This window comes from Dermacentor variabilis, chromosome 7 (assembly GCF_050947875.1).
Source record: "Dermacentor variabilis isolate Ectoservices chromosome 7, ASM5094787v1, whole genome shotgun sequence".
Lineage (NCBI taxonomy): Eukaryota > Metazoa > Arthropoda > Arachnida > Ixodida > Ixodidae > Dermacentor > Dermacentor variabilis.
Window position 1 is genome coordinate 99,400,767 of NC_134574.1, and position 203,495 is coordinate 99,604,261.

General features: G+C 45.5%; 6 protein-coding genes across 11 annotated transcripts; 3 read left to right on the forward strand and 3 right to left on the reverse strand.

Annotated features, from left to right (window-relative positions):
• The first annotated feature begins 2,306 nt into the window (after positions 1–2,306).
• UGP (UDP-glucose pyrophosphorylase) lies at positions 2,307–86,030 on the forward strand. 4 transcript variants are annotated; one of them, XM_075698848.1, is made up of 15 exons: positions 2,307–2,457; positions 2,914–2,967; positions 54,505–54,741; positions 55,952–56,137; positions 60,207–60,340; positions 61,221–61,289; positions 64,635–64,768; positions 69,837–69,925; positions 73,456–73,524; positions 76,352–76,383; positions 77,086–77,182; positions 78,762–78,840; positions 81,254–81,420; positions 82,115–82,219; positions 84,188–86,030. In XM_075698848.1, exons 1-15 carry the CDS (start codon positions 2,422–2,424, stop codon positions 84,293–84,295), a joined length of 1,596 nt encoding a protein of 531 aa, XP_075554963.1. In that variant the 5' UTR covers positions 2,307–2,421; the 3' UTR covers positions 84,296–86,030. The 4 variants fall into 4 exon arrangements, with proteins under 4 accessions (XP_075554963.1, XP_075554962.1, XP_075554966.1 ...); XM_075698847.1 differs by lacking the exons at positions 2,307–2,457; positions 2,914–2,967 and adding an exon at positions 16,165–16,345; XM_075698851.1 differs by lacking the exons at positions 2,307–2,457; positions 2,914–2,967 and adding an exon at positions 16,969–17,108.
• Positions 2,973–17,752, reverse strand: LOC142587681 (uncharacterized). The gene is made up of 4 exons (XM_075698852.1): positions 16,941–17,752; positions 15,549–15,674; positions 10,909–11,063; positions 2,973–5,765 (listed from the first exon to the last, which is right to left on the reverse strand). The coding sequence occupies exons 1-4, from the start codon at positions 17,299–17,301 to the stop codon at positions 5,607–5,609; spliced, it is 801 nt and encodes a 266-aa protein (XP_075554967.1). The 5' UTR covers positions 17,302–17,752; the 3' UTR covers positions 2,973–5,606.
• Positions 86,031–93,018: 6,988 nt separating the features above from the next.
• Positions 93,019–104,470, reverse strand: LOC142587683 (kelch domain-containing protein 2-like). The gene is made up of 10 exons (XM_075698854.1): positions 104,228–104,470; positions 103,638–103,708; positions 101,787–102,008; positions 100,937–101,030; positions 100,113–100,181; positions 97,810–97,949; positions 96,792–96,904; positions 94,934–95,094; positions 94,556–94,602; positions 93,019–93,270 (listed from the first exon to the last, which is right to left on the reverse strand). Exons 1-10 carry the CDS (start codon positions 104,321–104,323, stop codon positions 93,138–93,140), a joined length of 1,146 nt encoding a protein of 381 aa, XP_075554969.1. The 5' UTR covers positions 104,324–104,470; the 3' UTR covers positions 93,019–93,137.
• A 538-nt stretch (positions 104,471–105,008) lies between these two features.
• Positions 105,009–129,589, forward strand: LOC142587682 (fumarate hydratase, mitochondrial-like). The gene is made up of 10 exons (XM_075698853.1): positions 105,009–105,278; positions 105,972–106,097; positions 107,403–107,513; positions 110,927–111,103; positions 113,693–113,848; positions 114,829–114,940; positions 118,491–118,571; positions 121,099–121,302; positions 123,892–124,108; positions 125,833–129,589. Exons 1-10 carry the CDS (start codon positions 105,165–105,167, stop codon positions 126,038–126,040), a joined length of 1,506 nt encoding a protein of 501 aa, XP_075554968.1. The 5' UTR covers positions 105,009–105,164; the 3' UTR covers positions 126,041–129,589.
• Positions 129,590–131,462: 1,873 nt separating this feature from the next.
• On the reverse strand, positions 131,463–147,750 carry Seipin (lipid droplet biogenesis associated protein seipin). The gene is made up of 9 exons (XM_075698858.1): positions 147,246–147,750; positions 146,991–147,066; positions 146,792–146,867; positions 146,451–146,518; positions 144,783–144,917; positions 143,242–143,339; positions 140,839–141,035; positions 136,600–136,680; positions 131,463–134,349 (listed from the first exon to the last, which is right to left on the reverse strand). The coding sequence occupies exons 1-9, from the start codon at positions 147,431–147,433 to the stop codon at positions 134,219–134,221; spliced, it is 1,050 nt and encodes a 349-aa protein (XP_075554973.1). The 5' UTR covers positions 147,434–147,750; the 3' UTR covers positions 131,463–134,218.
• An 87-nt stretch (positions 147,751–147,837) lies between these two features.
• On the forward strand, positions 147,838–196,086 carry hrg (poly(A) polymerase hiiragi). Of its 3 annotated transcripts, none has more exons than XM_075698856.1 (18): positions 147,838–148,031; positions 151,061–151,282; positions 151,943–152,009; positions 152,588–152,669; positions 157,220–157,329; positions 157,852–157,905; positions 159,304–159,415; positions 162,667–163,089; positions 170,668–170,920; positions 175,000–175,100; positions 176,051–176,120; positions 176,510–176,576; positions 176,656–176,835; positions 178,767–179,099; positions 189,696–189,809; positions 191,527–191,634; positions 194,310–194,399; positions 194,806–196,086. In XM_075698856.1, the coding sequence occupies exons 1-18, from the start codon at positions 148,024–148,026 to the stop codon at positions 194,863–194,865; spliced, it is 2,454 nt and encodes an 817-aa protein (XP_075554971.1). In that variant the 5' UTR covers positions 147,838–148,023; the 3' UTR covers positions 194,866–196,086. The 3 variants fall into 3 exon arrangements, with proteins under 3 accessions (XP_075554971.1, XP_075554970.1, XP_075554972.1); XM_075698855.1 differs by lacking the exon at positions 147,838–148,031 and adding an exon at positions 148,043–148,322; XM_075698857.1 differs by lacking the exons at positions 147,838–148,031; positions 189,696–189,809; positions 191,527–191,634; positions 194,310–194,399; positions 194,806–196,086 and adding exons at positions 148,043–148,322; positions 183,350–184,476.
• Positions 196,087–203,495: the final 7,409 nt, after the last annotated feature.

Here is a 203,495-nt window from a genome sequence, read left to right on the forward strand (position 1 = left end):
TTTTGGTTACTCAATGGTGCAATGCTTGCAACTGGGCCTTCAAGAAAGCGTAGCTTTTCATTGCTTCTGGGACTCTGAAAAGGCATTGCCGATTGGGCCAATGAAAACCTGAAGTACCGCACGTCTGTGATTACCTGCCGTCAAGCCATGGGAGCGCCAGTTCGATTCATCGGCCAAAATCTGGCAGAGCCGAAGAAACGTAATGAGCAGATACGTTTGACGGTCTGAACATGCTCATCCACAGAACTGCTGCACGGCGCACTACTGTGGCCGTGCTCAAAGCTGCGTTGCCTCTTGCAGTTTTTCCTCTCAGTAGAGTAGCTGGTTATGTCAAAAAAAAGTTGTGAAATATAGCGAGTCTTACAGGGGTAGAAAGAGAAATTGATAAATTGCAAAGCTGGCCAAAAATTTATTGATAACGAGTAATTATGTGCAAGTCTGGCTTCTAGTTTGGCGAGCCCAAAGGCTGTGGTAAACTCTGTCAACACAGCGACATTAGCTGGTATTGGGTATAAATACCCCAAGTAAAATTCACGTGCATTGCTGGAACTGTGTCCATTAACTATTGTGCTTAAAGGTATGTGCAGATGCCTAAAACGCATAACTGTGGAATTGCACCTGCATTGTAGGATCTCGCTAGCAATTTGCAGCACTGCCAAAGGTATGAGGCGTACAAAGGCCTTGGGCGTAACTGTTTGCGTAATTATTGATGGAGTTAAGTTTTTGCTTGGTATGCAAAAAGCAAGCAAGCAATATGTGACGTATGTTAGGACCTTGGCGCATACATTACTGTGGCGGTGCACAGGCGCCGCAGCCTGGATGAACACATTCTGAGGGACATTTGGCCATCCTATTGGCTAAGGAATCCTTCAGCTTCCACAGTGCTGCAAACGACTTGCAAGATGGTGTTGGATGGACCCCCGCTAGTAGTGCGAGGTGTGTGTGTGGGGGGGGGGGGGGGGAAGAGAGTTTTTGTCTCGTACGTACGTGGGCAAAAGTAACAGATAAAGTCTTCGAACATTTAGCCAATTAAACCGGCTAATAAGCTTGTGTTTTTAAGAGGCAGAGAATTAACATAGACTTGGCTCTAGTGGTGCCATTGTGTGGAACTGTGAGCTAGCTTAATTTCGACGTGGTGAAAATCGGCTGGATTTGGAAAAATTGCCCTTTAAAAGAATAATTTACTCCTCCTGTTTCGTGAGCATTTGCGGCCGATGGTACTTTCACTACTGGGCGTTGGACACGATAGTTCGTGAACACATGTCCGTTATTGCTGTTCGCCGTAGGAGAAACTGATTCGTGGAGTACCATAAATCGACCTGAGCAGGACAACTTCTGCCACTGATGTTTTGATGGTACGGTATAGCATTATAGTAAAATATAAAACCTCGGCCCTTCCATGCCGTTCTTTTCCGCATCGGTCGAAGGTCTTGTAGCGACGAATCCCATGTTACAGGACCACCATTCTGGCCACGCTCGAATTCCGCAAAATGAATGTACTTTGCGAATTGGTGCGAGTTGCATCCTCATTTTCTGGCCCTCTCGTTCTGCAAAAGACATCTCAAAAGCTTCAAGCGCTACAGCTAAATAAAATTTAGAGAATATTGCACTCCACGAATCGGCTTCTGCGACGGCGAACAGCGCTGACAACGGACAATTGTTCACGGACTATCGTGTCCATCGCCGAGTAGCCAAAGTACCCTCGGCCATAGAGTTTCTGTAGGAAACGCTATGCCGTCGGCCGCAAATGCTCAGAGTCCTTCGCGCTTTCAGGTACGTTCGATTCGGCTGCACCACCAGAACCAGTTCACGAAGTGCTGCACCCCGCCGTTCGTTTATGATTTTGCTGCACCCACTCCACTGTCCGTGCAGGCGTACAGGTGCGAAGCGGCAGCGTAGCAGACGGGCACGAGCGCCATTAAAGCCCCGCTTACGCACGTCTGATGTGTTCATGCAAGTGGTGGTGCGTGTTTACGCCCCAGTAGCCGATCATACCTGCAGTTCAGGACCTCTCAAACATGCGCATTCCGTGCACGTTAGTCGGGCATAACACAGTTGGTTCTTTGTTCTTATAACGCAACGTCTGCACCTTGGCATTCGCTTCGAGTGCCGCGCTGTGCCTGCACCGGAGAAATCGAGCTGCACAATTTCTGGACTGAACTTCTGTAGAACCGCCGTGAACTGGTGCAGTCACGTAGGAGGGAATTGTGGCCTCCGAGAAGGTAAACGCGCCTGCTCCGATCTCGGAGGCCACAAATGTAGCTCCTGCTGGTTTCGCAAACGGCCGCATCTGTCCTCACAATCGCTATTAACGCAGCCGGTTTTGGAATGCGCGCCTTGGTAGCCGGCACCTCGACGGTAAACATTTTCGCACTTGGGAGGACACCTGTTGCGTTGCACGTAGTGTTTAATCATTTCTGAATGCTGCCGCAAACTCGAAATTTCATCGACAACATGGTAAGTGGCCGAACAACGTTTTCACATCCTCGGAACCTCGTTTACTTTAGCCCCAAATCGTCTGCGCGTGGCAGACACCGGCATGCGTTTTTTGTTTTCTATTTTGCGAGCCAGCTTTTGACAGTTCTTGGGCGAGTAATGATCGAACTTTTCAGATCACTACTCGGCGATCGTAATTCGCTTATCTCGCATTCCGTGCGTCTTTATTCGCGTGTATCCTTCCTTCACTTTATTATCATTATTATTATTATTTTTGAACCGCGCTCGCCGAGAAAGGCGCGACACTTTGCCCGTTTACCTTAAAGCTTCTCGCCGGTGATGTTTGCCACGTTAGTATCAATGTTTGTTTCAGTTTCTTTGATACTCTTGATTACTTCCTGCATCTTTTTACTATGCAGCTCCGTGGTGAGGGTCTTTTCCGTGTATACTTGCAACATGTTTTTACCTCGCTTCCAGAACGGACTCTCCATATCTGTCGGCTGTCGTGGAGATGCAAGCACCCGAGACAAGGCAAGCAAACTGTGTCGTAGTTTATTTATTCGTCCAAAAAATACTTATCGTGCACAATTCCAGACTGCCGAAAGACGAAGGAGAGAGAGAAAAAAAAAGAAAGAGCAGAAAGGACAAAACGTGACTCGCGACTCGTAGTCGCCGAAATCGGTATAACCCGTGCTGCGACATTCAGTGCACGGAACTATATATCACGGAATGTCGTACGCTCGATACAAAGGCACAGTTATTATCACCCGGGGAAGACAATTAAGCTTTGCTTGGCGAATATACGTCCTCGATTACCGCGAATGCCCCTTCCAGCTAGATAAGTATATATGCGTTGCAGTTGACAGCCAACGAACCCAAAAAGTAATACCAAGTAAGCTTGCACTTGCAAAACCCGTGTGGCCACCTCAAACGGCTTGCCAACTGCAGCTTGTATAATTTCCACCTAATTCCTGTGCGCACGTTTACTACGTGTGTGGTGACTCACTTGTACTGAAGCTTGCATGAAGGGCAATGACAGCACAGCAAGATGAAACTGAAGTGGCCAATAAAACGCCGTGGAGATGGTGATTTGCATTTCAGCGTGCTGATCCTGCTTTAATGAGTCATTTTCATACCGTAACCGCACTTTCAAGGCAAAGACAAAAGACAGATTTGAAATTTAATTCCAGCTAGCATGTCATCTTCAAGCCTTCTTTGAACATGTGCTTTGATTTCTTTAGCAGCAACAGTGACTCGGGAGTGTTTTCACTGACAGAAGACTGAGCTTGACTATAAAACTCCTGTTAAGAGGCTAGTGAAAAATATGGCAGCATACATAAGCTAAGTTTATCCAAGGTACCTTATCTCTATCGGGTGTTGTGTAGGTGAGCTGCGCATTTGGAAACAAACAGGCAAGAAGCTTAGCATCCACGTTGACACCCTATTTATTGTTCGACACTTCGGATAACTGTCATTACAGACGAACTTTTGGAAGCAAGGCCTATTAAACTTGCCTGCATCGAAAATTCATGCCTGTAGAGTTTTTTTTGTTTGTTTGTCTGCAATGAATGTGACAGCAGTCTTACTGAATCCTAGTGACATCTTGCTCTGGGACTTGTTTATGTGCAAGACTTGCGGTGCTTAGAATCAAAAAGCTTTGTGTGAACGCATATGCAAAAAGTAGCCGTGCCTTTGTTTTACCTCCTTTGAACTCATTCTGCCTCTCGGTAAACCCTGGCAGTGAAGTTAGCCGAAAGCTTGGGCTTGTGCAGCATACACGTTTGTACACTGCGGTTGCCATCTATCTAGGAGACTGGTGTAAAGTGAAAAGTGCATCTGCACACACACGTGGCTCTGTAAGTATATGTAAAAAAGTTTCCTTTGACTAACTACTAGAGTATACAGTAGTGGTAGGCAAGGTATGATGGCATTCTGGCAGTGATGCGCTTAGCATGCGACAACCACTCCCTCTAACCGGGAGCCCGTGCAGAAAACGGCATCGTACTCCTCGTCGGCTTCTGCATAGTACTGATGAGACGGTGCTTTCTGGAATGTTTGGCATAGTTCTGGTTGCATCCACTCATTGACGTGTGTCATTGGTGTCGTAAAATTGCACGAGATGCGTCCTTGAAGCAACACCTGTCTTATCCCAACTGTGGTTGGATGTGAGCGTGAATGGAACTAAACATGTCACAGTGCATTTCGTCACCTCTACCTGGAGTAAGGTGCAGTAAAATATACTGCATGCTTATGCTGTGCCCATCACCAAAGTGCAATATTGGACAGAGCTTGGTTTCTTGTGTGAACCCCCATGGAACCGTTGCAGCCTACTAAACAGTATCTTTCTTTTTCTGATGCGCACCCACCACAGATGAACCGGAACAAGGCCATATGTTGTCAGTGCTGCGAGCTTAGCAACTTGACATAAAATGTGGTGTTTTAGGTCATCAAAACCTTCAGCATGCATAGCAGGTGAATTTCCATTTGCTTCATATGAAGGCTGATTACCTACAATGCAGCCTATGGCAATCCTTTAAGTAACCTGCACTGTAGAACATAGGTAGCTCAGCTTGGTGACAGTTTTTTCAACAGTTATATTTGTTACCTCAGTAGAACCTTTGCACTATTGAATTAACTTGTCCACTGTCCGCTGACATCATCACAGGTATGAGACCAGTTCCAGAGACTCCAATTCCAGATCTAGAGGCTGCTCTAAGTGATGAAAGCATGTATATGAGAACCCTGTTGTGACAGAAATCTGTGCATCGCTTAAGTGTGGTAGCTTGGCTTTGTCTAACACCTGGGACTAGTACCTGAGAACTGAACGGCTATCCTGGTTGCTAGGTGGCCTCTTGTGGCGAAGTTGCATAATACCATGACCACAGCTCCCTAACTCTCCCTGATATGTGTGCTAGCTGCAAGCCCAAGAGGCAAGCATGCTTGACATGTGCGTGAGTTATCTGCATAGTTGCTTACTGAGCTGCCCCAATAGGCACTCTGCTCGACTACCAGCAGGTCTGTAGGGCGTGGGCACTGCTGAACCAGTCTGGCTAGCTGACTTATGGGCCCCACAGGGATATGGCAGTCGTTGTGCATCTTTGGCTTAGCAGACAGCATGCACAGCTGCATGCCATCCCTTGACTATCGTATGGCTGCTGGAGAAAGCGACCTCATCGGTACTGTTCTCTGTACTCCGAGATCCAGAGGCGCCGGTCCTTGGGGGGCGCCGAGTGTGGACGGGCTGACCGGAAGGTTTTGCGCTGCATTGGCGGTGGCGGAGTTGGTGACCGCTGCCGTGTTCTCGCAGCCGCCTGGGCCGAGGGATACACCTGCGGTGGTGTGCGAAAGGAGTGTTCGGACACAATGAGCAGCTGGAGAATGTGTGTGTGTGTGTGTGTGTGTGTGTGGCCTAATTTTTTTCTTATTGAAATGAAAATAAAAGAAAGAGATCTGGTCAACCTATAGTGCTGATGGCTACTCCGTTTTGCGTAAGAGTAAAAATAATAAAAATACTGCGAGATAAAAAGGAAGGTTGCAGGTTTGTGAAATGTAGAGTAAACGAAGTCTGTATATACCATACTCAGTTTGATACATTGCAGGCAACACTGCAGGAGCTAAGCAAGTAGTGCATTTACAGAGGCCTCCCTTCGCACCTTTCATAGGGCAGTTGTTTTTGATCTGTAACATTTTCTACCGATCATCTACTTCATATGTCACAACTACAACTTGTGGACGCAAGTTTACATCAAGTGACTTGTGCACATTAGTGCTACCTGTAGAGCCAACATACTGTGTTTTGGTTTCGAGCGCAAGTGATGCTCTAGCTGCAAAAGCATGTCACTGTACCAATTCGGTAATAAATAGGTTCAGATCTCCTAACCATGTCACATAGAAAGTACGTCATATTTTGCGACAGAAAGTTATGAGACGCAAATGTACGTCGAGTTACATGGCACGTACCTACATAACTGTCTTTCACATGCGGCACACCATCTATTGGTTCCACATGTGAGCAGTTGAAGAAGCCTGTGTAGCCTTTGCACCATTACACTATACTGAGTCCCGACATATACATGCCTGTTGAAAACACGAAAAGGCGTACAGATGAAGAAAACACGTACATCATATAACGCACCAATAGAGATACAACAGTGAAAGACGGGCTTCATCATACTATATGCACAAAGATGAGAAGGACACACATATGAACCAGGCAATAAACGCAAGTAAATTCAAATGGTGGGAGCAGGTCGCGCTTGGATAACTCTGCCCAGCACGGAACATATTACACGTTTAGTATGCCTGGGTCTTCAAAGCAAGTGATACTTTTGCACGTGTAACCTGCCTCTGGATATATTGGGCACATGGGGCTGCCACTTGTCCGGTTTTCGATCGCCACAGCCAATTTTTTGCACACGCTGCCTGTTCAACGTGCAACCTCCTGACCAGCATGCATTTTCTGGTGTTGTGGTTCTGCCTGTAATTAAGGCAAAGTGAAATGAATGAACTGGATTTGTGAGCCCAGTAATGCCAGTTGTGGTGAAAGTGCACAAGTGTCTGAGCTCTCGTGCAAACGAGTTGGGGGGTCTGTTGCTCGCTCATTCGTTCGCCCATTTGGGCGATTCGCTTACATTGACAATTTGATCGTTGATGACTTCTGCACACTTTTTTTTTTTACTTCTTTTCCCAATACTAAATCCTTACAAGCCTCAGAATGGCCTATTTAATTTAATATGATACAGCTAAAATTCGGTATAACAAATTTTACGAAGTTCCCGAACTAACAAAGAAATTTCCATTCCCCGGCAAGTACCCATAAGGTTCAATGTTGTCATCAACCCAAATTAACGAAACGAGCTTGCATTAAAGCCGAGTTAACGAAGCTTTCCCAGAAGTAAACGAGGATAAGAAAAGCTGTGATTTCTTTCTAATTGTGGCACAGGTGGACTTTTCTTTGAGCGTGTGCTTTAATGTTAACGTGTTAAAACATATAGGCCCACTAATCATGGCCCTAGCTTTATTTTGATGAGGCTGTGCAATGCACCCACGCACAGAAAAACGGACTCTGCAGTCGCTAGTGTTCTTACATACAAGATGGTGCCAGCAGCGACGGTATTTTTTCCCCATCGCAGACTTTTTACACGCGCAGGCGTGGTTTAGTGGCAAGTGCAATGCTGCGGTACCTTTGGGTGCCGCTATGTTGCAATTTTAGTTTTTGAAGGATCGAAAAATTCCTTACTTGATTTTCTAAACTTTCCGATTTGATGAAGTAATTCGTGCATGGTCACCACTTCGTTAAATCAAGTTTTAACTGTACTTGCTTCTATGAACCAGTTTTGGTAACGAGGAGGTGGATGTGTCATGATACGCTGGCTTGCACCATTTCTGCGATCGTTGCAGCTGCCAAACAGGATCACAGCGTGAAGAAGCATGCACAGTGTTCTTGTTTATCTTTTATTGAGCAACGCCATCACACATCGCTTTACTGCTCCACGACAGCAAATATTGCTCTGTGTTATGACGTCAAGATAGTGCCGACGGCTCCATGTCCCGCATTTTGAGATTACCTTTAACATATAAATTGATACAGCTTCTCTATCATAATAGCTAAGTGTTATCTGTCTATGTGCAAGAACTCAAAAATAAATGCGAGTCTGTAATCCTTTAACTGCCTTGGTAGAGTGGCTTTACGGCAGTGCACTCTGCATCGCTGTAAAGCGACACTGCAAGGCAAAATTTGCATGTAACACTCGCCCCCACTTGGTACTTGAAACGTTCACAATAACATGGGACACTGATACTGTTACAAATTCTTCAGAAGTTCATATTCTTGCATTGAATGTTTTAAAGACTAGGAAAAAAAAAAACAAGTAAAAAAGAAAGCTTTCATACAAAGTTCGTGCACACTCGCAACTATATGAAGTATAACAGACAATATAAAGCCAGAGAAAGCATAGAGGAAGTGTATTTGTCATGTTCAGTTGAAATGTTAGGAATAATAAGGTAAAGGAACATGAAAGTGGATAGAAAGACAACTTGCCACATTGGGAGCTGAACTTGCATCTTCTTTATTATGCCTCGAATGCTTTGTAAATTAAAGGGAAGCTGAAGAGTCTGTCGAATTCAATAAGACGCTCATATACGGATGCGGGAACCTTATAAACCATGAAGGTAAAATTTTGGCGGGGATTTTTCACTTAGGAGCGACGCAATCGTCGGTTAAAATTGCGCTGTAGCTCCGCCCCTGTCGAGCGCCACGCACTGCTGCTGACGCTGACGATGCGAGCGGAGACCGGAAGCCACGGCTTAGTGACGTCAACACTGGTTTTCCACTCCTTCACAGTCTCCGTGACCGTGCCTGACCGGGCTTATTTCTGCGTGCATGCCGTCCTAATCAGCTTCGCTCGATCCTACATTCCTTTATTTGTGTGTATGTAGGAGTGGTAGTTGACGTGCGCAGCATCAATTGAACTTGTAGGCCGATCATGCCGGCGTTCTGTGCAGCCTACACTTGCACGAACACCAGCGGCCGCGACGATGTTTCAATGTTCCATTAGTTCCTGCAAGACAAGAAGCTTTCAGCTAAGTGGGAGGCTGCTGTGAAGCGAAACAAGTTCAAGCACCCTAAAACAACAGTGTTGTGCTCTAACCACTTCCATGATGATTACTACCGGAGTTAATCAATAATGCGTGCTTTGGGTTCCCCTAAAAAAAAGATAGTTAGCATGCTGAACGGAAGGTGCATGTTTATCGCCCACCCTTGACGCATGTTTCATCGCCAAGTGCCGCAAATTTTCTATTCGCACGTGTGTTGTGAAGCAGCCTGCATGCAGCTACCATAACACAGTGCAAGCGTAAAGTTAGCATGTGTTGGAAAGCCTGCTCACGCCAAGACGCTGCGCTCCCCCTTCACACACACATAAGAAACCGACCATCTCACGTAGCCGACGGAATTCGCCAGTTACGAGTAGCGTGCGGATGGCGCGCTGATGAAGGTTCTATACTACACGTGCTACAACAGCCAGTAAACTTTTCCCGCGTTTAAACCGTCTGTGTAGATTGCCGACAGCTGTGGGGCAGCGCACAAATGCTGAAAATCGCATCACCGCTTACGTTCTACGAGGAGGCATGCAGGAACATAACACTACAGTTGTTTGCCCGGAAACGTACACACTGGAACGCTCAATGCAGTTTAGCAAAAAACATACTCGCCAAAGAACATTTCCAACACAAGGAGATGCTAACACTTCGCCTTCGTTCGCGTAGAAAGCAGTGCTTGCACCAGTATTTTTTGCTTCTTGGAGAGGCCGGCTCTTCGCAATCGGCTCGTACATGTAGTATGTACAAGTATGCACGTACGTGTAGTATGTACAAGTATAAACCCCTTACAAGTGATCTTGCACGCGACAGCGCTACAAGCGAGGCGATGGCTGTTGCGTTCACTCGTCGTCTGCAAGCCGAACTCCACGCGAGCGATGACTTCCCGGTATGAGGGCAGCAATATACGCGCCGAAACTAGCGTGACGCATGCTTCATCAATTTAAGTGGATGTATTTTACTGAAGAAGGAGCATAAAATATTTCTAAAGGTCTTGCATTAGGTTCTTATTCTTGCACGTGTAAAATTCAATAGTTTGCTCATTCCGTGCGACAAACAGTAGTATTTGAGTTATGTACATCCAGTTTCGGCTTCGCACAATTGGCTAGTTGCTCATAGCATTTGCGGGCGACGAGTTCTAGATTTCTAGAAACGAGCGATCGAGCGACAACACCGAGCGATTTGTTCAAGCGACAGCCCGTTTTGTCGCTCGAAGCCGTCGCCCGTCACCGTCGCACACAAAATCGCTCTCGTAGAGTTTGGACTTAACGCCGAACTCCTCAGAGAAATGCAAGCTCGAAAATTTCCGTGACCGTCTCAGCAAAACACCACCAAACCACTTCGCACCGTGATTCGTGTGTAGCGGCAGCAGTCGGTCCGGACGAACACCATTGTTGACGTCACGAGGCGCCCTACCAATCACAGGCAGAAACGAGGCGCGCGAGCTGGGCGTGTCTGCCGCTGCACTTTTCGTCGAAATAATATATGTTTGCGCTTTCTTTCGCTCAATTTCGATGCGATATTTGAATTCAGAGGGTTGAAAACCACGGCGTACTGCTCTTCACTCATTTCTTCTGGAAAAGCTTTCAGCTTCCCTTTAAGCTACTGTGTCAGCCATTATCCGTTCCATTTTCTTGGGCATTTCTGTTTATTTACTGGAACGCTTCCACTAGTCTGCTTCATCTTTCTTAACACAGCATCACTTATCCTAGATACATTGAGGCACATAACAATGTTGACAAGCATGTTAGTACTTCGTCATTGTGGGCTCGTTCAGTTTTTGGTGACGACCATGAATGGTTAAGCATACAGATACACAAACTTCCTGCGATGTTTCGCACAAACTACAAACGCTCGATGGGAGTTAGCGCTCACCTCATTGGTCGAGGCGGCCACGTTGAACGTCTGTTTTGTCCCTATCGTGTCGACATCGTCTGCCCAGCCAAAGTTCTCGAAGGGGGCGCCCCACAGGGCAAAGCAGTGCCGACAGTGTTCTGGTTCCTTCCTGGGACTTCCGCGGTATCTGCTACCTGGAGAGCAGCAGAAGAGGAAACACGAGGTCGTTGTGCTTGGCTCTAACGGGGATTCTTGACACGGAACGAGAAGGACAACAGGCATACAAGGGTGGGTGAATGCTAAAGCTTGAGACCCAATTGAATGCAAATCGAATAGCGCCAGAAGCAATTCAGATATAAAATACTTTTAAAATAGTGAACAGACCATTTTGACAACTGAAGCAGAGCAATGTTCACCTCCTAGTATTCATAACATTAGCAAGCTTCAGTCATTACGTTGCACTCTACACTCTTTAGCAAATGTACACCCTTTGGGGCGTGTAGTTGCCACACAACAATAATCGTCATCTGTTTTGCTCGCGTTTCCTTCCTTGAAAACACTGCACTTGCTACTTTCCTGTCGAGAATGCTCTGTCATGCTGATAACGGGCATGCCGTTCGTGGCTTGGAAGTGCCAGGCTCGCCGCATTAAAAGAAAGGAAATATGGACAAGACAGATGACGATTATTGTTGTGGCAAAAGGGTGTAATTTTGGCTTAAAAGTGTATGAAGCGTTGTTTGTGATGTTCATAAAGCATTATGAACAAATAAGCAGTTTGTTTGCATTCTTGGGACTACTCACTGAGTGTGAATGATTGCTGTAAGCTGCTAGAGTCTGGCTCCCTAAGCTATGTAGCGTGCTCCAATACGGAAGTTCTCATGTTTTGTGCCTATACTATGCCTGCAGGATACGTGTACTGCTGCTTCAAATTAGTCCAGATAGCATGCTGCGAGTGTCACCATGCAAAAGAAGGCACTAGAACTGATGCGTCTCCTCTAGAGAAAGGCTTTCGGGATTGCTCTCAAGCTTGAAAGGGATACTGTACTCGCTGAAATAGCTATAAGCTACCACATGCAGGCAAGAACGAGAAGAAAAGGGGTTAACCGAGGTGCCCAATTCTTATTAATCATATCATGAGATGCCAACAAACAAAGACGCCAACGAAAACATAGGAGAAATTACTTGTGCTTACTAATTGAATTAAAGAAATTATAAATTAATGGCAATGAAAGTGGATGAAAAAACTTGCCGCAGGTGGGGAACGATCCTACGTATTCACATTACGCACATCGCATGTGTAATGCGTAGACGTCGGATTGTTCCTCCCCTGCGACAAGTTGTTTTTTCATCCGCTTTCTTTACCATTAATTTATAATTTCTTTAATTCAATTAGTATGTACAAGTAATTTCCCCTATGTTTTCCTTTGTGTCTTTGTTTGTTGGGCTTCTCATCGCACACAGGCAAGCGACACTGAAGCCAAGAAAAGTGTGGGGGAGAACTGGTTATGTTGTTTTTAATTAAGTAGTATGGAATTTGTAGGGGAGAGTATATACATAAATATCTACATAAATTTGCCCTTCCCTGCAGTTACTAGACAGCTTCCACTTTTTTTTTCGTTTTGTATCCTTTTTATGATCACTTGGTGGAGAGGTATGGTGGAATGATATCTCGCACGTTTATCAAAATGTTGCAGGTGAGAAATGAATATGTATGTACAGTTTATTTTCAAAGTATCGGGCAGCAGCCAAAATAGCCTACACACCCTGCATAATCTTTTTCATCACATTGATAAGCGTTGTCATTGCTGTGCTCACCACACCGTGTGAATATTGAGCACTTCAGTTGCACTGACTTTTTCGTACAGTATATTATACATTGTATTAGCTGCCTAGACTGTTGAAATATTGCCGCGCATCATCGTCTTAGTTTTGTGCCGGTGGTGGTTTACACCGGATTATCGCTGTTATCAGGCTATCGCTCATTGGGGAACACGCCTGCTGTGTGAAGTATTTCTTGCATGTTGTCACCAATTCCATATAGCAAAGGAGCTCATTGTGGTCATTGCAAATTAGCGTTGTACACATTCCCGAATGTACACGAGCGCTAGCAATTGCTGTGGAATTTACAACGAGACATTTATGACAGTGGACACACTTTACCCGCAAGAGTAGATTTTATCACTGTGTGCGCCATATATTGTTGCGGTTTGAGCGTTGCTTGTCTTTCCGGTAACAAATCAGCCGAGAACTGAGGTTTAAAAAGCGTGAAAAAGACAAGGACGCAAGAAAACAAATCCTACAGACAAGCACTGACAGCCAACTGGAAGTTTATTTGAATTTCACCGGACATTTGTACCTTTTCCAGTGTTGGCATGCGCACACCAGTCGCAAAAACATCTGCAAATCAGCAACATTATAATCTTTCATCCAAAAATGTTATTTCTTTTCCTGACAAGGCAAGAGAGGGAGTGCTTACACATTTATGTCCTTCCTTTCTAATGCACTTTCTGCACTGAGTGCAGGGGCAACGTTGTCTATCAGATACTGCTCAGCTGTGGAAAATCTTATATAGGTCAAACGGGACAGTGCTTCAATGAAAGAGCTCGTCAACACAGCAGTAACGTAAAGAATAGCTATGGGAGTCATTTAGCCGGACACGCTGTAACAAGTGTCACTGCAGCCCCATATTTGAAAAGACAAAATTCATAGGGAAAGGAAAGGGTAAGAGGGAAAGGGAAATAGTAGAGGCTTATCACATTAGAAAGGAAGGAGATAAATGTGTAAGCACTACCTCTCTTGCCTTGTCGGGAAAATAAATAGCATTTTTGGATGAAAGATTATAATGTTGCTGATTAGCAGATGTTTTTGCGACTGATGTGCGCATGCCTATGCTGAAAAAAGGTATACATGTCTGATGAATTTCAAATAAGCTTCCAGTTCACAGTCAGCGCTTGTCTGTGGTATTTGTTTCCTTGTGTCCTTGTCTCTTTTGCGCTGTTTAAACCTCAGTTCTAAGTATGAACCAACTAGCCCTGATCAAGATCTTACTAAGTTAGCCGAATACGGATACGAAGAACTTTATTAAAAGGATCCTTAGGATTCTCGGGCCATTTGAGACATGATAAAACCCTACCGTTCCCAAACAATCACTGTTCGACGGCGACATATTACATTATTAATAATATAGCTAGCCGAATAAAAAGTTATATCGTTAGCTAAATGTTGTGGTAGTGTTTGGTTTTCACTGCCACTACAACGAACAATATGGTCACTGCAAGCAAGGTTAATGTTAATGATTTGCAGACCTGTGATCCCCCCCCACACACACAAACACACGCACACATTTTTTAAAATTATTATTCATGTACTAGTTGCTAGACTGCACTTTGCGTGACCGGAATGCTAGGTAAAGTTCAGAATGTATTTTTTTTTTTTTTGTCTTTCTTTGAGCCTGTCAGTCCCAATATCAGTGGCACGATATCCGTGGAAATAGAATGCGGAGGTGTTAGACAATGAGGCATACATTCTCGGGCCATTTGAGACGTGATGAAACCCTACGATTTCCAGACAATCGCCTGTTTGACGGTGACATAGTACGAGACCTATAGAAGCGGGAATTGTGCTTGAAGCTGATTCACCTGATTTCATTCGAAGCATAGTTAGATAGCACAGTAGCGGTACAAACATTCACCAATACCGTCAAAAGTTTATGCTTTTGTTACAATGGTTGACTTTGTTTTGGTTAACAGTGACAACAGAGCAGCATAGTGTAATGATCCAAGGACTTGACTTCTAGTGTGACACAGAATTTCAAGGGCACAAAGCACTGAACAGTATTTATCTCCGAACTTCTTTTCTTGTTCCATTGGCTTGAAGCTTTTAGATGATTTTCAAGCTAAAGGCATTATAATAATATGCTCTCTCATGTGTCCTTGTGTTATTCTAGATAGTCAAAAAATGCTGCCATTATTGTTTTATGAAAATATCGCAAATATAATTGCATCTCTCCCGCTACAATGCTTTTGAGCGAATGTGGGATTCTGAAATAAATAAATAAAAATATACTTTACTAGTGTAGTTCCTCGAGCTTGACAGGCAGTGTTTATGCGGGTCTGCATTTTGGTAATAATTTCGGGCAAAAGCTTGCAACGTGATATGAAAATTTGGCAGCTTCTCTGGAAATGTGAAGAGAGCTGTACCAAAACAAAGTTCAAGGGTTTTGTTCAAAAAATGTGGTCGCAATCCTTGGTGTCGTATGTTAGTTGATGGAAGACTTAAAGCCTGATAGACTTGCGAAGTAGCAAGATGTCCCTATATTGTGCAGTATCACTTGCGGCACTGAAAAACGAATTGTCTGCCCCTTTTGTACGCCTTTGTGCGTGTGTAGTTTTGCTGTACGTAACGCACATGACAACATTAGTTGTACTTCTTTGGCGATATGCAAACGAATCCTTGCTAAAGCTGTAAGAAACCTTTGCACTGTACTCTCCCTTGTCTAACATTGCATTTGCAGCTGCGTTAAACCACTTACATTTGCGTTAGACATGCAAAGCATCTGCTACTTTGAGTATTGTTATAGCACACCTGCACCACAGCAGTTAATAGTTGAAAAGCCTCGTACATGTACCGAGGGTTTGTGGAGCTCGAACACAGACTAGTATTGGTCAATTTTGACTCACGAGTTCGTCGTTTGTGGTCCTGAGTGACTCGGGGCAGCCTCATGATGTCGGCCAGCACAGTCTGCACGGCGATATCTCTCTTGGCAGGCCGCACGGTCTGCGTGACGACGTGCTTGTCGGAAGGTGCTGCGGAGGAGACACGACGGCAGTGAATAAATCTGCGAAGGACATCCACTTGTTTTGCTCCTTATCAAATTCGTGTAATTGCACAAGAGCGCACCGATATCGGCCACTCGCACCAGCACTGGGTGTGGCCTCAGCGTAGATAAGATTCACACACTTGGGGACTGCCAGCACGTTAATTGTGCCCTTTATCGCGTCGGTGACGCCGGTGACGCCGGCGTCGCGAGCCACGCGACGTTGTGGCTAGCAGACGACGGGCGTCTTTCTTTCTTCTTTTGCGGACGACACACTTTCGTCGGATGACGTCGGAAAGAAGCAAAAAAAAGGAAGAGCGCCGCTGGGAAAACAAACAATCTCTCGATTGTCCGACTTCCTCTCTCTCCCACTCGTTCATCTCCATCGCATCTTAACGTGTCGCGTACGCTCGAAGGCTTCCGAAAGGGAGGGGGAGACGCGGGGAAAGGGGAAAACTCACATTTCGATGGCAGCGTGCGTACAGCCAAGCAAGCTCGTTCAAACGTCGGGAGTCCTCGTCCAGTGTCGGTCGCAAGTCGCCGCGTGCGCTCGTGCAAGGCAGCATGAACGGCACCGCCGCAAGCATCGTGAGCGGCCCCGCGACGCGTTACGGCATTCCCGCCCATGGACGACCGTCCTTCGAGCGCTGGAGCACTACGGTACGTCGACATGCACGAGCACCGAGTTTTGTTTCGTTTCGTCCGCGTTCGAGCTGTTCGTACGAGCATTAATTCGCTAGAGAGGTTTCTTTTTTGTTGTTGTTAGGCTTGCTTTTTGTTTTACGAGCGCGAAGATTCCGCGATTGCGTTTCTATTTTCCCCCCGTCTTTCTTTTTTAACTCGTCCGCCTTGGCTTGTGTCGTGCCGCCTTCGCGTCACTTTCGGAGGCCTTGTAGCAGACGACGCCTCCAAGACGACGTGAAGCTCTTTCGGCGCGTCAATTCGTTCTAAGTGCCTGCCAAGGAGGGGTCTTTTAAACGCTCGCGACGTGTTCGATCGCATTGAGGGTGGGTCGTCATAGAATCTTTACGTCCGACGTGCCGTAGCGCAGTCATGCACCGAGAACGTTTCGCAGACCACGCGCGCGCGTTTGGTTGGCTGCAGCGTTTCTTGCAGTTGCGCACGTGTGTATACGTGCACCTTTCGCTGGCCGACGCGTTTGAGACTCGTATTAGCTAATAAACTATAGGAGGTTTCGTTCAGCGCCGCCGACACGTGTGCGAGGCCCGAAGTGCGCCTCGATCGGCGCACATACCGAGCGAGCGTGCGTCGATCTTCTCCGCCGGTCGACGACGGGGAGCTGCTTGCGGCGACTGCGGCGTCGTGGATTTTCGGTGGCGGCCGTCGTCAACGTCGTCTTCGGCGGGCTTTGCCGTGGCAGCCGCGATGAGCTGCAACCGGCGCTGCCTCAGCTTCGTCGGTGGTAAGCCGCACTCCTCGGACTCGGAGTCTCCCACCTCGTAGCCGCTGTCCGCCTCGTCGCCCAGCGGTTCGTGGCCATACTCGCGCTGGCGCCTCTCGGCGCGGTACAGCGCGTTCTCCAACCACAGGGCGTTGCGTTTGTCGGGCGAGAACCACTTGTAGTTCTTGCGGTACTCGGACTTTCGAAGCACCATGTTGTCGTCTCGGATCGTCGCTGTGTAGCACCGGCACCGCCTCCACACAACAACGCCGCTTTTCACGCTTCCGATTTCACATAGGCCACAATCACCGCGCCGTGCGCGGGAAGCACCACCGTACCGTCGGTTCTACGGCGCGAAGTCACACCTGGCGCCGCGATGACCGCGTCGCTGCCCCCTCGTTGTGGATCGCTCCCTGTCGACGACGACATACACACGGAGTCGGCGCGGTGTGCCACTCACCAGCACGCACCGCGATATGCTGTCTGTGTGCGGCGGGGTGGACCCGACGCGAGACGGATGAATTTATCGGGAAAGGGCGTTGTTTTCTCTACACGCTACGCTGGGCACGATCCCGACGGGGCACCGAGCGGCCGCCGCTTTGCACGACGCCGCCTCGGCGTGCATTGATTGCCCGCTTGCTCCGGTTTCCGTTTTGCTCTTTGTTTTCGTCTGCTTTTTCTCGCCGTGCACCGTTATGTCGGGCGACACAGCGGAGTCGGCCGACGGTCCTGCAGCCGAAGTTGCCGTAATCCGGGATCTGTGTAATTGTTGTATGAAACTCAATGATCTATGTGAACCCCCACTTCTCTGTTTAGTGGGTCACATTACTGAAAGTTACGCTCGATGTGATTTGTGCTTTGTAGAAAAGTTACTACTCTTGGCGTTATTGTCGCGACTTAGTAGAAACGCGCCTCCCAACGCGCGCCGGTCTTCGATCACGACCTATACGTGTGCACCTGCTGCGTACTTGCTTATTTTTCTCGACATTGTTCGTGGCATTCGGTAACATTATAGCGGCCGTTGCATATCTAGTACCGCGTGAAAAGCACGATTGGTGCTGCTGGTTGTACGATTGTACCATTGTCTTGTCTGCTTGCTTTCCCGGATGAAACCGGAACTTCGCTTCATTCGCGCGCCTTGTCCCGCACCTACGTGTAAAACATGTTCCCCTTTGGCCGCCAGATTTGCTCGCCTTGTTCGCGCACGTTTTCTTGCTTCTCGAGCTTCGCGAAATGTTTCGTGTCTTTTCACGTATGAAAAAGATCGCGCTCAGAGGCGCGTAAACAAGACTTTCTTCGGTTTCGTCTTTTTCGTCTGCTACTTTCCCGTAGCTCGAAGGCCGTCGTGTGCCATCGTACTCGGTTTTCCTTTTCTATTTTTTTCTTCTTCTCCTCGACCAGGAAGTTATAGTTCACGAAAAGCTTCGTGCGCGAGAAACGATGCAAGTGCAATTACGATAATACGAGACGTCTTACGTACGACACACGTAGTTGTGTGGATCGGTTTGGACGTCCGATCGAGAGATACGAGAGCACCCCGACGTTTCTTGCGTTCCGCCCGCGGCGGGAGCCCGCGCCGACGGAGAAATATGATGCGAAAGGCTGTCGCACGAGGATCGCATTATCCATGCGTGCCGTGCCAAGTTCTCTCGCGTGACCTTGCGAAAGCGACAGTATAGCGTCTCGGAGAGCGATGTGACGTCGCGTTTCGCTTTCGGCACTACTGTGGCGGTCGCTCGGCGACTGCGTGGCGGAGCCAGCTAACGGACCCGATCCCGCCCCGTCCGTTGCAGTGTCATCTATATAGCGCCGCCGTAGTTGTAATGAGCCCCGCCGTTCGCCCGTTGCCGAGTGCGGCCGAGTTTCGAGGTCGACGTCGCGGAGATTTTCATTCGACGCCGCGTCGTCTGTCGCGGGCGTCCAATTATTCGCCGTGCGTGCGTGTCGTCGAAAGGGAAGTGACGTGGTGACGCCGACGCGCGCGTTTTAGCGGCCTAAAGCGGGGGGGCAGAATTGCACGTCGATCATGCCACCGGCCGTGGTGGCGTCCTCTGTGACCTTATCATCTCCTGCCTTCGGCACCTACTCCATCTGAATCTCGACCTATCGAGTGCGCGTCTCTCACACGGCGAGTGCCGGCCGGTTAAAGTTAAGGTCACTATACACGAAGCCGCCTTTTTGCGTGCCCCGCCCGTCCAACCGAAGTTTCATAGACTGCCCCGAGGGCGACAACTTTCGCAAGCATGTCGACTTACTTGGAGAAACGAGTGGTAAGAGAGACCGGCGGATGGCATCTGTGCTCTTTTTTTCCTTTTTTTTTTCTTCTGCATCCTTTCATTTCCGATAGCGGATCATGTCTGGGTCGCCACCTCGCGCGTATGATAATGTTTATATAACTAGCGCGACGATATGAATGCTTAAGCGTCTGCATGCATGTTGTCGTAGCCTTCGTGTTTCTTTTTTTCGGGTGTGTGTATGTGTGTGTGTTGCATGCCGACGAGATGCGCATTGTCACCCTTCGTTATCGAGCATGTTGTGTGGAGTGGGCAATTCTATGGAGTGGGCGCGAGAGTGCGGGGCCTCCCCCCACCCCCCCGTCATCCCAACCTCTATACTCGGGAGAGATAACGCCAGCGCGGTGCGTCGCCGTGACGCTGGGTCGCGCGCGCGCGCTTTTGTACACAGCTGCGCGGCGATTTGCGCGAAACGTTACGATTGTTGCGGCCAAGGCCGATCGCGGCTTTTGAGTCTGCTAGATAAATCGTCGACGTGCCTCGAGGGAAAGCACGCCCGACAGGCTGCGAGACGGGCTGCCGCGCGTTGTGCCCCGCCCCCCTCCCGCATTGCGGTCACGTGCTCGAGGATGTCTGCTCGTGCGTTTGTGTGGCGCGCGCGTGTTCATTACCGCTTGTGTTGGCGCTTGATTACAGCCGCGCTTTCGTTTCGCTAACGTGAAGCGGGAAACGACGAAAGGGCGATTTGAATGGTGGCACTTAAATGGAAACTGACCCTGGCAACATTTGACACCCGAACTCTGTCGAGAGAGGCTACCTTAGCAGGCTTCCTTGAGCGACTGTCAGGCATTTTTTGGGATATCATTCACTTTAGTGAGGTTAGAAGAACTGGTGACGCTTTGTACAGTACTGAGTAATGGCCACGTCCTCTGCTAGAGAGGTCTCCCACATAAGAAGCCATACGGAGCCCTATTCTATTTAGCCTAGCTGTGGTTGGCCTTGCTGAAGCATCAATGTGCGCTGAAGATAATAATAATAATAATAATAATAATAATAATAATAATAATAATAATAATTTTATTTCCATCAGTGATGGAGGAGACTGCGGGTAAAAGTCGCTTTAGAGGCAAGCGACTTGACTAGAGCCCGCAGCCTCCTTTACAAGGCAAACAGCGATTGAACAGGAGATATATATACATAGCAATTGACTACATGTGAAATATGCACAAAAAACAAACGCAAAAAGACAAATTACCTGAAAAACGCTCTTCAATTGTTCAAGAAAGATTGAGTGACGAAATGTTCACGTAAAGCTCGTACATCAGTTATATAAATATCAAGACTTGATTTCAGAAACAAATTTAAAAGTGTCGGTAGTGTGTATGATATCTTTTGTGTAGAATAATTGGCACGCGGAGTGACTACCTTCCACTGTTCCGTACACCTTGTGATCTAAGAATGTGTGTTCCTGGTGAGATTAGATAATTCATGAAGGAAATTTAAGTTCTCTTTTACCTCCCGTTTGAAAGCTTCACTTGTAATTATAAACGTTAAACACGGGTATTATATTTGCTTTCGGAAATAAGTCTGATGTGGTGGGCATTGTAAGGCAGGTTAAATAGTACTCGCAAAATTTTTTTTTCTGAAATATATGCATATTTTGTAGATTCCTACGTGATGTGGTACCCCACACGAGCAAACAGTAATAAAGTGTAGAAAAAAAATTGGGTGTTATAAACAAGAACCTTGATTCGGTAAAGTAAAAGAAGTCTCAGCCGCACCATCATGCCAACTACACGCGATAATTTGCCCAATATCGATTCTATGTGCATGTCCCAAAGCACATTTTGGGTGAAAATAACTCGAAGTATTTTAAAGCTATCTACAATTTCTATGCTTTTACATCGTCATAAACAAGGTGGATGGAACTGATTATTTGCTTAGATCTGGGCCTAAAGATTATTGCTTTTGTTTTGTTTATATTGATTTGTAGACAGTTTTGTTTTGACCATACATGAAGAATTTTGAGAGCAGTGTTAGCTTTATTCTCAAGGCTACTAGAGTCAGGTGATGAAAAAAATATACTGGCATCGTCTGCGTACATTACGTATTTCGCATCTTCATAGATATTTACTAAGTCATTTATATATGCGATAAACAGGAACGGGCCAAGAATACTACCCTGAGGAACGCCTCTGGTGATATGTTTCAAATCTGAGCGGCTATTGTTTATTTCAACATATTGATAGCGATTATCAAGATAAGATTTTATAAGGCTTCCACAGTGCCCTCGAATACTGTAGGTTTCAAGCTTATCAAGTAGAACCGAGTGAAGGATGCAATCAAATGCTTTAGTAAAATCAATATAAATACCAAGGACAATGTTCTTAATTTCAAATTGCGATAAAGTAAGTTCTTTTTGCTGGAGTAGTGCTAATTCTGTAGACCGTCGTTTTCTAAATCCAAACTGGCCTGGAGAAATTAGGCTGTGCTTGTCACAACACTTCGAAACCTGCAATAGTATTAGTTTTTCTAGACCCTTCGAAAAAACAAGTAATATAGAAATGGATCTGTAATTTTTTGTATCATTAACGTCGCCTTTCTTGAACAATACCGACACTCTGGCTATTTGCATCCGTTTAGGAAAGATAGCGCTTGACAAAGACAAATTAAAAATATAGGTAATGTACGGGGACATGATATCAAGCACATACTTGATAGGGCGAACCTGCATGCCTTCTGCATCGCAACTTGAGCTATTTTTTAGTGAAAGGAAAACTGATGTCACCTCGTGCTCAGTCAAGGGGTGAAGAAAGAGTGAAGATGAATTTCTGTTTGGGGGGGGGGGGCATAAATTCACTAATATCAGACGACGCACTACCACCAGAAAAGTTTACAAGGTAATCATTAAAAACATTTGCAACAGCACTTCCCGACACTTCTTTTCCGCCAAGTATTAGAGTTTGTATTCGCGGAGCTGATTTTCGACGATTTAAGACATCATTTAACTTTTTCCATAAGGTATCAGGTTTGTTCAAACAACCCTCGAATTCTGCATGAAAATAGGACTTCCTATGCAATTTTAGTTCCTTATTTAGCTTGTTTCTATACGACTTGTATTCCTTTAATATACTTGGATCCTTAGTCTTGACGAACTTGTGATAGAGCGCATTTTTATAATTAATTCGTTTTAGCAATTCGGGGGTTATCCACGGTTTCCGTAATTTTTTACCGAACCTGAGTTTTTTTTTTTCTGGAAAAGGGTTCTTATATATTCGAGAGACTTCATCAATAAGCTTTCCATACGCGATTTCAACGTTATCTATTTCTAAAATTTGTTTAAGGTCGCACCGTAGAAGTTCGTCTCTGAAGCTGTCTAGACGTGTTAGAGTAATACTTTGACATAGGATATACTCATGCTTCCTGTTCTTTCTAAAGTTGTGTTTTTTTTTATAAAAAGAAATACTGGAAGGTGATCACTAAGATCGTGTGACATCACCCCGGCAGTAGCATTTTAAGTGTCAGCATTTGTAATGAGCAAGTCCAACAATGTTTCACTTTCGGATGTAATCCTTGTTGGCGTACGGATTAAATTTTCATAACCATTTGAAGCTAAAATATTTAACATAGTCTTTTGTGGTACAGAAGTGGTCAGCATGTCGATATTAAAATCACCAGCTGACACCAAGTAATGGTTATTTTCTGCAGTAAAAGACAGCAGCTGTTCGTAAAAGGAAAGGAACTGAAGAACATTTTCATTTGGAGGCCTGTAGCAAACAGAAAATATGTACTCCATTCGCAAGAACTGTTACCATTTCAAAATCTTCGCAACAAGCCCAAAAGTCGGGAAGCAGTTCACAACTTACATGTTCTTTCAACAACAGCAAAACACCGCCGCCACGGCGGTTTGTTCGGTTCACGCACAATGATTGATAATGTCTAAACTTAGGCACGTCACGGCCATCTCTGCACCAAGTTTCACTGAGCATTACAGCATCAAACAAAATATGAAAACCATTGATAAAGTCATCGATATCTGTTTCTTTGTTATAGAGCGAACGAACATTAAGGTGAAGATACTTCAATGAACCAGCATGTTGATTTGAGACAAGATTATCTACCCCATGCGGAAAGAAGGGACTATCAGTAGCCATCTTTAAGCGGGAAAGATCAACTTCAGTACGCTCACAAGAGAGCAGGCTCAGGAAGAAAAGTCTGATCTGTGACGCACTACGATCACAGAGTCGCCCTCGGTCTTTCGCAGCAAGATCTTTCCATTCCTGTGCCACGCGAATTTGTACCCATTCACTTTCGCCCAGTCTTTAGCCTCTCTAATCAGTTGCCGGTTGTAACTGGTCATGTTTTCCTGAAAGAACACCGTGGATTTCTTCTCCCTCGGCTTTGAGCGGCTGTCCAGCCACTGGTCTCGAACAGATTGCCTGAAATACCTCACAGTTATACCAGGAATGCGGCCGGCTTTGCATGGAAGGCGGTGAATGGCAGTGACATCGGTTTCACTAAGTACAGGGACCTCGATCAATGTGGCGACGGAATTCACTTTCTCAAGCAAATTTTCATTGTCAGCTGCGCTAACACCGTGAATTTCTAGGTTTAACCTGCGGTTTCTCAATTCCAGCTCATTTAGATCCGCCTCTAACTTCTTTGTCGCATCGTCATTACCATTGAAGCCAGCCATTGAAGTGTCTTCACCTTAATGTTCGTTCGCTCTATAACAAAGAAACAGATATCGATGACTTTATCAATGGTTTTCATTTCAAGGTGTTCAAGCCTTTTCCGGATTTCTTTCGTGTCCTTTTCTTGCGCGGCCACCCGCCGTGGTTGCTCAGTGGCTATGGTGTTGGGCTGCTGAGCACGAGGTCGCGGGATCGAATCCCGGCCACGGCGGCCGCATTTTCGATGGGGGCGAAATGCGAAAACACCCGTGTGCTTAGATTTAGGTGCACGTTAAAGAACCCCAGGTGGTCAAAATTTCCGGAGTCCTCCACTACGGCGTGCCTCATAATCAGAAAGTGGTTTTGGCACGTAAAACCCCAAATATTATTATTATTATTTTCTTGCGCGGCCAGTCGTGCCAACATCTCATCGTACTTATCAGACATTAGTTGTACCGACCGCTCAATGCTTGGCGCAGTCTCTTTGAGCGGCAACAACTCATCCAACTTTTGACTTATGTTCGCTAAAATCGACCTAATATCAGTTAGTTCATCAGCTGACGACTTCCCGCTTGAGCCTTCACTATCCTTTCCTGCAACTCTGCATGCAGAGCAAGTCTACTTTTGTTTAGCCGATTCAGATTTTTTCTTATATGTTTGGTCTTCTGCGGGGACTTGTCTTCAAGTGCGCGCAAGAATTCAGCGGTAGCCACCCGAACTTGTTTGTATCTTCGCAAACAAGGCCCGAGTGCGTCCATCGAAGAATGCGCGTTAATCATGTTTACGCGCAAACCCATGGCACCGTACCCTGTTTCTCTCAATGGCCAGGGTGTCAAATACCAGAAGTCTCACTGCTTCTAGGTGTGATTACTGACAGGGATCTTTCATGGCGCCCCCACTGCATCTACCTGAAGCGGAGACTAATTTCGATTGTACATATGACGTTCCTGTGCGGAAAAACCTGGGACACGTCGGTATATACGGTCCATGCCTAAACTGTACAGAGCACTGTTTCTGGCGTCTTACGGTACAACTTGCCGGTTTTGGCGAACACGTGTAAAAAAACATTCATACTCTCGAAAGTTTGCAAAGCCAGGCTCTGCAGACATGTCTTGGACTACCACGATGTGCCTCGACTCACGCAATGATAATGATTGCTAGAGACTACTTGGTTCCAGCATATATAACGATTGACAACCTTGGGGCACACATTCGACATCTGTGTCGTGTACCCTGTCACTATGTTGCTGCTTTGCCAGCACGAAGACCTCGAGCCACATCATATTCCAAACTTGTTACGACGCATCAAGGCTACCTTCCGCTTACACAAGCAGCAAGACCACTACTGTTACCTCTGTGCCTGCGACAGCCACAGGTACGCCTCACGATTCCGGGAATTACAAAGAAGACCCGTCAATCAACAGTGGCTCACACTGTCTTTACCGAACGAGGCATATGAACAAAGTTACACCGACGGATCTGTCTCAGCCACCAGCTCCACAGGCGTTGTCATCATCCCGGCCTCACAAGTCACAACTGCTTTCAATGTGTCCCATATAACGACCTCTATACGGGAGCAGAACTTGACGCTGTACGTGCCGCTGTGAATTACATCGCTCAAGCCAAACCTCCAAAGTGAGTTGTTTTTTGTGACTCCAAGGCAGCCCTTTAGAGTATGCAGTCAGCCTTACGCCGCACAACCCATCAACAACTGGTGTTTGTGGGGATGCGTGACTCTCACGCCTCCCCTGAGATCTAGTTTTTCCGCATAGCTCGTCTCCTGCAGGGCGGCTTCGCCCGCCGCGTGGCCTGGCGCCCGCGGCGGTTGGAGTGGTTGAAGCGCAGTGCGAGAGATGGCGCGAGTGTTGCGCTGCTAACGCCGCCGACAGGCGAAGTTACTTGGGCGCCGAAAGGAAGGCGCTTGCGCTTGGGGGTTCGAGACAGCAAGCGGGACGGACTTTCCGTGCCGCACGTGCAGCGACCCTCTTCCCCGGCGGGTCGGCGCGCGGCGTGGACATTCCGTGCGCGCGGCGACCGATGTTTCTGCGAGACCGCCTCGCGTGGCCGCCTTCGAACGCGCTACGATTCGCGTGACCATACACGCGAAGGACCAGGCGTTGGGATCCAGCATGGGGCGAACATATTCGCTCGCTTCCGGTCGCGGTGAGTCAGACTTCTAGATTTGTCGCGCGCCCATCGGCATGTTTTGTGGATAGCAAATCGGCTAGCAGGCACTGATCTATGAAAGGTGCAATAAATGCCCTTGTGATTGTTTGCACAACTGTGTTGTCGTTCCTTTGTCCCAAGAGCACGGGAGGAGAGAGCCCACATGTTTGAGACTAAAGAGGTTCTCCGTCAAGCCCTCTTAAACGGACATGACATCATCTTCCAATGGCTTCCGGGACACTGTGGCATCGTCGGAAATGACCTTGCTGATGATGCCTCCCGGTCAGTCCATAAAGAAACCCTGACACTTCCCATACCCTTATCAAGTACAGACGCTGAGAGGGGTCGTTTACTTGCTCAAACCAAGACTAAAGCTTTGTGTAACACCCCTATTTTCTCCAACTGCTTTCTCCGGCTTGATCCTAGATTGGAGCTGCAGATTTCATCGAACTTCTCTCTTCATGATGCAACTTTACTGTGCCTCCTCTGGTTCATCATCATCATCATCAGCCTAGTTACGCCCACTGCAGGGCAACGGCCTCTCCCATACTTCTCCAACTACCCCGGTCATGTACTAATTTTGGCCATGTTGTCCCTGCAAACGTCTTAATGTCATCCGCCCACCTAACTTTCTGCCGCCCCCTGCTACGCATCCCTTCCCTTGGAATCCAGTCCGTAACCCTTAGTGACCATCGGTTATCTTCCCTCCTCATTACATGGCCGGCCCATGCCCACTTCTTTTTCTTGATTTCAACTAAGATGTCGTTTACCCGCGTTTGTTGCCTCACCCAATCTGCTCTTTTCTTATCCCTTAACGTCACACCCATCATTCTTCTTTCCATAGCTCGTTGCGTCGTCCTCAATTTCAGCAGAACCCTTTTCGTAAGTCTCCAGGTTTCTGCCCCATATGTGAGTACTGGTAACACACAGCTGTTATACACTTTCCTTTTGAGGGATAGTGGCAACCTGCTGTTCATGATTTGAGAATGCCTGCCAAACGCACCCCAGCCCATTCTTATTCTTCTGGTTATTCAGTCTCATGATCCGGATCCGTGGTCACTACCTGCCCTAAGTAGATGTAGTCCCTTACCCCTTCCAGTGCTTCGCTACCTATCGTAAACTGCTGTTCTCTTCCGAGCCTGTTAAACATTACTTTAGTTTTCTGCAGATTAATTTTCAGACCCACCCTTCTGCTTTGCCTCTCCAGGTCAGTGAGCATGCATTGCAATTGGTCTCCTGAGTTACTAAGCAAGGCAATATCATCAGCGAATCGCAAGTTGCTAAGGTATTCTCCATCAACTTTTATCCCCAATTCTTCCCACTCCAGGCCTCTGAATACCTCCTGTAAACATGCTGTGAATAGCATTGGAGATATCGTATCTCCCTGTCTGACGCCTTTCTTTATAGGGATTTTGTTGCTTTCTTTGTGGAGGACTACGGTGGCTGTGGAGCCGCTATAGATATCTTCCAGTATCTTTACATATGGCTCATCTACACCCTGATTCCGTAATGCCTCCATGACTGCTGAGGTTTCGACTGAATCAAACGCTTTCTCGTAATCAATGAAAGCTATATATAACGGTTGGTTATATTCTGCACATTTCTCTATCACTTGATTGATAGTGTGAATATGGTCTATTGTTGAGTAGCCTTTACGGAATCCTGCCTGGTCCTTTGGTTGACAGAAGTCTAAGGTGTTCCTGATTCTATTTGCGATTACCTTAGTAAATACTTTGTAGGCAACGGACAGTAAGCTGATCGGTCTATAATTTTTCAAGTCTTTGGCGTCCCCTTTCTTATGGATTAGGATTATGTTAGCGTTCTTCCAAGATTCCGGTACGCTCGAGGTTATGAGGCATTGCGTATACAGGGTGGCCAGTTTCTCTAGAACAATCTGACCACCATCCTTCAACAAATCTGCTGTTACCTGATCCTCCCCAGCTGCCTTACCCCTTTGCATAGCTCCTAAGGCTTTCTTTACTTCTTCTGGCGTTACCTGTGGGATTTCGAATTCCTCTAGGCTATTCTCTCTTCCACTATCGTCGTGGGTGCCACTGGTACTGTATAAATCTCTATAGAACTCCTCAGCCACTTGAACTATCTCATCCATATTAGTAACGATATTGCCGGCTTTGTCTCTTAACGCACACATCTGATTCTTGCCTATTCCTAGTTTCTTCTTCACTGTTTTTAGGCTTCCTCCGTTCCTGAGAGCCTGTTCAATTCTATCCATATTATAGTTCCTGATGTCTGCTGTCTTACGCTTGTTGATTAACTTAGAAAGTTCTGCCAGTTCTATTCTAGCTGTAGGGTTAGAGGCTTTCATACATTGGCGTTTCTTGATCAGATCTTTCGTCTCCTGCGATAGCTTACTGGTTTCCTGTCTAACGGAGTTACCACCGACTTCTATTGCGCACTCCTTAATGGTTCCCATGAGATAGTCGTTCATTGCTTCAACACTAAGGTCCTCTTCCTGAGTTAAAGCCGAATACCTGTTCTGTAGCTTGATCCGGAATTCCTCTAGTTTCACTCTTACCGCTAACTCATTGATTGGCTTCTTGTGTACCAGTTTCTTCCGTTCCCTCCTCAAGTCTAGGCTAATTCGAGTTCTTACCATCCTATGGTCACTGCAGCGTACCTTGCCGAGTACGTCTACATCTTGTATGATGCCAGGGTTCGCGCAGAGTATGAAGTCGATTTCATTTCTAGTCTCACCATTCGGGCTCCTCCACGTCCACTTTCGACTAACCCGCTTGCGGAAAAAGGTGTTCATTATCCGCATATTATTCTGTTCTGCAAACTCTACTAATAATTCTCCTCTGCTATTCCTAGAGCCTATGCCATATTCCCCCACTGACTTGTCTCCAGCCTGCTTCTTGCCTACCCTGGCATTGAAGTCGCCCATCAGTATAGTGTATTTTGTTTTGACTTTACCCATCGCCGATTCCACGTCTTCATAAAAGCTTTCGACTTCCTGGTCATCATGACTGCATGTAGGGGCATAGACTTGTACCACCTTCAATTTGTACCTCTTATTAAGTTTCACAACAAGACCTGCCACCCTCTCGTTAATGCTATAGAATTCCTGTATGTTACCAGCTATTTCCTTATTAATCAGGAATCCGACTCCTAGTTCTCGTCTCTCCGCTAAGCCCCGGTAACACAGTACATGCCCGCTTTTTAGCACTGTATATGCTTCTTTTGTCCTCCTAACCTCACTGAGCCTGGCAATCTGAACCTGGCAACGTTTAACGTTAGAACGCTATCTAGTGAGGCGAGTCTAGCAGTGTTATTGGAGGAATTAGAGAGTAGTAAATGGGATATAATAGGGCTCCTCTGGTTAGGGGTGGCTTTTACAGAAGCCTACTCATTCCCTCCCCGCCCACGCCTTCAGTCCTCACACATCTTCTTAAAGCGCCGCCAAATCAATGTTGAGACTTGACAGCTATTCGGTGGTCAATATTTCGCTGCATTTTTCACTCCTTTTGGATGAGAGTAATTATCGGCATCTCCTGGGATGTGAAGGCCAGTTTTCTCATCGATTCGGTGCCCGTGCGATTAACTCGAGATGCGTTCAGTTGTCACCATTCATTCAATGGTCGCGCACATGGCTATTGCTTCGTTAGTTCAGCCTTCTTTGTTTAGACTGATCCAGGGACCAGGAAAGGAATTCGGTTCGTAGTCAGCTGGTCTGTATGCTTGAGTAACGAGTTGCAGCCGGAGAAAACGCCAGTTGCGTTTAACGTATCCTCTTGCTTCATTATTTCCTCGAGTGAAGGCTCGCCGTGACGCTGGCAGATCCTCGGAACCATATACCCGTGATGTGGGTTAGATAAGGTGGAAAATAAAATCATGCGAAACGGCGTCCATCATCAAACCCTGCTATAACCCTTAAACCCATAAGCAATATGACTGTCACCCGTTACCTCGTCTGGTTTTTCCCTAATTGTACAGCACTTTTTGTGCAAAATTGGCAACTGGAAACCAGAGTCGCAAGGACTTCAGAAATTAAGCCAAGGCAACAGGCAAACTGGAAGGGAAAGCGAAAATTAACAAATTTAATCATTGTTTATGAGGATATTTACGGATCAACATCTTTTTAATTAAAAAGGAAGTAGAGAAAACGCTGCCGGAAGTAGAGAACAATTCTGTGCATTTTGAATGACACTTCTACTGTTATCAGTCGAGCCGCCTGACGTAGCCACTTCTCTGCTGTGCTTATGTAGGTGTTTTTCTAACCTTCCGCGGTGGGCGCAGTGTGTCTAGAACCGCAGCGTCCTGCGCTCTACGCGGCTGTACGGGACTGGTGGTTACGCATCATTACGCAACTTCCCAAATAACAATAGGAGTCGGTTTTGGCACTTAATTTGGTAGAACAGTAAACGAGGGATCCAAAAAGACGGTGACTGTTCCGCAAATATGTATTTATCATTCTTCCAGAGCTAATTAAAAAAACGCCACTATAGTCGGATGCAGCTTAAAGGGACACTAAAGATAAATACTAAATCGACGTGGACTGTTTAAATACCATTCCAGAAACTTCGCAACGCTTGTTTCATGCCAAGAAATGACTTGGTTTACCAGAAAATTGCATCTGAAGGGTCCGGACACCTTTTTCGCGATTCAAATCTCCCACCGCCCAACAAGGGGAGTGGTAACGTTGCATACGCCATCACCGGCCTGCTGCCGTCGCCGAGTAAAACGGCGCCCGACAGACGGCGGTATCGAGCCAACACAGATAAGTCAGAGCGGCGGATTCGCCGCTGCAGCTGCTTTTTGGTCAAGTGGCGTAGGCCGTTCGGGCATCCCCCGACACGACGTGGAAGTTGAATTCTCTGCTACTTGCACTTTCTGCGAGTTTTGCGAGCCAGCAAAACCACTGCAGCACTACGCGATAGCTACTGAAACGCGAAAAAGTGGGAGTCGCGGAGTTGAGAAAAAAAACGAAACTGTTCGACCGCCCGCGTCGTTGTCAAGGGTAATTTTATTGAGTTCTTTTGTCTAAACATGAAATAGAACTGGACAAGTAGCAGTTTATTTCCTCTTATAATACAATGCAAGGATGTTTTTTTTTTTTTTGCAGCCAGTGGTTGAGCACTAGTGACAGAATTTAACTGACGAGTGCTTTCGTCATCGCGCAAGTACTAATGTCCCGAAGGAGTCTCTAATCATGTCCTGCATTTACCCCAGTTTCTCGATTATTGAGGCTCTGTTCGCGATAACATTCACGCTTAGAGATTCCCGAGCACTAATCTATCAGTTTAGCTTGACTTAATATTTGCTTTTAGTGTCCCTTTAAGTCTCGAAGCCTCGCGCACGCCCTCATAATCGCCAGCCACTGTTCATCCGCGATGCTGCAAATAATTTTGCTTCAAACTTTTCCTGTTACGCAAATAAGGCGGTAACCACAAAAATGAAATTATTAACGCGTAATGTTATACGTTTTTCCTCGTCTATTATAGTGGGATGGCGAAAGCCCAACTCTTTATTGAAGTAAATTAAAATGCTGCTTCGCTGCAACTATTTATTGCCAAGTTTCACTTCAGTTGGCAGTGAAATTTCATGAGTAAAACGGGCTCAGCAGGGAAATGAACTGTATCGCAGACTTTTGAAGATTTAATTAATTATGGAGTTTCATGTGGCCAAAACCACGATCTGATAATGAGGCACGCCGTAGTGGGGGATTCCGGAAATTTGGACCACCTGGGGTTCTTTAACGTACACCTAAGTCTAAGTAGACGGGTGTTATCGCATTTCGTCCCCATCGAAATGCGGCCGCCGTGGCTGGGATTCGATCCCGCTACCTCGTGCTTAGCAGCCCAACACCATAACCACTAAGCAACCACGGAGGGTAGACTTTTGAAGAGTGAAATGCTCAGACTCCACACGCTTTGTCCATGTCTGTTGCACACCTCATTGCTTCCGTCGATGAAAAGACTCTTCAAGAACAGCAGACGCTCCGGAGGTATCAAGTACGACGCCATTTTGAAAAGGTTGCATGATGACGATTTTGTTTGCTTCTGTGATTGGCTGGTGGAGTAACACAACCCCGCGCGGTCCGTGTGCCTTGGTTGTCAACTGCTGTTTTTTTTTTTCAAGTTGTATGCTACATATAGTTTCATATATAATTATTGTAGGAAACTCTATGGTATGCTACTATAGAAATCTGCCCAGGCGGCGCGTCCGAGCAGCGATCGTCAGCGCCTCTCGCGGCACCTTCCGTCATAACTAACACTGACGGACCACGCTGCTGACGCTGCCCACGCGGATCTGCCAACGTGACCGCATGTTCATGCTTGTTTTGAAACGAACAAATGGCGCAAGTTTTGCTGTGTGGTTTCAGACCAATCTCAAAATTACACGGTCGGATACGCCCTGCCATTCGTCGTAAAGGGGAAAATCTCTACGCTTCCGGGCACGTTCACAGCGTGAAAGAAGTCGCCGGCGTGACTGCGCTAGCGAAGTGTCACTCCTAGCAAGGCAAACACAACTACAGCGTATCTCTCGCCCGATTACACTCAAATATTATGCTTTGATCAAGCAGCAGTGTGCAGGCATGGCTGAGCTTATTAGGCGTTAGGCGTATACGTGTTCTTGGCCAACCATTTGAGTTACCGTAGACAAAGCGTGTTCCTCCGTGGTGCTGTTTCGACACGCTTGCAAAGCCTCATTGGCCACGGATGATAGACGACATATCTTTTCGAATGACTAAAAGGCTCTTTTAAACAACTTGCACAAAAATTGTATTAGGCTGCTATGTTCTGCCAAGCAACCGCAGTACTTTCTTTACAACCGCCGAGGCACCGGCACGACCTTCGGCCGATCCGGCCGCCAAGACTCGGATGACCGTATCCGGCAACCTGAACCCCATGGAGAGCCGCACAGCGTGAAGCACTCAGCGACTCGCGCAAGCCACAGCACCTGCAGCCACCACGCGGTACGCTTCGTACAGCAAAATAAATAGCTCAGAAAGATATGGCGAATTTACAAAAACATGTGAGTCGGCTGCCCGGCAAGACTATTTCTTGACCAAGAACTTCAGTCTACTACTCACTACGATACTTTTCTAGTGCGATCCTCCAGGAAGGAAGCGCGAGTACAAAACCACGGCCGGCCAGGAAATCTGTAGAGTCGGAGAGCAGGCAGCCCTGCGTGGCCCGTTACAGACTTTGACGCAGCAGTACCGCCGTCCCCACGCTTTGTTTCCTGGGCAGCTTTCGAAGTCTTGCACGTTTGCCATCGTAAAAGAGCGGTGTGAGAATGTTTACCTGCAGGACGAAGGCGCATGTAGTTCAGAAGTTTCGAAACACACGTGCGCCAGCCGGATTGTACGCCGTCGTCGATTGAAGTTGGATCAGTGTAAGAGTTGCGCTTTTGACGCCACAGGTGGCGCGGCCGTCGCCCGGAAACTCCACTGTCGGGAGCGGGAGAGGCCTTCTTCCTGCAGTGGACACAAAATAGGCTGATGATGGTGATAGAAATCTTTATTTTGCACTTCCGTTTGTTTACTTGTTCTTGGCAGTATTCTTCCTGCGCGAGTCCATTCGATGTGGTTCCTTGTTTGCCAAGTAAAGAAGAGTTCTATCTCACAGGCGTACTACCTGTGAGATAAACGTTATTTCATTTCTCTTTTGTTGCGGGTTTGCCTGTCTTTATGGCGACTGGCTGGCGTTATTCACATTTGTACTAGTAAATTAAGGTACCCCGCCCCCTCATTTGCACAGAAAAGTTACCTTGGATCGCCCCCCCCCCCCCGAAAAAATATCCTGGGTATGTGCCTGCGAAGGACTCGGGGGGGGGGGGGGGGGAGTTCCGCGAAGAGGGGACACAGGAAGCACCCACGCGTGGAAAGAAATCGGATTAGTGGTTGCACCGTAGTAGAGGTGCCAGATCTGCACCGTCGCTCCTTACTGATCCTTACTGCATAGCAGTAAGGATCAACGGCGAATATTTCAGCAACCTTCAGTTTGCAGATGACATTGTCCTGTTCAGCAACACTGGGGACGAGTTACAACAAATGATTAAGGACCTTAACAGAAAGAGTGTAAGTGGGGTTGAAGATTAATATGCTGAAAACAAAGATAATGATCAATAGCCTGGCAAGGGAACAAGCGTACAGGATCGCCAGTCAGCCTTTAGAGTGTGTGAAGGCGTACGTTTACCCAGGTCAACTAATGACAGCTGAGGAACCCTGACCATGAGAAGGAAATTCACAGAAGAAAAAAAAATGGGTTGGAGCGCATATGGTAGACATTGTCAGTTTTTGACTGGAAGCTTACCATTGTCATTGAAAAGGAAGGTGTACAAACAGTGCATTTTACCGGTGCTGACTTATGGGGCAGAAACTTGGAGACTGACAAAGAAGCTTGAGAACAAGTTAAGGACTGCGCAAATAGCGATGGAATGAATAATGCTAGGCATAACGTTAAGAGACAGAAAGAGAGCGGTTTGGATTAGAGAGCAAACGGGGATAGCCGATATTCTAATTGACATTAAGAAAAAGAAATGAATCTGGGCAGGTCATGCAATGCGTAGGATAGATAACCGGTGGACCATTAGGGTTACAGAATGGGCGCCTATAGAGAAGGGAAGCGCAGTCGAGGACGGAAGAAGGCTAGACGGGGGTTGAAATTGGGAAGTTCGCGGGCGCAAGTTGGAATCGGTTGTCGCAGGATATATAGGGGTAATTGTGGAGATCGCAGGGAGAGGCCTTCGTCCTGCAGTGGACATAAAATAGGCTGGTGACGATGATGATGACTTTAATTTGCGAGCAAACACATTTCGGTAAAAACTTACCTCGCTGAAGGCACACAGGGCACCGCCAAGCAGAAATTATCAACCACACCTATGCGTATACAGACACAGGGTGTCAAGCTGAAACTATTTAGATATCGCTCGGTGTCTATGCCTCATAGTGTTTATTTCTTTTTTTTTGCGTGCATTGATTATGCATGCATAACCAACCAGCCCGCTGTTTAAGTTTCTTTTAATATAGCGGCAGTTTCGAGGACGTGGAAAAGTGGGACGTTGACCGTAGATGTATCCGGTTTTTGTAATTCCGATCCTGACGGTGGTTGTCGCGTTCATTTCAACACACACAACGAATTTCTTTAGCTCTCTTCATTTAAGCGTTTGTCGCATTAAAGCGCCGTTCTCGAGAGAGAAAAAAAATATCGGCGCGTTATAGTTCATTCAAGGCACTGTCGCTCCACTCTTCCGACTTTGAGTATCTCAAGCTGATCGGCCTATAAGAAACGTCTGTATGCCGCTCGTGACCGGGTTGTCACAGGTTTATGTCGTGTGCTGCCGAACATTTTCTGATTTTCGTAGCCAGCCAGGCCGATTCCGGCTATGGCAGCGGCGTAGCGGCATCCAAGCCACTGGCGAATGGAACGCTGAACGGATTCTTGCAGCAGAATACAGCTCCGAGTGGAAATAGAAAATGTAATGAATTGTTGAGGGTGCAGTATTCAGAAGGATGATAAATGGAATGTGTCGCTGCGATGTACAGCCCCAGAAAGAATGGGGAACGGAATCGAGGCGGTACAACAGAACACGGTGTGCCAAATCTAACGGGAAATGCAACGGGCCGTTAGAACGAAGCTGCGGACCCCAAGAGAGTAGAAAATGAAATGTATTGTTTCAGCAAGACCGGAGCCAAACGAAATGGAACCGTTTGCTAAGTACGGGCCTAATAAGGATGGAAAATAATGTGGCTATTTACAGCAAAATGTTAGTGCCAAACAGAAGGGAAAATTGAACCGATCGTATAACAACGAAATACGGTCCCCAAAATTATAGAAAGTGGAATTGATTGGTGTAACAAGATACGGAACCAAATAGAATGTAAAATGAAACGGACCTTCTATAGTTCAGTACCAAAAAGAATTGAAAATTGAATGGGCCGTTACAAAGACAAAAAATTGGCTGAAGGTTAACCTTGGTTAAGCCTGGAAGATTGCGAAAGCAATACCCTTGGCTGCACCTTGGTTCGGCTGATGGTGTGGACATGGTTGCCCTTTCTTAAACTTATGGCTATACATCATCCGACATAGCGCAAGGCAGCGCGCCGACCACTGCGAGGAGCCGAGCTGTAGCCCCATTTATCCTCCTAGCGTGACGTCACACCAGCGAGCGCCCTCTCTCGGTAGCGCCGCAGCAGCGGCGCGCAAGGCTTCGCCTCCACCGTCGATGCCGCGAGCTGGGGTCCCGTTTCTCGTTCTGGCGTGACGTCACACGGTCACGTGGCGTGCAGCTGTGTAAGGAGGCGCCACGACCACCGATGGGCCGTAAGTGCGAGCAGTGTTGCTTTCGCAGTAAAAAAAGAAATGAATGGAACGTTGAACGGATCGCTACAAAATAAGGCGTCGAATAAAACAGGAAATGGAATGGACATTACAGTATATGGGTCCCAACAAGAAGTGAAGATGGAATGGATCGTTACAAAGCACGACTCCTGGCATAGCTGGCACTCGAGAAAATTTTCTTTTGGATTGTCGGGGTTCAGCTTGAGAATCAAAACAGACAGGTTCGTTTTGTTGTTGTTGTTCCGCCCCTCGTGTGCCCATCGGCATGTTCCATGGGTATAGTAGCAATTCGGGGCCATCATGCATTAGCGTATGAGCGGTGCAGTGAATGCCATCTTGATCGTTCGCGCTACTGTATCGTTCTTTTGTCCCAAGCGCACGCGCGAGGCCCCCACAGCCCACGGGGAAGTGCGCGCCACGAATCTAATGCATTTCGGGCTTCTGTGCCCCCCTTGTGTCACAGTGGCAGATCTGTTGTTGGGGGGCTGGTCAAGAATGGGGGACTGGCACATGCCCAGCTGCACAGTGCCGAAGTTGCCCGCCTGGGCGCGGGTGTGCCTCCTGCAGTGACCAAGTACTCTCCTAGCCAGCAGCAAGTTGTCTGTATATATATATATATATATATATATAATATGCGACGCTAGCTAGCTGGCAGAGGATGTAGAGACCACAGAAAAGAAAAAAGAAACGCGTCGCATTAAGCTTTTCCCGTGCACGCACGTGCTGGCCCAACACGTGGAGAACGGAGCCGGAAAAAAAGAAAAGGCGGGTGCGCTCGCTGGAACGAGTAGAGAGCAAAGCACGAAAGGCTTGCTGACAACGCGCCGAGGCACAGACGCGCAGTATGCAAATCGTGTAATACTGTATGCACTCGCATAACACGCACTTTTTTCGCGGATTGTTGATGCGGAGTTGGGGAGGGGGGGGGATGATTAGGGGTGGAAAATATTCGAAGAGGACGTTCAATAGGTGCCAAGTAGAAAAAGGAAATAAGTTTAACTCAACAACATCGAGGAATGTAAGCTCAGTTATACATTTAGGAATGCTTCAGCTCAAGTTTACCTGCATAAAAAGACGAAGATTTGAAGACGTGAATGTTAAACGGGCTATTACGAGACCATTTATTGCGTTTAGCTATAAATACGGTCCTGCTAAGCACGAGGCCGCGGGATCGAATCCCTGCCACGGCGGCCGCATTTCGATGGGGGCGAAATGCGAAAACACCCGTGTACTTAGATATAGGTGCACGTTAAACAACCCCAGGCGGTCCAAATTTCCGAAGTCCCCCACTATGGATGAAATCGTGGGTTTGTCACTTAACACCCCAGAATTTAATTAACGTAATTATAAATACGTTCATTGCAACAGACGCCTCACAGTGTGGAGAAAAATCTGGAATTGGCATTTTCGCTCCTGCTATAGACCGGTCATTCTCAATCAGGATTCCGGACAACTTATCCGTGTTTTGGGCTGAATTTCTAGCCTTACGTAAACTAAATTCATCAATAGCGACGGCAGTCATAATAACAGATTCCTTATCTTTACGTACTACATCGCTCACAACAAGTAGTAGTACTAACCTTCTACGTAGTTCTCATTTTCCAGTGTCTGCCCACATAAACTTAATTAGATTACTCTGGGTGCCAGGTCATAAGGGGTTATACATGAACGAAATGATTGACAGCCTTGCGAGAGCGGCCCTCAATGGCCCTGTACTATAGTTACTTCCTACATCAGATTACCTAACTGCTGCTAGCTTCAGGAGATAGGCAATAGCTCAATGCTTTATGAACCCAGTCATAGCAAATTTTTCAGAATATCGACACCTCATTTTCCCTTGGCACAAAAATTCATTTCACAGGAGGAAGAAACTGAAGTAATTTTTACCCGAATACGTTATTAAACTTTATCGTATTAAACTTTTATCGTCACCGAGCTGGTCTGGCACCCTTCTGCGAGTGCCCTTCTGTGCAGAAGATGAGACCATAGATTATTTATTCTTATTCTGCTGCCGTTTTTCTTCTTTTAAAGAAAAAAAAACATTTTAGAACCAACGTTCGGATAACTTGGTTAAAATATTTCCATTCTAAATATTCTTTCTCTAGGAGCCTCCTCTGTTGTAAAGCAACAACAAGGATGTTTGCACAGCCGTGGGGAGGAATTCATAGTTGCTTCAAGGCGATTCTCTTAAAATCTTCAAACGTTATTTTTATCCACTTCGACCTGACACTTTTACCAATTTTTGTATTAACAGCATCTTCGTAATAGTACCATCCAAATTTTGGCCAATCCCCTGCAGTGGATGCGCGCCATCGTAGAAGGATATGCGATCCTATCCCATGAGGCGACCATTAATGCATGCGAGTAAATACGGTATACGAATCAATGGCATGGGTAGGGACATCGTGTGGATAGAGTTATAAATACAGCCTAATAACGGCAATAGAAATAAAAGAAACTTTCGCAAGTCTGCGCATTTACGATGGCGGTTATTATTATTTCCTACGCATGCGTGAAACGCTTCCACAGACTCAGTTCTCGCGCGCAAATGTCGGTTGGAACGTCGTGGAACGTTGCCTTGCATGTTTGGAGTGGAGAGAGGGTCGCGTACATCGTCGTTCAGTGCTCGAATAAAATTAATTCCGATTGGGCGGAGAGGTTCCAAAGGTAGCCTCAGAGGCTTTGGGTGACAGCGTTTGGCCGAGAGAGAGAGATAGAGTACCACTTTATTAAACTCGGCACCTTACTCCGGGTTCTCAGGCCCAGTCGTCAGTCTGGCCTACAAGTCGAACACCCCCAGAGGCTAGGCGGGTTCGTCGAGCCCCCGGTGGAAGCATAAACACAAGGCCACCGCCGACACCACGCGCCCCTGAGTACCCGCGCCAGCATGCCGTGACGTCACGAGTCAGCCGAAGTTTTGAGAACTTCCACAGCAGCGCGATGGAGGTTTTGGGCGCCAAGTTCAAATTAAGAAATGAGAGACCGTTTGAGTCCATTTTTTGTCTGGTAATTCACCAACCCCCGCCTTCGAACGAACGAAGATAGCGTTTTGCGAGGGCTGGAACAGTTAATTCCGTCTGCCACAGACAACCTTTCGCAAAAATTTTGCGAGCGTTCGCCGAAAGACCCGTTCACGGAAAGCGAGGAAGACGACGACGTCGATCGGCGCGCGCCGGTCCGTCAGGCCTGCGGCTGTGACTGGCCTCTGGTGCAGTAATGATCGCGAGAAAATTGTGCGACGCCCGCCGTCGCCGAGGAGGCCTGGATCCGTAGCTCGTCGACCCCCCCCCCCCCCCCCCCCCCACCCACGCACCGCCGGCAAGCGACAAAATTTCGTACCCCGAGACACCGCCACTAACCACCGCCAGGGTTGTTGCGGTCGTCGGCGTGCGCCGGCGCGGGCGGTGCTTGTGGTAGTGGGAGCCGACACCAGTCGTCGAGATAAGCCCCGCCCGAACCTCCCCTCGCCCGAAACTGACGCACCCCGGTAACGCTGTCATGGGAACCGCGACGGACGCAGACTCCCCCGGTCCGCGCCGAAGGTGATTTTGGGATTTGTTTTCAAAGGCCGCAGTGGCCAGTGTGTTGAAGGCACGCGATTAATTCCATTGTTGCACCTGTAAGCTGCCGCACGTCTACCTGCATCTTGCCCACTGAGGTTGTGGTGCCATTGAGGAAGTAATACAGCAAGATTTGGCAATGGCCTTTGGCTTGGCTCTGTTACAGGTGTTGCCCTTACAAAGATGTTTTGTTCTGCACAGTCTGCAATGGAACTGTTATAATGCACCCATGCGAGTTTCATTATTTTAAAGGGCTAAAGCTTATGCCCTATCACATTCGTTTTTTTTTTTCGTAAGTGTTTGAATTAACGCACCTTTCACATTATGAGCATTGCACCATTTTGTAGTTTGCTGCATAGTTGATTGAGATGAATTATTTTATGGCCATGCTCACTTTAACCAGCCTTGGTTGTACAAAAATTAACATTATGAATGTCAAAACTAGGCTGAAGTGAAGTCATTTGAGTTTTGCCTGTAACGTGGGAGGCATTTGCCGATTACAGGAGGCTTCGAACCTTTTTCTAACGTTTCCTGTCAGATGTGCCCTAAAAGAGGGTCAACAGCAGTGTTGCCAATTTGGAAGGTTGTTAAAATTGTTGATTAACCTTTAGAGTGAATTTTAAGTAATATAGGCATTTTGAAACACTATAATGTTGGCTAATGTTGCATAAATCATCTGCCGACACATTCCACATTTATCTAATGTCTATGCAAGTGAGGACTCGGCAGTGAATTTATCAGCGAAACATGGAAGGCTTTTACTTTACTGATGTATGCTTGCATAATGGATGATGACACTGGAAGTTATGGATTTACCCTCACATTGTGAAGTTACAAATGCAGCACAATTAAAATGGACACAAGTTACCTGATTTTCCCAGCTCAAAAAATAACTTGCTCCACATTTTACCTGCAGAGTTTCGAAGTCCTTGGTGCTCCTGAAAAGGGAGCTAAATTCTGCTGCACTCACTTCGTGGCATATTAATGCTGGCGGAGACGTTTACCTGACATACATATAGGTCAATACTGCACTTATGACCTTTGATATAGACGAAAGCTCCGTGCAATATTGATTTGTCCAAAAGTAATGAGAAAAAGAAGCAGTGTGCTCAGACTAGCATGAATGAGCTCAGCCGCTCCAATCTTCTTTTTACTGATAGGCTTTCTAAAGTCAATCTATCTTATTGTTCACCTACTGCGTTCTGAATCTCGCCATAATATTTATAGCAATAGTCGTTGGCAAACTTGTTTACTGCTATGATTGCAAATGTTTACCAGTTGAATGTATTTAGTGAAATTGCTGAACCTGCATCATTAATAACCATTCAAATTGCCCTTGCAAGGAAGCTAAAAAACATTCATTTTATCAGTGCAATGCAAATCCTTTGAAGGGCACCGTACTGTGATACACAGTGTGAAGACCACTGATGCGAAATCAGTTGTTCTTTCATCGTGGCCACAGAGACCACACATCGTTCAGCCAACTTTGAAGTTGCTAAAATATTCGCAATTGTTCTGTCGTGTCGCTAAAGAAGATCACAGGTCACCTTTTAAAAGATTGGCGAAACGGACAAGAAAGCTGTTACATCTACCGACGAATTTCTGTGTCAACAATGGTCCCCAGGGCCTTATGAACTGCTTGTTGAACCAGTCAGAAACAGTTCCTCCAAAAAGTTCCAGCTTGGGTTCAGTTCCAGTGTGGAGGAAAAATAACACTTCGGTTCGTTTCCAGTTCAGCTCCAGTTTTCGGTTCAGTTCCGGCTAGGTTTGGTGCTCTGTAAATTACAGACATCAAAAACATGCATGAAATATGTGCACACAACTATCCTCTACATATTGTGTGCAAGTGCTATCCATGTCATTCTTGTGCTGTCTTCCATTAATTTGGTTTTAGAGGGATTGTTGCAAATTCATCGCACATGTACAAAGAATGTGAACATCACATCCACATATGCAACTCTGGCAATCATCCTGGCATGCAGGGTTTGCTTCTTGCTATTGTCCAGGTTCACAGCTGGGATTGAACACGTGAGCTATTGAGCCATCCATTCACTAGGTTGTTATGACAAGTGAAATGTGTGGACAGGCACGCTGACAGGTGCTTCGGAGTAAGGAGCTTGTGGTTGACTGATCTTTTAAGGTGGCGTGATCGCTATGATGAAACGGAGGTGTTATTGCAGTTAAACTAGGGTCAAACATAGCTGACTGCTAGCGACTGGCTTTTAGAGGTTGCTGCATAGTTGGTTTGTATGGTGGCCATATCGTATCAGCTTTGTGAATATCAACGTACACAATGGACAGGCTTGTAGAGAGAAACAAACTATATAGGACACTAGGATGTGACTTGGAGATGTCATCCTTGCAGCTGGTCATCACTTCACTTCTTGCTATTTTCTCACGGTGGTAATGCTTGCCATATCTGTCGCAAGGTTTTGCTCTTGGAACACTCGTTGCCCTCAAACCACTTGTAAAACGGAGCTTTTAGTGCTTGCAGTCTCAAATCCACACTTTTTCTTGCACTGTTGCAAACAGGAAAAACGGTGAGCATGGCTCTGCACTCTCATAAGGTTAGGCACTGTCAGGTTATCTGTCATTGGCTGTAGAATTGCAGAACAGAACAAGACAGCATAATTTGGGTAATTAGCTTATCATAAGGTTAGGCGCTCTCAGGTTATCTGTCATTGGTTGTAGAATTGCAGAACAGAACAAGCCAGCATAATTTGTGTACATGAGCTTAACCACAATTTGATCGCATTCCTACTGAAGAAGTCTTTGCTCGCAAGGGCTTTTAAGCAAACATGCATCTACCATGCTAGCTCTGTACATGCAGATTTGTTTTGTTATGGCTTATTGAAGAATGGGGCAAACCTCTCTCATGCAATTTTTAAATGCGAAGCCTTTCTTGGCGGCATTTGTATTGCCGGCAGTACGCTGTTGAGTGAACGAGACAGTGCCCCAAAGCATCGCCGCCACTTCACGTTGTCAGGAGCTAGAAATAGCAGCTAGGTGAGAGTACTACGGAGCTTCCCTTGATGCTGGGCTTTGTGCCCAGACAGCCCTGTGTCAAGGTCATCCGAATGACATGCCTATTTCTGAACATCTGTTTTATTTAGGCCTCCCCTTCAGCATCTGGCTTCTGCGATAGAAGCCCATATATAATGGCATTATTTCACGCGTTTTCTTTTTTTAAACGAGAGCAAATGCAACAGAACTTGGGGAAAGACTGGTTCTACCGATCCATCAGAATGTATTGTTCGTAGCCTTGATGTGTTAAGCCCTCCTTTCAGAGGGCAAATGACCTTGCGAAGCTAGACAGCTGGGCATCGTTTAATGAGAACTTCTCTGAATACTTCGAATTTTGTTTATTTCGTTCTTTCCTCTTCACTTTTATTTTGTGGTAAAATCCTGAATGCCTCTTATTGTTGTGCTAATGCTAAAGCGGGAGCATTTTGCACAGCTTCCAACTCATGCTGGTGTTTTAAAGGGAAGCAACTCACATGATAACTTTATTTTATTCATCACGGCAATAAAAGCCATTCGTTGGTTCTAAAGAACATTGACTCTATCTCAATCAATCGACTTGCATAGTTACATATTGGATGGGTATAGTTTGCCTTCAACTTTGAATGCCTGCTTTCTTGCACAGCACTAGCCTCAATTTGAAGATGTGTTCTGTTGTGCGTAAGTACAAGTGCCACCTCTGCACTTTCGCACATGTGTGCACTGTGTGCTCTCATCTTTTTCACACGGTACAGTGCTCTGCTTCTCATCACTGAAGTTAGGCATATGTTTTGGGGCGTTTTGATAATTCGTGCCCTGTGCACAATTGTGCACGCCAAGAAAGTGTGTAAAAAAATAGTACTGATGAATTAATGATAATAAATATTTCTCACATTTAGAAAAACTTCCAGTGGGACCTGTGCTGCTAATTTGAAATACATGTTAAGTGTTCTAGTAAAATGTTGAAGGTAGATAGTTGGGTTTTCGCTCTCAGTCTCAGTATGTCATCGCGTAGGGGGTTGACTTCTTTCATTGTTTTTCACAAGGTTTATGCCAGGCATATTCTTCAATTGGCTGGATAAGTGCTAAGTATGCTAGACGTGAAGTAGTTGGTGTTCCGATATCCCGCTTTCCCTGTAGGGAGTTATCATGTGAAGTCCGCATTCTGCAAACTTGACAAAGGTCACTGAACAATTGAAAGTTCTTAATCTCTTCTGCTGGTGCATACCTTTTTATGACTCTGGAGATGCAGGAAGTGCGGTGAAATGAAATTTTCAACTGTTATGCTGTCACTAATGACAAAGAGCCACCATAAAGATGTGGAATATCGTAAAATGACACGAAAATATAGGGTGCACCACCAACATGGCAACTCACCACATGATGTTAACTACTGATCTCTGTGTTCAGGCCAACTGTTATTGTAACAAATGTGGGGATACGGTTACTTTTTCCACATGCATGCAGATGCTGCTTTCATTGCCTAATCGTGGGATTTAAATAAAAAATAGATTTTGCATGTTCGTAGTGCACCATTCGGTAATAACAACCTACATGAAAAACTATGAAAATGACGGAAATGTCTTTGAGCTGCCTTTGGATCTTGGGACTTCGGAGGGTACGTGATGTTCAAGTCCCACCCGCTATCTCATATCCCGCCTTCCAGCCCTGAGGGTCATGCTTTGCTGTACCGCGGATGCCAGTAGTTTGTCATCATTGTACACTGCCTATAGCTGTGTCCAAATTGCTTCTTCAGCAAACCTCAAATTTAAAATTCCTTTTTCTGAGTGAGAACAAATTGTCATTTCTCTTTTGCCATGAAACTACGGTGAGGGAATAATTGAAGTTATTGCATTTTACGTTCCTGGCCCTGAAAAACCTGGTATGTGCTCCAACTGAAGGTGCATTACAGTTGAGTAAATATGGTAATTGATCCACTTTCTCTTCATTGTGTGCTCATCATGGAGGTGTTGTATTTACTCATAACATCAAGCAACTTCAGACTAATTCAAAAACTAATTAATGCTTTTGTTTATTGTATAGATGCGTTTTTGCTCTCTTTGCCAAGCTTCTTCTTTTCTACTAGTGGGCATACTCCCTGTCCTTAATGGGACTTGTGTGAGCTCTGCTGTAGTTTCTGTATTTTCTATCGCATCGTTTGGTGCCTGCAAATAGCAAGCCTTCATCCTATGAGGCCACCGAACTGTGATTCTTGGATCCACGACCCCAGTGGCATCGAGCCCTACTGATGTATATTGCCGAAACCAACCTGCTTTTGTATAGTTAATTGTTTGTGCCATCGAGCAAACTTCCAGAAAAAAAAAATCTAACTTTATGCAGAATGTAGTTCTCCCTCTTCACACAGAGACACAATTTACAGTAACTGAGGATAATCAAATTTTGGTCAGCTCTGTGTCTTGTGGTCTGGGCTTGGCAGCCCTGCTTGGCCAACTGAAACAGCCATGTTTGGTGTCATTCCATTGACCCGTTCTTGCTTATGATGGGCATGCAGTAAAAATGTTACACACCACCAAACAGATGGATGGAAAACTTTATGAAGGTACCTTTTGGGGTTTGCAGATTATGAGTGTTTGCAGTGCTTTCAGAATTCTGCTTGACGTAGAGAGAGACTTTGAAACAATTTGCATGGACGTTTGTACTTTGTGCGCTCTAGTCTGTAATGCCTGATTTAGGTGCTTGGGGTAATTAAAGTGGGCCATGCTGGCAAAATAATAGCCTTAGCTCTTGTAGTATGTAGAGTAGGCATGGTTGTTTTGGCTGACTGCAGAGGCAGAAAGTTGGCGACAGTGAAATGCATAAGTTATAGAAAGAAATGTGGCTCCCAAATCAGCAGGTGTGCATCTTCCTGCTCTTCTGTGCGATTGCTGCTTGTATATATATTTTTTATGACTACGGTGCTTGCTATGTGGGTAACTGTTTCGAAATCATGTTTTTTATTGTTTAAACTTGTTTTTCAGACTTGTGGATTGTGCAAGGTCATTTTCAGTAGGCAGGTGTTGTAGCAGTTGTATGCTTCTTCATTTGTTGGCTCTTAAAAAGGCACATTCGTCATTCGCAACCTTTCTTTCTGCTCGAACGTTGTTGAGTTGGCAAGTGCTTCCCGATTCTTAGGCACAACACACTGCTGTCTGTCAGACCACTAAAGCTCGAGTTTCATTTAAGCATGTCCATCGCCAGTAGTAGACAAAATGGATGTTGCATGGAACTTGCGCCTTATTGTCGAAGCTTCTCGGGCTATCAGGTACGGATCACTTATTTACTGTCTCTCTGCATTGGCACTTGTAGGGTGCAGTTGTCGTGAAATCTGGTGGTCACTGTACCTCACACAGCTCTTGGGCGGCTGTTCCTGCGGCTGCCATCGTCGGCTCACCCTTGCACGTGCAGCATACAATGCGCGGTGACGATTTTATCACCCTTGGACTTAATACAGAACATTACAGCGATGCTGAGGGCAGAAATTTGCCTAGAGTGTCCATATAATTATTATCGCACTAAAAGACATTTCAGTTATGTGAGCTGTGATCGCTGCGCTCACTGACAGTTGCTTTAATGGCTTCTTGCTTGTAAGAGTGAATTGCTTGGTGTCGAGCCCACCTTTTAAGGGTGCAATATATACGCATGCTTGTATTCTGTGCTGACCACAAATTACTGCTGTCTGAAGAACATTAATGCTGATGATAGCTCTGGTGATATTATAAGGTGGCTGCCAGCTCTGTCAATGTATGGTCAGCCAATGGTTCGGTTGAATGTAATTGTTCCCGATTAAATTTTTTACTGACAGGGAAACGCCATATGAAGCCTTGGAAGAAATATGATACTGAACAGTCAGCGTGTCTACCAACCGGAAAAACCGGGAATTCTCAGGGATTTTGAACAGGCTGGAAATACTCAGGGAAAGCTCAGGGAATTTGTTTCTATCAGGGAAAATTAGGTGTATTTTATTGAAAGTGAACGAAAGTCGCGGTAGTGCTGGCTCGATTAACAGAGGGATCGTAACGAATCGTATTCTGACGCCGTGTCGTCGGCTAGAGGAGTTTCCATTGTACAATCAACGACCGACTTTCCGGACGCCCGATATAATGCGGACGGCTTCCCGGGACCACCACGTACCCAATAGAGTCAACGTATAAGAGCGTCTGAAATTTCGGACGCGAGACCGCTTCGCCGTCCGACTTTCCGGACTTTTTGCCGTGACCGTAGGTCCGAAACGGCGTTAATCAAAGCCACCACTGCCGTCGTTTTGATTACTTCGCCGCATTGAGCCGGTGCTCTCGCACGCAGAACCGCTGGCAGCCGTAGCCACTACCGCGGCAAACGCTAGGCCGGTGCTTCGCCGTTCGATATTAAGCTTCTTGCCGTTCGGTGCCGTGTTTTTCGTTGAAAGAATTCGCCGCTGTCAGCAATGGCACCGACTTCGCCTTTTTAGTCCTCGCGATTGGCCTCGAAGCTCGGAAAGCACGGCGCGTTGCATAATGCCGGGTCCTGAAAGTTAGCTTCTCCTCGATACAGCAATGTTACGCGCTGAAGCATACGCGAAAGTATTGCGGTGAAGCATAAGCGTGGGAAGGGGAAATTGTCATGGGACACAGTATGTATTCCTTAAATATGCACGCGTCCACCCGCCATCTGCTGTCACAGTACGAGCACCTATATGCTTATTAAGTGTATATGCGTGATAAGTGTTTTCCGATGTGCCTGTGGCGTTTTGAGCGCTTCATGGTAGTAAAAGGCACGCATTCATATTTTTGAACTGCCCGATTTTTCGAACGTTTTCGCGGCCCCTACGGAGTCCGAAAATTCCAACATTGACTGCAAAACTGACCAAGAGAATCCTTCAAATGGTAGAAGGAGAAGGATGAGAACAGAAAAGGACCTATGCATTGAGGAATGAACGGGAAAGGAAGTATGTCATTACAGTTGAGGTTGACTTTCCAGCTGCTGAGAGAGAATCTCGCTTGCAACAAAGTTCGGGCCTCATACTAATGAACTAGCTATCAGTTAATAGAAATAGCTCACATCCCCGTCAGTCACGCCGTCCACATTTGTAGACGCAGCCTATTTTTGCCATTTCTGTGCAGTGGTAGCAAGGAATAGAGCATAAACATTAAGCTTAGTGTAAATTGAACATTCTGATAATCTAAATTGCTTCTATTTTACTTCTGAGTGATGTGTATCATTACAGAGTACTGCTTTGGTGAAGGCACTACCGTGTTTTATGTGACGTTTGACATGGAGCATGTCGGTAGCAACCTCGAAGTATATAAATGTTGTTCTTTATTGAAATGCTTGAGGCATGTAATTTGAGCAGGGAATTTCATCTTTTTATGAAGAAACGTAGCATGACTGACTTTACAATATTCAAATATCTAGTTACTCTGTAATTATAACTCATCATAAGGTGCTCAAAGAGTTATTCTTTTGCTTTCAGTGGAGTCTCGAGCAACATCTACATTTCACGCATGTATCGACAGTAAATTATGTTTCGTGACTGAAGGGGATATCTGAAAATATTTTTGTATGCATCTCCTTTTTATTCGTATTTGATGATGTTCAATTCGATTTACAATGATGTTACTATTTTTTTCAAAGGTATATTATTCACTGTACACTTTACTAACCCCTCCCTTCTGATTTCTTTTTGAATAAAAGAAATGCTACTCCTTACTATTAAACCTGGATTAAGTCGTTCTGTTTATTTTTTAGCATGCTTACTAGAGAGTGACAACATCAGGCAACATGTCAGCCTGCCTTGACATAAAACAACGTTCTGTGTCACTCAGGGAATTTTGCAAAGGCGCTCAGGGAAAACCTGGAAAAATCAGGGAATTTGGAAATGTCATCTTGGTAGACACTCTGAGACTGAAGTGGAGCACCTTTTTTTTTTTTGCATACATTATGGGCGTGGAAAATTGTGCATGCATGCATTTTGCGTCCGGTGTGAAGTGCGCCCTTACTATATACTTTTGTGTCCCATGAAAACTTGTGCCAAAATGTAAAAATATGCAAGTTCCACGTAGCTGGGCAGAACCAAGGTAGTGCTGTTTGCTGTCACTTGGAGCAAGTCAGACCATTTTCTGTATGTGGCCTAATTATATGATTAGTAATTATTAGTTAATGAACTGAACAAATATAATATTCAGAGAAAAAGTGTGAATGAGAAAATTGTAGACTGACCTGAAAAATTCCCGGTCCAGCTTTCTTTTGCTCAATATGTACATGCTACATAAAAGTTTTTTACAAGCCTGAAAGAGAGGCTGCAAAACACGAAAAGGTGCTGTGTGATTAGTTGCAGAGCACTTTCTCTTGCTTTGTGGGTTTTAGTGTGCCTTTCGGTTTATTTGAATGTACTCTTTTTATTTAGGCCCTGGCGGCTTGGTAAACATTCTTGAATGTTGCCAAATTCAGTCTTTGGCTCGTTTAGAACAATATAATAGGCATATCAACTGGGGGGGGGGGCAAGGTGGGCAATGTATGTCATTTGTCCTCTCCCCACACATTTTTGAAAGCGGGCACTTTAGGCTGCATGCTGGAAAGTCCAATAAAACTACAACTGAAGCTAAATTTCCTTTCTTAATAGAGCGACCACACAAGTGATGCTTTCCTTTACTATGCATACCCTGCTTGGACAGCGAGGATTGTCATTTGTATCCTCTCGGGACTCCCTGTAGCGGACGACGTGTGGGATTTGCCATACACACTCGCATTGCGGAAGAACGCCTGGCGCTGCGCTGTTCCCACTCAGCAAACTGTCAGCTTGCACAACGTGCATCATGCCCAGTTTTTTGGGACCGCTGTATCCCTATTTGAAAACACAATCAGCTTACTACATTTAACCTGCGGGCGCGGGGGGAGGTCCAGATAAAGATTATAACCAGCCGCGCCCGACAACAGGTGTGACGTACGCCATAAAATCGTTGGTTTATCAAATGCTATAACTATTTAATCTCTGTTCAGAGATAGCCTACATAGCATTGCAGTCTCAGGATCTTATCACCATCAAAAATCTAATCAAACCTCCTACAGGTATAACTGTCGAATCTCATTGTGTAATCGCTACTTATTGTAGATGTGCTAGGGAAAATGACCGTGGTCGAACGGGCAGAGCCATTTCAGTACCCATAGAGCAGTGACTTTAATGTTTTTCTAAAGGCATGTGTCACTTCTGACTTTGACGATTTGATTTTCATTTGCTGTTGCTAAATAAGAGCTACACTGCTATTACTTGTTTCCCTGCAGGAACTGAAACAGCAGATATTTCATATTTTGAAAAAATGAGGGCCACTTTTTGGTGATGTGTACCTATATTTCTCACTGTGTAGATTGCTTATGCGCTCTGAAAACAGTTACTGAATAAATAACGGAGGAAGTTGGGCTAGTTGGTCACTATCTCCCAATTATTATGCGTTATAGACGGCATTTAGTAGCTTTCGCCATATATCCTCGGTAAAATATGCGAGGCATGGGGTTTATATTTACATTAGTTAGTATTCGTTTATATTATTATGTACAAAGCAATGCTCTGAGTGGCGAGCGATATATCTTTATTCTGTGTAAGTTCATTGCAGTCTTTGTAGAAGGTTACTCATCGAAGTGTTCCAGGTTGTCATACTTCCACTAATCTAAATGTTTCCAGACTTCTAAAACAACAGCATGAGAGACAGTTGAAATTCCATGAAAATAGCGAGAATATTAAACGCAATGCGTTGTGAAACTTTCACTTTCCTGCTTTAAATGCAAGTGCTGCAGTTAATTACTAATTCCCCATTTTTCCATGTGTTTCCTTGCATTATACGAGATTCATGGTTTGTTTCTCAAGTGTTCTTGGTGAACTAAACAAGGCATCTTGTTTATATCTGAGGGAAATTAGGGGTATTTTATGGCCAGTGTGTAGGCAATGTTGAAAATGTGTGGGTTAAATGCACATTTTCCAGTAGAATTTGCATGCAAGTGGTCCGTAGTGTTATTAGTTGGTTTTACAAGCGGTGTAAAACTTAGATGGCTGTGCTGGCATAATTACAACTACAGCTGGGGGCAACATTTTTTTAACTTAAGGGGAACAATACGCCAAGTTTATGTGCAATGGTAAATTGCGTGTTGATCACATTCAGCTTTTGAAAAAATTGTAAGCAAGTGCTCGAAAGTATCACGCCGCTGCTATTAGCTAGGTTTTCCAATTTCCCAAGAGAACTCTGCGTGCAGTCTTAATGTTTCTCACTTATTTAGAAGCGTTACAAATAATTACTGAACCCTGATTTTTTTTTTTTTTTTACTTTTTCATGCCTGATATATTAGTTTCGCCTGGTGGCTTCACTGAACTAAAGAAGGCAGCCTCGTTATGTTTAGTGACTGTAAGGACAAGTTAATGAGTGATGTGTAGCTGAAGTTCAAAATATATGGGTAAGTGGGGCTTTCGTAATAAATTACATGTGCAAGCACTCTAGAGTGTTATGAGCACATCTAATGAGGGAGGAAGAATTGAATCTGCTGTCCTGGCAAAACTATCAAAAATCATCAAGAACAAATTTAGTTGAAATTCTATGTTTAGTTGAAATATCCTATGGTAACTCTCTATGCGAGGTTAAATTCGGCTGGATCAAACGCAGCCTTTGTAAAAAATTTCCTGTTCAAGTGTTAGAGCGTGTGATATGGCGGCTATCAGCCATGCTTCCCATTGTCCCGAAATATCTGCAGTTTACAACAGGTTTATATTTTGTATGAAGAAGAGGGAGACATGGTAACTGCAATGTGCAACAAAATTTTTATGTTCCTGGTCTGGTTAGAAGTGTTGCAAATTATTACTGAGCCGTCATTTTTCGTTCCTTATTTTCAGGCATCATAACAAGTTCCGACTCGGTTACAGTGTTGTCTTTGGTGAACTAAACTAGATATTTTGTTTGTATTTGGTGAAAATAAAGGACGCGTTATGGGCAATATGTAGGTAAACTTTGCAGTAAATTATGCATGCAAGCGATTTGGAGCTTTAGGAATGCGTTTTGTGAACAAAGAATTTATCCCATTGCCCTGGGAGAACTGTGAACTCGACCGATGTCAAATCGAGTGGAAATTGGGCTGGGGGCAAGGAGGGATATATATATATATATATATATATATATATATATATATATATATATATATATGGGCAATGTTTTACAGTATGCAGTGTAATTACAGGAAACTGGAAATTTTATTGCAACTGTTCAAAAGAAACAGCTTTGCTGGAAATTCGGTTGCAATTCTCCAAGGTTGAACACATCTGCTGTAATTTTTTTTAATGAATATTGCAATTAACTTATGTTTATTGTAATTCATTGCCTATAACCTCGACAATTATATTTCCTAAACTAGTGATACATTTATGCTGTAGACTTAGACACCAAGTACAACTCCTTGTTTAATTATTAAAATTGTTTGTATCAAATGTGCATTTTTTATGTGCGCTGTACTGCCGCTACTGGGCGGGATCCAGGACCTCTGTGAGGCACTCATTGCGTTTTGTCCCTGCATCATCTTGAGGTTTTGTATATAGTTGCAAAATATAACTGCAAATTCAAATAAGTTTTTGGGCCACTGAATACAATGTAGTCCATTTATATTGATAAAAGATTTAATTAGGCCCAAGCAGACATCACATTGATACAAAGCAGAAACCATCTTTAAGCAACATGCGCCGGTTCGCATGCCTTCCAAGAGGATAACGGTGTATTCGGGAAAAAGACAAATGCATAATGGGCACGTGCGTTCACTGCACGCACTCGTGTCATACGTGACCGTTGTCGGGAAGACGCTCGAGAGAAAAAGAAGGAGGCACTCCTATCTCCTGTTCGGAACGCGGCAGTCATATTTTTTACTCCCCGATCACAAGTTAGCCCACAGTAAATAGTTGTGTCTGAACTCCTTGAACTGTTCGTTAAAATATATATCCGCAACATCACACTGAGCTTGTACAGGAACTTTGCATTTATTTTTTTTTTCACCTTTCTGGCATACCAAGCATCTTCTAATAATAAGAGGGATTGTTGTGGTATTGTAGAAAGGTAATTTGTTAATATACAGCTCACATATATATTCCTCTTTAGTGTCCCTTTAAGCCTCTGTCTTGGGAAAACTGCAAAAAATTTGCAAAATTTTCTTTTACTTCCTCAATAGTTTGCATGCAGCATGCTCAGAGAAAAAATATCAAACATTTGCTCTGTTTCTTACACTCGTATAAGACATCGAATAACAAACTGCATTTTCATAAACACAGTTTTTCTCACAATACATGAGTCTTCAATAATATTCTTTCAAAGGACGTCAGCAGGACCAATGTAAACTGCAAAATAATATGCACTTGTGCTCAAACTCGGCACTAAGCTGTGTGATGAGCGAGCGTGCATGACTCGTTGAAAAGCAATGTAAAATGTAACGTGGATGCACAAGACTCGTCCTTGGTGACATTGCTGCAAATTGGCAGGATGAGCACTGCTCGGGCTTGCTAGTTAAAATTTGGTCAAGACACTGCCTGAAGCATTTAATGGGAAGTTAAGCATGTTGCTGCCAAGTATATGCGCTAATGGGCAGACTCGCACTCTTGCTTTCGAAAAGATTTCAGTTCATAAAACACCAGAACATCACGAATGGTGCACGGTCCGCAAGCGCGCTACTTCTTTAAATTATGGAGAAAGGCCAGAGAGGGATTTCAAATGATGTGGATTCAGATTCTGCACGTAAGAGTACATTACCGCAAAAAATTTACCGTCGGTTGTTCGTAATTTGTGACCAAAAGAGACTGTTTGGAGTATCCACAACTGCTCACATGATACCAGAGGGAGACATGTACAAAGTAGCACTTTGTGTAATAAATAAAACCTTGTGCATTTCATTTCTTATATCAACTACCACTTCGAACAGTCTCTTTTAGTCACATATTATGAATCACTATTGGTAAATATTTTGTGGATATTTAATTTAATCATTCTCGTAATCAACAGTCGGAATTCTACCCAGCATCGTGCACTTATGAAGGTTACTTTGCTTAATGCAAGGCAAGTACTGGGTTGCTGGAAAGCTCAGATTTAGCACGGTGCGCATTTTCTGTGGGCGCAGACTACATGTAATATTTGCCCAATTTTACCCTCACATTTCTCTACGTTGTTGCGCTCCCACATGTCAAAAGCTCACGCGAAAGGCACAACGAATGAAATGTGGCCTGACACGCAGACATCGTAATGATTTAGTCGCACCTTGTCTTGATTGTCATAAAGCAGACGTTGCTAGGTTCCAGGAGGGGTAACCTAACAGTATGGACTGATTTCGTTATTCATACAGTGTAGGTTGGTTCAGTAGTCCAGAAGGTTCAACAGTTGGTGTCCTTTTAAAGCTAGATTTTCGCAGCTGCTGTTTTGTTATCGCATCAGTTATTATGTTTTTTAAATCTTCAATGAAGACCTTCATGCCTTCCCATGTCGTGCGTGCAGATGTATGGGCACAGCCGGAAGAACAGTGACAGCACCGAGTTCAAGGAGATGTCCAAGGCGGACGCCCAGGCCCACCTGGCACAGGAGCTTGAGAAGCTCTGCCGCACCGCCAGCGCTGCCGAGCGCGAGACCGTTGAGGCTGAGTTTCGTGGCTTCCAGCGACTCTTCCACAAGTTTATCAAGGACACTGGGCCGGCTGTCGTCTGGGACAAAATCCAGCCCGTGCCCGAAAATGCGGTGAGCATCTGTCTGTCTGGTAGAGCGAAGTCATTTTTCTGTTTCACTCTTTCGTGTAAAAGTGATGGGAAAAGTTTCTAAGGCATCCCAGAAAGTTTTTTTTTTTATATAGACATTGTTTCGGCATAAAATGTGGCATTATAGATTGCAGAAAACTAATCGGTGTTTTCAAATGCATTCTGGAAATCTTTTTCTGGGACTACCTTGTACCTGAAATACTTTTTTTTAATAAAATTGTCAAAATCAGCATTTGAAATTGTTGATCACTGGTGATCTATTTAAATGGGTGTGGTAACGAAAGAGTAAGAGGGCTAAACTGCATATTTTGCTTGGGTAGGAGCAAGGTGCAGGCTCGTTTCTGTGACAGTAGGCATCTGAGTCATGCTGTTGCTGTTGCTGTTTGTTTATCCACGCAGCCCTGCAAACTCCTAAGAAGCATTGAGTAAAAGGGCGTGTAGTAAAATAATGTCACTAAAGCGCGAAAATAAAGTGAAGGAATGCACAAAAATGCTAGGCTGATCTATAAGTCACATTTTATACAACAAAGAAAAGAAAGAAGGGGAGGAGGCAGAAAATACAAGCACAAAATATGTGAAGCTCTATGAGTATTATTATACAGTGCTATACAAAGGATAAAACATGAAGGCATAACTTTTCATCGAATGTTGCAGAACTAGTTTCCACTAGTTTCACTCGGGAGACTATTCCAAAATCTGCTTATGAAGCACTGCTGGGTTGAAAGGTTGTGATTGGCTGAAAAAGCTCTAGAACATGAAGCTGATTACTGAAGAAGCCAAGTGCAGGTGAGTTCGCAGTGGCGTGATAAAGCGCACATTTTCCTGCTCCTTTTAAGCCGAACGGGAAAGGGCGCATTACTCTGCTTGCTTCAGTTTGGTCTCAGAATCCTGCACCTCGTTGCTCATCAGCTTCACGGCACGCAACATTACGGTAGCTAGCAATGCACTGAACCTTTGCCCTCGGCTCAGCTTTGTCCAAGAAGCGTCTCACGGGAGTGAGAGATTTTGTTCGGAATAACCGTTGCACAGTTTTTGGAGTTGGAATTTGCGGGCATTTTTCTCGGCTCAAATACGTGGGTCTTTGCTAGGGCCAACAGAGCAGTATAAGAGCAGTGCACCGCACATGGAAGCTTGAAGAGAGGGCCGAGGTGAGAGGGGTGCGGTACACTTAGAGCGGGGGTGCGCTGTCACAGGTCATCAAGTACGAGACACTGCCAGCGCCAACGGAGGAGGAGGCCATCCGGTCTATGCTCAACAAGCTGGTGGTGGTGAAACTGAACGGTGGCCTCGGCACGAGCATGGGCTGCAAGGGCCCGAAGTCTGTGATCCCCGTCCGCAATGACCTCACCTTCCTCGACATGACTGTGCAGCAGATTGAGGTGGGTGCCGAGGCCTTTGCTGTGTGCACGTGCTTATCTTGCTTTAGCGGAGTATTTTGAAAAACGCATGCAATTTGAAAATTGGGGCACACTTACAACCAAATATGTTGCATTACCCTACATGACACGGAGAGCCTTGGGTTGTACGTACGTCTTGCCTGAACTCCAGTGCCAAACAGCGTCTGGTTTACACTTCTTGTGCTTCTTAACAACTTTCACATTAACCACCTCCGTATTTTTGTCCATAAATATCGGGAACTACGTCGAATTTATACCTCCCCTTGATTATTGAGCTTTAGTGTTGATAGATAGTTTGATATTTATACACTCTGCCTACTGTTTTTGTTTGCAATAGTGCATGCATGCTATATTTTGCCTCTGCTAAAACATAATTGATAGGGGCTTGTGGGCTTGGCTAGCTGCATAGACACAGCATTTATCACTAATCCTTCCATCTGTATTTTCTGCATAGGATGCAGAATATACGTACAGAATAAACTAATTTCATTTCATATTTTGGATGGGCAGTTCTGTAACCCGCTTCACTTATTTTTGATCTGCTTTGGTCTCCGCAAAGGCGTCCTTGCAGGTCTTGTGCTGTGTTGATGCCAGGCAAAATGTATATGCCAGAAGAACTGTGCTGGCATGGCCTGGCTGCAGAATGGCAGACATGCCAGGAGGCACGTTATTGTACAGTTTGGTCGGCGACCTCGGATGCAAAACTTAGTCTGCATTCTCAAGCGATCAACTTTGGGAAAGTTTTCACTTTTGCATAAGGTGGTGGACATTGCATAACCCACTGAAGTAATTAATAGTTTTTTTTTGCCCGCCAGCTCTGCCGAGCAGAGCCCTCTGAAAACTGTCTGTATCCTCGAGACTGATCGGTCCCTCTGTGTTTTGTTCAAGCCTATTGTTGACTGGGTGCATTTTGTGGACTTGTATTTTCCTCCTCTTTTAGCCAGCTGAGCTAAGCCACTAGGACTGTATAGTATACATTTTTGAAATAAAAATCTGGCAACCCAAGTTTTCTGGTAAGCTTAGCAGTGTCTATGCAGTGCACTTCCATTAATAAAAAAGTGCTGATAAGACAGATTGCCGAGGTGACCTCAAGTGCTCCTTGAAGTGAGTGCTCTGTGAACAAGGCTTTTATCCAAGCACAGTGAGCCTTCGAATGGTATGGCAACACCTTTTAGGAAAGGTGTGTAGTGTGTGAATGGGACACTTTGCAAAAAAGTGAGCGCCCCCTGCCGTAGGCCTGAGGAAGCGTTCGTGGCGCTGGGTGCGACAGTGTTTGCGTGGAAAACATTCCCCGTCGTCGCCTTGTACCATCGAGTTTTGTGGCGTGAAATTCAGCTTGCGTTGTTTGTTTAGTCTCCTTACGTTGTGTCAAAATGATGGGGAGGAAGACTGCACTCCGTTTTCTTTTTTGAACACGGCATCTACTTGTGACTTTTCGCGATGCTCAATCATCAGTGACCAGGTGTGGAGATCCCTGCACTCAACAACCGCGACCGTGTGTCAGAACCATCGTGGTTGGGCATTTAAAAAAGAGGGTTACGTGAAGAACTTTATGCTCAATCTGGGAGCCTCAGCGACCCACAAGCGCTTCTTGTTCAGGCAGCTTGCACCTGCCCCATTTGATTTGACATCTGTAGATTCAATTTTGACTTTCTCTTCCTGCAATGTCGTAGAAGCTGAACTAGATGCATTACAATGCACATTTAGTGCTGTGCCAACTGTTACACGTATGTATTAAAACAAAGCTAAAATGAAGTTGCCAGGATGGACTGGATCGAGTGGCTTGGGTAGACGCTAACACATACAACCTGTCGCATCGTCAGCTGTCGAAGCTAGCTGTATTCTGTCGGCTACCCTTTACTTCATATCGATCACTTTTCTCGCACTTCGATTGGCAGCATAGAATGATCGCGGACTTTGCGCCCTATTTTCCAACAAACTGCATTTATGTAATATAACTCGTCGCATCAAATAGCCAATCTATGTGCTATCGAATGTGTAGTGACGTGCGATATGGTATGATATGATTTTCAAAATAATCGTTAGCAATTACGGTCTTTGATTTTCCTTTCCTCTCGCAATAAAACATGTGGGTTACCTGGCGTGCGCATACGCGCATGGTTTAAGCCGGCGATACGCTGGCACATCGAGCCCGCACACTGAGAGATATGAGCGTACACTGAGCACGAAAATGTGCTCTGAAAGCACTAGCCGCCGCCGCTGCGGACATGCCACCCTGAAATCCTACTTCGCTATCATTAACGTGCTCTTACGTGCCTCTTCATCCATGCAACGACCGTGCCACTGCGCTGCAGCCTGACCAGAAGTTCGGGTGTATGTGAAAACAGTTGGCACGTAGCCAGGATGGCTAGAAAAGTTCAAAGTCTCGCCTAAAATTGAAGAAAGGCAGATATTAATACAAAGGACTCATTACAGACCAAAATTCATGAGGTACACCTGTTATAAAGGGCTCGCTGTGAATCGAAATCCTTGAGTTACCAAACTGAGCCGTCCGAATTCAACCGCTTTGCAGTGGTCACCCACGATGCTCTTTTTAGCAGGTACCACTACTCGGACGGAAACAAAATAACAAACATGACGTTATTCTTGCCGTAATAATTCGTACTTCCATACGCGACGCAATGCGCTGACATGGCATTCAGAAACGTGGACACAGGAGCTTGCCTGAGCATGCCGGAATGCCCAGCCAGGCCGGTAGTCGTCTGCTAGCTTTTCAACTGCATAGGGGGCGCTCACGAGCGGCGCGCTTGCTCATGCGCAGCAGCTTTTTTGCAAAGTGTCCATTCAGGAATCTTTCACAACAAGGAAGTTTTTTTAATGCGCTTCATATGAGCAGAGTTATCAGCACTCAAATGCTGCCTTTGCCACAACATCTTCTGTTTCATTGTTTCTGCATCTGAAGCTGTGTGTGCCTGCATTCCTCCTCAAATCATTTTGTTATACTTTCGTGTGAGTATGGCCTCCAAAATTGGTACATCACGCCATCCCATCTCTGAGGCCATAATATGAACACAGTAATATTGTCCTCCCCCACAAGATCATACCATCGCCCTAGCCGTCACAAAATTTCTCCGTATCTGGTGCTGCTGAAAGCAGTGGTTTGTTGTGACATTTAGTGATCTCTGGCCAGTAGCCATCATTTTAACTGGTGTGCCACAACAGACATGAGCAATTTCAAGAAGCCAGAGAAGGCAGGCAATCTTTCTGGTGAAATTGTAAGCTGCCTGGTTACATTTGAAAGAACGACATTTGACTTAGGTGCTCATGAGAGCATTATCTAGCAACGAAGCAAGTTTATTTAGCATGTTCAATAAGCACTTCAGTGTGCTTTGATGAAATTGTAATAAACACATTGTTAAGGCTCTTTTAGAAGGCCTTTCTTGATTTTATATAGCCGAAGTTGTTAGTGATTCTAATGCAGCCTTATTATGTGTAATGTTCTGCTACATTCGGCTCAAAAACATTGATTTAGAAAAGGTGACTAAGTGTGTGTACAAGTGCAGCTACTTGCTGTGCCTGGCTCGATTTATGGGTTTGGAGCTATGTTACTCCGTCATTTAACTTCCATTTCAGCATTAATGCTTGATGAATTAAATGACATCAATCATCCACGGTGCATAATCTGCACAATGAGCTACAGGTTGTGTCCATAATGTGGCGACTGCGACATATTTTTGGCTCCTGCAATTGCTTCCAGTTCCTGCAATTGCTTCCAGTTCTTGCAATATGTAAAAGCATGGCCTTCAAGTGCTTCCATTCTGCAGAGGCATCCATAGCTCGGTGTGCAATTTTGTCACCTATTGTATAGCTTTGTTGGATGTAAATCCAAAAGAAGGCGAAAGCCCCGACGAAGGCAAGCCCCCTTGTGGAAACATTGGCTCCAACCTTGGGGTGTCCTTTGTTTGCTCACTAGGTGAGTAAACTCACCTAGGTGAGTTTACTTATCTCACTAGGTGTAGTGGGTGTCGAAGACAAAGTAGAATGCATCTGAGAACAGGTGTTTTCTGAGTTCATTTATGTTCCATTGCAGTACCTGAACAGGACATACAACGCCAACATGCCACTGGTGCTCATGAACTCATTCAACACTGATGACGACACGTCCAAGGTTCTCCGCAAGTACAAGGGTTTCAAGATCAAAATATACACCTTCCTCCAAAGCAGGTGCGTGGAAACTAGGTCATCGGTCAAGTTAAATAGTGTTTACACACACACAAAGCACTTTGCATGGTTGTGTGTGGTAGGGGGAACATTTGACTGCTGTCATAATTGTTAGGTGTAACGTGTGAGATGCAGACGTGTCAAGCAGGTACTTCAACATCTATCGACATCGACTTTTATAGTTGACTAGGCATCATTGTGGTCAACCTGATATTATCAGATTTCCGATGGAGAAGGGGGTTATGGAGAGACAGAGTGGTCATTGGAGGTTTTTTTTTTTTTTTTTTTTTTTTTTTTTTTTTTTTTTGAGGGGGTGGAGTAATAACTCACCGTGTTTGCCCCCCAGACGCCATACCGATGTTATGAGAGACAGATTAAATTTGCCACCTGGGTACCTTTAGTTTGCATATAACTATCACTGTACAGAATATCATGCATTTTTCTCTTGAATGCTGATGTCACAGCAGTGAACCATACCAAGAGGAAGCTGTTGGTTGCAGACAAATTGAGCTTGCAGAACAGTTTCTTAGTTGTTATTTCTTTCTTTTCTTTTCTTTTTGTGCGCTCAGTCTCTTTTTCTATCAGTTCTTTACTTGGGGAGTGTATTGCTTCAGACTTGATTTCAAATGAGCATGAGAATGAGAGCATCATATTATATCTTGTTCTTAGCAAACAATGACTAGTGAGCAGTTGGTAGAAGGGTCTGTCAGTACCCACCCCTTCTTCTTAATTAGTGTAATTAACTGTGATTTCTTGCATCACTTTCATGCTGCAGCTAGTTGTGATGTAAGGGTAAATGAAGAATTTGAGTTTGCTGTTTGTGACCTCCCTCCCTTCTCTATGAGCAATAAATATTTGATGTCATCATCTGTTCATCCTCCAGATATCCAAGGATAAACAAGGAGACCCTCATGCCAATTGTGACCTCACTGAGCTCACCATCAGATGACGCGTAAGTATTATTGTTGCTAGTTGTCTGGATGAAAGGCCAAGGTCTTAGGCAAATACTAGAAAGAACGTTCTGACTAGATGTGTGCATGGAGTGTCGATAACATTGACCAGCTATATGCGTATCTGTCTTTATTGAAATTACAAATGTCACTGCATTTTGTTCCGTTTTACTGACCACGCCTCAGAACCGTACTAACAATTGTTTGTAGAACATTTTTTTTACAGTCTGATTCAGATTGACCACACAGACAATATTTCTGTCGCAATTTCAGTGGGATGTTGCCCATTTTTTTTTTTCATTTTGTTAATATTGTGGTGGCACGTGATTTAAGTGTGATTTAAGAATCGAACTCTTTATTGGGCAAACTTGTGCTCACAAAGACGGGTAACACTTGAATGGCAATGGTAGAGGGAGGCACTGTCATCGGTCATCAAATCTAATCTGACAGGTCAAGTCAGTCTGCTGTTTATACATGCGCTGTCATCGTACATATCAGAGTAATTGCTGGTGTTCACATATATTCTAGAATAGGCAGTGCTATTGCATCACGCATGCAACATCATTAGACAATAGTCAGACGAATAGACTGCTGGGCGAGTTGATAATGCATCATAAATAAATAAGCGCTAAATACCAAAGGCAAGAAAAAAAGGCGACAACATGAGTGCTTTGTTGTCGCCTTCTTGTTCTTGTCTTATGTCTTTATTGCTGCTTTACTTGTGCTGAGCGATAGCTTGATTGTAACGATAATTAAAGGGGCCATAAACCGCCCCTCGGGCTTGTCGAAAAAACACAGTCTGCGGATAGCGTATGCTGCTGTGAACATCGCAGCCAAGTTTCGCTGTCATGCACGGCACGTGAAGCTCACAAGCGGAGCGTGAAGTCGCCTTTCTCTCAAATGCTCTTTTCAACAGAAGCCTACTCCTCACTATTTTCTGGATGCTTTATTTCTTAATAAAGCAGATTCCAATACAGTAGTAGATAATTCTCTTTTACTTTGTCCCCTCTGATATCCTCTCTCCCAGCTATGCCTGCTATTGTCTAATAGCTGGCGTCAATCAAGAAGGGTGTTTGGGTCAGTGGGCTTCTTCCTACTGCTTCTGTGTATATTTATTGACGAAGTTCAATAAACAGGCTGAAGTATGCGAAAATGTGCTTTCAGACTTCGATAAGTAATTACATACTTCCAAAAGAAAGCTGCCTGTCGTCTGCTCATGCTCAGTCGCGACCGCCCGCGTAGGAATTAAATTTTGGCCACCTTGCTTATTGGCATCGTAGCTGCAACTCTCACTAATTTTGACTAGTTTGGAACGCTTAACTAGCCACGAACCACACGGTACTTAAGGTTGGACCACACGCACGCTTGCCAGTGCATGCTCACTCCTGGCCACTCCTGGTTAGTTAGACGCCTTGGCAGGCTAATTTATATTGCTTAAAAAATGTGCAAGTTGGATGTGGCTGCTATCCGTGGGTCAAGCTGGTGGAGGACAAAGCCAATCTGGACCAAATAGCATGGTCAGACTGTAGCATATGAGCGCAAGCATGCACACAAGCCCTGTCGTGCACAAAGCAAACACTGTGCATATGCACTACAGTTGCATGCAGCTGCAGTCTGCTACGTAGCTAGCGTAGATGCTGGGAGTGTCCCGCGATGAGTCCACTGGTTAAGCGCACTGCAGCTCGCGGAGGACAACCACGTTTGGCTTACACGTGGTGCATTATAAGCGCCAAGATCGGAAGATCAAAAGTAGTGGCATCTATGTTAACATCCAAAATCAAATTTGAACTGCGCGCCATGGTGAATGCGGAGCATTGTGGGCACACTCAGCTACGCCGCATTCTTCGCAGTGCATGGCATTGAAGAAGGACCAGAAGTACCGTGAAGGCCGTGTTTGATTGCCAATAACTCCTCTTCTGCTGAATGCATTGTACTTTTTGCGGCAAGGTACTTCTGAAGTAGCCTGTTTTAACTTCAAATGAGTTTCTCCTCTTCGATAAAAAGTGGTTCAGGGCACCTTTAAAGGGACACTAAAGGTTACTATTAAGTCAACGTGGACTGTTGAAATACCATCCCAGAAACCTCGAAACGCTTGTTTCGTGCCAAGGAGAGACTTATTTTAAGAGAAAATGCGTTCTGAAGCGTCCGCGTACCTCTAGCGCAGTTCAAATCGCCCGCCCTCCGATCGAGGAGTACTGACATCATGGTCTCTTAGTGACGTTGCGCCATCGGTGAGTAGAACGGCGTCCGCAGACGGCGCTACGGCTTTTCTGCGCAAAACGCAAACGCACGGCCAGAAACAGAGCCAAGACAGAGCCGACAGGAGAGCGAAAGCGGGAGTATGGTGGCTAGCGGAAGGAGAAACGCGCGACCATAAGCTGGTACTTTATTCTATGACGCAAGCTTCGACGCTCGTCGCAATGGACCCTGACAACGACAGATTGGCTCGCGATGCTTGGCTCAACTTCAGCGATTTGAGCACTGACGAGGGCGACCTGCTGCTGAGGGCTCGCGCTGCCGGCGTCGTTGCGTACTACGACTGCGGCCTCGACACCGGCTCTCCAGAGCGGGAAAGCAACAAGGGCTTCCTACGACATCACATGGACGTGGCATTCTCGCTGCTTCTTCCAAATGAAAGTTTCGCGAGCCAGCAGAACCCTCACAGCACGATGCGATAACGAAACTACTGAAACTCCAAAGCGTGCCCGGTGCAGAGTCGAGCGAAAACGAAACCTTTCGACCACCCATATTACTGAAGGGTAACGTCAAAATGTTATTTTTTCTTAGAATCGAATAGACGTAGACAAGTAGCATTTTTTTCGTCTTTTAATCGAATGAAATGATATTTTTAATACGAGTAGTTGAGTATTAGTAACACAAATTATGAGGAGTGCTTTCGTCATCGGGCTAGTACCGGAATGTCGCTGGGGGGTCTCAAATCGTGTCATGCATTTACCTCAATTTCTCGGTTACTAAAGCTCTGTTCGCGATTATACTGACGCCTTAGACGTTCTAGAACATTGCTCTACCACTTTAACTTGAGTTTCTGGTAACCTTTAGTGTCCCTTTAAGTGAAGAACAGTCCCTGGAAGAAAAAAATTGACGTATGCTTGACAGTGTTATCGTTCCCTACGCACCTTAGTTTTTAACCGTACAATAACCATACGATGCCACACTGAAGATAGCTCTGAGATATTCCATATTGTTCTCTAAAGGTATTAATTTTTTAAAATTGCGTACCAAGTCAGCTTGCCGCACGTTCTCCTGTGGCATGCGCAGAAGGATTGTTGATGTGTTCTCAAACTGCTTTCGCGTGCAAGCATTGATGTTGATACGCTCTCTGGCAGCTTCTATCCACCGGGCCACGGGGACTTCTACGCGTCATTCTGCCAATCGGGGCTCATGGACCATTTCCTGACAGAAGGCCGCGAGTACTGCTTCATCTCCAACATTGACAACCTCGGTGCCACAGTTGACCTCAGTATCCTTTTTTTCCCTCTCTGGGACAGCCTCCTGTCTCAGTATTACTGCAACACGGAGCAAAATGTGGTGTTCTGCGCTCTTATGCTTCACAGTTTGTTTGTTCATTCTTAGTTTTAGGTGCATGCTAGAAGGGAGTCTTAGCTTGTCCGTAAGTGCAGTACTCTTTACAGAGTACCAGTTTACCGGAGTTGTCGACGGCAGTAGCAATGCTAGTAGTGACATCTTTTGACTCTTTCTCCAACTACAATGTGTTCGAAATGTTTTTACGTTGTGCGAGTGTTCCCGTTGAACAAATAAAAAAATATGACTGAATATTAACGATTATGTTGCTGCCGTCACTTCACAACGACAGTTAAGCAAAGTACGGTAAGTCAACACAATAAGAGCCGTGTCCTTTCTGGTTAAAGTCACGTGCATCATGAGATGGCTCCGCCAATGCAGCTGGTTACGTAAGCGCCTCTGGTAACGCTGTATTTCACAAAGTGCAAGATGTATCTTCATGAACAAGCTAAAGCTCTCTAGAGAACCCCAAGCAGTTGAAATTAATCAGGAGTGCACCACTACAGTGTCCTTCATAGCCCATGTGCTGCTTTGGAACATGTTGAACCACCCGCCGTGGTTGCTTAGTGGCTATGGTGTTGGGCTGCTAAGCATGAGGTCGCGGGACTGAATCCTGGCTATGGCGGCCGCATTTTTAATGAGGGCAAAATGTGAAAACACCTGTGTACTTAGATTTAGGTGTACGTTAAAGAACCCCAGGTTGTCAAAATTTCTGGAGTTCCCCACTACGGTGCGCCTCATAATCAGATAGTGGTTTTGGCACATAAAACCCCATAATTTAAGGAACACGTTGAACCCCGTAATTTTATTTGTTTTTTATGCCCAAGTCAAGATGGTTTACAGTTTAAGCTCAATATAATATACAGTGAAACCTCGTTAAACCGTAGTTGGCTGGAGCTCGAAAAAAAACGGTAGTACTCTTTAACCGATCGCTCACCTACCTGTCAAAAACAGAACTCAGAGAGACTACAACGAAAGGGGAAAAAGCATGCAGTATTTATTCACTTCGCTCGACAAAAGTGTTACTTTCATTTGATGCTGCAGTGGCCTAGCAGCGATGACAGCGGCCTCAAACTTACTGAAGCTGCGAGCCAGCTTTTCAGCCAGCCCCCTCTTCTCGGCAAACACTCGCATCGCAGATTCCTCGTTGGCGTTACGTATTCTCCGTGTTCGCGCATGATAGCTCTGCAGAAGTCGCAGGGTGTTTTTTTTTTTTTTTTTCATTTTAGGGTGCTGTTCTCGTTGCGACGATTGCATTCATGAGGCTGATGTAATGTGCAGTTTCGGCCACTGTCGGGCCTGAATCGCCCGTGCTTTCGCTTTCCGTGTCGTCCTCATCACTGTTGATAGTCGACACTTCGGCAACAACAGGCAACGATGGCGAAAAGTCGAACCTCGTAGCCGACATCTCTTCGCGGTTTCAGCAGCTCTGCCGAGCAACTTCTATGCATTCCAAATGCCACACATCGCAGTCAACAGCAGATCCCTCTCGCATACCAGCGCCGACTTCTTCGTGTCATGTTCGATAGCATGAACAATGTCTAATATTGCTTCAATGCTGAGCACCTGGCGTGTTTTTTATCCGAGCTTCGACATGACGCAAGTCCTCGCTTGCAGGACGCCACAACACTCTCTGGCATGCCGCCGAAATGATGTTGATGTTGATGTGGCTTCACGCGAAGGGTGCTTGGAGGCCATTGTTCTGATCTCTGAGGCTTGTTTTGCCAGGCCGCCCATTGGAGACGACGCACCGCTGTGTTTGCGCGACGAAAAGTGGGAACAGTACGTGTTAACCGACACGTACGCAATAAGCTAGTACGGTTTATGGGGATACAAAACACATTATGTTCAATGGCCGCTGAGTGGGGGACTTGACTTTGCCACTTTTAAAACGAAACTACTGTTTAAACAGGTACGGTTTAACGAGGTTTTACTGTACATCAGTATAACTAAATTCTCGTTATAACGAAGTCTTTCATTTTTGTAACTTCTTGTCCCTTGTGGGGTCTCACACATGGTCTCTTGGGACAAAGGAATGACAACACAGTAGTGCAAACAATAACGAGAGAATTTATTGCGCATCTCGTACACTAATGCCTGCTAGCCGAATTACTATCCAGAGAACATGCCGATGGGCGTGACAAATACAGGAAGTCCGACTCGCCACGACGGGATAGCGAGCGAAGATGTTCGCCCCATGCTGGCCACCAACTCCTAATCGTTCGCGCGTATGATCAGGCGAATGATGTTGCGTTTGTCCATTCCAGTGTCCTGCTTCTAGGCCTTCCACAGGACGGTCTTCCACAGGACAGTCTCGCAGTCGCCCCACTCTTTGCTCCATTTTGCAATGTGCCGCACGAGACAGATTGTCCGCATCAACCAATATATCGCGAGCTGCAAACATGTACGGAGCTGCACTCAGATATCGCATTAGGGAGTATTTTAATTGTCACTGAATTTAATCCTGAAATTGGCTGTCGCCGGATAATTCGATCTTGACCCAGCACGCATCCGGATAGCAACCCCTTTAGTGGCAGCGTCTATCTTTGTGTAGCTTAGGAGGTGGTGAATGTATTGAGCACATCTCTAATCGAAAACACAATTTTTGGCCTGCCCTAGGAGGACTTTCAAGCAAGAACCATAGATCACAATGTGCGCCTTTCCTTTTAAAGAGAAAATTGGACCGAATGTTGCCTGCGCGATGCAGTCAGACACGAAATCAAAACTGCCTTCGCAACGTTTGTATGCTTTGCCGCATGACACATATGCGGCGAAGCTGACTTTGTGGAAAAAGTGGGCATGCAAAGATGGCATGGCAATACGTGCAGTCTTCCACGCGTTTAGTACTGGAGGTAGCATAACCTTGAGTCTCGGAGACATGTTGAAGTGAGAGGCAGACGAAGTGTTTGCTCCCTGCTACTGCCGCCTATATTGATGGTGTCATCTAACTGTTTGGCACCACTATCAGCCGTGGGGGCGGAGTGAACGTGAAAGCGTCGCTGGCTTCGTTTCGTACCACCACTCTGAAGATATCGTGGACATGGCATGAAACCATATTATTCGTCGCTGACTCTCAAATTCAACAAAATTAATTTTTTAAAATTCAAATCGCTCTTTCCAATTGCCCAATAAACTGCAAAATTTCGCAGCCCCTTCCATTTGAGAAAAATTAACTGACTGCTATACTTGCATAAAAGGTGAAATTTATATATAACGAAATTTCTATAAAGTGAAGCGATTTGCCAGTTTTAGTAACCTGCTTGATCAAGGTTTAACTGTAATATGGTGCAACAACAGCAAAAAGGGGCATGCATTTGTGTCACTGCTAGAGCTGCCTAGAATGAGAGATGGTGCAAGGAACATGAACATAGTGAGTAGCTGTTACATGAACATAGTAAGTAGCTACAGCAGCTTACTGAATAGCACATTTACCTGTGGAGTATACAAGCATGTACATGAGCTTTTCTCCACTTTAATAAGAAGTAAACTTAAAGGAGCCAGCTAGAAAGCTGTGCATTTAAATTTGAAAAAGAACAGCGCGATATATGTATTTATTTATTATTTATTTATTCAAATACCCTAAAGGCCTGGCAGGCATTACATAGGGGGGGAACAACAGTAAGTACACAGCAATGCCGTACTACGATGTGCACAGAATTCACTGACCGTTAACAGCATGTTGAAAAGAAAAACTTAAAATATAAAGACACGTAGCAACAATCATCAACAAACATTCAATTGTTACAGAGAGTAGCGTTATATATACACACATAAATAAAATGGGGAGAGGGGAAGGATGAAGGTTACAGCTCAAGGTGACGTTTCAGGCTGTTTACAAACGCTTCATAATCAATGACAGATGCAATGGTGCCAGGCAGAAGATTCCATTGACGGATGGCTAGGATGAGCGGCGAATGAAAGAAGAGGTTAGTGCGAGCAAAGATGGGTTCGACTTAGAGTTGGTGGTCAATGCGTGGGAATATGCGATGCGCTGGCGTAAGGCGGGACATAGCAAAGGAAGAGTGGCTGTGATATAATTTGTGGAAAAAGGACAGAATGGAAAGCGTTCTACGTCTTTCAAGAAGAGGTAACTTAAGAGCTTTCTTTATTTCAGTCACACTTGCCGTACGCGAGTAGTTCTTCGATATGAATTTTGAAGAGACTCCAATTTTGTTATTAAGTATGCTTGGTACGGGTTCCAAATCAAAGAGGCACACAATCATGTAGACACGCAATGAGGAAGTAGGCACAGACAAGTATTAAATCTCAATATGATTGCAAAAGACAGTGTATTTGCAGCTAAGGCAGCTCTTGTGCAACAGCAAGAAAAAAGAAATCAGAGGAAAATACAATCAAGGACATGCAATCTTTTGTGCATTCTAACTCTCCCTTTCATACATATACTCGCTTTTTTGAAACCCTTACCCTTTCTCATGCAGGGCAAGGGTAAGGGTAAGAGCTGCTGAGGTGTCCTTACTGGAGTGAGAGTTACAGTGCTGTAAACAATTTCTTTGCTTTCTTCTGTAATAATCTTACACATCCACTTTTTGTGTAATTTTGCGGCATCACACAAAGCCAGTAGATCGAGGCTACCTCGCTCAGCTGTACACATGACAGGGTACTAGGTGAGTACTCCCGCCACAAAGGCACAAATACGAAAAAAAAAAAAAGAAGTGAGAAAACACCAAGGCTAGCAAGCAACGACACCAAACAAACCGGCAACGATAGAAAAGCCTTGGGAACAGTTCAAGGCACAACCTCCTTGTCGTTCAAAGCTACTGGCAGCTGAATGATGTTCATTTTGTAATATTTTTAAACAAAAAGTGCAAAATGCATAATAACTGTCTGCTTCATTTTCAAAAGGAACATGAATCAAGATTAGCTTTTTGGATCTGGTTCGTGCCTGTCAAGTTTGCACTGTTTTCTAAAAAAATATTTATTTTTTAACCTGAGTGATTCTGTGTGCTTAGCAAATCTATTCCTTGACCGGAGAAAAATGCGTTCAGGCATCCTGAACATGCTGCTTTCTGCAAGTGGCAGTCAGGCCCCAGACTTTGTCATGGAAGTCACCGACAAGACAAGAGCCGACGTCAAGGTGCGTGCCTTAGTTTCAGTTTCAGTTTATTTCTCTAATAAATTGATTTACATGCTTACACAAATATACAGAAGGAGGTCCCAGAGCATGATGGCTGTAAGGGGACCTCCTGTCAGAAAATATATACATTAGAGCAAATACACAGCATAAAACAGCAATACAGTAGTCGCTAAGTGGAAGGTTATGCAAAGTAAATGTAGTACAAACTACAAAATAACATAAAGTCAATAACTAGTTGTAGAATTAAAACAGTAGTTAAGGCATTCGCAACAGAACAAACCAAAAATATTTATAAAGGCTACAAATGAGAAAAACTAGAAAAAAGGAAAAGGAAATGAGCAGCAGTGAAGTGAATGGCTTAGCTATGTGGATTATTTTGGCTATCTAATGGAAAAGTGAATAATGTTTCCTTGAAGAAACCTAAAGACGAAGAGTGCTTGACATCTAGCGGGAGGCTGTTCCGAGTAGATAATGCTGTGAAATATCCAGATTGTTTTCCATAATTAGTATGTATTAGTGGCAATAAGAAATAGTTGTTTGCGGCAAATCTTGTGAAGTTCAAGCTAACCAAGGTAGCCTCAGAAAATATATTTACTGGGGGAGGATTACGTGTTGCCTTAAATAAAATTATGCGAGAGTATTCTGTGGTTGGGGGAGGGGGGGGTAGAAGCATATCAAAAGAATTCCAGTAGAATGAGCTGAACGACAATATCCGGATGGCTGGATTCTGCAAATGCTGTAGTGGCGCCATACGAGTTGGATACATGTTACCCCATGCTGTAATGCAATAATTGAGATGGCTGTGAATAAAAGAATAATACAAGGTTAGCAATGTTGGTTTCCTAAAATACTACCTTGCTTTAAGTAAAATTCTAATACCGGGAGAAATGTTGTGCTTCAAATAGGCAATATGCTTCGTAAATTTTAAGTAAAAAAATATACCAAGAAATGAGCACTCATTAACTGCAATGATGCCAGGAGAGTTTAGGTTGACAATGGGAATGAATTCTGGTGTTCTATGATATGAATGAAAAAGTATAAAAGACGTTTTGGTATGATTTATTCTTAGCGAGTGAAGCTGGCATCACGTTAAAATATTTTTCAGGTCAGTGTTTAGCTTAGTAGTCAGAGAAGTTAGTGAACGATTGGTTGCAAGTAATGCATTGTCGTCAGCGTAAAGGAAGCCCTCAATTTCTGATAAACATTAGGGTAAATCATTTATATAAAGCAGGAATAGTAGTGGGCCAAGTATAGACCCCCGCAGGAACCCTTTATTGGTTATTCTGAAATTAGAGAGTGAGGAGCTAAAATACACAGCTTGTTGTCTATCTGTTAGGTTGCTTTCTATAAGTGCCAATGCTGGGACATCGACGCCTACTGCCCATAGCTTAGCAAGTAAGATGACGTGGTTTATAAATTCACATGCTTTGGATAGATCGATAAAAACTGATTGTGCATAGAAAGCGGAATCTATAGCGCTTTCATACCCAACTGGGGTTTGGGATATGTAATGTTTCTCACAGCATAAATAACTTACAGGCGTCCGGGTATATGCCAATGTGACACAAGCATTATAGAATCCTTAAATGTATGTATTTAGATACAGTCGAACCTGGCAGCAACAGCTGCTTATGGCGCGGGCACACGGGCTTTCTCTTCTTGAATTGAATGTATTTCCATGTTGAATGGGGCCTGAACCAAAAGTGAAACTTAAGTCACCTGACAGGAGGTTCAGGCCCCCTTTACAAGGCATACAGTAGGAGAAACCAAGAGATACACCTTCTAACACAACAAGCATTATTTGAGCACAAAACACATTAAAAACAAAATAGCATAAATTTAATTATCAATATTTCAGGCACAAACTATAGTTTCATAATGTCTCTATTGGAAAAAAAATGCAGAAAATACAGAGAATTGCAGAGGTACATAAATTAAGTGCATATACTAAAATGCATATTAGTTTTCAGACAAGCACATCCACACAAAACTAATGGTATCATGAACACATCACAATAATAGAGCATAGTGTTTTTTTTTTAGTCACACTTGTGATAACGATCTTTCATGGAAAACAAAAATTTAGAACTGCAGGTATGGTGTATTGAAACATTTGTTCACCATATTTCGCTCCAGAAAATTGCACTTTTCAAAAATCTTTGATGCATGTGTTGTGTATCGGTGTCCAAATCTTCAAGTGCGATAACAATGTTATCATGTCATCCCTTTTATTCGTACTGTGTTTACATCGTGTGGCCATATTATATGAATAAAGATTATGAGCATATATTACACTAAGCCGCCTGAAAAGTTGCTCGTTATGTGTTTTGAAGGGCATGCCAGCTATGTGTCTAACAGCTTTTTCTTTTTTTTTTTTGAAGTACACACAATTGATGTAAATTAGGTGATGCAGTTTAGCCTCATATAAGAAAGTAGTAGTTTTAGTTGGACAAAAATAATGCATTGTAAGTCAGTAATTTGATATTGGGTGGTAGAAAGAAACTAAGAATGAAATCTTGCCAGGATGCCAACAGTCCTTGAAAGTTTGGTGATGATGTGTTTAATATATGTGTCCCAGGACACATGCCTGTGGCAGTTTTCACTGAGTGTTTTGAAGGAGTCAACAATTTCTAAATAGATTTGAGCAAACACAGAGTTTTCTGTGTGAACTACCGGCAGCTGTGTAGGAGTAAAGAGGGTTGCTTTAGTTTTGCGATCTTGAAAGTGATCTGCAGGGGGTACAGAGTCTAGGTGTGCTGAGTGCTGATGGCTTCGTGTGCGCTGTGTTCTGACCGCTCAGTTTGCTTTGAAGTGAGGGTCAGCACAAAGGTCAGTTTACTCCCTGTTACTACCGCACCCTTCCTCACGCCAGCATTTTTGACATCGAGTGTCCACAGTCATCGAGTGACATGTGCTTGTGTTTACCTGTGCGTGCATGACACCACACTTTTTAATTTAGTTAGTAAGTGAATGTTTGCAATATAAACTACTACCCTTACTTCATATATCTGTCCTAATAATTTGCTACCACAACCGGTGCTTTGCGTTTTGGACGAAACTGCAACATTCTTTTTATGCTTCGTTTTCTTCATACTTGGTTTTTGTGTAACCTGTGAGCTATTCTTCTGTTATTTGTTTCTTGATATTGTTTGATTTCTGTGGAGAATATACTATGCTTTTGCTTTGTTTGGGTTTATACATTAAACATATTTTGTATATTTTTTTAAGTGTTTGTTTTGCTTACGTCTGCTTCACTGTGGTGCTGCTTTAAGGGTGGCATGGCCTTGTCGGGCACTGTATGCCTTTTTCCATGTCACCCAAGACGATTTCTTGTGTAAATTGTCTTAAACAAAGAGGGAGGCATGGAAACAAAGATAAACAGTTTCGCAGGGCCATCATCAGAATAGTTTTGCACGTAGGGCAGCAAAAAAACTTGCAATGAGTACAGTGCTTTGACTCTGGCAGTGATGCTGAACCAGGTTCAGAAATGGTGTCTGCATTGCTCCTTTTTTTTTTTTCTGAATTTGTAGGGCGGCACACTCATTCAGTACGAAAACAAGATTCGTCTGCTGGAAATTGCGCAGGTTCCTAAGGAAAACGTGAGTTGCTTCTTCTTTTCCCATTAATTGCAGGTCAAATGACTTTCACAAACTTTAGTCTCTCTTTTTTATTGCAGTTAAAAGATTCGCTGGCATTTTTAACCCTCTTTGAGTTGACGTTCCGCACTGTTTGAAGTCTGCACCTTACACGGAAAGTTAGTGCAATGCAGAAGACCTGAATGAAATACATTTCTTTACGACCTGAGCTAGCTGGTAGCTTGTAATGGAGCCTTTTCATAGTTTTAACGCTATCTCTCTGATGACGTAGTTGGTCGATTTTGTAATCGGTGTGTACAAGCACAGTCTGCTTGTCTTATGACATGGAAAATTTAAACATGGCTTTCGTTATGAAACCATAAGGGACAAGCTCCAGCATGTGCAGCAAGCATTTCGTCTGCCATTCAAACCAAGATTGTTTCTGACATTAGTTGGGTGAATGTATAATGCAAAAAAGCACAACTGCGTTTTAGGAAAAGGGTCTGTTGAGGCTTCCACGAGGAACTGAAGTGTGTTTGCGTCACCAGCTGATGAGAAGTCAGAGTGTCTACCAACCGGGAAAACCTGGAATTCTCAGGTTTTTGAATAGTCTGGAAATATTCAGGGAAAACTCGGGGAATTTTTGCTTCTATCAGGGAAAATTTGCTGGAATTTTATCGAAAGGGAACGAAGGTCGCGATAACGCTGGCTGGCTCGAGTAAAACAGAGAGGAATCGTAACGAATCGTCGATGACGCCGTGTCGACGGCTGGAGGAGTTGCCATTGTACAGTCGACGACCGACTTCCGGACGTCCGGCGGCTTCGCGGCACCACCACGTATACCATGGGTCAATGTATAAGAACGTCTGAAATTTCGGACGCAAGAACCTTTCGCTGTCCGATTGTTCGGACTTTTTGCCGTGACCGCAGGTCCGAAACGGCATTTGTCAAAGCCGCCACGTTCGATTTTGAGTATCTGGCCGCCTCGAACCGGCGCTCTCACGCAGATCCGCTGGCAGCCGTAGCCATCACCGCAGAAACGCCAGGCGTAGCTGCTTCGACGCTCGCTATTAAGTTTCTTGCCGTTTGGTCCCACGTTTTTTATTGAAAGGATTCGCCCCTGTCAGCAATGGCACCGACTCCGCCTTTCTGGTCCTGACGATTGTCTTCGGAGCTCGGAAAGCACGGCGCGTTGCACAATGCCGGGTCCCGAAAGTCAGCTTTGCCTCAGTACAGAAATGTTACGCGGTGAAGCATAACAAGCGTAGGACGGGGCAATTGTCACGGGACGCAGTACGTGTTCCTTAATTATACACGCGTGCACCCGCCATCTCCTGTCACAGTACGAGCACCGATATGCTTAAGTGTACTGGCAGTCCTTCAGAGCTTTTTCGGATGTGCCTGTGGCAATTTCGAGCCCACAAAATCAGTAAAAGACATGCATTCATTTTTTTGTCATCCTCCCTTTTTCGAAATTCCCGGTCTTTCGGACATTTTCGCGGCCCCTAGGGAGTGCGAAAAAATTGGACGTTGACTGTACAACTAACCAAGAGGATGCTTCAAGTGGTCCATGGGGCAAACTTGCAGCGGAAGGACAACAAGAACAGAAAGGACCTACACATTGAGGAATGAACGGGAAAGGAAGCGTGCCGCCACTTCTTTGGAGCTTGAGCTAAAGAAAAACAGTGTTGACTGACGGTGAGATGCAGCTGTCCCTCATCCAAACCAAAATAAACTCTTTAAATCAGCGAAATGCAACACTGAGGCATTGTGCAGGGGCTGAGAGTGTGTCAGGACAGTTGAGGTTGGCTTAATTACCAGCTGTTGAGAAAGAATCTCATTTGTGACGAAGTTCGGGCCTCAAACCAATGAGCTTGCTATCAGTTGATAGAAATAGTTCATATTCGAAAATGTTTTATTCGGTATGCATCTCCTTCTTATTCGTATTTGAGAATGTTCAACTCGATTTGCAGTGGGTTTTACCATTCTTTTCGAAGGTATTTTATTCACTGTGCAGTTTACTTACCCCTTCCTTTTGTTTTCATTTTTGAATAAAATAAGCGCTACTCCTTACTATTCAAACTGGATTAAGTGATTTTTATTTTTTAACATGCTTACTAGAGAGTGATAGCTTCTTGACGTAAAACAAAGTTCTGTTTGACTCGGGGAATTTTGCAAAGGCACTCATGGAAAACCTGGAAAACTCAGGGAATTTGGAACTGTCAACTTGGTAGACACCCTGGAAGTGTACTATTGGTGGTAATTTTTTGCAGCCGTTAGCACGTGGCAACATAGCATTGGCATGGCTGACCAGCTAACCAAACCCTTCAGTGAACTGTGCTAAACGGCTCTGCTTGAGCTGGTGCAAGATTGCAACCTTGGTGATGTAATGTAGCGAGCAAATGATTGTTTGAGATACCACTGGTTCTACAAGACCTTGTCCTCGAAGTCTAGACCTGCAGACTGAAATGTAGTTGTACAACACACACACACACACACACACACACACACACACACACACACACACACACACACACACACACACACACACACACACACACACACACACACACACACACACACACACACACGCACACACGCACACACACACACACGCACGCACACACACGTGCGTGTGGTACACAAAATGGAATTGAGATGTTAGCCAATGTCGTGACCTCACAGACTTCCGTGCATGCATCTTTGAGGGGGTTTGGAATTGTCGTTGAAGCACGGTGCAAATGTGCATTTCATAGTGTGGAATTTGCACAGAGCCATTTTTAACTTCTCTTCCTACGAGTTACTACCCTTCTTGCTGACTTAATGTGTTCTGTTTTTTTTTTTTTTACAGGTTGATGAATTTAAGAGTGTAAAGAAATTCAAGTGAGTTCTTTTCCTTTGTACATTTTAACAAGTGCTTCTTGGTACTGCTACTCTTGTTCATTTTTTTTAGAGCACAGCTCTTAGGCACCCGTTCCTGCGGCGAGCGGTGGCAGCGTACTTCATAACCATGCGAACCGTGAAAGATGAGACCGAACGCGGACCTTAGCGGGCGATGAAAGATGGCGAGAGCGAAGATCGTGTGAGGAGCAAATCGGAAGAGGAGGGCAGGGCAAAAGCGTGAGAAGAAAAGCATAGTGCCGCGCAAAACTGACTACGGCGACAGTGACTAGGAGGTGACGCTATAATAGCGCACATTGTGAGGGTACCTCGAGGCGCTTGCTCACCTCCACTTTGTTCGCGGGGATACACGTATGCATAGAGGCACTCTATGTGTCATCTGTTCACCAAAGCGCTGCCTGAGCAGAGGTGTGTCTGCGGCAGCTTTTGTGAATCGTGCCCACGAGTCAGCCGTGCCCTGTCTCTCACGATGTCCCGATTAGTGAAGTCACACCACACTTAGCTCTGTTCGGAATGTGCCGCACGAGGTGGATTGTCCGCGCCAGCCAATATATCGCGAAATGAAAACACGTATAGAGCTGTGCTCAAATTTCGCATTAGGGAGTATTGTAACTGTCGGTGAGTTTTTTTTTTTATCGCTTTAAACATTCCTTTCTGATCTTCTCCTTCGCACATGTAATGCAGGATCTTCAACACGAACAATCTCTGGATGAAGCTGAGCAGCGTTGGCCAGTTGGTGGAGAGTGGTGGCATCGACATGGAAGTCATCATCAACAACAAGGTCAGTTGAATTGATTTCGTCTGCCTTTTTTCTGGGCGTCCGCAAGTTGGATGTGCTGGCGTGGCTTGAAGGGGCACTAAAGAGACAAATTATTTCAGCTGTCTTAGTAAATTACCGTCCTATAATACCAGAAAACCCACACTTTACAGAAGAAACTTGTTAAGACAAAAGAGATGCAAAAGTGAGAGACAGGTGGAGACGCCGGCTTGAAATTCCCGCACCAGCTTGCCGTCATGTCGTGTGGATTTTGATGGTGTCAGCTCGAGCTTAGTTACACTTTTATCGGTGAAAATGGACTACGTTGCATCCTAGAAGAGCCAAAGGCTGAGCTTGAGAAGTTTCAAGAGGAATGTTTGCTCAGTCACCCAAATGCTCAGCCCAAATGCGAAAAAAATACATTGAAATCTGTGATGTCACGCTGATGTGCTGGCCCTGAGATTTTGGCGCAACATTCGAAAAATGAATTTATACCTTCATTTTCTTTTCTAATAATCAACATATTACCGTGAAATTGGCAAAAGTAGAGTTCTTTAAGTATAGTACCTTATCACTCTAAACTGACTTAGTGTTTCACTTTCATGTCCTTTACAAAGGCAAGGTGCAAATAAATTTCACTTTGGCTAAATTGGTTATAAATGAGCACAGTATATACTTTTCCAGCAATCTTGGCAAGGCTGCAGGGCTCTCAACTGTGGAATTGTTTGATTCATCATCATCAGCAGCCTATTTTTAAGTTCACTGCAGGACAGAGGCCTCTCTCTGCCATCTTCAATTACCCCTGTCTTGCACTAGCTGATTCCAACTTGCACCTGCAGGTTCTGCAACTGTCATGATCCATCAGTTATCTACCCTACATATTGCATGGCCTGCCCAGCTCTATTTTTTTTCTTTTAATGCCAACTAGAATATTGGCTATCCCCGTTTGCTCTCTGATCCACACCGCTCTCTTCCTGTCCGTTAATGTTACCCCTAACATTTTTCGTTCCGTCACTTTTTGCACGGTCCTTAACTTGTTCTCGGTCTTGTTTGTTAACCCTCAAGTTTGTGCCTCGTGTGTTATAGCACTAGTAGAATGCAATTATTGTACACGTTTCAATGATATTTGCAAACTCCCAGTCAGGAGTTGGTAACGCCATATGCACTGCAACACATTTTTGTTCTTCTTTAAGTTTCCTTCTTATGATCAGGGTCTCCTCTGAGTAATTGACCAGGATAGCTGTACTCCTGTACAGGCTCTAGAGGTGCTGGCTGACAATCCTAAAATCTTGTTCTTTTGCCAGGCTATTGAACATTATCTTTGTCATCTGCATATTAATCATCATTGTTTCTTTGATCTTTGATTAATGCCATCAAATAGGACCTAAACAGGTCTTTGTGATGTGACACATGGATATTTGCAAAATTTCGCCTAGAACCGCATTGCCACATCTGTGCCATATTGATAAGTTATGTAATTAGTGTTAATGGCAGTCCAATTTTTAGTTTTGGTGTTTATTTTTCTCCATGTCGAATATTTGTCATAAAGCATTAGGATTAATTCGACCAGAAGGCGTTAACCTTTCTTCATTTTTTGAAACAGACTTTAGATTCGGGCATCAACATCATTCAGCTCGAGACGGCAGCTGGAGCAGCTATGAAGGACTTCCAGAACGCCATTGGTGAGTTTGGTGGTTTCCAGTTGGTTTTGAACCTGGTTTCCTCAGCACAGTAGTTACCCATTAGACCATGGACACACTCCTACAAATCCGACATAGCACTCTTACCAGCTTCAGTCGTGCAAGCCAGTGCCCTGAGACATTAGGCAAGTGAGTTACATTGCATGACAACAATTTAGTGTATTTACATGAATCTAAGGCATACCTTTTTCCCGAAAATAAATAGGTCTGGAAATTGCCTGCACGTTACAGTCCGATACAAAACCGAAATCGCGTTGGCGGCGTCGGCAACAACCTACTGTCGGAGCTGTTAGACGCAGTGTTATTTCCATCACGGGATGGCTGCAGAGCATGTTTTTTTAAATGTTGCCGTGGATTCATTTTATGCTCTAGTATGATCACTTTTGTAGATACTATCACTTTCACAATATTTTGTGCGACTCGACACCAGATGCAGCTGTGTTTCAGGCACCGTGCCAAGCTCACTTATCTGCACAGAGTGCCAGCATGCTCTCAGCTGCGTATTTCGACAAGTCTGATGCAGAGTTATGTAAGATATCGAACCCACATATAATGAATTATTGTATATATCGAACAGCCGTAAAATCCCCTTGAAAATGCTTGTATAAAATGTTTATTTTACATGTCGAATTACCTATATATATCGAACTTTTATGTGATCCCTTCAGATTCAGTATATCCGGGTTCGACTGTATCTCTAAAAGTGATAAATCGAGAATATTGCCTTGTGCGCTTGGTATCTTGGAACTGCAAATGGCGGCAGCGACCTGCCGCTTTCATTATGAAAGCTCATTTAAGAAAAAGTTTCCTTCCCTTCTATGAAGGTCAATTCTGCATGTATCATATTTTGTGAACGCGAACGTGGGGACAGGATATCTTTTATAAATTAGGTGTATATTACATTCATGTGCACATTTGTTTTCTTACTTTAATCTTGTGATAATTGCGGTGTGCTTTAAATTTGGGCACATGTTAGATTCGTGTAAATACAGTGCTGATAAAAGTGAGAATGTGTGTTCTTCTAGTTCACAATAAAAATGAAAATTTTACACCTGAAAGAGACGTATGTGTAATCATGCCAGGTCAGATGGGCTGAACTTTAATTCAGCAGTGCCAGTGCGACAAAACTGCTGTTGGGAGGCCACTCTTACTGAACCTTTTTTTGCGGCATCTGAAAGCACACTAGTTCACCCAGTAAAAAATACATCAGCTGCATGTTGCCCCCGCTATTGCATCAATCGTGACTATGCATGCAACTGATTACAGAGCCTCTCTTGCAATTAGGACGTCCACCCCAGGGTCATATCTACTGCCAAGCTAGAAGAACGGACCCCCTGATATGTGTAATTGGTAATGAGCATGAAGCAATGGGAACCTGTGAATGACCACATTATACAGTAACTAAAAGATATCTTCAGCAATAGGGTGCATCGCAACGTTGCTTGAATGCTAATCACATTAACGTCAAAGGTCATCGTGAGATGGGTTCTGCCAGGACTTTCCTTTTGAGTTACTAGTAGTACATTCAGGTGGTGTGAGCAACACTGACAAGCTATATGATACGACATGCGTGTGCAGCAACTGCTTGTAGATTCGTGTCACATTTCAGGCTCGGTAATGTGTAGTAATGTAAAAAGAGTGTTCAGATTGCAATCAGTTCGTTTGCATAACTTGTTTTGCGTACATTTTTCAGGCAGTAATGCTGGTCTTGATAAGCTTTTTGTTGGGGGTTATTGCTAGCTGGAATGTGCAGGCTTGCAGGAACTTACTGTCAGGTTCCAAGAAAGAAGGCTTAGTTTTGAAGTAGTCCAGGGTAAACTTGACAGCTTGATTTCTCATTGAAACTTATCCTGTGGCAAATTTAGGTGTCTACTGTAAGTTTACCGGTAACCACACACTCTTTCAGTGAATCTGAAGGTATGCACCAACAGCCCTTGTAAAGCCCTTTCTTGCTTGCCATTCTAAAAGTATGTTACAGGACTCTCATCTGTGTTTGTGTAACCGTGGCTTACTTTCGGCTGCAGTGTGCACTGTGCTTCATGTTTTTACATGCATGGAGCTGTAATTATACTAAAGACTATTTGCAAGGTATATTTACATAAGCAATTGCAACAGTGAGCAATGTATCTGAGAGCTTGAACAAGGGGGTCAGTTCATTGTCTTGTTCATCAGGGTGATGGTGCATATTGTTCAAGAAATGAATGTAGAATACAGACACACACGCTACCGAGATGGTGCAATGCAGATCAAGCTGAATAGGTGGAAGAGTGTCCCCTGTGTGCGTTGTCGGACTGTCATGCATCTTGAACGGGCTCATGATGACATGTTGCATCCACGTGTCCTGGCTTGTATATTCCGTATTGGCTGATGTCGTGTGCGCCATCGAAACCTGCAGGCATCAACGTGCCACGCAGTCGTTTCCTCCCGGTGAAGAAGACCTCTGACCTGCTACTGGTGATGAGCAACCTATATCACATGAAGTTTGGCACGCTGGTCATGAGCCCCAAGCGTGCCTTCCCAACCGTGCCCCTCATCAAGCTGGGCGACAACCACTTCTCCAAGGTAAGGGCTTTGGCCGCCTGCTAGCTGTACAGCAAGTTCGAAAGGTTCGGATGTGCGGCCAGAATCGCTGGTTGATCTCACCGACCACTTTTCTCTCCATTGCTTAGAATGTCTCGTCTCAGCTTGTTTCCTTCTACAGCAAGCAGCTGTGTTTGAGAACTCCGTACTGCCCAACTCTCGAATTTAGGAGTGTTGTGTAAATTTTTCAAAAAATAAATTGTTTGCAAAAATGTTTTAAGCGTGTTGAAAGATGTGGCGAGCAAGATTTAAGAAAAAAATGCCTATAAGAAAGAAATTGTGATGGTGCCTGCTGCCGCCCTTTTGTGTAAATGCAAGGCACTAGACAGAGGGCTACTCACTTTGAGTAAGAGAACTTTCTGAAGCAGGCTAAATCAGCAAAAGCAATGTCACTGATCAAGTCGCCATGATTTAAAAACACTGTATTGCCATTTCTGCCGTGCCTAGCTTGCTGCTCCTTATGTACTGTGTCTAAATGTAAATAATCGTAAATACAGTTCATATGAATCCCACAAAAGGTGTGTTTTCAGGGCAAACATTAGCTTAGGAAGCACCGTAGTGATTGAAGTAACTAACTTCTGTGCACAGCCTTCGTCATGGATGTAACTTGTGTGTATAAACACGGTATAATGAGTGCGTGTCGGAATCCAGAGTCTCGCCTCGGTCTACAATGCAGGTGCGAGATTTCCTGAACCGGTTTGCGAGCATACCCGACATCTTGGAACTGGACCACCTGACGGTGTCCGGTGACGTCACTTTTGGCAAGGGTGTTTCCCTCAGGGTCAGTTGTCGTTGAAGGCTGTTTTTGCTTGTTGTGCGCGTGCATGCATGTACACGTGCGTACCAGTTGGGGCCCATGTTTCTCGCATTGCGAAGGTGTGGCCATTGTCTCGGCAGTGGCGGCACCTTTATGCGACGCAATGGACAGCACAATATGTATCTGGGCAGCAAAATGAATTCACTGATGTCGGCAAATTTCTGCTGCCATTTCTGTCATCAGTGCACACAACTACTTCATAATGAGAAAGTGCAGCACATGCTACTCATAATGGCAATCAGTTATGGTATTATGCATTGTCTACATTAGTCTGTGCATACCAATATCTGCAGTTGACTTTCATCATCATCATCATCATCATCAGCCTGGTTACGCCCACTGCAGGGCAAAGGCCTCTCCCATGCTTCTCCAACAACCCCGGTCATGTACTAATTGTGGCCATGCCGTCCCTGCAAACTTCTTAATCTCATCCGCCCACCTAACTTTCTGCCGCCCCCTGCTACGCTTCCCTTCCCTTGGGATCCAGTCCGTAACCCTTAATGACCATCGGTTATCTTCCCTCCTCATTACATGTCCTGCCCATGCCCATTTCTTTTTCTTGATTTCAACTAAGATGTCATTAACTCGCGTTTGTTCCCTCACCCAATCTGCTCTTTTCTTATCCCTTAACGTTACACCTATCATTCTTCTTTCCATAGCTCGTTGTGTCGTCCTCAATTTGAGTAGAACCCTTTTCGTAAGCCTCCAGGTTTCTGCCCCGTAGGTGAGTACTGGTAAGACACAGCTATTATATACTTTTCTCTTGAGGGATAATGGCAACCTGCTGTTCATGATTTGGGAATGCCTGCCAAACGCACCCCAGCCCATTCTTATTCTTCTGATTATTTCCGTCTCATGATCCGGATCCGCCGTCACTACCTGCCCTAAGTAGATGTATTCCCTTACGACTTCCAGTGCCTCGCTGCCTATTGTAAATTGCTGTTCTCTCCCAAGACTGTTAAGCATTACTTTAGTTTTCTGCAGATTAATATTTAGACCCACTCTTCTGCTTTACCTCTCCAGGTCAGTGAGCATGCATTGCAATTGGTCCCCTGAGTTACTAAGCAAGGCAATATCATCAGCGAATCGCAAGTTACTGAGGTATTCTCCATTAACTTTTATCCCCAATTCTTCCCAATCCAGGTCTCTGAATACCTCCTGTAAACACGCTGTGAATAGCATTGGAGATATCGTATCTCCCTGCCTGACGCCTTTCTGTATTGGGATTTTTGACTTTCACAATATCGCAATGTTGGAACTCTTGACGAGGTGTGTAATGGCCCAATGTTTCTTACATTGCATTTGCTTTGCCAAGTTAACCAAATAGGGCATAGAGAAAGCAATACCCTTGCACTTTTTATTTATGTGCATGGCACAACAATGCCCAGGATTAACTATGAAACAGAAAATTGTTGCTTTATGCTACACGGCCATGAGGGCCATTGGCTGACACTACCATGTTCAAATCTTGTACGCATACATGAATATCCGAGTATGTGGACGTGGAAACAGCCGCTACCGTAGCTCAGTGGGCAAGAGCATCACATGCGTGATGCGGAGGATGTAGGTTTAGCTCCCATTAGTGGCAATTTGTTTTTGTGTCCGCTTTCATTTGCCTTTCTCGTACTATTTCTATTTTCAGTTAAAAACAACCAGTAATTCCCTCTATACTTTCTTTGGCTTCATTACCTATTGATTTCATGTGGTTGAGACTAACAAAAATCGGGACCCTCGGTTCCCCTTCTTCATATTCATTCCATGTGACATGACTTATTCATTAACAGCATGACTCTGCTGGAAGGATAGCGGCAAATCTTGTAGTTGAGTGTGCCTGTGCTGTCTGCATCATGCTGTTGGAAAGCTCCGGGAGGCAGTTCATTTCTTTGTGCATCTGTGTACTTGACCTAGAACCACTGCGAACTTCATTTGCAGGGCACAGTAATCATCATAGCCAACCATGGTGACCGGATCGATATACCAGCGTCAGCCGTGCTTGAAAACAAGATTGTGTCTGGCAACCTGCGCATCCTGGACCACTAAGCTGGCCGGGAATGCTAGGAGAACTCTTGCAATCCTGCAGTTATCATGTTGTGCCCACCTGGTGACCTCTCTACTTGGCTGTGCTGTGACGCTTGCTCACTCCTGTTGTGAATTGTTTATCTGGTTTATACAGTGATGCCCTGATCTGTTTTTTTCTCACCCGCTCTATAGTTGCGTGTCTCCCAAGCTCTTTCACGGAGATTTAATGCTGGCAAACCAATGCAGGAAATGCAAGAAATGCTAGAACATAAACCGTGCACAGAAGCCGTGCCCGTATTCTGTGGCAAATGCTGACCTAGCTTCAGAGTGAGCTAGATAATGTCTTAATGGCACTTAAGGTGAACCAAAGGCAAATGTGTAATTGAAAGGTAGCAATTGAGTGTTGTACAAGCTTGTTTTCAGTACATCTCCATGGCAGATGTCATGGTCATATCATGGTTCATTGTGACACGGTCGTGACATAGCTGCGTCACGATCGTGACGTAATCATGCCACGGTTGTGGTCACGTCACGGTCATGATGCACTGCAACTGCTTACTGCACGGTCGTGTCACAGGTCATTGCGGCAGTCCTTGCAGACATCTCAAAGGTGTTGTACAGTCTTGCCGTGCAGCAAAATTCTCGCATAGAGATATTTTTGGTTCCTTGACACATGCTGCTAGTGTGTTGCATGTAAGTGCTTTCAAAGACGTTCGTCTGCACGTATGAATGTTAATGATACTAGTTTACGTGATCGCTACAGGGTGCCGTTCACCTGCTGCATTGCTTGTGAAGGCATTACATCTCAAGTGGTATTGACCATCCATTTTCCTGTAGCTTCTGCATTTGTTCACGTGCATGTAAGACTGTTGGCACCCTGAATTTTACACATTGTGCCATTCCTATAGCTAGAACTCCTAGTCTGAGCCAAGTTAACAGAAAAGAATGGTGATTATTATTTTGTCAGTCAGTTTCATTCAGCAGTTTTCAGGATGCCATATTTTAAGGGGCATTCACATGTGAGCTTATTTAACATCTCAAAATTTAGCTCACGTCTGTGCCATAGACGAGTGAAAAAGTTGGTTCTCTGAAAAAAAAAAAAAAAGATTTCGTTACAGGAGTGAACTTATTGCATACACCTTGTGCCATTTCTTTCAACGACGCTGTAAGCCTTTGATTTGTGATAAGTCATTGAGTCAGCAACAAATCTAATCATTTTTTCTTTCACATTTTAAACAACTTGAAAATCATAAGCCTGCCCTTGTACACCTACCAGCAGACTTTGTGTTATTGATCATTGTTACAGAAGTGATGCCAGGGTTGACTACTGATGGAACTCGCATTTATATGAAATCAATGAATTCTTACGTTCTTTGTTTACTATTACTATTTGGCTGTAGTTCCTTTTCAGCTGTATGGGTTTAGTTATCTGGGAAATGTAGGATATGTTTTACGCTATCTTTTGTTAATGGTTTTCGGGGAAGGGATAAGTTGTAAGAAAAGTTTACTTATTATGCGTGATTACACGCACACCTGGTGTTGGCGCCAGGTTGATGGGGTCCTGGTTAACTCGGAGCAGCATTATTTTACAATTTTCATGTTTAGCTGTGCGAGTGTTTTAGCGGATGTTGCCAACAGAAAGGGATGCATAGCAATCCACCAGCTGCATTGTCATCGAAGATGTCTATGGACTGCAGTTATGTACAAAGTAGGAAGTTTTGTCTTAGGTCGTGAAATAAATTATTCTTGAATTCTGTGTGCTTTGATTTGTGTGACTCGCTTTCTCTGTCTTGTGCAGCAGAACATAAAACTTAACACATTACCACGTGTGCATCATGCTTTTGCCTTCACGTGTTACAGGAGTGTAGCATACTACCAAACTTTTTCTTTCTTTGCATGACCAATGTGGATTAAGGGGAAGCTTTAGCTCAAGTGCTCCCATCTATATACATGTAAAAGAAGGATTCGTTTTTTTCGGCAACCACTGCACCAAATTTGATGAGGTTTGTTGCATTTAAAAGAAAAACTTAAAATTTAGTGACTGTTGGTTTCGAATTCTTGATTTATAAAAAATATAAAATATAAAATTTTCAGAAAACAAAACTATGAAGTTTAGAACTCTGTAACTCATCAAGGAAAAATCATATAAATTCTGTGAATTGCATTTGATGGTACATGTCAAGCAGACAAAACTGATATGTTACACATGAATCTAAAAGAAGTCAGTAATATGGAAATCGTTTTTGCAGAACCCTTTTACACAACGTAACAAATTCACATAAGATATAAATTGACATATAGAATTTGTCCGCTTTGAATGATCTAATGGATGCCATTTACAGAGCTGCAATAGCTGTTTTTGATGCAGAGTTGTTAATTTATAAGCTTGTGCATCTACTATTTTCTGACTTGCAAATTATTTAAAAACTTCTTAAACGAAATTCAGGCCCAAAATCGAAATTCCGCTTCCAACAGTCACTAGAATTTAACTTTCTCAAATGCAACAAGTTTCATTAAAATCGGTCCTGCAGTGATCTCATGAAAGCGTTTTTACCTTTTACATTGGACCCGTCCTAAAGCTTCCTCTTAAGTTGATGTCGCTAAACTATAGCTGGGGCATGAAGCATTGCATAGTAGTATTAAGGAAGTTCATGGGGAAGCATCAAATAAATGCTTTATCAAGCTTTGCCAGTTTTGGCTCTTATCATGCTTACAAGAAAGTTGTAATCTTGCCTCATTTCTTGCAAAAAAAAAAAAAATTGAGCCTGTAACACAAAGCAGTGATATAATTGGTGGCGAAATAGAATGCGCAACAAGCCTTGGGCGGTTTCATACGGTGTTTCTTGGAATAAGCATTTGCAGGCACGAAGGAGCAGTCCTTCTTCAAGTAAAAGAAGTGCAAGTCATGTTTGTTTTGGGGAAGGGATGAGTTGTAAGAAAAGTTTACTTATTATGCGTGATTGCACGCACATCTGGTGTTGGCTTCACTTCACCACCGCCAGATGTATATCTGGCGGTGAAGTGGAACGACTGCTTTTTTTCTTCCTTTTACCTATCGTGACTTAGCCAGTGGTTGTTACTAAAACAGGCCTTTAGCTTCATACTGCAGCATTTGTTTAGCTTTTCTCAAATTCATATTTGGGCTGCCCCATTATTAGGGCTCACATTAATCTGGAAGAAAAGACGTCAGCACTGCCAGTAAACATAACTGGGCATAAAACAAGAAGACTGATAAAGATGAGGCAGACGCACTCATTCATTGTCATTACCACCCGGTTCATGACCTATCTGCCACAGCGTGGTTGTGCCATCAAATAAGCATTCATAAAATTCGTGGCCCATTACCCCTGAGTAGGTTGTGCCATTTCACTAAAGACCAACCAACCAACATGTGGAAGAAAACTTCATGTAAGACCACCCCCACAACTTGAGGCCACAACAATTGGGCAGACGACATGCTAGAACACATGTTGAGGCCACAACAAGATGCGATTGCCAGCTCTATCCAGTACATGGATGTTGAAAGCAAGCGTCAGCCTATCATCACAGCTGCTGGTGTGATCATGCTCTCCAGAATCGGTATTCTCCACTACTGTAGCAGTGGCAGAGTGGTTGAGAGGTAGAATTGCCAGTCTGTTGGTCGTAAGTTTGAATCCTCGCGGCACAAGGAAAATTTTTCTTTCTTTGCGATTCTCTTGCATGGATTCCAGCTACAGCCCTGGTGCACATCAAAATGACCAGGGCAGTGAGCCCATAACAGCTATCACTGTAGAAAAAAAAAATTGCATAAGAGCTCTACCATTCCACGTGCAGTACACTTGAGAAACTTCGCATTGCCAAGGACCATGTAATGAGCGATGGAACACAGAACTATAGGCATTAAGCGGAGGCTTTACCTTGACCTTTTCCTTATCTTTATATCCAATTTCCCTGTTCAAATACATACACATGAAACGCAGATATGCTCTCATTTTTGCATCATCACGCCGGCAGCTGTGATAATTGGCTAATGCTCGCTCAACATCCATGTACTGAATAGAGCTGGCGATCGCACCTTGTGGCCTCAATGTGTTCTAGCATGTCGTCTGTCCAGGAAGAGTAATCGCTGAACCGATTTCAACAAACGTTGCCTTCATGAGAGAGTTCTGAACTCTATGAACTGTAGGGAATGAAATATTAATTTAGGGCCTCGTAGGGTAACAGATATCACCAAAAATCTGTTGCAGAAAGAAAAAAAATGAAGCATGAACTCTTTACTAAGAACAGATACCGCAACTGTGTAAACTGCATTTCCTGGAGCATCTGAAGCAGACATGTAATGTACAAGCTGACAGCTCATACAACGTTGACAGCTCATGACAACGTTTACAAAGGCTTAGCGAAAGTCCTACTCGAAATATAGCGTTACATTGCAGAGTGGTATATAATGCATCAATTTTGTCCCATTATGTCGCCGTAGGTGCAGCAATGGCATCTAGGTGGATTAGTAGCTATGGCTTTGTGCTGCTACTAGGTCACGCCTTCAATTGCTGGCAGGGGCAGCCAATAGGATCATGGCTTTGACACATAAAACCTTTTTAGGTGGAGCTTACAGAATTGCGGTACTGTTATTTGTTGCCGAGTTAGGCGTAAATCTTTTTTTTTTGGAGGAGGGGGGGGGGGGGGGCTCTGCGTTTTTTTGGCAATGTGGTGGTTTAAATGAAAAATATGCTCCTTGTATTCAGTAGAGTTTACCTTTTTATAGGTAGCAAACCTAGTAAAGCTCAATGCAGGAGATGCTAAGCAAGGAAATTTCTCCCTTGCGTACTGTTCAGGTAGAAGCTCCCAAGATAAAGCTTTGTCTCGAGGAATGGGAAGACTACAGTGTGACAGCAATGAAGCTCTGTGTAGTTTAACCACGTCATGTTCTATTATCATAACGGAATGGGAAAGCCAAGGGAAGAGAAAAACATGTTTAAATGTGGCAGAGCACTAGTAGGCATTAAAGGGGGTCTATTGACACAAATGTGGAGTAATACCACAGTCACACATTGAACGACCATTGAAATAAAATATCATTGAAACCTGCGAGGCCTATTGGCTCCCTTTCGCAAGCTCGCATTAAAGAGCCAACTAGGCGTGTGGATTTCAGTTATACCAGGGTGTCTACCAACCGGGAAAACCAGGAGTTCTCAGGGATCTTGAGTAGTCTGGAAAAACACAGGGAAAACTCAGGGAATTTGTGCTTCTATCAGGGAAAATTAGCTGTAATTTTATTGAAAGGGTCGAAAGTCAAGGTAATGCTGGCTCGAGTAACAGACAGGAATCGTAATGAATCGCCTTTGACGACCTGTCGTTGGCTGGAGGAGTTGCCAGTGTACAGTCAACGACCGACTTTCCGGATTCCCGATAATTTGGACGGCTTCGCGGCACCACCACGTACCCATAAGTCAATGTATCAGAACGTCTTAAATTTCGAATCTAAGAACTCTTCGCCGTCCGATTTTCCGGAGGTTTCGCCATGACCGCAGGTCCGAAATGACGTTAATCAAAGCCACCATCGCTGCCATTTTGATTACCTTGCTGCCTGGAACCGGCACTCTCGCACGCAGGTCCGCTGGCAGCCGTAGCCACCATGGCCTGTCTCCACAGGAAGCATGATTTCTTGGTCAGTTTAACTTTGCATGACGAAATTGCGCGTTCTGTGACCCATGATGGTGTAGCCTTCTATCGGTGTGATGTTTTGTGAAGTGTTGTGATGACTTGACCTGATGCTTTCTTGTAGGTATTTATTTCGTGCAACTCGCTAATAAACCAGTTGGAAGTCAGCGCTCTGTTCCTTTATCTGGCCGGCTCGGCTTATTTCTTCCTTTGTATGTCGCACTGTGCCAGTTCCAGAAGGCAACGCTAGGCCTAGCTGCGTTGGCATTCAGCTTCTTGCCATTGGATGCCGTGTTTTTTATTGAAAGAATTCGCTTCTGTCAGCAATGGCACGGACTCCGCCTTTGTGGTGCTCGCGGTTGGCTTAGAAGCTTGGAAAGCACGGTGCGTTGCATAACGCCGGTTCCCGAAAGTCAGCTTCGCCTTCGTATACAAGTGTTACTTGGTGAAGCATACGCAAAAGTATTGCAGTGAAGCAAGCATGGGAAGGGGCTATTTCCATGGGACACACTATGTATTCCTTAATTACACACGCGTGCACCCGGTATTACCTGTCACAGTACGAGCACCGATACGCCTAAATACGTGTACCGGCAGGTCTTTAGAGCGTTTTCGAATGTGCCTGTGATGGGTTGAGTCCTTAAGGGCATTTATTTTTTCCAACTGGTTGATTTTTCTGACGTTCTCGCGGCCCCAGGGAGTTCAAAAAATCGGACGTGGACTGTGCAACTGACCAAGAAGATGCTTCAAGTGGTCTGTGGGGCGAACGAGTGGCGGAAGGAGGACAACAGAAAGGATCTACGCATTGAGGAATGAACGGAAAAGGAAGCTTGCTGCCGCCGTTTTGAAGGAGCTTGAGCTCAAAAAATAAAGTGTTGGCTGATGCCGAGATGCAGGTGTCCCTCATTCAAACGAAAATAAACTCTTTAAGCAGTGAAACACAACACTGAGGCGTCGTGCACGGGCTGAGATACTTGTCAGGACAGTTGAGGTTGACTTACGCGCTGTTGAGAGAACCTCAATTGTGACAACGTTCGGGCCTCATACCACCGAGTTTGCTATCATTTGATAGAAATAGCTCATATTCGAAAATACTTGCTTCTGTATGCATCTCCTTTTTATTCATGTTTGAGAATCTCTATTTCCAATTTTTTCAGACACTTTATTTGCTGTGCATTTTACTACCCTACTCCTTCTATTCTCTTTTTGAATAACAGACACTACTCTTTAGTATTCAAATTGGATTAAGTCGTTTTTTTTTAATGTTTTCGCATGCTTGAGAGTAACAGCATCGGGCGATATGGTTTCAGCCAATCTTGACATAGAACATAGTTCTGCATCACTCAGGGAATTTTGCAAAGGCACTCGGGGAAAACCTGGAAAACTCTGGGAATTTGGAAATGTCAACTTGGTAGACACCCTGTATACTATTTGGTTTCAACACTTGCTGCAAGCCAGTCTGCGACTGCCGAGAGAGGCCTTTTTGTTGCACCGGACATAAAAGACATATTTTTCTGATTCTTAAAGGGCCCTGAACCACCTCTGACATTGTTTTAAAGGTTTCAAATAAACAACTTTCAATAAATTGTTTGCAAATGCGGCAGCACTATGTGCCGAAGGGATGCCCCATATTTTATAAAACAATACCATGCTCCTCTCCTGGCCTTTCCCTGCATAGCAATGTGAACGAGGTGCTCCATGTGATGCCACCGGGGTTAAACAGTGTCGACTGGTCGGTCTACTGGGAACTACAGCAACTACATGATGATAGCCGACTGTGTGCTTTGAGAGTGGAAGGGGCTCGACCGTACTGCACCAGGGAACCTTCTATAAAGCTTCCATTCAGTCAGCTTCAAGCAGGGGGCGTCAAGGGGGCCAACAATGGAGGAGCTTTGCTTCTAGTGCGCCAACGCGACCCATAGCTTTCGCTGCACTGCGTGGAAGTTGGTGCAACTATGTGACGAAGAGGAGTGTCAGTGAAGAGAGTAACGAAGGCGAGCAGCCGCCTAGTTGTTCGTCAAATGCCCGAAACTTTGCTACTGCGACACCATTTCTAAAAGTTATTTCGCCAATATGTTCTTTGTAGGCTACTAGTAGTGCACGTCAGCCACTGTGTAACTAATTTTCAAGCTGATGGCAGTGCAGAGGCCTTTTAATGTCGCAAAGCAAGATGGGCTACAAAGGATGCCTTGGTGAAGAGCTCCAAATTAATTTTGACCATCCGGGTTTCTTTAATGTGCACCAAACTCCAAAATGCAACCGCTGTTGCCGGTAATTGAACCCGCAACCTCGTGCATAACAGCAGAATGCTGCATCCGCTGACGCACTGAAATGGATGAACATGTAAAAGAGGCCGACGATGAAGAGTTAAAGCTGTGAATATACTTTGGCAAAGCAAAAATGTCTGTTCTTCCTTATTGCTTACCTTTTATGCCAGAAACCTTAAATTTGTAAATTCTGCTGCTCAACTTCAACTGCTCAACAGCAAAGTTAAGCTGCAGTTGCTTTCCTGAGCATATATTCCATCTGGCAGAATGGTTAGGCAACCGTTGGACCATTAGGGTTGCAGAATGGGTGCAAAGAGAAGGGAAAGCACAGTAGAGAACGGCAGAAGACTACGTGGGCGATGAAATTAGGGAATTCGCGAGTGCTAGTTGGAATTGGTTGGCGCAGGACAGGGCTAACTGGAGATCGCAGGGAGAGGCCTTCGTCCTGCAGTGGATATAAAATAGGCTGATGATGATGATGATGTAGTCACCGAGAAGCTAAACACAAGCAGCTAGAAGCGAGAGTACCGAGGGGATCGATTTTTGTCAGGCACCACCATACGAAGCCAAGGAATGTGCGGGGGAAATCAAGTGTGGTTTTTAACCGAAATGTAGACATAATAAGGCAAGGGGAAAAAGCAGACAAAACGACAATGTGCTGCCGGTGGGAACCGAGCCCACACATTCTGCATTACGCTTGCGAGGCTCTACTATTTGAGCTACAGTGGTGGTTATCCTCCTCGTACACTTTCTTGCGTATTCAGGTATGTGTATTAGATCTGGCCCTGGGATAGTGCCAGTGCAACTCATGGCAATGGATGACAACACAACCAGACGTCTTGTTGATAGAATTTCTTTTTTTACTCTGCCTTATAAATTAGAGCTCTTTTTGTCAATTTTATATACAAGTTGATATTGCATCATCATTTCATGTGAGCAATGGTGGGTCTCGTCGTTCATGATCCATCGAGCCTGGAGCCCTGCGTGTTCCCGTGCATGAGGTATAGCGTGTCTCGGACAGATGGAGGCAGCGTCGGCCACTGGGACTGGAGAAGGTGCCTCAGTCGTAGAACTTGCTCCAGGCAGATCCTGCAGGCGGCAGGAATAAAGGGAGAAAAACCTGCACTACTGCTTCTCGTACGGAAAGCGTACATCGAATTCCTACTTGGGGCTCGAGTACACTCGAACCTCGGGATAGACTTTTTACATAATGTTGACGACCTTGTGTGCACCACTGGGTTCTCGCCACCACAGTCAAGGATAGATATGCGAGCGAGCATAGGACGCGCGTAGAAAGCTTGTGGACCACGTGTACTCTACTAAACATCTCATTTGGGTTTGCTGGGATGCTGTGCCATACACATTGCAGGGCGATGCTATGCAGCATACGTGCTAATGCAAGCTTGGTTCTCCGCAATGGGATGGGTTGAATATCTTGGCACGCTCCCGCACTTGCACCGCAAAAGGGTCGTTGACTAAGGTTAAATGAAAGTGGTGACAGATGACTGCAGGAGGTACAACTTTTTGTTGAGGCTTATGCCATTCTCGATTTTATCAAAGCAAAGCAAACTAAGAAGCGCGGCATGCTGCGGTATCTTGTGAATTGGCGTAGCAATCCTGCACGGTTGTCTAGCGCAGCCTAAGTGGCTTTACAAATGCTAGGGTACTCAGCCATACGAGTGGGTGAGCTTGTCACAGCTGCTGTTGCCTGACATATCGTCCTTCATAATCGGAATCAATTGTTATTGTGCATTATATAAGTACATTTAGTCACACAATATGTACAGAAGGAGAACTCGTAGTCAAAGACTGTAAGGGCGGGACTTCCTACTAATAGTTACAAACACGAAAGTAAGAATTATTACAGCAAACTGATGTGTACATGAATAAAATATGAGCATAAGTGCATAATAAACAATCAAACATAGGTATGAAAGAAAGAAAAAAAAAGGAAAGAAGATGCGTAAACATATATGCTAAGTCGTGTTTATACATATTTTGCAAGAATGTGCACAACTCTAATTTAAATCAACTTATGACAGAATATTCTTTAAGGTTGATGGGTAACATATTCTATAGCCAAGTTGAGGCGAAATTAGCAGGCAACAAAAAAATATTCTGTGAAGCAAATCTTGTAGGATTGACATATGGGGATCTAAGTTAATCAGAGATACTATTGGGAATTTTCCAGTGATGAATTAGTAGAAACGCGACTACTGTGGCCTACACGACTTTAGGCGAAACTTTGCCAACTTCCAGCATGAGTTGCGAGTGCCAAGTCTCAGCAGTAGATTTGCCAGCACCAAGCCAGCATCAAATAAACTATACTGGGGCTGGACAGCATTGTACTGCTGCTCAACCAATGTGAGCTCACCGGTAGAGACTTCTTGGCGAAAAGGATAGGGTGATGATCGTGTCCTCCTGCGAGGGAAAAAAAAGTCGTGTAAAACACCATGGACCACTGTTTCTACAGCAAGGAAAATCTTTGGATGAACCCAACAGCTGGCTACTGGTGGCATTATACTCACGTGAGCAACGATAAGAAACTTCTCAGCGTGAATCTTTTCATTAGGAGTCTCCCTCTACGCTGTCTATTATGTCCCTTGGCAAACACTAACTAGCCAAACACTGGTTACTTTCACAAAAATGCAGCTCGTCACCGCCATCAATCGGCACTGCAGATGCTATTGGTGAGCAGAGGGTGGTGGAGACCGAACCACGTTTCATGCCCAGTAAAATACCGTCGGCTTACCGCGTGGATGCCGCCACGCTGAAAGATGTTCCCCGCACAGCCACCAAATACGATGACCTCATTCTCACAGCTGAGGCAAGCCGAATGCCAGAGCCGTGGAGGAAGTTGCAGCTCCACACGGACCCAAGTCAGGGCAGGAACCACAAACAGCCAGCAGTCAGCTGCGATGGTGAGAAAATTTTGACACAAGGTCAGCAGCTTTTTGACAGAGCAGCTGCCTCCTAGCTGCTACGTGTTGCCAGTATCGTGAAATATTGGTCACAACAGACAGTGGCCACTTAAGTTTTGGGGGTGCTCGTCTCTCGCGTCCCCCCATGTTTGTCTTCCCTGCACGATAATAGCAGCTCGTGAAGGCTGGCTTCACCGCTTGACACACATGCAATGGTGGAAGTCAGTGTTGCAGTTATGCAGATGTGACAAGAGATGGCGTGAGCATTCCGATGCGGGTGACACCTAAAGGCATGGATAGTATAGGTGCAAAAGGAGTTTGCTTTCTTCTTTTCAGCAGCAGGAGGCTTATGCGTGCACACTAACTTCGAAACACAGTACTACCACTCCAACTGCATGTAATTGTCACCTCCCCCCCAATGAGCAACCTACAAGTTTGCTTTTTGGTGCTTCACAACTAAAAAGGACCACAAAACAGGATGCAAAACAAGAACGAACATCCTCTGCACTGTCGCGCTTAACCCACAGAATACCCCTCAAACTAGCACCTTACAAAACACTTTTCACTCTTCAACAGCTGTTGCCCGAGCAGCTTCCACAATGCTGGCGCTGAAGGAAGCTGCTGTGCTTGCCAGACCTTTTAACACGTGAAAATGATGACACTTGAAGCCAAAAAGAACTTATTTAAGTTTGTGTTAATATACTAAAAGCAGTTTTATTACTCATGCTGCTGAGTGTTTGTTACAGACATTCGCAAGCCTCTTTCTCTATGAATGCTGTTAGCACATACACTGCTCTAATGATGCAGCTAAATTTATCTGTGCTGCAGGCTAACAGAAATATTCATGAATATTATTTGTGAAATATTCATGTAACGAGTCTAAATTTTGGCTGCCACTATACATTCTGTATTCATATTCGTTCGAAATCAGTTTTGCTTTAAACCAAATGCAAACCAAAAATACTCAGATTATTTGTGTTGCTATGGAAATTGCAAACAAGCTCTGAAAAATCTGGCACTTTGTGAAAAAATCATAAACGTTGGCAGCTACACAAATTGCTCCAACAAGAAACTCTGAATGCTCCTGCCTTGAAAGTTTCAATACGAAAACATAACCGCTTCTCAAATATTTACTATTGATATTAGTACTGCTCTTCAAAAGCCAGTACACCTGTCAACTTCACTTGCTCAGCATGAAAACAAGCCCAGAGTTTTTTTTTTTCTTTCATTTGTATGGCAAGAAACCAGGCTCACGCTAGCTGAGGCCATTCACACAGGCTCAAGGTTAGAAGAGCAAGCTGGTGGCATCTTTCCATGAAATGTGTTGTATGTCAGTTTCAGTTCCTTCACAAGTCCAGTTTTAATTTTAGGAACCCTGCATGACTATTTGCAATTTTGGTTCTGTATCATCTTTGTAACAAAAAATGTGCGCACAAGTCATCGAAGTGATAGAGCACAAAGCTGCCGACAATGCACAGACACAATTGGTGAACAATTCACAGTGCACTGTTTTATAATGTGGCTGCGGTTCTGCAGAGAAGGGTGGTGTGGTCACTTTGCTCGGTTCATACTACAGTCAGGTTTGTACGAGCTTCTGTGGTGCCAAAGGAAACGTCTCGTCTCAAACTCTACCGCGTTCGCCAAAACTAGACGATGTACTGAAAACAGTGTTTGCGCACGCCCACTTACACAGTGGTTCCTCCGTTTGGCTGAACCCTCCATAGAGGACGATGCGGAACGGGGGAAGTGCCGTGAAACTGTGCCACGACCGACCACGCGGCTTCTCACCAACGGTGTCCAACCTGCAACAAGGATGCATCTTCTGTCACCAATGGCTGAGAAGAGAGGCAGCGCAAGGACTGTATCACACAACCTTGACATCAGCAGCATGCATCAAGTCTTTCTATCTGATCGCATCATCTATGCTGTTCAACATGTTGAATGCAAACTATAATCAGCTCAATGTTGCACTTTCGTGATGTCGGTAGGCCCCAGAGCAAAATAATTGTATTCGCTGAGCAGGGTGCCCCAAAATTTCTGGCCCGAACGAATGTTGCAGTGCAATACAGTTGTCTATTTTTTGGGGCCCATAAATGAGTAGTTATCGTGCTTTATTTCTGTGCCAAGCTGGTACACTTGCTTTCAGCTGTCCCCCCCCCCCCTTTGCTGTTCACAGTGACACATTCACCACATCGAATGCATAAAAACCCCAAACAATCTGCAGTGCTTTGCCAGCATAAATTGAAAGACCCCTCCATGAGGGGTCTTAAGTTCAAAAATTGCAAGCTAGTTGTCATGGAAAGCTCTGCTCTCATCAAAGGCTCTTTAGCATTTTCAAAGTGAAACGCTTTCTTTGGCTCTTGATTGTTTTCCTAGTTGCCTGATGGTCACACTTGGCAACGAAAACATTCTTTCTTTTGTTCAATCGGGCTATTCGCATACATTGACAATCATCGTTGATGGTTTCTGCACAATTTTTATTCAGAAATGCAACGAAGATGCTACCTGGTTTTTGAAAACTACTCCCTAATCTCAACCTTCCCAAATTTTAATAATAATAATAATAATAATAATAATAATAATAATAATAATAATAATAATAATAATAATAATAATGATGATGATGATAAAGGCCAGCATTTTTTTTCTTTGTCGTGCCCTTTTACTATGTTCAGCATAAGGTTGGTGAGGCTGCGGGCCCACTTACGTGCCGCTCCATTGCATAGCATCAAGGTCTAGCCGGTGGATGTCGTTAAGCCTGCTCTGCTGGTGCCGGCCACCAAAGATGAAGACAAGGTTGTCTATTTGCGCAGCTGCGTGAGCTGCTCGGGCCACCGGTGCTCGGCCCTGGAAATCAAATGGAACTCTCATATCACCGGAGAACTTCAAGCATGTAGGCACATATCTCATTCAAACTTTAGGTTTGGTTCAAGTCTCGTGCGACACTCCAACAATAAAGAACAGTTACAAAGCCCTTTCCCTGCACCACTTTTTCATAGTAGTAGCGATTATACAGACACTCCAGCTACAATCGCTTCGTTGGCGGCAATTTGTCCCGGGCAGCGAAAGACAACATTCTGCGTAAAACAAAGGCAGCGTTCTTTTGTCGAACATAGCACGTGCTGGAGCACTGTCGTGTGAACGGAGGATTCAACAAAGCAATTTACAGAAAGAGTAACGCTACACGAGGCCCTGGCCACAGCATCTGATGGTACTATAACCAGAGATGAAGAAAAAATGAGTACACCAGTGTGTCTCTTGTCTCGTCACATGGTGAGGCTAAAGACTACCTGTCGAGTGTACCTCAAGAGGTCCGTACACCACAGTGCCCACTGGGTTAACCTACGGAGCTAACCACTAAGTGTCCCCAGCAGCGTACCTCAGCGGGTCTACCAGGAAGCTATGGCTTTAACAACTGTCCTCCGACGGCTTTTGTTCAATTTTATATTTCAGGTAATGCAACCAGCTCACAATATAAACAGTTGTTGAATACATTTCAACTGCAATTACCAAGCAGCTGATGAACACAAGCTGCAAGAATTCACAATGTGCCGAGGAGGAACTCATTGCATTTTTTTTGGTCGTAGAGATTAACTTGAAGTTAGCTTAGATGGACGTCTTACTCCTCTGGAATACTAGGATTAAAGTTAAACTATGGAGTTTTACATGCCAAAACCACAATATGATCATGAAGCATGTCTTAGTGGGGGACTCGGGATTAATTTTGACTACCTTGGATTCTTTAAAGGAACACTAAAGGCAAATATTCAGTCAAGCTGAAGTGATACAATAATGCTAGAAAACATTCAAGGCATCAATATTATCAAGAACAGATCTTTTTTCGCAATTGAGAAATTTAGGTAAATGAAGCACACGATTTGAGACTCCACCGGGACATCCTAGTACTATCCCAATGACGTAGCAACATCTCAGTATAATTCTGTCACATGTACTCGACCACTGATAACAAAAATATAATTGCATTGCGTTATAACACAGAAGAAAATGGTACTTGTCTCTTTCTAATCAATTTTTAGAAAAAAGAACTCATTGGCATTGGTACATTTGACAGCGACGTGACAGGTAGTCGAAAGGTCATTTTGTCCAACTCCGCACCACCTGTGCTCTCATGCTTTGATAGTTTGCGTACTACGTAGTGCCACGCTTGTTCTGGCTCGCAAAGCTCACAATAAGGAAGCAACCACATGCACGTAATATTCAAGTGACAAGCAATGCAATAGATGGGCCTTGTTGTACTTGCTGTGGGACAACTACAGTAGAACTTCACGGATACGATCCCGTTACATACAATTTCGAGGTGCCAATGTTCGTGATCAAGAACACAAAAAATGACCCAATAGAGCAACGCTTATTTTTTTTTTTTACCAGTTCACACGTTCCCGGAAAAAAGAATTTTTCGGCACCAACGGTACACTGCCAAACTGTGATCATATGATATGTTTTTCGGCCTCCAGATCCCGCGTAAACAAGAAAATGCGCGAGGTGCACACAATCAAGAACAGTACATAGCCGCCTGCTGTGGCAGCTTCAGTGCAATACTTGCCCGGCCGTCTCACGTGAAAACGCTGGTGCTCACTCAGTTTCTTATTCTGGCACCAGCAAATCTCCGAGGTCGTCACACAATGCCTTCACATCTATTGCCACCAACCCTGTTGCGATAAGAATCTTCGCTTATCTGTATCACAGTGCATGGTGACATTGAAATTATACTGCATGCCTTTAATAGGTGATAATCCAAATGCGCCGCCATTCCCTGCTGCTAGCAGTGCAATGCGAGTCTCACATTTCAATCCTGTGGCATTCGGTATCACCCACCAGCTCAAATTCGTTTTGGTTTCCTGTTGCCATCTTAAAACACTACGCAACAGGTAACTAACAAAACCTCCAAAGAAATGCTGCATACGCTTTCAGAAAAATCGATCGCCCAATCTAATCTGATTAAACATTTCTGCTTAGTGCCCCACCAAGGAATCAGATTCAGTTACAAACCTTGTACATGGGCCAGTTCCAAGTGTTGGTGTGGGTGTTAAACACCACCAACTGGTTGGTCCATCCCCTCTGGATGAAATGAAAGCACAAGTGACCAGTCAATTACACCAGAAAGAGGACAGAAACTGAAGACACTGCTCAGAACAACAGCCTCCTGTCAGGGTGGGTTATATACAAACAAAAAACTGACACAAGATATGAAATGCAGAATTTAGCACGTAACATTTAGCTATACTTAACGCAGTGGACAAAGAGAGTCCTTTCTTTTGGCTTCTATCCCATGAGTTACACAAAACATCACCACGAAGGAGATGTGAAAAGGATCTGGGGTAATCAGTGGCGTTAAACTCACAGAGACCAATCAGCTAAGCAATGCGCGTGTTTGAATAGCGACACCTTCTGGCAAAATTCAAATATTTGAGAAATATGTTATTTAAAAAAGTGAATGAAAAACAATCTTTTCTCTGCTTCCCAAAACAGAAGAAGCAGCTTGAAGCAGAAGTGTGGTAAAAATTTTTAAATGAAAAAAGAAATGGATTTATACTTTCCTATGCTACTCAGAAGTCCATTTACTTCAACAGCTTGTAGATGAGCAACAACAAAAAAGCTCCAGAGTTCCAGGTTGGTGAGCTTAAGCGAGCCCACCTTTCCCACAATATGTAGATTCAAATATTCATTGTAATTACATGTATAATTCGGCCATAAGTGAATACACATTCAAGGTAAGTGATTATGAAATTCTTAAAGTGAATCTAAACTGAAACTGAAAGTATTCTATTGATATTTGAATACTGGCACAACCTTACGAAACAGTAAATGCTTACCCAAGGTGCTTGCATGTCATGGACGTAGGCAAAGTCTAGCGGCCTTTGCACTCCCGCACGTGGCGCCATGCCAAACCCACCGAACACATAGAGGCTGCAAATGCATGGACAGATGACAACACTTGTTTTCAAGCATGCTTATTCACACCAAACAGGAGGAATGAAACAACAGAGCAATCACAAAGGCTACACAAGGATGACACAGGTAAAACCTCCAGGTTCCGACACCTCTACCCCCTCGACCTGCAACTTCCTACTGCTACTTTTTAAGTGCAACTGTAGCTGAAAGCTAGAAACTAGGTTTGCTGTGTCTGTCCGTCCTCTCTGTTGTATCATTATCAAGTCAGCGTTGTTGTCTTTCTATAGTCGGGCCACCTTGCGAAAGAAAACTCTGCCCACCACCAGCTCCGTCATGTGCAATTGAGAGTTTGACAAGCTAACTACTGTGCTACCATGCAGCTTGGCCACTTGGCATGTGTCACTGCACCGCACAGTGACTCAGAGTGGTGGCGTCTGCGCATACACTTCGGAAACCACAGCGGCCAGTACTGCGGCGGACGAATGTGATTGCACAATTAAAAAAAAAAAAAAAAACTTATTCTTGAGAAGATGGCAGCTTCCACTATAACAGCCTGCTGCTGTCTCAGTAAACGAGTTCAGAGCCAGAGAAAGGGCTGGTCTGCCAATTTTTATTTTATTAGCTTTTAAAGCTTTTTTAAATATATATATCAAGGCAACTGTAACAATCATGGTGAGTAAGTTTAGTGACACTGAAGTGAAAAGGATGAGACGCAAACGGAAGGAACTGAAGCAGGCTGCAAAGGCTCATTTGGTTGCTCCAGTGTCTCACCAGTCCTGATGTGTCCAACCTGCTGTCTTGTCACAAGGGATCGGAAGGTTTCCCTGCGCGTCTACCAGCTCCCACGTGAGCGTGGTCAGGTCGAGTTGGTACAGCTGGTTGGTGTTGCGGTCGGCATGGAATCCACCAAACAGGTACATCGTGTCCCCCAGCACTTGGGCCACTGCACCCGAAGTGCCTGGTGGGACGTCTCCGGTCAGGTTACGCGGGGTCCTGTGTTAGGTACATGTTATGAAATGCAGTGAAAGTGTAGTTGTCACTATTGTTTCATTATTTATTTACCGTAATATGTTATGTAATGTTATGTAACCCCCTATGCAATGCCTGTAGAAGGGTCTTTAGGGTACACGAATAAAAAAAATTATGTTTGAAGGCACACATTATATAAAGAAAGTAACCCCTGGCAGCATTAGTAATAGTCACACAACCAGAATAAATGAAGTAAGCTCGCATAAAAAGACCATTTTTTTTCCACGCGAACGATTCTGCCGAAAATTTTGCATCACGATGGCAAAGAAAAATACTTTTTTTAACTGTATCAAAGGTAGGCTTCACTGCACATAGGTTGGTTTCACAGCACGTTTTGAGTTTTTTTATTTCCACATACCACTGTATCGCAAGATCGCTCCACTCAAAGAAGCAGAGCTCTCTGAATCATCATGCTTTCTTTGTCACACTATCTTGAAGCATTCACTCATCCCGTGAACGATGCCCTCTTGAAATAATAAAAAAATAAATAGACTTAGTTGACAACTTATTTTAGTAGGCATGTTAAGCCATTTGGTGTTGTACAGAACAACCACAGAACAGACGACGAGCACAAAACGGCGCTGGCCGAGTTGGGCTCGTCGTTCCTCTGTTTGGCAAGTGCATGCATGACGAGCTCAGCTTGTCCCCTGTCCAGAAAAGGTTAACAACACACATTTGAGTGCTAATTAAGAGGTTCATTTTAAAACATTCAGGTAAATCCTACTATGCCCACAACTTGGGTTTTATCATTAGTGGTTTTACCAGCATGCAGCGCATGTGACAAAAACTAGGGGAGTCGCGATGGGCAAGCCTCGATTCGAAAATAATGTTTTCAGCTGTCCACCACGCAAAGTTCATGGAAACTCTTTTGCGTGCATATATACAAACCAAAACGAATCAACCAACTTTTTTATTTGCTCTGCGCCTGTGTTCAACACACCTTATGAAGACGCTTCACTTTATTCGTTTCGCCTGCCTAGTGCGCGTTGGAGCAACGCGTTTCCCACACAACACAAGCAATAAGTATCGTTCGCCATGCTTCCCAGTACGACACGAAAGTGTTGCCGTGAAGCCAGCCTACTGTCTCACGCGCTCGGGCAGTTTCGGATTCGGCGAGACGCCTGCAGCCTCCTTTTCACTAACTCACCATCGCCAAGTGCAAAAAGGTAAACCCTGTAAAACTGCCTAACGCTTTCGTTGTAACTGAGGCGACAAAAAAAAAAAAAAAGGAACGACACACGCGAGATCACCAAATCGGAGAGTCGTTGGCACACTGCCAAATGAAGCAACCACATGGCGCTCGCGCGGCCGACTTGCAGATGCGCCCTTTAGTTTCGCGAGACGCCAGCCCGTGCCAAGAATAGCTGACAGCCCGAAATGGCCGCGTTTTCGAAACTGTCCCCTTTCCTTGTTGCCGACAATGTTGCAACGTGCTCGATTGCGGGTGTCACTGGCAATCCGTGGCCCATGGCACCCACCACCCAGTCCGCGTGCTTCGTACTGCTTGTCACGCGAGCATACGTAACGTCCCACGCAAGTTCGCGACAGACGTCATGCTGACACCGCTAAGAATTAAACGTTCAACTTTCTTACCATCTCTCGAGGAAAGTATCGTAAAACCAGAGCTCATTGCCGGGCAGGTACCTCGTCGATCGCTCCGTCTCCTGCAATGGTTCGCAAACACAAACTGTAAGCGCTCCTTTCCGCGGAAAGTGTGTGCAGAGTGCGCGCACCGAGCGCAACGTCGTCTAACGTTGTGCAAGCGGAAGTGCAATTCGTCAAGGCGAGGTCTCCGTTATGTAGTTAATTAAACCACGATGCACACAGCTAACCGCGAGCAAACTTCAGGTAGCGCTGCAACGGTACACCATGCATCAGCCGGTCGTTACGGCAGCATTATTACACATACCCGGGTCGTTCATGGTTTCGTGAAGACGGTTGACGGCAAGTTTGAACACGCTTGTGCGGTTAAGCGGGCTTCGTACGCTGTCAGAAGCAGCCGTGTCCACATCGCGCGGCGTTGCTGCACTTTCGAAGCGCAGCGATGACCAAAAGCAAAACATGCTCGCACAGCGATGGCTATTAATAAGCACGCATCGTTCGTACCAAAACAAATAAACACGAACCGCCGCTCGCTGCGGGAATCGCCGGCGTCGCAAATGGTCCTCCTCTGGTGAACCTACCCGGTAGCCTCCCCAGACGAGCACGCCGTTCTTGTATGAAGTGGCGACGTGCCCTGTCCTCTGGAGCGGCTTAGTAGCGCTCTCCGCGTTGCTCATGCTGCTTGTCGCGCACTGGCAATGTATGCGACGCTTTCATTTGAAGACCCTGCGTTTATCTCCGCACGACACGCAGGCTGCCCGACGAAGCTCTGCTGGAGACGTTCCTTTTACGCTCGATGAAACTGATAGCTTCTGTTGGCTGGGCTCTAATCGACTCGTGTTGGCAGCTAGTGTTGTATGTTAATACACTAGACTGATGTGGCCGGTGACATAAATTGTTGTATGAAACTCTATGGCCGGCGACCTACATTGTTAAAAAGAAGTGTTTCGTTTTGTATGACCCACTGATATTTACAAGTTATAAAAAACCTTCTGAAATAAATTTGTGCGATGGGGTTGCGTTTTCTTTTATTTTATGTCTACAATTCCTCTGATTTTTGTGTTTGTAACACCAAGTAAAGTAATCATTTGAGAAGCACTGATTTGTTGAATTGACTGCACAATGCGGGGTGATCAGGCAGGAGATTGAAACTCGCTGTACTGAGGGGATAATAACCTTAAAATGTATGGCTAAATGCCGCTTTGCAGCATCTCTGAAGAGATGAGGAAACTTGATTTTTTTCGCCAGTGTGTTATATTAAGTATTAGTGCTGGAAAAATAAACTTATACGTGACGTCATAGTTTGCTTGAAGTATTATGCCATACAGCGACTTTCACTCTAATGGGAAGAAGCGTTTGAGGAGGAGGCAGAAGGAGGGAGGTCATTCGTGAGACTCGCCGGTCAAGTTCTCTGCTTGCGTGGAGTAGCAATTTTCCAGCGCCCGCTCATCGAAACAGGCGTTCTTCTCGCCCCATCGTCCTCGCTTTTATCACGTGCTGTTATCGGCCGAAGCAGCCATGAAGCTGCCAGTCTCCCTCGTCTCCCAACTGCGGCAGGTTGCGCGGCACAACTTTTCACGGGGAAGGATGGCCCTACACTCGTCTGCTAGCAGGACAGCAGCCGCTGGATCGGTGAGCTTCGCCGCATGTTGACGGGGACGAAGATAACCTGCTCTTCGCGAACGAGTATATGTCGTGCACTTAGCGTGGTTGCCGTGCCGAGCACCGGAGCACTGCACTCCCCCGAGTTAGCAAGGTTACGCGAGCTTTATCGCGGTCTTGCCATGCGACAGGACGACCTCGCCTCACGTTTTTGTGTCCCCCATAAACGCAACTTGGTCTTGTAAAGTTTTTTTTTCATGTTGGTTTGTGACATTATGGGATCGGCATTGGTAAGTTTTACGTTACGATGAGGCTGCAGCTGTGATGAGTTCGTCAATCCCGGCAAAAAAGACAAAAAAAAAAAAAAAACAGGCATTGTTCGTTTATGGCGTCTGCTACTCGTTCTCTTGGTTTAACTTAACGAAGTCACGTCAAGAAAAATCGCACATATACTGTAGTCATGACAGTACGTAGCACATAGTCTAGATATTTATTCCTTCAACGAGCCCCGCGAGCAAAAGCTCATCCAAAAACTGAGAGCATTTTGGAAACTTAACAATTCGAAAAGCTACGGCTGGCCCAAACGCTGTATATGTTAGAACTGTTAAAGGAAAACCTGTTGTGGCTTTGATATGATAGCACAAAACTTCATTTCCCCAGTCGCTATTGTGCATATTGCTGTTTTGCTTGCTGTGATTTTAATTCCTTTCTTTCTTTTTGCAGGGAGACTTTCGGATTGAGTCCGACACATTTGGCGAGCTGAAGGTGCCCAGCGACAAGTACTATGGAGCACAAACAATGCGTTCCATGCTCAACTTTGATATTGGTGGCGAGCACGAGAGGATGCCAGTAGGTGTCATGAGACTTGAATTCTGTTGGCTAGCCCTTAAGGTTATTTGCAGGTGCCATTTCATTGCAAGGACCATTTCTGAATTGGCATGTTTCATTCCATGGCATCAGTGCAGTTGGCATTAAGTGATGCATTTTTAAAATGAATGTGTCGAGCTCAAAGCAAAGCGGCACCTTACCATAATTTAACATTGTCCCATAATAATCTTGCTTTCAAACAGTCAAGTACCGATTCTGAAAAACTGAAATCATATTATGTACACAGTGTGGTAGAGGTGTTCTACTGACGTAAAATATTTAAGATCCTGTGCAGCTATTGGGGTCAGGGGTGTAGACCATGTCTTCCTATTTCTTATAGTCCTCTCCGCATCCATTTCACTCCACTTAAGGGGTGTTTGCAATACTACCATGCAGTTTTCTAGTAAACAACACCCCACACAATACGGAACCACTTTCATCGTGACTTATTTTGCCAGAATGTGTGTGCACACCCCCCCTCCTTCCAACTCCCTTTCCTTTAGAGTAGATAGAACACACTGTCTGAGGCCCAAGTGTGCTTCAAGAATGAGTGATTTTCTTTTTCCATGTTGTCAGCTCCCTGCTGTCATGCCTTTGGGCAATGCAGGGTTATTCTTTACTAGAGTTCTAAACTTAACTAGTTCGCTTTTGTTCAATGTGGTGAACCGCACATACGATAGAGCAAGTGATACACAAACAAGTATATCATGTGTCAGTGCACCTATCCCATTTGTATATATCATGTCCCACCATCTGCAGTGTTTGACATGATGATTCCTGAATAAGCTTGCAGAGTATCACATCTAATGAACTGCAGAACCAACTGATCATTGCAATTCTTATTTTAGATGCAAGTACAAGTTCTAAACTAAGAGCATTACTGCTGTTTATATTAAATGCACCGTGCATACAGTTTCCTTCTACTCGCATGTGAACGAGCATGGTAGGTTTGAACTTGTTTGCATCAAATAACTTGTCAGCAGGAATAGAAATAATTGAGATGAACTGGAACTGGAGGTTCCCACGCTCCCATGTTTTTGTTTTATTTGCTTGGATTCCTTTTTTTTTTCTTTAAACATTTCAAACCACATGTTGCACTTGGAGATTGAATCAACCCTTTGTAGTGCCACATGAATGCAGAAAAATACTTTATTAAATGTCCTGCCTCTCCTTCAAGTGCGGGTGACTATGAATCTGAGTCATGCCTGTGTGGCTACCAATGATATGATGGCCTTTTACCTCTTGAAACAAGCGTGTTGATCTAATCAATCTTTCTCTTCTTTTCAGCTCCCAGTGATAAAAGCCTTTGGCATCCTCAAGAAAGCCGCGGCCATTGTAAACAAGGAGTACGGCCTGGACAACAAACTGGCAGATGCCATCTCGCAGGCAGCCGATGAGGTCAGTGCACTTCGACTTAATCTTGGCTACCATCCTTATGCAATTCTTCATGCAGTCACACTGTATCGGACAACACACAAATCATAGACCAACAACTCTTTTATTCCTGAAGAAGCCACGGCGCTGCACGTGCTATCACCCAAAGATATTAATTTTATGTAATGAGCGCTTGGAAACGATAAAATCAAATACATACTTGTCTTTTGGGGCTTGGCATAGCTTAAGGATGCACTTTTATTTTCCTTGTGTTTAATCCTCGTGAGGGTCTCATCCCTGCTCTTGGGACCAAGGAACAACAACACAGTAGTGCGAACAATCACAAGGGCATTTATTGCACCCTTCATACACTAATGCCTGCTAGCCGAGTTGCTATCCACAAAACATGCCGATGAGCGTGCACCAAATTGAGGAAGTTCAACTCACCGCGACCGGACAGCGAGCAAATATGTTTGCCCCATGCTGGACACCAACGCCTGATCGTTCACGTGTACGGCCATGCAAACTGTGGCGCATTCGAATGAGCCCCTGTGAGACATGCCGCTTGCCAACCCTTAGCCAAAGAGGAAGATCGAGCCTACTCCCTGTCGCGCCCGACTAACCCCACCATTAGGTGGCGTTAGCAGGTCAGCACTCGTACCATCTCTCGTAATGTGCTGCGACCAGACTGACTGCTGCCGGCACTAAGCTATGCAGAGAAGGCAGATTACAGAAGATGGGAGTCATGCGGAGAAAACAACATCAGGGCACGCGTGAGAGTTGTGCATCCCCATATCCTGTATACTTCTGTATAAAAGAGTATTTGTTTTGAAATAACATTAGTTCACGCATAACATCCAATATAGTGTCTGTGCACTCCAGTGCTGCTGTTCACCCTCCTCACTTGGCCTCTGGATGGATGGATGCATGGATGGATGTTATGAGCATCCCCTTTGGAATGCGGCACTGGGTTACTCCACCAAGCTCTTGTTATTTTATTGCCTAATGTCCTACCTATGTTAAAAAAGGGAAAAAAAAAACCCATGATGAATTTTCATAACCAAAGTTTCTGAACCCCTAATGTGAACTTTGTTTTTGTACGCTTCCTCCACTGTTTGTCATTTCCCTAGCTTTACCGCAGCAAGCGCATGCTTCTTCTTCCTTCTTATATCTCGGTTAAGAAGTGCGTGTCCTAAGGCATCCGGATCTTGCTTCGAAAAGTAACGAGCTTCCCTTTGAGTTGTCATAAATTGCTTCTTTCCTGATTTCGTGTTTTTTTCTCTGGGCTGTCAGCCTGTCAGAGACTGAGAAGGCACTGTCAGCCCATTCTGGGCTGACAGCGCCCTCTCTAGGGGTGATATCAAAGCGTCTACGAGCTGTGGCCTGCATGCGTAAAAAGTGTAAGGGCAGCATGCGCACTTCTGAAAGTCTACTAAAATGTCACACGACTTGTTTTCCCCTATAAGGCAATGGCTGAAGATAAATGGCAAAATGAATATAAAGCAGTGGCTGCTATGTGTAAAGCGAAAAAGCGGTTTCATTTGTGAAGTTGACTACAGGCATACCCTTCCCAGAAAAATTTACAGATGAGCCTGTCCTACCAAATTTGTTGTTGCACTTTGTACTGAACGAACTCTGTTTGCTTTGCTTCAGAATTTCTGTAAACTGCATTTATACAAAAACTGCACTGGTCGAGAGCTTCACACTGTCGTGCAGTGCGTGCTAAAATAAATTTGAACGGGTCGCCTTTCTCGTTCTGCGTGCCATCACCGACCGTCGCAAGAATAATGTGGCTGTGTTTCATTGTTGGCTGTATACCGTACGCTGAAAGCTCAGATTGCTAGTTCTTGGCGTTCAGTCAGTGTCGTTTGACCATGAATGCAAGATTGCAATTTTTTATGTGTGACCTCACCTAAAACGGTGCTCAAGTGCTGCCACGGCACTGTCAATTATTTAGGCTTTATTCATCACGAGAAGTTGTTCGAGATGGTCCTGGCTAACCTTTCCCGCCTTCTGCTAAGTAATTTGCCCTGAAGGTAACATACAAGAACAACATCGCCAAAATGTTTGCACAGAAGCTGCTGTTATTGATGGTTACAAAGTGTAACTGCAACTGAGGGCAATATTTGTGTGTGGTTCAAATTTTTTCAAACATCATATTGTTTTTTTTTTTTCTTTTTTGCTTGGCTAACGTGTGAAACAACTTCAATATGTAAAAAAAATGCTAGGAAGCCCCTCAGAATAAGTGCAAACAAACTCTCATGCTCGTTCTTTTTTCGTATGCATTTTTTTTCTTTTCGGCAGCCAGTTTGTTCATGCAAGTGTAGGCATTGCTGCCACTTACCCCCATATGCAGAGATGCAACTTAAGTCGAAGCACATGCTTGACTTGATTTGGATGACGCCTGGCGTGAACGTGCCCAAAGACGCTCACTGCGTTTCCTTCGGCGCGTTCCCGATAGGCGTCACTCGGATCAAGTCAAGCATGTGCTTCGACTTAAGTTGCATCTCTGCATACGGGGGTTAGATTCAGTAAAGCTATATAGGATGCGCAGAAAAAAAAGGCCAGCTCAAGCGGGCACTGCGCTACAGCGTCGTCTGCTCTATTCTCATCTGGCGGTGCCGACTGACAGTGAGTGCCAAAATTAGGTGTGACGGCACGAAAGTATATGGGGGGCTACAATTCATGCTTTGTATATGCCATCCTAAGTTTCCCTTGTTGCAGTGTACAATTAACTAGACCTGTTTGCCACCTCACAGTTTTACATCCATCTTCTGAAAACAGGACACCACAAAGGCCTTTGAAGATTCTCTGTTTCTCTTCATGCCTGCTTCATGTTAGAACCAGCACTAGCAGACATTCAAAGATTGTTCTACAGTTGTTCTCCGCTGTAGATATGAGCGATTATTGACCCTGCATGCTGTTGGACTGCTACTTTGCATTTTGTATTGTGTTAATGAGGACAACACCATAGCGATGACTACAGGATAAATGCAAATGTCCTGTTTCCTTTGCTATGGTATTGCCCTCATTGGCGCAGTACAAATTGTATAGTCGTACTTTCTCGCTACACCTATAACACACCAGATCCCCTGTCGTTTCCTTATGAATACTACCAAGGACAATCCCTCTATTTTGATTGACATCTCACACCGTTATTACTGCTGGTTTCATATGTAGCTAGTGAGATAACTGTGCAACGACATAAATGAAATCGGCTGTGTCATGTGTTGGAACAAATGACTTGTGACCTATTAGAGCAACAGACTTTGGGCCAAGGAAAAGGGTGTGGAGTGACAGGATAAAAAAAATATGCCACGACAAAGTCGGCTGTCACAAGGCTGGAGTTTGCTATAGGAAAATTTTGGCCTGTGGCAAACTCAAACAAGTTGGTAGTGAAGACGAGCACATCTGAATGTGATGGTTTCACCCTGTAGGTGATTGACGGGCGGCTGGAATCCCACTTCCCGCTGGTGATTTGGCAGACCGGCTCGGGTACCCAGTCCAATATGAACGTCAATGAGGTTATCGCCAATCGGGCCATCGAGATCCTTGGAGGCAAGCTTGGCAGTAAGAGCCCTGTTCACCCAAACGACCACGTAAACAAGAGCCAGGTGGGACCTCCTTACCTTCATGTGCTGCATGATGACCACCTTTAGCTCCAACATCTGTCGCACGCTGTGTCTTTTTACACCTATTAGGTGAACAATTACACCTCTTTTTGAGTGTAACCTGTATCATGACAATAGCCATATTTGCATACATTTCTTTTCTTGAATGGTGCATACCTGGTGCTTTTCAGTTAGAAATGCTACAAGCATCTAGATGTTCCTGTGGCATTTCTGACGAGCAAGTACTGGAACCGTTGGAAGGTTCCTCGCTGTTGCGCTTTCCTGGCTGCTACGTTGAACTTTCTTAGTCCTGTCCTAAAGCCAATTGACTCCTATGTATTACCTCCCCATTTGATGTCACCGTTCTGTAATGTTCTAGTATCTTATAATGCATTTGAACATTGGTTTTCTTAAGTCAGCTTCTTTGCAACATAGAGATGTTATGCAGTGAAGTGTACTAAAGGAGGACCCTGAAACACTTTTTAAACTTGGTAAGAAAACGTTGCCAACCTGTCGTAGAGGCTGCTGTGAACATGTAAGCGAAATATTGCTGCATTGTATGTAGCAGGGAATTTAATGTCGTGCCAAATCGGCGAAAAATCTCTTGCTCTGGCTTCCGCAATGTTGCCACGCAGCGTCGTCGAAAGCATTCGGCCCACTAATGTTATTGACTGATTTCGTGACCATGAGAGAATCCTCAGTAATACATAATTGCTAAATTTAAGTTAAATAAATGAAAATGTATATATGTCTGCTATCATAAAAAGACAGAAAAGTAACTTTTTCTTTGCACTGCGCACAGCTGTGTCTGCGGCGCGTGGCCTCCATGGTTGCAACGGCATGCTGTGCAGTGTAGTCTATTGCGGCTGCAGCGGGATGCCACGACAAGCCCTTTCACTGCCACGACTCAACTTTTGGCTGGGGCTTTGCCGTCTTGGCTTCTCTGCTGTATAGCCTCCAGTGTGTTAGCAGAGATGTAAATTTGGAGGACACTTAGGGCTCATTCACACCGGGGAATGACAGTGGTCGCGTGACCAAGTTGGTCGTAAAGCGACCAGTTGCAAATGGTCGCAAACGGTCGCTTTTCTCGAAAAGCGACCATTTTGGGCCAGTCGCTCTCTGTGCGATTTTTCAGTCGTGCGACCATGGTCGCAAAACTGATAAACCAATCAGCGGCGCACCGGAAGTGATCTTTCATATGTCTACATCCGGCCTCCTCCCACGTCGCAGCGAATTCCGCATAGATTCCGAGAGTTCTCGCTGAGAATGATAACCTCCGGGATTGTGACTTGCGGGTTGCGCTCAACCAGGCTTGCCGGTGTGAACGTCAGTCGCCTTCGGTCGCTTTTTGATCGCGAGTCGGAAATGGTCGCGCGACCTCCTCAAGTGGCTGGTGTGAATGAGCCATTAAGCTTCACTTTTAAGAGTGATACCATTAAAAGATCCCTGACTGCTTTTCACACTTCCCGGGATATGCTGGTGGCAAACACTGCGCACGAAGGCAAGCTTTCTGTTAGAAACGCGGCTTCTTGCGTGGGCCGATCTCCCTGTTATTGCTTCGCACTTTTAATATTTTAGTCTGAAAAGATCTAAAATAAAAGGCCTGTGCTGTCAGTGTTTTTTTTTTATTACATTTGTTTGTGGGCTGTCATTCTCATACTGGCAGCCATTCAGAGCTGTTTCTGACGTTGCTGAGGCAATTCGGGGCCATCCTCACTGTTACGTTTTTCCCTACTGTTACATTTTTTTCCTGCAGTTTCTTGAAAAATGTATCAACAGGTTTCTAATGTATACAAAAATAAATGCTTGTAAATGCTGCAACCATTAAGTGCTGTCCTTGGGCTACTGCCGTTGCAATTACGTCGAGAGGCGCAGAAGGTTCAGGGCACTACGGTCAGGTAACAAGAAAGGTTTAGCCCAGCCTCTCCCAAGATGCGACTTTTTACAAGCTGTCGGGCATTTAGTAGCATCAAGTGCATGAATATCATGCTGTGAAAAATCATCCAAAACCTTTCGCTCGGTGTCCCTCTCAGCCCACAGGTTTTATTTTTTAGATGCTGAACGTCAACAGTTAATATACAGCTTTGTAGTGGCATTTTTGGCTGTTTTCTTGAGATCAGGCACCGTGTTCACAGCTAAACATTACAAGCTCGCATTGGATTGCTCCTGTTATCTTATTTCTGTGCTAGTTAGGCTTACAAAATGTGCTAGTTAGGCTGTGGTAGTTAGGCTTGTTGGGCATCAGAAGAATTAAGGTGGTTACAAATTCTCTCCCCTGCAATGGCAAAATATTCCGGGCCTAAGAAATGTGCGTAGGTTAACGTCAAACGGCAAGGATTTTTACGTGCAGTATGTGCAAATGTTTTTCTAGGTGTTTTATATAGTATGGCTGTAGTACTAGCACACCCAGTTACAACACATTGTAGCCAACCTCTGTTCACTGCATTTTCTAGTGGCTCTTGTCTGTACGCATTGTTGTTTCTGGCGGTGTTATGAAGTGAATGTACTTTTCTGCGTGTCACTTGTGGTCACCCATGTCGTATGTTTCCTGGCTGCACTTTTGAACACTCAGACCGGTACACGCACTTTCAGAGTTCAAATGACACGTACCCAACGGCCATGCACATAGCGGTCGCCATGGAGATCGACACGCGCCTGTTGCCGGCACTCAAGAAGTTGCATGATGCGCTCCGCACCAAGGCCCGGGAGTTCGATGACATTGTCAAGATCGGCCGGACTCACACTCAGGTGAGTATTTGCAGAGCTGAACCGGAGCACTTCGGGCTGTTTCTTTATAACTCGCACCACTCTGAAGATGCTGCTGTCTACCAGTGTTTAGTGCAGGGTGGTCCTTTATTAAATGGAGCACCTAATTAATATTGAGGGGACACTATAGTTCTAAGCTCGGCTAGTTCGCTAGCGAGTGTCGCGCGAACTTGCAGTGACCCTCCAGATTATTTGACAGGTGGCAAATCACACTGAACCTGACAGTGAAACGACACCTGCTATGCCCGAAGCAGTGTTCGAGTCAAGTGATGCGCAGTCCTTTCACCTGTCGCACATATTGGCCTTAAGTTAACCCAAGTGCCATAATGTTGCTGAAGCACTTGTGTATCTTAAAAACAGTAAAGAAGAACTTTCTGTAAAATAAGTAAGATTGCTGCTAAACACAGGTCTACTATTGAATTCAGAACCTCACTGGTGTTCAGTACAAGAGAACGTCACTAATTCATTTCTTTCAGAGGGAAATAACAACACTTCATTCTATTTATCAGAAATTCTATTTATTGATAAGGAAGATATTTCTCAGACCTTCATATACTAGAGCTGAGCTGTAATTGGTGCTGGCATACTAATTTGGCGTTCCCTTTAATAGGAGCAGACTGTACTGTAGATTTCCATGTACCTAAGTTACTGATAGCTTGCAACATTCTTCTTATGCAATGCTAAGAATCTCTCAAGCAAGTGCACCACTGTATTTTCTTGCCCAAAATTTGTAACCACTAAATTTCTTGAAAAATTTTCTGATATCCGATATTCCATTCAATATCCGGCTTTTTATTTTTTCTTAATTTGATTTGAAATCTACTATTCAGCATTCTCCCGCCTTACCTATTCGAGAATGTGGGCCTACCTGTTCTTCTTGTATTCTTCTGGCATTTCATGTCTCCCGTTGCATATTGTTGGACAGCGAGTACATGTAGATACATCTGATGTTTTTCCCGTAGGATGCCGTACCCCTGACCTTGGGCCAGGAGTTTGGCGGGTATGCTGCCCAGGTCGAGTTCGGCATTGAACGAGTGAAAGCAACGCTGCCACATCTGTATTACCTGGCAGCAGGTTGGTGTGTGATGGTCAGTCTTTGACGGCAAACTGCACAATGTTCTATCGTGGGCAAATTGTACAGCACCGGATGCTCCACCACGATTTCTGAAAGATCTACGCAATCATTTAGGGTCATCTTCTTGCAAAGAAGTAATCATTGTTGGTGATTTTAATTTACCTTCTGTTGATTTGCATTATCCATTTTCAAATACAGATCAGTGTTCAGATGTTGGATCTTTCCTTGATATTATGCTTAACCTGGATGTACAACAAGTAGTAACCAAGCCTACACGAATTTGTGGTGCATCCTCTTCAATTTCAGATCTTCTTTTGGTTCCTAGGACAATTGAAGAATATACAGTCTCTGTGAATCCCGCTATTTCTGATCATGCAATGGTGTTGTTATTGTGTAGCCTTGAAACACCATGTATTCCTCTCTCTGAGATAGTTTCTGTAAAAGATTTTTCTCGTGCCAGGGATGCGGGTGTCATTGATTACCTTGAACTAAAATTCAGCAGCTTTCAAGGCTCAGATGTTAATATGCTTTGGAATCAATTTAAACAGATCTGCACTTACTGCCTCAATAATTTCGTACCAAACAAAACTAAGAAAATAAAAAAATGCAAATCCCTGGATAACAAGAGACGTCTTGCATCTAAAAAGAAAACATAAGTGCCTTAAAAAGAGAGTATCACCTACAAACATTGTCAAAACTGCTTGAACAGTGCTTAATGAGGCATTGAAACGTCCCAAATGGCATTATTTTCAACATACCCTACCAGATTTTTTTTTTAAATCACCTCGGAAGTTCTGGGATCTCTTGAATCGGAAGGAAAAGTCTGTTGACGAGATACAACTCAATGGTTGTATCGAATTGTTGACAAGGAGGCTATTGCGGAACATTTTAACTTATATTTTCACAGCGTATTTTCAGTCCCTTCTGAAACAGTCAGTCACCCCTGTGTCGTGCTCTGATCTGGAAGATATTGTATCATTACAAGGTGTTGTGGCTAAGCTTCTTAACATGAAGACTTAAGCGTAACCTGGCCCTGATGGTCTTCCAAATGCGTTCCTTCGTCATCACGCGGAAATACTCGCCCTACTCCTTGCATGCATTTTTCGTACGTCCGTATCATCTGTGGATCTACTGACTGACTGGCGAACACATGGTGCCCACACACAAGAAAGGTGACACGTCACTGATTTCAAATTATTGTCCTATATTTCTGACTTCTTTGAGCTGTAAGATGCTTGAACATATTGTTGCTAATTACATAATCAAGTTTTTAACAGATAACAACATTCTCTCCTCTTTTCAACATCGTTTTAGGAAGAGCTTTTCTACGGTCACACAACTAACCACAGTTATTCACAATTTTGCGAGCATTATCAACTAGTCTGGTCAAACTGATGTCATTTTTTCTGACTTTCGAAAAGCATTCGATCTTGTTCCACACCAAAAGTTAATGTTCAAGCTAAAATACATTGGCCTCCCCTCTTTCATAATAAACTGGATTTCCACCTACTTAGCAAGCTGCACACAGTCGGTTTATGTTAATGGTCACCAATCGTGTCATTTGACGGTTACTTCAGGGGTACCACAAGGTAGCGTATTGGGACCACTCTTATTTCTTATTTTTATTAATAATATTGTTAGCGCTATTACTGGACCAGTACAAATATTTTTTTTGCAGATGACTGCATTTTGTCTCATGATATTGCTTGCCAAGAGGATCAGGAACTTTTGAATACTAACTGTCATAACACTTATTCATGGTGTAAAGAATGGGACATGAAGCTGAATGAAGAAAAAACAGTATACATGCAGATAACCAAAAAAAAGGACGTAGGTGGGCGTTTCCCTATAGTCTTCCTAATCATCCTCTCGTCGAAGCAAATGAATATAAATATTTGGGTGTGGCAATAACTAACAACCTAAGTTGGAATTCTCATGTCTCAAATGTGTGTGCTGGATCATTTCGCAAACTCGGTATTCTGCGCCATAAACTAAAACAGGCGCCGTCAGAAACCAAACTTCATGCATACAAATCACTCGTTAGGCTGAAAATGGAATATGCATGCACCATCTGCAATCCACATAATAAACACAATATCAATGCACTGGACATGATTCAGCGGAAAGCAGTTAGGTTTATTTTTTCCAAGTACCGTATAACTGACTCACCAACAACTATCATGCGTACTATCACTGTGTACAGGCATTACAACTGCGGCAGAAAATTCTAAGGATTAAATTTCTTTTTCTACTCAAAAATAACTCCATCCTATAATATGATCCATCCTATAATAGATCCATCCTACTTCATATGCCCGACGAATAACCACAAGACAAACCAGACATCACCATTCTGAATTGTTAACTGCCTATCAAACAAGAACTAATGCCTTCAGATTTTCCTTTTCCCCCCATACTATTGAAGAATGGAACACACTACCATTATAATTCTTAAACAGCACTGACTCAATTGATCTGATTAATTTTTGATCTGTTAATTTCACAACAGAGATGTAACATTTCTGTAACAACAGAAATGCATACATGATTATTTTTTTTTTATTTTTTTGCCTGCGGTATTTTGTAAATAAATAAATAAAATAAATAAATAAATAAATTGAGATGGCCACATTTCTGGGTTGGCATTTTGTCTTGCCACTTTGAGCATCAACATTGTTTGTTCATATCCAGCAACGTGGTTTCTGAGCTTTGTGACAAAATGATCTATTTCATACTTGCACTCAGTTTACTTTGTTGTTACATACTTATTTGAGATGATAGTCTTCATGTTCTTTTTAAGCAGGCTTAATCTTGTTTGCAGCAGTGTAATTATGATTGTGGGGCTGTATGTGTTTAGGTTATGTGAGGTTATAAAATGGACACACTTATCTTGCCATGATTGTTACACTAATCACAAAGATAAATTACATAAAGCACTGTATCTTTATTTGCTGTTATATGTACCTTATTACATGTGAAATATTGTAAAAAATGTTTCAATTTCACACTTCTTAAGAAAAAAATTGGTGCTCTGCATTTTCAAGGGCAGTTAACCTCTGGTTTGTGATTATTTTTAACATTCATAGCTGCTGATATACTGCTATTACAAACAATTGATACTTTAGCACTAATGCAGACTTGGCACTGACAATCATTTAGCAGAAAAAAGAGAAAAAGCCATCACTTGACAACACTTAAATTTAAGCGCACTTCATTATCAACAGTAGCTTTTGTGACGAAATGCTCGTTGAAACGTTATGCGAAAAGCTGACCTGCGTCAGGTTCTTTTCCACTGCCCTCTCTCCACAAAAAGTGGCGGATTTGGTGGTTGGTATTTCATTCCTCAAAGATACACCGTTCAAGGGTCACAAAGTGTTCAGTACAGCCTTATTTTTTTTAATACTTCAGGACAGCTATTTGTGACCATGTGCATCTCCCTAGCATCACGACTGTCACGCCAGCAAAAGCCATGCGCCCAGTTTTGTTCCAACGAAACCTGGCAGTTGTCTTTCCTGCGATTCAGTTCACTTGTGCGTGCATGTTGTCCAGGTGGCACGGCTGTTGGCACGGGCCTCAACACGAGGATTGGCTTTGCCGAGAAAGTGGCCGAAAAGGTCTCCCAGTTTACGGGTGAGTTGACGGCGGCCGCAGGCCATCATTAGCGGCCTTTGGCAGCCAGCTACATTGCAAGCGCAGATAAGACTAGTTCAAAGGTATTGTAACATGTGCTGTCCTCTGTTGTTTGTATCTATCTTATTTGTGTTACCATGGATTCCCAAAGTATCAACCAACCTGTCCAACAGCACATTTTCATTAATCCAGTATTCCACTGAAAGCAAAAACACTTGCAGTTTGTTTTAGAAAAGACATGTGAATAAATGAGCAAGTAAATGTACTTTTGGACAAAGTAGCCTGCATTCTGTTATGTTCTACGAACAGCCTATTACTGTAGAAATAAATACCACAGTGAAAAGAAGGCATAGCTATTTGTTATCAATTTGGATATTTAGCTGGCCTCATGTCCGTGCTCCGTCATGCAACAACTACTTCGCATTAGCGACACAGACAGCTTTGAAGTGTTTTTCTTGAAGGGATAATTCCGTAGCAAAAAAAAACAAGGCTTGTCTGGGTTCCAGTGAGCAGTACCTAGGCTAGAGATGACCAAATTTTGAGCTCCAATTATTGGACCAACTTCTTTTATCTTACATAGGGGCTTCGACAATATGGAGTGCTTGTAGGCACATAATTTGCCTTGCTGCACAAGAAATTCTGCTTTGGGGTTGCATATGTCTTCACCAGGGTTCTCTGCAGAAATTTTTGAGGGGTGGACATTTTACAACCAGAGTAGGTGGGTGGGTTAGGGGGGTTTACACATACGACTAAGCCTCTCTCTATCTCTCTCTCTTCTGATACGACCATTGCACTATTTTGAATGGTAAATTCACCACTTTTGCAATTTTGACACATTCTCAAAATAAGTGAGCCAGCTGCGCATCGTACCGCAATGGCCAAACTTCAACGGGTCAAAGAAACGCGCAGCACGCCGCTGTACGAATGCATATGAAACATGCGCTGCCGATTCAAATCTACATCAGCCAATGAAAGTGCTTCTCATGAAGATGTGGCAGCAGTAACAAATCACGACAGTAATTTTTAAATTTTTTGTTCACTTCTTTTGCTTTTATTTCTGCACGGCAAAATATGGCCCTGTGGCTATTGACGCTCAGATCTCGCCTCTTTACGATGGTTCCAAAATTGCAGTGTTTCGGCAATGGAAAGTTGCACTAGTCGCACGCTCTGCAGTGTGATATCAGCTCCTGACACTCGTCCTTCTACTAAATTTCTACGTCACTTTTCTTTCTAATATTTCTCCACGTGATAAAGGAATGCCAAAGGATCACGAAAAAAAAAAAATCATCTGAAAATTTAATCAGTCAACTGGAATAGCGGTTCTTAAATCTGGAGCAGTTGGCGGTAAATCGAGGTGGGCAGCATTTGCATTTCCACCGCCGCCCATTGTGGTGAGAATTCTAGTCTTCACACATTATTGCAATAGCAATTATATAGACCTTCCAGGCGAATTTCTGTCGTCGCCATGATGTTCCACATAAAGTCCAAACATGGTAACAGTGTCGGCACACCGTATGCTGTATGTGTGAGTGAAACTTGCAAGGGTCACCCACTCGGTGATCGCGACTCAATCTCGTGCACGCAAGAAAGGAAAGCGGGGAGATAGCGCACTGTCTTCAGTCACGTGCGAGGCACCGAGGGGAGCGACAAGGGGGGGAGGGGGGCGGGGGTTCTACTCCGGTGCCTGCTGCAAATGACGAGGCCGTGCCGGCACCGTATCTTGAGAGTAATCTGCAATGTGGACAAAGTGCGCGATCGCACAGGCCTCATCTTCAAAGCGATTTGTGATGTGGACAAAGTGCGCAGAGTGCTGGTACTTCGTATGCACTGTGCTTTCTACACTTAGTTTGGGTTGAAGAGAAAGGCAGGACAAAGGTTAATTCCCTTCGCTGCTGCTGCCACACGTTGTGACAGCGAGTTTCCGCGATGACGTGTTCATGTTTACCTCTGTGTGCGTGACACCATGCTTGTTAATTTAGTTAGTGAACGAATGTTTACAAGTTTATACAGCCGATAGCTTTGCCTTTTAGGTGAAACTGACTTTTTTTTTTTCATGATATGATTGAGGCATGCCGGAAGGCATGCACATTTTCACACATCCTGTTTACATAGAAGTTGCATTTACAGTCCGTTATTTCTAGCATCTTATTGTGCAGCTAAACGTCGATTAACATTTAAAAAATTACAGATATGGTGTAAATCTAAAGTGTCTTTTGCTGATATTAGTGTGCAACAAGCGTACGCTTATAACGAAAACCTGATATAACGAGAATATTCTTGTGTCAGATGCAGCTTCATTGTAAGAAGCTTTGACTTGTAACCAACAGCATCGTTTTTGGTACATAGTGTATGCATGCACTGTGAGAGCAGTAGGCTGATCATCCATGCACTCTCATGTCGCTACCTGTTACGTTACTAAAATAAATTCTTATGTTTGTACATTGCTGTTTGGCAGAGTGCATTGTCTGCTGCTAGTAGAGTCACGTTCGCTGCTCTCCTGCACTGACTGGCTGTTGTGTTGTCGCAGGCCTGCCATTTGTGACAGCACCAAACAAGTTTGAGGCTCTTGCCGCCAACGACGCCATGGTGGAGGTGTCTGGCGCCCTCAACGTTCTCGCCTGCAGCTTCATGAAGATAGCCAATGACATTCGGTTCCTCGGATCGGGACCAAGGTGCGGTTTCGGCGAGCTCTCGCTGCCCGAGAACGAGCCGGGAAGCAGCATTATGCCAGGTGTGTGTGTGTGTTTGCAGCATAGTAGGAATTTCACTGTGCATTTTCATGTACAGTCGACTTGCGCTAACTCGACCCTGATGGGATCAATGAAATTGGTCTAATTATCCGGCGGGTCGAATTAAACAAGATGCAGAAAAAATTCCAGAACACACCACCGATATAGTGCAAGTATTTGTCAGATACTAGCACGCCCCCGAATCAAACGAGCACGCATTTTCTATGAGTTCAAAGTTAAAAATTAATGTAGAAATGACATGAAAGCTCCTTAGTCAAGTAGGCGTCTGACACGCAATCAATATTTTAGCAATAAATGTACGTAAGGATCTAGCATGTGTTGCGTAGTGGCAGCTGGTCTCCTAAAGTGAGCTTTGCCGCATGATATTTTTGATGCCAGCTTTGCTGTACTACACTAGTGTTATGAGGTAAAGCATGCAGACATTGTGAAAGCGGTTTTGGTTTTGTATCCCATTGCACCGCGCAGGCAATTTCCAGCCCCATTTTCCTTTAAAAAGGCATGCATTAGATTCGGGTAAATACCGTAACGAGACTTTGTGAGCTTCTGTTATTGCTTGAAAATCTTCCTAGGGCAGGCCAAAAATAGGCAATTTCAATGGGAGATGACGTGTTCAACAAATTCACTGTCCCCTAGGCTCCACCGAGACGGATGCTGCCATACCAGGAGTCGCTATTGGGGTCACCATAGAGGTCACGCACGTGCATGCTGACTGGTGGAGTTCAAATTATCCAGCAAAGGTCGATTTTCAGATTGAAATAACAAAAGTTTGGGCCCATAGAAATGCATGGGCACTTGCCAGGACCTTCGGTCGGAATCTCATAAACCGGAGTCAAATTAATGTAGGAAGTTTTCTTGCATGGTTAATACCAGTTTAAGCATTCCGTTTCTAACTACTTTCAGATTTGCGTAGGTCAACTGGCTTACGTGCACCAATGAGTGGTAAAATAAGACTTTTATGTGATGCATAATCACCCAACACCTGCTAGAAAAGTGATTGATGGAAAAGTCGCATGTAGAAAGGATGCTGTTAATTTGGGTCCATTCATAGATCTACTTTTGTTGGTGCGGTACTTGGAAAAATGGCATTTTATAGTTTGTTTTGCCATTCATAAGTTGCACGACGGTACGCTTTTTGCCAATCAATGTGTGTGTGTCCTGAAACATGGGATGTATGGAGTGTTTCCCAATGAGTGTGATTGAAGGGCTAGAGTGTTTTCAAAAGTTCCGAGCCCGGAGCATTTATAACCATTAACGGTCGTTGGAACTGTAGGACATCTAGAGCAGCTCACTACACCGAGAACCCACATGCCACCATGTGGGCAAGGGAGCTTCTCTTTCACACTGGTGTTCACTCCTTGCCAAAGCATAGTTACGGCGCAAGTAAAACATATTGTGTTTTCGAACATGTAACCATCACTACAGCAACCCCTTTATTTATTATGCATCAGGTAATGCCTTTACAGCTGTGAAATTTGAAAGTTTTGCAGCATTAGCAAACCCTGACCTTTCAAGCCTCCAACCTCGTACTGTGACCATGTAGTGCACGATCACCACTGCGAGTCTTGTTCTCGAAAACAAAAGAAAACAACTACTTAGGAGCGTGAATACGCAAAAGGAACGTTTATTGCCCTTCGTGCATAAAATACCAGCTAGACAAAATATTGGGAGTAGTAAGGGTACGTTAAGGAATAAAAAATGTTTAACTCAAAGTCTTGGGTCACTGCGTGAATGATCACCCATTTCCAACTTGGAGGCCGAATTCCTTTGCAGGCAAAGGAATGCAGGTAAAGCAGCTGACTAGAGCGCACTAGCTCAGGTCGACCTCTCTGTCTTTCCTGTCAATAAATTCTATTCTGTGAAGCGAAGCACATGCGAGGGGTTGGCATTACCAGAAGCCTATGACTTCTGAGAAATGTTCCCTGGGATAGCCCAGAGAAGCTGAACAACAAGCATGCATTACGTTCGTGCCTGTCGAGTTCCCGAGGTCAGGAAGTGGGAAGGACGCAAGTTCTTGCACACTTGCACAGCTAACGCCATTAGGTGAAGCCAGTAGCTGCATACCTCTGCTACCTCTTGTCATTACTGTGTAACTACAGCTGACTACCCGCCGTGGTTGCTCAGTGGCTATGGTGTTGGGCTGCTGAGCACGAGGTCGCGGGATCGAATCCCGGCCACGGCGGCCGCATTTCGATGGGGGCGAAATGCGAAAACACCTGTGTGCTTAGATTTAGGTGCACGTTAAAGAACCCCAGGTGGTCGAAATTTCCGGAGTCCTCCACTACGGCGTGCCTCATAATCAGAAAGTGGTTTTGGCATGTAAAACCCCAAATATTATTATATTATTATTACAGCTGACTAGGCTCCTGCAATTGAATGCATGCCATGCAGGGAAGACATATTGCATGAGAAAGTTGAGAGCATTCTCCTCACCCATTTTCTTCCCCTTTGGTCATTCCACTTAGCTTAGAATCTGCATTCCGCACAAAGACTTCCCTGCATTTAAAGTGTCGGTCTCCCCGTTTGATGGAATGTGACCCGACAAGGCTGTGTCTTTTGTGGGTGAATTGCAGGCAAGGTGAACCCAACACAGTGCGAGGCAGTCACAATGGTGGCCGCCCAGGTCATGGGCAACCACGTTGCGGTCACCGTCGGCGGCAGCAATGGTCACTTCGAGCTGAACGTGTTCAAGCCACTCATTGTGTCCAACGTGCTCCGCTCCGTGCGTCTCCTGGCCGACTCCAGTGTCTCCTTCACGGACCACTGCGTGGCTGGCATCGTGCCCAACAAGTGAGCAGCCGTTTCTGTTCATTGCCACTAATGTGTCGCAAATAATTGCCCTGCACTTTACCCAAACCAACCACTTTCATGTGTTGTAATAGTTATTGCAGCTGCGAGATATAGTACACTGTATTTGGAAAGGACATCTCATGTTTTCTACTTATCTGGCATCTTTCCAGTGGTTTTCAGTCAGACATACTTTGCAGCTTTTTTGCAATACGGAGTATTAACTGGAATGAAGGAAATGCAACGGTAAAGATGATAGAGGGATTTCTGAACTATGGGTGGCCAAGTTTCTTATTGCCACCACAATACTGTGCGAGACTGCATTTCTGGCCCAAATCGCACAAGACTGTGCGATTTAGGCCAGAGCACTGCCCAGTCCCGCTCAAAAGCATCATTGCTTTGGTGGGCTGAGAAAATATTTGACTGTATGTTTTTTGTTCTAATAAAAAAATAAAGAAGGCACAGAAAAAAAAATACTTTCTTAGGAGAGCTGCCTGGGCGTTTCCCAATCTGCCTGCACTGTTCTGAATGCCTGCTTGAACAAATTGGAATATTGATATGGTCTGCGTATGGATCAGTCACCGCATGCCGACTGGTATTTTTTAATAGAAGTCTAGATGCAAGAATTACGGGAATAGAGTGCTGCTGACAACTGCAATTTGCTAAAACATTGCTGAAAGTGCCCCCATCATCAGCCTGGCTACGCCCACTGCAGGGCAAAGGCCTCTCCCATACTTCTCCAACTATCCAGGTTATACCACAAAAAGGAATACATGACTGTCTGCAAGTAGATGAAACATAGCTGTTCAAGGCTTGTTTACACAGCAGAGAAGTTATCAACCTCTATATGGGACAGGGCAACTTAACTCTTTAAGGATGGTAAAAATACGGAAAAATCTTGCAAAGGCGGCAGAATTTTTTTCTTTACTTGCCAATGAGTTACATGATCATATAAAGCAAGACGACACGAAAACTTGTCAAAAAGGTGAATTTTAGTGCGAAAAAAAAAAAACTTTACACTTATGAAAGTGGGCTTCACTGCACACAAGTTCTTCAGACATCAAGTGCAAAAAATTCTGATGATCATACAAAGCAAGACCATGCAAAAAGTTCGCCATAAAGGTGAAATATTTACGCTGTTATAAAAGACCATGCAAAAAGTTAGCCATAAAGGTGAAATATTTACACTGTTATGAAAGTGGGCTTCACTGCAACTTCACTTTTCAACAGCATAGAACAAGCTGGTCTCATTGTTTGTCTTTCTCGCAAGTTTTTGCTTGATGAGGTGAGCTCATCTTCCATTCTTAGAGAGTTAAAGTGTGCCGACACATGTTGGAGCGTACGTGCGCTGGGCCCACTTGTGACAGTCCGAAAAGCATGTTAGCAGCGTGGGCAGTGTAAAGCTTCACACAAGCAACCTTTTCAATCCTGCAAAATAGATTTGATTTGGTAATACGGTTAAACCTTGACATAACAAAGTGTTATTAAACTTTGTATAACTTGTCCATAGAACACCTTGTATTTTGAACCGTAATGTAACGAAGTGTGCTTATTCACAATTTCAATATAACCAAATTTTTTTATATTGCTGTACTAGTATGCTATTCATTCCAGCACTGTTATTTAACCATGGCACTTGGAGCTTTAGTGGATTTGCTATTGTGGCTACAGAAGTTAGGGCCCATTTACAACTTCGATAACACCCGACTGCTTTCCCGCCATTACAGGGAGCGCATCTCCAAGCTGCTGAATGAGTCGCTCATGCTGGTGACTGCATTGAACCCGCACATCGGCTACGACAAAGCGGCCAAAATCGCCAAAACGGCGCACAAGGAGGGCGCCACACTTAAGGAGACTGCCATCAAGCTTGGATTCCTCACGGCCGAGGAGTTTGACAAGTGGGTCCAGCCCAAGGACATGCTGGGACCCAAGTGAAGAGCACACAGTAGTGGAAGGTTCCCATCATCATTTTGTCTGGGCACACCGGGGAAGGTGTTCCTTTGTTCAGACTGGAACACCTCTCTCATCTTGCTGAATCTGCACACAAAACTTGGCTGCACTGTTGCCCGAGCGCCTGAGAGTTTATGCTGCCCCATTCGAGCGCCTTTGCTCGACTCTCGTGGGTGCAAGGACTGTGCTGAAGACGTCGCAACTCGAATCTTTTATGAAAGTGTTGTGCGTCTCGTGTTATGGATGGTGTTCTTGTCTAACGAAGGAGTCATGTTGCAAGATCACTTGGCTTTATTCTGTCACAGGTTAAGCTTAAAAACAAGGAAGCCGGGATAGACGGTTGCAAGTGGTGTGATCAATAGTTAATGGTAATGGACCTGTAATTTAAAAAGAGAGTACAAAACTCTTGCATTTGTCTCGCTTGCATCTGTAAATTAACATCGGGGCCTGTGGCAGCCTTTAATTTTGAAGGGCTTGAGGAACCCCTAAGTATGATGCTTTTTTGAAATATGCTTGCATTTCATGTTGAACTAAGTACACTTGGCTCAGATATCTGGCTGCAAGGTTGGTACAATCCAAAAATCAAGCCATTCGAATCTGGTTAGCCGCGCATTATCTTAAAGGGGCCATGACATGGTCGTCCAACAGTTCTGTTTATATTTGTAACTGCGACATTAAAAAATTCAAGTACACGTTATTTACTGCACCAAATGCACTCAGATTTTGCCAGCTTGCTGTAGGACGCATAAGGTTTGATATACCATGCATAATTTAAGCTTCAAAATTTGGTATTATGGCACCTTTAAGTTAGTAGTGGTTCACTTGTAAAGTCAGTTGTGCATTGTTTTTCAGTATTGCGCAGTAAAAGAAAATCATTTGTTCCTTATTAAAGTCAATACTTTACATCGAAATATTCAAAAGGAATGTTGCTTTCATCCTCTGAAGTGCTTTTTCAGGGCCTTGGGAATTTTTATAGAATGCCATGCAATTTTTTCAACAAAAATCCAAGAATGCCTAAGCACTGTTGAGTTGTGAATGCACAAGCATTAATGTCCAATTGAACACCACTGGGCGGTCCTTCGAGTTATGAACTCCTCGCATGCAGGTGAGAGCTTGCGCAGACAAGGAACGTGCTGATAACAGAGGCTTGCGAGAGCAAGGGTGACGTAGCGTCACGATGATGCTCTCTCCCCTCACACAACACCTGGCGCAGTGGTGTTCCGTTTCACCCGCTCTGCTCCGTTGAGGCACATTCATGTCGTGGCGTCGCAGCCAATGGCAATTCAGGCTGCTACAGATGCCGGATGCCGGTTTTTTCGCTCAGTGAACCATTTTAAGCTTTCACTTCAATAATCGCTGCGAACCTTGAACATGAATTATACGATGTGTTTGTACTCCAGTGCATATGAGCTCTGCTAAAAAGGTCTCTCTAAACTACACCAAGCAAGACTTCTACTCTTGCTTAATGCCCACAGGGGTATAAGCTGCAAGATCATAGTGACAGCCATGAAAGCACACATTTAGCATAAGCGTAGTCCTGTGGGTTTTCAGCGACAATCGCACAGTGAAGCGTTTTTAGTTGTTGCACAAATTACAGGGGTCGTCGTGAAATATTAGGACAACAGAGCTCGTGTTTGTCTTTTGCCAACCCTTTGGTCTTTTCTCTTTTCTTTCCGCACTTCAGTGCGTTGCGCTGCAAAAGTCACGCCATGGGTTTAAATGAGTAGCTGTGGTCATTTGGAACAGCATATATTTCCACAATAACCATATCGAGGTTTTAACCATGGATAATTATGGCATTAACTGTGCAGCTGCTCGGCCTGGTCGGTCTGGTCGCCGCCGTCGTGCTCGGGCGGTTCCCTTTGAGACAAGACTTGTCAAGCCAATTTTCTGATAAGCTGGAAACTACAGGGACGTGCGAATATCACCTAATGAAGCCAAACAGTAAACACTCTAATAATTCGATTCACGAATTGAATATCTACTATTTGATTTTTCGAGTATTCAATATATTCAGCATAGAAACTCGCACGGAGTCGCAGAGCCCCTCGTGCTTGATGCCGCCCAAGCGAACGTCCCACTTCATTTTCACTTCCAAGAAGACTGTCGAGCATGGTGGTAGCAGTGCGAGTGCTCCCAGTCAGCTCGGTGCAGGGATCGGACGCACAGCGCACAAATGCCACAATTTGCAGAATGGCACTACATCGGCCGGGGCCAGTCATCTCAGTACAAGGTTTGTCCATGTCAGCAGCACTGATCGAAATTATAGTGCGACACAAACAGAGGGAACGGCAACATAAGCAGCACATATTTTGTGAAGTCTGAAGTTCAGACCAATTAGCCGTCGATAGACGCGCAGATCACGTTGGATACACGGCAAAGAACTTCAGCCGTACAGCCGTCAATCTAACCTGCACGCATAACCTTGGGACCGATCACACGATGAGCCACCAACATAAACATACTAGCAGCAAGCATTGCATAATGGCTTGCGGCCCATTACCACATCGGCCATGCAGTGGCGAATTTTCGTCACGGCCACACTGCCTGAACCATTACGCCTAATCGGCACTGCTTCACCGGACGTCGGTGACTGAAGTTTGGTGCCGAATCGATTTAGATCTATTCGCAGCAGCTGCACAACATTCGGAAAGCCATTAAATGAAAGAGTGTGCTTGGGCAGCACTCTGCGCAGAGCAATGTGACAACCTTCACCAGCCTGCCATTGGGAATAGGTTTCACATAGGTTATGTGATACCAACCAATTTTCTTGCAACCGCCGAGTGTTAAAGCCTGTTTACTGTTCTTCATCTGCTAAACAAACTATTGCAAATTATCAGAAGTGAACAGCAGCAAATGTTTGCGAAGCAAGGCAGAAACAGAATTAATAATGCAAGCCTTGTTTTTGGTGTCGAGCCTTGTTTCAGTGGAAGCGTACACGACAAACTGTGATTATTGCTTCTAATCTGTCATTTAGTGTTTTTTGCAGTATAGTCACCTAGCAGATTTATTTACTGTGTGAATGCAACAACATTCACACAATAAAGTGACAGGAAATGGATATACGGAATTAGCATTGCCACAAAATGTGGCTGGCAAATGCTACAATCATGCACGGGATCGTATCGCCTCACCTTCTGGTGTTCGCAAAGTGAAATCATAAACAAAACAAGATGAGAAGGCACAGGAACAAAGAACAATATTTTAATTACAAGTTGGCCTACATGCTATGATACATGTCCAAACCGCGAAAGGATGCCAATGTTTCTTGGGCATTTGAATATCATGAGAAACAATTTACTCATTGTGCATCATTTTGTTCGGCCTGGTAACACAGCCATGAAACATACCATTACAGTGTTATACAATGCAAACTGGAGGCGCATACTTTGTCTTCTTGCAAAACCACCATACTGTTCATTCTACATCAAGCAAATCAAACATTTCTTGTAAGCACTAAGGAACAGCTTAGTTGCTTTTTAGTGCTTGACAAACGTGGAATGCATGATGCATGTATAAGGAGACATGGAAAAATACAAACAAAAAGAACAAGTGAAAAACTTGAGTAAACAAGAAATGCTTAGCAGACACTGACAAGGCAATGCTTGATCTCAAATTTTGAGAGAAGTCGCCAGGTTATTTGCTAACAACACATTCCCTGATATGCCAGACCAATGCCTCCTTTACTATATGCCTGTCGCGTCGCTAGTCTTCCCATTGGAGCGGAGGTTCCCGTAGTTCAGGGTAGTCACGGAGAGACGGCGCTCGCAGCCGACCCACTTTCTGTTGCGGAGGAAGTGACGATTACTAGGCTGGCGCGCGCTCAACCAATGGCTTGACGAGAGACCATATGTCCAGCCCCCGGGATCGCAACAGACGCCGTTAAAATCTCGGAGAGCAGGGGCTGTGTGATTTAGGTTTGCAGTTGCCACCACAGCTAGTGCTCGCAGCCGACCCGGGTGGGGAAGAGTAAAGAGGAGAGAAGCAGGAACCAGCTTCTCGGCTCACGCGGCAGGCATCTATAGTAAAGGAGGCATTGGCCAGACCATACTGTAGAGCATAAAGCGCACATATAAGAAAATAAGGTTTTCACCTGACTGGACCTTGTGGAAGACACTAGGGTCAACCTTAAGTTGTTTTCTATTAAAAGTTGACGGGGCTCATCCATGCTAACATGCACGTGTACCCACAGGGCTCTTTAGTAGTATGCACGAGCTGTGAAAAAAAAAAAGGAAAATTATGCAGGCATCATGGAGTTGACAGCTGCACTGACAAATGTGGGTGCACATTTAGGCTTCGAGCCAATTATAACTTTTCCACAGCTGGCATGTCCTGAGAAGCTTTGTGGGCACCTGTAATTCAATTAAACGCAAGCACACTAGTTCGCGCACATACCTACTGCGTTAGCATATGTGAAGAAAAATGGCAATGGACGAGCACAGTTTGAATTGCATAATCCCACTGCAATCAAGTATTCATTCGTCAGTACTAAAAGTATGAAAATAGTTGCATCAGGTGTTGACCACAAACAAATGAAATGAAATTACATTACTGCACACTGCTGACAGCGTACAGCAGGTACAGTCGGCGTCAAAAGTTATCAGACCGAGGGATGCAAGAGGTGAATATATTTCCAAAGCCCGTTATTCAATCCGCAGCCTCTACTAGTATAAAGACGCATTGATGATGGCAGTCTTTCAGCAAATACTAACTACAGCTCATTCGAAAACTTCGTGTTGTACAATTTTACGGGCCACGGTCACAAAGTGCAAATAAATTCTAGATTTCTTTCATATCACACAGTTTGTAGTTTTTTTTACACCAACTGCACCTTGCAAATGGTAGTGTCGGACTTTCTACCATGTCAATAAATGAGGCACCATTGACACCAAAAAAAAAATGCCAAAAAAGATGATGTGACAGTTGACCTATGCACATTGCAGACAAGCCTTACAAAACACACATCTGTAATATCAAATTTTATCAAATTAAATACCACAGAAGGCAGGACATTCTGCGCAACCTTTGGCAATATTGTTGATCTTGAGCTAACGCAGAGTACACTTGGAGTAATAATACTGCTATACAGTCATGAATAAACTCTAATATTATTTGCAATCATAACGATAGTGCACACTCACATACATGTATTAAAAATTGTTAAAAACTATACATATGCCAAAATAAGTTTTATAATAATATTGGCACACCGGTGCAGACACCCCTGTGAGCGAGTAGTAGTGTACGAAGTACTGTAAACAACCTTTCACGCTTCTGACCCAAATGTAAATTTCAAAACATTGTCTACACCCATTAATTCCAGTCTACACCTGTTAATTCGACCCTTGCGAAGCCGCAAGATCTGCTCTAATGATTCCAATTGAGAAACAACAACAGAATGAACAGATTCTTTTTTTTTTACTGCTTGAAGTAGCTTGCACTGCCTCTGCTTCTTTCTCTTGAAGCACAACTCAACCAGCATGCAGCAAAGAGCACCAGCATGTTTTAACACTGCCTCAATGTTGGACTGTCATCGTTGGTGAATGGCCCACATACTGCAACACTGTTGTTGGCACTGACAAAATCCTAAAAAGAAACAAAAGCAGTAGTGCCGTCTGCTGAACTTTTTGTGTATTCAAGGTTTTGGCAACAACTGCGCATGTGAGAAGGCGCTGGTACGAGTCTGTCGGGGTCGAATTAACCGAAACAGCATGCTTTCGCGTTCGAACTAACGAGTTTTCCTTTCGTAGCAATGCATTGTTGCTCGCTGAAACTTTCCAGTTTCAGTGCGTTCAAATTTAAGAGAAGTCTAATTAGCCATGGTTGAATTAACGGGAGCCGACTGTAATCTGCAGGTACCCAATTTTCCGAAATGAAGAGGCCTTGTCTGTACTATGATGGAAGTCTAAAATGAATTGTGAGACCAAATTGTAGACCACTGACAAAAATTGCAAGAATGAGCTTCATTTGCAGCAGCTTACAGAACCTAATACGTCAACATTACCTTCAATACAGTTTGTCTTCCTTAAAGCACCGAAGCATTTAGTGGGCCATCACTATCACAGCATACCCAGAAACTGTACCAACTGCTGTGACGCTCGGGAGAGCAGCTTCCCGTAGAATCAATTTGTGAACATATGATACAGCGGTGTGCATGAACCTAATCTTTGTGTTCTTGAAAGGGACCCAAAGGCAGATATCAAAGCAAGATAGAGTTTTAGAAAAATGCTCTAGTGCCAGCATTGGTGTCGCCCTCTCTATATAGAGCTGCAAATTACAATACTAAAAGGCCTCCAGGTCCTCCAGCACAGCTATGCAAGAGACTCCATTTATTATGGGCTATCTCATACCCTGAAGTTGTAATTTCCTGCGCAACTATAAGTCCTCTCTTGGCATATAACAAATGGCAGGTTTTCCAAATGGCAATCAAACAATTTAGACTAACCAGAAGTTTGTCACTCAAGACACTGCCTGAAAAAAAGCAGTACTGTCCCCTGAATGAAGCACTCATCACTGAGCAGTGATGTTCCCAGGCAAAATCTGCAACAAACAGCCACTTGAGAAACATGCCTCTGCTTCAACACCTTCTAGCATGGGCACCGAAAGCGGTGACATTGCGTTGCTGAGTTCGAGGTTGCAGGTTCAATCCTGGCTGCGATGACTGCGCTTCGATGGGGGTCAAATGCAGAAACACTTGTGTACTTAGATTTTTAAAACACGTTGAACCGTTAAAGAATGTTCATGAACCCCAGGTGGTCAAAATTATCCGGGAGTCCCCCGCTACAGCATGCCTAGTAATTAGATAGAAATTTAGACACGTAAAACCCCAGACTTTAACATTGAAGAATTTTGGCTGAAAGTGGTTGATAGTAAAAAATATGTTTCTGGAGTAACCAGCAGTGCGGTAAGTACTTCAATTGTGTACTAATACTGACACCATTTTCCTGGAGTTGAGGCACTGCAATGAGTGGAGGAGTACCAGGGCGAACGTCCCAGAGGATATGATATCCCGATGCTCTGTCAACCCGCCTTGTACATGTTATACTGACAAGCATGCCAGAACTCGTACATAAATGTAGTAACATGGAAATTGTAACAATGCCTAAAATTTTTGGTAGGCTTTGCTAACAGAAGAAACGCAGAAGAACAACTTGAGCTCGTCTGCAGAGGCAATACTAAAAACAAAACAACTAAAAAATTGTGGAAGACGTCCCCAAAAAGGGATGACCTAGTTGCTTGCAAATACATGACAGGCACGTGCCGCAGGACTGTGAGGTGCTGTGAAAAATTGTTCTACTGAATCTCGTACATCATGCCAAAGGAGTTTGCACAGAGAGCGATTTCCCAATGCACTGTTGCGAGCAAAAGTAGCAGACACCCTGGTATTTTTGAAACCGCGGTCGGGCATCACTTAACAGAACAGTTAGCATTCATTCTAGTTTAGAAGAGTATTCTTTTGGACTAGTTGGCAAAGCATGCTTGTCGATGTCAAGTGCAAAGCGTGAGACCAAAGGAAGGCGAGGCAAATTGAACAAGCGCTACTAACAACTGCGAACGATTAGTGGAAACTTTCACCCGATACTCTCTGAAACCAGCAACAACAAAGGGAGCAGACCAACAAAGATTGCATACAATGCATGCACAATCTTATGTAAAGTGACAATTAGGCAGCATATGTACACTGTCAACAGCCCACAATTGTTGCAGAAGGCATAAAATTGAACAGGTGCGAATGATGAACCAGCTTAGCTGTTCATTCACAATGGTTAGTGGTACCTGTGTCATCTGTTCTGCCTTCGTTTAGTCCAGTGCTTTGCATTTCATCGTCATAAACCAGTAATATAGGTATATTATGCCCCTGAAGGATGTTCTACAACTAGAAACATTTTTGCTAGGTGATGCGAAAATGGGGATCCATACCAGAAGGAGGTCTGTTATATCTGCACAAGAAAGTACAATTATATATAGCAACAAAATGCATGCCTGTTCCACGGTACAGAACAACAAGACCCAGAATCTGCCAACGCTATCACAAATAACGTAAGAGACAGTACCTGCACAGTGACCGTACAACTGACCAGGGGCTATCACAGCCGACGTACAGACCCGGGACAATCTGAGCGGCCTGTGAAACTTGTTGGGCTCACGTTGGCATCTCCTGCCTCACGTTGTCTGCTGCATGGTGCTGCTGCTTGCCTCTTGGTCACCACCCAGTGAAGGAAGGTTAGCACTGCTTTCGCACGTTATAGCTCCAAAGAGTTGCCTCAGTGTTTTCCCGGTCTTCTCGTCAAGCTCTGTCCGAAGGAAAGATACAGTATGGTCGGTCCCGCTATAATCCAACCAACAAACTATTGACAGTGACTGCGTTGCTTAAAAGTAAACGGCACACAAACACTGCTGCAACGAATACAAACATTTTGGGGCAGCAACCAAAGTGTAACGAGAGCACCACAAACATGATTGTGGCAATGTTGAGAGAAGGCGGGGAAGGTTCCGTTTACCTCGCATTGCATGCCCTCTTGTTGTACCACTACGAAGTTTGTTGAGCGTGGTAGCCACGAGATGCAAATTTTCGCAGTTTTGCAAATCGTCCTCGAATTTACGAGTACAATTTAATTATTACCTGAGGAACAATCCAATGTGCTTATGAACTGAAACGTCATTTCTTTCATGATTAGCAGGAAATATTGTGGTGACAAGCACCTAGGTGTCAGATATATGGCAGCTTGTACAAAGTGCTTTCACACAGTACTGCGGCCACAGAAGAAGTTACCACCTCCTTGCTTGTAGCGGCAGCGTCACAGCAATAGCAATCCGAAGCACTTGATTAAACAAGCACTAAGACACACTTTAAACATTGTAGGAAAATGCTACCAGAAAAAACAACAAGCAAGATCCCTCTTTGTTGAGATTGCTCTAGAATCACTCTTTGCTGAACATGAAGGAAATTTTTATCTCCAGCGCAATGGGATTTGCATCGGATCATGCATGGCACCTGTGTTGTGGAACATTTTCGTGGCAAAAGGTGACCATGTTCCGGCTGCTTTGCTAAGCCAATTGAACATTAATGCTTGTTTGTGCTATACTGGCAATTTTCTGCTTTGCTTCCCCGTCCAAACCATCCCGAATGCAGTCATTAAAGGGCCCCTCACCAGGTCTCGCCATATTGAGATGACAAGCGCAGAGCATACAATGCGCAATAACGATCGTGTCTGCAAAGTATTGGATCACTACACAGCGCGAAAAAAATCTGAAATCTCAAACCGAACGCCGCTTTCCCTTCTCCTTGCGGCTGCCGCGCTCCAAGCCACAGCATGATGTACACGTGCTAGTGCGCCTACGTACACATGTTCGCACTGTGACCTCGCTAGTGGTGACACGCGACTTCGAGAATTATTCAAAGCAACATCTGTTTGTGTAATACGGTGCTTGAATAGACGAATTAAAGATTAGAGAAATAATGAAACACACAAACCGAATGTCTGCATGGTTTTGTTTTACTTCGCACCGCAGCAAGAAAGATGTACTTCCGTTTTGTCTGCTTGTTCCCATGTCGTGCAGTCGTGCGTGCAGACACCGAAACTATGCTATATTCTACCATGTTCTAGCACGGGATCATGCTCTGTGATCCGCTTGTGTCTGCATCAGTATTCGTGTAGCACTGGCTTATACCACTAGTCAAGGGTCCTTGTGCACAGCATGCAAAATCGTGCGCTGCGCGGAACAAAACAATCACAACAGCTCGTGCACGATGCCTGCAGTGATAGTAGTGTGTTGCGCCGCAAAAAAGCGAGAAAAAAAATAATGAAGGTGGGGCCCGTGACGTATGCGTCACGCTATCCTCAAGTTCCGGTATGGGAGAACGCAGGGAAGGAATTTTGTTTGCGGAGACCAGATAGGGCTAGTGGAGAGAGCGTCTCGCTTGGCAGTGGCGCTCGCCTCCTGAAATCATGGGTTCGCGGCACTAAAATATTTGTATCTCGGCTATTAATGAGCCGATTTGAAAAATTCTTGCGGCAGAACGCTCCCTAGAGGACACATAACAACTTCCAGTGTATAACTAAAATTTGCTATGGGGCCTGGTGGGGGCCCCTTTAAGGATGTTTTACAGGTGTTTATGGAAGTGTCTGCAAGCTTAGGCTTCACATGTGAACTGCCTAGCAATTCACGATTGAAGCTCCTAGAAATAGTATTGAATTTCAGCTCTAAACATACTTGCTGGATGTATCTGACAAAGGGAGGAAGCTGAAAAGGTCACACAAGCACAATATCGAAGCAGTTTCTTATGACCCAAGGTGGTCATAACTATGCTCAGGCAAGCGAACAAGAAAAAAAAACAACAACTAAAGATTGCTAACAAAACCTGAGGGATAGAATATGTGTGCAAGTTTGCTGAATGTGAAAAAGGAGTGATGTATAATACACCAATGGCATGTGGTTGAGGATACTCTGATCAGACATAATGACGGGCCAACACCAGGCTCGGAGAGTACCATGTCCTCCTCGTATTGTTTCTCACTTATGTGCAACCTCTCAAGGCTCACCTTTCCTTTTCCTGACCTTGGCATCCCTCGTTTCCTTGACGAGATCAGGCTGGCTGCTGCTGATGTCACTGGAAGTATCGTCTGCACAAAATTAGACCACACAGGTGCCAATCTACACTAAGAATCAATAGACTGCTACAAATGCAAGGCTGCAAAAGTTGTGGCGGTTCACTGAAATTGTTTGCATGAAGTGTTGACACATGCTTATCGGCCCCTCCGTGGGCTTTAATCCTGCAATATAATTCGAAATTTCTGCCGCGTCATGTTGGCACCTTACGTAAAGCAGAAGACAAAATCCACACTGCACTAGTTTCCATGCATGGGAAAATAGTGCGCATTCACTAACACATTGAAAAGAAAAAGGAATGTTAGGCAATGCAAGTCATGGTTATGCATGCTTGGCTGAGCACTGGAGTGACTTGACATGTTACCACTTGCCCCTGTGCTATACAATGCACTTGCAACGACAGCAGAAGACCAAAGGGTGCTTCAGAATGTTTCTAATGTGTGTCACCTCATCCCATCACTCAAGGCCATTTACTTTGCGGAGCGGTGAGTAACCACATGGAGTGTGTGTCTAATGTAGTACTTTAGACCTGGCAGCATCCAGTGTGTAAATTTTATGCTGTGCAATGACCACGCTGTGGTCACGAGCAAATTGCATTCGGCTGTGCAATAATGTGGTCAATGGCTCAAATGTGTGGCATTTCAGCCACTAAAAGGGCATTATGCAACGCAAAATGGGTGTGCAGACGCTCTACAATGCCACGTGAAAACTGCACTGTAAATATGTTTTGCATGGTTGCCACTTCAGGGTATAGCCTCTGGTATAACCGACTTGGATCGTAACAGCCTACCCTCGGAAACATTCCTCTGAAGCGCAGCTTTCGCCCAATTTAATACTAACGACAACAATCATTGTTTATAAGACTGAAAGTTCAACAGCACATTCTTTCACTGTACGTGAGCACAGGAGCCATGTCAGTGCCTTCGACTCCATAAAGCTCAAGTCACGCATATTCCCATTGTTCTAATTGGTTGTGCTTCCATTATGCTTGTTTGCAAGCTGCCTAGCAAGCAAGTTGGCTTAGCTATCGGGGAAGGAATTTGTCTAGTCTAAATTTAGCCTTGTACATCTCAAGATTCCTTTCCTGCTAACACAGTGTTGAAATTGGTCTGGAGCTTAGACATAGCTTGCAATTATCAGTGTATCTCACAAAAATTGAAGCAGCTGTGTGCAATCTCTGTGCATAGCTGTAAAAGTGTTCATAGCAAAGGAAATGTGTTACATGATTGTTATGTTTCCAAGTAGGCTGTAGCCTTGCTGCAGAATGCAAATGCTGCACATTTGCATTTTATGCTTTTTTTTCTCCAAAACACCAAACACATCGTTAATGGAACATTTTGATGCCAAACCTTCGATCAATCATTATTATTTACTTCTCGAAGGCTGCTGTGTACTTCTACAGAGGCCTACCAGCAAGTGTACATTTGTTCTGTGTGTAGCACATGTACAGTGCTCAGCAGGTGGAACATGATAATCGAAAAACACGGTGGCATTTATTTGCTGTGTGCAGGATGGAGAGTTGTTTTCCCATTTTGCGGATCCAAGTGGGCATTGCTCAACCACAGCTGGCACATTGTGGTTGTGGCGGCGCTCAAATCTTGCACATCCCCCTAATGTTGTTTTCCCCACGTAGCTGTTGAGTTTCCTGAAATTGGGCCTCCCCGTGTAGCACGCGAGGCACTGGTGGTTGTGCAGTAGTACGAGGAATGGCATAAATGTTTCACTGCCAATTCCAACCGTCCCAATGGGCACTCGGGACACAAGAGGGGCCAGCCTTGGTCTCTCTGGCTACGGGTACACGGTGCATGCAAACGGACCATGCGTGAACTCCGAGGGACTGTCCTGCGCACGCTTTCCCGTTCGCTCGTTATGTGCTAACTAGCTTGCTTATTTTATAGAAGGTGCAATAAATGCCCCTTGGTTTGTCTCCACTACCATGTCCCTTGTTCTCAGAGCACGGATGGGACGCCACAAATGGCCTCTAGCGCCAAAGTATCCCTGCCGTCAGGTGGCGTTAGCAGTGGAACACTAGAGCCATCTCTTGTACTACTGTGCAACCACCGCCGCTGCACGTGCGTTGTGCAGGGAGGCCAGATTCCAGGAGACACGAGAGCCATGCGGGCAAAACAATGTCGCCGAATGTGCGAGAGTCGAGCATCCCCACATAGTATACGATAAAAGCAAGAGCCTTTGTGATGCATTGAAACTGCATTTTGATTCCCAGTGCTCACCCATGGCACCAAATGTGCTGGCCGCCATGCGGACCCATTATTGCATTTTAATCACTGAGCAATGCACTTCTGCAGATGAATTTGAAAGCATTTTACACTCTTTTCACATTTTTACAAATTTCACAAAACACGTAGCAGATGTAATTTTGTTAGCATAAAATACGACATCTGAACAAGAAGAGCATGAAATTTAGCAGCTGATAATATATTCAACATGCTTGTTGTGCACAACATTTTGGCCATGAAACTGTTGTTCTTAAGAACCTTAGATTTTCAATGCTTGAATCAGTTAATATTTAACAGCAGAGACACAATATCTCTCTGCTTGCAATAACTTTCTGCAGCAAAAATTCTGTCTTGAGCACGACTAACTATAATAGGCGTTATTTTTACTTTACTTTTATACAGAGTACCATGGTCAAAAGCTTAAGGTGGTGAAGGGATGCAACAGATGGCAATGTAAACCTTGGGAAGTTCTATTTGGTCTCTCCAGAGCTAACTGTAAGTTTAGAGATTTATTTATTAGATGACCGTCATGTAGGAGACAAAAGAAATGCATTCATGAGCGACTAGACGATAACCCTGCATCTTGCACAGAGCAAAGATTACACAAAGTTTGCATCGGAGAACACAAGCATCAACGTAGTAACCACAGAACAGGAAGAGTATCACTACTTTCCACTGGACTGGTTGGTTCGCACTTCTTGCTGTGGAAAAAAAACATGAGCGGCACTATTGCTGAAATGAACAAACTAAACAGAATCCATGTGTTCCAACACTTCCCATTCTACACTTATGTAAAATGGGGCACAGTTTTAAGTGAGCAGAATCTTTTATTTATTGTGCACTAACCTTTCCACAGAACAATGGAAAAAAGGAAGAAGGTAAAAAAGAAAAGGTTTGACAAATTGAAATGCAGTAATTTTATCTGCTTCAGTTGAGCTTTCCTTGCCGGACATTGTGCAAGCAAAAGAGGCAGCTGAAGTACCAACGGTACCAGTACATGGTACTGGTAACACAGCATCACAATAAATTCAAATTCAAACAATTAGAAAATGACTAGAGCACGTGGTTGCGTTCCCAAGCTCACCTGGACATGTAACACTGGCTTATTCAGTGTCTGAAACATACATTTTGCCATAAACCAGCTACACAGAAACCATGCTTTACATTAGCACGTAATTACATTTAACAGGCATTCAGATCCCTTTGTTCCTGGTCGCATCTCTATTTGTGCTGATGGTACACCAGTACTTTTCACATTGCACATGATGTCAGACAGCAGCTAAGGTACAAGTTTTGTATGCATGGGCAGTGACAATGCTACTAATAAACACGAGCACCGTATGCCAGTAATCTCCATATTTCATGCGATGTGCCCAATGCGATCATTGTTGTTCCTTCTCATCTATGCCGACGGTGTAACAATACCATCCATGCCCCAGCACTTTTCACATTGCACGTGATGCCAACGGAGCTATGGTACAAGGCTTGTATGCATGTGCGATAACAATGCATGGTACAAGTAATGTACATCAGCACTAGTAGCGTACACCAGTGTTTGTCATTGCAGGTGATGCAATGAACTCTCGAAAAGAGGCACAAGAAAGGGCAGTGACAACAGGCACCACTGGATGCACTATAAAAATCTCGTTTAGCATCATAGCTGGCACGAGCACAAGCAAAAGCTAACATCTTTTCTTTCCTCAATAAAGCAGCCTTTGAATTCTTAACACTAAGTGTTAACAGGAAGGGCTGCTCACAAAACCCACGTATTAACACTTTAGGGTCGCTTCCGAATGACAATGGCAAGATGCTGCACTCAAGCTAGTATGGGAGAGGGTGGCTCGCTCGGCAAAGGTTCGAAAGGTGGCCACGTCGTAATGTCTAAGTCGCGGTCTTCCCAATCCAGTTCTGCACGCAGTGGCGACGAGCTCATACCTTCCGTCTCCTCGGAATCTTCCAGCTGGGCCTTCTCACTGCTGGGTTGCTTCTTCCTCTCTGCCAAGGGGCGGTGCGGCTTCGGCTTGGCTGGAGTCAGGTGGTTCCAGGACAGCAGCGCCACCAGGCTCACGAAGAAGAAGTTGGTCGATATGCCCACGACGGCCGATGTGAGTGGCCAGTTGTAGAGGATGTACCTGCCAGCAGTGATGCTAGAATGAGATTCCTTCTCTTGGCACAGATGCCGATCTAGTGCCCAAGACAAGACGCAATGAAAGGCGCATTGCCCGAGGGAACAGCGAAGAATCGCTAGTTGGCTTAGCGAATCGATCACTTAGCGAATATAGCACTTGTCCAATCAGATCTCCACATTTGTGCCCTGGTCAGCTTGTACAGTAATAGGCAAGATGACTCCATGTACAAAATGTTATGCTATATTCCTGAGCAACTGCACACTTACCTTTTAAAAGATTTGGAATGAAGAAAGTAGACGGTCAAGCTAACCATTACAGAGCGACAGAATTAACGCTGGCAAAACAGTGAGAGAGCATGGGACAGAACAAGAAGCAAGAACATCTGGCTCTGTGTACTTTATTATTTTTATGCCACTTAAAGAATAAAAAACACATTCACGAAATAAAAAGCTGGACAAGCCAACAACATTGGTCAAACTTCTGCATGAAAACACTTCATCAAAGCTTGTTTCGACGTGTGCAGTAACAGCGCATTCACAGAACACTCAAGGGACTTCGTCTAATACATAAGAAATGCAACCAGAACACTACAAACCACATGCAAACTCGCTGAAACTCTTAATTTCCAAAGTCAGACTCGGCTCGGTTTATTTGAACTCAAACTCGCAAGAAATCAGACCCTTCTAAACTCGCTCAAACTCATCAAAATCAGACTCAAGAAAGCACACTCAGACTCGTACTCACTTGGGCTCACTCAGATTCATGCAATTACAACAGACTCGCAAATGAAATAGTGCTAGACTAGTAAGTGCTCAATGACTATGACAGAGGCAAACATTGACACCGTAGCCACAGGGAGTGCACTCAATGCCACAGAGTGTATGACTTTCATGTAGACCTCTGCTAGAATCTATATTTTACAAAAACAGGTTCGTACTATTTACTGTACAGGGTGCAGCAAAAGTTCCCACATTCTCCAAAAATCAGTTGTAATGGCCCACACCGAAGAAAATTCCTAATGTTCTGTGTGAAGAATTGTGAAACAGAAGCTACACAAGTACAAGGTTCATAAAGCTACAAGGGTGAGAAGATGCAAGGAACCGCTCAAACGCTTCGACAGTACGGCACGCCAGGATTGTTTTCACAGACGTGGCAATGCTCAATATCGAGTGGTTTTTTAAAGCACCAATTGAGAGGAAGCCTCAAAGAAACCAATGTTAGTGGAAGGATTGACTCAAGAGTTTCTCAACATCAATCCTGCCTTCGGCTGAATCACACTTCGAAAATCGTCAGTGGACGTGTCAGCCGGTTCCGGCTCATAAGGCCAACGTGGTGCAATAATGGAGCATCGAAAACTTGCCCAATATGATTTCTGCTTCAGAAAGGCCCCCAACAGCTCAAATCTAGATCCTCTTGACTATACAGTCTGGTTTGGGTCAAAAAGCACAACTTGTTCTACTTCTCACCGGAATTTGGCTGCTCTTCATCAGGCAATGCAAAAAGCATGGAGTGAATTAGACAAAGACTACATCTGTGCTGGATTTCCAAGAAACACAAAGCTTGAATTCGCGTGAAAGGTAGACTTTTAAAAGCAGATGTGGATTTATGCATGTGGATTACGTGACACATTAAGTTAAGATACAAGTGATTTTCTAAAATGCATCGCAACCACATTTATGGGTTTTTATTTGAGTGCAACAACGTTTGTCACACCCTGTATAACCTGGTATATAGTACGCTGCATGTCCTGCCCGAGGCTCACTGGTTCGAGCAGACCTCACTTGTGGACAGAAAGTCAGATTCCCCCGCAATTACTTAGACTCATCCTTGGATGTAGTCTCACGGACTCAAAAGCAATCGGAATCCCATTTGATTCAGGATTACTTGGACTCATTCAGACTCCCATGAACACTGATTCATCAGTTCTCACTCAGACTCACAATTACGTGGATCACATTGACTCGGCCATACTCGAACTCCCACCTATGGGAATCACCTTGGCTAACTCGAACCCAAGCTCATACCTGCACTTAGCTACAGACTTAGGCTGGCTCCAAGAGTGAGCAAGCCAATTCACTAGAGAGTCTGCTGACCTCTGCTTGAACCACAATTTAAAAGCTGTGGTCAGTGATGCTATCGCTGCCTTGTCAAACACTCAGCTGGGGCAATAAATTTGCTCACTGATGCAGCTTGCTGCAACCATGCTTACCTTAACCCAGTGAAATCTGCATATACTTTCAGTGTTGCCGAGTAGACCTCAATGTGGCTATTTCGAATCACCAGGCCTGCCTGCGTGGCTGGCTTTGCCTGAAATTGCAGGACTAACATAAGCTTTACAAATATCTAGAGAAATCTGTCACACAAAGTCTGTGGAGCAACTACTAATGCGAGGGTCACGTGGCAAGTACACTGTTAAAGAATAGCAGGTCCTCAGGCTTCACTCCAATTACTAATGCAACAACATTACTAGATCCTACAATTCAATGATAATCTATAGATCCGCACATTACTTCTCCTCTCATCTCATGGCCATTATGCAAGTTATGGCATTACACTCTAGTGCTGCTGTCTACTGGTCTGCAATGTCGCCTATGGTAAACTGAAGCACAATGATTACTTTGTTTGTTGCTCCAAAGAGCATTGGCACATATTTGTCAAGTTTTAGGAACTTTACCGCATGCTTCATGCATGTAAAAGGGTTATGCCAAAGCTAGTGTGAAGGTTCGTAAACATATATTCTTTTAGGTACCCACTACGATGAGGGGGCCCGTCATAATAGTGCAGCTGCTAAAGTGAGTAAGCCCCTTTTTATTCCATCGCATGTTATGTGTACAGAGTTGTGCTAGTCAGCGGCCGGCCAATGTCACTGGGGTGCACAGTAACAACGCGTCATTATTCATTGGTCTGCAGCTACTAAAGCGGCATCTACATAAGCCCCCACCCCTGCATCCAATCACTTCGCTCCCCTTGGCAGGAACCCGCCGTATCACCCCTGGTGGTGAAGCATAGGACAAAAGAACACTTACTGAAGAAATTAAAGGACGAAAATAATATAGTAACGCAGCAATATAAAAAAAATACTATCCCTACAAATGATTTGAACGAAGGACCCAGCAATCATGAGCCCAGCAATCTTGCACGGCACCATGTAACCAGAAGGGAATGTCCGCTATTACACAGGTTCTGCATCAGCTGCTGTTGCCCCATCACTATAGCGTTGCTATAGTGGCTACGGTGAAGGGCCCCCTCACCATAGTCACGACCATAATTTTAACACTAAGGTTGGTTTCATAATGCTGGACCTATAGCATCATCTTCATTATCATCATGTCATGACACGGCTAAAAATTTTGCCTACATTGTGCAGTAGTAATGCTAGGCATGACAACATTGCTCGCAATAAAATTAAACAAAAGTGCCGCACGCAGTGCTCGCATTTGGAAGCTGCAGCTACAGCAGGAATGTAGCGAGCCAATGTGCCATATGACATCACGATACATCCATCTCTCCGGTACCAAAACAAAATTGGTCCATAGAAACCAGTGTTCACACACTAGTTACAGCTATTTGCTTCATCACCACCACCTCCATACAACAGTGTGGTCAAAAGCATCATGCAACTGCCGCTACCCCTCCAATCACGTGCTTCTCTATATCATGAGTACAACACCAACAGCCAGTTTTGATATGCATAATGATGTGGGATTTAAAGGGGGAAAAAAAAAAAGAAGTGCACCATGTTGAACTTACGTAGTCTTCCACGTATTTCTCAAACAGCAGGAGTGATACTGTCTGTTTCTCCTCCGCGGAACCGAAGAGGAGCATTGGAATGTAAGTCAACGTTGCAAGAAGTTTGACAAGCATCGACTTGTACCGTAGAACACCCTGTTATAGGACAGGTCAGAGAGGAAGAAAGTGAAGTAAATGCTAATGAGTGCAGATCAAATTATGTTAGAATTTTCTGACATAGATGCGACACATGCACAAACCCATGCAGACATGGATGCATTTTATTATGCTGTTGACAGATCTTTGTTTGAATTTGCATTAGTAGCTGAATTTGCATAATGTATGAACATGAACAGATTTATAGGTTGCAATATGAACAGCAGCTACAAAATGTAACTGCTGTTTTTATTTAAGTTCTGGCATGTTAGATTTGCTTCTCTCACTATAGCCAGGTATAGTAGTTTTTTGGGGGGGGCGTGCGAGTAGTGATTTTTTAGACCAAATCGAATAGTGCCAGAAGCAGATCAAATACTTTTCGAATAGTTTTCAAATAACGAACAGTCGTTCTCATAATTAATATAAAATGAGGTTCATACCCCAGTATTCTAAAGATTAGCATGTTTTTCTCATTAGTAATGGGAAAATGAGACATCCACCCAAACATAGTAACTGCTACAAAGGAAACTGAAACGGGTTCCTCGAAAGAAAAAATTTCGCAGCTGAAGAAAAATTCATCCTGGTCATCATGTTATCAATTGGTCAAATGTTATCAATGCCTTACGAACGTGTTCTCATCAGCCATTCTAGACCATAGCCAAAATATTTGAAACAACCAAAACCTTCTAAATAAATTAAGCAACTTCAAAGGTGCAGTGGAAACACAGCGCACCAAATAAAATTTTCAGATTTGTTTAGATTTGCAAGAAAGCTTAATAACCTGTTGCAGTCATTGCGAGCCAAATAAATTTTAACTTTCGGACGTGCAACAATTTTGGAAAGTAGTTTTGACAAACACACGTGAGCATAAAAGAAGTTTGAACAGCAGCAGGTATTTCAAGCACATGTAGGGAGAGTACACGTATGAGGAAATGAAGACGTCTGTATCCATCAACAGAAAGGTGTTGACTGACGCAAATATAGGCAGACAGATGCACACAGCATGAAGCAGCAGTAACAATGTCACGAAAGTTTGTAAAGACAGGCCAGGTGGAGTTAGGATGGTTTTGTATACGAGACCAAATTGTAGTCCTGGCAGACAATGCAAACCATGACTTTTCGGAACAGTATGTCTGTTTGTGCCAATGCACGTTATTATTATGCACCATCACTGTGCTGTGGTTTGCAGGGATCAAGAAGGTCTCAGGAGATGAGGGAGGGAAAGAACACACACAGAAGCCGACACAAGTGCAAAGATACTGGGGCAACGGAGACAGACAGAACACAAGTGATAAGGACTGTGAGTAAATGAAGCAGGGCAGGCCGAGAGAGAAGTATGCAAATAAGACAAGGTGAACAGCAGGAGACAAGGTTGAATTGGTCAAGCAGAAATGAGGCACATGCGGGTATTCGGTGAGCTATGTGCCTTACACAGCTGCCTTGTCCATGCAAATTAATGCGTGTGGAGAGGCAAAGCTGAACGAGGAAATTTCGCTTGTCAAGGTGAATGGAACGTTTAGTCTGCAGCCTTACCGATCTGTGCGTAGACTTCAACACTTCACCATCTTCACTGATCATGTCAAGTCCGACTGTGAACATACCTGCACATATTTGACCATACAGTGTTCAGTGTTGTTGTATATTGAGTGAAGCCAACATGGCTCACAGTAAAATGATCAACGTGTGTCAAAAGTGAAAAAAGGATCTTAGAAAACCCCTTCTCCCAGCCAACTCTTGTGTGATACCAAGGCACTCAAGCATGTAGAGTGCCTCACTTCACTGGACGAGGCCAGATAAGAACAGCTCGTCTGCTTCTGTTGCTAACTCTATTTAGGTGTCGCGAGCCAAAACGATGGAAAGCACGCAATCCTCACCAATCCTTTGATTAGCCTCGGACTCTGGCATCTCGAGCTCTAGATAGATCTTGTAACGCTGACCCCTGGCCAGGTACTGAAACAATAACAGTGCGACATACATCCGGTTACGGCACCTGAATCTCGCACGCAGTGCGCGATAACGGCTATAGGTGTAGCCGGACGCGAGGTGTGCGATATGCGAAAGTTAAAAACTCACTTCGTCTTGCCCCGGCCTCACGATGGTCACGTTTGCCATTAGGAAGTCGCAAAAGCCTGCGGGACATGCTGTCGACCTGCGAAAGGAGTATTTGGAACGTCCAACAGATGCGAAAGTGCGCAACGTTGATAACCCCGTTTAGTCGCTTCCGAAACCACACACAGATCTTCCCCACGCCTCTTGGAAACAGCTGGGGTTTAGCACGCATATCCAAGGTCGTGACGAAGGGAAAAAAAATATCGCGGCCAAACTCACTCGAAGTGCAGGTGCACCGGAAAGACGTGCGACGATTTGGGAATGTAGTTCCAGTAGAAGACGCCGTACAAGAGTATCGAAGTCCACGTTATCACCGAGAACAACACGGCCACGAAAAACGTCTGCGAGATGAACTGCCTGACGCTGTTGAGCACGACGAGCGGCAGCTTGAGCAGCGAGAGAATCATCGTGCCACCGCTGCTTCACTCCAGGAAACTCGCTGGGGCATATGATGGTGTGGCGACGCGCACAGCCCCAAAGCGATCATAACAGCTCGACCGATTATGGACCATAGACCCATAGATTGCCAACGGCCGCACGATTGCGCGCCTGCGGTGCTGTTTTGTTTGGGATCTCGGATACCGGTAGCGCACTGCTTTAAAGTGATCGCGCCACAAATTACATAGCGGTAGAGAGGTAAACTACAAATAATTGAAAAATATTTAAGTTATATCACAATGCTCAAGCATTATAACCCAATAAACTAAAGCAAGTATTGATTATGTTGCATTGTTTTATTGATATTTATGAATAAAAACGTCGCAATTTTGGTTTCCCTGGCGGACGAGACGGAAAGCTGCGCTTTTCTCGTCTTCTACTTCCGCTACTGGAAGTCGCTACATTACAACACAAGTTCACAGCAGACGGTCCGCGAAATTGTTTTTTCGCGATAGCCGCGGTCTAGCACCGTGTATTTTCACCCATGAAGTTCTTTTCGAGGCTAAAGAAGACGACCAGCAGGGGATAGCGCGGCGACTGCGCCCCGGGCACAGCCACGATGTCGAGGTGAGTGGCGCACAAGCGCGACGCGCTCGCTGCTGGCCGGCCGCACACCACCACCACTCTGCGTCAAGCCGCCTGCCCCGAGAGAGAGACGACGGCGGTTAGGCCTAGCGCGCGTGAACAATAAACACCTTCGGTGGACGTGCCCCGGAACGCGCGACCACAGACACCGCTCGGCAGTGCACGAATCGCCGCAGACGGGGCAGCCGCTTCGCCGACGGGCCTTGGTGCGACGCCGACCGTTTCCCGTGCCGAGACAGCGCTGCGAACAATGGTTCATTGGGAGAACGTCCGGTAGGCCTATCACGCTTTGAACTGCACGCAGCGTTCTTGCAAACGAAATGCGGCCCCGCGGACCGGCGCATTTCGACTCTGCCGCTGGCGAGACGGTCGCCCGGTTTTGTGTAGGCCGCTGTCGAAGCGCTTCGCGCCCAGCGTGGTCGCGCTGCTTGTGTGCGTGTTCGGAATGCGTCGCGCGGCGCATGTTTCAAGCGAAACTACGACGGTGCCCAGTCATTCGCAGCGACACCGTAGCGGAGGCAGTTTTTTTTTTTTTCTGTCCCGAGAAGAGCTTGGTTTGCGCAACGCCGCTTCCGACGAACCCGTTCCTTTTTGTCGACACTGGTTGCGGCGGCTCCCCTGATTGACGCGGAAGGGCAAATCTTGCCCCCACGAAACTACAGCCAGCTCGTGCGTGGTACCGCCCGTGGAACGTCGGCAGTTTTGTCTGGCGGTCGTCGCAGCATAAACAAAACGTGCGTCGTCGGCGGCCGAAATAGCTGCCTCTGCGCTTTACTCGTGGTTCGTTGCCTCAAAGCCAGAACCTGCCACGACCGCGGTTAACCCCTCGTAGTCTGAATTTTTGTTTCCGAAGTACGACGCAGATTGTATTCTCGAAGTCGCTTTGCGTAATTCCACGCGATTCGAAATGGCGTGCCACTTCATCGAGGAAGCGGAAGCGCCAGTCTCGTGTCACGGGAGTTCATTCATTGCACTGCGATGCGTAGCCAGAATGCCTCGTGGTGTTTTTTGACAGTCGAGTCATTTATAGCCTGTGCGGCCGTCTTGTATCGTGTAGTTGCCGTTTGTAGCTGTCGCTACAGAAACCGTACAGACCAAGCGAATGTGTGTGTGTGTGTGTAGTGCACGCCATGAGGTGCGCATAAATGTGCGTGCCGTGTGTAATGTTCGCGCAACGTGTTGAGAATTAGCACGTGCTTCCGTGAAGCGCTGGTGGCCCTGTGCACTCGGGTATCGTGAAGTCCTCGCGCTGTTTTTAACTGCGACATGTTGCACAAAATTTCGCGAGCTGACTGGGCTTTACTTATTTGGGGTCGTAGGTAAAAATGGCATTGTGGAGGTTGCCACATTTAATGCCGCTTACGCGTAAGGATTCTTCGAACGTGAATATTGTTTCCATAGCGACTTGTGTAGAAGACATTGTGTGGCTGAGCGGTGTGTGCTAAAGCCATGTGAGATTTTCGTCCGAGTGCTGGTTGGAAAGTTCTGTGCCGGACATGTGCCCGTGACCCCTTCTGGGCAGCTTGAATTGTGCGCACCAGTAGGCATGTGTGGTTTTGAGATGAATGTTTGTTGGGCTGAGCTTGGCCATGTACTGTTGCTTACATCAGTGGGCTGTCTGTGCTGGTCAAGTACCAAGCATTGCTCATATATCAGATATTTTGAAGTACTTCACAAACGTGTGTGAAATTCAAGCAGCAGGGAAACGCATGGTCAAGCATTGTGCTGACACTTGTGCCACAGTAACTTGCAAGGCAAACACTTTGGCCAAACAGAGGTTCGTCTAACGCTCATTTTCTGATCTCTGGCGATTTGACTAGTTCTTAGCAGTATCAACCACATAACCGGCTGCACTAGCCAACTTCGTGGCAGCTTTGCATTAAAATTTAGTTTGTTGCCACATTCTTTTGGGTGCATATAATTTATGAAGCAGATTCTCATCTCTGCAAAAGTTTGTTGTAAAGCTTGTGGAACTAACCGCGAAAATTCATTTAAACATTATATGCTTTCGTATGAACTCCAGAATGCTATTGACAGCTTGAACACTAATGCCTGTTTCACATGCTGGGCACTTGCAGTGCATTTTTGCAGCTGTGAAAACTCTGCACATGCAAATTATCCGAACACCTAGTGGAAGGCTGAGCTGTTCTTGGTATTTGCTTATTTAGGTTACATTAGTGTGAACAATGTAAAACAAACCAGTAACTGTTATTGTGAAAAATTTTTTGTGTTTGAGCTTGTATCCAAGCAGAAAATAATCTAGCAGGCCACAGTGACCCGTCCACGCCAAATGCACAAATTTACAGAGTTCAGCAACTTGGAAAATCGGAAATCGCACAACGGGGACAATGGCATATTTGACGCATCTATGAATTCATAAGCAAATTCACATCATGTTCAACGAGCTTTAAGGCTCTTATTGTCCTCTCTCAAACACTTTATTGAGAGGCCTATAAACCTTAATTTGACTTCTGAAAAGTAGACCCATTTGTGACTTGTCACCAGGCCATTTATATGCCTTATAGAGCCCAAACGCTAAGTCTACAAAAATGCAAAGCAGGTTACAGGAAGTTTACAGGCAACTTTGTATGCCGTCCAGGTGCTTTCTTATAAAGATGCTTCTGACATGATTCCCCATTGCTAAGGAAGGTTAATGCCGAACAAGCAAGTTGTACTATTATACAGTGATGCTCTCTGCTCGATTGTACGTCACTTGTGTCATCCAGGGTTGGCTGATCCCTTTCATGGCGCAGGCAAAGCACCACTCGGGCCCTGATGAAATGTGGTATGGAATGGCATAGGAAAAGGCATTGCTTGCAAAAACCGCTCACTTTTGTAAGAGGAGATACCTCTGGGCAAAGTGTCGGTGTCATGTTTGATTGGGTTACTGTGGTGTAATGCATGAATGGAGACACAGTAAGAGCTCACAGTGCTTTGGGGGAACCTCCTGCCGGGTAGTGGATGGTGCAAAGGGGCAGCTTGCTGACACGTTGGTGCGTGCTTGTCCGCAGCTTCCCCGTGCCGGTGGGTCGCGGGGACCTCTTGAGTGGCGGCGGAGCTCTGCAGCCGCAGCAGATGGGCTCGGCCGCCGGCGTGGCAGACAAGACGCTGGGCATGACCTCGGCCATCAGCACTGCCCCGCCCAAGCCCAGTGACCTGCAGCGCACCCAGGAGCTCGAGGAGACCCTGCGCCAGTTCGGCCTGTTCGAGTCGGAGGATGAGCTGGCACACAGGTGCTCGTGTGTTTTGTGCCCTTGCATCTGTGTGTGGTGGTGATAGTGTGTGTGTGTGTGTTTCTGCAGGCTTGAGGGGATGCTTCTCCCTTCAGTCATTGAAAAAAAAAAAGAAGCCACAGTTTTGTTTATTTCACAGTGGAGATAGGCGGCTTCCGAAGACCACGCCGACGTTAGGGACAGAGTCGTCGAGAAGACTCTCCTTTTCTGGCTTCGCTGCATTGTGTTGTGGTAATTGCGTATGCACGAGCTCCATCATCCCTTGTGCTGAAGAACACAACTGTGTGCGTAGTGGGTGCAGCCTTTGTGTGGGTGTGCACCCTAGCTGGCGCTTTGGGTATTCCTGTCATGCTAGTTCGAACTGTTTTTCTGCCAGCTTGGAGGCTCCCATGACGGCCTCGTGTGGTTATTTTTAATGTGGCAGAGGCTAGGTGAATGCCATCTGACAGTTTAAAGCCAACACGTTTAAAAAAATGTGCAAGAAGTCTGGTTTTGTAGTGCAGCCCCTTGGATATTGCGTGCTGTATTACGCAGAAGCTTGTCTACGGGCCTGAAGTGTTGGAAAGTGGCTTTTGTGTTCATTGTGGGTAACTCCATCTTGAAGTGCCCATTATGGCAAGTGCCGTCTGTGATGCCATGGTCCTTGGTTTTTGTGTCTAGGATGGATGTGCTGTCGAAGATCAACCAGCTTGTCAAGAAGTGGATCTATGAAGTCAGTGTAAAAAAGGTGAGCTTCAGGTTCATTTTGCCTCAGTCTTTTGGAAAGCTTCTTGTACAGTTTTTCTTTTTCCTTGAAATTTCTTAGTCTTTATTGCTCCCAGCTCAACTGGAGTTTTGTCCACATGAATAGTGAGACAGTGATAGCAAATGACCCCGTGTGTATTTACAGTGAACACATTCCAGGATATATGCAACAGTGTTCAGAATAGCAGCACACACTGGTTACACGTACAGCAACCATTTAACAGAGTGATATGGGATGTAGGCATGCTTCCTGCCTTTGATAACACTGAACAGCTAATTTCTGCATGGACCATAAACTGTGTACTTTGACTGAACATGTGGCCCATGACTTTGGTGATTAAATAGCCATGACACACAACGAAGTGCATCTAAAGGTATGCTGCTCATTAACAGCTGTGGTTCTCCTGCAGACATTCGCATAGCGGTATATACATAACCTCTATATCATGCTGCTGTTCTCTGATGACACTGCCGGCACTAGACATACCAAAGTTAAGAGCATTTAGTGGGTTTTTGTGGGTTCATTTTGTGGTTTCATGCATGTGTTCTGATCTTGTGCAGAACATGCCGCCGAGTGTGGCCGAGAATGTGGGAGGGAAGATCTACACATTTGGGTCGTACCGGCTTGGAGTCCACACAAAGGGTAAGCTTTGGGAGAGAATTGACATGTTGCCGTCGCATTGTGCAGGCCTCCTGGGGCTGTCTCATGTACGGTTTTTACTGTTGAGTGAAATTTTCAGTGGTTTGGGCACAACTTGAATGAGTCGCTGCGAAGGCATTTTGTTTTTGGGCCCTTATAGCCTGCTGTTTGCCTTGGTGCCTTTGCCAAACGTCCGTCACTGATATCGTATCAGCTTACTGAGAAAGTGCCATATCTGGAAAAGGGCCGTATCTGCCCACGTGTTGACACTCGAAATCACTGGCAGGCAGTGTATCAGTCTATTTCTTACAAAGGCAGACAATTAAATGAGCTTATCTGGGAGATGTGCAAGTGATTTGCTGCTTTTGGTAGCATCATTGTGCACAAATAAATTGGACTTACGGTTGGCACTTATTGTTGCTGTGAAGGCAGGAGAGAAACCTTCATTTGCATAGTTGTCCACAAAATATTGCCGGGCATGCGAGCGTGCGGCCACACCTTAGCGAAGCAGTCCTTTGCATGTGCAATGATGCCTGGAGGCATGGCTTCGTGTCGTCTGCTACAATGTTTGGATGCGCCAATGGATGTGCTTACTGGTATTAATGACCAATAAGCACATGATATATTGTACTAGGCTTGAGGTAGTGAACCTCTGTCTGTTCAATGCAGCACACAAACTCAAAGGCTGGCTTACCGCAACAGTGATATGCTACCGAAGGCAAAATTCACTTCATCGCACCCGGGCTTGGTGGGCCCAAACAAAATAGACAAAAAGCAAGCCTCTCTGCATTGATGCATCTGCGCAGATTTGCTTCGACACTTTTACAGTGGCACTCTGCAATACATTCTTTGCCAAGTGTGCAAACGTTTTGTCACTTGTGGCCTAGTTGCCTCTCATCGAGCGTGGGTGCACACAACTGATACTGGGAACTGCATGATTTGCACAAGCAATGTGGGACTAGTATGATGTGATAGGGGAAGACTTTCATAATAGAGATTTTATTGTAAAATGCAATAACTTTGCTATCTTTAATTTTACATTCAGTTTAAGGCAAGGTTGATTATTATAAAGTAATACGGCCGAGACTTGATTTTTCAGTGACCAATCTTTGCCAGCTGGATTACTCCAGCTTATTTGCAGTGCCGCCACCCACTCTAGAACTAATGCATAATGTGTGGGGTCCTCTCACACCCGTACTCTTGGGACAAAGGAACGACAACACAGTAGTGCAAACAATCACAAGGGCATTTATTGCACCTTTCATAAATCAATGCCTGCTAGCCGAGTTGCTATCCACAAAACATGCCGATGGGCGCGCGGCAAATCTAGAAGTCTGACTCACCGCGACCGGAAGCGAGCGAATATGTTCGCCCCATGCTGGATCCCAAGGCCTGGTCGTTCGCGTGTATGGTCACGCGAATCGTGGCGCGTTCGAGGGCGCTCACGCGAGGCGGTCTCGCAGAAGCATGGGTCGGCGAGCACGCGGGATACGTCCCCGCCGCGCGCCGACCCGCCGGGGAAGAGGGTCGCTGCACGTGCGGCACGGCCGTCCCCCTTCCTGTCTCGAACCCCCTCAGCCCGAGCGCCTTGTCTCCCGACGCCCGAGTAACCCCGCAGCGGCGCGACGCTCGCGCCATCTCTCGCACCGCGCTTGTACCACCCGACCGCCGCGGGCGCCAGGCCACGCGGCGGGCGAAGCCGCCCTGCAGGAGACGAGCCATGCGGGAAAACTAGATCTCAGGGGAGGCGTGAGAGTCACGCATCCCCACATCCCCCCAACCTTAAATCACTACATATTCCGGCGAGACATGTGACACGGTCTAACATCAAACTGTGCTTCGCAAACAAGGTAGAACATTAAACAGTGGTCGCGCCGAAGAAATGTCCGCACGCTGTCCATAACATGCGAGCCGACATTGTCCTTGGGTGCACCGCTGGCGTCCGCCGGTCACAGCGGCAGCTTTGCAGACTCGACGGCACGATGCCAGGCCAGGACTCCGGAGACGACGACGCAGTAGTCGGTACGAACAAGCGTCGCTCGCGCCGACGCGCCCTGCTGGGAAGAGCCGCCGTAGCTGTCGGTGACCGCCGGCTCTTTTGTCCGCCACCGAGGGTTGTGAGCTGGATGCAGGAGGCCGCCGAAGCCGCCGCGCCGAACTGGCCACAGCATCACCATCGCCCGGGGTGGCTCGATCGTAGTCCGGGGCAGCAGCAGAAGATGTGCAGGTGACGGCAAACCAAGGGTGACTCCAATCACGCTGCGTAAACTCAACACACTCGGCAAACACTAAAGTAGTGCAAGGGAGAGGAATTATGCATGCGCATCGCCCACGTGGTACGATGTTCAACTCGGCTAGCAAAAGATCGGGCAGCTACTCAGATGCTAAGTTCACGTGAACGAAGCTCGCTTTCTTGAGTCGAACGAGTAATTTCAGTTCGTGCGAGGCTAAATAGAATGAGGGAAGCGAATTGCAACACCTCAACGCCACGGTCCACCAGGTTGTGTCCCTCCACGTGCGACAGGCAGCTTCGTAAAGCCTTAGGCCTAAAGCGTCGCTACCCTGACAACAACCGGCATCCAAAAACAACACCCAAAATGGGCGCAAAACAGGCAGCCGCGAGGAGACGTTAGCTCTGTGAGGTAGTCCTACTCCGCTCGGTGCACAAAGCATCCGAGTTGACGGCGCCCACCGTCCCAGACGGTGTCGGAGCGCCCGGTGCCAGGCCGCAATACCAGTCAGCCCGTAGTGGCACCCGTGGCCCGCGGCCACCCGGCTCCCAGAGCCGCGACTTCATCCGAGTCAAAGAGATAGAAGAAGCTATTTACATAAGAAATTCGGATCACCCACGAGGCTTCCGTACTCACTCGCTTCAGGCTTGCCACTGCTCTGCGGGTGCTCAGCCTCGCTCTCCCAGGATGCAGACCACGTGGCTCTCGTACCGACGAATGCCATTAAAAAAAACACTTGCGAAAAGGCTTAGCATGTTGACATGTTCAAACACACTACAGCCACCATCACCTCGCTCAAGAAAGCACACCGCCGACGCTAGCGATCAAAATTCGCGCTAGGCCTACGCTTCGGTTCGAACAAAGGTCTCGAACGAAGCAGAGCTGTTAAAACTATCGTCCGATGCCCCAAGAGTCCCACGTTGGGCAGCCAGATGTGGGGTCTCTCTCACACCCGTACTCTTGGGACAAAGGAACGACAACACAGTAGTGCAAACAATCACAAGGGCATTTATTGCACCTTTCATAAATCAATGCCTGCTAGCCGAGTTGCTATCCACAAAACATGCCGATGGGCGCGCGACAAATCTAGAAGTCTGACTCACCGCGACCGGAAGCGAGCGAATATGTTCGCCCCATGCTGGATCCCAAGGCCTGGTCGTTCGCGTGTATGGTCACGCGAATCGTGGCGCGTTCGAGGGCGCTCACGCGAGGCGGTCTCGCAGAAGCATGGGTCGGCGAGCACGCGGGATACGTCCCCGCCGCGCGCCGACCCGCCGGGGAAGAGGGTCGCTGCACGTGCGGCACGGCCGTCCCCCTTCCTGTCTCGAACCCCCTCAGCCCGAGCGCCTTGTCTCCCGACGCCAGAGTAACCCCGCAGCGGCGCGACGCTCGCGCCATCTCTCGCACCGCGCTTGTACCACCCGACCGCCGCGGGCGCCAGGCCACGCGGCGGGCGAAGCCGCCCTGCAGGAGACGAGCCATGCGGGAAAACTAGATCTCAGGGGAGGCGTGAGAGTCACGCATCCCCACAAATGGCAACCAAAATTTTGGCCACCATTACATGAATGTTTAAAGAGTATTCGTTTTGTCTGTTGGTGACCATTCTAACTGCGATTGTAGAGTGAAATGTCTGTTCACTGTTTCTACAGAGTAACTTTCTTTTTAATGCACTCGAATTAATATGTATTTTAGTATTTTTTCCCCACATTTTCATATTTTTGGGCGTCTAATATTTTTCAAATTTGGCATGTCTGTTAATGGCTCAATATAATTGAGCGGCTTCTAAGCATTGACTTTTGAAACTGGGGTGTGGATTTCTATTGATGGTTTTCGTAATTCTAAAGTGCGCTTCTCTGCACTGCAGAATTGCCCATCTAATGGTGGGACCAGTCATCATTCACATGAGAGATGAAGTGTGCTAGCTGCACACGCTTGGGCGGAGCTTGTCTCTCATAGGCACTTCTTTTTTTTCACGAGAGCTACGTGTACATATTCTATGTTTCACTACAAGTACAGTGCGCTTACACATGCTGTTTGTTGCAAAGATGACTATACCACCATTAACTTTGCAAACTGTTCCGCAGGAAGGCTAGTTTTACAATTACGAAAGGGGTCCATTGGTTTATGGTTCGGTTTCAGTAGTACTTGTCTACAGGGATGCTGCGTGTTGCGAAAACTGGCATTTGATCGGCACAGGTCAAGCCCAACTTGTTGTTTGTGTTGCTTTATTGATACGTCTAGCATCACGTGCCTCGTTTGCGACTGAGCGCCTGATTCTCGTCGCATTCTCTTTGACGTTGGAATGTTTGTGCTCGTATGCAGGCGCTGATATCGATACCCTGTGTGTGGCACCACGGCACATTGAGCGTAGCGACTTCTTCACCTCGTTTGTGGAGCTGCTCAGGCTACAGGAGGAGGTCAAGGACCTCAGGGTGAGCCTCTGCTTCCCTCCTTTCTTGCTCTCGCTGTTTTTTTCTTTTAGCCACAACATTGTGTTCCACCGTGATGCATTGGAGTTTGGGCTGTGTGTTCTTTGCATGCAAGTCGCATAAACAGTGTATAAGTACACAGCATAACACCGAGAATGGAAGTACATCAAAGTATTAAAATGGTGATGCTATGAATAACAGCGCACTTACGGGCTATAGGGCTGTGCTGCTGAGTGGGACCTTGCAGTTTCAATTGCGGCTTTCTGGTGGAGACAGGATGCAAAAGCACTCGTTTATCGGGCATTGTGTGCACATTAAAGCGCCCAGGGTGGTCAGAATTAATCCGGAGACAATGGCATGCCTGATAATCAGACCATGGTTTTATCCTGTAAAGTGCCAGAATTTAATTTTTAATTTGAGAATAGCATTACACTATAATTCTGGGCAGGATTCTACTTGCGAATTGCCTATGTGTTTTTTTTTCCCCCAGTTGTATGCACGACTTACGTATGTAACCTTTTGCAGGCTGTTGAAGAGGCTTTTGTACCTGTCATCAAAATGACATTTGATGGAATTGAGGTAATGTGCGCCTCTGTTGTATGTTTTTCGTGGGTAACTTTAATGGCAATGAATGTAAATGCCATAAGTGAATTGCCAAGTTCCAATGAAACGTGGAGTGCTTGCACTCTTTCCCTGTGTGTGTTCATCGCTTGCTTAGGTATTTCAAAGCAGAGGTGTAACAAAACTGCAGCCATGGATTGTTCAAATACATTTTCACGCATGTCAAGTTGTGTCAGGCTTGTTAGTTTAGTTTGGCGTCCTCAAAACTGCAGGCGTCGTTTCACTTTCACCGATTTAGTTTCGAATTCAGCAACAGTTGTCAAGAATGCATCAGACAAAAAAGCACACTTGCCAACTCTCCCGAGCTTTTTGTAAACTTCATGAATTGGGGCTTGATTTATGATTTTATGAATGTTGTGTCAAGTTTTATGAAAGATATAATTCGCAGGAAAGCTTTGCCAGTCAGTTTCAAAGCCATCTGTTGGAAGTTTTTTGATGGTAGAACAAAAGTGGGGGTACCTGCTTTGAGCTACTTTAGACAGAGAAATTCCTGGAGCAGGAAAAAGCGGCAGCAGCAAAGTAGTTGTGATGTTAAAAAGACTGTTCTGCTTCTCAGTATTTGCTGTCCCAAGTTTGTTGCAGCTTTTGTGCTGCATTTAAACGTAAATCCTTGTTAATAAAGTACATACGTAACCCTGAGAAGGTGTGTGCATTCAGGCTAAGCTCTAAAAAAGAAAAAAGATGCATGTTCTTTTTGAAGTCGTGTCAAGGGGATGTTACAAATTTTGAAGTTCACAAATTCGCAGGTATGCTAAAAAAACTCTGAATTAACAACAATCTTTGTACTCCAAACCAACAAACTGTGTTTCTGTTAAAGTTGCGATGACAAACTTGTTGGACCCGCTGCATGTATTGTCATTACAGGTAAACAACGGCGGCGTGAGCTTTAAAAATAATGGTGTCAATTGGTAAAGCCGTAGGTTCTGTTAAAAAGCACCAGCAAGAAAAACCAGGGCAGGGGTCATGTAACCGCATGCCAGTATCTAGAGTCCTTCATTTGTTTGCCCCTTTTGTTATGCCTGGACCTATTTGAGACTGGCACAATTCGATGGCCTCTTCCACGCCTCTGATTTGAACCAACATTTTGGTATTGCAAGCCCTGTGGCTGTAGAAGGACGTTGTTGGCTTCGGTTTCTGCCTAATGAATGTGTATAGTCAAAGACGAAATGGAACAACTTGCATTTTTCCTTGGTAAGGAAACACAGTTCGTGACTGCGAGCAATACTCCTCGGGGCAACGAAGGCAAAAGTTCGAGGTACATCTTTTGCTCGCATGCTAAGTTACAACAGCTTGTCACACATCGGGAGCAAAGCTGTACACTCGGAAGCAGAGCTAACACTCCACGTCATGTTGCAGCTGGACATGCTGTTTGCGCGGCTGGCCCTGAAGGACATTCCGGAAGACCAGGATCTGCGGGACGTCAACATCCTCAAGAACTTGGACCAGAAGTGTGTGCGCAGCCTCAACGGTGGGTGTGCGCACATAGTCGGTTGGTTGATGTGGGATATCTCTGAGCGCGGGCTTGGATTTCACGGATCACTTGAATCCTTGTAGAAAACAGGAGGCTTGGTCAAGCCAGAAAGTCTGCATTATCGAAAGTCAGGGTGGCAACTCCGCCTTGCAAATTATTGCGCCAGCTCACCACCACATCGAGGATATTGGCAGGGCATCTGCTCAGGCCTGCTCTTTCAGGTGTCGAGCACATTTTCTGAGCCACTACAGCCCACGTACAGGAATATTCTTTGAAATGTCGCCGATACTATCGCTGAGGCGACTGGTTGCCAAAAGTGATTGTCACAAAATGTCCGTGGTTAGGTCTAGCCGGCAGGGGTGCTAGGTGGCATGCCATCACGGGAAAGCTAGCCCTTTGTATGTTTGTACCCGTAGACATAGAGATTGCACCTGCGATCACGCTCAGTCTGAAATGACAGCAGTGCATGTGAAGCGTAGTTTGGTTTCTCTGGCAGTCAGGCTGCGGCAACTGCTGCGCAGGCCTACCAAGTCTGTATGCGTGCACACTGGTAGGAACGGTGGAAGCTAACAAGTGCATTAAGGGTGGACGTGGGTTTTAAATCGCTAAAAATGGCAAAAAAAAACGATTTTTTGAAAATCACATTTTCAGTTTCTATGACCCCTTTTCTATCTGATACCCAAGTATCATCACTGTAAACCACTTAGAAGTGCTCTAAAAAATTCGTTTTATCAGCCAAGGTGGCGAAAAATCTCGCGGAAATAAAGAACAGCGTTTTTCACGCCACGATATCTCCGGAACGGCGCGACCGAGCGCCGCCATCTTGGTCTCGTTGGAAAGCGCATTTCTCCATCTTCAAATTTGCCGCTTCAGCGATCTCCTCCATACAGAAACAAGCGCACAAAAAGCAAATGATTGAAGGTCGTGCCGGAGTCTGCGATTGGCCGCGCCTGCCACGTGACTCCAGCGCAGTTCGCCAGTGGTCTAGCGCGGTTCACCATTGGTCCGGCGCTCGCGTCGTCTGCTCGGCTTTTTGCACCTCGCGAGTTTGATGTCTCCACTCGCCGTAATCTCGACGTGTCAAAACGGGCGCTACGCGGACATCGCAGTAGCGTGGCCGATCCCTGCACTTGTGGACGTTTCAGACTCGCGGCTAAGCATTCCGAGCATCGGCGACGCGGACTTCGCAACCAACATTCACGCGCGGAATCCGCGGACATATGGCTAAGCCTTTCAGCACTCGGTGTTTCGAATTCGTGACAAATACGTATCGCGAACGCAATCCTCGGAAACGCGGCTAAACATTTCGCGCATAGGGAGTCTCCGACTCGGCGATCATGCACATCGCGCGCGGACTTCTCGGAGCGTCACCTAATCATTTTGTGCATCGGCGCCTCCGACTGCGCGAACAAGCGCATCGAGGGTCGACTCCTCGAGCCCGCGACTAGGCATTTCGCGCGTCGGCACCTCGGACTGCCCGAATAAGCGTCCTCGAGGGTCGACTCCTCGAGCCCGCGACTAGGCATTTCGCGCGTCGGCACCTTGAACTGCGCGACTAAGCACATCGCGCGTCGGCTCCTTGTATCTGCGGCTGTGCATTTCGCACGTCGGCACTTCGGACTCGCAACCAAGCACATTGCGCGTTCACTCTATTATCAGATTGTCACGATAGCTCGTAACAATATCTATCATACCACCCCTTCATAAAGAGAACCTCATCATGAGCTCTGTTCACTAGGCCCCTTGGGCTGGCACACACCTGGCTGCAGAAGTCATCGAGGCATCATACAAAAGTAAAATTCTGGAAAGCACCTAGCAGCTGCATATCTATAATTGGCTCTCTGATCCTAAGTTCCACAGCCACTGTCAGGTGAAGATGACTTGGAAGGCTACTTACACTCAGAGCCTACATTCAGTAACATGGTCAATTATACCAAATGAAAAAATGCCTCACTGATTGTAATGGAGACTGCTATCAATCAGACAGCCTGCATGTACAACACTGGAACTATATTCATGCCCACACAGAGTTCTACACTTCGGTTTGAAACCCAGGCACCATGCTCTTTGTAGAGCATGGTGCCTAATAAAGTTTCTTGTGCTAGTTCAGTGGCCAGTGTACTATTATTTTGAGTGTGCAGTCACACATTTAGCATGGCCATTCTTACAAAACATAGAGCTTCAAAAGTGTGCCATTTGTATTGCTGTAGATTCACTTCAGCAAAAGCTACATTTTTTTGAAACTTCAAATGCGTTTATTTCAGTTCGATGTTTTTGCACACTGTACTCCGCCTTATGGGTGTTTTTTCTGGGTTATCTTTGGCCAAAAATGACAAGGGTGGTATAATTTTATTCGTATTGAAATGATCTGGGGGGTGATGCTATTTTTATTACTCTTGCACCGTCATGAAAATTACATTCAGGTATAGTACTCGCTGCTAATTAGAAAAAAATTTTCATAATAAATGCAAGATTGTTTTCTTGTCCGCAAAATGCTTCCAAATGAATAAAAATAGCATCACCCCCTACAGTAGGTCTTTAGCAATGGTGTCATGCATTTAGTTTTTGATTTAGCAAGACGGAATCATCAGAAAACCCCGTAACGAGTTTGAAATTAATTTGACTTCAGACCTCAATATTTTTTGAACTGCTACAGCTATCAAAAATCTAATTACAGATCTGAAATCAGCACGAAAAATTACCCCAGACAGTGGAGTTTATGAAAGATTCACCCAAAAATAAGAAAAACATTTTTAAGACCCACTTCCCCCCTTAAAGCCTAATAGCTCCGGCTCCAAAATAAATTGTGAAACACTGCTTAAACTGACCGCAGTCAAGGTTGCGTGCTCCATATTTGCATATCACAATGCCTGCTGATAAGCAGCTGGGCAAAAGGCTTCTCGTCTCCTAGGAAACCACCATGCACCCGCGTAGTGCTGCCACCACTTCGCTCCCCCCCCCCCCCCCCCATTCATTTGCTCACTTGTCTCGCACTCCTCCTTCGCATCACCCTCTTTGCTCTTCCCTCCCATCAGCCGGCGCACCTCATTCAGAAGCATGCTTGCTGCCGCACTTGTCAGTGGGATTTTCCGGTGGAAGCTGCATTATAACCAGTATTTCATCTCGCGCAGCTGCACTGTAAGCGGTATGTGTATACATGGAGTTCTATGCGAGGGTAAACAGGAGTCGGTCCCGTCTTTTGTCTGTCGCACTGTTGCCAAGCCTGGCTGCCCTTTCTCTGCATGCAGGCTGCCGTGTGACGGACGAGATCCTGCACCTGGTGCCGAACCGGGAGACCTTTCGGCTGTCGCTGCGCGCCATCAAGCTGTGGGCCAAGCGTCACGGCGTGTACTCCAACGTGCTGGGCTACCTGGGGGGCGTGTCGTGGGCCATGCTGGTGGCGCGCACTTGCCAGCTGTACCCGAATGCGGCCGCGGCCACCCTTGTGCACAAGTTCTTCCTGGTCTTCTCCCAGTGGCCCTGGCCCAAGCCCGTGCTGCTCAAGCAGCCCGAGGAGAGCCGGCTGGGCTTCCCCGTGTGGGACCCGCGGGTGAACGTCGCCGACCGCTTCCACCTGATGCCCATCATCACGCCCGCCTACCCGCAGCAGAACTCCACCTTCAACGTGTCCGTCTCCACCCTGACCATTATGCGGCAGGAGTTCAAGCAAGGTGGGTGCCAGCTACGGCGGTGTGTCCCACAAAGGCGGTGGGGACAGCTTTGCGCATTAGCTCAAGTTGCCGAAAGAATGAAGGATGATGCAACGTTTTCAACTTGTCATCTTAGGCCAGAAAATCGACATTTGAGCAAAAAATGTTGCTGGAGACAACTCCCTTTTGGCACCATGTGTGGCGGTGTTTGAAAATTCATTTCAAAGACCAGAAGCATGCATCCTTCCTTACCTGCCTGTTTGCGCTGTTCCCAGTAAACAAAACAAGTGCAGGAGAATGTCACTGTAGTCATGTACAAAGCCCAGTAACCAAACTTAAGATTTCTGTCGGCAGTGAGTGCTGCTAGGATTTAAGGGGGGAGGAGGGGATCATAACTTGTTTCTTGGCAGAGAGTGCAGAAAGTTGGCACACATTGCATTAAGAGAAATCTAAACTTTCATTGATATCTTCATTTTTTTTAATAAGAATTTATATTAAAGAATTAAGTTCCTTGCATCTGGAAAACCTGGCACTGTAACGAAACATGGTAAGGAGCTAGGAATACTTTGTATGCCGAAATGTCTAATCTACTTCAAGACAATGTTTGATTTTTTTTAGTGCCCTAATAATCTTTTGTTCAACATGAGGTGCATGCAACTGTGCTTTGCTGCATAGAGCCATGTAGTTATCGCAAAATCAGAAACTGGTGAAAAGACAAACATTTCAAGACTGTCTTGCTGTACAGCATAGTTTATGAGGTCACAGCAAAACAGAATCAAAATCAGTCCAGCCATTGTTGTGCTATGCTTTCCACAAGCGTGGTGACCGACAAAAAAAAAAAATTGAGAAAACAGGCTGCGAAGTTTTGCAAGCATGAAGATTTATTAGAAAGCATCAGAGCTGTAATATTTGGCATCATTGTTGTTGGGCATCTTCTTGCATCTTTGCCTCTTTGTTTGGTGTGCTTTGACATTTTCTTATCCTTGCTGGTCCATCAAATTGAATTTCAATTCAGTTTCAACAACCTGCGAAGGGAGTTGCGAACGCTGCATGCACACACTTCTGCCGACACCGCTAACATGAAGCGTGGCTCAAGGTGCGTCTGGTGTGATGTTTGGGCGACGATTTGTCTGGTGAATCTTCGGTTACTACACTGTCGCTCATCAACAGTTGGGGCTCGCTCGCAGGCCCAACTGTCCGTGTCACACAATGTATCAAAAATTGAACACAGTCTTCGCTCGCAATGGTGACGTTCGATCGGTGTCACCTTAAGGGGGGACGCGGGTCTTGAAATCGCGAAATATGGTCAAAAATGGCAATTTTCAAAAATTGCGTTTTTGAAGTCTTGAATGTCCCAACTATGCCTCTACAAAATATTATGGCTCAATTCCTACTAGAAGTATAAAAAAAACGGCAATTTAGAAACGTCGGTGAGCCGAAATTGAACGCCAAGCGCGAAGGTTTGCCTCATTTTCAAGCTGCCGTAGCTCCGCGCGACGCGAACCGATCGGCGCCATCTTGGTCTCGTTTGAAAGCTGGTTTCCCGCTCTCCATTCTGGCGCCCCTCGGCACGCTGTAGACCCTCGTGCAGCGGAGCGAGCGGCACCCGTTCTCAAGCGGGAAATCGTCGCGAGACAGCCGCTGATTGGGTGAAACGGGCGTCTCCTCGAGGGCAGCCCTCTGATTGGCCCTGACGCATGCTTCGCCTGCCGCGGCCCCGCGGCCGCGTTGTTCGACTCCTCCGCGTCGTCTGCTTTCGCCTGCATGCACGTCATTTTTCGCGCTCCTCTTTGTTTCCTAGTATTTTTCGTTCTGCCTTTTTCTTTATCGTTCTTGTAGATATTTTGGCTATTGAGTCGCTTCTTTTAACCACGAATTTCTTGCTTTTGCGTGCCTGGTGTCTATGTTCCGCGTGTCACGATGGCGCGAGACGCGCGCTTGAAAGCAAGCACGCGAAAAGCAGTCAGCAAAAAGAGACGCGCATGGAATAAGAAGAGCGCGACATCGTCGAGAACTACAGCTTCGGTGATGCCGCAAGCTGCTGTGCCCTTGGTGGATGCGGCTGGACTGAGCTCGCCAACAACAGCTTCGCCGGAGGACGCGGCTGAACAAACCCCATCGACGCTAGCTTCGCCGGTGGACGCGGCTGGACAGTGCCGATCGGTGTCAACTTCGGTGTTACCGCAAGTCTCTGCAGTGCCGGTGGATGCGCCTGGACTAAGACCGTCGAAAATGCCAACTTTTGAGACGCTGCAAGTCGCTTCGGATTCCGTGTCGTCGGAAGCGGCCGAGCCGGCTGACCGAAGCCTAACGTCGACTTCGGCGTTTCCGCACGCCGCTTCGGTGCCGACGGACGCGGCCGAACCGAGCTCGCGTGCTCAACGCTTTGACAGTGTTTTTCACGGAGGCGGAGTGCGCGGGGCACGAAAAAATACGCAGACAACATTAAAACTTAATTGGCGAAGAAGTCCGCAAGTTCGAGCTAATGAACGTCGGCACAGGAAGCGAAGACGACGATCGCGGCACAGAGTACATCATCGTTGATCTCTCTGTGCTAAAGAAGCTGTTTGCGTCCTCAAGCTGCAGCAAGTGTGGGTTGGCCACTCTCCAACTCGCAAAGTGCAGTGAGAGAGAGCAGTGAGAGAACCAGCAGAGCTGTTGCAGCACAGCTTGGTTACAGTCCTGGGAGCTACCTCATTCGTAGGAGCCTTGAAAAAGATCAGAGGCTCTGCAGGTCTTATAAAAGTCACACCAATGCTGAAAAGGTGAAGAAGAGGATGGCCAAGAAGCACAAGCCTGACAGAACCCAGGACTACTGCCCAGGAATTATGTGAATGTGTGGCAGATTCAAAGAAAATAGCAAGTGACTTTCTGAGCTTTTTTTTTTTGTCAAGTGCCAATGCAATACAGAGGTTTTCACAATCTTTACATGAACAGATTTCGTTGAGTTTGGTGTTATTGTGTTCAGTAATGACTGGGCTGCATGCTAAAGCATTAAATTTTTCCGTGTGATAGGTAAACAAAAGTGGTAGAGTAAGCAAAACTTTGAATGCAATTTTCTCAGCTTTGCTTTTTCGATCAAATGCCTTTGCCTTACAGAACTTTTCATAATGTTTGCATCAACTGATTTTATTGAATTAGGTATCATTTTTTTCAGTAAGACCTCGGCTACATCCTAAAGCTTTCCATTTTTCATTAAACCCAATAGACTAGCAATTATGTCAGATGTAAGCTAATTACTCCCACATTGTTTTTTTCTTCCTACTTTGTTATTCATTCATGACCTATATGATGACTTTTTGAAAATTTCTTTAGCTTTAGGATGTGCAGTGGGCCCTTGGAAATGACAGCTATTCTTTAAAACTAGTTTTTTTAATTAAGAAATTATCATAATGGCCCGTAAGAAAAGACCTATGTGGGATGAATTATTTTGCAATATCTTCATTTCTAGATGAGATATATAAAATCTGGATATATATTTGGGATCAGCATTTAAAGATACATCTGCATGCCAATTTTCAGAAAGATATGTCAAGAAATAAAAAAAAAGTTTTCAAGACCCTCATCCCCCCTTAAGGGGGGATATGGGGATCAAAGCTAACTTTTTTATTTACCATCCGATTTTGATTAAATTTTGCACAGATGTTAATAATATCACATAAACAAAACTGCGAAAATATGGTGAAAATATGGCTGCAATATCTGAAGTACTTTTTTGTTTACAAAATTGTTCTGCTTTCATTTTTGCAAAATGCCTACACACCTGTATATTGGTGCTAGGAGTTCAAACAAACATTGATAGCACTCCTATATGTATCCTCCACACAGTGACATTCCTGTAATTCTTTTTGCCTAACAAAATTGTTTTATATTTTCATTCTTTTGCAGCTACTTCAGTTGCATGAAAATCTCGACTGTGAAAACAAAAGATAACAAATTATTGAAGCAACTATTTTGAAAACAAAACATGTCACTGTGTGCAGTGGTGCACAAGGAGTGTAACAAAACAAACGGTGTAAAAATATTCATAACGGTGGCTGAGATATTGGCTTTGCAAGCTGACCTTGGTGGTAGAAAAAAGTTTTGAGAAAAAGGTGTTTGAAGTTTTGGGCCACGTTTATTCGACTAGAAACTACCGGCCTTGTAGGTACAGGTGTCAGGTTGATCTCTTGGCTTCTTGGATCTTTTATGCTTGCGTTCATGTGCTTTTTGAGCCCTCTTCTTGCGCAAGGCATCTTTCTCAGCTGCTTGACTCGCTTGAGTCCGTCGCCACCGAGCATGCTCCTCCAGCCGTAAACCCTATCTTCTGTTCGGTTGCCGGCACAGAACCAAGTGACGCGCGGACAGTGGCGGCGGTCATATTCAACACCTCCGACAAGATGAATTGTGACTCAAGATGAGACTACATGGTGCGACCGTTGCTGATGCACGGTTCGTCTTCACGGCAGCAGACGCTCGCGCTTGGACCGCACTTTCGTCGTTCATCTCGGTGACGGCGGTGGCACAATCGGGGTACGTCGCGGAGCATTTACAGGGCGTTGCAGGCCCGGAAGCATCGGCAAAGGCGGTTATTAGTTCGGTATTGTCACCACTGGAACTCAAGGCTGCAACAGCCTGCGAATTGCCCGGCAATGCGTCGACAGTCTAAGCTTGCGCACAGACGCAACTCTGCTAGGACTACTTATCCTTCGGATGTTCGGCGGCTTGCGCTTGCGGCTGCCGAAGCGGTGCTTGGTCGCGTATTTCGTCGTCCACGTCCGCCAAGTCATGCTCGAAACCACAAAATGAAATAGAAAACTAAAATCCGAATAAAGCGATGAAACGGCGGCGTACCTCGAATATCTAACACGTAAACAAAAGGGCAGCAGCCAGCGCGCGAAGAAACGGGAGAAGCAGACGCCGCAGCAGCTCGCTTCCAGACCCGGCCAATGGGGCGGCTCATAGAACGCACGTGACGGAGCAAGCCAATCGGCGGCCGCGACAAGCAGCTCCGCGACCTTCAGACTTTTTGCTTTTTTATGCTTGCTCTTCTCTCTATCAGGAAATGAAAGAGAGGAGTCAAAAGGCGAAGAGGCGCTTTTCAACGGTACCAGCATGGCCGCGCCGCGTACTGCCGTTCCGGAGCTAGGGACGCTCGAAAACCACGACTTTTCCACCGATTTCCACGAAATTTTCGCTGTATTGCCTTATGTATATATTTATGGTACTTAGCAGTCGTTTTCAGCGGAAATACTTGGAAAACTTATAGAAAAGGGGTCAAAGATTCGAAATCTGCAACTTTCTAAAAAGTGATTTTTGGGTCGTTTTTCCAGAGTTGATCCCCGCATCCCCCCTTAAGCGATGCAGTCTCTGCTACGATTTCACGTGGCCATACGCTGAGGCGCAGGAGCCTTCATTGGTGCATCTTCCATTAACTGCGCTGTCGGTGTTGATGGCACAGGGCGATTGTCGGCTTTGCTGCTGGAGTCAAATGGTGCAAAATAGTGTGGCACGTTACCCATTTCAGTCCGGTGCTCTGCTTTTGCTGGTAGTCGTCGCTTTCTTGTTGTAGGAGGCAAGCGCTTCCGTGTTTCGAAGGCGTGCGTCGTCCAAAATTTCTTCTCAAATGAGTGACGATCCATCACTAACCTGAGTGCTCTCAAAAATTTGAATTCTGTGCGTCAAATGAAGACACCGCCGGCATTATTTGCAAAGCAGACAACTGTGGCTACGTGCGCAGCAACGAGTGGGCAGACACCTTTCAGCAGTGCAGCCAATTGGAGACCTGCTTTCGTAGGAAGGCCTGTGTGGACCACCTTCATCTGACCAGCAGCCTGTTTGTGTTCGTTTGTTACAAAAAGGCAACAACCGCAGAATTCAGAAGTGAAAAGGCAAAACTTCGAGCTTTTGAACAATACCAAGATCGCAGCGCTCACTGGTGAGAAAGACGATTGCGATGATTTTGCACGATTTAAAGCTGGTTTCTCGCACTGTGCACTAACAAATTTTTTTCAGGCACTTTTAGTCTGTCTTCAGCGAAACCATTGTGATAGAACGTTATTTTATTTTTTTATTTTTCCTAGTCGGATCCTCGCATCCCCCCTTAACCCTCTCTTTACTAACGGAAACTGCTGTTTGCACTAGTAAACGTGCTGTCGTACGACAAGCCTTGTGGGCCAATTTGAAGGGAAAATTTTTACGTCCACGTGCAGGAAGCATGCGTGGTTTTACAAACATCCAATTTCCAGCGGTGGGAATGCTGCTACATTCCGTTTAAGCAGCTACATCCACGCTACGAATGAGATAAACTGCCCCAAAGCTCGCTCCAGGACAAGTCACGCTGGGCAGCCTCTATGGCCGCGGTGAAGAGGATTCGCAGTGAACGTCAGGCGTTGGTTGCTACCACCTTATGCGAAGAGCGGCGTTGGAGTCTCCTGCCATTCTTAAAGCTAAATGAGCCACGTGGTCACTGAGCTAATCCAATTCATTGTTCTTTTGCACATGTTTTGCGGTCAGCCATTTGGAAACGCTGTGACCTTTATACTATTCTCTGTATTGGAAACTGTACTCGCAGGTTGTGCATAGCTTAGGCCGAAGTTCTGTCAAGCCTAGTGCTAGTGCATGCTCGACCCATTGCGAGGTGTTCGCGAACTGGCAGTGTGGACTTGGTGCGACGAGTGTTCCTCAGTTGGTGCCAGATATATTGTGCGTTTCGCATGGCGGGTGTGTTATGGTGCACTTGGCAAAATCAAACTTGCCTACTTGCATTTTATTGGCTGCTTTGGTGTTTCACGTTTATCTGGGTGTCGTAACGCAGGGTATAATTTTGTAGCTCTGCCATTTTACTAGCTATACGTTGTTAGGCCTAAAATAAAATTGCTCGAATAGCCATACTGCTTACCACGTGACTGTGGTGCTGCAAGATTTTTTTTTTTTTTTCCTCACCTTTCTGTGCCTTGCTTTACCACTGGGGATGCGCGGTATTTGCTATCTTCAAGCGTGCTGGCTGACTCAGTGTGGCTGCATAATGATTGTGATTTGTTCGTGAGTGGTCGCATACACGGATTATCTTCCTCGGCAGTATTTACTCCGTAACCATTTTTGAAGTGCAGGAATGCTACAGATGTGCTCCAAAATCATCATTTTTCCCACTAAGAAGAAAAAATATACCGCACACATTTTTCAACTGTAGACCTTCCACTCGTGAGTGCGGTGCTGTGACCGCTACGCCACGAGAAGTGGTTGCAAGCAGAGCTTATTCCAGAGTATTTATCAGTAGCACCATGCAGCTTGGCTAGGGACAAATGGGCCTACGCATGTTTTCTCCAAGAGCACTTAGGCCAAGTCCCCACGTGGTTCTCGCCCCTGCTCATGCAGGTCAGGAAAGTGCCGCATATCTCTTGCATGTCTGTGTCGTTGATAAGATGGAACCGTTATGTTTACTGACTGCTAATGGAATTATGGTGTAACGATACAGCTGTCACTGTGACTTCTGGTATTTGAAATTTCCTAGAATTAGGAAGGGAACTTCATACGCTGCTGAACACTGCTTGGCTGGTGTATGGCAGAAATCTTGCATGTTGTGCAATGCTGAAACGCACATCCCTGTTCGCAATGCAGGGCTGGCCATCACGGACGACATCATGCTCCGCCGCAGTGATTGGATGAAGCTGTTCGAACCACCCAACTTCTTTGGCAAGTACAAGCACTTCATCGTGCTGATGGCCAGCACCCAGTCCAAGGAACACCACCTGGAGTGGTACGGCCTGGTCGAGTCCAAGATCCGCATCCTCATCTCCAACCTGGAACGTCACCCATACATCGCCCTCGCACACGTCAACCCGGAGTCGTTCCCGCCCTGCGAGCCAGAGGGGTGAGGCACCCCTTGTCGTCCTGGCTCTTCTGTGGCATGCTCTGTTGCACCTGATTTGCATGTCAGCCAAAGCACACTTCTGGTGTTACATTTAATTGTAGTTAGAGTAATGTGCACGTATGCAGGCACTGCACCAACTTCATGTTTTTAGCAGGATTGTGCAAGTGCATAAACGAATGATGCTGCAGTGGTTCTGTCGCCATTCCTTTTCTTATTGCACTTTGTCATTGGGAGTGATGCTGCGCCTACTTCATCACTGGGACCAGCAAGTCTCCAGAATTTATCATGAACTCTGTGAATTCAGGCTTGTTCTATGACTGTATTCGTGCCATTCTGCATTTTACGAACGAAAACATTTTGTTCATGAAACAGTTTTGCTCATCAGCCTACAACCGTACCCTTGCATGTCTTGTGATTGTGAACAAACACTAGTGTTTGTTCACAATCTTGTTTTCCCCCATCTCCTTCAATCCCGCTTCGCCGCGTGGCCTGCGTGACGCCCGCGGTGGTCGATGTGGTTGAAGCGCAGCGCGAGAGATGGCGTGAGTGTTGCGCTGCTACCGGCGGGGTTACTTGGGTGCGGGAGCGGAAGGCGCTTCCTCTTTGGTTCGAGACAGCAAGCAGTGCGGACGTGCCGTGCCGCGCGTGTGCTGATCCATGCTTCTGCGAGACAGTCTCGCGTGGCCGCCTTACGCGCCACCGTATGCGCGAACGACCAGGCATTAGGATCCAGCATGGGGCGAACACTCGCTATCCGGTCGCGGTGAGTCGGACTGCTAGATTTGTCGCACGCCCATTGGCATGTTTAGTGGATAGCAACTCGGCTAGCAGGCATTGATCTATGAAAGGTGCAATAAATGCCCTTGTGATTGTTTGCACTACTGTGTTGTGGTTCCTTTGTCCCAAGAGCATGGGGCAGGAGAATCCCACACTGTCGAAGAGTTCCTTGGACTCGTACTGTGTCCCGGGTGCGGCTAGAAATCGGTGATGCTTTCTAGCCAAGTCGTACTCCACGCCAAGGAGTACGGTCTCTCAGCAATGTTCTGCCAACATTCTGTTGTCGCAATGCTGCAAGAGCAAAGGGAGAGCCTGAACTCAGGCACCAGTACAACTTGCCAGAACATGCCCCACCCTCCGAAACACGAGTGGACCGTGGGAACTGCACTGCTCGCAGATTGCTCGCATGTTGCTCGCTGGCTCCTCATTCAGCACAGTTCTTGAAACAGCTTAATCGCTTGCATTCGTCTTCATTGTTTGCATCAAAATCTTTCCTGGGCACACAGTTTCTTGCCACCAAAACAGAAGATGGCTGATCCGCCGGCTGGTCATCGGCAGTGCACGACATTGTTGGTAAAGAAAGCACATGGCTGTAGATTTGGAAACTAAGTGCTTCTAACCGACGAAGCGATCGTAGGAAACACCCTTGCATCAGATAGCGACGACAGGGATGTCGCGGTAGGGCAGACTGCCTCAACATTGTCCTCACAGGAGTCCTGGCAGATGATTCTGTCCCTCCGGGGCTTTGGTTTCGCGAGGAACCTTCTGCACTACATGGAGCACCTGGATGCCTTGGAGAACGATGTCGACAAGCTTCGCGTAACTTATGCAAGGCTGACGGACATGAGGTTTTCTCGTGCAAGCCAGTTAGAAGTACGTGGCTAGATGCTTGTGGCAATCTTGCCTTAGCATTTCTTCTGGATTTCTCAATCTGACAGGCTGTCGCGGGCAGCCTTCTCGGAATTTTTAAAGGCCCCTTTTGGGGCCACCGAAGTGATGCCTTGGCGGTGCTTGCATATCACTTGACACCCGTGACTCCTCTGTGCAGTTGTTATAGCAGCGCCATTCTTTTAACGCCAACAGCCGCGCGATCGGAGCACCCAGGAAGCAGTTAAACGAGTGAACACAATCAGCAGCCAGATGGAGGAAGGTGGTGGGGAGTGACACTGGCCCCCTCGCCATTATAGTTTTCTCACTACAGCTCTACCCGCCGTGGTTGCTCAGTGGCTATGGTGTTGGGCTGCTGAGCACGAGGTTGTGGGATCGAATCCCGGCTACGGCAGCCGCATTTAGATGGGGGCGAAATGCGGAAACACCCGTGGTACTTAGATGTAGGTGCACTTTAAAGAACCCCAGGTGGTCGAAATTTCCGGAGCTCTCCACTACAGCGTGCCTCATCAGAAAGTGGTTTTGGCATGTAAAACCCCATAATTTTTTTTTTTTTTTTTCGCTACAGCTCTGCCATCCCCCTATTTTGATTTTTTTCATGCAACCCAGTTATAACAATTATCGGTTATAACAATAGAATTTTCGTGGCAGTGGACATTGTTATAAGTGGGTTAGACTGTATCACCTTATATTAGTGTGCATACATAAGTTCTTTTTCATGGGTTGCACAACTGGCTCCCTTGCCATATAATTTTGACCGCCTTATAATCGAATAAATACGGTATCCCTCATAAAGGTGTGTGCTGAAAGCAAGAAACTGACAGCCACATTTTTCTACCATAAATGCTCTGTGGCTTTTTAATTAAGTGCTGGTGTTGTTAATTGTGATCAATTTTAATGTCACTTCCATAGCGGTCGCAATTGACTGGACATGTGATCTTGTGCGCTGAAAAACTGGTGACATTGAGCTGCAGAATTCGTCAGCTAGTGGCCAGCATGTTGTGGTCAGCGTCAAAATGGTCATAGTCTGAAAGTACAAATAGTTCTTGCACGATGCTCCTTCGTTTTACATGAACATCGTCACTAGAAGCACCTCATCGTGCGAGCAGAAAACTGTTCACAGCAGTGCGCCATTCAGTGGCGTACGGCCCCAATGGCAGCCGCCGATGCAGCCGGGTGTGCTCACTGGCCACCGCAGCTGACAGCACTTGTGCTCCCGCCATAGCTTCTCAGTTTAGTGCCTATTTTAGCCAACACGTATAACTTTTCCAGAGTTATGCCATGCTTTGGTAAATTCACTTAGTTTTCTCGATGCCAAGGTTACAAAAAGCGAATGTGCAAGTGATGCGAGAACTGGCTTGCTGATACGGCTGGCGTGTGCGGCGGTCTGTCTGAGAGGCGATTGCTCTTGCATCGCACCTCCGTATCGCACCCGTGTTTTAGTTGTGGGCGCTCCTGTGCAGGACAGGTGCACTTTCAACATAGCTTTATTCTGTTAGTTGCTAATTATTGTCAGAAACAAGCTATAGTCTATTTTTATGCCTCCGTGAGCAGCGATAGATGCGTACGCCTCAGCTGCAGTGATGGACCACCAAGTAATTGGCCTACCACAGCACCGCTTTGGTGCAGATCTTGCACAGTCTGTGCGATCTGTACATCGTCCGATCCAAAGCCACATCCTGTCGGTACTTATAAATTGGTTGTGTGTGGTAGTTGGTACAAGTCGCACGCTGCATGGTATCGTTTGTGTCTCGTGTGCACACGAGCAGCCCTGCATGGAATCCAGAAAGCAGTGCCCCATCGTGCTTCCTGCAAGTATCCCGACGTATGACGTCGACAATGTTTACGGAACCTTCGCAACGTCGGAGAGCCCAATCAGCCACTAAAAGCGTCGTATTGATGATGAAGTCGTGAGGTGCTGCCAAGTCAGATGAGAATTCCCGCTTACTTTCAAGCCATATTAACATATGTTCTAGGCAGCATTCGCCATTATTGCGTCAGATGTACCTATGTATGCATGAGAATTAAACAGCACGATACATCTCGAGTTCGAAATTTTGGTGTTGTTTGCAGTGTTTTTGTAAATTATAATAGTGTCAGATTGGCAGGTATAAAATATTGAGCAGGAGGTGATAAGAAAGGAATGGAATCTAGGAATGAGAATAAAATGGAGCTCATTTGGAGCTGAAATATGTAGGGATTCTTTTTGTACAATTTGAGTCATTTCTTACCAACAGTCTCACTAAGTGGCCGATCTCGATGATGAAAGGCAGGAAGGGTGGAAAATGTAAAGATTTCTTACACAATATGGGCCTTGACGAGTTGCATATTACTGGAGAAGTGTAGCCTATTGAGCATTTCTCTTTGGATTTATGTTGAGTGAAGCTTGACTTTTCTATTGTGCTTGACTGCAGGGACAAGCTACAGTCTATGTGGTTCATTGGCCTGCAATTCAACAAGACGGAGCACGTCAACATTGATCTCACCTACGACACACGGTCATTCGTCGACACTGGTACGAGGGCCTGCCCCTTCTCCTTCTGCTGTAAAATGGCACTGATGCCGTAACTTATGGTGCAATCTTTGGGGTGGTACAAATTTCCTCTAGTCCCAGCCGAAATAGACTTCAGCCCAGTCCGTGCCGCGGACAATTCTCACTCATCCAGCCATCTTGTATCTGGACTCTGCTGCATGTATGCTTCATTCTTTCTGAATGATGTGCTCAACGTAATGCTGCTCCGTATGTGTAGTGGCAAACGTGCTCATCACTAGATAATATTAGTTGCTTCACTTCGAAGCCATTTAATGGTGGCAATACTGAAGTCCACAACCAACACGGAAAAGCTGGAACACTCCTGCAACAGAAGGGCTGTGGTCTCCACAAAAATGTGCTGAACGTGATACCACTCACTAGTCAAACTGGTGACTCGTTCGTGCTCAGATTTCATGAGAAGTGGCATTGGCCAATGCATGCGGTCTAGTATCCATGCTTACGTGCTCTACACGCCTGTGTCATGCACAGTTCAGGGCATGCATTGCCTACAACAACTTTAGACCACACATACGATTGGCAGGAATTGAACACTAAAAACAGTGAAATTGGGCAGTTGTCAAGTTTTGCCTTGGGAGACGGATAGTGCCGACATTTGTTGCAGAGAAGTGATGCTATTTAATTGGTAATTGCTGCAGGTGATACATATTTGTGATCTGGACAAAACTGGCTATAATGCATCCAAATGTTGTGTTAAACTAAGCTATGGTGAATGCCACCTCAGAAGCAGTATTCGTGGATGATAGCACTCGGGGATACGATCATTTTCACGAGATTTAGTGTGAAGACGATGCAAGTAAACACTTGAATAGATTTGCGCATAAATATCTTGATTGTAAAAGAAAATTTTCTTTGTTGCCAATTCCTTGCTTATGTTGACCCAATTTGTTTGTCTTGTACTGTTGCTCTTGCAGTAAAGAGGCAAGCAACAGCAATCAACATTTTCAAACAGGACATGGAAGTGGACATCAAATACGTCAGGCGGTAGGTCTTTTTGCATGTTCTGTTCGTGGACGAGGCGCAAGAATGTAATTACTGTAACACTGCATGTGTTTGCATGCATGTGTTAGCATGTAATAAACTTCATTATGAAGAAGCAGGACATGCATCAACCAAGATTAAAAAGTTAATAGCTTAGACATCCTGGCCCCCACACAGTGCTCTTGGCCAGGTTGTGAACAAGCTTCCCATGTAGAGAACATAATGCCAAGTTAAATACTTTCTGGGTTTATACTGGTCCTTCAAAGCCTTGAATGGGAAATGGCCATTTCGAGGTCCGGAAAATGACAGTTTTCATGACCCGTCAAACTTTGTCTCAATAGATTTAGTGTATCTCTTCAGCGTCCCCTTAACACTTGCATGTCTTTCTGCAGGAGAGAGCTTGTGAAGTACCTACCTCAGTCTGTGCTCAACCGGTCCAAAAAGAAAGGAAACAAAACGGTGAGTTGTTTGCTGGTTCTGGCTACCCTAGGTTTCGGGTTTTGCTCAACCCATTCGTGGATCACCTCGTTGCTTGCAGAATGCGACGCCAAACTCCACACCTCAGCACAGCCCTGGCTCAACCTCGCAGACGGGAAAGAAGACTCTTTCTTCGAGCCGTTCAGACTCTGCCCTCCTTGGCCTGGTGGCTGACGGGATGGGTGGCACTGCCAATGATGTTGCGCTGATCAGTGACGACTCCTGCTCTAGCCTCAGTGTGGTGAGTGGACTGCTTGTATGTCACGGCTTTGTATACTTGGGAAAGATATGTTGCCGCTTGTTAGGTTTGAGGCTGCTTGAACGAGAGGTGATCGAATAAGGTGCGTAATGTTTGCGTTGTTCGAGTGCAATGGCTTGTTGGCTAAAGGGGTTGGGCACTTTTCAAAGTGCCCCTAAGCCACCCCAAGGTTAAAAAATTTATGTAGTGGCAGCTATGTACGAGTCCACAACAAAGGTGCAGCTGCAAGGGTTTTTCAAAGTGATGCCGTAATAGCTGGGTTACAGGTTATTGATGATCAAAGACACGGAGGCTGCTCATTTCTCCCTCTCCTTCGAGCATCTCCCTTCAGACTGTTTCTACTCTTCGACAAGTACTCTTGGCACGTGTACGCTACATTATTACTACCGTGATATTAAAACACTGTCCACTTCGTGTTACCACAACTCCGCATGTTTCTGCCACAGCTGCTGCTGCTTCGTGTCCTCTTGCTTTGTGCACCTTGTAAACTTGAGATTACACACCCTCTAACACTAGGCACATGGGAACACAGTGCGCATCCAGCCATCTTGGCTCAACCTTTCCACTTGCCACAGGTTACCTCAAAGACATTGCCCACATTCACAAAGGGGGGAAGCAGGTGTTCGCGTGACCCGCCCCAGTTACGCTTGATCAGTTGAGCATGAGCACGCCCCTCCCCACCGTTCTTGTGCTGGAGGAACAATTGCTAGCAGCAAAACATGGCTGCTAATATGCATTCAGGCTCTGAAAGCGGTCCTCATTTAAATTGAAGTTTATTGCATTGAGGATTTGACTGACATTGTTCTTATAATTATATGCCAAAGCAGCAGGTGTCGTGCGAGAACATTGCATGCACGACGTACCCAAGGGGATTCCCATACATAAGTGAGCCCTTTGCTGGGATAGGGCTTCATTGTTGTTGTGCCTGGGAAAACATACGATTGAGGATCGTATACCGTATCTATTCGAATCTAGGCTGATGTGTTTTTTTTTTTTTTTTTTCACATAATCATACACCAAACTCCAGGGTCGGCTTAGATTTGAGGATTTTTAAAAATGTGCCAGTTTGTAATTGAAAGTGATAGCTAGGGTGCATATCTAGCGCTGTCTAGAAAAGTCGGTCTCGCAGCCGTTACTGGCCGCACCAGTACACAAGTGACATTGCCATTTTGATCTGTGTTGTATTGGTATGGTGGCTTGGCTAAGTATCGGCTTGCGGTTTGGCATTATTGTAATGGCACCAAACAGGCGATGCCACATACGAAAGGTTGTGCTAGCTGCAGAGGCATTGTCAAGCGTTAAAGCCAGGCGGGACTTCAGCATCGATGAGAAAAACATCCATCGTTGAAGGGGGCAACGGGACACGCCTTCTGCATGTGCCATAATGACGAGATAATAGCGATAAGGAAGATAAGCGTGCGATAATAGAAAGGTGCTTTTCACCGAGATAGCACTGTAGCGTGGGTCGTACGCATTGAAACGTGCCGCACTGTCTGTGCATGTGTGAGCGCACGGACGTGAGCTTGTGCGCGTCCACAAGTGTAGGAGGCTAGCAGCAAAGATGTAGAGTGAGCTCGGCATGTTCATATTAAATATTGATATCATTTTGTGAACGCTGTCCTCACTTTTTTGTTCAGCTTACGTTGGAGGTTTTTTTCCCTGGCTTCGGACATTTTGGGGTCGGCTTAAAATGGGAGCCGGCCTAGATTCAAGTATATACGATAATTTTTATTGTCTTGGCTGCACTGGTTTACGTATGTAGACCAACGGCTTTTCGGAAGGAAAATCGATTGTGGGTGAGCGCCTGTGTGGTCGGTACCTGCCCCAAACTCTTCCGGGGAGGGCGAACGGGATCCAGCTCAGCCCATTATCGGCTCTCGTAACCTACTGCCTGCCTTGTTTGTGCCGTGCAGACTGCCAGCAGCAACCCAGCCTCCATTGCTCAGCACAAGCGCAAACTTGACCCCGAGTCTGGCGTGGATGTGGCAGTGTCAGGTGGGGGTGGTGGTGGTGGTGGTGGTGGTGCTGGAGTGACCGCAGGCAGCCACCCTTACCACAACCAGAATGCCAACAGCTGCAGTGGGGGCTCTGGTGGGGAGGAGGCCAGTGAGGAGGACGGGGGCAGCAAGCGCTGCCGCTCAGACGAGGTCAACAGTGCTGCCTTCATGGATGCCATCGGACTGGGCAAGAACGCTGGCTCAGACCTGCCCTTTCTCGAGCGCACCGCTGCCGACAGCCAGCTGCAGGTAAGGATGCCGTGCATGCTGTCTCGTCTCTGGGCGAGAACCACAGAGGGAACACCACGAGGCTGTATAGTCAACGGCAACCTAAGAATGCAGTGGCAAGTGTGGTCGAAGCTTGATACTATAACATCTTTACTATTGGGTATAATGGAGTAACTGATTAGAGTTGTTTGCGTACCACATATCGGCACAGCAAAGGTCATAAGAGTAGACAGGAGACTTTACAACTGTTTGTGAAGCATTATAATGGTGTTTCTTTTCCAAAGGCACGATCGCCTTTGTTGATACGTCACAATGCTAATAGCTGAAGTACAGCGTCTCCACACGGCACTCATGGTTTGTGTGTAGCTGCTCCATGGCCTGTGCACCACGCGAGAGGCCGCGTCGGAGAATAAAGTCGGTTCACTCTGGGGGTTGACGGCTCGGCACGTTCCCTTGTTCATTTGTGGGCCTCCTGGCCTACTCCTCCTGGTAGTCACAGACTACTCCTAGCCATCTGCACCACTTGCTCTGCTGCACCGTTTGAGGAAGGGTGATACGGCAATACCAGCATGCAGAGTGTTCAGTTTCAAGTGACGAACCAAGGTGCTGTGCACTGGTAATAGCAAGGCCATTGACGGAAACTATAACGTAGGGGAAGCCATGGTGAGCTAATGCAATTCTCGGAGCTGAAGTCGTAGCCTCTGAAGACGTGAAAGCCACAGAGAAGACTTCGAGAAAGCATTAACAATAATAATGTATGTCCTAGCAATGTTCCCCCGATATCAATGTGAAGCCTGGACCAGGGTCGCTATGGAAAAGACCAGGGTGTCTGTTGAACTGGCTGCGCAGGTCGATGTTGAGCCTGGCGTGTAGTGCCGCTCTTCACCTCTTCGCACTGTTGGCAATGTGTATGCCTGGCCACCAGACGTGGCTCCTAGCATTCATATTCCTCTTCTCCGTACAGGGGTGGCTGGCATGGAGCACATGCAAGTATTTGGGCCTGCAGTGGTTTTGGAACCACGACTCTTGAGCCCCGTAGTAGACTGCCCTCGTGGAGACTGAGTTCTGTGCTTTCGGCATTGAAGGTGTTCCACTGTGGCGCTGCTGCGAAGCTTTCTCCTTTCAATACGGAAAGACTTTCAAAACGGAAAGAACATAACCCAGAACTGGACCGTTCCTTGTGGCTCGTGCCACAGCAGCAGGTGATAGGAGTCACGGATATGCCTCTTCCAGCAGGATCTTGCCAGGGAGAGGCAGTGTGGTGGTGCTGTTCGGCAGCAGCAGCCCACTGAGAACATCGGCATGCCCAAGCTCTTTGTCGTGCTTGTAAGCGGAGAGCTTTGCAGCTCACCTGACCACTCGAGGCAAAGCTTGCACTGGAACAGGCTTGTTGGTTCCCAACAGTCTCAGAAGTGGCGTGTGGTCTGAACGTGCTTCAAGCAGTATGTCCCACACGTACTGGTGAAACCGATCCACCCCAAACACCAAAGCCACTGCCTCTTTGTGAAGTTGGCTGCAATTTTGTTCCGCGTTTGACAAGCTCCTTGAGGCGAAAGCAGTGGGGCATTCTCGGCCATCAGCATCTATGTGCACCAGAACTGTGCCTATAGCATGTGATAATGCGTCATAGCTGAGACGCACAAGCCGGTCGAGCAGTGAATGCACCTTGCTGTTCCTGTCCCCACTCTCACTTCTCTCCGTCACAAAGAAGCAAGTGCAACGGCCGGACGAGTGCAGAAAAATTGGGCAAGAAATGTTTGCTTGTCTTCGGCGACATCATTCACCACAAAAAATGCTTCGGGCCGGTCCACCCTCTTGAATGGTTCGAGATTGCTGAAATTTGGCATGTGGGCAGATGGTAGAGCGGTTTGGAAACAGACTCGTGTGAAAATTTTTCATCCTCGCCACCAGTTGATAAAGTACCGACGGCTGAGGATAGTCTGTGGCTGCCGGGAAAAGAAGTAGGCCATCAGGCCCGCGAACAAACAAAGGAACATGCCGAGCTGTCAACCCAGAACGAACTTTTATTCTCTGGTGCGCACTCTTGGCACACTTGCCAGGCATGAGACAGCTTCGCACAAACCATCAGTGCTGCGTGTGGGGGGCTACACTTAGCTATTAGCATTGTGACAACTTCGATGTGGACAAGCACAAATATTATCACTAATATAATGGAGGTACTTCCGTGTCGAATGCAACTTTGTCGTAGAGAGCTCGTAGAGACCGCCACCAAGTTCAAAAAGAACTTGTATATATGCTGATCGAAGGCACAGAAGGCTGGTGTGGTGCGATTTCGTGGGCACAGCCTGTCCTGAATTCCTAGGTTGTTGCAGAATATATAGGGCTTTTCACTGTAGCTCTGAGAGCGTTTGGGGAGGCGCAGTCAGATAGGTCGAAATGGGCAGCTTATGAATGGGTTACAGCGGTCATCCATCAGATGCTGTGAAGCTTACTTAACCAGTGTAACTTGCACTAATGCAAATCCTGCAAAACGTTGCTCACATTGCTATCATCGTGAAGGAAACGTGGGAATGGCTTTTAGCACATCCTTCCACTGCTTTGTCAAGCATCTAGGATGGGCCAAAACGGGCTGTGTGTGGCCGAGGTTGCGACTACCTGCCAAAAGCATACAGGGGCTGCCTTGTAGCCTATAACCTCAGCCTGTAGTGTGTGCCACTGTCAACATAGATGCATGAAAAAGTGTATGCTGGCCTTCGGTCTGCAGGTGTTGAACTTCTGTGTGTTTTCTTTAGTATCCTGTTGCAGAAAAGCCTGAAGGCTCTTCTGCAACAGTAGAGCCAGCCCGTAGAGGCATGTCGCAGAGGTCACATGATCATTTTGGGCCACCTGCTGTTGCAAGGCCCTTCACAAAATAAACTGGGTAGGAACAACATGGTGGATTAGCCTTTCTAGGATTAAGTTTGCTGCGTGGTTGTTAGTTCAAATCGACCATGTGACGTCTGTTGCCATTTGGGAATGTACACTTACTGTGTGGTTTACGCCGAGGCACAGTGTGCATCGCTCTTTTGAAGAGACGGGAAGGAGTAGGCAGCGCCTAATTCTGCTTGACTCTGCTCTTGCAGTTGTGAGCAGCAGCTTAGTTGCAGAAAGCTTTCTGTACACTTTGGGTAGAGGACGTAGCGTCTCATCTGGGGCTATATTCTGTCTGTGGCGAGAGACATTCTTTGATTCGGCCACATCATTACTACTTCCTTTCCTGTCTTGCCTTTGAGGCAGTCACAGCAGCATACAGCCCATGGTACGCTTCAGCAGTCGCTAGCGTGGACAAAACCCAGGCCACAATAAATTGACTTCACGAGTTTTGCCAACTGCACCACCGTTGCCATAAATCATGTCAGCATTAGCAGCACCTAGCAGCAGGGTGAATAGCAGCTATGGTCAGTGTCAAAAGGCAGGAAGGTGAGAATAAAAAGATTCTGCCGTGGGAGCGGGGTTGAGGGGGGGCTCGCCCCCAGACTTCTCCCTAATATTCGCTGGAAAAATGCACGATGGCAGTGTCCTCAATGTTTCTTCAAACCCAAGTACAGCGGTGAGGCAGTGAGAACTACTGTCACTGCAGCAGCGACCTGCACTCTAAACGTGGTGAAATCTGTCTGTTGTTAGCCTCGCACATGCTCCCACATGTGGTGCCAGTCGCTGCTCTTGGGACCAGCCCAAGCACTCTTGCTCATCACACGGAGTGCTGGCTTCCTCGTTTTGCCAGCGGATGTCTCCCGCACGGGTTCTTGCCAAGAGCAACGCCTCAACCACCAGCTCTGGCAGCATGTGCTTCGGTGGCATGGTGGTGGCAAAGGTAACATGGTGTGGTAGTAGCCGGCCCATTGCGTCCCACTTGGCACCAAGAAGGGTGCACCGCTGGTGAGGGTGGCATGGCAGCGGGGGTGGTGTGACGGAGAGCCCCCTGTGCGGCACAGTCAGTGGTGCCATTTTGGCATGTTTCCCCACTAGATCTGGCATGTTTCATGCAAAACAGTTCATCTCGAATGATAGCTTTCTGAATCATCTTTGGAAGATTCACCAAAGCGTGCAACCAAAATGCGACCTTTGCCATGTCTGCTGGTCATGGCACACTGAAACATCTGGACAATCTGGTCACCTCCCTTCTTCACATCGTGCTACCTTTGCCACTTCCAAGCTGCCCCAGCGCCGTGGGTTTCAAAGAGCGTGTCGTTGCATCGTAACGCGACTTTTATTATCGGAAAGGCCGTCCTTGCTTCAGCGCTACCTTTCCTTGCATTGTTCTCTTGTAGGTGTTGGGCTGACACTTTTCCCCGCTACTTCCTCTTCTCCATGAGCACGTGCAGAGAAAAAGAGAAAAAAAAAACAAAAAACATCGCCGCCGCTGCCACCGCCGCTGTGCCACCTCACTTGCTCGGTCCTCGCGGCCACCTTCTTGACAAGCCCTGTGCACCCTGCTTGCCTGCCATCTGGGAACGCTCCGCGTTTGCATGCACGCTGCCTGCTGGCTTTGTTCTCGGTGCACACATGACGCCCTGCGCCTCTCTGCGCCCTGCCCGTCTCCTCAAGACAGTAGTATGGCTGTACATTGCATGGCTGCGATTGATTGACAACCTGTAATGTTTTTTTTTTTTATCCCCCTTCCATAATGCTCTGCTTAATTTGGTGCTTTGGAAAACGGACAGTAGTACACCTTGCAGCTTCTGCATGTATGTAAATTGGGCATTCGGCCAGTATCTAACCCCCGGACAAGGTGCATTTTTCCTTTGGGATGTTTTCTATCCCCTTTGACCTTCTTTACCCTCTCCCGTTTCCTGAAGTCATTGGCAAGGTTTGTGACCAGTTGCTTTAAGAAACGTAACATAGGCTGCTGTGCAACCCTCTGTGTGGGCAACTGGTTAGAACAGCCTGTCTGAAATAACTGACAATTTCTTCCTCTCTCATGCAGTCCAAGCTGAATCTAGTCGCATTCTTCCAGCTTTTTTTTAAGTTCAAACACTTTTGTTTCTTCTGTGTCTCGAGCAGACAGGCCAGGACTCTTTTTCTCATAGCAGCACCTTCTCACTATGGATGCCTGCGAAAAGCATTTAGGCTTTGAAAAAAAATTAACGGTAGAGTTTTGCAAAGGTGTTTCTTTTTGAGATACCCACTCTGTGGGGCTTTTCTCTCTCAGCCCCTCATCCCCTGTCTTAATAATGTGCGTGTTATGACCCATCTGCTGCCCGGTGTTGCGCTAAATTCTGGACTGTGTGTAGGCTTCCCACGGGAACGTGTGCTGGAGACTGTGTTTACTATTGTCATTTGAGCAGACATTCCGTGTGCGGCTTCAAAATTTCAAGGCGCGTCTTACTTGTTATGCTCTCTGTGTGCCAAAGCAGGTTGTAATGACTTTCAATAAAGGTACTTTTCTTCTAGCAGATGTTCGGCGCTTGTGATTGTTGAGTGTCTTGTTGGGTCGTGTGTGTTTTAGTGCACTGTTGTTGTACAGTCTTGGGTTACAGCTGTTCTGGCTTGCATGTCAGCTTTTACAGGCTTAACCTGTATGGATAATTTTTATCTTGTGTGTAAACAGTTGAATGCCTCCGCTGTGGATTTTGCAACAAAATTACCTGTAAAATGTAGCATTCTGTATGTCCCGGCTAAATTATCTTTCATGCGCATTGTTCAGGCCTCGGCAGTGGAGGCCTGCACAACAAATTGTTTGAGCATCTCTGGTGGCAGATTTGCCTCTAAATAAATGCATGTAGTAGCAGCGATTTTGTCCAACGTCGCGGCTCAATATAGTTTATTCTGAACGAAGCGCAGATACTGTTGGAGTTGTAAGATTGCCTTCAGGATCCCCGAGCGCATGCATGTTCGCGCTTGGACAAAAGTTGATTTGCCACCTTGGAGCACATGGAACAAAATTTAGAGGGACATAGGTGCTTTTGTCCTTGATACCGTCACCTATTTGTACTCCCTGGGGTAATTTGAATGTACCAGGGCTCAAGAAAAGCTCTGGAACACTCAAACAGTATATACTTAGCTGCTTGCTTACTTTATTTTTCACAATATGCGCTCTTACACTTGAAGTACAGTCTAACCCAGTTCGGCTGCTGAGCACAAGGGCGCGGGATCGAATCCCGGCCACGGCGGCCGCATTTCGATGGGGGCGAAATGCGAAAACACCCGTGTGCTTAGATTTAGGCGCACGTTAAAGAACCCCAGGTGGTCAAAATTTCCGGAGTCCTCCACTACGGCGTGCCTCATAATCAGAAAGTGGTTTTGGCACGTAAAACCCCATAATTTAATTTTTTACAGTCTAACCCACATAAAGTGAATGATTCTCTATTGTAAAATACACTGGCTGATGCTTAAGCTAAATAATTCCCTCGTGAAGAACTGAACATTAGGTGTAGTAGCTGAAAAACAGCCTTGCCGGACACTTCCCGGTGCTGTGCTAACATTGGGAAAGGCGGACTGCTGGAGCAGGTCTACACAATCTCGCACACGAGGAATGCTTAGTGATGCTAAGAAGCAAAAATTAGTCTCCTATGCGTAGTTTTGTGACCAATAAAGGTATTTCTTCCTTTTTTTCCAATGGAGACAGATTCTTACATAATGAACACATCACAAGTCTATTTTAGGCAAATTTTGGTATAAGTATCAAACTATTTTTAGCGCATAAGCCTGTTCACTATATCTGAATTCTACTGTGATGACTGCCTGCCTTCATCACCTTGCAAATGCACATAAGCCGCATTTGCAACGTATACTATCCTCACGTAGCCACATGACATGAATCCTATACATATAGAATCCTAGCTACAATAGTTTTGCATGGCCTCCCGAGATGGCATTGATGTCCTTGCTCGTCCTCTGGCAAGCAGAACACACGAGTGGTGCACAGAAAAGCAGAGTTGTTAAGGAACTGAATTTAGTGCCAAACACATGCATAGCCAAAAGGCAACTCCAGAACACCCGTTTATATCGGCTCGCCACAGTTATGATGCAACAAAATATATGGCGAGAGTTTGACGCTACCGATGAACTAGGCTAGATAGAGCAGGTCTTGATGAGGCTGGTATCGCGCAGCCACACACTTCTATGGCTGTTACCTGTTTGCACACTGGATGTTCGCACACCAGAGAATGGCATGTCGTGAAATTTCTCCAGCAGTGTGGCTAAACATTATTGCAAGAAACCTTTTCTCCTCTTCCGCCATCTGGCTGTTTTGGAGTAGCTGCCTAAATCCTTTGTAAGCACTTGGATATTGCACATCCAACATTGTCAGAGGGCTGCAAGCTCCACACTGTATCCCGGTAGAAGCTGCGAGGAACATATTGTAGCAGTCTTCGACCGATGGCAGTACAAAGGCAGGTTCATTGCGGACAATATGCCTGGAAATGGAAGGTTAAACACAATTGCGAATTTCCAAAGGAAGTTCACCAATTTCTTGTGGCTAGCCAAACACCACTACTCTCGTAGTCCCAATGATTTGGCAACATGCCGCGACTTCTGAATGGACGATGTTGAAGTCTCCTGCGCATGCAAGAATGATGCACACTGTTGCATGATGCACAATGAGACGGTTGCATGCAACTTTATTGTGGAGTGCTCTCCGCGGAAGTGGGCTATGTGGTATAGCTTATAGTTGAATCCATGTGTCAACGAAGCGACAGTCATCTGCATTGCAACAACCCATTGCCAACAAAGGCACAAGACAGCCGGGGTGACCAGATGAACTAGGGTCAACAAACAAGTGACTTGTTTAGTGAGCAGTACCAGAGTGGTAGTTTTACCTTGTTCGAGTTTTTTTAGTAAAACCCAATAATTTAAATTTTATACTCTCCAAACAAGCTTTATCAAAAGTGAGTTAAACCCAATTTCCCCCCTGGAGTTCGCACTTTTGTGTACGATAATAAATGCAGGTGTTTAAGAGCTGCCAACCTTTTCTGAGCAGGTGGTCAAGATATTATTATCCACATATTAATTACTATACACGCTTTTTTTTTTTCGCTTAATACTCAAGTGAAAATCCGTACATGTAAGTCCTGTCCATCTATAGTGAACTCTATAGTTCATCGAAAAGTAGTCTTTCTATAGATAGTTGATTATACGTAGGCAGGGATAATTAATCATTCGTCAGTTTAGCCTTTCATTAGTTAATGGAGATTTTTTGCCGGGTGCTGTTGAAACAGTTATCTACTTCTGTAGGACACTCTTAATGCTTGAGAGGTGGAACCAAGTTTGAAACACAAGTGTGTAAGTGTTTGATAAAGGATAGTCTCTAACTTGTCAAAAGACTAAATATAGTTCACAGTAGGGGCTTTTAAAAGGAAACAATGTTGTGAAATGGCACTTAGTGCAGAGAATAAAATGCATGGCTCTAGTGAATCCTTGTATAATCCAGTAAAGTAAGAAAACTGCCAAAAATGAAAGGTGAAGTCCAACTGCAATATCCAAAAAATTGCAATATACACAGGGGAAAAGAAAATTACTGGTTTAGGACTTGAAACCACATGCTCTTTTCTACAGAGCGAAGGAATGTCGATTGGCTGGGATGTGTTGTTGAAACAGACACCTTTCTTAAGTGATTGGATGCTACAGATTTGCTGGAACCTCATCACAATGCGTGCTTCGAACCGGAGAACATGCTATGCCATGTCCTTAGTGGGCTAGTAGTGGCAAGACAATCAATGGCTGGGTTGCTATTAGTATGCCTTGAATTGCGGGGGCATTTCAAGCCCCCGGCTTTGGGCGGCGTGGTGACGTGTGTGGTGTAGGGAAGGAGTGGGGAAGCGCTCGGCTCGGCATAACTCGGGACTCTGAAGAACAGTCGACGATCACTCTACCACAGCCTTGCAGCAGTCGCTGCTCGTCCACCGCCACTCCAGTACGTATGTGGCAAGTAGACAATCCCAGATCTGCTTACTGTAAACCAAACTGGTCAGCTTGCTCAGTCAAATTGCTCAATTGCTGGTAGCGAGCAGATTACATAATAAAGTGGAGCAGCTGCACGAATACTGGGGTGCTAGCATGTCTGTATTTCATTGAGGCTCCTGTATTTGAAGGTAGTAGCACAGAATATAATTGCAACCGAAGCTTTAGCGAAGTGTACTGCATTTTGCAGCTGTACTCTGGTTTCGTTACTTGCTTGCACTATGTTGTGGCTAAGACAGCTTTGTACTGATGGGCGTTGCTGGCATTGATCCGAGGAGAGTCTGCAGTGTTATGTTTCTGGCAGCTGCGGTGTGTAGTGCCACTCCTTTGCTGAGAAAATTGTCATGCAGCTGCATAAGTTGTACTGCGTAGCTGGAAATAAAAATTTTGAGAGAACACTGGTTTAATTGGTACGGTGTTTGATTTGTGATGTGCAGTGCCTGTTTACATGCACGTGCATTTGTTTTACCTGTTCTCAGTTGTACAAGGTGAGTGTCTCGCATGCACTGTCCTGTTGCTCACCTGCGTTTGCATAATTAAGACTGTTTTCGCACTTCGTATAAGTTGGTGCAAGGAGGGAGGATAACAGCGGGACATTGTGCAGTTCTCGCCTAGTTTTCTAGGCAGTGGCAGTTGACTGAAGTAAGCAATAATTTGTACAGCACTTGGGAGTAATTTTCAAATTGTTTTATACAAGGAAGCTCTACTACCGTTAAGCATGACGTGGTGGCAGATATATGCTTGTGCCGTAAGCATCCACAGTTTCAGAGTGGTTCGAATAAGTACATAATTTTGCACTAGGGGGAGAAAAAAAAAAGAATATCCATTTTAAAGATGTAATGACATGCATGTCCATGGTCGGAACTAAGCAAACCAGTGGTTCCGAAAAAGAAAAAAAAAGATTCGGGTGCCTTGGCATGTAACCCTACACTGAGACTGCAGTTCATGCATGACATCGCAAACAATGTTTTGCTCTCATCAGTTGTGGGTTGTCAGTCTGAGTGACCAAAAAAGTTTCTGGTTTGCATATTTGTTAGCATGAGTGTACATATATGAACTCTCATTTTGAAAAAGGTGGATGCAAGTCAAATGAACGTTACAGAACATGTAACCCTTAGCATGACAATGGATCCAGCACATGACATTCAGTGTAGAGCTGTTTCGAAACAGGTTATTGTGAAGACGAGTTCCGAAACAGGATGAATGAACAGCAACATATTTGCCTCGGAAAGCAGATCTAACTAATGGCAAACTGTGACAAACTGTGATTCAGTGACAGGGGAACTCTGCTACTCAGCATGAGGTTGCAGGTTCAAATTTGAGAGCACTTGGAGAGCGACAAAATGACTATGCAACTATCAATGGCGGGCTATAGATGGGAGTAAGTAGACGTGAGCAGAAAAGCATTAGAGGAACTGAAACAGGGAAGGTCCCCACTTCCATGTTCCCGACCACCTACCATACAGTTTCAGGACACGAAACCCTAAGCCCCCCCCAAGTCAATTAAAATTTGATGGAAATAGACAGGGTAACGACATTTGAAAACTGCATGCACGTGTTGATTATGTCAAAATTTGAGATAAATGCTGTACTTGCCTCCGCCATGCATAGCCTTGTCTCGCTCTTTTTACCTCTAACTTGAGCACTAGTCATATACCTTTAAGTCCACTGGATGCTTGGCAGTCGGCACCTTGAAATGCCTCATTCTTCCCTCAGATGGACGATTCGCCGTCACCTCTGAACACCAGTGGTGGCACGAAGCGGCAGTGCGAAGAAAACTCTGAAGCTGATGGTGAAGTGGTCAAGCGGTCCAAGCCTGACAGCAGTGAGGTGTGTGGGATCATTTGTTTAATTGCACAAGTGTGGCATTTAAGGATTGGAATCAGCCACAGCAGTTCTTTTTTGCGTGTCTGCAGGTCTTACTGAAACTTGTATTGTAGAGTTGTGAGCGAGATGAGAGGGGGGGACAACCAATTTCATTTCTAAAGCAGCAACCTGCTCGTGATGTGTGGATTCGAATCTGATGCATTAATATGTAACAAGTAGTTTTTCAGTTTAAAATACCCGTGTACCGTGTATTGGGAGCACATTAAAAAACCCTGGGTGGTCAAAATTAGTCCGGAGTCTTGCACGGCGGTGGTACCTCATAATCTGATCATTATTTTGGCATCTCATTGGTGGAACAGCCGCGCCAAACTGTGGCAAACTGCACCGAGAGCGGTTCTTTGTGCCATGATGTGCCAAAACGGCATTTTAGTGGCAAATTGTGCTGAGCCTGTGCCAGAGCATGTATAAGAGTGAATCCCTCCTTTCAGCAATGCTTTGCAGCTAGCAAAACTTGTCAAAACTTAGAGCACACTGTCATCATCATCATGAAAGGAAGTGGAGGCCTGTCCATAGAGTTTCCCACTATATAGTGAGACACTCTTTGGGCTCGCCAGTCGTCTGCTTCGTCATTTGCGCGTTTTTCTCCGACGGACGTACAATGCAGTGCCGCTGGTCTTGCTGGCGCTTTATTTTGGTGTTCATCAAACTCACTTGTGTGGTACTGCGGAGTTTGCCGAAGGGGGATATCACGTTTTGTGATTAAATGTAAGGTTTCTCATTGTTTATGGGTGATAGCAGGGCTTTGCAAAAGAGCCACTGTGACCAGAATCGCACATAATGCATAGTTAAGAATGGTGTTAGCGAATGAGGTCGAACGCGGTGCACCACGAGAGCGAGCACTTCTATGGGTGCCGCCATGTTTGTCAACGCAAAACTTTTGCATTGAGCTTGGGCCGCTGCGCTATTTCGGTGATATGGCATTGCCGACGCAAATGCAGAACCCTATTTGTGTCTCGCGCATGCGTAGTGACGCTGACGCTTTTTGCGATGCTAGAACCTTTGCGGCCCCTATTCGAAAACTCCCTAATGTGTGTGGTATCATATTGCACGATGTCATATTCAGTACAGGCGTGCATACTCTATTGGTCTTACGGTGAGCCTTTGCCCACAAGCCGCGACTGTCGCACTGTTTAGCATCCTGGGTTAATAAAACACGTGCTTGTTGACGATCTGTCTGTGCTGCCTTCTCTGCCCCGTATCAACGAACCCTGTCGCACCACCCTTTGCGTCGTGCAGTGGAGGTGCATCGCGTTTTCTTCTGACCGCGCTTGCGGGGTAAGCCTCGTGCAAACCCGTCCCCACAACATATTGACTATATGAGTTTAAGTTTGCGTAGTATATGGTAAAAACACATGCATTGGACCTTGCACCAAATTGGCTTTTTGCCTGCGCCAGGCTGCGCTGAAAGGTCAAATGGCTGTTCCACCACTGGCGTGCATGTGAAACCACCTGATTTAATTAAATTTTGACTGAACACTGTCTCGTTGAACACGTTTATCTCGGACACGTCACATACGTCTTTTAATGCCCAAAACACCGAGCATTGAGTGGGTTTAGGCGCTGTAGCCTAAAAAATTTAGTGAGTACCAATGGCATAGACGGGAGTAGTGCTATTTGTTGCTGCTCATTTCATGCCTCAGCGCCATGCATTACTGCGCAGACAATGGAGGAAGACGACGACACCGTGTCCTCGTCGTCGCAACGCAACCATGTGGTGCCCGAACGTGAGCCTCCCGCGAGTGAGGGGTCGGCGGCAAGTGGGCCCGAGGTACTGTTGCGACTGGGCAGAGCCTGCCCATCGTCGGGAGGCCACTCTTGTTCACTCTCTCTCTCTCTCTTTGAGGAAATGTTTGCACTTTGCAGCACAGCGCACAGTTGCGCTCTGTTGCTGGGGGTTCTGTTAACAGACCAGTGCCAGTAGAAGCACTGGGAATGTATGTAGGCACTCCTAGGCTACAGCCTCATCAGACTTTACAGCAAACGGTGGTCAGATTGTCAAGGAGATAACCATTTGCTGTACTCTAGCCTCTCTGATAATAAACACATCAGGAGAACTAGTGCAGCTTCTCTCACCTGGATGTGTCGCAATTTTGTAAAGAGCAAACTCGGTGTGGGGTGGATAGGTCAGTCATGGTCGTAATCCACCATAATTTTATCAGTATGAAGTAGGCGAGGGTAGCGCTAATATTGTTTTCATCCTTCGCAAGTATGGCAAGTAAACAAGTTACGTCCGGGGCTTGCACCACAGGCAAAAAGGTAATGTGCCAGGCAGCATAACTAGGTAAACTTTAATCTTGAGGAAGTTTGATCCCAGCCACAGCAACTGCATTTTTATTCAGCCTCATTTTGAGTTGGCTATCAATGTTGATATACTACATGCATCAAGTGACAATATTAACATAGTTTTCCCTATCTTGGAGTTCATTTTTTAAATTCTACCCTTGATCAACAAACATCAGCAGCGATGTCCATTCCAGCACAGATGCGTTCCAGAATTTTTCTCTTTCACTGTTTGGGCAGATTGAAACTTGTTGGTTATAGTAGGTACTCCGCTCACTATTTGGGGACATAAGCAAAAGGTGCACTGATAACATTAAAAAATGGTGCCTGTTTTCCTACTAATCTTTATTTACACTTGCAGCTGAGAACGTTTAGGTGGGAACGCATGCAAATAAATTTCACGGAATCAATCATAATCAAGAATAATGTGCAGGAGTTGCATTTCGTGCCGTTCCAACTCCTCCTAGATAGACACAACTGTGCCCCTCGTTCGCGGGGTGCACCAAAGTCGTGACCACTCGAGCGTAATCCAAGCACACTATTTTCCATGACCTCAGTAATTTCTCTCCTGGCTTTGTACAACGCATGTGATTGCCTGAAAGTATCTTTGCATGTTCCCGTTCGAGTGGTTTGCCGTGCAAGTGCCAAGATTAGGTAACGGTGCTGGTGTTTGGTCTCGTCATCCTGTGTGCCTTATCTGTTAGTCTCTTGATGGCGCACCGAGTGTATCTACCATTGCTTTTGTGGCTGGGGTGTGTTTCACATCACATGGTGTTCAGTTTAGGTCTTCATTTGCAGCTGTTGCATTGGGAAATGTTGTCACAAGAGCTTGGCCTGTTGGGCAGTGTCCTTGGAAAAGTAAATGCAGGGAGTATTGTACATGTGCTAATTACTTCAGAACACATCCCAAAAAATCAAAACCGGAGTCAGGTGGTTGTTTTAATGCCTTGCGACTGAATTTTCTTGGAACACTTCCTCACCGCATTCTACAATGTTGTGGCTGTAAATGAAAAGAATCTTATAATTGTGCCCCTGATGGGCATTGCAAGTGCTGGATTGTGGTCAGTAACGCAGTCTGGACATTCAGTATGGCAGAGAAAAATTGTCATCGTGACATTTCACGACACTTGCTCCACCTTGCGGGATTCCGCAGAACCGATTTGCCAGCATGGCAGAGGTAACTCGTGGTAAGCTGCATTTTTTGTTTTTGTTTTTTAGCCTTGTCGTGCTAATTGTTGGGCATAGCTCGTGCACTATAGCTGCTAGCCTCTCTTTTGGATGGGCAAGAAAACGGGTCTTGTGTTGTCATTTGGTGCGGCGCAGCTGTGTTGGATTGTGGCTGGCCGCTGCTGTAGGGTGACACTTCCTTACCGGCAGTCAAGGCGTAAGTTTTCTTGACACGCAAGTTCTTCTGTTCCTTGTGCCAGTGCTCTCTTGAGTTTTCTTATCCTTCGCGTGTACTTCCAGATGCTGGCTGGAGGTTTTGTTGCATGAAAAAGTGCCTTTTTGCCTCACTCAAGCAGTAAATCTCGCACAGCTCTGTGGGCGGTAGTGGATTGGGTTACCAGCAGGCCTCATGCATCTTGCATTCAGTTTTCTTATCTTTTTATTCATACATTCTTATTCTGTGTCGTGACATCTTAAAAATGTCAATGATGTGATGTTTGGCATCTTGAGACTACTAACTTGGCTGACAAATTAAGATGTCCTACAAGTGTTTCCCAGCCTTCGTACTTTCTAAGCGTCATCTTTTTATGTTTGAGAAGCGTTTTGGAGAGCTTTTACAATTTAGGAAATAAGGTTTTTTTTTTCCGCCTAAGTAGAGCTGCATCACTGTAAACATAACACCCATGACCAAGTGCCTGTGCCCCCGTGACAGTGCGAAACAGCACATTTCAACTTATCGCCCATTTTGGTTGTCAACACTACCCCACGTCAAAGTATTTCATTTCACTAGCCTCTGTTTTCATCGATACCATATGCGGGCTTACAGCGAACAAAAGCTGAAGAAATCCTCGGTGAGCACGAGTTGACGAGAAATTGGTTGGGGCTGTGTGGCTGAAAACATGTGCCGTGGGCTTTCATTTTGTGGCATCCTCGGGCACTGCCTTGTTTCGGTGGTCGTGCTAATCAGCTTCCCCGCTTTCTCATTTTCTTGTGCAGTCTGTGATTGCCTTGCAGCGTGACACTCTGAGGCCCTCCTCTGCCGTGACCTCGTCAACTGCCGTCGAGGAGAAGGCGCGCATCTCAGACGTAAGTTCACTGCAGTTCGCTGCAGGTTCTTGGAACGGTTGTCGTGAATTTGAGACCTCGTGGGCAAAAGCTTGTACTCCGCTTGGCTTATTCCTTATTGTGAGAGAGAGAGAGAGAGCATCGAGAGCCCCAGCAATTTCCACGTCTGCTCCACCTCGCCGCTTTATGGTGCAAGCAGATGTAGACAGTGGCAAGGATGAGATAGGGCACAGCGCTGTGTCCTGTCTCGTAGTCTTTGTCTTTACCTGCTCAGGCTTTTGTTGGGTGCAGTGTCCCACAAGCCGTAACCAAGGAAATCGTGGGTTAAATGTGCCTCAAGTTAGGCATTGTGCACGTGTGCTTGCTAGTCCTTTTTTATGCATCTGTTTTGCTCTAGAAAACGTGCCCTTTCTTTCTTGTCACGCAGGGCATTGACAGCACTGCGAGGTCGCCGCTCCATGCGACGGCGCTCGAGACGTCGGTGTGAAGCAGCCTTTTGTTCCACTGCCGCAGGTAACAAAAGAGAGGGGAAAACACTCGGGACAAAGAGACGCAGAGTGAAAAACAAAAATCTTGAGCAGCAGGAGCAGAGGATCCAGGAAATCCGTCACCACTGCTTGGCTTTGACCATGCTCTGTTCTTTGGTGTCCTCTGCCGTTTAGTGCGCATGTCCCTATCGCTTCCACCTTCATCCGTGAACCCTCCTCCGTCCTGCATCCGTCATTGACACTTTCCTGTCCCCTCACCCCCCCCCCTCCCCTTACCGTGCATCTTTAACTCCCTCGTCCTCTCATAATTTTTTTTTCAAGTAATTGCTGTCATTCGGAAGCCAAGCGGTTATTGCGAAGGATTGCTTTCATCACCTCCTCCTTGCCGATTCTGCTCTCTGAAACGTCACCGGAATCAATGTCATCGTTCAAAGGGACTTGACGTGCGACTTATGCACCACTGGACGCAAGCACGACCAGTTCTGTTATGTGAGGAGGGACTGGGGCTGTGTTTCTGGTCTTGATTTTACCGCAATTTCGGTGTTGACCACAAACGTACGGAAAGTGGTTGTCTGCTGGGCAGAGCACTACGCTAAGTTGCTGTTACGTTTATTTTTTGACAGGCAGGGTCAGCCATTTTGTTTTTAATTATTACTACTACTGTTACCTTTGGCCACTTCACAGTGTGTTGCACTACTGCAGGGCTGAATACCGCTCACTTGCAGCTCAGTTTTAGTCTAAGCTTTAATTACGCACTTGCAAGGAGTAGTCCTGTCTTTGGAGCTGCAGCACTGGCACAGGCTCGTCACAGACGAAGGTCCACACCCTTAGACGCTGCTCATCTAAGCTCCTGATGTATGCAGCAGCCGGCTGATGGTTGAAACCCACAGCCGATCCAAGCCGGTCCGGTCCGCCACTGACTTACCACTGCTGATGTTGCCCGTTGGCAACACACGCACACCATTAGACGGCCGGAACCGTAAAGCAAGCTGCCCTTCAGTCAGGCCTGCATATCAAACGTTCAGTGTAAACACAATGTTTGTATTTTGCAATTTTTTACCTTCTTTCTTTCTTCTTTTTTCCTCTCTCTCTGCTTTCATCTGAGTGCCCTTTCTTTTTCATCTTGTGTTACCAAAGGACGCAGCTTGATTTTTATTTCATTTATCTTTTTCTTAAGAACCTCTAATTTGATTAAACTATGTTTCATTTTCACCTTCTCATTCCCTGTTGGTGCTTGACTGCTGTTTTTTAAGAGTAACACTAAGGACATCTTCACAGATGGTCACACCTCGTGTGTCGATGAGGATGCCAGTGATGCTTATTCTTGGTTGCATCCTGTTGAGGGGTGGCTGCCCACATGAGTCTCCTTGACAAGGAAGCCACAATGAAGCCGGTTTTTCTCGAGGCGGCCATGAATTGCCAGGTGCACTCTGGTGGCTACAAGTCGAACCTAAGCCTTGCAACTGTCAATATCTCTGGCCTCGTGAGGAACATTGCTTTGTGGCTTCTGTGGTGTGCAAGACATTTGTGAGCAGCCGCAAGCGTGTGAAAGTCCTGCTGTCAAATGTCAGGAAAGTTCTAGCGGAAGTAAATTGCGCACCGGCCAATGTCCCTCAAGGTTTGTGTTAGTTTCGAGATCTGTGGCCTGAGAAGTGTTTGTTGCATTTGTTTGCTTTGCGCATTGTGCAGGAATGTGACAGTCTTGTACCTTCTGTATGTGTGCGCTTGCATGAGTGAGTTTTCGTCAGAGCATTACTAAGTTCACAGTGCATATTTTTCTAAAGCCAAGTCAGAAAAGTTCAGTGTTGCAGGAAGCTGCTGCAACTTCTTTTTCGCCATCTCATCTCTTGTTATGATTCTTATGTTTTTGTCACAAGTTCGTCTTTCTTTTTCTCTCTCCCTTTCAAACATTGCCTGTTTAATTGTTGTTATACATATTATGTCTGTCAGTGTAACTACATGGACACATTGGGCACCCGTGGTTGCCAAGTCTTCTAGTTGCACTGCTGAAGAAACTCTTCTATTGATAGAGTTTGTTACAGTGGTACCTAGGGGGAAATCTGGTGCTGCTGTCTATACAAGTTTCCTAACGAGAGTTGTGCCTTCATGGGAACGCCGGCATGTGGGTGGTTCAGATTGTCTTGAGCCTGGCTTGGCCTTAAACACGGTTGCTGCTGCTGCACAGGTAAATTTTCCATGGAATTGAGTGTTCTCCCGTGACACATATCAAATTTATGTGGGCTCACTTATGGTATAAGCCAGAAAACTGAAAACATTTGTTGGAAACCGGGCCCCCTCACATTTTTTGCAAATTTTTTTTTACTTGCTGGTAATACTGGCTTCATTGTGATATTACTTTACACATTAGAGTGAGTACTTATGTTTAATGGCAAAATTTTGTACAATAATGCAACAAGAGGATGCTGCCTTAAGTGCTGTTAGAGTAGACTAAAGCCATCTTGACAGGTGAAATGCCAGTTGTCAGACCCATGTTGCAGATGTCCTTCCAGTCCGAATCCCTCATTTTCTTACATTCCCGTGCGTGAAGCCACACTGCAGCACCACTTTTTCCCCTAGGCGATCGTAAGAAATTCTCTGCTTCCCTATACCTGTGCCCCACATGCCCCTACCTCTTTATTATTGCTCTGCAAAGAGTACTCCCTCTTTTATTGGCAACGTTAATAAATTTGCTAGGTGTACCAGGCGAGAAAGGTGCAGTTTGGTTCCAGTCACTTCATCGTTGCTGTTATCGAGCAGGCAGCTTCGGTGTGTACCGTGAATCTTTCTCTTCACCCACCTCCTTCCCCCATCCAAGCTTCGGCGCTGAAGATTTGTCTACCCGAGAGGTATCACTGTTGTGTAGGAAGTTCCCCAAGCAAATGCTCTCTGTAAAGTCTCTTGCGTGACACATTGCACAGGTGTTTTCTGTTTGAACACCCTCGCTCCTTCCTCTCTATTTCTTGCACATTATTACATGCCAGACTGTACGAGCTCTGCTTTGTACGGTAGTCATGACCAAGTTGGTCTTCTTCCATTTGCCATTGCGAACGTAACTCATGTTCAGTGCAGGATTTTGTTTTCCTCTCTCTCAACATCTGCATCCATATTTTCTATCAATGGCAATTGAGTCCACAAAAGCACAGTGTTTGCTTGCTTGTGTCCATGCAACTGGTGCGAGCCATTATTGTTGGCCCCAAGGTTGGTGGGTAATATTAAAGGGTGCGTCACTCTGTGTTGCTTAGCGAGTCAGTGACGACCTTCCATTGGCCACAGCCTGTTAAGAGTATGTGTCACTTCATGGAAATGTCATTAGAGCGCATTATTTTGACCAACAGTGATGGTTACCGTGGCAACACTTAACAGTGTAAAAGGGTGCAACATGCACAAAGTGGCACTACGCAGGCATTTGGAGTTATGACACTAAAAATAGAGCGGTCGCTGGACATTTGCGTTAAGGAGCATGAGCTGGAACATACAGAGAAAAGCTGTAGATAAGGTGCTAGCTTAAACTTTCTTTATTTGCTGACAATTTATTTTTGTTCTGTTTTTTGCTCCTAGGTGTGATATCCATCGCTAGCTATAATCAAAGGAGCCCTGTTAGAAGTGCTGAAACAGCAGCGACTGTCGCTCAGGTTCGTAAGGCAATAAAGACCGTTTCCTTTTTAACTTGTGCACTTCAGAGGGGAAGCACAGTGCCTGCGCAGTGTCCCTTTCTGTGCATAGAATCCCTTTTGCTCAGCTAAAATGCTGTTGTAAATGTGTCATCATGGCAGTTAGTTTCCTCTCTGTAACATTGACTTTCACGCCACGTTCTGCCTCTTTTTGCATTTTTGAATTGCCTTCGCCATTTCTTCGTTCTCACACGTGTTATCTGCGCTGCCAAAGTGCTGCATTTGAGGAAATTCGATGATCGGATGACATTCTTCTTGTGTGATAATTTTTTTTTTTCATTGCCTCAACGTAGAGGGTAAAAATTTTAACGGCGTGCATGATGTTCGCAAGGTTATGACTAATCTAACTCATCGCCATAAAGCCTGACATCTGTCATCTGTGTAATGGCAAACTTGCTTAAACATTTGGAAGGCTCCTTGCCCCCTCCCCTTCCTCCCCCCCCTTTTTTTTTATTCCCCGGTTCCAGCCGGACGTAGCAGCACTGTGCGATGGAAGATACTTAGGCAACTGTTGATGGCCTCGGATTAGTGCATTCTGTGGATAAGTGAGAGTCCACTCCGTCGCCTTCCATGTTGGGATTTCAGGTGTTGTGGTTTGATTTTTGGCCATAGGATATGGATGCTCTGATCTCTTGTGTTGTGATCAAGTCCTGCAGGTTTTGGGTTGGTGCGTGCTGGGAACTCCCGGGAATGCTGTAAATACTGAAGGTCAAATAAAGTGCGCTTTTTTTTTTCTTTGAAATGTTGCTTGTTATTTCATGGCAGTTCTGCACATGTGCGTTTGCTGCCAGTTTGCTTTGTGCAGTTGTTTGCTTGGCGTAATTAATGTGTTCTAGCCAATCGTTCGTGCGCCGATGCAGTTAGAAGCACCTCTTGACCTTAGCATGCTTTGTGTCTGCATTTATCTGCGACCTCATGTGGTGCTTTTGGAAACCTTGTGATTTACCTTTTTATGGGGTCATGTGAATAGTCGCTTTTGAGACCATATCAAATAGTTTCAGAAATGAGCTGAATGATTATGCAAAATAACACCCGCGTGCTTAGACTTGGGTGCACGTTAAAGAATCCCAGGTGGTCAAAATTAATCCGGAGTCCCCCACTACGGCGTGCCTCATAATCAGATTGTCGTTTTGGCTTGTAAAACCACAATCACATATTGGAAGAACCACAATAGAGCACAGCGTGTGCCGCTTCTCCTATCGACTTCAGTGTTTCGGCATTCCGTAAATTGACAGGCTAAAGCTCGGAGCAGCAGCATGCCTCGAGCAAAGAAGAAACGAGAGAGATTATATCGGGAAAGGAAAAATTGTGGAGGATGCTTAAGCTTAAGTGGAACGCAATAGCATATATTCAAAGATACCCGATTGCTTCTCGCGCTTCTTGGCAACTGCACCGTATGTAACTGGAATGTTTGCCGGGAAATGCTGGCAGCGAACATAATTCACGAAGGCAAGCTTTCTGGTAGAAACATGGCCTCATGCGCGGGCCGCGGATGCGCAAAGGTAGGTGCCATCTGAATGGTTTCGCAAGGAACTGGGTGCGCTACTGCATGAATAGTAGGAACGCTGGAAGAAAAATGGTTTGAGTTTCTGCGTAAGAGCATTGTTTTCTTGTACATTCAAATTGCAGTCCGACGCTATCATGACTATACATTGTGTGCAAGTCGTACTTTGCTTTTCTGATGCATTTTAACGCGACAGCGTTAAGGAGCTCGTGTCGCAGAAAAGCCGGTGTCGGCGGCGTTGGCCGTGAGCGATAAATCCCAGCAGGCACTTCATGAATAAAAAACAACTTGCAAGATGGGCTGGGTGGGAATCGAACCAGGGTCTCCGGAGAGTGAGACGTTACCACTGAGCCACGAGTTCGATGCTTCAAAGCGGTACAAAAGCGCCTCTAGTGAACGCGGTGTTGCCTTAGAAACGAGCTGTTTCTAAGGCTCAGGCGTGCGTCGCTTGCTCAGGCGCACATTTCGTTCTCGCGCCGAACACTGCGTTGCTCAACGCTCACCGCGTCCGATGCGGGGCGCGTAGTCGCTGCGCCGTAGCCCATTGTCTTACACCCCTTGGCGGGTCAACGGGAACGCTGTCGCGTTCCACTCTTGAAGGCGAAGCTTAAGCGTCCTCCAATTTTACATTGGGAAATTCAATTAGTTCATGTAATGTCTTTGCGCTACACGGAGAGCATGCATGGTTTGGAATGATTTATTGATCACTATGCACAAGACTGTTGACGCCAACGCCGGATTTTCTGTGACAGAGGGGCCCTTAACGCTGCTGCGTTAAATGCCGAATGAAATACATTGCGGTTAACAAGAGGGACAGGGAAGGAGCAGTTGGTTGTCCTCAGCTTAGATAAAGGAGAGCAAAGGTACTGGGAAAAATATGTATATGTATTTACCTATAGACGCAAAGGCAATGTTCGACTGCTGTTATGTTGATACCAGGACGCGGTACCGGGAACAGATGTAAAGGTTAAGTGCACCATCTGCAGATATACCACAAATTTAACTAGTGCAAATAACGAGGACGCAAGAACTTCTGTACACAGGACCAGCGCTGGTACTGCGGACATGTTGCATCATTATTTGTGCTGGTTGACTTTGCATTATGTCGCACCAACTGGCCCAAATTGAAGTTGTCTGATAATTTGCAGTTGATTTACAATGCAATGCAGGTGTCACACGGCGCAATTTTGTTCGCAATTGAGCCCGATCCGGATTGAATTTGCACGCAGTCTTGGAGACGTCTTAGTTGAGATTCAGGATCAGGCACGGATCTCGATAAAACTACTACTACAAATAAGCATGTGTCTAACTTTACTGGCAACAGCAAAAAGGCTGTCAAAATTAGTTCAGTTTTACTTGGTACCATAAAATAAAGGGTCCTAGTACTAGCAATAAGTGTTCTGTGCTACTACTACAGCTCTACAATCTACATTTGCAAATACAATAAGAGTAGACGTGCTCCCTCAATTGAAGGGGATGTTTTCACAGCAAAGCTGTATGTGGCTAGCCGATTTGTCCGTCCGTGTGTGTCGGGCGCCTCTACGCTGAAAACTCCAGCGCAGTCCTAAATTCATGCGCGGTAAATAAAGGTGCGTGGTTAGCCAACACCACCTGGCGTGATGTAACCGGTGACGTCAAAATCGCTTGCATACGCGGGAGCATCCCCGTTAGGTTGGCCAGGTAACGTGACGTCGTGGATCGTAGTGAAAAGGCTTTGTGCTATCTAGGTGGCGGTGGATTAGGTGTGCCAGTAGTGACGTCGTCGTTCCGTCGCAGCCGAGCGTGCGCGCAGCAGTTTCTCTCCGGCTTCGAAATGGGTTGGCCACGCGTCGTATATGTACTCCTTAGGAGCAGGCAGCCTTCGATCTGCTACGCCGCGAGCTGAACCAGGAACGAGCTCGTCTACGCCATGCCGATGCTGCAGCACGGGCACTAGAACAAGCTCGTGCAGCCGAGCGCAAACAGCAACTGCATACTGAGGATCCAACAGCCCACCAAGCCGTCGTTTAATGAACCGTCGGGATTAACTCGACGTGATAAACACCGGGGCCGCACGTTTCAGCGTAGCTGGTTAACCATTTGTACGGAGTGCTTCGGCAGTGATTTTTACTGCGAAGCTGTTCGGGCTAGTTTCCCCACGATCGTGTCCGTGTGTTAACACAAAACTAACATCACGTTTGCTCCAGCGTCGTCGTCGTATTCCACAGCGTGTGGCCCTCGGCGCGAGCGCACTCGTCGCCGTCATTAATTAAACACAAAGACTTAAACAATTTTACAATGAATTACAGCGAAGCTGTTAAGGGCTGGTTGCCCCCGGATCGTGTACGTGTGTAGACACCAAACTCCCCATACGTGGGCCGATCCCGAAGATAGTGCAATGCCAGGCCGACCCACGGCGCAGGTGAAGCAGGCGTTAAGCACTCCCTATACGAGGGCCGATACGCATACACAGCTTTTTGCTCGTCATCCTTCAGAGTACAAGGGCACCGAGTTTTTTTTTTCGCTCAATTCCCTTAATATTTCCGCTATTGGCGGCGAGGAGATACGGAGTCGCCATCTATCGGAAGCGCTTCGCTGGCGTAGTATGAGGGATCGCGCGGCGCGCTCCTCATAGGTTTTGCTGTCAGCGCTCACTGAAAACACCACACGCGAGCTCTCCCGCACATTTCTGTAAGTACTTTCGAAACGAGAGAAGTTGTTTACTGTCTGAATAATGATCTTGGGCAAACTAAAAGCACACAGTCGTTTACAGACGCTATCTCTTTACCGAATACGTACAGCGAACGCCACTGCGCGCGGTCGCCGCGATGGAGTCTCCCGAACCGGCTTCTAGCGTGAAAGGTAGGTAAACGCTGAGAGCAAACTATGTGAAATATGCTCTTATAGTATTTGTATAACTAAATGGAGCGTAATAGAATAAAGCCTCAATGCAACGATCGCACAGATTCACAGCGACCGACTGCGCGTCTGCATGCTTGTCCGCGCAGTTTCGGTTTCGCCGCGTGCGCGTTTTCGCACCGTGCCATGAGCTTTAGGCCGCAGAATATGAGCATTTGACAGTATACAAGCAGCCATTGTTGCGTCGGCGCTATCGGAGCTGTTAAAAAATAATTTCATTGTAGAGACTTCGACGCCTACGGGGACTGTGATGTGCCGTCGCGACGATTCAGTCTTTTCTTTTTCTTCTAAATTATTGGACGTTTCAATATTATTTCTCGAGTTGCGCCGCACTGTATGTTTATCGGTGTTCACAGCGTGCGATTTCCCGCTGCTTCTTATTTGTAATCCAGTGTATTAATTCATAACACAAACATGACCATATGCCATGCTTTTTTTAAATGTGCTTTTTACCGCTGCCTTTCTACTCCACCGAACTTGCCAGTATCTGTAACATCTACAAGTTGATAGACCAAACCGTCATGACATTATAGTCGTGCAGCAGACTCGGGCGAGC

Bases quoted from the DNA above. Each gene is read 5' to 3' on its own strand.
- hrg (XM_075698855.1), top strand. From the start codon at position 148,300: ATGGTTCATTGGGAGAACGTCCG. The intron at 159,416-162,666 runs GTGGGTGTGCGC...CTCTGCATGCAG, and splicing joins GTGTGTGCGCAGCCTCAACG to GCTGCCGTGTGACGGACGAG. The intron at 189,810-191,526 runs GTGTGTGGGATC...ATTACTGCGCAG, and splicing joins CCAAGCCTGACAGCAGTGAG to ACAATGGAGGAAGACGACGA.
- LOC142587683 (XM_075698854.1), bottom strand. From the start codon at position 104,323: ATGAGCAACGCGGAGAGCGCTACTAAGCCGCTCCAGAGGACAGGGCAC. The intron at 101,031-101,786 runs GTGAGACACTGG...ATGCATTTGCAG, and splicing joins GGTTGGACACATCAGGACTG to CCTCTATGTGTTCGGTGGGT. The intron at 93,271-94,555 runs GTGAGCTCACAT...TGCCGCCTGCAG, and splicing joins TCGCCAAGAAGTCTCTACCG to GATCTGCCTGGAGCAAGTTC.
- LOC142587681 (XM_075698852.1), bottom strand. From the start codon at position 17,301: ATGGTGCTTCGAAAGTCCGAGTACCGCAAGAACTACAAGTGGTTCTCG. The intron at 15,675-16,940 runs GTATGTGCGCCG...TCTCCTCCGCAG, and splicing joins GATCGACGCACGCTCGCTCG to CACCTTCCGACAAGCACGTC. The intron at 5,766-10,908 runs GTGAGCGCTAAC...ACACCACCGCAG, and splicing joins TGGCCGCCTCGACCAATGAG to GTGTATCCCTCGGCCCAGGC.
- UGP (XM_075698847.1), top strand. From the start codon at position 16,250: ATGAACGGCACCGCCGCAAGCATCGTGAGCGGCCCCGCGACGCGTTAC. The intron at 69,926-73,455 runs GTGCGTGCCTTA...CTGAATTTGTAG, and splicing joins AGACAAGAGCCGACGTCAAG to GGCGGCACACTCATTCAGTA. The intron at 76,384-77,085 runs GTGAGTTCTTTT...CATGTAATGCAG, and splicing joins AAGAGTGTAAAGAAATTCAA to GATCTTCAACACGAACAATC.
- Seipin (XM_075698858.1), bottom strand. From the start codon at position 147,433: ATGATTCTCTCGCTGCTCAAGCTGCCGCTCGTCGTGCTCAACAGCGTC. The intron at 147,067-147,245 runs GTGAGTTTGGCC...CTCCTTTCGCAG, and splicing joins CCGGTGCACCTGCACTTCGA to GTCGACAGCATGTCCCGCAG. The intron at 146,519-146,791 runs GTGAGGATTGCG...AAATATGTGCAG, and splicing joins CGAGGCTAATCAAAGGATTG to GTATGTTCACAGTCGGACTT.
- LOC142587682 (XM_075698853.1), top strand. From the start codon at position 105,165: ATGAAGCTGCCAGTCTCCCTCGTCTCCCAACTGCGGCAGGTTGCGCGG. The intron at 105,279-105,971 runs GTGAGCTTCGCC...TTCTTTTTGCAG, and splicing joins GGACAGCAGCCGCTGGATCG to GGAGACTTTCGGATTGAGTC. The intron at 121,303-123,891 runs GTGTGTGTGTGT...GGTGAATTGCAG, and splicing joins GGGAAGCAGCATTATGCCAG to GCAAGGTGAACCCAACACAG.